Here is a 280305-nt window from a genome sequence, read left to right as displayed (position 1 = left end):
AACATCCTATAAAGAGAGCACACGGGATGTAGCCTGAGTCTGGCTTCTTTCAGTTTGCAAATGCATTTGGGATTCATCCGCATTGCCATGTGTGTCAATAATTTGTTCTTTGTGGGAGGTGAGTATAGCTCAGGGGTAGAGTGCATGCTTAGCATGCACTAGGGCCTGGGTTCAATCCTTAGTACCTCCATTAAAAACAAACAAACAAACCTAATTGCCTCCCTCTCAAAAAATTTTTAAATAAAAATCCATCCCTTCTCTCCACTGAGTAGTATCCCATTGTAATATGGGGTTACTATATGATGTCCATTCATTCACCAGCTGATGGACATTTGGGACATTTCCAGGTTTTGGTGATTACCCAAAACAGCTGCTATAAAGATTTCTTGTGTAAACATGAGTTTGTGTTTCACTTAAGAATGGGATTGCTGCATTATATGGTCAGTGATGTTTAATTTTATATGAAACTACCCAGCTCTTTTCCACTAGCAGTGTGTGAGTATTCCAGTTCCTCCAAATCCCTACCAACACCTGGCATTGTTAGTTATTTGTATTTTACCCATTCTAAACAGTATTGTGTTCGTTTGCTAGGGCTGCTGTAACAACACACTACAGACTGGGTGGATTAAACAACAGAAATTTATTTTATTACAGCTCTGGTGGCTAGAAGTCCGAGATCAAGGTGTCGACAGCACATTTGGTTTCTTTTGGGGTCTCTCTGTTGTTTGTAGGTGGCCATCTTCTCCCTGTGTCCTCACATAGACTTTTCTCTGTGCATGTCTGCATCCTAACCTTCTCTTCTTGTAAGAACACTAATCATATTGGATTAGAGTCCACCCCAAAGTGTTCACTTGGCTTAATCTCTTCTTTAAAGATCCTAGCTCCAAATGTCGTTGCATTCTGAGGGATTAGGACTGCAACATATAAATTTGAGGGGATTGCAGTTCAGCCCATAACAGACAGGCAGTGGCATTGTCTTGTGGTTTTAATGTGTATTTCATGTTATTCGTCATCCATATATTCTCTTTGGTGAACCGTCTGTTCAAATCTTTTCCCCAATTTTTACGGGGTTTGTTCTTATTTAAGGTTTTTTAACAGCTTTATTGAACTACAGTTGACATACACTAAACTGCACGTATTTAAAGTATACAACTTGACAAGTTGTGACATGTATATAGACCCCTGAGACCATCACCACAATCAGGAGGGTGAAGATAACCATCTATCACTCAAAACTTTCTTCTACTCCTTTGCCATCCCTCCCACCCGCCCCTCATCTCTCCCTCCCCAAGCACCCAGTGATCAGCTGTTGCTATAGATGGATTTGCCTTTTCTAGAATTGTATATGAATGAAATTATCCCATATGCATTCTTTTTTATATGTCTTTTTTCACCCATCACGATAGTATTTGAGGCTCATTTATTCATGTGTTTGTTCCTTTTTATTGCTGAGCACTATTCATTCACCTTATGATGGACATTTTTTTGTTGTTTCCAGTTTGGGATTACAAACAAAGCTGCTATAAACATTCATGTACCTGTCTTTGTGTGGACACATATTTTCAACTTTCTTGGGCAAATACCTGAGTGGAATGTCTGGGTCACATGGTAAGTGCACTGTTTAACTTTTAAAGAAACTACCAAACTGTCTTCTGAAGTGGCTGCACTATTTTACATTCCTGCCCACAATGTAGGAGAGTTCCAGTTGCTCCACATCCTTGTCCGCACTTGGTATGGTCAGTCTCTTTAATCTTAGCCCTCCTAGTGGGTGTGAAGAGGTATCTTCCCACCCATTTCCCTGATGGCCAAGGATGTTGAGTATCTTTCATGTGCTCGTTTCTATACCATCTGTATATTTTCCATAGCGAAGCGTCCATTCAAATCCTTTGCTCATTTTTATATTGGGCTGTTTGTTTCCTTATTATTGAGTTTTGAGAACTCTTTGTATATGCAGGATACAATCCTTTTATCAGAGGTGTGATTTTTCAAAGGTTTTTCCCCTAGTCTGTGGTTTGACTTTCATTCTCTTAACAGGGTTTTTCACAGACTCTTAGCTGCAAATCCCAACCACCCCCATTCATTCACCCCCCTATCTTTGAAGAGCAGTGATAATCATCATCCTCTTTTTCCCAAGAAGCAAACGAGGCTTAGAGAAGGGGAGGACCCAAGATCTGTCAGTGGCGGAATGAGGCTTGACCCAGGTCTGCTTAACCCAAGCCCCACAGACTTCACCCAATGCCTTCACCTCCCGCTGGTAATCAAGGGCTGTGGTGAGCCTCTTTCGTCTGGAAACTCCATGTATCTCTAAGGACACAGACTCCTGCTGAGTCCTGAGGCCAAAAGAGCAAGAATGAATCAGTCAAGCCATCAGGGTTCCTTCACAAAGAATTTATTTGCTGACCCTTTACACTGAGCCTTGATGGACATGCAAGAGGAGGAATTTGGGGGCCCTATAACCTCAGGACCCACCCAGCTCCCAGGCATCACCAGATCAAGGCACTTCCCACTAGCTGGGCAACACCTGGGACCGCCAACCCCACGCCGATCTTGACCCAGATGCAGGCTGATGCCCTGAGTGTGTTCTGAGCACCCATATGCAGAGAGCAACCCCAAGCAGGCCCCGTCTGGGCCCAAACCCCACCTGAAACTGGGCCGTGCCCAACTTACCCACCCACCCCTCTCAGATGTCTTGGTGACATAGGCTGAGATGAAGGTGGCCAGGAGGGTCAGCTTCAGCTCTCAGCTCTCATTCCCCCTTGCTCTCCCTGAATCAAGTTCCTAGCCCACCCAACAGCAGAGGGTTTGGCACAGAGTAGGCATGTTTGTTGAATGACTGAGTGAGCAGCGATGAAGGATGCCAGCATGAAGGAGGTCTGGCGCTTCCAGGGTCCAGCAGTGAGTGCTCGAAGCCCCTAGACAGAGCCAGATCTAAGAACCCCTGTCCAGCCCACTGCATTTCTTTGGTTTAGGGGCAACCTGAAGACAAGGATCAGAACAAGCCTTTCCCACCCTCCACGCTTTCAAGTCTGGCCTAGACATGTCTACTGGAGGCCTCCTTTGTGCCAGGGTAACTTTTGGGGTTCTCCGATCCACAAATACAGAAGATCTAAAATGCAAAGCCATTTTTAAGCATGATGAACATGGATCAAGTCCTCCCCTCCTGACTGCTCTGTGCTTCTGAGCTTATAAAGCTGGTTCCCATCCAGCCTCACATCAACCCTTGCATACAGAGGGGGGAAGGGGCCGCTCTACAGATGGGGAACACAAGGCTCAGAGCAGGAGGCAACTTGCCCAGGGATGCCCAGGAGAAGTTGGCAAGAAGACACGTGAAAATTACAGCAGTTACCTCACAGCAGATTCTTAGTAAATGTCCATCAAATGAATGAGCCCCAACATGGCTTAAAATTCACTTGGAGTCAAGGTGTAATTTTAGAGAGGAAATAATAGAACCAAGAATGTAACTGCCAGGGTTTCTGGCTGGAGCTGCTGCTGGGATTCGGTGGACTCTGCCCCCCAAAAGCTGTAACGCTATGGGTACCTGGAAAAAAGAGAGAGGGACCCTGCATTCCTACAAATGCCCTTCACCCCCAAATCTCACTTAACCCCCTCACATCAGCCCTGGAGGGTGGACTGATGGCCCCACTTTGTAGACGGGGAAAGTTGAGGCCTGGAGAGGGGAGAGCTGAGCCCAGGTCCTGGGTCCGGGTCCTCTCCTTGGTGCCCTGAAAGCCCCCTGGGCTGCCCCCTAATCTGCCTTCTTGGTCTTCTTCTTCCTGGAGCCCTCACTCAGCTCCTCCTTGGACTTGGTGGGCAGGGAGTGCGGAGAGCCAGGCCCGCTGCCGCCCTGGGATCCACCATGGTTGTCATGGTGATGGTCGCCGCCCCAGTCCGACCCAAACAGCACAGGGCAGATGTAGCCTTCCAGAACATCAAAAGGGGAGCTGTGGGAGTGAGTGGCCGTCAGGAACACCTGAGGTGGGGTGACAGACAGGGAGACAGTGAAGAGCCAGAGGGAGACAGAGGCAGAGGGAAAGCGGGGAGAAGTAGAGAGAAGGGTGGTCAGGTCAAGGGCAGAGTAGCCCTGACCCAGCCTTCTGGCTACATGCACCCCCAGGAAGGTGACCAACTGTTCTGGGTTTTCCAGGATGCAAGACTTTTGGTGCTAATGGAGGGGGAAGGGTATAGCTCAGTGGTAGAGTGTGTTCTTAGCGTGGACAAGATCCTGGGTTCAACCCCAGTACCTCCATTAAAAAAAATAATAAATTTGGGGGGATGGGTATAGCTCAGTGGTAGAACATATACTTAGCATGCAGGAGGTCCTAGGCTCAATCTCCACTACCCCTATTAAAACTTTAAAAATAATAATAAATAAATAAACATAATCCCCCCCCCAAAAACCCAGACAGCTCCAGGCAAGTTAGTCACCTTGCCCCTAGGAGTCCCCCAACAGACACCTGCGCTGAGAGAGGAGCCGTGCTTGGCCTGGGGTCGCTCACTCCCTTTCCCTATGCGATGGCCTGTGGTCCCCTCCCAGGGAGCCAGCAGTGACGCTCCCCTGCTCCACGGGGAGGGAAGAGTGTATGGCCCCATAAGACCTCTCCTGGATAGGGGTGACCCTATCTCAAAGCTTGAGGATCAAACTAGCACCATTCCTGGTCCAGCCGGCTGTCCAAGCCCAAGGCACAAGGCTCCGATACTCCAAACAGACTCCGCACACTCCTGCCCCCATCTTGGTCTCTGCCCCAAAGACCTTGTTCTGCTCACCCCGCCCCCAGCTGCTGGACACTGCTCTTCTCACACCCTCCTCCCCTGCACGGACCCGCCGGTAAGCTCCCCTCCCCTACCCCTCGACCTTAAGGCTGTCCTTTCCCCAAGGCTCCCCATCCTCGGCCTGGGACATCAGGACAGGAAGGCTTACCTTACAGGACACCATGAACATGGTGAAGATGAAGATGAGGGTGGCTTTGGACACTGGGAGCCAGCGGGTCTGCTGGAGGGTGAAGAGGATGGCTCCGTACAGGCTGGCCTTGGTGGGGCTGGAAGGGGCAGCTATGGTTACTGGGAGGTGCTGCACAGCTCAGGCCTTTGCACCTTTGGCCCAGATCCCCTTCTCTGCCCACCCCTGCCGGCTCCAGCTCCCACCCCAGCATCTTCGCAGTGTGAAGAGGAAAAATATCCATGTGAGAGGTCTGGCCTTGGCCCTGCATCTGGAAGGTATCCACTAAGCCCTGGGAACGTCCTGCCTGATAGGCGTACTTCTGTTTACCTGGGGACTTTGGGTCACACCAGATCATCACAGTGTGATTTAGGGTGGGGTCTTGGGCCATGTGGTATCAGCTGAAGCCCTAGAGAGACTGGAGACTGAGGTCAGCCCTGCATGCAGTCAACTATATCTGTATGACCAAGCCCCAGTGAGACCCCCGAACACCAGGGCTCGGGGGAGTCCTACTGGTTGGCAACCTTCAGCGCAGTCACACATGCATGCCGGGAGAAACAGGTGCTGTCCAGACAAAGCCACTGGGATGGGGCGATTGGAAGCTTGCACCTGGTCTCCCCTGAATGCCGCCCCATGCAATTTGCCAATTTTAATCTGTATCCTTTCGTTGTAATAAACTATAACCCGAGTATAATGGCTTGGCTGAGTTCTGTGAGTCCTTCCAGCAAGTCATTGAACCTGAGGGTGGTCCTGGGGGCCCCTGAACAGTGTACTCCCCTAGAAGATGGGATTACAACCCACCTTATTGTAGAGTGGAAGAGAATATAACTAGCCTGAACCTTTCAGGTCTTCTCTGACTTGGCAAAGGTGCTGGCCTCTGTCCAGAGGCTTCTTCTTTGCCAGAAAACTCCTACTCACTCTTCAAAACCCAAATCAAGTATCTTTTCATCCTGAAACTCTGCCTGCCCGTGCCCCCTAGGCAGTGTCATGGTCCTCCTCTGGGGTCCCCCAGCCATGGCCTCTGGAAACTTCTGGAAGGAGAAGCAGGGGCTGAGGCTGCCAAGTTACCAGGAGTCTCCAACCTAGGGTCAGGCCCAGAGGGTGGGGAGGATGGGTACTCACAAGGACATGTGCAGAATCTCGTTGGTCTCTGGCTTCCAGACCCCTCGGAGCAGCTGCTCAAAGTTGGACATGAGGGCGACACCAGAGCCTATGGGACAGGATACAGCTGAACAAGCCCGCCACCCCCAGCTCCCTGTTCTCCTTGGCTGAATTCCCAAGGAAGCAGCATCTTTGCTTCTGGAGTCTTCTTCAGAGGGATACTGAGCCTAGGGTGTATGATGATCAGCTGCAGGTGGGGAAACGGAGCTTCAGAGAGGACACAGTCTTGCCAAGGGTCACACGGCACATTTGGAGCAAAACCAGCATGAAGTAATCAAGGTCATACCCCACCTACAAGGTATGTCTTGGACAAATCTGGGTTGTCGGCCCTTCTGCCCCCAAACCAGGACCCAGAGCTGTGCAAGAGGCTTCCAGAGGGCTCCCCACCCCCAGCCTCTCTCCTGTGAGGGTTCTGAACTTTCAACTTTTCTCAAGCCGCTTGCCCTCTGGAAGGCACATTGCACCCCTAGGGGATTTGCTCTGTTGCACAGGAGACCCACATTAAGACTTCTGGTTAAATTTCTAGAAGAATCTTCTCATTTACCCCAAATATATTGGCTAAAAAGGCTTGGACACCCGCTCCAGTAGCGTTGGCTGCGCTAACCAGAGTGCCTGATATGTACCACTGCACCACGGGTTTGCATCTGGGGTGATTTTGCCCTAAATGTATCAGCTAACGAGGAGGCTGGACTCCTGCAGCCATCCTGAGACTCCTTAATCCAGAGCAATGGCTGTGCCAGCTGGGGTGCCCGATAAGTACCACTGAGCAGGGGTTGTCAACTGGGGTGATTTTCCATCGTTCTCATCATGGCCCTGTTTACCTTTGACCCAGCCAGTGGCGATCATGACAAACCACCCGTGATGGTAGTGGTGGTGAGCATGATGAATGCCCACGGCGATCTTGCGGACTCTCACCACCTCCTTCATGGCCACGAAGATGAGTTTCACCGGCAGGAAGCAGACACACTTGTAAAAGAGGTCCAGGGGGCAGAAGAAAATCAAGTACCTTTGGGGAGAGAAGGCCAAGCATTAGGGGGAGACAGACCCTCCTCTCTCACTTGCCAGGCTCAGGACGGCTGGGCAGTGGAGAGTGGTGAGTCAGGGCCACTGTGGAGGCTGTGCTGGTGGGGTCCTTGTTCCTTCCACCTCCCTCCTCCCACCTCCCAGGTAGCCGGGTCGCCTCGCCCGCCTGCTCTGCCTTCTACCCCTCACCCAGACCAGCGACACTTACCAGACGGCTGAAGCCAGCAGGATGCTGGAGTTGTTGCTGAAGTAGTCGATCAGGGGCTCCCCGAGGAGCAGATCAGCCAGGATGTAACTCCCGAAGCAGTGCAGCATGGCGCACAGCCAGGATGCCATGGGGTGGCGCCGGGATAGCTCGACAGCTCCTGAGGGGCATGGGGTGTCCTCCACTGTCAGCGGGGTGTCAACAGCATGCTTAACCTTCGCGCCCTCTGCTCAGCCCATCCTAATTCAGCTGCCTTCGCAGCTGCCCACCCAGTGCCTCGCAGTTCACCCATTTCAGAGGAAGAACCAAGGCTCAGAGAGGCTGCACACATGTCGGAGTCACACAGAGAGAAGGCAGTACCAAGTTGGGGCTCTCTCCTCTGAGCTCAGAGAGGTGGCAATGACTTAACACCATCTCCCATGTAGCAAGCATCCCCAGGTCTCAGACACTGGGTTTAGCATTTATAGGAAGGACTCATTAAATCCTCATTGATAACTATAGCCAAGTGATCGTGCTTATTATCTGCACGAGGAGACAGACTTGGAGAGACAGGACAAGGTGCAAAGGGGACGCTTTGATGCAGTTACTCCTGCTTGGGCTGATGCCAAGATCTCTATAAACTTATCCCTACATTTTTGGTCTCTCCTTTAAAAAGTTTTTTTTTTGTGTGTACTAAAATATACATAAAATGGGCTTTATCCATTTTTAAGTGCACAATTCAGTGGTATTAAGTACATTCACGTTGTTGGGCAACCATCCTCACCATCCATCTCCAGAGCTTTTTCACCTTGCAAAACTGAAACTCTGTCCCCATTAAACACTGACTCTCCATTCCCCTTTCATCCCAGCCCCTGACACCCACTGTTCTACTTCCGTATCTATGAAACTGACTCCTCCTCTAGAGACCTCATATGAGTGGAATCATACAGTATTTGCCCTTTTGTGTGTGGCTTGTTTCACCCAGCATAATGTCCTTAGGGTTCATCCACATTGCAGCCTGTGTCAGAATCTCTTTCCTTTTTAAGGCTGAATAATATTCCATCACATGGATCTACCACCTTTCACATATCCATTCAACCATCAGTGGGTACTTGGGTTGCACACACCTTTCAGCTACTGTGAATAGTACCGCTAAGAACATGAGAGTACAAATATCTGTACGTGTTCCTGCTTTCAATTCTTTCGGGTCTATTCCAGATGTGGAGCTGCTGGATCAAATGTTAATTCCATTTTTAATTTTCTGAGAAACCTTCATACTGTTTTCCACAGCCACTGCACCGTTTCCCATTCCCACCAGCAATGCGCAAGGGTTTCAACTTCTCCACATCCTTGGCGACACTGGTTGTTTTCTGTTTTTTGGTAATAGTTATCCTGATGGGTATGAGGTGGTCTTTTGTTGTGGTTTTGATTTGCATTTCCCTAAGGATTAGTGACATGGAATGCCTTTTCATGTGCTTATTGGTCAGTTCTATATCTTCTTTGGAGAAATATCGATTCAAGCCCTTTGTGCATTAAAAGCAAAACTGAGTTGTCCTTTTGTTGCTGAGTTGTGTTCTTATGGAGAATATTCATTTGCTGGGAAAAGAACTTTCATTGGCCCCAGATAGGAAGGCACAGCAGAAGGAATTTGAAAGGTGAAACCGAAGAGCTCCTGAGCCCTGTCTTGCTGGAGGAGTACCAGCAGAGCAGAGGGAAGCCACAAGGTATTGGTACCAATGGGGCAGCGCGGGGCATGCCCGTGCGTGTGGAAGGGTGCAGAGGGAGCAATAAGCAAAGCCAGATGAGGGAGTCCTTGAGGGCAGAATTATACATACAGAGGGAGAGAGGGCATTCTGTGCCGGCAGCATGGGAGGAACAAAGATACGAAAGCAAAAATGGCCAGTCACAAATGCTACTTCCTCCAGGAAGGCTTCCTTGCTCTGCTGAGCCAGTCACTCCCGATTCTGGGCTCCCAACACCCCATGGACACTACCCTATCTTTTACAAATACACTTTTTGTTTTGTTTTGTTTTTTAGTGGGTTTTTTTTTTTTTTGGTAGGAGGAGGTAATTAGTTTAATTAATTAATTAATTATTAATGGAGTTACTTGGGGGAGGTAACTAGGTTTTATTTACTTACTAATTTTTTAATGGAGGTTCTGGGGATTGAACCCTCAGACCTCATGCATGCTAAGCAGGCACTCTCCCACCGAGCTGTACCCTCCCCACCCCAAACTTTACTCTATTTTTGGTCTTGTTATTTTATTCCATTTTTCACATCAAATAACAAAAAGCAGATTAGTGGTTGCTTAGGGCTGGAGGGAATGGGGGAGATGGGAGGGTAATAGCTGAAGGATTGGGGTTTCTTTCGGAGGTGGTGGTTGCACAATTTTATGAATATACTAAAATCCAGCGAATGGGATGCTTTAAATGGGTGAATTGGGTGGTATATGAATTATATCACAACAAAGCTGTTAAAAATAAAAGAATAACAAAGAAAATATGGAATTTAGTTTCTGCAACTGAGGATATACACTCCCAAATGATACTGAATTGAGTCTGATAAAGTCAAGGCAACAAAATACAAAAGAATGGCCTTGCTTAACAAGTGGAAATAGGGAGCCCATCATTTAAGAAGATGGGGCAGGGGAGGGTGTAACTCAGTGGTAGAGTGTGTGTTTAGCATGCACAAGGTCTGGGGTTCAATCCCCAGTACCTCCACTAAAAAGCTAATTATTATTACTTTAAAAACACATAAATAAACCTAATCACTTCCCCCCCAAACAAACAAACAAAAAAGATGGTGCAGATCATTGCTCTCCAACTTGGCAGTACACCAGCGTTACCTGGGGACTTTACCAACACCTGACACCTGTGCCCCGCCCAGAGTGTCTCAGTTGGTAGGTCTGGGATGTGGCTGGGCTTGTGGATTTTTTAATAACTCTTCTCAGTGATTCCTTTGTGCAACAAAGTTGAGCACCACAGAGATAGGGGAATGAACTGGCCAGTGTCCCGACACCCAGCAGCCCTGATAATCCAAGACCTTCCACCCACGGCTGACAGGATGGGCTCCCAAGAGCAATGGTTTTCAAACTGTGTTTCTGGGAACCATGAGGGTTTGCAGGAGCAAAGGAGGGACCAAGTGGGTATGTTCTGGGTCCTTCCCCCTGTTTCAACCAGAGCACAACTTCCTTTACTGCTTCCTCTCAGAGTTCAGCAGAAGACTTTGTTTGAAAAGGAGAATCTGGTATTCACACAGTCCTGCGTGCAAATGTTCATAGCAGCTTTATTTGTAAACAACCCAAATGACTTCAGTGGGTGAATGGATAAACAAACTGTGGTACATCTTTACCAAGGAATACTACTTGGTACCAAAAAGAAATTAACCAGGGCTACATGACACAACCTGGATGGATCTCAAGGGTGTTATACTCAGTGAAGACAGCCAATCGCAGAAGGTTATGTACTATATGATTCCACTTATATAACATTCTCCAAATGACAAAATCATGGTGATGAGTGTGGCAGAGAGGAGATCCATGGTCACCAGGGGTTGAGGTTCAAAGGAAGATCTAACCATAGAGGGGCTTCATCGGGAAGTTTCTTTGAGATGCTAGAACCATTTTATATCCTGATTGTGGTGGCAGTTACTCAAGTCTACACAAGTGATAAGGTTTCAAAGGACTGTATTTAAAAAACAGTGCATGTAAAAACCGCTGAGTCAAGCCTTTAGCTGGTGTTAATGGTATTACACCGATAACAATTCCCTGGTTTTAACAATGAGCGACCATTATGTTAAGATGTTGTCACTGGGGGCAGCTGGGTGACGGGGCCTTGGGAATTCATACCACTGTTGCAACTTATGAGTCTTAAACTCTTTCAAGATAAAAAGTACTTTAAAATCCCAAATTAAAATAAGGAAGGGGCCTAGTTCTTCAAAAATAACTTTACCAAAGAAACTAGAGGCACAGGATTAATGTCAATTAGTTAAATTCTACACTTTGTACTACCCACTTGAAGTTTTTAGAGTCTTTTTAAATAGTTGAGTTCTGTCTTTATGCTAATATCATCCCTTTACAGCCACACCCCTGAGTTGGAACCTGGGTGTCTCCTGGTGTGACAATTTATTTCATTATCTTGATCCCTCCTTCCCCCACTAATTTCATTTTCCAGAGAATGAATTTTGGATTAAGTTGTAAGACACAGCTACTTGGCTCTCATGGCCAGAGCTGGTACCAATGACTCTCTTTGAACAATTTATTTGAATCCAATGAAAATTCCATTCAGTGGGAACATGAGATGACAAGGTTACAATGTGTGATCTATTAATCAAAAGACAAATTAAAAGAAATCATCAGTTCAGATTTGTCGGGTTTGGGGGAAATTTTTCTCTTCATTTCTAGAGACTGGATGTCTTTTGTCTCAAAATAGTCAAAACTGGATGCTTGGCCTCTTTATGCCAATGTGTGTACTATGTGTGAAGCTATTGACATAAACACGTATATATACTATTGATACACTCAGTAAGTTGATTTGATCTGAATCCTTGGGTGAGTACAGAGGCCTCGTCAGTCTTACCTGCTGTTGGAGACCCAGTGCGCACGGCGCTTCGCCTGCCACTTGGTAGCTGCTCTGTAAATAATTGTGAGTGAAAGCACTGCTGTCCTTGTGAAGCTTACATTCTAGCAAATGTGGACCAAACACTCTTAGGCATTGAGGTTGTGTCGGGCACTTTGGGTTACATTGTAACCACAACCTCCCCTGCTCCATTTATTTATTGAGTTACTGTTGTATCCCAGGCAACTAGGTATCTTCACATCATCCTCAAGGCTTCAGCATCAGAGCCCAGGCTTTTAGCCACAGGTAAAGTAGGGATCAATATCCCTACCTACAGTGAATCCCTACCCTGAATTCAGGTCGACCAGAACGTCAGGACACAACCTCATGTGGTGTAGGGTCTTTGCAGATGTAATTAAGGTAAGGATCTTGAGATGAGATCAACCTGGAGCATCTGGGTTATGTCCTGAATCCAATGAGAGTGTTTTTATAAGAGACGAAAATGGAGAAGGTCTTGAGTTGAATTCATAAGAGGATATGTTGTTGAAGTCCTAACCCTTGGTACCTTATTTGGAAATGGGATCTTTGCCGATATAACGAAATTAAGATGAGGTCATTAGGTGGGCCTTCATCCAACGTCTTGTGCTCCTCATGAGAAGAGGAGACGAACCACAAGGAAGAAGGAGGCAGACTGTGGCCATCCAGCTATAAGCCAGGGAACCCCAAGGATGCTAGCCACCTCCGGAGCAAGGAAGAGGCATAGAAAGAGTCTTTCCTAGAACCATCAGAGAGCATGGCCCTGTTGACACATTGATTTTGGGTTTCCAGTTTCCAGAATTTCAAAGTTCTCTTTCTTTCTTTCTTTCCTTTCTTTTTCTTTTTTTTTTTTTAATTATTTTTTATGTATAGTTGATTTACAATGTTGTGTTAGTTTCAGGTGTATAGCAGTGATTCAGATATATATATTATATCCATATATCCTTTTTCAGATTCTTTCCAATTACAGGTTACTACAAGGTATTGAATATAGCTCCCTATGCTGTAACAGAAGGTCCTGTGAGAGAATACATTTCTGCTGTTTTAAGTCACTTAGTTTGTGGTTATTTGCTATGGAAACAAATATAGAACCTGACAGATGAGGCAACAGAGTCTCCCCAAGGTCAAGAGGCTTCTCCAAGATCACCCATGCATTCAGTGAATAATTTTCAGCTCCAACCATGTGCTGGGCCCTTGCTAGGCACCAGGGATGCAGCCACAAGCAAGAGCTGGTTCTGGCATTACCTGTGCGGGGTTCATAGACTGGTGGGGAGCCAACGTGGTTAAATAATCCCACAAATGAAGGTTAAACCTAAGGGAGAGGCACATGATACTTTGAAGGGTCTAATCAGGGAACTGCCCTAGCTGAGGAAGTCAGACTTCATTTAGGAAGTGGTGCTTAAGCTGAGATCTCAACAATGAGCAGGATTTCCTAGGAGGTGGGGGTGGAGGGAAGAAAATGAGCCAGGCAAAAGAAGAGAATGGGAAAAGGTGGGAGGGAGAGGAGACAGGATACCTAAGAATCAAGGGGCATCAGTGCAAGATACCCTGGGCAGGTCGGCATGGGCTGAACATCCAGCAAAGCAAGTGATCAAGCCAGGGCCATGTGGACCACATACCTTTCATCACAGCATCCAAGTCTTTCTTGGGTCTGATGTGCAATGTTCTAAGCCCATGTTGGGGTAAGAAACAAGAAGTCCACTCCCCTCTGTCAAGGGAGCTGCCTTCTTTTCAGATCAGTCACCCTCACAGAGAAGTGGGGAAGGGAATACCTGCCCCTCCTCTGGTGAGAAAAAGCCCAAATTGCCCTTGTACACACACAGTTGGGAGGATCAATAGGCATACCAGCTTGGAGGCAATCTAGCAACTGAAGAAATGTGAAACTGCAGGTCACCAGTGCCCCAGCAATTCCACTCCTCCTTATTTGTCCAAAGAAAGCAGTGCGTGTGGGTGAAGAGACATGGGGAGGGGGATGTCACTGCCACATTGTTACAACAGGAAAAAAGTAGAGTCTACTGTTTCTTGCTAAGGAGGTAGAGTCATGCAAAATGGAATACCATGGAGAAGCTATTTAAACATGAACTAGATCTTACTCCTGGCTCCCCGTCCTCAGCGCTGCTGACACTCGGGGCTGGATCATTCTTTGCTGCAGCGGGGGCTGTCCTGTGCACTGCAGGGTGTGGAGCAGCATCCCTGGACTCCACCCATTCGAGGCTTGTAGCCCAATGCCACCCTGACTGTGACAACCAAAAATGTTTCCAAATGTTGCCAAATATCCCCTGGGGGCAAATTCCCTTCTGGTTGAGAACCTCTACTCTAGATGCAGCAACACAGATAAATCCTAGAAGGTTACTACTGAGTGAAAAGGTTAGGTTGCCAAATGATATATTTGTGTGTATTTTATGTATATATTTAAAACAACACAGAATGCTCTATGTAGTTCATAGATCTATATACAGTGGTAAAGGTATAAATACAAACATGGGAACGATACAGGCTGATTTTAGGACAGTGGTCACACCTAGGGAGGGAGGGAGGGAAAGGGAGAAGGTTGGCTGTGTCTGTCACCATTTCTTTATTTTGTTTGGGGTTTTTTTTGGTGGGGGGTAATTATGTTTACTTTTTTATTTTTAGAGGAGGTACTGGGGATTGAACTCAGGACCTTGTGTATGCTAAGCATGTGCTCTACCACTTGAGCTATACCGTCCTCCCTCACTGTTACTTTAAAAAAAAAAAGATCTGAAGCAAATCTACGTTCCTATCTGGTAAGTCTGTAAAGAGTACAGAGGTACCTAAGATAGTTATTCAGTATGTCTGAAATATTTAATCACCCAAACTAGAAAAACAAAATCAGCCTTAAAAAGTAACAAAGTCCTGATACAGGCTACAACATGGGTTAACCTTGAAAACATGCCGAGTGAAAGAAGCCAGACACAAAATGTCATATTCTGTATGATTCCACTGATAGGAAATGTCCAGAAAATAAACATGCATAGGGACAGAAAGGAGATTAGTGGTTGCCAGGGACTGGGGAAGAAGGGAATGGGAGTGGCTGCCCATGGGGACAGGGCCTCCTTTCGAAGTGATGAAAAGGTTCTTGAACTTTTACATTACATACAGGTGTAATCACATCATATGGCCTTTCGCATCTAGCTTCTTTCATGGAGCACGATATTTTCAAGGGTAAAATTCATTTTCAGTACCGTATAGTAGCTCATCACAGGAATAGATCACAAGTTACTTATCCATTTTCTTGTATATTCTACATTTTCTAATCAGGAAACATGCCTAATAAAAGTTATCTCAGAGTAAGTCAGCAACTCACTCCACCTTCTCTTCACCATGTGTTCTTGGACAAACCATTTTTTCCTTTCTGCATTCCTTTCCTTCTGTCAAGTGGCACCCTAATCCCTCTTTGCCCAACTTCTGCCAGGGGCTGGAATCAAATTTTCTGTTCTCAGTCTCACTCTAGAGTCACAAGCCCAAAATGCATCTTCTCCACCGCCCTCGAGGTTGTCCTAAGTCTCAGCATTCACCAGGTTCCTCCATTATGAAGCAGAATGCCCTCTTCTCTCCTCTGGGACATCTATTTAAAACGCTGCCAGCTGAGAGTTAATCCTTTGGAGCAGCTGGTGGGTCCTGCAGGGACCGGGTCAGGTGAGGCACCCGTGTTTTTGCAGAAATGGATACCTCTGCAACTAAAAATAACCCCCAGGGGTTGAATTCTATCCAGGGTCTTTCTTGGGCCCCCTGGAACCATATGGCCAGTGCGGGTGGGGCAGGGAGCCTGGGTTTTGCTGGAACAAAGTAGGCTCCTCACGATGGGTGAGGACTGGTAGAAAAGCCACACACTTGGGTTTTGACTCTGCTGTTCACTCTGGTATGGCTTTGGTCAAAGGACTGCCCATCCCTCACCCCTAGCCTCACTTTCCTCTTCTGTCAAAAGGAGAATATGGGGGTGGAGAGGGTATAGCCCAGTGGTAGAGCATGTGTCTAGCATGCACCAGGTCCTGGGTTCAATCCCCAGTACCTCCATTTAAATTAATTAACTAACAAATAAATAAATAAATAAACCTAATTACCTCCCCCTAAGAATGAAAACTAAATAAATAAAATTTAAAATTTAAAACAGAGGGACTGAGAGCACCCCCCTCCCCAGGTACTATTGATGACTCAGTACTGGGTGCATTATCATCACCAGGCTTTTTTTTTAAGTTGAAGTATAGTTGATTTACAATATTGTATTAGTTTCACTGCACAGCGAAGTGATTCAGTTATATATACATATATATATATTCTTTTCCATTATAGATTATTAGATGATATTGAATATACTTACCTGTGCTACACAGTAAATCCTTTCTGTTTATCTGTTTTGTATATAGTTGTGTGTATCTGTTACTCCCAAACTCCTAATTTATCCCTCCCCCACTTCCCCCTTTGGTCACCACAATTTTGTTTTCTCTGTCTGTGAGCTTCTTATCATTATCAATGCCCTCCCAGCAACCCTAGGACAGGACGCATATCCCCATCGCCACAGATGAGAAGACTGAGGCTGAGGAGGACAGCCTGCTCCGAGGATCCGCAGCTAGGTGGTAGCCAAGAAACTGTCTCCCTGGCTCTTTCCCTTTGCTGTGCTGCTCCTGGGTTTCTCTTGCTGGGTCTCGGGGCAGCACCAGGAAGCAGGAGAATGTGGCTTTCAATTGCAGGTTTGCCACCAAAGCACTGCCCTCTTACTCATTGAGCTTTGGCTACTCGCCCTCTCTCTGGACCTCAGCTTACTCGTGTGTATAAGGGAGACGCTGTTCAGAGTGACCAGCTGTCCTGGTTTGCCTGGGGCTGAGGGGTTTCTGGGACATGGGACTTTGGGTGCTTGTCTTGGATGAACCTGGGCAAGCTGGTCACCCAGTGCTATCTATCGTTCATTTCAAAGGGAGCCTGCGAGGATGAAAAGAAATTGCCTAGGGCTTAGTAATTATGTGAGAGTTATTTCTGGAACTGGACTAAAATGGAAAGAACCTGTGGGTGGAAATTTTAGTGGATGGACTTAGAAAAATCAGCTCTGGTTAAGGAGGGAGGAGGAAGCCCCACCCGGGACCCTAGTTCTAACCTGTGATGGGCTCTAAAACATCCCCTCTCTGGGGTCAGTGTGCTGCCTGTGGATATCGGGTGAGTGCTAGAAGGCTCCCCAGAGCACTTTTAGCACTGTTACCATTCTGAGCTATTTAGTCTGAGGTCTAAACATGGGAGGTGTGTTAACGGAGTCTCTCAGCGACTCTAAGTCAAGTCATCCTCTCCCGAGCCTTTGGGCTCAGCTCTCTTCCTTAGTTCCCTCCCTATAAAATGGAGATGGCAACCCCTGCCTCGAAAGGTTGGAGGATGAGCAGCCCCCAACCCTCAAAAAGCTTACAGTTCAAACCAGAGATCAAGGAATGGTTTTCTTTGGCTCCCATACTAATTTAAAAAAGTGTTCAAACTGCAACCAAGATGTCCTTCAATGGGTGAATAAGAAAACCGTGGATTACCCATATCATGGAATATTACTCAGCACTAAAAGAAATGAGCTATGAGGGAGGGTAACTCAGTGGTAGAGCACGTGCTTAGCATGCACAAGGTCCTGGGTTCAATCCCCAGTACCTGCATTTAAAAAGTAAGCAAAAAAAATAATAAATAATTAAGTAATTTTCAAAAACTATTTTTAAAAATGAGCTACCAAGCAATGAAAAGACACAGAGGAAGCCTTAAATGCATAATGCTAAGTGTGAGTAGCCAGTCTGAAAAGGCTACCTACTGTATGATTCTAACTCACTGACATTCTGGAAAAGGCAGAACTATGGAGAGAGTAAAAGGATGAGAGGTTGTCAGGAGTTTGGGGAGGGAATAGAGGGGCGAAATGAATAGGCAGAGCTTGGGGGACTTTTAAGTTAGTGGAACTCTTCTGTATGATATTATTATGATGGATACATATCATTATATGTTTGTCAAAATCCATAAAATGTACAACACAAAGGAACCCTTATGCAAACTGCACTTTAGTTGACAATGATGTTTATAATACATGATAATAATGGTATTAGGACAATAATGACGTTGATAACAATGTTTGTTGATTGACTATAATAAATGTACCACTCTGGTGCAGAAAGTTGATGGTGAGGAAAGCTGTATTTGTGGAGGTGGGTAGTCAGAGTATATAGAAACTACGTTCAGCTTAATTTTGCTGATCTAAAACTGCTCTAAAAATTGTCCATTAATTTTTTAAAAAAGAAAAAACATGTTCAAGTAGCCAACATACAAACATGGGAGCTGCAAGTCACATTTCTAGCTTCCCTTGAAATATTAGTTCTGTTAGTTCTAGCCCCAGCCAGGTGGGGATGTGCATGGCTGGATCCGACCTGGGGATGGTCCGCACCTGGCTGTCTTATTGCTTACCTGCCTGCTGTTGGAAGCATTAGAGTTTGAGACTTAGTCTAGATCAGCTTCTTTTTTTAATTTAACTTTTTTTATTAAAGTGTAGTTTGATTTACAATGTTGGTTTCAGGTGTACAGCAAAGCAATTCAGTTATACATCTGCATACATGTGTTCTTTTTTTCATATTCTTTTCCACTATACGTTATATGAGAAGTTGAATATAGTTTCCTGTGCTATACACTAGGTCTTTGTTGTTTATCTATTTTATACATAGCAATGTGTATTTGTTAATCCCAAACTCCTAATTTATCCCTCCTCTAGATTAGCAATTCTTAACTGGCAGTAACTGTGTCCTCCCAGGGACACCAGCAATGTCTGGGGACATTTTGGGTTGTCACAACTGGGGTGTGCTACTTGCAACTTGTGGGTCGAAGCCAGGGATGCTGGGAAACATCCTGAAATTCACAGAACAGCCCCCCACAGCAGGGAATGACCAGGCTCTGTCACTTAGGTTGAGATTGGGAAACACTGGTGTGGAGAGCCGTTCTCATCTGGGAAATTAAAAAAAAATACTGATGCCAGTACCCTGCAATTCTGATTTGAATGGTGAAGGAGTGCTGCCTGGACAACAAGTCTGAAAAGCTCCCCCAGGTTGAATCTAATGTGTAGCCATATTTGAGAACCACTGGTCTGGAAGGCTCTTTGCATGGGTCAGGGCTTAAGGGAGCCAGGATTATCACTTAGCCATTAATTTACTTGCTCCTTCAATCACGCAACCAGCGCCCAGTACTTCGTCCAATCTTCTTGCAGAACTAGGGGTCCTAGAGGTAAGCCAGACCTGGCCCTCCCCGCCCTGTTAAGGATCTCCAGCTTCTTTCAGTCCAACATTTCTCAAACGGTAGTGTGCTTATGGGGATCTCGTTCAAAGGCAGGTTCTGTTTCAGCAGGTCTGGGTGGGGGGCTTTCTTAACCTGCTCCCAGGGGTCACAGATGCTGTTCACTTGAGGACCACACTCTAGGCTTCATCCTCATTCAGGGTTCTCACAAAAGTCTGACCCAGAAGATGCATGCATCTTAGGAAACTCATTGCCCCACACCTTACAAATAATTCTAACTACCCCTTGAAAATGCCTGAGACCTGACCACTGACAAAGTTCTCAACAGATCTTCCCAATAGCCAGGAAAGGGAGTCCAGGATTATTTTTACCAATGAGCCCATTTCACAGGTCAGCAAACCAAAGCTCATGTAAACCAAGCAACCAGCTTGGTTGTTTCCTCACTGCTAGAGGCAGAACTGACTCCCAATTTGAAGATTATTCCTTAAAGCCAGCTTGGATCTCAGGTTCACAAAATTCTTAATTTCTGAACAAGGGGCCCTGCATATTCCATAGCTGGTTCTGCAGTCAGCACACGGATTCTGAGAAGAAATCTTTAGGAACACCACACTAGGGGGACCAACAAAAAAGTCCTATATATATATATGTATATGTATGTGTATATATATATATATATATATATATATATTTACATACACACACACACACACACATACATATACATACATATATATACATGTACATTATATATATATATATATTTTACAGTTTTCATGTAGAAAAGAAAATGGAAAGTCCAGATCAATTTTTAGAAATAAAACAATCGATACAGCAATAAATTTTATTATTTTGATAGAAGATACACATGAATAGGGTACCTCCAAATTTTAAGTGAATGGTATTTTTTTCTAAGGGGAGGCAAGTACCCCAGAGCAATCATAGCGATTCTTGGGGTCAAGCAGATCTGGGTTCAGATCCCAAGGCTGCCATCTACCAGGCTCATTGCACATGTAAAGTAGCTTAGCCTCTATTTCCTATTTCCCCAGTTATGAAAGGAGGGAGTTGAACTGGCCAGGGGGTTCTCAACCTTGACAGCACACAGCATCACTGGGAGAGAGAAGCTTGAAATATGAGCATGCCTGGGCCCTATCTCAGATATTCTGGTCTGGACTAGAGAGGAGGCAGGGGTTTAAGAACCCCCAGGAGCCTCTAATGTCCAGCTGGCGTTCAGAATCACTGAACGCTCTCAACCTTCAGGCTCCGCACTTCAAGTTCAGATGATTTACTCTGTGACTCCAGCAGGAATGTCCCAACCCCTTCTTTGTGTTCCCAGCCCAGAGACCTCTTTCATTCCAGACACCTGTGTCCTACGGCCCTACGGGGCTCCTGCCCTCCACAATGTTAGATTTCCCAATGTGTGCTAGGTTCTGTACTTGCCCAGAGGACGAGCCTGATCCCCCAGGAATTCTGCAGACAGTAAATACAGCCCCCTGTTCAGGCTAAGACAATACAAAGCTTATTTTGCTTTGCAAAGTAACTGCTTTCCGGAAGAGCTTTTAAAGAAATAGACTCTGGCATGTGAATGAGCTAAAATAAAACAGAACAAAAACACTTGGCAGGCAGAGTAGGATCGTATTTGCATAAGACTGTGCATTTACATCCATAACTACAGGGGTATAATGCAGAGAGGTGAGGTATGGAAGGGTGGCCATGACATTAAGTGTAATTATCTTTGTTTTCCTTTGGGCTGTTAGCTTTATTTTTCAAAAAATATATACATGAGCACCTATTTTTATCATCTTAAAAAAAGCTATTTCCACTGAGAAGAGAATATAGGGGTAATTTACATCTAAGTGGGAGAAAGGGTCACAAAGTTTCAGGTGATTGGTGTTTTTTCTAAAGCTAAATTCTAAATCCTATTGTCTGTTTAGTTTGCTGGTGTGCTAGAATGATTCAAATAGGAGGAGATGAACAAGAAACACTCCCTGAACCTTGTATAAAAATAGAATACATTCTAAGGAGGCCATTTACCATCATTTAAAAAAAATGGTTTAGAAAAAAATTCAAGAAGCTGGGTCTTCCCTGTAGCCATTCTCCAGGAGGGTCTGGAGCTGGTGGAAGGAGGCTGACCCCAAATCACCCCGTCCTAGGGCCGGTACTGCTCAGTAAGTGGAAAGGATCCGGGCCAGAGCTGGAAGAACTCCCGCCGGGCTCGGAGATCCAGCACAGCCTCGGCCCAGGGGAAGGGAGAGGAGCTTGACCCGCAGCCACAGCGGGGAGGGGGCACCGGTGTCACTTTCTCTGAACCTGATCACAGCCCCCAGCACGGCCGGCCCTTATATAGACACTCAGCTGCCGCTCCGGCTTCCCGCGCCAAGAGCAAGGAGGGAGGTCACGGCTCCAGGCGGCCAGGACATCTGGTCCGGCCGGCAGCGCCGACCCCAGTCTGCGCCCTCACCACGACCTACGCCCCTTGCCCAAGTTCATGAGACCTTACCCTGCGGGGATCCCTGACCTTCTCTCCCTGCTTCCTCCCCAGCACCTGCTCCCTCTCCTCTGAACAATCATGTTCCTTTCCTTCCCTCCAGGTTACATCTGCTTCCCCTTCCCCAGCCCCACAATCCCAGGGGCTTTTCGCTCTCCTTGCCCTCCCTCCCGTCTCTCCTGTCTGCCAGCCCCCGTGTGGGAGAACCCTATGATGATAGCACCTGGCAGGTCACCCGAACTGGTCCCTGGGACTGTCCCCTCACGATCCAGGCCTTTCCCCTCCTCCAGATCCCTAGGTTTACCCCTGACCCCTGCCCCGCAATGCTAGCCCCCCCCCCGGCCTTGACTCACCTGGCTCATACTTGAGGTAGATAATGGAGACGATGAAGTAGCTAAGGTCGAAGACAGGGAAGAGGGGCACCCGAGAGAAGCTGAGGGCAAGCTCGCCCAGGCTCAGCGCCGAGAGCAGCTCCATGGCTCCCGACGGGTCCCACCCCAGCCCCCGGCCGGGTGCGTCCCGTCGCCCGAGGCCAGGCGACTGCGCCCCCGCCGCTGGACCCGCCCCCACCCTCCAGGCGCCGCCCCCAACCCTGCCCCTGCGGGAGAGGAGGGGCGACCGCAGGCTTCGGGGCGGGTCGGGAGACTGTCCTGTCCCATGGAGCGAAGACGGTCGAGTGTCCCATACTCTGTCCCTCGGGCCATCACGACCCCATTCAGCCTGGCAAGGAGGGATAAGGGGTCCCTGTAGAGTGTGAGCTGGACAGGGTATCTGTCCTTGGAGTGGAGCGGGATCCGTTCCGCACCTAGCCCACCCAGGCCGGATGGATCATTCAGGACCCCGTCCTCGTAGGGCTAAATTAGGACCCACGTCCTCTGTAGAGCCCTTGGATCGGGACCTCCAACTCCTTGGGGCCCAATCTGTGTGAATCCCAGATTCCCGTGCCCCACAGGCTCCGTTCCCCAGGACCTCGGTCCTTTATGGAGCTGTCATGATCCAAGCCCTCTGTAAGTCATGACTTCTGTCCCCTGCACAGAACACCATCCTCCAAGGGAACCTCTCAGTCGGGGATCGCGCCTGCCGTGGGGCCCAGGAGCAGGCCCTTTTGGAGTTCCATCAGTCGGAGCGTCCATGCCCGGGAAAGCCCACTGCGTCAGGACCCACTCCCCTGTTTAGTTCAATGATAAGGGGGCCCCGTTTCTCCAGAAGGCCCATCCGAGACCCTAGCCCAGCAGAAGGAAAAGCTGCAGCACTAGTTCTCCGGCGAGCAGGTCCCTTATGCAGGTGCGACCCGCTTCCAATCCGTGATTCAAACTCGCCCCCACGTGACTCCGCCCCTTTCGGTGACGTAGCATTCTCGCCCCGCCCTTCCTTGACTAGGCTCTGGGCCTCCAGAGCGAGGAGCGGCGCTCGCTCTTCCTTAAGGGGGCTTGGCCTGCAGAAGGCGGGACCCTGCCAGCCTTGGCCTTTGATTGGTCCAGCCCTCACCAGAGCTGCTTCGACATTGGTCGGCTCGTCTTCCTCTCCTCTTCCTCCCCGAGCTTCCGCTTCCTATTCTGACGGACGCTCCGGCCGTAACGATGATCGGGGACATCCTGCTGTTTGGGTAATTAGGGTGACCAGAGGATAGGGCGAGAGGGCCCGATGGGATGGGAGGAAGTTCACATAACCGTATTCTTCTTTCGCAGGACGCTGCTGATGAACGCCGGGGCGGTCCTCAACTTTAAGCTGTGAGTAGGCCGCCCTGAACCGCGGCTCAATCCCTGGGGCCCGTAGCCCCGCCCTGCGAGAGTGAGCCCGCCCTACGCCGCCGGCCCCGCCCTCAAGTTCCAGCCCTCTGGCCCCGCCTCCACCTTGGCCCATCCTCCTGTGACCCTCTGCGCCACCGCATCATGAAATCCGGACTCTCGGTTCCCCCAGGATCCTTTGTTCACACCCACGAGAGCCTCAGGCTCATCCCCCAAGAATCTCTTAGCCCTAACCTGTACCCTCAGCCCCAAACCTGGCACCTTCGGACCACCCTCTCCACCCCGTCGGTTGCAGGCATGGCTGTGATTGGCGGGGCACTTGGTGGCCCAGGGAGGATCACTGAACCGCCTGAGGTCACTCAGCAAATCAGCGGTAGAGCTAGAGCTTCCCTCTGAGCTGGGGGTCAGGGCGAGGGGACTAAGTGGTTTGTGTGTCCCATTGAAAGTGGACGCTGTCTGCTTCTTTTTGTAGGAAAAAGAAGGACACGCAGGGCTTTGGTGAGGAGTCGAGGGAGCCCAGCACAGGTAAGGCCTCCTTTCTGGACTCTGGGATTGATACATGTCAGAGAGGACAGTTCTTTTTCACCAATTTTCTTTTTAAGTGTGTGTGTGTGTGTGTGTGTGTGTGTGTGTGTGTGTGTGTGTGTAAGAGAGATGGGCCTGAGTTTGTGCTGTTCCTTCTACCCACCTCTGTCACCCACTTTTCTCCTGCCGGACATCCTGCATAGGTCAGCGCTCTTACCACTTCCTACAGTTATAATTTTCCTTTGTGTATGCTATCATCTGGCTAATATTTACCCCTCACACTTGACTTTAAGCTCCAGAGAAGAGGCTTCGATGTCCTTGCATCTCTGTTCTTGCAATGCCAGCATTCCAGCGTAAATGAATGAATGAATGAGTAGCCTCACAAGTAGCTGTTATTTTCAGAATGCTGTAGGTCTGTTTGTTTAATTTTCAGTTAGATTAGCTTTCAGATAAATCAGGACATGTCATATAAAAATTCAGATGTCTGATTTTTCAAGAAAAATCAGAACATCCTACAAGTTGGGATGGGTTCAAGTGACCTTTTGGCTCCTGTTGAATGGGAGTTGAGAAGCAGGACCTGGTTAAAACAGGACTTGTAGCCTCTACCTCATCCCAGCCCCAACCCCCTTATTTTTACATTATTTCACCTGCCCGGCCCCTGGAGGCCCTAGAATTTATACTTCCTGCTAAATTGATTTATGGAACTATATGGAGTCTAATGAGACCTGTACATGACTATTGTGTCCATTCATTCATTCATTCATTCACTAAGCATTTATTGAGTACCTACTACATACCAGCCACTGTACTGGATGCTGGAGGGACAGGAGGGAGCAAGACAGATGTAATTCCTGCTTTGGGGTTATACTAACATGGGGCAGGACAAACAATTCCTAAATGAGAAACAAACAGTGACAGAGAAGATGTCAGATGAGAGCGATGGGCTTGCTTCCCCAGGCTGGGCTGCATGGAGGGGAGGCCCTTGGAGGAGGTGGCATTGCAGCAAAGATTATGGGTGCTGTGATGAAGCATCGCACCAGGAGCCATGAATCTGAAGGCAGTCTGACAGCTCCCCTTTATTGGGGAGCCTGCTGGGTGGTGGCTGCATTGTTAGGTGCTTCCTATGAGTGTTTCACTCCATTTCCATTCCTAAAAGATGAGGAACATTGTCCCATTTTACAGATGAGGAAGCTGAGGCTCAGAGATGTAGCTCACCTTGTTCATGGCTGCACAGCAAATCAGTGACAGCATCAGGATTGGAGCTTGGGTTTTTCTGACACCAGAGGTTGTCCTCTGAATCACTATACCATCCATCTGTTCATTCATTCATTCATGCATTCATTCCAAAGATGTATATATTGCTTACCCACCATGTGGAAGGCACTGTACCAGCCCCTGGGGCTGTGGTCCATAGATCCGAATTGGAGCTGTAGTGAGTGGGAGATTGGGCATGCAGGCTTGGAAGTGGCAGGAGCATAGGTGACAAGGATGGTCAGAACAGTGGCTCCCCTCTGATCAGGGGCTCTCTGCAAGGCTCCTTCAAGCTAGGAGTCTGTGCTGGCCGCTGCCCCTGTAGAGGATGCTCCTCTCCCTCCATCCTCTGGCTGACCCCTAATACCCTAGTGACTGCATTTGTTGAGAGCATCCTGTGTACCAGGTGCTGTGCAGGTCTTCCCAGTCCCCTATCATCCCCATTTATACAGGAGGAAACTGGGGCACACATAGGCCCAGGTGACCTGTACAGAAGGGCAGTAAACCTGAGCCCATATTTAAGGTCAGAGCGCACGCACTTCCTCAGTGAGACGTCTTCTGACCCCACCCCCCTCCTGACACCTGCCAGGTTGGGTTCCCACACTGTGGCTCCCGTGGCACTTGTCATAGTGAATATTAGGTGTGTGGATACTTGTTCAGTATTTGTCCTCCTGTGAGCTCCTTAAGTCAGGGATACCTGTCTCATTCTTCCCTGTATACCCCGCACTCAGCTACTCCCTGGACGGAGCGGCCTTTAGTCAGCATTTGTTGATGGTAAGAGAGCTCATTTTTGTGATCCTGGGCTCAGAAAAGGGCCTTGCCAAGCAGTGTCTAGCAGGCATTCTGGAGATGGACTTGTCTCTGACGTTTGTAGTCCATGCTGGGCCAACACTTGCATAGGCTGTGCTTCATGTGGCTAACCCCGTGGGTTGGACAATAGTGGATTCCCATCTAAACCGTGTTCAACAAGACCATGTACTGATCATATACTTGGATGGAGCAGCAGTGCCAGGTGGCTGTCATGTTGTGTGCTCTGGAAGTTTCTGAGTTCCTGCCTGGTATTCCATACTTAGCGGACAGCCCTGTGGATGACAGTTCAGGTAACGCCCTTGTAGATCACCTAATCTGGATCCATTCATTTTACTCTGGAGGCCTGAAGAGGCTGCGTGATCAACTCAAAACCCCAGAGGAAAGTTCTGGATCCCAGGCCTCTGGAGTCTTCACATACCAAATTGCCTCTTCTTGGAGAGGTTTCTGTTCCTTGGCATCAGAGGGGACCAGAGTAAGTCGTCACCAAAGCAAAACTCCCATTTTGTTTGCCTGAATTAGAATGCTTTTTCATTTGTAAACAGCTGAAAACCAGCTCAGAGTGATTAAAACAAATTGAAACATCCAAGGGTAGAATTGTCTTCAGGCACACCTGGATTCAGGGCGTAAGCCGTCCCTCCAGCAGGTGACCCTCTCCACCTCTTTTTTCTTCTGGGTTGGTTTTACTATCAGGGTGGCTTGTGTTGACAAAGAAACAGGTGTCAGGGGCCACCTTTGGTCCATGGGCCATGGTTTGCCAACCTCTGCCTTAGAGGACTGGACTTACATCTTCCCAGCCCAGCAACCCTGACAGAAAGCAAGTGCCTCTCTCCCAGTAATTGGGGAAAAAGTCCCAGGGCTGACTCATTGATCAGTCTTGGGTCACGTGCCCTTCCCTGAGCCAATCAGAGGTTGGGGGCCCGAAATTCTCAGGGGGTTGGTCAGTGGCAGCTAACACTTGAGTGCGCAGGGCTGGGGAGCAGTGGCAGCCCAAAAGAGAAGCCATGCTGCCACTGGAACATGGGGACAGTGGGTGCGGAGCAGGCAGAGGCCTCAGGAGCACACTGCAGCTGGGACAGAAACGTTAGCACTGCTTGTGCAAATGCTTTCTGACTCTTCCAGGAGACAACATCCGGGAGTTCTTGCTGAGCCTCAGATACTTCCGTATCTTCATCGCCCTCTGGAATGTCTTCATGATGTTCTGCATGATTGTGTAAGTCCAGCCCGCCTGTCCCCTTCGTGGTCATTATCCTCAGCATTGTTCTCCAGAATGACCCACCTGATGGTCATTCTCTGTCCTCTCAGTCTGCACTTCGGTGTCACGCTTTCTGCTTTCAAAGTAAGAACTCTCCACACTTGAGAGGAAACCGGGATCTACAAGAGTTAAACGATGTCACCTCAGTCCGGGCTGGAGCTTCGATGGGAACATGGCATCCTCCAAGTCCTGGCTGTGCCTGGTGCCTTGGCAGAGGCTGCCAAGAGTTGCCTTTTCCCGAGCCCATGGCCCTGTTACCTCTCACCAGCTGTGTTGTGCTTAGCCTATACTTGGCATTGGCCAGAATGGAAAATATGGCTTGAAGGGCCAGTGTGTTGCTGGATCTTGTTCCCACCCTGCTGGAAGCCAGTAGAAGTGTGTTCAGACTTTATTTCTGTTTTTTTCTGCCTATTTTTATTTTCTCATTAGGCTTTGGTTTTCCTTTCAGTGTCAGGGCACTCACTCCAGTGCTGCTATTGATGAATTGTGAGACTCAGTAAACAGACTCAGGGGAAAAAGCCAAAGGAGAATCTGGGATTCTAGGCCATGCTGGGCCCATCCCTGTATGCTTCCCCCAAAGAGGAAGAGAATGAAAAGCTGGCTGTCCTGAGTAATTGAGACGCTGACTTCAGGGTGGCTGAACAGTCCTTGTGCCAGCCCAGTGGCTGTTTTGAGGTGATGATTCCAGGACTTAGGAGATCGGGGGGGAGGAGAGATTTCTATGTCACTGGAAAATATTTTGGAGCCCAGAATGAGGACCATAATGTATGCCCAGAGAAAGAGCCTTTTTGGGAGCTTGGATAAGGCCTGCCTAGGTACAAAGAGGGCTTGTGAAGAGATCAAGGAGTTCACAGAAGGGTGTGGGAAGTATACCTAGTCCTCACAGGAAGTGGGAGTGTTGAGGGGCTTCTCCAGCCTTTGACTCTCTAGATTCCCACATGTTCATTCATTCATTTATTTACTCACAACTGTCTCTTGTGGGCTGTGCTCTGGGCTTACAGTTGAGACCAAAACAGTTATAGTCCCTGCCATCAGCGAATGCACAGTATAACATGGACATAAAATAAGCAAATAGTAAAAAAAAAAAAAAAAAAAAAGGTTAGTTGTGAGGTGAATTGGAAGGAGGTTCCCAGTTTAGGAGGGTCAGGAAGACACTCTCTGAGAAGGTGTTGTTCAAATCATGACCTAAAGAAGGAAGCCTGCCATTGACAGAGCTGGAGAGAGGCACAGTAGCTCTCTCTACTGGAAGCAAGATGTGCAAAGGTCCTGGGGCAAGGAAGAGCTCTGTATGTTTTCCTCATTTTGTTCTTTTCTGTCTGTTGGCTTCATCGTCCTCTCTTGCCCGACTAGCTTCCTTCACTGCTCATCTGCTGGCCTGTTACCAGGATGGTAGCCTCAGGCTTTGTGACCTCCCAGCTCAGCCCAAGTCTTAGCTTAGCCAGTAGCCCATTGTCCTGATTGTGATTTCTGGAAGCACCTCGCTAGCTACTTGTTACCCAGGGCCACTTGGATTGGGGGTTCCAGGTCAGAGATCAGCAAATCATAGCCCATGGGCCATATCCCTCCTCTGCCTGTTTTCATGAATGAAGTTTTCATGAGTGGAGCACACCCATGTCTGTGCCTGCTCTTGCACTACAGTGGCAAGGTTGGATCATTTTGACAGACTTGCAAAGCCTGAACCGCTTACTGCGAGGCATTTTACAGAAAGAGTGTGCTGATCCCTGACCTAGGCCAGCTCTTTCAGCACGTGCCAAGAGCGGAGGATGCTTCTCTCCAGAAAGGGCTTTTTCAGGATATAAAAAAATGGAAATCACCTAAGTCTCCAAGAACAGGAGGAGAGTCAGGTAACTCAAAGGATATCCGTATGACCAGCTGTCATGCTGCCATCACTGATAATGTGCCGGAAAGTTCCGTCTACTCAGGAGAATGTTTTGAAAGTAAAGGTCAAGTGTCACCTGTATGCACACTCTGGCGTCACTTGTGACTTGCACACAGTCAGCATTGAATAAATGCTGAGTGCATGAGGGAAATAACTTCCAGCGAGGGAGCTGGAAGGATCTACCCCAGCCTGTCCACGAAGGTGACTGTGCTGTGACTGCTGAGGAATTTTGTGGGCCCATGGGGTGGTTCGCTATTCCCTGCACTCATTTTTGTCTTGTTTGAGCTGAGCTCAATGGGAAATTTTTTTAAGTGATTAAAAAAAGAAAAAAGAAAAAAACCTTGAAACCACGTGTCTGAGTGTTTAGAGACCAAGGGCACTGATACCTGTGACTTTGAAACACACCAAAAATAAGGTAGATGGGGGAACAGTATAGCTCAAGTGGTAGAGCACATGCTTAACATGTACGGGGTTGTGGGTTCAATCCCCAGTACCTCCTCCAAATATAAATAAATAAATAAACCTAATTACCTCCCCCTCATAAAACAAACAGACAAATAAGGTGGACAGATACATGGATAGATACACAGTAAAGGAAAGCGTTAATTGCAGAATATAGGTGGTGTGTGTGGCGCTGTTCTCTGAACTGTTCTTATAACTCATATGTTGAAATCTTCGTAATAAAAATGGGTGGTGGGAAGATAGAAAATGAGGGTGTCAAACCATGGAAAAGGGCCTTAATAAGTAAAAAGTGGAAGTCAGTCTTCACAATCCAAAATTTTGTAGGATATTCATAGGGTTGTGTAACCCTATGAAATAGTTCTAGATTATTTTAATCATCCCCAAAGGGAAACCCAGTATCCATTAAGCAGTTACTCCCCATTTCTTTTCTTTTTTTAAGAATTTTTTTCTTTTTCTTTGTATTTTATTTTTTTTATCCCCATTTCTCCCTTACCCCCAGCCTTGGGCAACCACAGATCTACTTTCTGTCTCTATGGGTTGGCCTCATCTGGATATTTCACACTGATGGAATCATACAGTATATGGCCTTTTGTGCCTGGCTTTCGTTCAGCATCATGTCTTCTAGGTTCTTCCATGTCGTGGCGTGTATCAGTACTTCGTTCCTTTCCATGGCTGAATAACAGTCCAGTGTGCATTCCTGTACAAGTTATTGTGCAGACTTAAGTCTTCAGTTCTCTGGTATATACCCAGGAGTAGAATTGCAGGGTCACGTGGTAACTTATATTTATCTTTCTGAGGAACCGCCGGACGATTTTCCAAAGTAACCGCAGCAATTTACATTCCCACCAGCCGTGTATGAAGGTTCCAGTTTCCCCACATTCTTGCCAACGCTTGTTATTGTCAGTCTTTTTGAGTACAGCCATCCTAGTGGGTGTGCAGGTTGATTTGCATTTCCCCGATGATTTAGGACATTGAGCTTTCATGCGCTTATTGGCCATCTGCATATGTTCTTTGGTGAAATGTCTATTCAGACCCTTTGCCCATTTTTGGGTTATTATTGAGTTGTAAGAGTTCTTTTTATGTTCTGGATCCCAGTCCCTTATCAGATATATGATTGGCAAGTATTTTCTCCCATTCTGTGCATTGTCTTTGATGGTGTCATTTGAAGCACAGAATTCTAAAATTTCTGTGAAGTCCAGTGCATTTGTTTTGTTTTGTTTTGTTTTGTTTTCATTACTTGTGCTTTTTGTGTTATAGCGAAGAAATTTTTGCCTAACCCTAGGTCACAAAGATTTACAACTAGGTTTGTTTCTAAAAGTTTTATAGTTTTAATTGTAATAGTTGGGTCTATGATCCATTTTGAGTTAATTTTTGTATATGGCATGAGGTAAGGATCCAGCTTCATTCTTTTGCATGTGGTGTCCCAGTTGTTCCTGCATGTGGTGGCCCCATCTGTTGTTATTTTTTCAAATAATCTCTTTATTTTGGAAAGAGTTTAGATTTATAGAAATGTTGCAGAGATAACACACAGAGTTCCTGTATACAGTTGACCCTTGAACAATATGGGGGTTAGGGATGCCTACCCTCTTCGAAGTCTAAAATCTGAGTATAAGTTTACAGTTGACCCTCTGTATCCGTAGTCCTGCATCCACAGTCAACCAGCCTTGGATGGTGCTGTACTTCAGTATTTGCTATGGAAAAAAATCCGCGCGTAAGTGGGCCCAGGCAGTTCAAACCTTTGTTCAAGGATCAACTGTGTATCTTTTTAATAACGCTGTGGTTTTCCCCTTTAGGTCTGTATTATAACCTGTGTATCGATTCCCAAACTTCCTGGACATTTATATAATTTTTAGGCCTTTTCTATTCTAGATTTTTTTCAATGAGCAGAGCTAGCTCTAACAATTGTTTGCTTACTCAAAGGTCTTATTTTATTTATGAAAGTTACTGCCGACCTGCAGTAATTGAGAATGGGCTAAAAGAAAATGTTACAGATTTGTAGGGAGTAGATACTCTTTTAAAGAGTTACTTTTTTTTTTTTTTTTAGGTGTATAGTTTGGGAGCCTTAAGAGTGTTTACATGGTTGTATAACAGAAGAGTTACTTCTAAAATCAGAAGATGATGGAAAATAATCTTAATGATAGTAGTGGAGAATATGTCTTGAAAGTGCTTTCCGAATAGTAGCTTCCCATCCTCATGGGTATGTCTGTCCTCTGACTTTTCCAGGCTCTTTGGCTCCTGAGCTCCAGATATGGAACCAGGAACACACCTTCTCAGATGCCGAGTCTCCCTGCCTCCGTTCCTGATGACTTCAAGAATGTTTTTGACCAGAAGAATGGTGACCTTCGCAGAAAGCCCAAACGCGTGGTGGGTGGAAAAAATGTTCGCCACGATGCACAGCCACACTACTGTTTTCTTTTCAAAGATATTTTCACTCTGATCCCTGCATTGAAATGCTGTCAACTTAAGGAATTTGAGGAGGGTTTACGCAAGGGGCTGTGATAACATTGCCTTCCGAAAAGATAAAAGAACCTACCTAGATTGTTGAATCAGATTAGAATCCCTCTTCTGCCAGGCTTTCACTGGAAACCCGTTTCTGGGTGTTGCTTGGTTTATTTTTAGTAACCATCCTTTTTGATTCAAATGATACAGGTTTTTAAAAAATCTTTTTTATTCAGGGATCTGAAGCAGAAAGGTTGCCATTTAAGTTTGATGCAGCCTCTTATGGGACTGCATTTTTGAGGAATGAGCAAGTTCATTGTTGCTGAGTCTGTGTCCAAGTTCCTTCCCATCCCGCTGGGCTCTGCTCAGCCACTCTGTGCCACTGAGGGTGTCCCCAGGTCTTTAAGGGTGAAGTATTGCTGATTCCCATGGAGGAGAGGTGCAGAACAATTGACGAGGCAGATGGAGGTTTTATGAGAAATTTTGTCTTGCCTTGAAACCCTCCAGTAAAGTAATTTTGGGGGCCAGTAATTATACAGTTTCTAGAACAAGAGTGATTTACGTGGTAATATTGGGACCCAATTTGGAAAGCTTGGGTTTTGGGGTCTGCTTTTTAGGTGGGTGATTTCAAAGTTGAAAAACAATAAGACTCATTGGAGGAAGTACAGCATTTTGCACAGAAGCCTCTTTGAAAGGGAGTCCCAGATGAATCACCAAAATGACACCCTGAGGGTCAGCTCCCTGACCCCACTGTGTTTAATTTGTGGTGGATTTTCAAATCTTGACTTGTAGGGAATGTGGGGGAGGAAAAAATAAATATGCAGGCTTTTAGAACTAAACAGCATTGAAAATAAAAGCTCATTTCTAAAAGGACCTTTGGTTTATACATTTTTTTTTTAACCTAGAAGTTGACTTGCAATTTGAGTTGTTTCAAATTATGCCATGGGAAACACCTAGGATTCGTTGATTGTGGGGGCTGTTGAAAAGTGAGAGAGGAGGCAATCTTAGATGTTCCTTTTTGGATTTTGTTCAATAAATGTTGGGCAGGAATTGGGCAAATATGATCTCAGGCTGCCCCTGAGAGACAATAGTTATATTTTTCTCCAGAGTACTGTTATCTCATTGTTAAGTTCTTATAAGCAATGGAGCTTTGAGGGATGCAAATCAAAGGCTGTTCACATTTTTAAAGTTGCATCTCATGGATGTGTATCTTTAGGAAGCTTTTCAGGAACCCTCATTGGCACCAAAGTTTATCTAATTTTGATTTTGGGGTGCAAAGGGTCCCATAACATATAAATTCTGGGTCAGTTAGATGTGGGTTCAAATCCCATCTCTGCTTCTTGCTGATGGGGCGTTGGCTGATTGCTTCTCCTTTCTAAGCCTCAGTTTCCACATCTCTAAAATGGGACCGAAGGTCACACCTGCTGGGATTTTTGTAAGGTTCAGTGAATTTGAAGGTGGCGCCCGGTAAACACTCATAACTATGGGTGTCCTCATGGCCCAAATTGTCTCTCATCTTGCCTCCATTCATTCCTGCAGTCTGTACACAGACCATTAAAGAGCAATCACATCATTTTTTAAAAGTGGAAACAATTTCCAGCATGGAAAACGTTTTCCTGTCTTCCCATTCTTTTTCCAGCATCTTCTTTATATGTCATGATATATACGACATAGTCCCAACAGTGGATGAGGCAGTTTGGGTTTTACTGTTGTCATTTTGGCATCACTTCCTTCATATCTTCTGGACTGCCAGAGAGGCTTCGTGGTTCTCATTTTTAATTACCACGTGGCATCAATAAATCTCTCTTTAACCTTGGCCTTCTGGCTGGCCCTCTCATACGTACTTTGAACTTGTACTCTGTATATATAAATGCCACTGCGGTCACCGTTGTTATGACCTTTGCTGGCTTCCCTCACTAGTATTTCCCAGACTACCCGGTGAGGCTACATCTATTTGTACCACCACCGTAGCTTCAGTTTGTTTGTTTCATTTTGTTTTAAATTAATTTTGTGCTTTTGTCTTACTACCAAGACACATTTATGGTAGAAAGATTACAAAGTACAGCTTTGCTGGAAGGGAAGAAAATCACCCATAATCACACTCACCCAGAGAGCATCATTCTTGGTACACATTGTTCTGACTTCTTCTCTGTACGTGTGCATAGGGTATGGTAGATACGCTTTTTTCTACGTAAATTGTATCTTTGTTTCTTCTAGCCTGCTTTTCTTATCTGATAATATGAACACATTTCTATATTTTTTTCCTACAGTTCCATTCTTAATAACTGCAGATAAGCCATTGTCATGACACACTATAATGGATTTAGCTAGTCCCCAGCTGATGGAGACTTGAGTTATCTCTAGTTTTGGGGGTTTTTTTTTTTGTGGATGACAGAGTCCTTTTTTTTTTTTAGTTTAATTAAAAAAATTTTTTTAATTGAAGTATAGCCAGTTTACGATGTTGTGTCAATTTCTGGCATTCAGGATAAAGTTTCAGTCATACATACATTCATTTTCATATTCTTTTTCATTGTAGGTTATACAAGATACTACTAACTGTAGTTCCCTATGCTATACAGTGACTTAAATAAACTTACTGTTTATCTAGTTTTTGTCTATTGTGAATAACACAGCAATGAACATCTCAGTGTATCATCCCTAATGGCTTTTTGGGATCACGTTAAAACAGATCCACCCTGACAGCTTTAAGGTATGAACTCCCCCCAAATGTATCTTAGACTGCTTACTTCCTTGTCTTTATTTGCTTAATGTTCATTCGTTCTTATGCACACGTTTATGCAAACATACATACGTGCATACATATGTATGTACATACCAAAGGAATTGGTTCTAAATCCCTGTCATCTCTGACCCAAGCGATGTTCAGCCACTTGAGTTTGCTTCATCTGTGAATAAGGACGAGGGTTTTCAGCTCCACCCACATAACTGTTTCTTTGTGCAAGCAACAGCAGTTGACAAGCAGTTGACTTGTCACACAAGCTGGCTTGCCACCTTGGCCTTGGTGGTTAAGAATCTTAGCCACTATCTAATTAAAAAATAAATGCCCGCTAGTACTCGTCCTGGAACATGTTATATAGAGTTGCTGCCAAGGTAAGAAGCTGCATGTGAAGGACAAAAAGAAGGTCGCAATTTATGGCTCCTGCCCTGGCTGCAAGTTTTGGGGTTCGTATTGGGTACCTCCTTTTCTTCCTCCACCCTTGCCATCTTGAGGAGTGGACCCTGTCTCTCGCTTCTGTGGGTTTCTCATCGCAGTTCAGTTCCAGATGCTCTAGAGCAGAACTTGGAAACTATAGCCCGCCAGCCAAGTCCATCCCACTGCTTGCCCAGCCACACCCCTTTAGGTATGTATTATCTATGGTTGCTTTGGCCGCTTTCCTGCTACCATGACACAGTTGCAGCAGAGACTGGCTGGCCCACAGAGCTGAAAACATTGCTGATCTGCCCCATTTACAGGACAAACTGGCCAACCCCTGAGCTAGAGGAAGATGGAGACTCAAGATGCCCCTTCCTCTGAGAGCCACTCAGGCGAAACCATCTGTGCGCCTTGTGGTCTGGATTTTAATAAAGACATTTGCAAAATTGCTGCAAATGGAGCTGGCCATTTTCCAGTGATGTGGTTAATAGACCAGACCCAATTTTATTTCTCCCGATAGTTAGGGGAGAGATCCCTCCTGGGCTCCCTGGGATTCCTCTTAAGCAGCAGCAAGAGATGTGATAATGAGATTGGCTCTCCTCTGAAGTGGTTGTATTCGAACAGCCAGCGAGGCATTTCCTTTTCATGTCAACTGCTTCATTATCTCCTTCTTAACCAAATTTGAGTTGATGAAATATTTGACAAACCTCCTGATGTTTTCCTGCGTTGCTGAAAGATGTGTGATGTCTGTGTATAAAGCAAAAGACATGCTATTTTTTTTAAAGATGTAGATTCTACTTGGTTTGTTTTCGCCATTCCTTTGATTTACATTATTATGCAGAGGAAAGCACTTTAAACGCTTCAAGCCCCTTTCTGGTCCTTGGGAGTTCCTGGAAATGAGTTTGGTAATAGTGAGTGCTCCTGGATGCGAAATTGGACAAAAAGATCTGTAGCAAATTGAAAATTCAAAGTCCACGTTTTTCAATAAGAAAACAGCAAGAGTTCATCAGCGTCTGGCTCTGTGGTGTTCTTTTTGACCAGTTGGGTGGTTTTGGATGAGACCAGGGGTTGGCACACTGCTGCCCACATCTGGCTCCCCGCCTGTCTTTTCACAGCTCGCCACCTGTCTCTTCATGGCCCAGGAGATGGGATGGCGTTGATGTTTTTAAATGGTTGGAGAAAAAAATCAAGATGAAAATGGAAGGAAATACGCATTTCTGTGTCCATCAAGTTTTATGGTAGGGGTATAGCTTAGTGGTAGAGCATATGCTTAGCATGCAGGAGGTCCTGGGTTCAATCCCCAGGAGCTCTATTTAAAAAAAATTGATTGATTGATTGATAGGTAAGTCCTAATTACTTCCCCTCTCAAAAAAGTTTTCTGGGAACTCTGTCACCCATTTGTGTATATCACCAGTGGCTACTTTCAGGCTGCAAGGACAGAATTGATTCCTTGCAATAGAGACCATCCAATCCACAAAACTGAACATATTGACTGACCCTTTACATAAAGGTTTGCCATCCCCTGGACTAGACAATTTTAAAAAAAGGACATCTTATAGGTAGATCTTGTTCATCTGGGTATAGTTTCATTATTGTTGTGGCTGTTAGTGGTAAATATGGGCCACGAGAGCGTACAGACTGTGCTGGGAGGTGGTGGGGGTTACTTTGGGGGGAATAAAGCTCGGGTGGAAGAGAGGGTCATGGCGGAAAGCAGGTTGGAGGTCTGGCTCAGACCTGGTCTCTGTTGCTTACAGTGTGTCACGTGGGGCAGCATCTTGGCCTCTCTGTGCCTCCACGTCCTTGTCTGTGATGTGGAGACACTGAAGGAAAGAGCCTTGCCCCGCGTCTATCCTGTCTGACATGGGGTGGGCACTCAGTAAGTGGTGGTATTTTCATCAGTGTCATTACTTTTATTAAAAGTCATTCTTAGCAGGGATTTGTGAGGCTTAAATGAGATGGTGTCTTAGTCTCCTGGGGCCGCCATAACAAAATGTCACAAACTGGGTGGCTGACACACAGACATTTCTTTTCTCATAGTTTCTGGAAGCTGCAAGTCCAAGACCAAGGTGCCAATAGGGCTGGTTCCTGGGGAGGCCTCTTTCCTCAGCTTGCAGTGTGTTGCATGTGGTGTGTGATGTACACGTAGTGTGGAATATGCCTGTGTGCAGTGCACTCTGTGTGTGTGTGTGTGTGTGTGTGGTATATCTGGCATGTGATGTCAGGTGTATGTGTCTGATGTGTGTGGTGAACATGCCTGGCTCCCACGTGTGCATGCAGCATGTGTGTGTGTGTGTGTGGTGCCCTTGTGTGTGGCATATGCAGTCTGTTACAGAAGTGGGGCTGGGGTTCTTTCTTGAACTGCACTTGATCTCTTACTACATGAACAGAAGTCAAAATCATTGTGTCAGGGCTTTCTATGAGTCACCTCTACTCTTGGGTACAACCAGAGGCATCCAAAGTATTACTGTCATCCTTGTTTTCCCATTGAAGAAATTGAGGCTGGCCCAGGGAAGTGATATGCCCACAGAGTCATCAGCAGAGCTTGTGTGAAGCCAGGTTCCCCCTGCCCCTTCATGTGTTGCCCTGTGAGTCTGGGAACCCTGAGCTCTGGACCAGAGTCACCATCCTGCCCCAAATCCAACCACATGACTTTGGCCAGGGCCTCTGAGGAGCGAGAGCCAAGTCACCTGGTTGGAGAGCTAGGCGACCAGTGTGACAAGAGTGGAGAAAACCCACCCAGGGGTGACAAGGAACAAGGCTGACCAGGACAATGGGCAGTGTGTGTTATGGCATGTGTCGGTGTGTGACAGGGGGACCTCAAGAGGCCAAGGGCTTAGGCGAGATGAACTAGACTACCTAATTTACACATTAATAGTTTATCCTGAAGTTCCGTCACTGAGGAAAAAAATAGTATTTTCTTGGGGGAGGGTAATAGCTTAGTGGTAGAGCGCATGCTCAGCATACACAACGTCCTAGGTTCAATCCCCCAGTCCCTACATTAAATAAATAATAAACCTAATTACCTCCCCCCCAAAACAAACGAACAAAAAAAGTATTTAAAAATATATTATCCTCTTACTTTACTTCTGTAGACACTTAAATAAAATGTTTATCAAAATAATTCACTAGAGGGGGGAGGGTATAGCTCATGGGTAGAGCACATGCTCAGCATGCATGAGGTCCTGGGTTCAATCCTCAGTACCTCCATTAAAATAAACAAGTCCTAATTACCTTCTTCCCCTAAAAAATTTTTTTGAAAAACAACAAAAATTAAAAAAAAAAACAGATCATGAAGCCATCATCAGATTAAATTCTAAAAATTCACTAGAGAATTAAAATAGTGATTGATTTTATTTCTTTGCATCATGAGAGTAATTGAGAGAACATAAAACTGCATTAGGCAAAGTAACAGCCTCTAATCCAATCTAATAGATTTGATCATTGTGATTAAGTGATTGGATTATTTGGGCATTTCAAATAGATTGCACAGTATTTTAGCAAGTTCTTAAAAAATTCTTATATAATTTTTAAAAGGTTACTTCCTATTTACAGTTATTGGCTATATAACATGTGTTGTACAATAAATACATCCTTGAAACTATCTCATACTCAACAGTTTGTACCTCCCACTGCCCCACCCCTGTTTTGCCTCTTTGCTCCTTCCCCTCCCACCACTGGTAACCACTAGTTTGTTTTCTATATCTGTGAGTCTTATCAAGATTTTTGAGGTCTTTAAAAAAAAATCGAGAATAATTTTATGAATGTACGCCAAATGCCGACAGACAATCGATTTTACAATTTCCATAGTCTATTACCTGGTCCATCTTCTGAAGAATTAAATATTTAAAAGGAGATTGATACAAGTATTCCTCTAACTTCCAGAAAAAGACTAGAGAGCAGAGGAAAAGTTGAAATAAAAGAGAGATTAATCTTTTATTTCCTTTGTGTGTGTGTCTGTGTATGTGTTAGGATTATGTGTACTGTGTTAGGATTATGTGTACTGTGTTGTTTTTAAGTACAATTATTCTTTATCCTGTACTTAACTAAATGAATAAACAATAAAGAAGATAAAGCTTAAAAAAAATGCCTGGATATGTGTGTTCAGCAGATCGAGAGAGAGAACGGTCAGCAGGCAAGAAGAGTAGGGCAGAGGACAAGAAAGCAGGAAACACATGGCCAAAGACAAACACAATGCAGGAGAGATGCAGGGGTTAAAGTAGCCATGAAGACTGGAGAGCATGGTTTGGAATCAGAAAGATCCAGCCTGGAATCCAGCTGCATCATTTTGGGCTAACTGGCTGTGGGCAAGGCTCCTCACTGTCAGCTTCAGGCTCTTCTTCCTGTGACATTTGAGGAATGTACTAGCAACTCTGTATCAGCTAGCACTGTGTAACAAATGACCCCAATATGAAGTGGCCTAAAACATGTATTATGTAGTTACAGTTCTGTGGCCAGGAAATTGGACGGGGCCCAGTGGGGCTGTCTCTGATTCCCTAGGGGGCTTCTCAACTCAGATGTCTACCTCCTCAGCCAGAATGGCCCAGCTGATGGGGTTAGGCATGGGAGGCTCAGCATTCTCGATCTCCTGGTTCCTTATTCTCCATGGAGGTCCCAGGTCACTCCCTCTTGCCACTTGGCCCTCCAGCACAGTCACCAGATTCTGACATGGCAGCTTGGTGCTCCGAGGACTGCAAAGGCAGACACTGCCAGGCTGCTGCCTCCCCTTTTAACAGTTTTATTGAGATATAATTCACATACAGGTTACCTGTTGAAATTGGATGATTCCGTGGTTTTTGGTATATTTCAAGAGTCAAGTAACCATCACTAGTCTGATTCCAAAACATTTTTATGACTTCAGAAAGAAACCCCGCACTCTTTAATAGTCGCTCCGAATTCTCTCCCACCCCCATACCTGGCAACCAGCAATCTACTAAAGTAGGGCCATAGGGAAAACAAACTGTTAGATCTACAACCTATATGGAGTAAGATACCTGTATGTGGAATAACTGCATACAGATATCTGTGTCTTTGTGTGTCCATATGCATCCTCACGTGTATATAATATTTAATGAAATGCTCCATTTATTAAATATTTTTGAGCTCCTGCTTGTGCCAGATCTGTGGAACTGAAATGCGTGAATAGGTCTGGATGTGTGTATACAGGTGCCGTGTATCGGGATGAGACATTCATTCATTCACTTACTCACTCTCTCATATATTTAAGAAGCACTTTTCTACCTACTGGGGACAAGGAGTCCTTGCAGAGCTCAGTCATCTTAATGTTTCTCCTCAATTTAAAAAAAGCAGGTAAATGGATTTCCTGATTAATTTCTTAACCTGACCCATGCGAAACAAATCGGTTATTTCTATGTAACCCTTGATTAAAAAACTAATATATTGTATAGCTGAGTTAGAAATTAAAAAGAGAGGCAGGACTGGAGTATACTTGGCGGAATACTTGTTTATTTTGCTTATCTTCAAGTGAGATACAGATTATCTCCAAATGGGCTGGTTTCCAATGTGGACCATGTACACAAAGCACGTCATTCTAGGAGGGGGAGTGAGTAAATTAAAGAGAAGTATTTTGCCCATATTTATTCTCCCCTACAAGTGTGATGTAACACTTTTCACACGTGCAGAAGCAACCAACCAAACCACGTGCGGAAACAGCCGTTTGTTCAAATAAAAATGCTTCCCAGAAGCATGACAAATGCAAGACTAACAGGTGTAGCACAGACCCAAGGCGCACATGTGGTTCTCATCAGCTGCCTCTCTACTGTTTTAAATCTAGGTCTTCCTGTAACAAGGAAAGAAGTTAATTCCCCTGAGGCTGTGGCTAATAATCCACGCAGCCTGCCTTTTCACCCCTTCGCATAACCATATTTCTAACAGAACTGAGAGAAAGAGGAAGTGAAAGACAGCAATGAAAGAAGGTAGCGAGGTGGGAAGTGAGGGCGGGGAACACTTAGATTTGACATTTAACAATTCTGGGTTTTTGACCTGTAACTGGGTGACCTTGGGCCTCAGTTTCCTCCTTTGTAAAGGAGGTTCAGAGAACGAGGGGTTTCAGCATCTCCACACAAAGCAGGGAAACCAGAGGTTCTCAACAGTTGTCGGTTCTGCCAGCCAGGGAACCTCCGGCAGTGACTGGAGATATTTTTGGTTGTCCCGACTGGGGAAAGGGTGCTACTGGCATCTAGTGGGTAGAGACCACGGATGCTGCTGAACATCCTGCAATGCACAGGGCAGGCAACAGAGTGATTCAGCCCCAAATGTCACTGAGGCCCAGGGGGAGAAACCCTGGTGCAGGCACAGATTTCAACGTTGGTGTCAGCTCCTGCGGTTGGCTTCTGCGGTTGGCTTTGGGGCTTTCCTAGCTGGGGTGGAAGCTCCTCTGCGAGGCGCTTTGCGGTCTCATGTTTTTGGGGTCCCGGCCGGAGGCGCTGCAGACCCCCAGCTCGCACCCGCGCCCTCTGGAGGGGCGGTGGCGGCAGTGTTTCTCGCTGCTACCCAGTTGACCCTTCCGCGCACAGAATCAACTTGGACGTCTGCCTTCCCTGGCCCCCAGGAACGCAGATAGAGGAGCTGGGAAGGACCTCCGGACTAGGAGAACTTGGCAGCTTCTCCCACCCGCGACTCCCGTCACCTACGTCAGAACGGGGAAAGCTTTTCTATCCGAGGAGGGGTCCTTCCGCTGCCCTCTCGGCCCCGGGGCTAAGGCTACCGCTCAGAGCGCCCGGGTTCAAGGACTCGGCGCGTACCGAGCGGTCGGGTCGGAAACCTCCACCTCCGGGTCTGGGTGGGGGCGGGGCCTCCAGGCGGCGGCCGTTGTCCCGCCCAACCGCCTCCCAACGGCTTCCTTGGCCAGGCAACGGGGAAGGGCAGCCCGATGGGGCGAGTGCGCCTGCGCACGCATGCGTAAAGGGGCGGGGCGGGGCGCGCGCTTGGCCCCGCCCAGGCCCGGCGAATTTGCCCACCCCATCTCCCAACCTCCTCAGCGTGGCGCCGACGCTGCGTGCGGCGCGGGTTACCCAGAGTGCTCCGCGCGGGGGCAGCTCACTGGAGTTTGGTTCTCGAGGCGGCGGCAGCAGCGGCGTCGGCTCCGGCGGCTCCCCCTCCTCCTTTGGTGGCGGCGGCGCCCCGGGCCCGAGCCCCTGCCCCGGCTCCCCTCTCTGCCACCCCGCGCGCCCCCTCTTCTCCTGGCGCCGCGGGGAACATGAGGCTCCGCTCCCGGAGGCCGGCGAGTGAGTGACCCCCGTTCCCCGCCTCAGCCCGCCCGCCCGCTGGCCCGGCCGCTCCCCCCCGCCTCGCCCAGGCAATGACAGCGGCTCCGCCGTCTCCGCAGCAGATCAGGGACCGGCTGCTGCAGGCCATCGACCCCCAGAGCAACGTAAGTATTCACCGCACGGGCTGAGGTGGAGGCCGCGTGGGCCTGGGACTCTCTCCCTCCTTAGTGCCCCTCGCCCGCCGGGCTCCAGGGCACCCGCCGGACACCCACCTGCCCTCGAGGTCCGCTGCCATCCTGGCCTCTCGCCCCCCGGGCCCGGGCCGGGGTCAGGTCGGGCAGCCGGGCGGCGCTCGGTACGGGAGGCCGAGGCTTCCGTGCGGCCTGGGCGGAGAGAGCGGACGGGAGTTAAGACCAGAGCTTTTCCTCCTCTCTCGCTTCAGCTCTACGACCCTTCCTGCTCCTGGCAGAGCTCACCCGCCTCTCCCTTCCCGGGGGACCCGCGACCCCCGGGAAGCCTTCCCGGCGAGGGGGGAGGGGAGGGAGAAAAGCTGTGGAGCAACTGGTGTCCGGGGTATGACTCGGGGAGCCCGTGCCACCGGTGTCTCGGCTTTCTGGGTGGTCCAGGCAGTCCTCCTTCCCTTTCCTCCTGGCTGGAAGCACCTTTCTGGCTTCAGAGGGAACCCCCCCCTGCAACCTGCTTTGCCCCTAGCCCGGTGCCCAGGGCGCTTGGAGAGTCCCCTTTGGTTCTGAGAGTGGACATGCCTTTGCCGGATCCCTCTTGGGGTCGTTGCCGACGGAAGATGTCTTGTGCAGGGTGGGATTCTTCCTATACCTGTCTGGGCCTGAGTGCTCATTGCGTCTCTGACCAAGCCAGAGCTACGCTTTTTGGTAGTGAATTAGATGTGATTGTTTTCTCTCCCCTCCCCCTCCCCCACCACTCGCCCTCCCTCGCCTGTCTTTTCCCCCTACCTGGGGTCCCAGCCTGCGGATTGTGACCTAGACCATCAGGGGTAACCCCAGAGTGTCTCACTCTCAGATGCTCTTCCACCCAAGCTACAGTTTGTAGAGGGATCTCCCTGCCCCTTCCTTGTGTGTTCTCATATTTTCTCCGAGGGGTTGTTGGCTATTGGGTTCATTTTCCCCTGTGGCAGGAGCAGGTTCAGCAGTAGGAAGACGCAGTAGCATCCAGGTATGAAGTGAGCCCCTGCATTTCCTGGGAGACCAGGAAGTGGCCGTTGAAATCACTTTTTAATGTGCTGAGGATAGAAGAAAACAATCATCTTGGGCTTGGCCAGGTAACTCAGGTTACTCTCGCTATGGGGGCTTTAGCATTTCCTTTACATGAGTTTGGCTGATTACTTTCGGCAGTAGGCTTTAGCCTAGTATTTTTTGGAATAATTCATGTTGGATTGTACAATTTTGGTAGAAATAGAAAAGTTATGATCTTTGTGATTTTTGATTTATTAATAATTTTGTCATTTCTGATCTTCAGACTCCATTAAGATGGACTTGATGGTAATTGCCTTTAACAAATGTTGTATACGTTTTGGTTATGGCTTTGGGGGTGGAGTAGACACAAGCTATATAAAACCTTGTAGGATTTTTGCAGTAACTAGTGCTACTGCAACTCCCAAGACTGAAATATTAGAGGATAAAATAAGTGACATGAAAAATGTAGCCTTGGCGACTTTTGCATCTTTTGTCGAGTCAGAGTTTAATTTCTGGAATTCTACGTGCTTCCACGTGCTTGTCCAGAGAATCTGAAAGGTTGCTGAGACATTAGCACTGATCCTTAATGCCACCTAGGAGAGCTTTGGGATCAGGAAGCGCTTTGATGGGCAATCGCCTTGTTGTAGACTAGGTGGGGCAGTGACCTCAGGGGTTCTAGTGTTGTGTAAGGGTCTAAACTAAAGGGTTCCTAGGAGTACAGGGGAAGAGGGGCCAAGCCCACAGTTCGGTTACCTGTCATGGAATTCACGTTTCACATGGCTAATTTGGGGGACTCTTGTGATAGATGTGTTTGGAGCCCTTCTAATGTAAGTGTGGTGGATGAGACTGGGAAACTGTCTCTGAATATGAGTGATGAGAAAGTGCCTCCTTTAAATGCTGCCATTGTCAGGAACATCCCTGAATGTTGTTAAGAGCCATTTGACAGAAGTGTGGCTTGAAGCAAACCCCATATAGAAACTCAGAGCCGTGGAGGAGTAGGTTGCTGGCGGAGTTGGTGTGAGACTGTATTTCATATTTTGCAGTTTCTGTTAATTGACCTGGGCTCAGGTGAGAGCTAGATGGCTCCAACAAGGCATTGCCAGCCCACAGCTGCGCTTCCCTGCTTGGCCCAAGTAGGAACTCCACTTCTGCGTAGTTAGTTGACACATATTTAAGATGCTCCTGGAAAATAAAAATGGGGACAGTGTTGAAGAGCCAACACTAAAATTAAACCTCTTCTGAGAGAGGCGACAGAGAATCGTGTCATGAAATGCTTACCTTTATGTGCCTGCAATTATGCTTAGCAATCTTAGCTTTTGCTTAAAAAATCAGTATCAGGCAGCAGACCTAATATCCACAAGTATCTGAAAAGTTAGTACCAAGTATCTGAAAAGGAAGTAACAGAGTAACGCTTACTGACCACCTCCTTGACAAAGGAGTTCTTAAGAGGAAAGTTGTTTCTTTGCTCTAAATTCTAGCCTCTGGATATTTGACTATCTATAGCATCAGGCTCTGAGTTAATAATTTCAGCCAACTCTATAATAAAGTAAATCCCGTACACTCCTATTCAAAAAGCAACTAACAGTTTTTCAGAACAGTTGAAGCCTTACTCTTCTTGTAGTGTTCGTCAGCCCAGGGTGCTGAAACTCTTTCTGAAGTGCACTGCGTGCCTTTGTTCCAGCTTAATCTTATTTTGTTATGGATAAAGTTGAAGACTGTCTTCCTTCTGCCCAGAAATTGAGTCAGTCCACCCAAGCACAGTCTCCTCAGCAAGTGATTACATTCCAGTTTATATTGGACATTCATTGTTTCACCAGAGTTCGGGCTTTGTCTTCCTGACCGGAGTGCAGCGTCCAGGAGCATGGCTTGTTTCGTCTTCTCTCTCTAGAGCAGAAGCTTTAGGTGTAGTTGCTAAGTCTTGGTTAAACTGACTGAACCCTAGAGTCCTTCTTGGGCCTCCATTTGAGCCCCCTTTTACCAGAAAGCCCTTGTGACTGCTCTGTGCCCCAACATTGAGTCATGGAGTAGTTTAAGACAGAGCTCTGGAGAACCGCGAGGAACACAGTGTTAGTCTGGCATCTGAGAAACAGTCTGAGATGGTGGAGCGGGTGCTGCAGCCCCATGACAGGTTAAATAACAGTACAGGGCAGGTGAGCTGCCCTGTATTCACAGCAGGGAGAGGCCAGGGAAGGTGCTTCGGGAAGAGACTTGAGCTTGCACTGGGCATCTGTGCCAGCGCCTTCCCAGCAGGAAATCTCCGAAACTCCTTTCTTCCTCACTGTTCTGCAGACATCAGGTGCTAAAAGGAGGTGACCAAGGGGCCTCTGCAGAGAGACATATGAGAAAGATAATTTTTCCACCTAGGAATTTGAGGGTTAAGACACTGCTGAAGTTTCCTCACCTGCAAAGTGGGGCTGGGAACTGGTGTATTTGCTCCATAAAGCTCCTTCCAGGTCCACGGTTCAGATTCTAGGAGGGGCAGCAGAGGCTAACGTGAATTATTCTAGAAGTTTTTTCTTTTGATGCAATTATATGGTATGAATTTTCTAAATAACAAAATACTAACATAGTTCTACACTGAGATGTATGCTTTACATGACTTTGTGCAGCACTTTGATGGAGTCTCGTGCTTCCAACAGCCTGTAAAGAGAGGTAGGGTGAGTAGCCAGTCTCCCCTTTCTGCAGGTGCAGAAGCTGACATCATGACAGTAGGTGCTGTTTAGTGTCTCCCATGGCCAGGAGAGGACAAGATGTCTTTGTTTCCTGATGACTTAATGTGAGGTGACTGTCCTAAAGCTAGGGACTTACCCAGAGTTATTAAGTGATAGTGCTTTTGACTCTAAACACCACTGTACTGCTCGCAAAGGTGGACAGACGGCTTCAGAAGAGGCGACGAGGGCAGCTTTCTTGAGCTGGTAAGGAAAGATGTGGGAGCTGCTTCTCTCCCACACAAGTTTATATGAGATTACAATTTGGGTTCGATTTACCTGTGATAGCTCTAACAGGTGGATGACATAGGCATCCTGTCCCGGAAACACCTTAAGGTTTCTGTCAGGGACACACAATCCTCCTGGGCCAGACCACACTGTGGTGTGGCAACTGCTAAGTGGTGTGGAACTTTTCATGGGTCTTATGTTCCAGCTTCTTTTTCTGCTTCAGGATGACAGCACTTTTGATGTTAATTTAAGATGCCATCAGTCCTGTAGAAAAGAGAAATCTTGTAAACTCTAAAATGGAAGAGTGTTATTAGTTCTGATTCTCACTATTAGAAGATAAGAAATCTAAACATGTGGATGCTTCCTTATCACACTGGTTGCCCAAATTCAGTAACCTTCCTGCCTTTGCTCTTTGTGTTGTGGCCAGGATGTGTGAGGATAGCAGTGTGGCATTTTATGACTTGGGGAAAGAGGCAGGTAACAAGTGTTGGTTGTGAAGCAAGTGTAAGTCCTTGTTGTGACTCACTCTTTCCCTCAGAAGAAGATGGACTTTACATTCTGTCTTCACGGAGGTCCTCAGAGGCGACTCTTTTAGGAGTATGGTGTCCTGGCTGGAGGTCACAGAGGCCTGGAGGACAGTCTGAGATCAGTTTATGGGAAGGGGCTTTTGTCCTGATACAGATATAAAAAGGCACCACGGTCACTTGGGCTCAAGATGCAGCTTCGTGTGGCAGGACATGCCCTCAAGGGTACCAGGCTTGGGATTGGGTGAAGGAAGATATCTGTACTCATTTTGCCTCAGTTTTGGTGTTCATGTAGGTGTCTTCTCAGACGGAGACAGTTTAACTAGAACTGACTTAACCCAGCCCAACCTCTAGGTGACTGCAGTCTGGTAGGTGGGTCTCCTGCCCAGCCCTCTGCTGTAAACCGCCTTCTGGAAGCTGGGGGCTCTGCCTCTGTCTGTAGGAGCCGTGCTTTTTCTTTTTCTTTCCAGTGGTGGCTGTCCTGAGTCCACCTGGTCCCTGTAGGGCCCACAGGCTGGTTGGCAGAGTGGGTGACTGAGTTTGGGGCTCAGTGGCTAGGTACGCAGGCAGTGCGCTTTCAGTCCAGCCTCGTGAGTGCCCACGCTCAGATCCCTCTTAGTATTGCAGCTTTTCACTCTTGGGCATGCGAGTAGAGCCCAGCAAGTATTGACACAGGGATTCCATGGACACGAGAGCATTTCCTGCGTAAGGAGGATCTACCAATATTCTGCATGCTGTGTTTAAAAGTACTCTGAATGAATTCCAGGTCTTGGGAGGCAATACACTTACATCTGAATCACCAACTGGTACATGCTGTTTATGGAAAAATATTGTAAAACTGAAAAAGGTGGTTCAGCAATCGAATAAACATTTCTGGCAAGTGCTTGTGGTGCTGGGTGTGGAGGGTGCGGACCTGGAGATGCCCAGCCGCTACCCTTGAGGGAACTGAGCAGGCATAGAGTGTGCATATGGATGATCTGGGGTGGGGCAGCCTTACAGGGCTACAGGTCTTAGGTCCAAGTGGAACAGTTCTTCACGTGTCTTACTCAAAGATTTAATTCAGGATTCTTAAGAATGTGAAATGGCTTTCTAGAGTTTCTTGAGTTTTCAGAGTGAAGAGTTTTATAGTCAGGTGCAGGAAGTCAGTTCTTCGTCCCTCTCTGACTTGAGAGGAATGGAGAGTTTGGAGGAATAGCTGGCAAATCCTTGAACAGTTTGCCCTCTCAGCAATGGGATAGGGAGGGGGTGGGTGTCAGGCTCCGTGAAGGGCCTGGGGGCTGGTGTCAAGTACCGGGGTTAGGTTTGCTCCGTGTGGCTTCTGGAGGCCATCCTAGAACGCGGAAGGCAGGAGTTCCTGCGATGTAGGTGCTGTTGCGCTTGGGAAAGCTCTTGATTATCATCAGAGTTGGCTCGAGAGTCCAGGGCTACTGTGCCAGGTGGGTGTTCAGACACACCTCCGTCTGGGCCCTCAGACTCCCGACTTACGAGTTCCTGGAGGTTCTGTTTGCATGGAGCCTGCTAAGAGGAAGGGTCATGTCAGCTGATGTGCCACTGCCAGGCGGGTGTGGTTAGAAACCTTCCAGTGCCCCTGGGACTGCAACAAAGTTTCCTAGATTCATCCATTGGAAGCTATAAAATGAAGAGCTGCGGTTTACTGAACACTTGTTATGTACGTAGTACATGTAGACAACTTTGCATCCTGGGTGGTTCTCTGAACTGCTCTTAGAAGTAGATACCCCATATTCATTTTGAAGGAGAGCAGAGGTTAAATGATCCATCCAGTGTCACAGAGGTGGATATGGGAAGCTCTGGACCCAAACCCAGGGCTAGTTGGCTCAGAAGCCAGTGGGCTTAACAGCAGTCTCCCAGTTCGCACATAAGCAGTACACAGCATGAAAGTTGAACTCCAGTGTATCTTCTGAGATTAACCTTAAATGTGAAGTGTTTTTAACTTTCAGTTTTGCATTTCCGTTTTCTTCCCATTTCCTACAACCTTTCCCCCCGTAAAATCTTCTAACCTTTTTAGGTGTCAGATTCCATTTTTATGATCAGAAACATTCAGGAACTTCCACATTACGACAGGTGTACTTTGAGTACTGTTTTTTTGAGAAAATTCAGGGACAGAAGCTGCTTCTAATCCCCTAATGCTTTGAAATGAAGTTATAGCTTGTCATCAAAACAGCATGTACTTAAACCTGCAAGCCAGCCTTACTTGTCTGTGTGTGACACCTAGTATCGGACCCTTTGTACTGCCTCTGTTTGGGGCTCCCTGTTATCCCTACTGCTCTCCCTTTAGCAGAAATCTTTCCTGCTTTAATCCAAGACAATCTCCTTCAGGCACCGCACATAACTTAAAAATTCTACATTCCTACTGAGAACAGGTCTTGTTGATCATGTTTTCCATGGGATTGCAGGCTCCTTGGTAGCAGAGCATGAGTTACTCCCCACGTATCTAGAACTTGTATGGCAAGTGGGTGCTCAGATGCTGTGAAGAGGATCGGTCTTTGGAATTGGTTGTCGACACTTAAGGACAGGTACTAGGTGCCAGCACTTTTCACATGTAATCTGTACAGCAGCCTGGGGAGGCAGGTGCCAGTGCAGAAAGTGAGGCTCAGTGGACACACGGCTACAAGGGATGGCACTGGGGTTAGAACCCACTCCCTCAGTCCTCCCTCACCTGCTGCTGCCTCCCATGTCACTCGAGAGAGAGGGCAGTGAGTATAAGACAGGCACCCCACTCTCCTGCCTGGGTTTGCATCCTTATGCTGGGTTCATCTGTATGATATTTTTGTGCTTGTCCAGGAGGAAGGTTGTAACTGAAATACTTTCTGCTTTCTCTGGAACTGGCTGAGGAAAAGGAGTGAGGTGTTTTTTCCTTTGGTTGGCATTTTTCACCCCTGACAGAGAAGGTGGCACTTGATGTTAGATCCCTGGCTGGCTGTGGTCCCTGTTGACACCGTTCAAATGCCACCTTGGGACCCTTTGGCCTTTTTTGGTCATGTGACAAACTAGACCCTTCCTCAATACCCTCCTCCCCCCGGTTTCATTTGTCAGGGCCAGAAAGTGGGTGATGCTTTCTCCAGGCCACATCCCGTGGTGGATCAGCCTTGTGGCTGCTGTGGAGACGCTGGCCACTTGTACACTGTGCACAGAGTGATTTTTCAGGTGGCTGGCCTTGACTCTGAGATGGGGGTTCTATGGTAGCAGTTGGGTGAGTTACTGTTGGAGAACTAGCTACACATGACTGTGGCTCACACTGAGAGCCCATTGGTGGCCTGGCAGCCCTCTTCCAGGTGCTGGTGGCCCTGCTGCCCTGCTTGTACCTTCAGCCCCATTCCCTCCCCACTCCCCTGGTCATATCCGGCTCTCTGGGCCGTGCCTGAGCCACCAAGCTGTCTGCAGCTCCACCTGCACACACTCTGGGCTGGGTTCTCCTTGTCCCCTTGATTTCTTACTTGGCTCTCCCCTGCCCCTATTCCACCTTAGCTCTCTTGACCCCTCTTGCCATCAGATTCCTCTCCTAATCCTTGGGCTGGCGTGTGAGGAGATGGCCACATCCATTTCCCCCTGGGTCATCCCCAAGATAGCTGCCTGTCCTCCTTCTTAAGGCCAGTCCTTCTAGAAGCCGCTCCCAGTAGACACTCCCCAACTTTATTTACTTCCATGGTGCATCTTGTGTCTGTGCCAGGCAAGTTGGCAAGCTGGCTTTTTAGCGCTGTTGGGGGTGGGGTTCGGGTGCTAGTGACACTGCTGTCTAGGTATATAAAATAGGAATAGTTTACCCTTTTGCTCATTGTTTCACATTGTTTCCTTCGGGTTTTCATTTAGATAGTTGCAGGCAGGGCCACCTTTACTAGTTCTGTTGGCATCTCTTCCCCAGAGGGAGGGTGGCACTGTGCTTATGACCAGAGCTTAAACTCGAGGGCCTCTTTGGCTTGTGTGGCAAGTTGGGTTCTGAGTACCCACTCCTTCTGGTTAAACAGCAGACTGATTTGCCTGTGGTCACACTTGGGTACCTTGCTGTTGCCTTGTCTTAACATACTTGCCAGGTTGTAGCTTCAATCCCCTCCTAGGTGTAGGAGTCCAGGAGAGCCTCACTATGGCACCGCTTGTTCTCCTGTCCCCATTACCTCCCTTGGTGCTGTAGGAACTGTGTGGACTAGTCTGAGCAAGAGAAAATGATACCTGTGACCCAGGCAAGAGCTGAGTTCTCCAGACTACGGTCCTCTTGAGCTCAGAGGCATGGATGGTTACTGGGAGGTCTGGTTGGAGCTGATTGTCTTGTCCATTTCCTCTTGTTTGTCCCTTCCCCCTGCTTACCGGAAACTGGTACCTGCTCTTCCGGGCTTGATTTCTTTCCCTTAGGTTAACTGAGAAGGATAGGGTCAGGTGATCTTTCATGGCCCTCCGTTTTTCCCTTCCTGTCTGTCTGGGGGCTGTCAGCAAGCACTCAAAGTTGGTGATGTCTGCTCCCCTCTGCTGGATGCTGGCAGCTTGGCAGTGAAAGAGATGAGCCACATGTTACATTTTAGGCGTGTCTGGAGGCAGGGAGGTTTGTGAATGGGTGGTTAGTTCACTTTCACTTCTATTTTAAAGGAGCTTCTTGAACATTTAAAGTTCTCCCTTTGAAGGTTGGTTGACAAGCCAAAGCTGCCCCTGAGTGCAGGAGCCTAGCTTTTCACCCTCCAGGTGTTGTGAGCTCATCCTGCATTTGCTTGTAACATTTCCCCTCTCACCGTGAGTCAGAGTGCTGTTTGGAATTTAAATTGGGGTGGAAGAACTAAGAGGGAAACTGTTCTCTTTTTTGTCCTCGGCACTGTATGTGTCTGCGTGTCTTGTGGACGCAGTTCTTCCACGTGGTAGGAAATGCAGCAGCTCTGGGGTTTGGACTCTTGAAGGCTAAGGCATGATGTGGAATGAATTCACTTATTTGCTTCCAGTTTGAAAACTGCTAGAGTCACTTTGGCTTGGCTTGGGGGTAGGGTGGAGGGGGCTTTGTAAGAAAATGGCAGTGCCCACAGGAAGTGGGGAGGAGCTTGCAGAAGAAGCAGGGTCTGCTGTGCAGACAAAAACAGTAGGCGTCCCCAGTCTTCTGTAGCTCTCCCATGTGGCAGGATAGAAACAGTGAGGACACTGATTTGGGGTAGGGGCTCGAGATTCTGTTGGGGTTTCTGGTGAACCTGCCTGTCAGCCCTGCTCAGAGTTAGGGAAGCTGGCATCTGCTTATTGCCCTGGGGATGATGCTCCTGTGTCAGGAGGACAGTGCATGTGGTTTTCTGTCCTGTCAGTGGTGGGCTCCCCCAAGTTGGGAAATAGGAAGTGGCATCATCTGCTTTGTAAGATGAGCCGACCTTAGGCATGAGGGTGCCCTTGTGCTTGTCACTCCAGGCTGTCTCCCCGGGTCACCATGCTGTTCTCAGTGGCCCGCCGCAGGATCAGTGCTGAGTGCATCTCCTTGGAAATGAAGGAAGCCTGAGGCATAACACGAGCGGTGCCCGTCGTCCCTGCCCCCTTGTACCTTACTGCATTGGCTTTTCTGCTCCCTCCAAACCTCCTGGCCAGGGTGCCTCCTTCCCCTTGAGTGTTTCAGCCTTGCCTGGGGAGCCCTTTCTGGTTATTAAGGCTTTCCCATGTGTTCTCACCATGGCTTCCAGTGGTACCTGGATCCTTGCACTCCAGGTGACTGCTGCCCCCAGCATGCTGCGCTGTTGGTTGGTGGTGCCACTATCCCCCACTCTGCTGACCGCCTCCCTTGGTTACTCCATTCCTGCAAGCAGAGTCTCCAGGGAGGTGCAGCCGCTTCCCAGCCAATCTCCTGCTTCCTGATCTCACCTCTGTGCCGGCCCCAGAGTGAGCGCCCCAGAACAGACTGGGACGTGTCATCCCTTCTCTTGGTGCCATGTGGCTGACGAGGTTAACATATGAGCTCTTTAGGTGACAGAGTGGAGAAGGCAGTCTTTTTCCAGGTGGAAAACCTGGGCTTTAGAGTTGGGCAGAACTGAGTTGGACTCTTGACTCTGCTATTCATCATACAGCTTTGGACGTTAGGGTTGCAGCCTTAGTTTCCTTAGGAGGATATTCATATGCTGCTTAGGAAGGCTATTGAGAACCGTCCCGGGCCTGAAGCATCCTGAGTATTGACATGTGTGCGTGGTAGGTGACAGTTCACAGACTTGGTGATGGGCAGCCCACCCACCTCCCTTCCCCTCCATGCCCCTCCCTCCTTCTGGTTCATGCCCATTGGATGGTTAGTGACTGAGGACTAGCTAATCATAGGGCTACATCTTCCTGGCCAGTGATTGGTACAAGAATGGGCCTGTGGCCCAGTCAGAGCCAGAGCCCATAAAGGTTTTAGTGTTTTGCTAGGGTAGTTGGGGGAGACTTGAATGGGAGAGGATGTGAGCAGGTTGCTGCTAGGGTCTGCTGCCTGGGGACAGCCTGCCCAGGAGTGAGACCAGCCTAGAGGGATAGGGAAGAATAAGTTGCCTGGGCCTGACTGGCCCAAGGTGAGCCCTGCCCTGAACTTTACAGCTACATGAGCCAGCGGCTTCTTTTCTTAATGAAGCCCATTTGAGCCGATTCTTCTGTCAGCTGAGCACACTGTGCCCCCGTCTCTGGCTCAGGCTTCCTCTCCCTCCCCTGCTCCAGCCACACTCAACTGCTCATCAACTTCTGACCTGCTTGTGCACCTCCACCTGGATAGCCTGCCCTCCCTCTATTCTCCCTGCCTCCTTCCTTCCCTTCCTACCTACCTCTCTGGGCTCCAGGCCCAGCATGCCTCCCCCAACAAGGCCAGTGCCAGCTGTCCCAGGAGCACTGTCTTCTGATTGTTCCTGGCATCCTGTTCCATCCCATCTGGCCCACAGCACCTTTAACCTGTCTGACATGGCTGTGTCCGCCCCTCCTTAGTTCTTTTCTTGCTGGTGCGTAGTGAGCCTCTTTATTCTGTTAGGGCCAGTGACCAGTTTACTGTGGGTCTGTCTCTGATTTCAAGCTGTGGATGAGCACAAGCTGTGCCTAACCTGGGAGGACTAAGCTGGGTTTGGGATAAGAGTTAAAGTTTGGTTTGTACTGGGTAGGGCAGCTGCTCAGCTCGCGAGTATTGAGGTTGGGGTGGCTGATTCTCTGGAGGACACCCCCCTTCCTGTGGTGGCTGCTTGGCCCTCTCCAGGGCTCAGCCCTTTGGGGTCTTCCTGTGGTACGTGGGTTCCCTCAGAGCTATAGTGGCAAGGCCAGCACTCAGGCATTGAGCCTGTCCTGTGTGTGCCACTCAGTTCCAGGGAGGCAGGAGACAGGAAGCGGGGAGGGGGCAGCCATAGGTTTTGCAGCACTTGCCTAGCCCTCCTCATGGTGTGGTGAATCCCTCGAGCCCAGAACCCACCAAGAGTGAACATGCAGGCCTGGGCCAGAACTCTCCTTAGAAGAGGGTTCTGAACACTGTGAGAGCAGCAACTCCATGTCCTACTTGGTTGCTTCTGCCTGGGGGGCCTGAGGGTGAATCACTTCATGTCTCTGGGCCTCAGTTTCTTTATCTGTGATATGTGGCTGCTGGTGCCTTCACCTCGTGGTGTCGTCCTGAGGGGTTGAGCGTGTTAGGTGCCTGGTGCAGTGTCTGGCTTAGGTTTAGCCACATAAATGAGGGAGCTGGTACTAGTTCTCTGCTAAAGGTGAGAAAAAGAGTCAGGGAGGTTGTCCTTACCTGAGGCCTTGCAGTTGGAAGTAGGAGAGAGGGATTTTAATCCTATTAGTAGGTAATAGACCCGCAGGTGGTGTTCATCCTGGAGGGGCTGACTCTTCTTCAATCTAGTGAACAACCCTACTTAACAAATCAAGTGTTCAGTGTCTTTTGGTGTCATCTTTTATAAAGGTTATCTCTTTGTTAGGGACATTATCTTTGGACTATAACAGAAACAGGAGGATGGCAGCATCAACTCTTATTGTGTGCTCACTCTGTGCTAGGTGTTATCCCATTTAATAGGTAAGACAGAAGCTTAGCTAGGGGAAGTAGCTGGCCATCACCCAGCTGACCTTTACTTTTCTCATGAGGCCACACCATGCCCACTGCAGAGAGGAGAGTGTGGGAGATCCCTGCCGAGTTATTTCCTTCCTTGCACAGCACTGCTATTGATGGAGATGGTTTCTGTCTGCACTGCCCTGTATGGTATCCAAAGCCACGTGTGGATAGCCAGCACCTAACATGTGAGTGGTAACACCAGGGGACTCACTTTTAAATTTCCATTTTAATGCCCACCTGAATTGGACAGTGAGTGTGCTTCTAAGGCCTCAGATTACTTGTGCTTTGAGTAAGTGCTGGAGACTGTGCTGTCTTTTTCCTCATGGGGAGATGCAGAATGTGGTCCCTGTCCCCTCCGAGAAATCCTCAAGTCCTGGCCCTCCCCTGTCACACCACTTGGTTTCTTCTATATCTCTGGAGCCCCTGAGCCATGTCAACTCCATTCACGAGGTCTCTCGTCTTATGGAGAAGAAAGCTACCTTCTCATTTCTTAAGTGCAGTTTGATAAATGCAAATCCTTTGAGACTCCCCCCTAATAAAAAAGAAAGATGGACATATGGGCAGACAGACAGAAGGAAAGAAAGAAAATTATTTCATATGCAAGGTTTTTGGACTTAGACATGGGTTCAAATCTACACAGCTCTGTTTCTGAAATATTTGTCCTTGGACAAATCACATCAAATAATTGCTGTCAGTCTGTCAAGTTTCCTGTCGTCTATAAAGTGAGGATAAGCCTTACCCTACCAAAGGGTAAGTAAAGCCTGAGGGGAAATTGCTGGGTACACAGTAGACACTGAACACATAAAGTCCCCTCCCTAGTTTTCTTGGGGGTGGGGTGGGAGCGGTTCTTCCCCTGGATGAGTTTGTAGATATTTAACTTCGGTTTTCACAGATGCTATTCTTTCTCAAAGATAGTCTTCCTTTTAGTGTGAGCAGTTACCAGACAACATTGCATAATTTTGCACATTTCTAAAAGCTCCCTGAGGGGGAAGCAGGAAAAAATTGATTGTGGAACAAAATCCCTGACTTGTAGAAGGAAAGGCTTCTTTGGAAAAGGTGCTTGGGTTGGAACTGCCAATTGGGTTTATAACCTGCCTGAACTTTTCCAGATCCCTCTGTATTGCCATTGCAGACGGGAGAGGGGGGATCAGGATACACATTTGTGTGTGTGCAAAATCACCTGTAGGAAACAGTATCCTTTCAGTATGGAGAACTTACTCAGAACAAGCAATTAAAAGATCTCAGAGACATTACTGGACAAAGAAATGTTGACATGATTAATAATCAGAAGTACACCTTGTACTCAAACATGTGGGAAGAATGGCATTGGTGGGTAATCAAGACTGGGCATTAAACCATCCTGTGGCTGTTTTTATCTCCTAGCCTATCTCCCACCCCAGCCCCCTCAGCCCACTCCAGGCTGCTGGCAGGACCCAGGAGCAACTTCATACTTCACCCATTTGGAAAGTATTTATGTGGCAGGAGGTGTAGCCATGGTCATATCCTTTGATCTTGTCATTTTGCTCTTGGAAATTTATTTACATATGTATGATGATTTTTAATAACAATTTAATGGATATACCTATGTAATAATACTTGTTAATATCATTAATTAAATGGCATGAGAGAGGCTTAGGACACATGGTGCATCCAGAGTCAAACAGCATAGAGCCGTAAAGAAAGATCCTGAAAGCTCTGCAGAAAAACGGACAAGCTTTGCCATTATGAAGAAAAGGAGCATTTCTGTCAGCCCAGCACAACTAGGAAAGGCGCAGAAACTAGAGCTTTGGGTAAAATGGCAAGCACTTGTATTGGGGCAGTAGGAACAGTTTTTGTTTTTGTTTTTCTTATGCTCCATTGTCTTTTCAATTAAGCAGTTTTAAAAAATGAAAATAAAAGTAGGCTGCTTTAGTCTGAAGAGCACTTGAGAACTGTTGAGAGCAATCAGTTGTGGAGTGGATTGCAGGGCTTCCGTGTACTGCAGCCAGTGGAGTGGAGAGGAGAGGCTGCTTTCCTCTCCCATGCCCTTCCGGGAAGGGCAGAGCAACTGTTTACCCCAGTCAAGTCCACCAATTGTGTTCTTCTTGCGCTCAGAGGACTGCGGTCCAGCCACCAGGGCAGAGAGGTTGTGTGTGGACTCTCAAGTTCTTTTCATCGCAGTCAGTGGAGCCGTGACTGTGGCTTTGTTAAAGTCCCAGAGTCAGCGTGCTTCCTGCTTTACTCCTTCTTACTATGCCCAGTCTGTCTGTAAGTCCTAGTCGCTCTCCTGCCAAAATGTATATTCTTCATTCATCCTCTTTTCTCCATCTCTTTTCCAAGGCTGGCCATTGCCCTCTTGGAAACCTTCCGTCTTACCCCTTCCAAACCAATGTCAGATCACTACTTTGTCGCTTAAGATCCTATACGCTTGGAATAGACATTCCCCTGCTTATTGTCATGGTATACTGGTGCTATATGGCTTGGGCCCTTCTTTCCTTTCTCATTTCAATTTATACTTCCCTCTCCCTCATTCATGACTGTCCAGTTCTCCTCCCTAGATCCGTGACCTCAGACTCCTTCAGGCTTCTCTTGGCCACCCATTGTAAAGAGCCCATCCCCTCGCTGCTGTCACTGCCTCCAGACTCTTTCAGTTCACAGCACACATAGTATATATGGTGTCCAGGCAGTGCACTGGGAAACTAGGAGGGGAAGATGAACGAGCAATACATTTCTTCAGTATAGTTATAAGAAAAATGAAGTATAAAGGGTTAGGAAATGTATTAAATATTGAACTTCTATTGACTTTCCAAATAACATTATTGATTTTTATGAAAGGGAGCAAGCACCGTGTCCCTGAACATAACTTTTATATATTAGGTTTGGTTTTTTTAGGGTTTTTTTGTTTTTTGTTTTTTTTTTGCTTAACTTTGATAATCACAATGGAGAAATTCTGTTTGCATGCGGAGATGATAAACCTTAGAAGCATTTTTTAGTAAACAGTAGTTTATAAGAATTGGTATCTAAAGAATCCAGGTTCTTCCTTCTTTTCATTTATATATAATGCTGAATTACAGTAATGCAAATGGATTTTAGTTTCATTCAAACTTTATTTCAAACACTTTGAAGTAATGAAGAACTCTAATTTGCTCTGTGTGGTATGCCAGTAAATGTTTGACAGCTGGCTGGCTCTCCAGGAAAAAAAAAGTATTGCATATACATACATACATACATACATAATTCATAAATTCTACTGATAAAAAGGATAGGTAACTGACAATTTGCAAATAATAATGAAACATGACACTTATTGTCAATTCCATGTAGCCAGTTGTTTCCCACAGACTGCTTTCCTTATTTTTGCTGAGCTTTTGTGTCTATGGTCAACTTATGAGTGTAGTTCGGACTTGAATCTTAATTGATATTTTTATGTTAGTAAGTGAAGTGATGTCTTTGATGAAACAGATAATAGTTTTCAAATACTGGAAGAATATTTCCTCAGTGAGGTTTGTGCTATTCCTAATGTAACGGCTACAGGCACGACACACTTTTAAATTTAATCTGCATGGTTAACATTTTCTCACGTCTAAACCCCAGGGGTTGGTGAACTATATCTGTAAAGGACCAGATAGTAAATATTTTCAGCTTTGTAGACCATACAGTGTCTGTCACAACTCTGCCTTTATGCATAGCATAGAAACAGCCCCATAGACAATTTGTAAACAAATGAACGTGGCTGTGTTCCAGTAAAACTTTATTTACATGGTTGATTTTATGTTAGGTGAAATTTCATCTCAATAAAAAATATATATACAATGAAATTGTAAAATGCTTTACAGAAATAGGCATTGGGCTGGATACAGCCTAGGAGTCTATAAGCACACTAACTTGACAATAAATCAAGCCCTGATTTGTAGTGTCTGCCAGTTTCCATGGTATAAATCATTCCAGTATGGCTGATTTCAAGCTACTAACGTGATGAGGCCTTGAGAAGACATGTCTCAGTAGCATACCATTTTCACATGCAGATATCATAGTCATGAATAAACTCAAAAACCTAGATAATAGTAAATGTGGGAAAATAAATAAGTGATGAGTTTTGAGTATTTCATCACCTTTGTTTTCAAATGTAACTCATTGTATATAATTTCTATCATTGCATTTTTTTAAGTTAAATTTTTTTTACAGTGTATTTGTTCTCCTTTTTCTAAAATACCCAGAAGCCCAAACCAGCAATGCTCTTATCAAACACTCAACAACGTGGTACAAAAGCAACTCATAGGACATTATTTCATCTTAATGCAACACTTTTCCAATGAAATTAACAGATACTTGAATTTTAATTAACACTTGGGACAAGTTCAAACAGTAGCTGAGTGTCTGCTATGTACCAGACAGTTTGCTGGGCACTGGGAGGGTGACCATAAAAACCATCTATTGAAGATGATTCAAAGAAATGGAAAGATATCCTGTGCTCTTGGATTGGAAGAATTAATATTGTTAAAAATGGCCATACTACCCAAAGCAATCTACAGATTTAATGCAATTCCTGTCAAAACCCATGACATTTTTAACAGAACTAGAACAAATAATCCTAAAATTTATATGGAGCCACAAAAGACCCAGAATTCCCAAAGCAATACTGAGGGAAAAGAGCAAAGCCCCCAGACTTCAGACAATACTACAGAGCTACATAGTAATCAAAATAGTGTGGTATTGGCACAAAAACAGACATATGGATCAATCTAATAGAATAGAGAGCCCAGAAATGAACTCACACACCTACAGCTAATTAATTTTTGACAAAGTAGGCAAGAATATACAATGCAGAAAAGACAGTTTCTTTAGCAAGTGGTATTGGGAAAGCTGGACAACTGCATGTAAATCAATTAAATTAGAACACTCCCTCATACCATACACAAAAATAAACTCAAAATGCCTTAAAGACTTAAGTATAAGACGTGATACCATAAACTCATAGGAGAGAATATAGGCAAAACGTTCTCTGACATAAATCGTGGCAATGTTTTCTTAGGTCAGACTCCCAAGGCAATAGAAATAAAAGCAAAAATAAACAAGTGAGACCTAATCAAATTTATAAGCTTTTGCACAGCAAAGAAAATCATAAACAAAACAAAAAGACAACCTATGGAATGAGAGAAAATATTTGCCAATGATGCAACCAACAAGGACTTAATTTCCAAAATATACAAACAGTTCATACAACTCAATAGTGAAAAAACCAACAACCCAATCAAAAAATGGGCAGAAGACTTACATAGACATTTCTCCAAAGAAGATATACAGATGGCCAACAGGCACATGAAAAGATGCTCAGTATTGCTAATTATTAGAGAAACGTAAATCAAAACTACCATGAGGTATCACCTCACACCAGACAGAATGGCCATCATCAAAAATCTACAAATAATAAATGCTAGAGAGGATGTGGAGAAAAAGGAACCCTCCTACACTGTTGGCGGGAATGTAAACTGCTGCACCCACTATGGAGGTTCCTTAAAAAGCTAAAAGTTACCATATGATTCAGCAATCCCACTTCTGGACATATATCTGGAAAAGATGAAAACTCTAGAAAAAAAATGCACCTCACTGTTCATAACAGCACTGTTTAGAATAGTCAAGACAGGAAGCAACTTAAGCTGCTCCATTGACAAGTGAATGGTTAGAGTGTGGTATGTATAAATGCAATGAACTATTACTCAGTCATAAAAGAGAATGAAGTGCCATTTTTAGTAACATGGATGGGCCTAGAGATTATACTAAGTGAAGTAAGACAGATAACATGATATCACTTATATGTGGAATCCAGAAAATGATACAAATGAACTTATTTACGGAATAGAAATACAGACATAGAAAGCAAATGGTTACCAAAGGGGAAAGTGGAGCAGAAGGGATAAGTTAGGAGTTTGGGATTAACATACACACTACTATGTATAAAATAGGTAAACATCAAGGACCTACTGTATAGCCAGGGAACTATCTTCAGTATCTTGTAATAACCTATAATGGAAAAGTATCTGAAAAAGAATATATGTATATATAACTGAATCACTTTGCTGTACACCTGAAACTAACACAACATTGTAAATCAACTTTAATAAAAAGCAAACAAAACTATCTAGATGAAGGAACCTCTTGAGAAGTAAAAGGGAGTGCTAAATATAAACTACGTTAAAAGCTTTTTTGACCACAAATGATTTATTAAAAAGCAATAAAAATTCCATTTAAGGAATATTTTTCATAAAATTCTTAAACTTTGTTATAAAGATGTAAAATCCAGGACACACGCTTAAACAGATATGACGCCAAGTTAACTAGGACAGTGGTCACCCCAGACATCAGGAATATGACAGTAGGAGGTGTCCATCCTCGCTGCTCTGAAGAACATCTCAAGTGATATTTATTTCAACCAGAATCTTTGTCAGATGAAATCTAACTCATTTCTACTCCTTAGACACTATGTCTGCTTATGCTTATCGGCACCTTTGTTTTCAGGAACTAGAACCCAAAGTTTACAGGCACCAACTCTGGAGCCAGACTGCCGGACATGATCCTGGTGTGACTTGCTATCTGTGTGGCCTTGGGCAAGTTACCTAACATCTTGGTGTTTCACTGCCCTTATACAGGAAATGAGGGATAGTAATAATAACTGTCTTCCAAAGTTGTTGTGAGGATTAAATTAGTTAATACACTTCAAGCATCTAGAACAGCTCCGGACACACGGGCCTGCTTGTGCAGTTTTATTGCTACTAGTGTCCACCGTGTACCTGATACTGAGCATAGTGGTGATCTGCGAGATGGGTGGAGCTCAAGGGTTTGTGGCATTTCCTAGTACAGTATTATTAAAACTTTAATTAGCCATAAAGACTACAAATGAAGGTTTCCTATAAAAATTCAGATATATGACTTTTCTAAAAAATTTAGAATGCTGCTAGGCAGGAGATAACTAGCTGCCCAAAACAGCCTTCAGCTGGTCAGTACCAGCCACTCCCTTATCGCTGCATTTTTAACAATGGCTGTTTAAACTGGCTCCCAGGATTCCTGAAAGTGTCACCACAGGCTCTCCTGGGCTAGTGTGAGCTGGCTCCAGCATACTCCTGGGTATCCTGCTTGGATCTGGGCTGCAGGCCACAGGCTCCTTGTCTAAGATGGCATCAGTGCCTTTGCAGCTGGCTGCTGGGATGGTTCTCTTGGTTTGTGTGTCTCGGGGTCCATGCATGGAGCCCCTTGTGGGTGCCCAATGAACCTGCTGTCCTGAAGGTGGGGTAGGGCCAGCTTTCTGCTCCAGGTCCTTTGCTGCGCCTGGTTCTCTCTGGGGCTTCAGGATGAGGTAACCACCTCTCCTGGCCCAGGGTTCAGGAAGAAGCCTTCCTCTAGCATGTCACACTTTATTTTCTTCATAGCTTTCAGGACAGTCACCTTGTCCTGTTTGCTTGTCTGTTAACCCTCTTCCCCTGACATGAATGTAAGTCCCACGAACTCCCTCTACTCCCTGAATTCCTCCTCAGTACATACACGTTTTTATTTTCCTGGTGAATAAATAGTTGCTGAGTGAACTCCAGTGTCTTTCCTCTGCTGGCTGCAGCAGTTACAGTGTTCAGTCTGAATGGTTTTGGCTCCCACGTCCAAGGTTCCCAGTTGTTGGAGACAACCATTCTTCTCGTGTGTGCAGAGCACCCTTCTCCTTAGAAACAACAGTTTCATCTTCTGGCTGCATTTTCCTCACAGATCTGAGTCGCTCTTGATAATCTCACCACTGGGCTAGAAAAATTGTTCCAGGTTTCAGCAAGGATAATGCCATATTTGCTCTTCCCCTCTCCCCCCTCACACACACAAAAAGAAAGAATGAAACCCACATGGATTGCATTGTGAGACTGCCGACCATGTGGGCCTCATTTAGGGGGCCAGGCAGTCTTCAGAGAGGTTCAGTGGTCTCTCCCCTGCCAGCCATGGGGCCCAACATTGCTGCTTTACTGAGAGTCAGGCTGTTCAGTCCATGAGATGGAAGGACTGGCTGAGCGGGCAAGTTTGTTTCATTCCCAATTAGATGAAGGTGTTTGCACTTTTGGGAAGGATCCAGACCAAAAGCCACACATCACTGATCTTGTAAGGAGCAGGGAAATAGTCCCAGAGAGGCCGACCCACTGCAGTCTTCTGATGCAGCGGGCCCAAGAGTGTGGATTCCGGTCATTTTAGGGTGAGGTGGAACCGTGGTTCACTCTGTCATGCTACCTGGTGGGCTGATGATCCGAAGCCCATCCCCTTGCATGGAGGCGGAACTGAAGAATTATGTGTGCCAGGCAGGTGACAGAGGAAAGCTGGCCTGACTGAATGACAGGTTTGCTGAGAGTTTGATGAGAAGACAGATGTGAAAAGGTGCTTTGTTACTGAGAGCTCCGTGCAGCCTTCAGCCTTTCCTCTCTGAGGGACTTCATTTGCAGGATGAGCCCTTTAGCCTCTTCACACCTTCCCTCCTGGCACTGTGGGATCCTCCTGGTGCCCTTCTCCCTTGGCATCTTCTACCTGCTCCCTTCTCTCCTGCCTTCAGCCCGCCAGTGCCTCCCCACCCATCATTCATCTGAGCCTCTCCCCTCCTTCCTGGCGTCAGTGTGGAGACTCTACTCCTGGCCTCGGCACTTGGAGGTGTCGTCTCTTGGCAGGGTGCCCTGTGCTGGTCCCCTCTACTGCTGCTCTCACTGGGTAAGGGCAGCTGCAGGTGGGTGCCAGTGAAGGCTGGTGGAATTTCCTGCACCTCCTCCCCGTGGAGACAGATAGGCTCCTGGATCTCTCTGTTTTGCATCCATTCTTCCTTTCTTTGTGCTTTCTCAATCACCTGGTCATCAGGGCCTTCAGCCCGCATCTCAATCTGAAGACCCCATGGCCTTGTCGATGCCCTGCCCACGCTGGTGCCTTAGAGTCTGTGTTTCTAACATTTAAGGGCTTTCCTCCAGTGTTCTTTGTTTTGCCTCCCCCTCATTTAAAAGTGACCTTTGTTGAGGTAGAACTTATATATAGTAAAATGCACCTATTTCAGGCATACACTTTACAGTGGAGATCCCTCCTTTGTTCTTTTAATTGAAGTATAGTCAGTTACAATGTGTCACTTTCTGGTGTACAGCATAATGTTTCAGTCATACGTATACATATGTATGTTTGTTTTCATATTGCCATCCCTCCTTAAATGAATAACTGCTGTCTGCATAGTGCCGTATTGGTAACAGAGTGCTTTCACATTTGTCTTTTTATTGAACTCTATACTTCATTTTGATACAAGTTTTGACGAATTCATACACCTGTATAACTACTGCAGTCAAGGTGTAGAATATTTCCGTCGCCTAAGAAGCTCCTAATCCTCCCCCCTGCTTAGGGGCCGCCATCTCCAGTCACTCCACCATTAGCGACCCCTACCGGCTGCTCGTAGGTGTCTGGTGTCAGTCTTGGTTCTCTCACCCTGGGAGGGTGGTGCTGTTATCCTCGTCCCCAGGGTTCATCCTCCCTCCTGTCCATTGGCTTTTCCGTCCCCCGGACTCCCCGTGTGCACACAGCCCTCCATTCCCACCAGCCCCATGTGGTGGTCTCCATGGCCTGCCACCCTGAGTCCTCCCTGTGTTCGTGTACCCCCCCCCCCATTTCACACTCACGCCATCCTGCTCCTTGCCATCTCGCTCCCTGAGGCTGGTCTGCATCTGCAGCTTTGCCTCCCTGCCTTAGCCCATAGTCCTCCACCAGGCAGCGGGAGCCAGCTATTTAAAACTGCAACCTGACCATGTCACTCTCTGCATCTGACCGTGTCATTCCCTACTCTGAGCATGGCACTACACCCATTAATGTGGCCTTCCCGTTTCCTCCTCCCCCCCAGTCTAGTGTTCTTTGCACTCGCCGTGCTGCTCTCTGCCCCTGGCCCTTTGCTCCTGCTCTGCCCCCAGCCTGGTGTGTCGTCACTGGTCTGGCCTGCAGGTCCTGCGTACCCTTTAGGCCTCCTCAGAAATGCCCTTCATTCCCCTTCTTAGAGGCCCCAGAGTGCTCTGAACCTCCCACAGCCCTGCCTGCTCACGCTGTTTGAAGTTTCCTAATCATGGGTCTGCCTGTCCAGCCAGGCCGAGAGCGCCTTCAAGGCCATGTCTGTGCTTTATCTGTGTATTTTTGTGAGAGGTAGCCAAGTGTGTGGTGAAGAGCCAGTGCTTCAGAGCCAGGCCGCCTAGGCCCCAACTTCAGCTGTGTGATCTCAGCAGATTAGATGACCTCTCTGTGCCTTACCTTCCTCCCTGTAAAAAGGGAAAGAAAGAGACTGTGTGTGTCTCTCAGACTCTTGGTTAGACACTCAGACACAGGGCCCCCTTTGGGTGTTGTTAGCAGGCATGTAGTTAGGGGGCCCAGGTTGGGGGAGGTTGCTGGTATAGCTGAAGAGGAGAGGCCAGGTTCCCCCTGCACCCAGTGCTCAGTGGTCAGCCTACCCAGAGCTCTGGGTTAAAGGGGATTCTGAGTTCCCAGCCCCGAACTCATACTGCCTCTCCCTTCTCGCCTCCAAGTCCCCTTTTACCTCCTTACATCCCGTGGCAAGGGCCGTGGGCTGACAGGCAGGACAGATAGGAATGGACATCAAGCCCTGGAGCCCCATCCATTGCCTCACTTTGCTTGAGACACCCGGAGGAGTCTCCAGAAACCCCACCCTGGCTCCTGGAGCCCCTGTTTCTTTTTGGAGGGGTGAAAGAGAGTGATGTGGAAGAGGGGCTAGATCTGCTCTTGCCACTCCTGCTTCAAGCCTGCTGGCTGCCTGGATTCCCAGAAACGCTCCCAGTCCTTTGCCATCATGTCCCTGCAGAGGTGTTAGAGCCCTCCTCAGGTAGAGTGACAGTTGAATTAATACTCACCTATCTTCCCAGAAGCCTCTGCGTTAGAGCCAGGGGTCAGGGGCCCAGTTCTTCTCTCCTGTCTTTGCAAGGAGGCAGCCCACACCTGCTCACGAAGGCCAAGGCTGTGGTCAGCAGTTGTGGGCAGTGTGGCCTCAGTCCTGGTCCTAGAGGCTTGTGTTCTCTGGGTCCTGTCTCCCTTCCCTGCTGGCAGACTCAAAGGATAGAAGACAAGGGCAGAATAACAGCCCTGACACCTGAGTGCAGTTTGCCAGACAGGTGGGCCCGCCTCTCTGGGACCCACTGTGGGGACAACAGATTTCACTTGCTTCCTTCCTAGTGGGATCATTGCATTGTGCAAGATGGGGGTGAAAAACAGCTGAGGCAGAACCAGTTATCATAAAAGTATTTGGACCTTTAGGTCAGAGTTTAACACCTGGGAATTTATTTCTGAGGAAAAAATGAGAGAAGGAAGCTGTACGTTTGAAGATGATCGTTGCAACACTGGTTGCAGTAAGAGAACCCGGAAGGAAGTGGGATGCCCAGCAGTTGGGGAAGGTCAAGGAAATTATGACGCGTTAATGGGACATTTAGCTGTTAAACAAGATCATTATGAAGATTATGTAGCAACAGGAAGAAGTGTTTAGTGAAAAAAGAAAACAGTGTCTGTGATGCAGTTTCAACTACGTAATTGTTGCAGGCTCTGAACAAGAGGAAGAAAGTGACCCAGAGAAACATTTCCATGGCCCAGGCTGGTAGGGGCTCGAGAGGCTCAGGGGAGATGATGCTGCAGAGCTTGGCCTCTGGGGTCAGACCTGAGCCATGATGTTGGTATCTGCCTCCTGTGGCTGTTGGGGTTTGAGGACACATGTGTGACAAAGGTAGTGGCCCAGAAGATGCTCTCAGAGGAGAGGAAAGACCAAAGTGGATAGAGGAGAACTCCAGATATTTAGGGCGAGGAGCTTGGGCACCATCAAGCCTCAGGCCCTGTCAGTGAGCCCGGTCGGCACTGCGTTAGGTCAGGTGTGGTCAGTCTACGCCTGTCACAAGTTGGCTAGGAGGTGGGCTCAGGTCCACCTTCCGTATCAGGAAGTTGGAATCAGAGTCCAAAGAGGACACACCTAATGAGATTAGTGTGAGTGTGAGTTTATTTGGAGGTGGGAGAAAAAGGGGTTTGTCCGCTCTGGGGGTCCTGCCCCACCTCTGAGAGTAGGGAGGGATGGAGTCAGCTGGTGGTCCTTAGACAACCCCGATGCCTTGGAGATGCAGAAGTGCTGCCAGATGGGTCCGCAGGTGACGCCTGGGTCACAGATGCAGACATGGAGCTGCCTGAGGTGGGACTGCCCAGGCAGTAGAGAAGTGAGGTGAAGGGTAAGAGAAGAAAAGGGTCTGGGGTTGTACCTTGAAGAGCTCCCAGAGGAGGAAGATGAGGGTGTGGAGGGGTGCCAGGATCCGAGAGATGAGACCACAGGGCTCACAGGCTCTTGTCTTTGGTAAAAAGTTGCCAGGGCAGAGTAGTTTTGGTGCAGTGACAGGTAGGGATCAGGTAGAGCTTCTTAATTTCCTTTATATTGTTAATGTAGGTTTTAGTAAAAAACTTGAGTTCTGTTTCCTTGCTTAGTTGCCATGGTCAGCTGTGTTTGGTACTCACCTGTATGGCAATGAAAGGGGAAAAAACAGACTTTAAAAGTTTTTAAAAATAGGTTTAAAATAGTGAGGAGGTAATGTTAGCAAATGATACATTGAGGGAAATAGAGTGAAAAGCAGAATCCTCTATGTTCCCAGCGCTCCTCAGTGTTCTTTGCCTGGTACATTTAAAACAAGGAAAAGCTGCTGTGGTGCTTCTCCCAGAACTCAGCTGGGGTCCCACCTTGTCTTGGACATTTGATGACTGAGACCTCAGTGTGTCTCTGCAGGGCTGTCCTCCGACATTTAGCCATGGCCAGGCTCTCATCCTAAGAGTCGATTTTGCTGCCCCTTCCCCTGTGGGATACTGGTGGTTTGGAGTGAGGCAGGAAGTGCTGATGGGAGTCCACACCAGCCAGTGGGGGGCTGCTATTGGGTAGTCAGGCTTTCCCGAGGCCGCTAGCAGGGAAGGTTGGGAAAAAGTGGTTGATTTGGCTTTGGGTAGCAAGTGGCCTCAGGAGCCATGGTGGTCCTCCCCTGTGCCCTCATCTAGTACATTCCACTCATCCGCCGTGCCAGGCGGTGCTGCTACCTTGCAGTTAATGCTGTCACTGAGTTAGGACAGTGGATTGTGATGTTAGGTCTCCCGTTGGTTTAATGTTGGCTTTGCAAAAATCTCACCTGGCTTTCCTTCCTCCTCCTTGTGTAACCATTTGGAATCATTTCAGGGTGGACACAAAGGTAATTTGGAGAAAATATTTGTGGTTGTGGTAACTTTCTAGGACCACTGCACTGAAAATGGGAATCTCTCCCCAAAGCCATTGTGCCCTGCTGAACAAACATGTTTGCCTAGAGGAGTAATAGAGCCCATGCTGCCCTGGCCACAGCCTTCTGGTCCAGCCTCAGCTTTCCATCTGCCAGCTGCCCAGCCATGGTGCCTTTTGCCTTGTTTTTTGTGGAGGGTGTGAAGGAGCACTGAGAGTCACCTCCTGGTTCCCAAGACCCTTGGGGGAGTGTTGGCCAGTGCAAGGGACAGCTGGAAATGGGATGAGGCTTGTTTACTCTCCAGGTACCAGCTTGGTGACTGCAGATCTTGACTTGCTACAGAGGGAGACCCCTGAGATGTTTGTAATATTGGAGTAAACATGGTGCCCAGCAGCTGAGGACAGTAAGATGGGACTTCATTTATCTATCCATCCTTCATTCATTCATTCACACTTGAGACTAGTTAGGGTCTAGCTCAGCTGTCAAGGGGGAGTCAGGATTTCAGACATTTCAGTCACAGGAGCTTACTGCCCACTGGAGAAAACCATGAAGAGTGAGGGGGAAAAGAAGTCATCAGATGCTCTGAGGCTATTTTCATGTCAGGATACAGGTTATCACTCACACCAACTGAAGGGAGAACAGACTGCTGTTTGCCTAAGACTTTCTGCAGATGTTTGTGGCCACTGGCCTTTCCTATGTGAGCATGGAAAGTTGGCTCCTTCTCCTGAGTCTCCAGATGAAGTATAACAAAACCCCATGGGCAGGCTGAAGTTGAGTCCTTGGTGGCTAGTGAGCCTTTCATTTCACATCCTATAAGACACTGTCACCCAGCTCCAGCCACAGCACATTCCTTGAAGGCTGGGATGAGGCTCTTAAGCCAGGAGTCACCTTCCCCAAGCCCGCAGTTCCGGTGCACAGTCTGTTGTTGGCACCAGCGTTGTGGGAGCGCACAGACTGTCCAGAAAGAAAAGCTGATGTTGACTGGTGCCCGCTGGAGCCCAGTCTGTTATGAGGAGTGCATTACACTAGTATCACATTTGTCACACAGTCCTTAGGGTGCCCCTGGGATGCCCAGGCATGACAGCCCTCCTCATTTTACTGAGGGGAGAAGGAACTTTCTGCCCCACCCTCCACCCCAAAGAGAGCTGAGCCCAGGTGGGGCATCTGATACCTAATTCCAGGCAACTGCTGATCTGCTGTCACTGTAGATTAATTTGCCTTTTGTAGAATTTTGTGAAATCATGAGTATGTGCTCTTTTTTGTTGTTTGCTTTATTTTGGTCTGAGCTCTTCTTTCATTCATACTTATTTTGAGATTCATGCATGTTGTGTATGTCATTCATTTTTGTTGCTGAGTGATATTTCATTTTGTGGATATACTATGGTTTATTTATCCATTCATGATGGACTTTTGGGTTGTTTAATAATCTGCCAGAGTGTCTTCCATGGTGATTATACCATTTTATGCTCCTACCAGCAGTGTAAGAGTTTCAGTTGTTCCACATCTTGGCCAGCACTTGGTATGGTCAGACTTTTTAATTTTAGCTATTTTAATAGGTATGTAGTGGTATCTCATGGTTGTTTTAATTTGCATTTCCCTGATGACTAATAATGTTGAGCATCTCTTCAAGTATTTATTTGCGACGCCTATCTCTCATTTGGTGAAAGATTTGAATGTCTGTTAAAATCATTTTCCCGTTGTTTCCCCCTTGGGTTCTTTGCCTAATTATTAAGTTGAAAGAGGTTTTTGTATGTTCTAGAAACAAGTCCTTTCTTAGATATATGATTTGTGTGTATTTCCCCCCCCCCCCAGTTTGTGGCTTGCCTTTTCATTTTCGTAACAGTGTTATCTTTTGAAGAGCAAGTATTTTCAATTTTGATGAAATCCAGTTTGTTTTCTGTGTGTTTTGTGCTTTTCATGTCATATTTCTAAAGTCTTTGCCTTTTAAACCCAAGGTCACTAAGATTTTCCTACTGTGTTTTCTTCTAGATAGACATTTTGTAGTTTTAACTCTTATATTTAGGTTTATGGTCCATTTAGTGTTAATTTTTGTTTCTAGTGAAATAGAGATCAAGAGTTTGTTGTTTTGTCTCATTTTTTGTGTATGGCTATCCAATTATTCCACCACTGTTTGTTGAAAGATTATTCATTCACTGTTGAATTGCCTTACCGCTGTTGTTAAGAATCACCTGCCCATGAATGTGTGGGTCTGTTAATGGAGTCTATTCTGTCCATTGATCTGTTTGTCTTTGCTCCAATTCCACATTGTCTTGATTATATAATTCTTAAGATCCGATAATGTGAGTCTTCCAGTTTTTTTTTTTCAAAGTTTGTTAGCTATTCTAGGACCTTTGTGTTTCCATATGAATTTTAGAATCAACTTGCCAACTTCTCCCAAAGACCCTGCTCAAATTTCAATTGGGATTGCTTTGAATCTATAGATCAGTTTGGGGGAGAATTGATATCTTAACAATATTGACTCTTCCAATCCATTAACTTGGTGTACCTTTCCATTAGTTGATGCCCCTTTTGATTTCTCTCAGCCATGTTTTGTTCTTTTCAGTGTTGAGGTCTTAACACATCTTTTGTCATTTATCCATGAGCTCTTCAAATTTTTTAATTGCTATTATGAATGGAATTGGCTTTTAAAATTTCAATTTCTGAATGTTTGTTGCTTGCATATAGAAATACAGTGGAATTTTATATTGGATTTTTATCCTGCAGGCTTGCTAAACTCACTTACTCTTATTTTGTAGGTTCTGTAAGATTTTCCATATAGACTATTCTATTTGTGAATAAAGACAGCTTTACTCCCCGCTTTCCGGATGTTTCTTTCTCTTCTCTCTTCTCCTCTCCTCCCCTCACCCTCCCCTGTTTCTTTTTCTTGCTTTTTTGTACTAGCAAGAATCTCCTGATGAGACTGAATAGCAGTGGTGAGCACACGTCCTTGTCTTGTACCTGCTCCTAGAGGGAAAACATTCAGCCATTCACCATCGAGTATATTGTTAGTTGTGGGTATTATCAGCCTGAGAAGGTTCTCTTCTGTTCCCAGTTTGCAGAGAGTTTTTTATCAGGAATGGATGTCCAATTTTGTCAAAATGTTTTTTCTACATCTGTTGAAATGACCATGAGGCTTTTCATTTTTGGCCTCTTACTATGGCAGGTTATGTTGATTTTTTTAGTGTTATTTTCCTCCCCTACTTGAATTTCTAGTCTCTCTTTTTTTGCTATCTTCATTCCTGGTGAAGGCATGCAGAATTTTCCTATCCTAATTGCCCCACTGCCCTCCCTTGAGCCAGCTGCCCATTTCTGCCCTCTTCATCAATACAACTTGCTAATGGTCTGTTGCATGAAGGCAGTCATGGGCTAACCACACAGGATTAGCAGGTTGGGTTAGTAATGGAACTGTGCCCAGGTGTATAACGGACACCCTGGCTTCCTCCTTGGAGAAATGGCATAGCACCTACTTGGGAGGTCTGTGGTTTCAGGAGAGAACCATGATGTGGTAGGAGACAGAGGCCCACACATCCAGGGTGCTGACACGTGATGCCCAGGCAGTGGGTGCTACCTGACTGCCTCTCTCCAGTAACTTTAGAGCTTGCTCTTTCTTGGGGATATTCACCTACTCAATGCTTCTTCCGTGGAACCTTCAGGACGCTGTTATCCTCCCTAGACTGGCCCCTGCCCAGGGTAGAGCATGTGGACACCTTGCTCTGTGAGCTGTGAAGTGTAGTGCACGCCGCGTGTCTCAGAGGTAGCCTGGGCTCCTGGTGTGGTGGTTCTCACACCTTGTTCTGCAGGATCCTCAGAGGATCTGTGCCACCACCAGGGATTGAGGGGCTGGCTTGCCAACACCTCCCCCTCCTCTTCAACCTCAGCAGCTCTGGTATCTGCTTCTAGGATAGGATGGCCTCTAAAATCAACTTTTTATTAAAATATAGCATATATCCAGAAAAATGCACAGGTCGTAAGTTTTATGTCTTAGTGAATGTTTATTAAGTGAACAGATCTGAGTAACCCCCGCCCAGATCAACCATCAAGAAGTTTTGTCTGCTTTTGAGCTTCCAATTCAATACAGGATGTATTCTTTTGTGTCTGGCCTTTTCCCGGGACCTGTTTTGAAATTTATTTTCGATGTTGTGTGTAGCAGTAGTGTGTTCATTTGACGTTGAATGGATAGACCACGATTTAGTCATCTGTTCCACTGTTGGTGGCCATGTTGGTGGTTTTCAGGTGGGACTGTTCTGAATATGGCTGCCCTGACTATTCTTGGCACAGCATGCTCATGTTGCTCTTGGTCCCCACCCCAGAGTGGAATGGTTGGGTCATAGAGTATGAATGTCCATCTTACATGATGTTTGACACAGTGCACAGACTTTCTTCCTGTCCCATGGATGACAATGTCCTTGGTTCTCTCCATAGTGGCCCCTGTTGTAGGAATGCCCACTGAGAAGTCCCCCACGCCCACTGCTGTTTTTCAAGCTCCACACAGAGCCCAGGAGCTGTGGGGCAGCAGGTGGGAGAAGGGGTGGCCTTGGACCTGACCCCTCCCAAGTGTAGTCTCGTAACAGGCTCCGTGAGTTGAGTGCTTTCCTTTCCTGAGCGCTTACTGTGTGCCTGTAGGAAGCTTCTGTCATCTTCCCACTTGGTGGCTGAGGGAATAGCTGAGTGGGCTGGGTGGGTGGGCTCAGAGCTATCTGCTCACCTCTATGCACAGTCTTTTTTGGTGCCTTCTGCCCTGGAGCACGTGATACAGGGTTCACGTGTCCTGCCTGATGGCTTCTGTGTCATGTAGGACAGGTACACCCACCCTCAGTCACCTTTAGGGACCGGGGAGTTTGTGGATCTCACAGATTTCCTGTTCTGTGGAAGGGGACAAGAGCTCCTCCGTACTTAACTCTGTAACTTGCTGAATGACTTAACCGGTGTGGCCCCCACCCAGCCTCTGGCAGCTCCTGTTACTCTTTTCTTGTCCACCCAGCTCAGGATAGATGTTGGTGACCCTGTGTGGAGTGCCCAGGAAAGTGAGGGCAACTGGACCCTGTGTGCCATTCACGTGTCTGTAACACACTCGTTTTGCTTACCACGTGTTGGTGGGTGTGGTCACTTTTACCCATCGAGGCTTGGCAGCCTCGGGTTCTGGGGCCAGTTCTGGGCTTGAGCCCCCCTGAGAAGGGGTATGTCCTTGGTTCTCTCCCCCATAGTCTTTCTCTTGTCCTGAAGGTGCCTTCATGAGGTTGCCACTTTGGTGCTCCTGGCCGCTCAGCTGAGCCTCAGTTGTAATGTTTCACCTGTTGCTTCTGTCTTTGCCTCTGGCCAGTTCTATCCCGTGCCTCAGGACTGGGCCATATCCAGCCCTTCCTGCATCCTCCAGGTGCTCAGAAAACATTTGGTGACTTGTTGAGGGGAATTCTAGGATGTTGCCTGTTCTCAGGACCCCATAGCAGTCCAGGTGAGCGGACTGGCAGACTCATGGCACTGCACTGCCTTGAAGGGATCTTAGAAACCACAGAGCAGCCTGGAGGAGAGTGCACAGCGCCCACCCGGCCCAGCCTCTGTGGGCAGTGTCCCTGGATGGTGGTCAGTGTGCCATTCAGGGATCCACAAACATGATCTGTGGTTTTGCCAACACTCTGCCCAGGCTCCCCAGCTCACAGAGGAAGAGCTGGGCTCAGGTTGGTGGCTGGTATTAGCTTTGAGTCTGAGTTGGACCAGCACTGGAGACCACGACTGACCCAGCTGATTCTCTTTCCAGCCCCAGTGTCAGGCATTTTCACTGGCACACGGAAGTGCACGGCTGTCACCTTGCTGTTTCACTCAGCATTCTCTTGGAGGTTGGCCCCATCTCTTCCTAAAAAGCTGGCACGCTCTTGGTTTGAATTGCCCATATTCGGCCCGCGTGTGGGTCGAGCACCGTGCGTGCCCCTCCCATGGGTGTTGGGTATTTCATCTTGTGTTTTCTAACTGGCTGTTCCCATTAGTGCAAGGCTGGGAGGGAGGAAACACCACCTGGCGTGCTGTCATCAGATGCACTGCCCACGGGACCCTTCTGGAGCACGGATGCAGAAAGAAATTCCTCCTCTTGGCTTTCTGACTTTCCAGTTGAATCAGTGTAGGAATGAACCAACTCCCAGATGACATGTTGAGAACTCTCGTGCTCTCACAAAGGGCCAAATTACAAGAATTGTATGCTGACCTGATTCTGAGGTCAGGAGAGTTTAAGTTTGTAGTTTTGTCGGGAATTGCTGCTGGGACAAAGACAGTTTGAGGGCCAGCACTGGAGAGGAGTGCTGCCTCCCCTCCCCTTCCTCCCCCCTTCTCTGCCCCTTTTCATCTGCAAGCCTCTCTCACCTCTACAGGCCTCTCTTGCAGAGGCCCCGTGGATGGTGGCTGCTCATGCTCACTTGCTAATGGGGAGCTCCAGCTGCTGCCCTGGGCACTGGGCCTCCTCTTCCTGGGCTGCTGGTGGGGTGCAGGCAGTGCTCTGCCTGCTGCCTGGGTCAAGTTGCAGCTGCAATTGGCTGCTCTGGCCATGGGCGCTCTGTAGGCTGTCAGCGTACAGCAGTCAGGGCCACGCAGGCGGTAGCCACCCTTCAGCTGTAGACGCTCCCGGGGAGCAGATGGGCCCCACTGGCGAGGAAGTGCTTTAGCAAGTGGTGAGCTTGGTGGCTGCAGCTGAGACACAGCCCCTGCCCCTCTGTCATTCTTCCTCTGAGAAGCTGTGAATGAGACTTCAACCCAGTAGGTGCGAGACTCCTATGGGGTCCTGGTGGGGGAAGGCTCTTTTGCCAGGCTGAGCGCTGGTGTGGCATCTGCCTGAGGGATGTTCTTCTTGATCCTGCTGGGCTGTGGGACCAGGCAAGGCAGAACAGGGTCAGGAGGCTGCATCTTCCAGAGCTGAGAGGTTGGATTAAGGCACACTGACTTTTCTTTGCTCAGGGAGACAGGGTGGGACATGGGCCGGGTTCTGCCAGGCTCCCTCGGGGATGTGGGTGCCACCTCTTGCACTGACTTGTGGTAGAGGCATTTTGAGTCACAGAACGGCACCCACCTGGGAACATGTGTGTAGAGTTCATCAGAAGCAGGAGGACTTGCTGTGGCTGAAAATAGGCTGGAACCAAATCACAGACACACACTTGCCTGGCAAAGCCCCTTTCATTCACCCGTGTGCATGCCCTCGGCAGACATGACTGACGCCCACTGTGTGGTTGGCAGGACACGGTGACTCAGCCAAGGATGGCCTTACAATGCTCAGCACGTTGAAAGGCTGGAGGTTTGCTTGCTTCTGGGTGCCATCTGTGTCGTGTTTTGGTTTGGAAGGACAGCTTGCTTGCTGATGAACAGTTCCAAACTCTTTTAAGCTAAGTGGTTTTTGTAAATTCTAGTCTAGACTATCCTGCATTTAAATAAAAAAAAAAAAAGATGTGACTTCCACATGATTGGCTTTAAAGTGAACTGTTGACCAGCTTTTAGCCCACTAAGGAGTTGGTGTGGGCTGTGCTGAATAGATGCAGGGCCACAGTGTGATCAGGGGACTGGCTGGACAGGTGGGGCAAATCCATCCTCAGTAGGTCAGTGGGTGCCTTTCACAGGGCTTGGCAGGGAGCAGGCTCCAGTGCATCCTTGTTTACCAAGTGGCCTGCAGCTTAGGGCAAGTGTTACGGTTGGACTGAAGCCCCTGCTATCATGGGTGGATGTGGGATCTCCCTGGCTCTAGCGTACCCTGGGGGGAAGGCAGAGGCAGCTCGGAGACCATCTATAGGTGCTGCTGGGCATGAAGCCACTGGCCCTGTGTGGCTTCCAGGAACTCTTTGTAACCTTCGCATTTCCCTGCTATGGCCAGTCGGGGAGAGTATGTGGGCGGGGTACCAGCATCACCAGCCTGGTGGTGTCTGGGTGCCCTCCCTCACCCCACCTAGTCAAGCACTAGCTGGGCTGTATGCGGTGGGCAGACCCTGTGCCAGACTATCACAAAGCCACTCTCTGCTGCCTTCTGCTTTCTAGCTGCATGGTGAGTGCTGTACCTCCATTACCTTCCTTTCTTATCTGTAAAGTGGGATTGCAAGGATGAAAAGCTAGAGAGCTTTGCCTCTGGGGAGCCCAACAAGTGGTGGTCCTGTGAGAGTGAGGCTGGGTTGTGCCTACCCTGGCTGATGCCCTTGGGTCGGACTCAGGGAGTGCAGGGTTTCCCCTTTGTCACCAGGGCTGCACAGGTCCGGCTTAATTACCGAGAGATTTGGGATTTTGGGTGACGTGGGAACCTCTGATGCGTGAAGAAAAGGGAGCAGTGAGCGAGGGGCCTTGTAGACTCCAGAGAAGTCTCAGTTCCTTGTTTCACGTCTAGGCTGGAAATCCCCACAGGGCAGTAATTACTCAGAGCCTGGGGTTTACCTATGCAGCCCTTGAATTACTGAGAGGAGGAGACTGGGCTGGCCCTGCCTCTGCACACGGATCCAGGGTCAGACCAGTGATCCAGTTCATAGAACAACTTTCAGATATGTGATGAGAGCCAGTTAAGATAGTTTTTCCAGTGGGAGGTTGGCTTTAAAGATGATTCCACATGCCTGCATAGGCAAGTTGTCTGAAGACAGCCTCCTGGACTCTGGAGAAGCCAGTGGAATGACTGCATCTCAGGGTTGACACAGGGCAGCGTGGCCAGGTGGCCTTGGGAGCGGCCTGGGAAGAAAGGTTCTGAGTGGCCGGGTCCTGCAGCTCAGCTGTGGCTGTAGGATGGAAGATCACAGATGTGCCATGCTAGGCAGGAGCTAGGATGCTGTGCTGACTAGAGGTGGGCCGGCTGTGAAGCAGTAACCTTCCCTGGGTTACTGTTGTTTCTTTACCATGTTTTCGCCCTACCCCAACAGGGTGGCCTGGCTGGCACCCCTCTGAGATGCCAGCAGACCCCGGCTGCCCTCTGTCCTGCTTCTAACCTCATCGTCGCATGAGCGCACATATAGTGGTGTCTGCAGGCGGATGAGGGCTTTGTGGCTTGGGGCCTGCCATCATGTCAGAAACCTGGGACCCCTCTTGCCAATTCCTCCCTCCGGGGCGCTCTCCAAAGGGCTGGCACATGTCTGGGTGGGCACCCTCCTGGACCCTGTGGTGTTTTCCTTAGCGGAGGGCAGAGAGCAGGTCTGGCCTTTCCTGCTTGAAGGAGCTTTGGAATCTGTGCACGGCTCCACTTCCGCCCTCTGTGGGCTCTTTGGCAGGGAGGCAGGTACCCACCTCAGAGAACAGACCCCAGGCCTCTTTCCACCCCAGCGGGCTGTTTTTGCACCTGGTCTATTGAGCAGCAGCTCAGCAGCCTGCAGGGGCTTGATGAGAAGCTCCAAAGGTTGAGGGTCGCACCAGATGGAACGTGCCCTGTAGTTTGAACCAGGAGTTGGGGAGGAGACGGTGTCACACAGGTGCCAGATGGTGCAGCAGGAAGCTGTGGTGAGGAATTGGAAAACAGGTATTTGCTCACTTCACTTCCACATGGCTTTGGGCTCTCTCATTCCAGATCCGGTGAAATCTCCTACCTGAATGTTAGGTAATGGGTGTATTTTGTAACCTTTTAGATTTGTGGTGAATTTCAGAAACAAAGATAGACTAGTGTAACCATGCTCCCCAGCCCCCCCGCAGTAGATAGATGCCAGTTTACTGCCAGTCAGCACTGTTTCATCTCATCCCTCCTGCCACCCACACACGCACGTGGATTATTTTGTAGCAGATTCCAGGGCACATTATTTCTTCAGTAAATAGTCTAAATCTTGTCGTTAGAAGATGAGGATGAGCAGTGTACCTTTAAGGGTTCCCATAGCGAGCTGGGCTGTGGGGTTCTGCATGGATTCCTCATAGCTCCTGTGTGACCCCTCATGTGGAAGGACAGGGATGTCGCCAGCCTTGGGCAAGAGTGGGAGTGGTGGCACCCTACATTACATGGTCCAGACTCTTACCCAAGCTGCTTCTGAGGGGTGCCATCCTCTCCCTTGGAGAATCCCGTCACCTGTGTGTGTCCAGAACCCCAAATGTCATTGGGTAGGCTGTCCGGAGGAGTGAGTTAGTGAACGCTGAGGGGCTCTCTAGGAACGGAGCGTTTTTTGCTTCCTTTGTGCCTGCTCTTGGTTCTCATGTGGGGGGAAGGGCACATAAGAACCCTGGGAACGGGGTCAGTGGTGAGGAGTGTGTCGTTCCACTCCTGCCCCCCAAGCACATATCCCTGGGCGTCCCCGAGTGTGAGTGAGGATGTGCTCAGTGAGGGTCCTCTCCCCTCACTGAGGTCAGCCAGGAGGAGCCCAGTTTAGGAGGTGCCTGTGTGTTCCATGTGGAGACACCAGCTGCCTCACCTTTCTTTTAGTTCTTTATTTATTTTGGGGACAAGGTAATTAGGTTTATTTTGTTTATTTAATGGAGGTACTGGGGTGCCTCACCTTCTTTCTGCTTGAGATGGATGCTCACTTTCCCATCGATACCTGAATGTCCCTCACGAATCTCTAGTCTAGGATCTGAAGGCCCTCGGTGTGATAGATAGTGGAGTCAGTCCTCCTGTCATCAGCAGGTGACTGTGTGCTCACCCGGGCCACAGCCAGGGCTGCCTGCTGACTTCCCGCCCTGCCTCTGCTCCTCTCTCCCTGCTGCCTGCCCACCTGCCTGCTCCTGCCCTTCCAGAGTGGCCTACCTCTGCTCCTGGCACCTTCCCCCGCCTTGCCACCTTGCGCCTTCCCTGAGGACATTAAGGCATCCGAGTGTGCAGGAGCAGACATTACCACCCTGGAGGGATATTTACTTCCAATTGAGAGGCCACTCAAATAACAAAAATAAATGGGCTGGGATGGTGAGTTCACACAGGAAGTCAGTATTGGTAGAAAGGGGAGGTGACACTTGGCTTCACTAATTATTAAGGAAATGAAAATTAATCTGTATCTGTTAAAGGAGCCCTAATGAGAAGATGCTGCAGGCATTCAGCTGTCCCTCTTGTGTGAATTCTGCCTCCTTTGGGAAAGCCCTTTGGCAAATGGTTTTGGGAGGTGTTTTTTGTTCATTTGCTTGGTTTGGTTGATTTTAAACTGGGAATGAATCCCAAGGGAGATATACAAAGGAGGAAGGGGCTGCGGATGTGCCAGGCTGTTTTTGACAGCAGAAGGCTGTGCATGGCCCTTAGGCTTTCTGACCTGTTGAGCTTCCCCAAAGTCCCCCTTGAGGGCAGCGCCTGGGAGTGGCTCAGAGGCCTCCCCACCCGCAAGGCATGGCAGTGTGTCTGCTGTGATCTTGAGTGAGTGTATTTTCAGACAGACAGGTGCCAATGCTCAGTGACCTTGCCATTGCGGCTGGAGAAGGGGGCAGATCCAGAAGGATGAGACCCCAGGGCGGTCCTGAACATCCAGGCAGCAGGGGCAGAAGAGGACATAGCATTTCCCATTGGGCCAAGAGCCTGAGAGCCTCCTTGAAGCTGAAGGTCTCTATGCACACACACCCAAGCAGGCCTTACCCACTCCCCACCCTTGTGCAACTTCCAGGAGGGTCTCCGGCTTTGTGAGGTCTATGGCGCCAGCTTGCTGCCAGCCCCCAGGGTTGCTCAGGTGTTCTGCTCCCCACCCCCACCACCCCCAGTCTGGCAGCAGGACAGTGTCTGCCCAAGGACAAGGACATTCTGTGCTGCCGGCTCGCTCTGCAGGGACTGCTGGTTCAGGAGTGTGTGAGGACCCAGGGCTCTAAATATACCAGGGTGACGTCACTGGGGTGGAGACAGGCCATGTGGCAAACCCAGGACCCTGCAGGGCCAGAATCCCAGGGCTGGGGACAGGGAACGGGTGGCCTCACTGTCCCTGTGGGACCGGTCTCTTCACTGCCCAGTCTCATCTGCACTGAATCCCTGCCTGTGGCATGTATAGAGGTAGGTAGAGGACTGGTTGTGTCTTCTGTCAGACCCCCCTCCCTTGATGAAGCTTGCAGTAGGTTTTTAGGGCCATCTGGGTATGTTCGTGGACATAGCCCCAGACAAGAACATTGCATGAGGCAAGGCAGGCCTTGGTTGCCAGGGTGCAGATTAGCCCCCTGGCAGGAACAGCTTTGCAAGAGCCCTGTTGGGCAGGTTGAGGTCTACTGTTGTTGCTCTGTGGTCACTGTGCAGTTTATACTCAGAGGAGACAGAAAACCTGGAGTAGGGGTGGGGAGTGATGTCTGCCTTCAGCTGGAAATGGGGCAGATAAGTAAGGAAAGCTGGGACTACACATGGCCCCCGAGGATGTCCATATCCTAGGCCTTGGTACCTGGGTGTGTGGCACCTTACATGACAGAAGAGGCTTTGTGGATGTAATCAAGGGTGCAGACCTGGATTATCTGGGAGGGTCCAGTCTAATTAAATCTTTAGAACAGAGACCTCCTGACTGGGTCAGAGAGGTGCAATGGGAGGGCTCAACCCCATGGCTGACTTTGAAGACAGAGGGAGGGTCCCTGAGCTGGGAAATGCAGGGCCCTCTGGGAGATGGGAATGGCCTTCAGATGCCAGCCAGCAGGAAAATGGGACCTCAGTCCTACAGTGAGGAACTGAATTCAGACAACACTCTGAAGGAGCAGGAAATGGGCCCTCAAGAGCCTCCTGAAAAGGGGGCAGCCTGCCCACACCTTGATCTCAGCCCAGGGAGACCCGAACCAGCCTCCTGACCTGTGGAACCTACAATGATACACATGTGTCATTAAAGCTGCTCAGTTTTTGATCATGTGTGGTCATTTCAGTGACAACAGGAAACTGGTAACACTGCGGTGCTGGCAAGGACATAGGAAACAGGTTTCCCCACCTTTCTCTCCTTTGGTGGGCGAGGAGTGGGAGCAACCTCCCTGGGGGCTCATCACAGTCATTCATGGCCTTTTTTGCCAGAAGCCCCTCTAGCTGCTGTGTGTTAGCTCAAAGTTGCATCTTGAAAAGGTGACTGCAGCCTTGTTTGAAAGGGTGAGTGGAAACAACGAAGTCTCCCCCAACGCAGAGCTCAAGTGAGACCCTCCTCCCATGGGAAAGCTGAGCAAACGGTAGAGGTTTGTGATGTTGGGAGTTTCTGATGTAAGAAAAAGAAAGGCATAGAACCATATTTTGGTTTTTTATTGTTTGATACATGTACACAACAGCTTGTATGCAAGGAATATTTTCGGAAAAATGCAGGGAACGCTGGAGTGGCTGGGTGGCGACATACCTCTTTGTGCCCTGTCCTGTGCCTGCATAACTTGGTTCTGGTGTGTGTGGGGACAGGGGTAAGTGATGTGTGATTTGGGAGGGGAGAGGGGGCTCCCCCCTCCAGCCAATGCACCAGAAACCTGCAGCTATGGGGGTTGTTGAGCTGCAGAAGTTCTATACCAGTTCTGGATCCAAATCCTTCCCCGGGTGTGCTTTGTCAACATGTCCTCCCAGGTTGAGGCTTGCCTCTTCATTACCAGTGTCATATTTTAATAAACAGAAGTTCTTAACTTTGGTGAAGCCCAGTTCATCAGGATTTCTTCTTGGACAATTGGTGCTTTGGGGCTCCTAAGAAATCTTTTGTCTATACCCGAAGGTTGCAAAGATACTCTCCTGTTTCTTCCAGAAACCTTAAGAGTTTTTGCTTTCACATTTAGGTCTGTGATTCATTTTGAGTTAATTTTTGAGTATGCTCTGATGCTTGGTGTAAATGGAATCAACAGTATGTATTTTCTGTGACTTTTCTTCCCCTGCGGTTGGAGTTTCATCTTGTTAATGCACTGAAGTTGCAGTGTGCTCGTTTCCAGGGTCTTGAATTTCTCAGTCTGTTCCTTCAATGCTTGGAAGATATTAGTGTCATTATAACATGTGACCTCATGACCTGCACCTTTCTGTGTCATCGTATCTGTAAAATGTGATAGTAATAGTACCTTCCCCTTGGGGTTGTGATAATTCAACAAAGTAGTGCTATATGGAAACAGACCTTGGTAGAAGAGGGCCGGGCTCATAGCAGGTATCATACAAGGGGCAGAATTGCTTGGTCATGAGATGTGCACGTGTTCTACTTGATTAGACACAGCCCATGGCTCCCCAGAGTTGGCTGTGCCCCAGAACTACCTGGTATTGTCAGATCACATTTCTGCTGGTTGGGTGTGTGTGCAGTGCAGCCACTTGTGGGTTCAGTCTGTATCTCCTGATGACCAAGAGAGCTGAGCACCGCTGCACAGTCTCCTGTTCTGCCCAGTTCCCATTTGTGTCTCCCAGCCCAAGTTCTCTGTTCCTGTGGCATTGGTCTCCCAGTGTGTAACTTGTGCTCTCCTTATGGTGTCTTTGGATAAACTCTAAAGATCTCGTTAATGTAACCAAATTGATTGGATTATTATGTATTGATCTTTTAAGCTTGGTGCATTTTATTTGTTGACTCCTTCAGCTTCCCCCATCCGCAGTCAGATAACAGAGTTGGGTGCATCTCCCGTATCAAAAGCTGATCTTGTTTCATAATCGGCTGTGAATTTCCGTTGTGTGACAGCCACTGGGGCAGGTGGGCGTATACACGGACAGACTCATGGTAAACTGTACACCATACACTAGAGAAGGCAGACGGGAGGGTGTGCACTGAGTGGCACGTTGGCCCCTGGGAGCAGGTAAGAAACTGCATGAAGTGGGGATTTTGGTGATCCTGGCTCCACTGGCTCTTGGGGAGGGAGAGTTCTGGAGCAGGCTGGGACGGGCAGAAGTGCCCAGGGTCTAACTAGCGGTTCTTGTTTTGCAGATCCGGAACATGGTGGCGGTGCAGGAGGTCATCTCCAGCCTGGAGAAATACCCCATTACCAAAGAGGCACTAGAGGTAAGTGTTCCTGGCCCAAGCACTAGGGAGGGCAGTGTGGGAGGGGCCAGGGCTGCTGCAACCTTTCCTGGCTTCTTGGAGCCTCAGAGCCTTTGCTCACTGGCCAAGTGAGGCCTTAAGAGGAGTGAGTGAGGGGGCGTGCCCTCCTGGCCTTCACTGTGCCAGCCCATAGCACATGCTCCAAGAGCACCATCTTCCCAGGGCACTCGTAGGAACTGGGTGGCTTTAGTCCCAGAGCTGGGCCTGCTTTCTCTGCAGGAGGCCCTGCACACTTGGGTGGTTCCAGTACGTGATGCTAGCAAAGCACCCTTTCAGTGGCTTTGATGATCCACACCCTCCAGGAGCTGGGGACCTGCAGGATGATGCTCCTGAGAAGGCCACCTGTGGCCCTGGGACCATTAGGCCTGAGGACTTGGGTTTGAGAATTTAAATGCCACAAAGGACCCAAAACCTCAATAGGTTTTCTGTGTGGGAAGCCAATGGTTTAGGGACAGTGGAGCCATTTCACAGATATGGGGCCCCTCCCACCATTTCTGGCTCAGCTCCCTTTTCGTGGGATGTCTCTGTCCTACAAGTGTGTCATTGTCTCTTTCTGTTTGTAGGAAACGCGACTTGGGAAGCTCATCAACGACGTCCGCAAGAAAACGAAGAATGAGGAGCTCGCCAAGCGGGCCAAGAAGCTGCTGCGGAGCTGGCAGAAGCTCATCGAGCCTGTGCATCAGAATGAGGCTGCGCTGCGGGGGCTGGCAGGCGCCGCCGGCTCAGCCAACGGGGGTGCCCATAACTGCCGGCCCGAGGCAGGGGCGGCTGGCCCGCCCAAGAGCATCCACGACCTGAAGAACCGCAACGACATCCAGAGGCTGCCCGGACAGCGGCTGGACAGGCTGGGCAGCCGCAAGCGCCGAGGGGACCAGCGTGACCTCGGCCACCCTGGACCACCACCCAAGGTCTCCAAAGGGAGCCATGACTCCCTGGTACCCAACTCATCCCCCCTCCCCACCAACGGAATCAGCGGGAGCCCTGAGAGCTTCCCCAGTTCCCTGGACGGCAGCGGGCACGTGGGCCCTGAGGGCAGCTGCCTAGAGCATGGCGAGAACGACAAGCACAGCGGCAAGATCCCCGTCAATGCCGTGAGGCCGCACACCAGCTCCCCGGGCCTGGGCAAGCCCCCCGGGCCCTGCCTGCAGACGAAGGCAGCAGTGCTGCAGCAGCTGGACAGGATGGACGAGACTCCAGGCCCCCCACACCCCAAGGGGCCGCCTCGCTGCTCTTTCAGTCCCCGGAACTCACGGCACGAGGGCTCCTTTGCTCGGCAGCGGAGCCCGTACACATACAAGGGCTCCGTGCCCAGCCCCTCGCCTCGACCCCAATCGCTTGATGTCACGCAGGTGCCATCACCGCTTCCGCTGGCCCAGCCGTCCACGCCCCCGGTGCGGCGACTGGAGCTGCTGCCCAGTGCAGAGAGCCCTGTGCGCTGGCTGGAGCAGCCTGAGGGCCACCAGCGGCTCTCAGGGTCGGGCTGCAAGGCGGGGCTGCCCCTGGCGGAGCCCCTCCTGCCCCGGGCAGGCTTCTCCCCGGACTCCTCCAAGGCGGACAGCGATGCTGCCTCCTCTGGTGGCTCGGACAGCAAAAAGAAGAAGAGGTACCGACCTCGTGACTATACGGTTAACTTGGACGGGCAGGTGGCCGAGGTGGGCGTCAAGCCTGTCCGGTTAAAAGAGCGGAAGCTCACCTTTGACCCCATGACAAGACAGATCAAACCTCTGACCCAGAAAGAGCCAGTGCGGGCCGATAGCCCTGTGCACACGGAGCAGCCCAGGACAGAGCTGGACAAGCCCGAGGCCAAGGCCAGCCTCCAGAGCCCCTTTGAGCAGACAAACTGGAAGGAGCTGTCACGCAACGAGATCATCCAGTCCTACCTGAGCCGGCAGAGCAGCCTGCTCTCGTCGTCGGGCGCGCAGACCCCGGGGGCTCACCACTTCATGTCTGAGTACCTGAAGCAGGAGGAGAGCACTCGGCGAGGGGCCCGGAAGCCGCACGTGCTGGTGCCTCACGGTCCGCCCACTGACCTCCCAGGGCTGAGCCGTGAGGTCACACAGGATGATCTGAACAGAATCCAGGCCCACCAGTGGCCAGGGGTGAACGGGTGTCAGGACACACAGGGTAACTGGTATGACTGGACACAGTGCATATCGCTCGACCCGCACGGCGACGACGGGCGGTTGAACATTCTGCCTTATGTCTGCTTGGACTGACCGGCCTGTCGGTCTCTAAGTGCATTCCCACCTCACAGTCAGCCGTGGAGGGCGGGCGGCCGGCCGGCCAGGGCCCAGCCGCCTTCAGTGGTTGGGAATCCAGGGAGTCCGGCCCGGGGCGGGAGGGAGGGGGCGAGAGTCTCTAGGTCTCTCCGTGCTCTTCCCTCAAAATTCTCCTTCTTTTGTGAAATGCTGCTACCAGTTTACTAACAAAATTGCAAAGGAAGGACCGCGTGAAGGAAGGCCAGCAAAGTGAGTTCAGAACTCTATAGCAAACCAGCTATAAAAAGTGAGAGTCCCCCACCCCTGAAGAGGTGCGGACATTTCCCAGCCCCCGTGAGCTGGGACCTCAGTTGCAGGCAGGCACAGAAAACCTGTGGGAGAGGTTACCTTTAACACAGCAGCAGAAGCACGCATCTCATCTCTTTGCATTTTCTGTTTTTTAACATGGCCCTGAGTGTTTGAGGCAGTGGGCACAGAGGTTTGCACCCCTCCTGGCCAGCTTTTCCATCACGGTGCCAGAAGCTTCTTAGCTGTAGTGAACTGCTGGCATCAGGCAGGCCAACTGGCCAGCCCGTTTGACCCACACTTCATGGGCATCCACACATTTGTATCTGGTTTCAGTTAAAACCCAGTTTTTGAAGAAATGCTGCAAAAATTTAAGTTTTCTAGAGTTTATTTTACCCTCCTCTTTCATCTGACTACCAGACGAGTAAGTTTCCTTTGTTTTCCCCTCTTCATTTTCCCCTTCCTGCAGATATCTAGAAAAGTTCACCTTTCTAGAGTCCCCTCCCAAAAAAAACACAAAAGTAACTGCGGGTGCTACTGGTGTGTAAGCTGTACTGTTGGGCGAGAGGAGACCTGTCTGTACGCTGGAAACACTCATAACCATTCCTTTAGATTCGTTTGCCTTATGGTTATTTGTCATAAACGCGATTTGCAAAAACAAGGAGCCTTAGTGAATGTACAGTACCTAGACTTCTGTGTTCTCAGGACGCAGAAGGGAGCAACTTTGCTATTTGGTCCAGTAAGTGGACACCTTGTGATATAAATGTGGAAATAAAAAAAAAAAAACATTTGCACAAACCAGTCTGAGAATTGTTTTTAATTTGGTCCTCTACAGCCAAATCAGCCCCTTTGGATTTTGGATTAGCCAAGAAGACCTAGACCCCCTGCCCAATGTTTGGGCCCCATAGCTAGCCAGACTGTGGGGAAGTGGGCAGGGCAAAGTCACCAAGTCAGTCTATTAGCCTTCTGCGTTTAAGTTCACCTCCCCCTTGCCTTTGATTCATTCAGGACACAATGCCTCCCACCTCTGGGGTCACCTGCTAGCTTTGGGTGACAGAGACCAAGCGGCCACGTCAAGGAATGTTATCCTGTATCCACCCAGACCTCACCTTCCCCAGAAAGAGAAGCCCTCCCAAGCAGGCTCAATGACCCAGGTCTCAGCGACCTTGTCATACCTCCTAATATATTTTTAGTTATTACATGGCATAACTTGGCAACCCACCCCTTAGCCCCGGCCGCAGGCTGTCAGCTCCCCATGCAGGCCTGGGGCTGTCTTAGTATCTAGCTGGGGCTGACTTAAAAAAAAAAAAACAAAAAACTCCCTTGACTGTAATGTTATCATCTTTTCACTCTTCCCCCTCGTCCCTGAAACCATAAGCTAAGACTTTGGTTTTCTAGTGTTTTCACTCTAGAATAGGTCATCTTGTCCATGTCTGCTTAATTTCACAGATTGAAGAAGCAACTACCCCTTCAGAGGGGCAACCCCACAGGGCAAACCAAGGGATCCAGGAATATTCAGTCAACCCAGAATCACAGTTTCAAAGCCAGTGGGGATTTCTGACATAGCCTTGCTGCAGGACACACCATCTCCTAGGGAAAGTGAGTGAAGTGGCTTTAAGGGCAGTCTGAGGTTGAACGCTGCCCCTGCCATCTACCAGCTGTATGACTCTGGGCTAATTACTTTAATCCTATGCACTTATCCCAATTTGGGAGATGTAAGCGCTACCCCAGAGTCGAAGTTAAATGATCAAATTTTTAAAAAAATGTCAGCCGGACCATCTGTGCTGTGGAATAGTAACTAGTTTCCTAACTCCACTGTGACTGTTTTCTTACTTGTAATGTGGCTGGCTGGCGGGTGGGTGTCCCAAGGAAATGACATTACTTTGTGACACTGTGACAAAGGGTCACAGGCACCGCTGGAAGATATCAGGGTGCAGGTTGGTGTTCTATGAGCATCTCCTTTTCAGAGACCTGGGCTTTGGGGCAGGTTACTGCTCCCCTGCCCCCTGCAGGGACCACCTCTCCTGTGTCTAGTAAGCCCTAGCGTACAGATATTGTCTGCCTTTGAGAACACAAGGTTAAGCTAAGACTTCCCCCCAACATTTTGGGGATCAAGTTGGGTTGCCGCTTTTTAATTTGCCAAATAAGGACACGGTAGAAGGGAATTTTTTAACACTCCCTATTTTCCCAAAAGCGGTAAGTAACGTGATTTTTCGAACAAAGCCCTTTATGTATAAGATGATCTTGGTGAAAACACCGTCTTGTTTTCCTCGGTCGCGGCCTGGGGCTGCTCTATCCCATCTCCTGCAGATCCCTAGAGACCGGTGACTTAAGAGACTGCCGTTATCACGGCTCCCAGATTGGCCGAAGGACCTCAGCCACGTCGCTTCCCTTCTCTGGGCTTCGGTACGTCGTTCTGTGAAACGAAGATGGTAAAACCTACCGTACAGTGCTCGTGGTGGTGGTGTGGTGGTGAATGTGCTCCCGAGGGCTCTGGGCTGGCTCCTCTGTTGGAGTCCGGCCACGGGAGTTCGCTCCCGGTTTGCAGAAAGAATTTAGCCCATGGAGAAGTTTTCACAATTCGATTTCTCTCTCTGAAAGGCCTGGTCTTTCATCTTCGGTGTCCGCCGCTGGCCGTCAGGAATCTGGCTGGAGGATATCGATGCAGCGCGGACATCGAGGTTTGACCTGCGAGCTCGATCGCCCGCTCACAGACGCCGACCTGGCGGGGCCCTATCTCTCCCGCCCGCTCTTCCTGCTTACGCTCTGTGCTCTAAGCTCCGGCCCCTGGCCCTCCGGGCCAGCCCACAGCTAGGGGAATATCTGCTAGGCTCCGGGTCCCCGCTTCTTTCTTCCGTTTCCGGGATAGGCCCCGCCCCCTCCGGAATCCACTCGTAGCTGGGCAGAGCTTTTGCTGGCTACGTGGTGGCGGGCGCGTCGGCCGGCGCGCATCGGTGACGACAGCGGCGGTGGCCAATGGAGAGCGGCAGTGGCCCGAGTGCCCGCCTCCGTCCGGCTCCGCCCCCGCCCGGCGTCGGGCCGTCGGACGGGCGGGAAGGGGCAGCCGCTCAGGAAGGATGGCGACGGCGGCGGCGGCGGTGGGAGTGGGCGCGGGAGCTGGGGGCGCAGGAGCGTCGGGAGGCGGCGGCGGGGCGCGCGAGGGCGCGCGGGTGGCGGCGCTGTGCCTGCTGTGGTACGCGCTGAGCGCGGGGGGAAATGTGGTCAACAAGGTGATCCTGAGCGCCTTCCCATTCCCCGTGACCGTGTCGCTGTGCCACATCCTGGCGCTGTGCGCGGGGCTCCCGCCTCTGCTGCGCGCCTGGCGCGTGCCCCCAGCGCCGCCTGTCTCGGGCCCTGGGCCCGGTCCGCATCCGTCGCCCGGCCCGCTGCTGCCGCCGCGCTTCTACCCGCGCTACGTGCTGCCGCTCGCCTTCGGCAAGTACTTCGCGTCAGTGTCTGCGCACGTCAGCATTTGGAAGGTGCCCGTGTCCTACGCTCACACCGGTGGGTGCCACGGCTGGTTTGGGGGGCGGCGGCCTGGGCACGGCGCCTGGGGCTTCGGCACTTGGGTAGGAGTGCATCATCCAGGGTGCGCCCGACGGCCTGGATTGCCCGGCCGAGAAGTCAGCTTCTGTCTCGAAGGCGATGGAGGCCGCCAAGGCTTTTAGCAGGAGCGGGACACGCACAGGGGTTTTGGAGAGGGACAGGGATGAGAAGAAAACTGGAAGATGAGCAGGAAGTATCAGAATTATTGGGTTGCGGGAAAGCCCCACAGAAAGACGAGAGCTGAAGTGGTCTCAGGCTGCCAAGACTTCCTGCCAGGCCAGTGGAGTCAGAGGGTCCCAGGGTGAGTTCTAGGTCTAGAGTGGCTCCCTGAACGCCCCTTACTTCTCTTTACAGTCAAGGCTACCATGCCCATCTGGGTGGTCCTCCTGTCCCGGATCATCATGAAAGAGAAACAGAGCACCAAGGTAACCTAGGAGGGCCCTGGGCAGGTGGAGGCCCCAAGGGCTTACCGGCTGTTGCCCAGCTGGTGACGTGGTCCAGGTTGCTGGCATGTAGCCTGCCTGGCTTCCTGTCAAATAAGGAAGTCAGCTTAGAGACCTCTGGTGGCCCTTTAGCTGCTAATGTTCTGGAATCACCCTGGGGGCAGTGATGTGTCGGGTGTGTTCCTTAGTTGTCTCTGCTGTATGGTCTCAGGGATGCTGCCACCCATCTTAGGTGCAACGTTCCTCCCTGTTTTGATTCCCTACCTGGAGTTGCTGGTAGACAACTTGGATAACTTGGTCCCATCTTGGCCAGACACCCCATGCCCCTCTAGTGGGATCAGGGCTGGAACCTCTGACTCCTTTCTGGAACGGAACTCTCACAGAGAGTTCCATGTCTTTGCAAGAGATAGCTGCCAGGTTGGGGGCTTCTAGGGTCAGAAGTGAGACGCTAGTCAGAGGAGTCTGATTTTGGCAAAAACCCAGCAGAGTCTTTGAAATAAAAACAGCCAGGAATTGTGAATGTCTGGAAATGGAAGTAAAAGCAACACGCAGAACCCAGAGCTGCACAGGGAAGATGCTTTGGGCACAATCCAGGGTCTGTTCCAGATGCCAAGCCAGGGTATTTCCTGGCTTGGGGCGAGAGAAGCTGTGGTTTCAGCCAGAGACAGCCTTGCCCTGTGTCCTTAAGTGGAAGTGGGACTCCTGTTGTCCCAGCTGGAATCCATTTCATGCTGGACAGAGCTCCTCTTTTCTATGTGGTCAGTTTCTGGCATTCTGTATTTTATGTAACTTAGAACAGTGGTGCCCTGGATCAGCTTATAGAAATTGGGCCACCTCTGGCTGATTTTTTCCTTTCAGTCAATCTTTTCCCCTGCAAGATCTGGGTGTACTCTGCAGCCTACCCCCAGGGTGATGTCAGGTGTGACTTGTCTCCCCAGGTCGGAGTTGTCCGGGAGGTGTGCAGGTGCATCTCTCGATATCACATCGTGTTTATCAGGTTTCCTGTTGTAAGGGACATTGTACCTAGCTTGGGCAAGGAGCCAGAACCTTACACAGTGAGGAAAGACAGGGCAATGGCTTAGGCAGGAGACTAATAAGAACGATAGTCATTATGGCCCCACCCTATCCAGATAAAGTGGGTAGTCATTCCTGATCTCAAGGGAAGAAATAGGACTTCAAAAGGGAGAGCCTGGGAGCTGCAGCAAGTAGTGGGGGAGCTGAAATTCCAGAATTTAGAGCCCTTGCTCTGCCCTTGCAGTGGTGGGGAGGGTTGTGGAAGGCCTCACCACCCCCTCCTAAAAAATCCCTGAAATGCTGTAAGAGTCTCCTTGGTAGGAGAGGATGAGCCAGGAGTACGAAGAGCTAAATGTCAGGGATGGGTCCTATTTCTCTGGAAGTTGGGAGCCAGTTTAGCCACCAGAGTTCAGGGGCCACTCCATGCACCAGGCCCTGGAAAGCTTGGGCATTCTGGAAGGCCTCCTATACCAGCATTCGTTACTCATTCTTTCAGCCAGTGGTAACTGGGTGTCTGCCGTGTGCTGGGCACCAGGGTAGAGCAATGAGTGAGGACCTGCCCTAAAGTTAGGAGCGCAGAGACACAGACATGCAGACAATGTGATGGGCATTTAAAGTGGGTGGAGAGCGCTGTTCCTAGAACATGCAGCGGAGGAATCTGAGAACGTCTAGGGGCTGGGGGAGCTGAAGAAGGTGTGGGGAAGTGGGTCTCCACCAGGGAAAACTGCCTGAAATAAGGGACCTGGCCAGCATCTCGGAGGACTGAGGTTTCTGACCCTGGTGTGTGGGTGGTGGCAAGTGCACAGGTCCCATTAGGACCAGCCCCGGTTTGTGGTCCTGAGCAGGGGCTCTTAATGGGGGTGATGGTATAGGGGGCGGGGCTGCCCACGGTGACACAGCGCTGCCCTCAGATCCTAGGAGAACCATCGCCCCTCCCCTTCCCAGTGTCAGCGTCATAGCTAACACCTTTGGTGGGTGGTGTCCCTTTGGTGAGGGAGAGGAGCAGCTGAGGCTTTCCTCTGGTTGTCTGTGTTGGGCATCCCAGCTGCACCCTGGCCCATCAGCCTCTCCTGCCCTCCCCACGCAGGTATACCTGTCACTCATCCCCATCATCAGCGGTGTCCTGCTGGCCACTGTCACCGAGCTGTCCTTCGACATGTGGGGGCTTGTCAGCGCCCTTGCTGCCACGTTGTGCTTCTCGCTTCAGAATATTTTCTCCAAAAAGGTATTCGGGCACCATCTAGGGTGTACCTGGTGTTTCAGGGGTGGGGTGCGGGTGGCGTCTAAAAAAAGTGGCCAAATAGGGATTTCTTCGGCATTGGAACTAAAAATAATCCTGTTGCCCTTCTGCTAGTTTTCCTCTGTTGTTTTATTTTTAAAATAGGTTTTGTGTGTTTTATTACAAAGTTCACATAGGTTCAGTGTAAAAATAGAGAAAAGCCCAAGACAGAAAAAAAAATCAGAAAACTTACTGAGTACATACTGTGTGTGTGCCAGGCACCAAAGTAGGTGCTGGAGACAAAGAATCCCAAGAAACCTGCCCCCTCCCAGAGGTTTCCTCATTACTGAGGAAAGTCGCCGTACTGTCCCCTAAAGAGAACTACTGTTAATGCTGGGGATTTTTTCTGCACAGTTTTTAGAGTTGTATATTATAGATACGTTTTAAATTTGGCTTTGTTCATTTTCTGTTATAACGTCACATTCCCCCATACCATTAAAAATTACTGCTCTTAACTCCTGTCATAATCACACTCTTTTCAGGTACCACAGTTGACACAGTCAGTTCCTCTATTGCAGATGCAGGTTATTCCCAACTGTTCACTATAAACAATACAGTAATGAACATCTTTGTGCATAATGTTTTTCTCCCTCTCAAAGTTATTTCCTCATGATAGGTTTACAGTTCTTGGGTCAGAGGGTATGAGATGTTTATGGCTCTTGATATACTGTGTCTGGTTGTATTCTGGAACTACATACCAAACTAGATATTAACCAGCGCTATTTCAGAGTGCCTGTTTCACTGTAGCTTCACCAGCATTGAATGTTGCTGTTTTTTGGAGAGTTTGTTTGTTTGTTTTCTTTTCTCGGTCCTTCATGTATGAAACATGCTTGTTTTGGACATGGGCTGTGTGTCTCAGCATAAGTGCACTTGCAGGTTTGGCATCAAGGTCAGGTGTCAGGGTTGATGTACAGCTACCATGTTTGGGGCCTGGGTGAGTGGAGCCCCTCTTGCCACTTGTCATTTTGATCAGCTTTTAAAGAGGTTTTCTCTCTTCAGGTGTTACGAGATTCGAGGATCCACCATCTCCGGCTGCTGAACATCTTGGGCTGCCACGCCATCTTTTTTATGATCCCCACGTGGGTCCTAGTGGACCTCTCAGCTTTCCTGGTTAGCAGTGACCTGGTGAGTTGGGCTGTGCCAAGAACATACCCTTTTCTTGCCTGGTTCTAGAGGAGGTGCTTTGTCAGGGAGTTACACCTCTATATTTACTTAGCCCTTCTAGCACTCAGCTCCTGGGTGACTCACATGTGTGCAGTCGAGGAAGTCAGCTTCTCATGTGTTTCCTTCTCTATCACGCTGCTTCCCAGCTGCTAAGAGCTGCGGTATTTGTGCCAGTGGCTTCAAGGAAGAAAAAGATGCCAGCTGGCATGGGCTACTTTCCTGGCCTGACTGGTTCAGATCTCACTTTGTCTTTTGAAACCTCTGCTTGCACTGCTCGAGTCCTTTGTTAGTTGGTATCCTCTCTGTATTTCCAGTGACTCCAGATGTAGTCATAGCCATCTAAGCACAGGAAAGAGCATCTTCCCACCACCTGCAAGACCTGCCTCCAGAGCCTGATAAGAAGGAGGTGGGCATGCTTCCTCCAGGCTTGAGTTACAAGGAGTAAATGTTTATTAGGGCATAATGAGGTCTGACTGCTTTCTCCATGTTGGTCTTTAATCCTTCGCACCACCTGTGGACACAGTGGAGGCCACCTCTGGTTTTCCGGTGAGGAAAATGTGGCTTTGTGTTCCTTCCACATTGATTAGCTGTAAATTTTCTGTAATGATGTTCTTTCCATCATCAACCAGGATTAGTTTGTTACCTGAAAGTGCAGTATGCAAGAAGCAGTTGAATCCTTCTCTATTCCTTTAATCGCCAGTTTTCAGAGTAGAGTCAGAGCTTACTTCAGATGTTGCCCAGTGAGTTGAGGGTTTTTTGAATGCAGGAGGGTTCTTTTATTTATTCATGTTTCAGTATCTTTGTGAACTCGTGTCTGTCTGTTGCAGATTTTTTTTTTTTAATATTCAGATTATCTTGTCTGGGCTGATGGAGTCATTCCTATTGGCTCCCTGCCCTTCTGATAACACTTAGCAGCCTTTGGTAGTTTTTGGTCCAGCAAGATGTCCTCCCTCATCTTGTGCACCTCCCATCCCAGACCTACAATCAGCCACTCCTTCAGGGACCCAGGGTGCTTTTCGCAGAGAGAGTGGTGTTTAGAGATACCATGTGAATGCCATGTGTGCTTACTGCTGTTGGGTTGTCATTGCTTTTAAGCCTTTGCATTGAAAAACTAAGGAAGATGTATTTGGTGGCAGAGGGGAGAGTTCATCCCAATTCATCCTTGTTCCAGTTTAGCATTACAGGATTTATCACTGCTTTGACTTTTTTATTTGTACGTTTTCTGGTACACTTGGTTTCTCACAACATTTCTCATTCACATGTACTACCAAGGTAGTTGTGCACATGATTCTCCCGTATACATAGATAATAGCTTCAGAGTGAGAATCCCCATGGGACAACTGCAGGGAGGGTACTGGGAAATGGTTAAGATTTCTTTGCAGCTTTGTTTGTCCTTAAAACAGGTTTCATTAAAGATGTACAACTGAAATACTGTGTTCTAAGGGCACTTGAAATAACTGTTTTCACAACATGCATGTGTCACCAACTTTTTGTGCAGTTGAGTTCCTTTACTTCCATTTGTTTTCAATTTTTAGGCAATATTTTTTCCCCACTGAATACGTCAAACCTTTATATTTACAAATCCATACGATATGACAGGGTTTATTCAAAGAAGTCTGGCTTCAGTCCTTGGTGCCTCCACCCTCCCCCCATCCCAGACTTAGCCATTTTTATGATCTTGGTTGACCCTCCCAGTGTTTCTTTTCTCAAACTTTAGTAAATTTGTATATACAATCGGCCCTCCATAGTCACAGGTTTCAAGTGCTTGTATTCAACCGAGGAAGGAAATTTCAGCCCTTGGTTGGTTGACTCTGCAGATGTGAAACCCACAGATAAGGAGGGCTGACTCTATAAATTGCACTGTGCCATTTCATACAAGAGCCTTGAGCATCCTCAGATTTAAGGGCTCCTAGAGCCAATCCCCACAGATAAGAAGGGCCAGATGTATTCATACCTCCCTCCTCCTTACACAAAAGGTGACTTTTTAGATATTTAGAAAAGAGTGTCTTGCACTTTTCACTCAGTAACATGTCCTGGAGATCACTCCATACTGACCTATTAGTTCTTCCTCGTCGTCCCTTTTATTGGCTGCATGATATCGTCCGTAGGTTTGATATCCGTTCTTTTACGCTGTTCTGTTACACTTCACCAGTGTCTGTGTGTACACATGCTCGCTGACACATATATGCAGGCTTTGCTCTACTCTCTTTGCTTGGCTTTCTCTTGTATTTAGGACTTGTTTCCATTTTCTTCTAGTAATGACCTTTCTTGCATTACCTTTGGTAACCTCTTTTCTCATTGAGGCCATATATTTCTTACCTCGATGGGGCCCTTGTGCATTTTTATGGCAGCCCAGGAGCACACGGTATTCCCAGTGCTGCAGCCTGAAGGTGGCGTTCCTCTCGGGGCCTCTTGACTCTGCCCTGTGTCTCCCACAGAGGCCAGGCGAGTTAGCTCTGTCACAGTGCAGTGCTCTATAGTGGGAGAGAGGAGGCTCAGGTCGGAGACCATCAGCTGGGCTCTGCCACTCTCCCCGTGACCAAGAATTAAAGGCTGCAGTGGGCAGTTCTCAGATGTGCCCAGCCCTACTGCCAACAACTCAGCCAAAGCCAGGCACAGGTTGCTGGACTCTGGAGTAGGTGGCCTAGTGTTAAACCTTAGATGGGGTGCGAGAAGGAGGTAGTTGACAACTGTAAAAAAAAAAGGGAAAAAAAAAAGTAAATGGGAGCAGACTGGCTGGGGAGAAAACCAGACTTCAAAGTCCCGCTGAGCCAGCTGTGAGGTTGCCTTTCTTTTGCCTCCTGTATCCAGCCTGGACTCGACGAGGCAGCTCAGAATGCAGAAGTGGGCACTGGGTGAGAGCAGCGCGAGAAGCCCTCTGTGCTGGCTTGCGGAGGGGAAAGGAGGTTCCTGATGCTCAGAGAGAGTAGAGGGAATCCCCTGTTTTCCCTGTTTCCTCTGTTCTCTCGCGTCCTGGGCCCCCAGCTATCCCACGGTGGTGGCGGTGGCAGGGTCCCCCAGGCACCTGGGATGCTGATTAGCCCCTGTTGCATTTTTTTCTCTCTTCATCCTCCCACTGCTTGGCCCCCGAATGGAGGAGCAGTTATGGGAAGGACACAGCAGAGTTGGGTAATCAAGCTCAGCTTTCTGAATGCAGGACTGAAAAAGGGATCCCTAGGTAACCGGACAGCACCAAGGAGATCATGGAGAGGAGGAATCTGGCAAAAGCGACCTTATAAAACACCAGGAAATCCTGGGCTCACCCATGAGCTGCCCATGTGAGGATTTGATCCTAACAGCATGCCAAGACAGGAGAGACTGCTACCCAGGACTAAGCCTGACCACTGGTAGCACACGCTCAGGACAGAGCCATGTACCACTGAGAAGGCTCTGAAAACAAAACTGACATTGGAACTGCAACCCACAGAGGCTGGTTGAGCTTGTAGCCTGGACCCAGGTGAGTCTGCTAAAACAAAACATTGACATGCCCCAAAGAACCTAAACAAGACTCACGGCCTTATAATATTCTAAATGTCCAAGATATAATCCAAAATTACTTGGCGTACAAAGAACCAGGAAAATTTCAAGTCTTGGGGGGGAAGATAATCAACAGATGCCAACACTGGGATGACCCAGATGATAGAATTACTGGACAAAGACTTTACATTTTTTTCTTTTTAAATTGTGGGTTAGGTAATTAGGTTTATTTATTTATTTATTTTAATAGAGGTACTGGGGATTGAACCCAGGACCTCATGCATGCTAAGCACACACTCTACCACTGAGCTATACCCTCCCCCCCAGACAAAGACTTCAAAGCAGTGATTTATAATCATGCTGCAAGAATGCTCTTGAAATAAATGAGAAGAATAGAAGATAGAAAGAAGAACCAAATGGAAATTTCAGAATGGAAGAAACAACTTAAAAACTCATTGGATGAGCTCAGTAGTAGAATGGAGATGCCTGAGGAAGGCCAATAACTTAAAGATAAATCAATAGAAATTATCCAGTTTGAACCACAGAGAGAAAAAGGTTAAAAGACAAAGAAAAAAAAATACTGAGAACAGCCAGAGAAAAATGATGCATTATTTATAGGAGAACAGCAATTTGAATGACTGCAGGTTTCTCATCAGAAACTCTGAAAACCACAAGTAGGATAACATTTTTAAAGTACTGAAAGTAAAGAGCTGTCAGCACATAATTCTGTATTCAGAATCTTCAAAATCAATAGAACTATAGAAAATCAGTAAGAATAAAGAACCAAACAGCACTGTCAACCAACTGGATATCTCACTGACATTTATAGAATAGCCAGCAACAGCAGAATAGACATTCTTTTCAGCTATACACGTGGAACATTCACCAAGCTAGATACTCTTCATCATTAAACAAACCTTAACAAAAGGATCGAAAACATACAAAGTACATTGATCATAATGGAATTAGAAGTAAATAACAGAAAGGTAACAGGAAAGTCTCTAAACACTTGGAAACTAAGCAGCACATTTCTAAATAATCTATGGCCAAAGTGGAAGTCTCAAGGGAAACAGAATATTTTCAACTGAAGCAAAACTGACCCCCCCCGCCGCCCAGAGAAGAGAGAGAGAATGGGAAGACACTACAAATACCAGGACTGAAAGAGGGAATAGCAGTGTAGGACCCACAGACCTTAAAAGTGCAAGAACACTACTGACAACTCTATGCACATAAATGCAGCAACACAGAGGAAACGGACCAATTCCTCATAAGCCATAAACTATCAGAGCTCACCCACGTGAGATGAAAAAGATAACATGAGTCTCATAAAGAAATGAAATTCATGCTTTAAAACCTTCTAAAAAGAAATCACCAGGTCCAGATGGTTTTACTGGTAATTTCTACTAAACATTGAAGGAAAAATAAACACCAGTTCTACACAATCTCCTCCAGAAACCGAAGAGTGAAAGGAGCACTTTTGGCTCATATAACAAAACCAAGAAAAAGACCAACACTCCTCATAAACATGGAGGCAAAAGTTCTTAACAAAATACTGGACCAAATCAAATGCAGTGAAATATAAAAAGTATGATACACTATGAGAAAGTGGTATTTAAATCAGGAGTGCAAGGCTAATTCAATACTTGAAAATCAATCAATGTAATCTTCTATAACAGCCTAGTAAAGAAAAATCATGTATTCATATTAACTGATGCAGAAAAGGCATTTGACAAAATCTAACATCCATTCATTTTAAAAAGTCAGCAAACTAGAAATAAAGGAAACTACTTCACCTTGATCAAGGGCATATATACCTAACATCATAATGATGAAAGATTGAAGGCTTTCCCCCCAAAATTCAGGAATAAGGTAGAGGTGTTCATTCTCAGTAAGCCTATTCCACATTGTACTTGACATCATAGCCAGGGCACTAAAACAAGAAAGAGAAAAAAAAGAAATACATATTTGAAAGGACAAAATAATAACTCTCTCAGCCCAACAAAATCTTATTCATTAGTATTAATTTAATTGAAAGTCATTACTTAAATTTTAACTTAAATTTTCTCCTTGGCAAAGGCATTGATGAAAAAAGTTGAGGCACACCAATCTGTGTATCTCTGTGTGTGTGTATGTATGAAGATAGATACCTATATATCAGATTTTTTAATATAGAAAAGCTGATTGGAAAATTAATATTGACTGGCAAAAGAATTGAAATAGCCAAGTAAATTTGAAAAAGAATAAGGTTGGAGGAATCACATTACATAATTTTAAGACAGTGTAAAAGTATAGATACTGGTGAAGAGAGAGACACATCAATCAGGGTAGCAGAATAGTTTGAAACTATACTGACAAATGTGAGTAACTGATTTTTGACAAAGATTCAAAGGCAGTTCAGTGGAGAAAGGGTAGTTTCTTTAACAAACGATACTGTAACAATTGGACATCCATCTGCAAAAAACTGAGCCTTGACCTAAACCTCACACATTATACAAAATTTAACTCTTAATGCATTCCAGACCTAGATTTCAGAGTTAAAATGGGAACCTTTAGAAGAAAACAGAGAAAAATCTTCATGACTTAGGATTAGTTCTTAGACCTTCCACCAAAAGCGAAGTCTATAAAGAAAAAATTGGTAAATGGGGGCTTCATCAAAATTAAAAACTTTTGCTTCCCAAAACACTATCAAGTGAAAAAAATTTTTCCTACAGGCTGGGAAAAAATATTTGCTATTGACATACTGACAGAGAACTTGTATTCAGGATATATAAAGAACTCTTAAAACTCTAGTAAGAAAACATCTTGGTTAAAAATGGGCAAAAATCTTGAACTTCACCATTGAGATTGTACAAGTGTCACATAAGTAGGCATGTGGAGTATGTTCAACATCATTAGTTATTAGGGGAAAGCAAATTAAAACCATGATAAGATGCCACTTCATACCTATTAAAATGGCTGCAATAATAAATACCAACAATACCATGTTTGTCCAGTATTGGGCACAGCTGGAATTCTCGTATGTTGTTGGAGCAAGTGCAAAATGGTGCAGCCACTCTGGAAAACATTTGGGAGTTTCTTCTGAGGTTATACATTGACCATATGACCCAGCAGTCTCACTCCTGGGTATTTACTGTAGAGAAATGAAACTCAGGTTCACACAGAAGCCTGTACATAAATGTTCATAGCAGCTCTATTCGTGACCACAAAGTATTGGGAACAACCCAGATGTCCTTCAGCAGGTGAATGGATAAAGAAACCAGTATGTTCGTACAGTGGAACTTTACTCAGCAATAAGAAGGGTACCAACTGTTATCCCTTACAGCAGTTTGGGTGGATGTGAAGAGGCATCATGTGGAATGAAAGAAACCTGTCTGAGAAGGTTCCATGCAGTATCATTCCGCTTAGAGGACAATCTCCAAAAGACAAACCTATGATGAAGAACACATCGTGGTTGCCTAGGTTGGGGGAGGGGGTTTGCACAAAGAACCCCCCCCGGGAGTGTTTTGAGGGTGATGGTGCTGAACTGAATCCTGATTGTGGTGTTGGCTACACGGATCAATATATGTGTTAAAACACATGGAATAATTCACCAGGAGGAAGAAATACTAGACTTTATTGTATGTCAGTTTAAAAAAAAAAAAAACTGGATTGGCTGGGTTCCTGTCCTGGGAGATGCATATCTATACAAGCTGGCTGCCTTGTAAAACTAACTTGGAAGTCCTTATCAGGCCACCTTAGGGAAGGATTCCTGGGAGAACAGGCCAGCTCACCTTGAAGTCATGCTGGTGGGCTCCTGTGCCTCACAGAGGCCACTACCCCAGCTAAGGCAGTGCTCCAGGCGATTCTGAGCTGGTCACCTAGGCGCATCTCCCTCACCTTTAAGAGGACTGCATGATCCTCCCCTTTCAGACAGCGGTTGAGATAGAGTCAGGCAGCCACCCTAAGACTGCTGCAGCTCCCATCCTGGAGGAGCCAGCTGTGGCCTGTGGCCAAGGCCAGAGCAGCCCGAGAATTGGCCTAGGATCAGCCCAAGCTCTTTGAGAGGTTCTGTGGTCCAGATGTCCATTAGTTGTGGTTCCTTGACTTCTGGGCCCCCTTCATCAGAATGGTCTTGTTCCGGCGAGGGTCAGATGTTAAACTCAAGTTTTGATGATAACATCATCTTGTGTTTGTTTGGCTTGGGATTGTTTTAAAGCACTTTCGAAGCCACAATTGCATTTGATCCTCACAGCAGCAGCATCGTGCAGGCTCATCAGGGATCAGTCTCTTCCACTGCATAGATGAAGACACTGCAACCAGAGAGGTCAAGCAGTTTGCCCGGGGGCTCCCAGTGATGGGACAGACCCAGAGCCTCTGCCTGAACATCTCTTGTTTGTAAGGACCCCTGCCTGTGGTATTTAGTTACAGCAGTCTGAACAGACTGAGATGATGTCCAGTGTGCAGGCCGTGCTCTGCTATCCCAGAGCCCTGGCTCTCCCTGTCCGGGGACAAGGGAAGGCTTTGGTTCATGTGATGCTCTGCGCCCTTTGGGTACCGGACTTCCTCCCTCCAGCCTCCGCTTCCTCAGCAGGAATGGGTGGTGATCATTATTATTGTTGTTTGTGCCGTGCAGAGTGTCATGAGGGTCAGAGGTGGTGTGTACAAAGCACCTGGTATCACACGGTGACCCGCCTGGGTCTGCTTCCCACCGACGGGGTGACCCTGATAAGCGACTCTGTGATGCCACTCTGTGATGCCACCCCTGCCAGGGCAAGCATGTGACCGCAGTGCTGTTCTCACTCCCTGTCTCTGCAGACCTACGTGTCCCAGTGGCCTTGGACGCTTCTGCTCCTGGCTGTCAGCGGCTTCTGTAACTTTGCCCAGAATGTCATCGCCTTCAGCATCCTCAACCTTATCAGCCCCCTGAGCTACTCGGTCGCCAACGCCACCAAGAGAATCATGGTCATCACAGTGTCCCTGATCATGCTGCGAAACCCGGTCACCAGCACCAATGTCCTGGGCATGATGACGGCCATCCTGGGGGTCTTTCTGTACAACAAGGTGAGTCTGAAGTGGGGGAAGCTGCCCCTTCGATGCCAAGAGAGGCACAAAGAGACGGGGAAAAGAAGGGGCCTCGCCTGGAGCCAAGAGCCCTGGGTTCCAGCTGCCAGCTTTGCCACTGGCCAGTTTATGGTTTTGGCACGGCCCCACCCGCCCCGGGCTTCCTTTTCTGGCACAGATGACCCCAGGCCCACGCACCGCCCCAGTGTGGCTCTTGGGTCTGTGGAGGCTTTGTCGGGGATTTCACTCCCTCCTTGCGAAGCTTCTCTTCATTCTAGTGTAAAGATGGGGGCTGGCTCATAACAACCCACTGGCCATGCCCCGCCTTCGCGGGTGGACACTTGAGGCAGCCTTGAAGGCTGTTTGGTCATGAATCTCGAGCCCCCTCTGCCCTCTGCACGCGTCCTGGGGAAGGAGCCGTTGGCCTCACTGCTCTCTCGACTTTGCAGACCAAGTATGATGCGAATCAGCAAGCCCGGAAGCACCTCCTCCCTGTCACGACAGGGGACCTGAGCAGTAAGCAGCATCACTGGAGCCCCCCGGAGAAACCCCACAACGGCGTCCTCTTCCCCCAGCATGGGGACTATCAGTATGGCCGCAACAGCATCCTGACAGATCACTTCCAGTACAGCCGGCAGAGCTACCCGAACTCATACAGTTTGAACCGTTATGACGTGTAGAGTCTGGAAGAGCGGGCAGGACGTTCTGCCACTCCCCCCACCCTGCCGCCCCCCAGCAGTACCAGAAACTTATGACCACTGGTGAATGTACAGTGCAGCTGAGGGGCATGGTGCGTCCCCATCAGAAGGCCAGCAGGACGCCGTCCCTGCAGCGGGGCCCACGCCCTGGAGCTCCGGCGCTTCTTGCCCTCTTTTCCTGGAGTCTGTCTGCTGAGGGCTGGGTCGCTATGGAAATCTCAGCCAGATCTTACTTTTCTGTGTGGACTTCTTCCCTAAGTCGTGTTTTTCAGAGTTATGGTTCTGCTTTCCAGGTAACATCCAGGACCCTCTCTGGAAAGGATACAGACCTTGGAGTGGGCAAGAGGTGGTTTGCGGGGAGGGTGGCAAGGAAAGGACCGTCGGGTGGTGCTTGAGAGTGACAGCCCAGCCGCTTTAATTCCACTGCTCAGGTAGGCATAGGACTGATGCAGGCGTGGAGCAGAGGAGCACGAGTTACTTACAGCCTGTCCCGCCACAACGATGGACCCTGTCTTCTGGTGAACCCCATGGCCGTTTGCAGCTACTGGCCAGTTCCACGGTGCAAAGCTATCACATTTAGCATTGAATTCTCAGAGCCTGATTCTCTGACCTGCGAGCAGAGGTGGTATGTGCCCGGATCCAGAGGGAAGGGCAACCGCTGTCTCCTGGGCTCCCTCTTCCCTGGCCAGAATGGGGCGTCTCCCCTCTCGGGGCAGCCAGGAGGAGGGGATGCGGGGCTGTGAGAAGGATCATTAGGAAATCATCTTCAGTGTTTCAAGCTCAGTTTCTGGAGTACTCGTGTTTTCTGATGAGTCTTCACCACTTCTGTGCTGACCTGGTAAGATGTCTGGGAAGGAGGTGTTGGTTTTCTGAGCACCTTGCATTTCCCTAGGGAGTATTTTGTAGTTGTGTGTTTTTATGCCTCAGTCCCCCTTAGGGGATGCAGGACGCATGAGGACTGGCTTATGGTTAGGGAACTCTTTTGTTTTTAAAGTTTTAAAACCAAGGAAAGTTGGCGGCGATGCCTGTCTTGACACATTTCTGCATTTAGTAGGAAGCCGTGAAGTGTTTTGAAGCGCTTTTCTGGTGACCACAATCTCTGAAAGTGACATGAATCAAGAGCATCAGCTCGATGGTTTGGGAGAGAGGTGAGAGCTTAGCACTTTGATCCCATGGGCTGTTCTTGCGGTTTCCGTTAGGATCTGAATCATGTCCCGGCAAAGGGGCAGCCACCAAGGTAGGATTCGGTTCACCAGATCAGCCTTTGGTCAAGAAAAAGTTTGGGTTTTGACAGAATCACGTTCTCAGAAAGGTTATGTGACCCCAGCAGGTCCTGTGTGCTGAGGTCCAGGCTGGGACGCCCGGCATCATGAGAGCCTGTGCCCTTTCAGAGGGGACCACTGCCTGGGCTGGTGGGGTCTTTGCTGACGGCTGCCTCACTCCCTCAGCACTGTCCCAGACTCTCCAGCAGGCACTTGGAGTGATCAGCAGACGGGACCGCAGGTCACCCTTTACCTTCTGGCACGTGAGATGGTTCTCCATTCCAAGAGGAAGTACCGTAGGTTATGCTGGACTCCTGTTTGTTTTTGGTAATTGGAGTTTCGTCTTTAGAGGTTATGTTTTGTCAGCTTATGAATGGGCAGTGCCTGGAGAAGTCACAGGGTGCCCTCTGGCCTGAGTTCTGTACCACTGGCCTCAGGAGTCCCTGTTACAGTTTGGCATCAGCTTGCTTTTTAATTACTTTGGCCCCAAGTTCTGAGACAAGGCTGTGTCAAACAGGAAGGGGCCGTCCTGCAGGGTGTTGTTTGTGCAAAGAACTTGCTGAGGGCCTTCACCAGAGGCAGCAGGGCCCGCAGTTGAACCACACTAAACAGGGATAATCCTGCATGGCTAAAACGTTACAGTAGTTGTCTCTATGATGGTAATAACTGATTCCTTGAACGTATAATTGAACTCCAAAATGAATCATGCCTCTCTGAACGTTTAATGGAATTTCTGAAGTTGCTGAAATTTGCTTATTAACTTGCTTTCCTTTTTCAATGAAAGGTCTGCTGGTGAAGGGAAATATCTGACTGGTTTCATTATGGTTTATAAATTAAATGAGTGGAATATTTAATTCTGTACATATATCTACAGTGACCACACACACTGGAATGAGAGACAATCATATTAGACCAAATCCATCAGATCAAAAGACAAAGATGTACTTTTGAGACCTGAAAGTTCAGAGCTGACATTGACCTGTTGAAGGCCAGTTTTCCAGCCACTTGCTGCCCTGTCTCAACCCCTCCACCCCACGCCCACATCCGCATTTGCAGCTCTGCTCTCCTCTCCCTCCTCACTGCTGGGGTTTGTGACAGTGAATTTTGTTCACCCATCCGTGGTATGGTCTGCAAAAACAAACTCCAGCCCAACTCCTTCATTTTACAGAAGGGCAAACTGAGGCTCAGAGGGCATTTTAAAATAGTGTTTGTTCACTATTTTGAGACTCAGTGTGGAATTTTTAAGCACCTTATTTTAAGTCATTCATTACCAGGAAAATCAAACTCCTGTTACAAAGGAGAGAAGCCAAATATGTTCAAATGAAGAAGCACTTGGAATTTCTGAATTTTGCTGTGTATTTGGCATACTTCAATGCAACAGGCCGTTATCGCTGGGACATAACCAGACCTGGATACCTTAAGGCCTAACAGCCTTAAGGGCATAGAACATTAAATTATTGAAGAATCTGAACATTGTGAATTCTTTTTTTCAACTGTTACCTTCAAGACTTTTAATGCTATAGACTGTTCTGTGGGAATGATACTGTGTATATTCATGGATGGCATTTACCAAAAATAAATGATGGTCTCCAGGGAATCAGGATCGGTCCCAGTTTGTCAGTGAGGGTCTCTCTCTGAGTGACCCAGTGTGCCCAGCAGCAAAACGTGTAAGAGGCAGAAAGAGCAAACCAGTTTGTTTCTCACATCCAGCTGTGTTGCAACCTTTTTATTTTTTTCTGAGCCAAAATTGAGTCATGAGATTTGTGAATTTATGAGACAGCAGGATAAAACTAGGAACCACAGCTTAACAGTTAATGACATGTCTTTATTGAATAGAATAAGATGGAAAATCCAAGAATGTAGTGACAGCAGTGCTTATGAAGCATCTTTATGAGGAATAACAGGTAACACCAAGTACCTGCCTGTGGGCTTTTCGCACATAATCCTTATAATCCCTTTGCCTCGATTTTATTAGTCTTATTTTTCAGATGAAAATGAGGCCCTATGAGGTTAAGTCATTTGTCTGGGATCACACAGCTACTGAAGTCTGCCTTCTAAGCCCATTTTCTCCCATATTCAGAAACTATCCCCAACAGAGAATTTCCTTCAATCACAGTTGAGGGGTATGAGTTTCTTCTAAAACAAGTGCCCACATCCTTTTAATTCATAATATTTTGTTCAGTGATTTACTGAGTACTTAGTGTGTGCCAAGTACAGGAAGCTGAGATACACAAGCCTCCTACCCTCAGAGCACTCAGCTTAATTTATGGATATGTAATGAAGTAGCACACAGGTGCTATGTTAGAGGGTGGTGAAAAAATGCTAAAGAAAGTACAGGGTAATTATTTAAAGGGCATATGGGAATGTTTGGGCTTGCATTTTCAGTTCACAGAATATTGCATTTGCACGTTTTGTATTATATATGTCTTGTTTAACTATCAGGATCCAAGAGGGAGGTATCAGCTCCCCTGTACAGTGGGAAGTGGCAGCAGAGAAAGTCAAGCTTGGCCCATGGAGCAGGCCTGGAACCCGAGTGTCTGTCTCTAAGCCCTCTGCCTGCAGAGTAGCCTCAATCAAGTGAGCTGTTTTGTTTTCCCTCACCTTTGTCACATACTCCTAAGGAGCCGGTGTGATCAAAGGTGTATTCTTTCATTGCACTCGCTGGGCCATGCTGCTACAGTAAGGTCCCAAAGGAGCCCTTATGTCCAGATGACCCAAGTAGCTTTGCAGTCATCTGCTGCAGTTCCAACAGGGCCTTGAGAGGCTCTGCCCAGGATGCTGTCACCCATGAGTCAGGCAGGACCAGGACTAGGGATGGCCCCATTGCTCAGACGCAGAACCCGAACCCCCTCGGGGATGTCCTCTCCCAGACACTGGAACCCTCCTCTTTTGTCTCCCCAGGGCAGCTCCTCTGTGACCAGAGGTTCGTTGGGTGACATGTAATCCGGCCCAAGGAATGCTCATTGCCTAGGACAGGACCAAACCTTTTCTGTTCCCATAAGACATTCCTCCTGCCATGGCTTCAGCTAGTTGACCACACGGGGTCCAGTTACTATGGGAGACGAGGCAACAGTCACACCAAAGCTTGGGCCTAGATTTCCTCAGTCACCCACTGTGTTTTTGATAACTTTTATTGTCTATCTATTTTTTACGTTTGAAAAAAATGATTAAAGCCAAAAAATTACTTACACTATACAGATGTCAAAAAGAGCAGGACAGAATGACTTCCAAAATGCATCACTGATAAATAAAGGTGCTTGTGAATATAGTTTATCTCTGAAAAGATACACAAGAATCTGGACATAGCAGTTGCCTCTGGGGAGGGTAATATACACTTTATTCAAAACTGGCATATTGTACGTATTATTTTGTAATCTGCTTTTTTAAAAAAATACCAGAAACATTTCCCCATGTTATTAAATATTCTCCCCTTGATTTTGTGTCTGTGTACATGGTATTATAGGATATGCTATAATTAACCAACCCCTATTGCTGCTCGTTAATGACTATTTTAATGGGATAAGTTTGCAGTACACAGTGTAGCACACGCTCCTGATTTGGGGTAAATTCCTTACAGCACACGTGCAGGACCAAAGTGGGTATACGTATGGTTTTTAAATTCTTTCCCATTTTGCTTCTTAGGTGGGTCCCCTCAGCAAGTTCATCTCACCAAGGGGTGTGCATTACACTTGTTGACTTAAGAGTTTTGTTTCCAGGTCCTGGGAGACAGACCACCTCTGCTGCAGCCTCTACGTCTAGCAGCTCTCTCTACTGCTTTCTTCTGACGAGTGCATTCTGACGTGGCCCACTGAAACGGGCCTGGGCGAAGCCCTGTGAGGCTTAAATTTGCAATCTCAAACAGCATTTTAAACACTGAAATGAATGTATGATAGCAGTGACCACAGGTGGACTACCTGTCTGAGGACCAGTTGCTGATACTGCTTTGACCCAGCACAAGACCTAGGTATACACTAAAACTTTTAATAGTGGTCTAAAAGTGGAAGCAACGCAAGGGACTCCATAGAGTCTGGCTTCAATAAATTACAGTAAATCCACACCACACTGTCCTACGCAGTCATTAAAAAATGACCATACAAATTTCTAACGCGTTTTGGTTCCCAGATTCTGTCAAAAATTTGATAAGTGCTGTCTATCTTCAACTCACAAAAGTGCACAATTTTGACAATATTGTGCTATGTATCTCAAGTCCATCCATGGTGGATCACAGGTTAAGGCTTCTTGATACACATCTCGACTGGCATGGAAAAATTACACTATCCAGATTACTGAGCATTATACTAAACAGAGCAGTCCCCTGATACTCCCTCTGGCTGGACGGTTCCCATGCCTCTTACGTGGGCTCTCAGTGCAAACCTCACCTCTCAAGGGCCTTCTCAGATAACCCTATCAGTGTAGACACGGCCCTCCTCCCTTATCAAGGTCTCAGCACCCTTCTGTCTTCCTTGGTTAACACCTTTGAGATGATATATATGTTTACTGATTTATGGGTCTCTGCCTACCCAGACTGTGGTGTGGGCTCATGAGAGCTCAGGTCTGACTTGTCCATTGTTTTCCACAAGCTACATCCAGCCTGCCTTTCTGTGAACCAAGAATGGTTTTCACAGGTGAACATTTGCAATCAATTGATAACAGGAAAGATTAACTTGGAATCCCCCCAAAGCATTCTGTTCTTCTCATTAGACCTCGTTTAAAACTGTGCTCAATTATTCTATTTTAAATTCCACCAACAAATAAGTGTTCTGGACACTTTTTCTTTGGTTATATAAAGCATCTACTAAAATTCCTCGATTTTGCCTCTTGGCCCAAAATATTTGCTATCTGGCCCTTTATAGAAGTTTGATAGCCTCTGGTCTAGAGCCGTATCTGGCTTACAGGAGATAGTCCATAAGTGTGAGATGGAGAAATTTAGTAACAATAAAGAAATGTATCTAAAACACACGGACATCTATTTTCAGAAAAAACAGGGAGGTACAGACAACCAAGAGTTAATGTTAACAATGGCAATCTCTGGGGAGGTGGGTACAGCTTAGTGGTAGAGGGCATGCTTAGCAAGCAGTAAGTCCTGGGTTCAATCCCCAGTACCTTCAATTTAAAAAGTACAAAAAACCCCAAAAACAAACAATGGCCTATCACGGGGGAAGCCGAAAATCTGCAGTTCTCTAACGTTTGCTGCCGCTTGTTATCTTTCCCCGACAATTAGCACGCGTCAAATTTTATCGTTTCAAGAGCAACGTAACGTTAAGTTCAAGAGGGCGCCGTGCCCACTGAAAGCCGGGTACCCGCAGGTTGTGGGCGCTCGCTCGTCCCATGCTGCTTGAACAACTGCACAGAAGCCACGCGAGTCCCAATGGGGCGCATGCAGTCTGAGACCGGTGAGGGTGCGGGGGTCCCCTCGGCCTAAAGTCTTCCTTATCAAAGTGTTGGATCGAGGGAAAGAAACCGAGCAGAAAGATCTTTTGAACCTCCATAAGCCTGGTTCCATCCCCGTCAAGCCTATAGCCTCACGGTTCTGCTTCTACCTCCTAGCGGGCCCGGGAGGATGTGACTGCACCGCGGTCCAGGAGCCTCCAGGACGCACCTCACCTCTGATTTTCCTCACCGCCGCCCCGCAAGAAAGAAAAGGGCCTGATCAGGGCAGGAATTCCCCAGGCCCCCTCGTCCCTCGGAGAACGCGGCCAGCCAGGCCCTTGGATTGGGACGCGGACCTGGGAGGACGCCCCAGCCACCGCTAATTGCCATCCGCGCCGTTCCAGCCGTTCCCAGGCGTCGCGCTACTGGAGCTCACTCCGCACATGCGCGGGAGAGCACCTACGCGTGCGCATCGATAGCCCCTCCCCCCCGCGTCCCGCCTTGAGCTGCTGCTTCCCGCCCGCATAGTGCCCTCACTTCCGGGGTTTCCCGGCGACGGCCGTAAGTGGCGGGCGGAAGCAGCCCGCGAGGCCAGCCGTAAAAGGCCCCTCACGCCACTTCCGGCCGGCTTCCGCAGACGGCCCTGGTGGGCGATCGTGAGGCGCCGGAGGACGTTCCCCGCTGCCGGAGCCATGGAGATGCCGCTGCCGCCCGACGGTGAGGCCCAGCCCCGGCTTAGGGGCCGTTTCTCTCCTCCCGGAATTCCTTGTTGGTCCGCTCAGCCGCCCGGGATCTCCGGGCCCAGGAGGGGGCGGGGCTCGGCCTCTCGGGTTCGCCTGCGGCCTCTCCCTCGTATCCCCGCATTCCCGGCGAGCTTCTGGCCCCTATCGGGACCCGTACAAGGGCGGCATCTCTGAGGCCCACCCCTAGGGACCCCGGCCCGACGGACGCGGGCTGGGACGCCAGGGCCCCCGGATTTGGGCGGTCCTCACTGACGCCCCGCGTGGCCTTTTCTCCGTCTTCCAGACCAGGAGCTTCGAAATGTCATCGACAAGCTGGCCCAGTTCGTGGCTCGGAACGGGCCCGAGTTTGAAAAGATGACGATGGAGAAGCAGAAGGACAACCCGAAATTCTCGTTTCTATTTGGTGGCGAGTTCTACAGTTACTACAAGTGCAAATTGGCGCTAGAGCAGCAGCAGCGTGAGTCTTCATCAGCTCTCAGGCCGCCCCCTCGAGTGATTCCTTTCTCTGATTCCATTTTGGGCTCTGCCACAAACCGCCTTCTTTGGGGTCGCGTGCTCTTTCACTGTGAAAATGGGTTAGCTTGGTCTTCGCGATCCCTTCCGCTGTTCCCAGTGCCCTGCACCGTGCGGCTGCTGGGTCCGAGTGAAATGGAGAACGAGGTTATCGATCCTCCTCCTGGGCTCTGGATCAGGAATTTTACTGTTGTCTTGCAAACGTGATGACTGAGGTCAGCGAAGTAGAGTGACTGCTTCAGTGTTTTCGAGGGAGGAAGTGATAGAAGCCTGACTGGATAGGACCCTCGGGGCGGGTACCCTCCAGCCCCTTTTTCGGGCTCTCTGGGTCCGGCAGGGTTTTTGTGCATTTAAGATGGTTGCAGTCTTAATCAAAATGAATTGTCCTATGTGTTTTTGTTCTTGGCAGCTGTTTATGTTCATAGAGTTGGGCATCAGGATTCTGGCCTTTAAAAAGAGTTTAAGTTGGGGTTAGGAATCGCAGCTGGTCTTTGACTAACAGACAATTAGTCACCCGGTGGTAGGGTCCCTGAGCGCTTATCTGTCTTGTTCAGTAGTGAATCCCTAGTTTCTAAATAGGTTGTGTTCCAGATTGCCAAGTCGATTGAAAGGTGAATGCTGCCTGGACTACAGGTGCCCCGAGGCCAACTAGACTTTGTTTGGGTCATTGTTTTTAATAGATAGCACACAATAGGTGTTCAACAAAGCATTTGTAAGGCACAGCAAAAGTACAGGGTCTTGAACAAGCACAGTGTGTTTGGAGAACCGGGGGGAGAAACCATGAGAAGCCCAGCATGGCTGGAGCATAGACATACATAGACAAGGGAAGGGTTTGATCTGGAGTGGTCAATACCGGGGGGAAGTTTGGGTTTTCTTCCTTAGTCCGGGGGTTCTTTTGTTGCCTGTTTAGGTTTGAGATGAGGGTGGAGGAAGTCAGCTGCCTGAAATTGTAGGCAAAATGTTGTATGTGCTTACGTGTTTCTAGAGTAGCCGTTCCTTGGCCCCAGGACATCAACTTTATAAACTCCCTGCCATAGGCAGCTGGAAGCCACGAGAGAATTTGAAACTAGGGAGAGATGGATCCATGTGGCCTGTGTGGAGGACAGGCTGGAGGGAGCATGAGTATAGGCTGGGACCAATGAAGCTGGCAGTTGATGGTAATGTCCGATTTAAGTTGGCGGGTTGAGTGGAGGGAATAGGCATGGGGGCAGGTGGGGTTAAGGGATAGAATCTGTGAACTGAAGCACTGGTTGGATGTTGCTGCGGGTGGCATCGCTGGGCAGAGGAAGACAATGTTTTGCCTTGAGTGACTGTAAGGCAAGAGCTGCTTCCCCTGTGAAGAGAGCCCACTCTCACCCTGGAAGGTCAGAAATCGGGGATGCTGGGAACTTGGTGCCATAGTGGAGGGGGGCAGGGTTGGGGTGCTTCTAGCAGGGAAAGATTGGGGCTCAGGAAGTGATTTCTGCAGGAAACAGTATCTCCGTTGCTGTTGAAGGACATGTCAGAGTTAGGCAGATGGAAACTGAGGAGACAAGGGTGTTTGGGCAGAGGAACAAGCCTTAGGAGGGGCTGGGGAGTAGAGGGGACAAAAGCTCAGGGTGTCTAAGCCCAGAAGAGAAGAGATTCTTGGAGTGGCCAGAAGGGAGAATGCAGAGCAGGCAGGTTTGGCTTGTCAAGGAATTGGGGATTCTGGAAGCTTTGGGGGAGTTTTTGAAGGATATCAGGACTGTGTTCCGGAGCAGGGTCAGCCTGTTGTAGCCAGCTCTTCATTCTGGTAGTTTGAGAGGACTGAGACCCAGGACTGTTCTAGAATGGTGCCTCACAGACTCTAATAAAGAGCTGGTTTTGTGTGTTTTTCCAACCTGTTGTGGAAAGTATAGTTTTGCAAAATAAAAGTGTGAGCTGGGAAACGTCAAATTGCTATAAAAGTGCCAAGATGCTCTCTCGCCATTTCTGTGCTTGTCTAGTCTTGGTACCACCTGAGGCTGGTCCTTGGCAGGGGAGGGGTGGCAGGGCAGGACTGGACACAGGGAAACCAGTTCCCAGAGTGATGCAGGTGACAGCAGAGTCATGGCAGTGGCGGCAGGACACAGCTTGGCATGTGATCTAAGAGGGTGACTTGACTACGGGGGGCAGCTTGTTAGCATGAGGTGCAAAGGAGAGGTGCACGTACCGTCTTGGCTTTTGGCTTGGGTCTGTGGGTGTAGCTGTGCCAGCCTTGGAGCAGCAGGGGGCTCTGGAGGGGGTGGAGCGTGGGGTGAGAGGAAACATGCCTGTTTGAGGAGCCCCTTTGGCTTAGAGCTGCCCAAGAGACAGCCAAGGGGACACTTGGACCCCAGCCACCTCCTCATGGGGCCACCTCTCCTCCTCCCCTGCCAGTCATCTGCAAGCAGCAGGCCCCAGAGCTGGAGCCGACCACGGCCCTGCCACCCCTGCCACAGCCCCCGCTGGCCCCTGCTGCGCCCATCCCGCCAGCCCAGGGAACCCCGTCCATGGACGAGCTCATCCAGCAGAGCCAGTGGAACCTGCAGCAGCAGGAGCAGCACCTGCTGGCCCTCAGACAGGTACGGGCCTGCTCCCCTTCCCCTCTCATTCTGAGGTGGGTACCCAGAGCTCACTCTCTCTGCCTTAGTTTTTACATCTGTACATTGGTACTAATAATAGATGTCAGCACTGAGGATGGGGACAGCTTGTGGCCCGGGGCTCCGTGCATCGCCACCATTGTCACTCCAGTGCTGCAGTCCCCCTGTGTTGTGTTTAGCATGATCCCGATGCTGGACACCGAGCTTGCTTCTCACCCCAGTGAGATCATTGCACAAGCTTGGATACACGCACACCTGTTGTGCTAGGGTGGAGACTGACAAGCAAGACTGCACGTTAGAAGTTGTGTAACGGAGAATGCCAGGTGGCCTCTGGTGCCATTGGCACCAGCCTCTGCTAGTCAGGTCACCCCAAGCTGTTGTGAGGAAGGACCCTTTTGTCCTGATCTGTCACAGTCTCATATTCTAGCCAAACACAGTAGGATGTATTACCAGAAAATAAGATGAACAAAAAATAAGACACCTGAAACACCTGCCCCAGTTTTATTACTAGAGTTAATATGTAAAGTTACTGTTGTGTTACTGAAAGCAAACCATTTCAGAACACTCACCCGTGGTTTCTGTACAGAGCTCTTCGCAGGCTGGCCACTCCAGCCTCAGCCGGCCCCGGGCTGACCACCTGTCCCACAGCAGTGCTGGATCTCAGCCAGTGTCTCAGTTTGCCAACCTAACAGGCAGAAGCCTGGCATCGTGTTTTGATTTCCAGTTCCCTGATAGCTAGTGAAGTTGCTCTCCTTTTGCTTGACTGGGGACCATTTACGTGTCCCCTCCATACTGTGTTCACACCCGTCATTCATTTTCGTTTCTTTTTTGGGTGAATTGATGTGCAGAGGTTGCCTGTTTCTCTGGGTCTTAATTTTTCCGTCTGTCACCTGGGCAGCAGACATCATCTCCCACGGTATCTTGTCTGGCTCTGTCCTTGGCCCAGTCTGTGTGCTGTGCCTGTGAGTCACAGATGCGTGTCAGGGACTTTGGGTGTGAGGAATGGGACCTCCTCGTGTGGGGGTCAGGGTACTGGTGGGCCAGCCTTGAGGGGCCCGGGTGGAGGCCTCTCCTCACGCAGTCTTGGTCCTGCCTGGCCTCCCAGGAGCAGGTGACGGCAGCCGTGGCCCACGCGGTAGAGCAGCAGATGCAGAAGCTCCTGGAGGAGACCCAGCTGGATATGAATGAGTTTGACAACCTGCTGCAGCCCATCATTGACACCTGCACCAAAGATGCCATCTCGGTGAGGGCAGGAGTTGGGGAGAGTGCAGAGTGTTCCTGATGAGCTGGGAGTCCCCGCAGCCTGTCTGGGCCGGGGCTGCTCTAGAGGCACCCCGTCTCTCCCTTCCCTTCCTTCTTGAGGACCTCCAAGGGCTGCCAAGAGAGACAGAAGTCAGGCCAGGCCATGGGGCGTGCCCTGCCCAGCCCCACTCACCCACCACCCTGGCTGTTGCAGGCCGGGAAGAATTGGATGTTCAGCAATGCCAAGTCCCCCCCGCACTGTGAGCTGATGGCCGGCCACCTCCGGAACCGCATCACGGCTGATGGGGCGCACTTCGAGCTGCGGCTGCACCTCATCTACTTGATCAACGACGTGCTACACCACTGGTGAGGGCCTGCCCTCTGCCTTCCCCCGCTCCTTCTCCCTCTCCTGGGCCGCTGCTCTGCACTCCGGAGCCGGGCCTGTCCTGGGTCTGGGGATCACTTCCAAAGACCCCAGGGGAGGGCCGGTCTGGGCCAAGAGCCCTCCATCAGGAGGACACCCGCCCCCCACATTCAGTTGGGATGCTGTCTCTTCGCTCCTTGCTCTCCTCGGGGTAGTTTCTGAGTGTTTTTCAGTGTCTCTCTGTCAGCTGCCAGCCCCTCTTCACTTACCTACACACCCACCCGTCACCTGACTCTGCTCTCCTTCAGGAATCTTCCAGTAGGGTCCCCTGAGCTAACCCTCTGTCCCAGCCCCACACACAACCCTCCCAAGGCCAGGCTGGTGTTTACTTCCACACCATTCTTTGGTGCCTTATGACAGAAGTCAAGAAACCAGATGCTTGGGCCAGAGACAGGTGGACGCACACAGTGCTAGTGAGGCTAGCCTGTAGCTGGGAAGACCGGCTGCCACGTTGGCTTTGAACTTGGCAGGCTGAAGGATAGCTCCTGTGAGGGCAGCAGAATCAGCCCTGGGTCTCACCTGTCTTCTGCCCACGTGCAGCTGGGGCCCCAGCCCTCCCTGCTTCCTTTGCCACCCAGGTGGTTTGGTTCTCACTCGGCGCTTCTGCCTCGTCCTTCCCTTATTTCTCCTCCGCTGGGAAATAAGCAGCCGTTTGCAACCTTGTCTGCCCTCCTTCACCCGCCGCTGTGCCAACTCCAGGCAGCTCTGGGGAGGTGGCCCTGTTTCTGGCACTCCTCCAGCCACGCTCTTCCCAAGCCTCACTCTTGGGAGCCCAGTGCCTCTCGCCCTGTCCTCCTGCTTGGACCTCCCCACCCCCCGGCCCAGCCTAGCTTCCCAATCCTGGCACTCGCTGCCCTTTCTGAGCTTCCTCTGGGAGGGGTTCCAGCCGCCCACCTTCTTTCCCATGTCCTCCCCTGGGAGCTCTGCCACCTCATTGCACAGCCTTGGGGGGCCTCCTCACCCATTTATACACTGAGTGCCCCCAAGAGGCTGCCTCACCCTGCCCGGCCTCATGCTCCTAGGCACCTGGCAGCCCGCACACTCCCTCTGCCTCCTGGAAGCCCAAGTTTCCTTGTGCAGAGGCCGTGACAGTGCTGAGCGCAGCTACGTGGACCAGGCCCAGAGCCCTGTGGACAGCTGGGGCTCTCCCAGGCCTGCGTCTCTCCATCCTCATGCCACCCTGGGAGGGGAGAGTTATTTTACTGATGAGGGGCCCAGGGTGACAGGCCTTGTTCTGCAGGCCCCCAAGCTGTGTTCTTTCCCTCCACCCACCGCTGTCCGTCTGTCACTTGGGCCCAGGCCCCAGCACAGGTCTTGCAGGCAGCCCAGCCCTTGTCCCGGCCGGGTTGGGGGCCCGTGTCCCAAGAAGGCAGAGGGTGCTGTGGCTGGAGCCGCGATGGTAACGGGCGCGTGGCCGGGTCCCGCCCCAGGGCCCTGACGCGCGGAAGGTCTCTCCCTCACAGCCAGCGCAAGCAGGCCAGGGAGCTGCTGGCCGCCCTGCAGAAGGTTGTGGTGCCCATCTACTGTACCAGCTTCTTGGCTGTGGAGGAGGACAAGCAGCAGAAGATCGCCCGGGTATGTGGGGCAGCCGGGAAGGGCAGGGGAGAGGGGCCGGGGGGCGGGTGGCGCTGGTTTCCCCCTGACGTGGTCTCTCCCTCCTCCCCCACATCCAGCTCCTGCAGCTCTGGGAGAAGAACGGCTACTTTGACGACTCCATCATCCAGCAGTTACAGAGCCCGGCCCTGGGGCTCGGCCAGTACCAGGTGAGTGTCACCACCCCCACACCACTCCCCGGGGCAGGGCGGTACCATCGGAGGGTCTGCCTGCTGCCACCCCTGCACGTTCCTGGAAGTCAGGGGGCCTGCTTGCCCTACCTGGGCTGCACGTGGCCAGTGGGGTGGTGACCCAGAGATCTGGTGGCATTTTCCAAACTGGGCTCCCAGATGTGCCCCCCAGGATGGTGGTGAGAGGTAGGAGGCTGGGGTCTGAGAAGCAGCTTCTGGGCCCCACCCCGTGCACAGCAGCTGACGAGCACGTCCTCTGTGAGCCCACCGGACTTTCTTCCTGGCGCCCTTGTGACCGAGGTGCCTGGTTTAGAAGCTGCTCTCAGTGGTGTCTTGGCCCATTTGTGCTGGTCCTCTAGGCACAATGGGAGTGTGAGGAAACCCCGATGTAGTCTGGGCCGCTGCAGTCGTCGTGTCATGCACGTTGTTCCCCTGTGCACGATCTGCTTCTCTCTGAGGGGGCACCTGCTCAGAGGACAGGGTCACAGGGCAGGGAGAGGAGGACCAGAGCTCCTCTGCTGTGGCACCAGCATTGCTGCCCCATCTGCAGCAGCTAGAATAAAATTACAGTTTGTGCCCCAATTTCTCAGGCCGGAAGATGTCATCTTCCTACAAAGGTCTGGTTGCCTGTCAGAAACTCTGTGTTGACCGTTTTCTCTGATGCTCCTGACTGCCACCCTCCCCGCTGGGGAGACGCTTTCATGCTCAGAAAGGCAAACGAGGAAAGTGCATTTCAGACTTTCTCTAAATTTTACCCCCTTTTTTTGTTGGTAAATAAAAACGGGCTCACACTGCCATACCTCAGTGACAACTCACTGCTTTTCTCCTCCTGCACTGGTGGTAGCAGCTCGTGGTTACGGAGCCACCCTGGGCTCTTTCAATGAATTTTCCCCCAGATCCTCCAAGGTAGGTCTTGTTTTCCCGTTTTACAGATGAGAAAATTAAGGCTCCAGGGAGGTTGGAACTTGCTCAAAGCTGTATAGCAAGAAACAAATGCAGCTTGTGAGCGCGTCCTAGGACATGTGTCGTGGTGGGATTTTAACTGCACTGCAGTCCAGGGCCTGGCTGCCTTGTTTGCCCCCATTGTTAGGGATTCTAAACTGCCCTGCACTGAACATCACCAGATCTGGCTAGATTGAGATGCTCTGTGGTGGTCAAGCCCAGGTTGACAGTGATGTGACCATCGCCTGCCTGCCCTGGGTCCCGGGCCTGGCTGCCCATGGCAGCACCCCGACCTCCTGGGTGCCCCGCAGGCATCTGTCCCTGTGCAGCTCCTGAGCACCAGCTGCCCTTACCTCCGCCAGGCAACCCTCATCAGTGAGTACTCCTCGGTGGTCCAGCCGGTGCAGCTGGCTTTCCAGCAGCAGATCCAGACCCTCAAGACCCAGCACGAGGAGTTTGTCAACAGCCTGGCCCAGCAGCAGCAGCAGCAGCAGCAGCAGCAGCAGCAACAGCAGCAGCAGCAGCAGCAGCAGCAGCAGCAGCAGCAGCAGCAGCAGCAGCAGCAGATCCAGATGCCACAAATGGAAGCCGAAGTCAAGGCCACACCGCCGCCGCCTGCCCCGCCCCCGGCCCCCACGCCTGCCCCGGCCATCCCGCCAACCTCCCAGCCTGGTACGCGGCTCCCTCAGCACCCGCCCTCGGGGGGCAGCCTCCAGACAGCAGTCTTCTCCCCCAAGAAAGGCTCTGGTTCTGTAGTCTCAGGCCCAGGCCGAGGAGCACATTCTCATTTATTTACCAGCACCAGGCAAGTGATTTCACAGGTAAATGTAATCCAACCCTTGTAACCGGGACAGTTCTTCTCCTGGACAAGACATCCTAGAGAATGGAGAGGAAAGCTATCCAAGTCATTTTTCGAGACTAGGATAACTCACCAGGTGGGCAGAGACAGGGAAAGAATTAAAAATGCAACCCAGGATCACTTTTGAACAAGGAAGCAGAAATACTAAACAAAATCTTAACAGGTGAAATCTAGCGAAATATTTAAAACATACATCATTCCTAAACAGGGTATGTCCCGGGAATACGTAAGGATGGTTTGATACTAGAAAATTTAACAAGGTAACCGATCAGGTGGGAAGAAATGATCTTTCAACTAGACGCAGAAACGGTATTTAATAAAACTCAGTGATACAATTCTTGAGCAAACTAAAATCCATATGGCAAAACTAAAGATAGTTATTGTAAAGCTTTTGAAGAAGAGGGTATATGTCCTGAGCACAGTCAGTCCTCTCCTTTTTGCTGCCTTCCCTGAGGCAGTGGCAGCTTTCAGTGGGGTCAGGAATTAAGGGTCTACCTGGAAATAAAGCCAGCCTGGGTTGTCCCTGAGGGCTTGCAGATCATTTCAGGTGGCGCCCCCTGCTGCCGGGGGCCTTTTCTAACTGCCTTCCTGCCTGGCTCTAGATGACAGCAAGCCTCCCATCCAGATACCTGGCTCTTCTGAGTACGACGCCTCAGGAGGGGTCCAGGACCCTGCCGCCACGGGGCCCCGGGGCCCTGGGCCCCACGACCAGATCCCACCTAACAAGCCCCCGTGGTTTGACCAGCCTCACCCTGTTGCTCCTTGGGGCCAACAGCAGGTAACTCTTAAAACTTGTTGCGGGGGTAGCTGGCTGGGGCACACTTGGGCCTAACTGGATGGCATGCCAGTGGGTGGTGGCCTCTGCGGGTCGATAGGCTTTTAGCCGCTCCCTGGGAAATGAGATTCTGCAGCGGGGTCTGGTGTTCGGGGTGTTGGTGGCAAGAATGTGATAGTCTTCCCAAGGTATGAGGACCCTGCCAGGGAAGAAAGTCAGGCCTTTTACATCCTTCTCTGGCACTTTGGTTACCTGGGCGTCTCAGTGATACTGGTCCCCGTCTTCCTGTGAGTGCTGCGAAATTTCACACTGTTAAGTACAGCAAGGAGATTTGTTTCTTTCTCTTTTTCATCTGGTTCGACCAGCAGAGTGTCCACATCTCGTCTCCCTAGAAAGAACATGGTGCTTCTGTAAGGAAAGGGAGAGTCGGGAATATCAGGCTGGCAGTGTCTTCTGGGCTGGGATCCTGGTCCCTGTCTCCTGGTTCCTTGGGGTCGGAAATGTCTAGGCTGAGGCAGGGGTCATTTCACCCTGCATAGCATGACTGGAAAATACCTCTCAGCTTGCTCTTCGGCCACTGGGCCTGGTGAGAGCGTTCAGGCTCAGCCCCGGGTGTCCACTTGCCCCAGGACCGGGCGTGGTGGGTGAGGCCCTCCCTGGTAGAGGTCGTGAGGATGGAAGGGAGACAGCTCTGGACTGACAAGTGGCTGGGTCCCTCCAGCCCACCCTCAGCTTCAGGACAAGAGATGTAACTTCACGAAAGTTGGGGCATCCCCAAAGACAGCTCCCTCCCCTGAGTGCCTGCTGTGAGCCCTCTGATGTGGGATCAGTTCTCATCCCCACTTTGTGGGTGTGGCAACAGATGCCCCGGTGTCTCCTGGCGCTGTTTTCAGGGACTGGCAAGTTAGGCTCGCAACAGCGAGGCCCCTCACTGAGGGCCAGCAGTGCTCCCAAAGTCCCCAGTCAGAAACCACGAACTGGCCTGCCCACGTGGGCTCTTACACGTTTTGAAACAGTTGGCAGACTTAAAGTCTGACTTTCTGGCTTCTCATGAAAGTCCTGAGAGTGTGGTGGCCTGGGCCAGCCTCCCTGTGCTTGCAGTCATTGGAGCCAACCGGCCCTGACCCTAGAGGTGGGCCCTCTGGGCACCTCACCCAGGCACAGGCCACGCTGGCCCTGAGTTTGGGTTGCCATCCTGGCTTTGTAAGTCTTCAAAGCAGTGGCTGAGTAAGATGCAGAGCTTCCTGTTTTCAGCTTCCGGAAAAATGTTTCCTGGTAATGGTACAGACTCTGAACCAAGGATTTGAGAGGGCAGGTGACTCCAGGAGGCAGCGTAGGGGAGAGAAGTGACAGGGAAGGGATGTCGTCAGGGTGAGGGTCTGCCGCGGGCCCCCGTGGCTCAGTCTCTGCGCCCTGGAAGTAGTGGGGGTGCACCCCTGCACTGCCACCTGGAGGGGCTCAGGGGCTGCTGCTTGTCCACCTGCTCCTGTCAGGCACAGGGTTGGGGATGTCCCCGGCCCAGATGTGGCTGCACTTTTTGAGAGTCTGGGCCCAGGGTGCGGGCGAGTGGGCACCACAGCATCCTCTGCACAAGTCAGAGAGAAGGAGGCGGTGCCTGGCTGGGCTGTAGGCCTGCAGCTCCAGGAGGTGCTGGGGTTCAGGCCGGGCCGCCTCCATGGTCGGAGAGCAACACCGGCAGATGTGTGCTGAGTGCCCCGCGTGCCTGGTGCAGGCCAGGCCTCACGTCCGCTCATTGCCTTGCAGCCTCCCGAGCAGCCCCCGTACCCGCACCACCAGGGCGGGCCGCCCCACTGCCCACCCTGGAACAACAGCCATGAGGGTATGTGGGGCGAGCAGCGCGGGGACCCCGGCTGGAACGGCCAGCGTGACGCGCCCTGGAACAGCCAGCCCGACCCCAACTGGAACAGCCAGTTTGAGGGCCCCTGGAACAGCCAGCACGAGCAGCCACCCTGGGGCGCAGGCCAGCGTGAGCCGCCCTTCCGCATGCAGCGGCCACCGCCCTTCCGTGGGCCCTTCCCGCCCCACCAGCAGCACCCGCAGTTCAACCAGCCGCCGCACCCGCACAACTTCAACCGCTTCCCGCCCCGCTTCATGCAGGACGACTTCCCCCCGCGGCACCCCTTCGAGCGGCCGCCCTACCCGCACCGCTTCGACTACCCCCAGGGGGACTTCCCTGCTGGTGAGCGAACGCCTCCCCCTGCCCCGCGGTCCCTGCAAAGGTCAGGTCACTTGCTGGCAGGGCCTGGAGGGGTGCCCAGCCGATCGGCCTCCTAAGCAGGCTGTCGGCGCTGCTCGAGGTCCTGCCGTGTGGCCCAGTGTGCCCTGAGCCAGGGTGACAGGCTGAGGGCCGTAGGGTGACGGGGAAGCCCAGCCCGGGCCCTCAGGATGGGAGCGGGGAGATGAGGTCAGTCTGGCTGTGGAGGTGTGAAGCCCTGTTTGCGCTTTTCACTCACCGCAGGGATAGGGCGCTATCTGTCCTGCAGAAGGGGAGATGGTGGGGTGCTGGCGGAAAAGGAAGTCCCCAGCGCCCATGGTGGGCAGACGGGCGGTGAGCGGGCACTGAGTCCAGGCCTGCCTGCGCTTGTGGTGCTGTTCCCTGTTCCTCGTCTCTACTTTCATCACTTTTTCTATTGGCTTTTTCAAAGAATCTTTAGTTTTGTCAGTTTTTTGTTTGTGTGTTAAAAATTCCATTTCTTTTCTGTTACTGATTGTATCTTCATTTTCTGATCCATCTTGACTGTAAATTGAGCTTGGAGACCAGCAGTAGGTTTACTGCTTGTGTGAGTGTCCCAGGGCTGCTGTCACAGAGCCCACAGACTGGGCAGCTCCGACAGCAGGAGGCTTTTCTCTCGCTGTTAGTTCTACAGGGTGAGGCCCGAGATAGGGGGTCAGCAGGCTTGGTTTCTCCTGCGGCCTCTCTCCTTGGCTTGTAGACAGCCGTCCTCTCTCTGTGTCTCCAGGCAGTCTTCCCTCTGTGTGTGTCAGTCTCTCTCATCTCCATACACCAGGCAATATTGGCTCAGGGCCTCTCGTCAAGCCTCATTTCAAGTAGTAACCTCTTTAAAGGCCTCATTTCCAAATGCGGTCACATTCTGAAGTACTGGGGTCAGGACTGGGGGTGGATTTGCAGGGGACACAGTTCCGCTCATCACACTGTTTGGTCATATGATTTCCCTTGTGGTTCCTTCCTTCACCCGTCAGGTCTGTCAGGTGCTGCGGTGGGTGCAGGACAGGCCACTCCGAGCCCCGGCCCCCCGCCCCCTCCTCGCTGCATCTCCCCGAGCAGTGAGTGAAGCAGTTGGAGGGAAGGTGCTGGGCAGGGGGCCCAGGATGTGGGTGTGGGCGTCCTTGCCCGCCTCTGAGCCCCTTTCCGTTGGCGCGTGTATGACTGGGCATTCGGTGCCGCCCAGCTGATGGCTTCCCAGCAGGCCTGAGACGAGTTTCTGTTTTACAGAGATGGGCCCTCCTCACCACCACCCCGGCCACCGCATGCCTCATCCCGGGATCAACGAGCACCCGCCTTGGGGAGGGCCCCAGCACCCCGACTTCGGCCCTCCTCCCCATGGCTTCAATGGGCAGCCCCCTCACATGCGACGACAGGGCCCTCCCCACATCAACCATGATGACCCCAGCCTGGTCCCCAACGTGCCCTACTTTGATCTCCCTGCTGGGCTGATGGCCCCCCTCGTGAAGGTAATGTCGCCAAGTTGAGCACCAGGCTTCTCCACGCATGCTTGTGTTGAGTGCTGTCTCCACATGAAGAGTTCACAGGTGGAACCTGTTTCCCACTTGGCTACAAAATGCAGCTTCCCAGGGCCCCTTCCCCTCGTTTCCGGTGCCCCATTGAACTTGAGCAGCTGATGAGGATGTGACACCGCCTTACTGGCTCACTTGGGGCTGTGAGCAAGGCCTCTGTCCCCTGTGCTCCCTCCCAGCCTCCCTCCCAGGGTTGCAAATGGGGTTGCCACTCAGAGTGGGCTGGGCATGAGATGCGGGTCGTCTTGGTCCCCGCTCTTGGAAGTCACCTTGTCCAGGGGCTGGTGACAGGGATTTCTCAGCAAAGGCGCGGCCTCTGTTGGAGGAGCAAGGTGAGCAAGGAGGAGACGGGGTGAGAAGGGGTCGGGGCTCCTTATTGGTCACTGTGCTCCCTGCCCCCGAGACATTAGCAGACTGGAGGTGGAGGATGGTCACATCAGGTGGCATGGAGAGTCAGGGGCGGAAGGGCAGATAGTGGGACCCCTGAGGTGGGAGTCTGGGCACAGGGTGGTGGTCGGCCAGTGAGGGCATCTGGGGTCCACTGTGTGTCTGAATAAACAGAAGGGTCTTTCCTTCACCCAAGCTTAGAGGCCACGTCTGTGTGCATTTTTGTACAGAGAGAACTCTGTGCTTTTGTCGGCCTTGATGGAGCCCTCAACCACACCATTTAGGACAAAGTCATTGGTGTGGCCAAACTCTACAAGAGAGTGGGGTTTCCAGGAGGGGCTGGATGAGGCCCTCTGATTCCCAGGGCTGCTGTCTCCCACCTCCGGCTCCCCTGGTCCCCTAGCCCCTACAGCTCCCTGGGTGGGGCTGAGGTGGCTCTGGCAGGGTGCGGTGACGGCTGTGTTCTCTGCTGCAGCTGGAAGACCATGAGTACAAGCCTTTGGATCCGAAAGACATCCGCCTCCCACCCCCCATGCCACCCAGCGAGCGGCTGCTGGCCGCTGTGGAGGCCTTTTACAGCCCTCCGTCCCACGACAGGCCCAGGAACAGGTACGGGGCTCCAGGAAACCGGGCGACGGGCAATGGGAGGAGTGGCCTCTGTCCCCTCTCCTGGCTTGTCTTCCCCGTGTTTGCTTCAAGACAGACTCTTAACAGTCATGCCTTCTTCTAGGGTGGTGTGAGGCCCAGGTGAGGAACTGTTGCGGTCAGGGAGCCCATTTCTCCGCCAGCTTGTGCGATGTGTCACCCCTATAGTGGCCCTCAATAAAGGGCTTCTCTGATTGAGGCATTAGTACAAGAACTTGTCTCAGGTGTGGCACGTTCGGAGGCCACCAGTCGCTTCATATTAATTAGGCTGTGTCACAGGTCCCTCTCCTGGTCCCCTCCCCCAGCAGCATCATCGCTTCAGCTAAAATCGGTTCCTGCCTTGTGTCAGGCCACAGGCCTGTCTGCATACAAAACAGAGCTGCTTGTCCCCAGTTACAGTGACCCTCAGACCCTCCTCAGCTGTTGGAGAAATACCAGTGTGGCAAGGCGTGGAGCTGGGTGTGCATCCCAGCCTCTGCACCTCCCAGCGGGCGGCCTGGTCTCCCTGCCCAGTTCCTCCAAGGAAGGGCAGCCCTGTTGAAACGACTACTCGAGTGCTTTTTGTGCTGGGCCCCTGCTCTGTCCTGAGTGAATGCGGAAAGGCTTGTTGGGTGGGGCTTATTCCTGCTGACTTTCACAAGTTCCCTGGGGGAGGAGAGCCACCCTGGTCACACAGGGAACACCCCTGTCTTACAGCGAAGGCTGGGAGCAGAATGGCCTCTATGAGTTCTTCCGAGCAAAAATGCGGGCCCGGCGGAGGAAAGGCCAGGAGAAGAGGAACAGGTGAGAGCACTTGTCCACCCCCCTCCCCGCCAGAGGTCAGGCCTCCAGGGCGGGTACCACCATAGGGCAGCTTGGAGCCAGCCCTGCCTTTGCTGATGCCCCACTTGGACAGAGGAAGGTCATTTTTGGCCTCTGCCCGGGTCTTGGGTCCAGCGCCCACAATAAAGGTACTGGAGTTGCTGGCAGCTGTTTCCAAGGCCCAACTTGAAACTCCACGAGGAGAGAGAAGTGGGCTGTGGTCTGTATTTAACCCTGATGTGAACCAGTGTGTCTGCATCTGCTCTGGGCACATCTGGGGTCTTCTAGAAACTGAGGGTCGGGCAGGCTGGGCACAGCCTGTGGAGGGGCCAGGAGCTGCCGGGCCCTGGCTCACCAGGCCTCTCCCTGCAGCGGACCCTCAAGGTCACGGAGCAGATCCAAGAGCCGAGGGCGCTCCTCCTCCCGCTCCAACTCAAGGTCCTCCAAGTCCTCCGGCTCGTACTCAAGGTCAAGGTCTCGTTCCTGCTCCCGTTCCTACTCTCGCTCCCGATCCAGGTAGGCTGGGCACTGCCTCATGGGGTGCAAGTCCTGAGGCTTCTCAGCTCCAATGGCGGCTGTGCTGACCTGCCCCGCTCTCCCCTGGCCCCACAGGAGCCGCAGCCGATCTCGCTCCTCACGAAGCCGCTCCCGTTCCCGCTCCCGCTCCCGCTCCAAGTCCTATTCCCCCGGAAGGAGACGTCGGTCCCGGTCCAGGAGCCCCACCCCGCCGTAAGATTTCTGTCTTAACTGTCGAATGACCTCTGGTAGCGCCGGCGCCCTTTGATGCTTTGCTGTGAATGTTGAAACGTGTCGTTAGAAGATGTACTGGCGTGGTCCGTGCCGGGGCGGCGCCGCGAGCACTAGCACAGTGACAGCGGCGCCTCATCTCACACCTCGCTCTCACCTTTCTACAGTCTGTTGTAAAGCCCGCGTCCGTGGCTGGGCTCTGTGTTTTCTAACCATTTTATGGGTTCTGTGTGACCTGCTCCAGCTGCTGAGCGTGGGGCAGGGCCATCATCTTAGGGAGCCCCCTTATCTGGCTGGCGAAGAGGATAAAGAAGAATGCTAGAGACACGAAACGTGTGTGTGTGTGTCCATCTTGCGCTGGTGACGGTTCATATAAGCTACCTGCTGTAATACTCTTAAGTTTTCATTCCAATAAATGTATCCGCTCTTTTTTAAAAGACGTAACCTGTCTTAATTTTAGTTCCTCGGCTGGTCTGGGTTCTAATTCAGCACCTCCTATACCTGACTCAAGGCTTGGGGAAGAGAACAAAGGACATCAGATGCTGGTGAAAATGGGTAAGGTTCCTGGGAAGACAACCGCCCGCTCTGGGTGTTCGGGGAGAGGGGGTGATGGAGTCTGAGAAAGTTCCGACTCACGGTCAGAACTTGTAGGAAGGGCGAGCCTGCAGGGGTTTGACCAGGCATTCTCTCTCACTCCATCAGTTTCACATTCATAAACTGCATGACTGCACGTTCGACTCCCAAACGCATTCCTGTTTAACTTCCCCTTGGTAAATTCACCACGATTTCCGCTTCCTTGGTGGGTTGTAACCACTCCTCTCTCTCTCCCTAAGGCTGGAGTGGATCTGGTGGCCTCGGCGTGAAAGAGCAAGGGATCCAGGACCCCATCAAGGGGGGTGATGTCCGGGATAAGTGGGACCAGTACAAGGGCGTGGGCGTGGCCCTGGACGATCCCTACGAGAACTACCGCAGGAACAAGAGCTACTCCTTCATCGCCCGCATGAAGGCCAGGGACGAGTGCAAGTAGGCGCGCCTCGGGCAGGAGCCGCGCCAGGGGCCAGTCACACGGGCTGGCGGGACCTTCCCGGCTTACTGGCAGTGGAAGATGGTAGGGACATCTCGGTTCTCACACGCTGCTCCACCTTGGGGAGCGATAGGAGAGAAGGAAGACTGCAGCAGGCGTGACCAGTGCTTGACGGCGTGGAAGGCCCAGGCCCCACCCGCAAACCAGCTCTAATGTAGAAGTAAGATTCACGAGGAGGTGTCCGGCGAAAGCAGCCACGAGCTCATTTCCCTTGACAGTGAAGAGAGAAACACAAGACTCCCAGAGAAGGATGCCTGGCACCTGAAGGAACAGCTGCCTCGCATCTCCCCTCAGATCCGAGCCTCTTAAACCAGTGCGAGTGTGCGGAGGGGCCCTTGGCGAGCACGCCAGCCCGCCGGGGACTGGGTGCCGAGGGGCCGGCCCTCCCACTCTCTCCCATGGGTTGTGTGTGAGAAGGCTCAGGCCAGGCGCTGGTAACTGCTCACTCTTTAAAAGTGGAAAAACAAAACCGTTTTGATTTGCAAAGTTAAACAGGGTTTTCATTTTTATTCCAAATGGTTTAGTTTTAGAAAAAAGAATACTGATCTAGGCTGATCCCCAGTGAGGTAATTTGAAGCCTGACTCCTCTGAGACATACTGGCCACTAGTTCAGTTATTTTAGCTGTTTGAGTTTTTTTGTTTTGTTTTGTTTGAATGTTCGCCATTTGCTGTTACCTGCAGAAACAAAAGGTTCTAAGGAAGCCAACCTGAGGCATCTTCAGATCATGGAATGACACCGCCCTCGGAGGATTTGTGCCCTTAGCGTCTCTACTTGTGTTTTTCACTTAGAGGAACCCCCACACCAGCACTCACATGCGACGGCCCATTCGCATCCAGGGTGTGGAGAGTGACCACTGGCCCCGCCTCCTGCTCTGTCACTTTGCCTGTCCCCACCCAGCCCTAAAGGGAGGGGAGGCGGAGGGAGCCGTCTCTGCCGGGAGCCCGGGGTAACCGCCGGGATTGGCCACACTTGGCTGGCAGCTTGGTGCGGTGCCATTTGTTTGTACAGAAACATTTTTGAAAAATTCTTTTCAATAAGACACAAAGTCCTCTCCAACTTTTCAACCTGATGTGATAAAATATTTGATTTTGTTCTAGGTTTCCTGTAGCTGTGAATTGTTCAAATGTGTCTGATTCAGGATCAAATGTAAACATACGTTGTTAACAATTTCTTGTGGATTTTACTGTTTTGCCTTCAAATAAAGACTTTTTTTAAAGATCTTTTTCTCTGTGCGTTTAAGTCAGAAGCGCGCTCAGACTGAGCAGGGAGGTGGTGCGTCCTCAGCACAGACTTTGTCTGAGTTGCAGAGTCGGGTCAGCTCTGCCCTGGCGTCTCACACGGGAGTCCCCAGCGTGGATGCCTGGCCCTGTCTCCTCATTAGTAGCGGGACTGCTCACCCCTTGCCATCTGCCCCCGCTCATGAGAAGGCCAGCACCTGGCCATGTGGCGCCGCTCCACAAGGTCCGACATCTTCTGTCCTGCCGTGAGTGGTGGCTTCTCCACCCAGGGTTCCATTTACAGCGGCCTGTGGTGCGTCCTCTCAGGTGCCCGGCACGCTGCAGAAATGGGGGCTGGGAGGACTCAACTATCAGCTGGAAAAGGCTGGAGCTGGGATCCCACTCAGGTGAGTCCTGGGTGCCAGCTGCCCCCCACCCCCTGACTGTCCCCGGGAAACACGTGTGAGCATGGCAGCCAGGGTTCTGGGCCAGCTCCTCAGACCACAAGTCATCTCACCTGGCATTCACAGCTCCTTCTTTGCCTCCTCCAGAGCCTCCTCCATGGTCAGTGGGGCGGGCCTGTGTTGTCTGATGTACTGTGGGGTAGAGGATACACAGGGAAGCCATCACCACTGCTGCCTCAGGTCCATGGCGGCTCTGGGTACTGGAGATGGCACTTGTCCCCAGGGGCTCCCAATCAGGCTAACAAAAAAATGATGGAAGGCCAGGTGACAATGCTGTGGAAACAGAAGAGGAGAGGTGAACCCAGGCAGGCTCTGCAGGTATCCTGCAAGGGACGAGCCCTGAGTCTGAAAGGGAAGAGGGATCTTGGTGGGGGCTGGGGCAACACGGGTTGGGGAAAAGGGCTTGGGTGCCACTCTCAGGACATGAGCTATGGCCAGGCAACACGGTCAGATCGCGTCACCCTGCATCCGATCAACTATGGTACGTCCAACAGAAAAAAGCTTAAGGACCCCACAGGGGCGCAATCAGCCAAGTCCAGAGTGTGGAAAACCGTTGGACAAACAATTTTCTTCCAACCAATAAACTACAAGGAAATAAAAGAGATAGGGGAGGCAGGCAGACCTGTAGAGCAGTGGTTCTCAAAGTGGGTCCCCAGTGGATCCATGAGAAACTCCCAGGCCGGCCCTGCTGCCAATACAACCCGGGTGGTCGCAGGCCCTCGGGGGTCTGAAGCTGCTCAGGGCTGAGAACCACTGCTCTAGGTTAGGAGGCTAAAAACACGGAAAAACTTCAACGTACAACTTTGGATACTGATGAAAAAACAGGAACAAAATGTACAACTTTTTTTATGAGATGAGTGGAAATCTGAACACTGGATGTCTAATGATATTAAAAGTTAATTTGGTTTTGTTATTATAAATATTGTGACTTTTTTTAAAGTCCTTATTTTCAAGAACTATATACTGAATTATTTATAGATAGAATGGTAAAAATCACCATGCAGAACAATTCATATACCATTTCTCCAAGGAAATATGTTTTTATATATACTATACCTATTATATAATTTATACATTATATACAGTGTATTTTATATTGTATATATACATGACAGTTTATACTTACACAGAAAAAATCTAAAGGTAATAGTTTCTGTGAAATTATGGAGGACTATATAAGTTACATATCTTTAACAATATTTTTTTAAAGTAACATTTCTTGTAATCAGACAAAAAATAAATTTTTGGAGGGGAAGAGGTTATTGTGACATCCCTTGAGCTTTGGCTCTGGGGACCGAGGCGAGAGGAAGGGTCTGTGGAGGGGCAGGGCCCCTCACTGAGGAGAAGGCCACCTTTGGTCTGAGGCCACACAGAGCCTGGGTGGCAGCCAGCTCTGGGAGCCCCCAGCCCAGCCAGGCCCAGCCCTGCACGGACAAGGAGAAAATGAGGCCCTTCTACTGGGACTGAAGGTGAAGGGGGCTAGGTCCCCAGCATCCCCGCTGCCCCAGGCTGAGCGCGGGAAGCCGCCTGCCCGTCCGCCCTCCCGGGAAAGGAGGGCCGCAAACAGTCACCTCTTTGGTCTCCTCCAGGGTGTGGTAGTGGAACGAGTCCTGGTCCAGGGAGCGCAGGAGGGACGCGTGCAGGTGCCGGCTGGCCTCGATGAACTGCTGCGTCAGGCTCAGCTGCTGCTTCAGCACGTCGTTGAGCGCGCAGGCGGCCGGGCTGTGTGCTGTCAGGGCTGCCCCGGCTCCACGTTAGCCCCGCGCCCCGCGAGGGCCCTGCGCCTGCCCCTCCCTGGCGGAGTCGGGGTGCCCTCTGCGAGTCTGCCACCTTCGGAAGGCCTCCCATCTGTTCTCAGTAGTACACGAATGTACTGCTCTCTACTGACGTGTGTGGATCTCAAGAGCTGCCTGTGCAGAGCGCTCCGCTCTGGGCTTAGCCGGAGCATCCTCCACCTCAGTGTCTGACACGAGGGAAGGAGGCCGCGCACCTGCACCGGCTGATCTAACACTCCTGAGCTGTACACTTTCACGTTATGTGTTTTAAAATTAGTAATTAAAATCATTTAAAATTTAAAATGCCATTAAAATATAATTTTTAACTAAATAAAAATACAATTAAAGATAACTGTGCAATTGTTAAAAAGAATTGTTACTAAGACTACACAGTAGGGGTGGGTAATAGCTCAGTGGCAGAGGACGTGCTTAGCATGCTTGAGTCCTGGGTTCAATCCCCAGTACTGCCATTAAAAAATAAAGAAAAATAAAGCATACTTATGAAAAAAGACTACAAAGTAACATGGAAAAGTCTTGGAGGTTAATAAGCTTAAAAAAGTATGAGATTTTTTTAAGGATATAAACATTTCATTTGTTACAACCAATATATTTTAATATCTTCATCTCAAAATGTTAAGAAAATTGAAATGGGAAAAAAAGAGCAGATTCTAGAAGGACCTTGCTGGTATTTAGTGAGCCATCAGCGGCGCCCCCATGAGGACCTGGCACAGACTGGGGTTCTTAAGGTGGCTCTTAGTGCCTTCCTCTCGCCCCAGGCTGGGCTGGGCTTCCCCAGGGCCCTTCAACTCCCCCAGACTCGGCAAGGGCTGTGTCCACATGGCTGGGCCTCTCAGTACTGGCGGAGTGTCCTCCAGAGAAAAACTGCTGTGGGTTCTGGACCAGACAGGCTCAGGGGGAAGGTACAAAATGAAAAGAGTCTTGCTGGGGTGGAAGGTGCACAGGTGTCACCGGGACCTCACTGTTTTGTCTGACACTGGTGTCCTATTACAAGACAGACAAGATTCTCAGACACTCTGTCATCTGGGATCCTAGGAATTGCGGCAGTTGCCTGGGGCTGTGACAATCCCCACCAATGGATTCCCCAAACCCAGCGCTAAGGAGGGCACCACACCTCTAAGGGTGGGCATGAAGCCACAGGTAAAAATGTGTCCGCTTCACCAAAGGGACCCACAAGGTGAATTGGGCTGTTACCTTCTATGGTGTCCGCACTGACAACGTGGCTGGTGATGGGCGTGGGGTCCACGTAAGTGCCTCCCAGGGCTGGTCCGATGGCCGCCACACCGGCCGCTGTCCCAAGTAGAGGGGGAGGGGTGAGTGGGCAGTATTTAGAGCAATGACTTTCCTGTCAACAGGGAAATAAGCTACGTGACTCTGTCCTTTTCTCTTTCTGAACATGATGACCACCCACCTTGCTTTTTGAACCTCCTCCCCTTTTAAAATTTCCCCAAACCTTCCTCCATCTTTCTGGGAGGTTCTCCCAGTTAAATATACAAGTCAGGTGAGCTTACTGAAGCAGTCACTGCAGCTCATGGTGGCTGATGGCTGTGGCATCGTGCCCTCCTCTCGCTCTGTCTCCCTTCTACAGCCATCTGAGAGCTTCAGAATGTTTCCTGGACTCTAACAAGCCGGTTTATTTAGGCTGCCTTTTTCCTCCCTCCTTTCAATGTCAGCCTAGTCTGGGAAATCAGCACTGCCAATGTTTTACGAAAGCATCCCTTTAAATTGCAAAAATCACGAACAGAAACGCGCCCATTTGCTGCCACTGGCCTTGCTGTCAGAAAGGCAGCAGGAGGACATGGAGAGGGAGGTTCTGAGTCACAGAACTCAGGTTTAAAATCCCCCTGAACACTTTCCAGTGATGCAGGTTGGCATGTCTGACTGGCCTTCCTACCTGAGAAACAGAACAGTCACCCCCCGCCCAGGTGTGAGGCCCAGGCTGATTATGGCTGAGCCCCCAAATCCCACTGAACAGATCGATGGAGAATCACACCCCCCCACACAGCCCAGGAACAAGCTCTGTGCACACGGTGGGTGTTGTCTAGACAGGAAAAGGGAGCAGGAGAATCTCTAAACAAAGGGACTGCTCGTCCAGAAGGGCCAAGACTGACGCTGGGGGCAAGAGGAACGTCTGGAAAGCTGCACTAGGCAGGGTGAGCAGTGCCGCTGCACCCACAAGAGAATCAATCCACCAAAACCCAACGAGTGCCGACAACCAGCCAGACAGGCCACACGGCAGTGCTCAGGGCCCCGACGCTGGAGCCCCACAAGCCACCTGGGGACATGCTGTCTGGGCAGGAGGTTCCTGTCTCAGCGCCGTCCCCAGCTCACCCTGGGCGCCGCTGCCCTCTGGGGCCGGTCCCTCTCTGGGGGGCCGTCCTGGCCACTGCAGGAGGCCGAGCAGAGCCTCTGGCCTTCGCCCAGAGACTGTCGCCCAGGCCTTACCCATGTCCCCCGGGGCCAGGACCACCCCAGCTGAGAACCCCTGCCTTGGTCTTTGGTTCTGAAACCTTTCAGAGGGTTTTAGAGCTCAGAAAACAGAGGGGACTACCCAGGGAGCTCCTCTTGTCCGTGGAAGAGGACACTGACTGTCTGAGGTCCCCACAGCTGGTTAAGGGTGACAGCCCGGACCTCCCGGCTCCGGGGCTCCCTCCGCAGACCCTCGGGCCAGCGCACTCACCCTCAGACCACTCGTAGGTGAAGGCGGGACCGAGGGTCTGCACAGCTGTCTCCCTCACCACGACTCTCGTCACGGCCCTGGCCCGCTTCTTCTGAGACTTGGGAGTTGGTGGAGGAAGGTCCGTCTTCAGGCTCACTGAGAATTCAGACAAAGTGGCCAGTGTCCTGTCGGGAGACCCCTCGGAATGGGCCAGCGACTCAGATGCTGTCGGACTGGGGGATTCTTCAAAGTCTTCTGAATAAGCCGAGCTCCCTGCGCTGGCCGCAGGTTCCTGAGACGCGGACCCCAGGCCCTCAGTGCCCGAGGCTGACCGTTCACTCAGGCGCTCGGAGATCTCGCTTCCAGAGGCAGGGTCCCCTGCCCAGGGACTTTTGCTGGAGGCCTTTTCCCCTTGACCTCCTTTCTAAAACAAAGGATGGCAGAAATAACTGAAAAGTGTTTTCAGATGAGCAACACTCTCCAAACACCCCTGCGCTGGACTGAGGTGCAGGGCACTGCAGGGGCCCGGCACGTGAGGGCCCACGCCGCCCGCCTTGACGTGGGCAGGCCGAGTGCCGGGGGCAGAGCCCTTAAACCCGGCAGCACAAGGCTGCGGCGCCGCACGCTGGCGGTGTGAGCGCGCACGGGTGGCACCTGTCAGTGCCATCGTTATGTATTATTAGAACGTGCGTTTGATGGCGGGGCGGTTACGAATCACCCCAGGGCACTGGGACGAGTCTAAGTCAGTGGAGGTATTGCCATGGGGAGGTTTAGCAGAACCTGCTTTAATCACCTGCTATGTTAAGTAGCTCCACCCTGTTACCACTTAAATCAGGCTCTCTCACCTGTGGCACGTTGACATTTGAGACCGGAACATTCTTTGCAACAGGGACCATCCTGGGCATTGCGGGACATTGAGCAGCGTCCCTGGCTACCACCTACGTGATGCCAGTCATACCCTGCACCCCAGCCAAGGTGACCACCAGGTCGCCAGACATCACCAAGTGTCCCCTGGGGCTGCAGTCATCCCCAGGTGAGAAGCACTGACCTAAATGAGGCATGATGGCTGCACACTGTCCTATGTAAAGACCTACAGTGAAAAATTAGCTTGTTGTACTTACTTCCAGTTCCAAGTCTGATTTCTCACTGACAGCTGGAGCCAGATCATCAAGGGATAAAATATTTATCCTAAAATCTGTAATGAAAAATGTAACATGATGATATTTATTCATTTATTTACTCCACAAGTGTCCACCAGCCTGTTGTAGGCACGGTTAACTGCTAGGGGCAGGGAGAGCAGAGGGTAGCCAGTCTCTGTCCTCAGAAAGCTGGCCCAGGGTTCCCAAGGCTTTTTCTTTACAAGGGCTGGGGAGTAAATATTTTCAGCATTTCAGGCAAGTCTCTGTCAGCATTCTTCAGTTCTGTCCCTATGATGCAAAAGCCGCCACAAACCATGTGTAAACAAATGGGTGTGGCCATATCCCAATAAAATTTTATTTACAACAAAAGACTCAGGGATGGGGCTTACCGTTCAGGCTGTCATCGGCGGCTTCTGAGGGGCACTCATCCCAAGGCCCAGCCTCACTCCTGGGGGAGGATGAGAGCTTGGCGTCCCCCGTCATCGAGGACACTGACTTCGGAAAGGAGCCAGTGATGGAAAGTGATGCTGAGCGGGAGGCTGTGTCACCTGAAATGTGAGTCCGTGGGGCACGAGCTCTCGAGCCAAGACTGTGAAGGGTGCCATCTGCTGACTGTGAGCCTGGCAGACGTGATGTCCGAAACGGCTTGGGGCTGGAAAGTTCCTTACTGGGCAGTGAAAGGACTCTAGGTTGAGTTGGGATCTGATCCTACTTTGACGGAAATAAAAGAAGTAAAATTAGCAAACATACAATACGTTAAGTCCTTATCATTCGACTTGGTGGCTGGTGGAGAACAAGAGACCAAGGCCTCGATCATCAAATAATTCCTCTCTGCCCCCTTCTCTCCTCTCCCCTCATTTCTGGAAGTCAAGATACAGCATTTAGATAAGATGATACTAGGATTGGAAACACTCCACAAATAATCAGAAATATCACTCTGCTTCCAAAAATATATTATTACACATCTTCTAGACTAAGGCCCCTGAGTATAAGATCTGTGACAACCTGGGTGTTCAATAGAGTTTAAATCAATATGCAGACTTTTCCCCCTTCCAATGCAACCTTCCCGTTTCTTCACATCCACTAGGCTGGCTGTCACACACACACACACACACAAACAAAATAACAAGTGTTGGCGAGGATGTGGAGAAATTGGAGCCCTCTTACACTGCTGGCGGGAACATAAAATGGTGTAGCTGCTGTGGGAAACAGTTTATTCCTCAGTAAGTTACATACAGAATTACTATAGGGCCCAGCAATTCCACTCCTAAGTACAGACCCAAAAAAAATTGAAAACAGGAACTCAAACAGATACTTATACACTATTCACAGTTGCCAAAAGGTAGAAACACAAATGTCCATCAACAGATGAAGAGAGAAACAAAATGTGGTCCATCCATACAACGGAGTATCACATCACTCAGCCATAAAAAGGAATGAAGCCCTGACACAGGCTACAATGGGAGTGAACCTCAAAACCATTATGTTGAGAGAAAGAAGCCAGACACAAAAGGCCACATGTTGTATGATTCCATTACATGAAATGTCCAGAACAGGTAAACCCATAGAGACAGAAAGCAGATTAGTGGTCGTCAGAGTCTGGGGAAGGGGGGAGACAGGGAGTGATTACTGGGTAAGGGTTTCCTTTTGGGCTGATGAAAATGTTCTGGAACTAGGAGGGAGGGTATAGCTGCGATCACGGCTGGTGTCAGATCAGTCATACCAAGTGCTGTCCTGTGGTGTGTACAGTTATGAGTTCCACATATTGCAAAACTGCCTGACGTGTCCCAAATTCTATCCCTTACAGAGCAGACCACCAATAGGTACCTGCGACTGGCTTCATCCAACCTTTCCCCATCAAATGCTTTCTCAAGTAGCTTATGGGTGTTGGCCGCCATTGAAAGTCTCTAGTACTATGACATAAATGTAAAGGGTTTGTTAAAAATAAATATATGCCAGGGGGAGGGTAGGGCTCAGTGGTAGAGCACATGCTTAGCATGCACAAGGTTGTGGGTTCAATCCCCAGTACCTCCATTTAAAAAGATAAAAGTAAATAAACGTAATTACCCTTCCCCCCAATAAATAAATAAATACATGCCAACCTTACCGAGGAGAGTTTTATTTGTTCTTTCTCACTGGCTTTGTTGCTGGTGAAACCCTGCTTCGTGGAGTCCTCTTTTTCTCTAGGAGATTCCATCAAGCTGCCCAGCAACTCTTTCATTTCCTCTTCATCACTGTCTGGAGAATCCAAGTTTCTAATAGGTTTTTCCTCTTTGGGTGTTTGAGAATCCCCCTCTTTCCCAACATGTGCTTCATGGGAGATCTTTTCAGCAGGTGGCTCTCTCTTCTTTAGAAACCTACTGACTTTCCTACGTGGCACGTCACTCTCGGGGACAGGAATTTCACGGGCCTGTTTTGGGGAGGCTTTGTCTGTGTTCCGTGGAGAAAGTTCAACCGTCCTGCTGGGGGGAATCCCGTCTGCTCTGCTTGGAAGACTGCCCTCAGAGGTCTGCAGGTCAGATTCCACGTCAGACAACTCCATCCGCACCTTTCGGTTCCTGATCTTGGTTTCGATCTGGGCCAGCTTCGTAAGCGCGGCATTGGCCCTGGCCTTCGAGGCAGTGGTGGGGGGTCTACCGGAGGAGAGCCAGGGCCCACTCCCCAGGACAGTGTTCTCTTTCAGGAGTAAGCATTCTCCGCCCATAGTCTGGTTTCTTTTTAGAAATCTGCTCTGACCGGGTGCCATTTTGGTGAGACTTCTACTGATTCTCAAGTTCCTGTTTTCTTCCATCTTTGAATCTTCTAAGGAAATATCACTGAAGTCACCAAAGATACTGTGTGAGAGACGGCTGGGTTTTCTTATTGAAGCCATCCTAGGGAGTAAAGAAGGAAAACTTATAAGAAGAACACCTGATGTTCACATTGTGCATTTGGATCTGCCGATGCCTCCCACCACCCAGGGGGGATCAAATCCCCCTTCGCAGTCTGGCCGGAGCCGCACCTTCCAGCCTGATGATGACAAGGAAAATGACAAGACACCTGCCAGGTCTCAAGTGAGACATGTTACCTATGAAAGACGAGAGCCGGTGCTTCTCAGCTCCAGCCCTGAGCTCTGCTCAGAGCTACATTCTCTCTCTGACCCCTCACATGACCCTGGGGGGTCAGCCGTCGCCATCCCCATTTCATGGAGGAGGTGGAGGGAATGAGAGCTCCCATAGGCTAGGTCACCTGGCCAGTGGGCAGCAGAGCCAAGTTCAAGGCTCAGGCAGATTCCAAAGACCCCACTCACCCCTACAGTGCCTCACCACCTTTCCAGTGGCTCCACCTCTACTCCTAGTGAGTCCGTCTTCCCAGCTGCACCCCAAGTCCGGTCTCCTCCTGTATCTGAGTGTCCTCAGCTCTCTCACAAAGAGCTGTTGAAACACAGTCTGTGTATTTAACAAGCTCCCCACCACTTTCTGGGGGAGCGGAGGGGGCTATGGACAGACACGGACCTCGCACCAAATGTCGGCGTGTGTGTGCTGGTGGATGGTTTTCTGGGGAGGAGGGCCGGAGTTTTCATCATATTCTCGGAGTTCCCACATGCCCCTGAAAGAATATAAATGACTCATCGCAAGATTTACCAAGGTTTCAAAGTATTTTAATGATTAAAATAAAAAAAAAAAAAAACAAAAACGGAAGAATACCGTGTGGGTGGATGTGTGTTTGCTGCAGCCCCTTCAGTGAGGAACTCAGCAACAGCAATGAAAATGTGGACTGAGTAGTGACCCCGCAACACCAAATGTCCATTACCTAGTGAATGGATGAGAACTGAGTTCCATCCATAAATCAGATACTATTCAGTAATAAAAAAAAAAGAACAAATCGTGATACACACAACAACATTCATATATGTCAAACACACCATACCAGGGGAAAGTACCAAATGATGCAAAACACACACACACACCGTATGATTATAAGGACTGTCCAGGAAAGGCAAATCTATAGACTCAGAAAGCCCATTAGTGGTTGCCTGGGGCTGGGGGCGGTAGCGGGGACGGACTGCAAAGGGGCAGGAGAGATACACTTGGGGTGACTGAAAACTTCTAAAGTTGGATGATGGTGATGGTTGCACCACTGGGTAAATTCACTAAAAATAACAAAGTTGTACTCTTAGAAGGGGTGAGCTGTATGGTATGTAGATGAATCATCAATAAAGTTATTAAAAATAAGTAACACGGGCGGCTCTCAGACTATCCGGGTCTTCCCCCAGGCCCGGAGCGACCCACATCGGACCATGCTAGCAAGCAGGGCCCAAACAGAGGAACTGAGCCGTAAAGTCGCTGGGCCACCCTCCCGCTGCCCAAAAGGCCCAGCTCCCGAGCGCGCCCCGTTTCCCCGCAACTGCTCGGGGCCCGGCCACCGCCCAGCCAACCCCACCAACCTCCTCCCACGAAGTCCTTCCGCGGAGGCCGTCGCCGCTCTCGGCCGGACACTAGGGCTAGAGGGGACCGTTGCCCACGGCAACAGCGCCAGGAAGAAAGAGACCACAACTCCCGGTGCACGCCGCGCCCCAAGAACCAATAACGCCCTAGGTCACAATCGCGGGGCGTCATGGGTGTGGTAGTTTGGGGGCGGGCATAGCGTGCCTTGAGCACTAGGAACCAATGATGTGTCAGGTCACAATCGCGAGGCGTGACGGGAGCTGTAGTTCCGGGGCGGGCCTGGCACACCGTGAAAACCGCTGGACTCAAAAGGAGCGGTTACAAGAAGAGGTCGCTCTTTCCCTATGGCCGCGGTTCGAGTCCCTCTCTGGGCAGTCTGTGTGCTGCGGGTGGCGCTGGCCACCGTCTACTTCCAAGAAGAATTTCTAGACGGAGGTGAAGGGGCGACGCCGGAGGGTGGCGTCGGCGTAAGCCCCTGCATACCCCGCTGCCCAACGGATGGCCCGAGTCGCCTTTGCTCCCCACCACCCCCGCCATCGCCGAGGGATCGGTGGTGGCAAAACCTTGAAGCTTCGAAGCCTCGAGGGCCCCGTTCACTCCCCCCACCACGCAGATTAACAGTGTTCAGCCCTAACCGGTGTTATTTCCCACCACAGAGCGCTGGAGGAACCGATGGGTGCAGTCCACCAATGACTCCCAATTTGGGCATTTTAGACTCTCGTCTGGGAAATTTTATGGTCATAAAGAGAAAGACAAAGGTTAGTGTAGGAATCGTGAGAAAATCAAGCTAAATATTAACCCCCCTATAGCAACCTTTCAAGGTAGGTGTGGCACACCTCTAAGGCCCATTTCACAGGTGGGGAAACTAAGGCGTGCGTAGAGTTTGTGTTTTTTTGTTTGTTTTCTCTCTTTACTTGACCAGGATAACCTCTCTTAGTTTGGGGGGGGGGGTAGGGGAGAAGGTAATCAGGTATTTATTTATTTATTTAATGGCAGTACTGAGGATTGAACCTAGGACCTCATGCATGTTAGGCAGGACCTCTACCACTGAGCTATACCCTCCCCCCATAACCTCTCTCAATAAGTACTAGTCAAATGGGTTTGGAGACCTGAGGGTTTTGCCCTACAGAAGGAAAAAGATTACAGGGTGCTTCTCATTTTTATTTTCCCTACCTCAATTTTTATATATATGAATATATATTATATATATATATATATGAGCACAGATCTTAGGGGTTCCAATAGGATGAATGTTTACAACAGCACCCCCAGGTCAAAACAGGGAACGTTTTCTGGCCCTATCCCCACCCCTAGAGGCCTCCTTTGTGGCCAGCTCCCCCAAGGTCAGCAGCCTCCTGGTACCAAGAATAACCTCTTTTCTAGCTTCTCATTCCTGATGGTGAAAGGTAGATAAACAACAGCTCCTCTACCGCCTGGTTTTTGTGCAGCCAGTTAGATGAGAATGGGTTTTCCACTTTTTTTTAATTGTTGGAGAAAAATAGAGAAGAGAATAGTATTTTGTGACATGTAAAAATTATACAAAATTCAGTGAAACCTCTGAAATTTCGGGGTCCATAAATAAAGCATTAGTGGAACACAGCCATGGTCATTCATTTACATGTGGTCTATGGCCGCTTTCAGGCTGCAAAGGCAGCACTGAGTAGTTGGGATAGAGAATGAACGGTCCGCAAAGTCTAAAATAACGACCTTACAGAAAATGTTCGCTGAGTTAGCTGGAAATTTTCCTTCTTCACCACCTCGGCTTCCATCTTGGTCCTGTTACTCCAACGCTGCCCTAACATCCAGCAGTCTCAGGTTTTGATTTCTATATGCATTGCTTTGTAGACACATGTTGCTCCAAATCGTCAGGCTGTAGTGGCAAAATGGAGTGAAAATAGCAAGTTGTTCTGTGAAGCTTGTCCAAGGAGAGGGGTTGTCATTTGGTTTTTAACCCACAGTAGTTTTCCTTCCTCCAACCTGGAATTCTGAGACTCTGTGCATTTCATCTACTCCAGCACATGCCTCCTGAGAGCAGAGCCAGGCTAGGCACTGAGGTTAATTTGGCCTTTTGCACTGTAGTCTCCCTGGACCCCGGTCTAGAAGCCATGGATGGAAAGATAAATAGAATTTAGCCAAACAGACATGGGAGGTGATGAGAGATGATGGTGGTGGCTGAGGAGTGTGGTAAGACACCTAGGGAGGCAGTGAGTCATACGGCCCTAGAAATTGCCTGGAAGGTAGAGGGAGGGAGGGGGAAGGACTACTAATCACCTGAGAAAGGGAAGGGTAGGGGAAGAATGGAGGGGAGAGAGAGAGAGAGAGAGGTGGGAGTGGAGAGTCAACCATGAATTCAGGGTTAGACACACTGATACAAAATGCCAAGTTCATTAATGATGGCTCTCAGCATAGACAGTTATAGGAACTCGTGTATAGAGCAAGGAAGGGCAGGTTATAAGAAGACTGGCTGTGTTTTCACGTTTGTCTTACATTCCAGTATAAAATGAGGATATGGTACAGAGCCTAGTGGCTACTGAAAAAGGAGGTTTCTGTCTTGAAGTGAACACCTAAACTTATAAAGTACGAGATGAGTCACATGACAAAAGGATGGTATCTTCATAAAAAGCCACCACACGGAGGACACCTGTGGGCCAGCTCACCCAGTGGAGTGAAGAAGCACTTTTTTACAGATCAGCACTCTGTCCTCCATCAGCTGTTGCATCTCTTAAGTAGCTGCTTTAAGATGAGAATTAAGGGAAAGAAGTAGAATGTTCCAGTTGTTAATCCAGTTGCTACCGAGCTTCCTTGTAGCTTCCCCACCCCTTGGAAAATGAATGGAAGCAAAAGTAATCTTTTATCCATAATTAGACTGCATATTTGTCATTTAGAGCCGAAGTGTGTTTGTAACCTAAGACGTAACAGTGATATATTAAGTGCAAAAACACCTATATGTACATGAGTATGTGAAATAGAAGTTCCGTGACAGCAGAGCACCTGTTAGTGATGTGCCCATTGAATGTTATTGCAGCATATTATAAATGTGCTGTAGGCACTGGATCAACATAAATGGTTAGAAGGTTTATTATTGGGGATCGGGGAGGACAACCATTTAATTCCCTGCATTGCTCAGCAGTGTCATTCCTAATCCTTCATTAGTACTTTTTATTTAAAGGTCTGCAAACCACTCAAAACGGCCGATTCTACGCCATCTCTGCACGGTTCAAACCATTTAGCAATAAAGGGAAGACTCTGATCATCCAGTACACAGTGAAACACGAGCAGAAGATGGACTGTGGAGGGGGCTACGTTAAGGTCTTCCCTGCAGACGTGGATCAGAAGAACCTGAATGGAAAATCCCCGTACTATATTATGTTCGGTGAGTTTAGCTAGTCCACACCACCCCTTCTGGTGATTCTGAAAACCCTTCCACCTTGTAGAATCCTTAGACTGACTTTGCTAAAGCAGCATTGGGTACGTGTAACTGAAGCTCTTAGTACTGTTAAACCTAATTAATAGACCCAAAGGCAACTCTGCCTTTCTGCTGTTCTTCAGAGAAAGTTATTCATTCAACACTAATGTAGCCTTGAGTATTTTGAATGCACCAGGAGTCAGCAAACCTTGGCCACGGGCCAAATAGCCCACAGCCTGTGTTTGTTATGGCCCATGAGTTGAGAATGGGTTTTAACATTTTTTAATGACTGAAGAAAATCAAAACAGGGGATAGTACTTTTGACACATGAAAATAATATGAAACTCAGATTTCAGTGTCATGAAATCTTACTGGAATGACATCTTACTGGAATGCAGCCTCGCTCTGTTCACTTACATCTTGTCTGTGGCTGCTTTCAGGCAGCAGTGGCAGAGTTGAGTGATCGTGGCAGAGGCCACGTGGCCCACAAAGCCAAAAATGTTTACTGTCTGGCTCCTTACAGAAAGAACTTGCTGATCCCCAGAATACATTAAATATCTCCTGACACTAGGGGTCATTGATTAACGTCTGTGCTGGAATGGGAAGGGACCACACTGGGCTCCAGGAACTAGGCATAACTGAAGTGTGTGGATTTAACACCCGTTAAGAATGAAGAGGATTCTGGGAAGATGGAGGAGTAAGGAGCACCAGGGATCTGTCTCCCCATCTAGACAATGGTTACACTGGCAGAATCTGTCTGATGTACCTATTTTGGAACTCTGGAGTCTGTGGAAGTATTGCAGCTTCCAGCAGAAGATTAGGAAAGTTAATTTTGGGTGAATTTATTGTGCTCTTATCACAGTAGTGCCTACCCATTCCCCCACCTGCAGCCACATGGCAGACAGCTGGGCACCATGTTCCTAGAGCAGCTTTTTCAGGAGCCAGGGTGGACAAAAAGGACCCTGTCCTCCAAATATCGGGGATCAAGCTCTGATGGCTGATTGCTGATTCTGATCGCAGAGTCGCAGACAAAGAGATGGGCAGCCATTGTTGTTACACCTCCCCCATTATTGCCAGGGTCTCCCACTCTAGCTGAAATGACTTCGGATGGAAAATGGAATATAAAACGGAGTAAATGTAAATGTAAATGTAAATGGAGTAGACTCTCCAGTCAAAAGACAGAGATTGACAGAAAGAATAACAACATATGATCCAACTATGTGCTGTCTACAGGAGACTCATTTGAGATCCAAAGACATAAGCAGACTGAAAGTGAAAGGATGAGAAAAAAAATTCCCTGCAAACAGGAACCAAAAGAAAGCAGAGGTGGCTGTACTAAAATCAGACAAAATAGACTTTAAATCAGAAAAAGGTTATAGGGGGAAGGGTATAGCTCAAGTGGTAGAGCATATGCTTAGCATGCAGGAGGTCCTGGGTTCAATCACCAGTAACTCCATTAAAAACAGAAAATTAAGTAAATAAACCTAGTTACCTCCTCTGCCAAAAAAAAAAAAAAAAAAAAAAAAAAAAAACCTAAAAACAAGAAAAGGTTATAAATACAAGAAGGACATTATATATTAATAAAAGATTCAGTACAACAAGAGATGAAAAATTATAAACATTTACATCCCTGATGACCATCAAAATATATGAAACAAAAACTGACAGAACTGAAGGGAGAAATAAATAGTTCTATACTAGTAGCTGAAGATTTCAGTAACCCATTCACAATAATGGGTGGGACAGTCAGAAGATAAAGAAATAGAAGACTTTAATAATTCAATAGACCAACTAGACCCAATAGACTTTCACAAACGCTACCCAACAACAATAGAATACACATTCTTCTCAAGTGCACATGGGACCTTTCCAGGATAGACCACATACGAGGCAACAAACTAAGTCTTGATAGATTTCAAAAGAGAGACATACAAATACAAAGTATCTGACCACAGTGGGAGGAAGTTGGGAATCACTAGCAAAAGGGAAACTGGAAAATTCAAAAAATTGTGGAAAATAAAGAACCGTTTTAAACAATCTGTGGATCAAAGAAGAAGTCACAAGGGAAATTAGAAAATCCTTAGAGATGAATGAAAATGAAAACACAACGTACCAGAACGTATAGGATGTGGCGAAAGTGTGCTATGGGGGGAATATATAGCTATAAATATTTATATTAAAAAACAGTATCTCAGGTCAAAACCTAGCTTTACCACTTGAGGAACTAGAAGAAGAACAAACTAAACCCAAGGCTAGCAGAACAAAATAATAAAGATTAGGGCAGAAATAAATGAAATATAGGGAAACAATAGAGAAAAATCAATGAAATCAAAAGTTACTTTTCTGAAAAGATCAATAAAATTGACAAACCTTTAATTAGATGAATTAAGGGAAAAAATACTATTAGAAGTAATTAATTCAGTAATAAATAAAGTTCCAGGACATGGAATTAGTATACAGAAATCTATCTTGTTTCTATATTCTACAAACTATCAGAAAGAGAAATTTTTTAAAAATCCCATTTACAATTACATCAGAAAGAATAAAACACCTAGGAATAAATCTAAGGAGATACAAGATCTCTGCTCAGAAAACTATAAGACACTGAAGAAAGAAGTGGAAAATGACCCAAACAAATGGAAAGATATATCGTCCTCGTGGATTAGAAGCATTAATATTGTTAAAATGACCGTATTCCCCAAGGCACTCTACAGATTCAAGGCAATCTCTATCAAAATACCAATGGCATTTTTCACAAACTAGAACAAATAATTTTCAAATTTGTAGGGAAACACAAAAGATCCCTAATAGCCAAAACAATCTTGAGAAAGAATAACAAAGCTGGAGATATTACACTCCCTGATTTCGAACTATACTACAAGGCTATAAGAATTAAAACATGGTATGGCACAAACACACACACACAGATCAATGGGACAGAGTAAAGAGTCTAGAAATAAACTCATGCTTATATGGTGAATTAATCCACCACAGCAACAACAAAGGCAGATGTATACGATGGGAAAAAGACAGCCACCCCTTCAATAAATAGTGTTGGGGAAACTGGACTACTTTCTCATACTATATTTAAAAAATGGATTAAAGACTTAAATTACAACCTGAAGTCATAAAACTCCTTGAAGAAAACATAGGCAGTATGCTCTTTAACATCTGCGTAAGCAGTATTTTTTTGCATCTGTCTTCTCAGGCAAGGGAAACAAGCAAAAGTAAACAGATGGGACCACGTCAAGCTAGGAAGCCTTTGCACAGTGAAGGAAACCATGAACAAAATGAAAAGGCAGCCTGCTGAGTAGGAGAAGAGATTTGCAAGTGAGGGATTTGATAAAGAGTTAATATTCAGAATAAAGAAAGAATTCATACAACTTGACATCAGAAAAAAAAAACAAACAGCCCAATAAAAAATGAGCAGATGACCTGAATTGACATTTTTGCAAAGAAAACATACAGATGGCCCAAGGACAAATGAAAAGATGTTCAACATCACTAATCATCAGAAATGTAAATCAAAACCACAATGAGGTGTCACCTCACACCTGTCAGAATGGCTATTATCAAAGTCCTCAAATAACAAGCGTTAGTGAGGGTGTCAAGAAAAGGGAACCCCCATGCACCGTTGGTAGGAATTTAAATTGGTGCAACCACTGTGGAAAACAGTGTGGAGGTTCATAAAAAATTAAAAGTAAGCCTAACATATGATCCAACAATTGCACACTGGGTATTTTCCCAAAGAAAACAAACAAACAAAAAAACCCCACCAATTAGAAAAGATGTATGTACCCCTGTGTCTATTGCAGCATTATTTACAATAGCCAAGACATGGAAGCAACCTAAGTGCCCATCAATAAACGAGTGAGTAAAGATGTAGTGTACATATACAATGGACTATTACTCAGTCATCAAAAAGAATGAAATCTTGCTATTTGCAACAACATGGATGGACCTAGAGATATTATGCTAAGTGAAATAAACCAAACAGAAAAAGACAAAGATTATAAGATTTCACTTATATGTGGAATCTAAAAAACAAAACAAATGAACAAATATAACAAAACAGAAAGAGAATCATAGATGCAGAGAACAGGAGCTTGCCAGAGGGGAGAAGGGTGAAAGGATGAATGAAATAGGTGAGGGAGATTAAAAGGTACGAATTTCCAGTTGCACAATAAGTGAGCCACAGGAATTAAATGTACAGCATGGGGAATATAGTCAATAATTTATCTGTGTGCTAACAGAGTAACTAGACTTATCATGGTGACTATTTTCTGATGTATAAAATTATTGATTCATTAGGTTGTGCACTGTGAACTAACAATGTTGTAGGTCAATTACAATTCAACAACAAACAAACTCGTAGAAAAGTATGTCAGATTTGTGGTTACCAGAGGTGGGGACTGGGAAGGGGGAATTGGATAAAGGTGGTCAAAAGGAACAAACTTCCAGTTATAAGACAAATAAGTACTAGGGATGTAATGTGTAGTGTAATTAATAACATAACACTGCTGTGTGTTATACATGAAAGTTGCTGGTAGAGTAAATCCTAAGAGTTCTCATCACAAGGGAAAAATATTTTTCTTTTATTTTGTATCTATATGAGATAATGGATCTTCACTAAAATTATTGTGATAATCATTGCATGATATATATATACAGGTCATATCACTATGTTGTGCAAATTACAGTTCTATGTGTCAATTGTGTCTCAGTAAAACTGGAAGAAAGAAAAAGAAAGGAAGAAAGGAAGAAAGGAAGAGAAAGAGAAAAAGAGAGAAAGAAAGACAGAGAGAAGGAAAGAAAGAAAGAAAGGAAGGAAGAAGGAAAGAAAGAGCTCTGAATCTGATGGTTTTACTGGTGAATTCTACCAAACATTGAAAGAATACCAATCCTCTCAAACTTTAAAAAAATTAAAGAGGGAACACTTTCTAAGTCATCTTATGATGCCAGCATTACCCTAATACCAAAACCAGACAAAGACACTATAAGAAAACATTGATGCAAATCCTTAAGAAAATGCTACTAAACAGAATTCAGCAGCATACTAAAAGGATTATGCACCATGACCAAGTGGCACTTATTCCTGGATGCAAGTATTGTTTGACATATGAAAATTAATGTAATAGGCCACAGCAACAGAATGAGGGGGAAAAATGATCACAATTGATGCAAAAAAGAAAAAAAAAAGCATTTGACAAAATTCAACACCTTTTCATGATAAAAACACTCAACAAACTAAGGATAAAAGGAAAGTACCTCAACATAATAAAAGCCATATATGAAAAGCCCGCAGCAAACATACCCAATTGAAAAAGACTGAAAGTGTTTCCTCTAAGTTCAGGAACAAGGCAAGGATGCCTACTTTCCTCACTTCTATTCAACATAGTACTGGGAGTTCTAGCCAGAGCAATTAGGCAAGAAAAATAAAATAAATTGAAAAGAAGTAAAATTATCTCTGTTTGCAGATAATATAATATGTAGAAAATTCTAAAGATTTCACACACACACACACACACACAAACATACACACACACACACAAACCCTACTAGAACTAACAAGTGAATTCAGCAAAGTAGCAAGATACAAAGTCGATATGTTAAAAAACAGTTGCAGTCTATACACAAGCAATTAATAATCTGAAAAGGAAATTACAAAAACAATGTCATTGTTACACTGGCGTGCAAAAGAGTAAAATACGTAGGAGTCACCTTAACCAAGAAAGTGGAAGACTTGTATAATGAAAACTATAAACTATTATTGAAAGATACTAAGACATAAATGGACAGTAGATTATTGTTAGATTGAGATCTAATCCTGCTCCGCCATTTTGGAGAGCGAGGCAGCTTCTCCAAGGATGCAGCATTAGATGGATCTGAAGTTTCCACGGACTGAGCAGTCCCTGATTCCCTGCCCGGAATCCTCTCTTCTCTGCTACACCTCACATTTACTCTTGAATTTAAAATGATGGAATGGAAAAGGTCTTTATGTAGATTTAAAAAGAAATTTAAGTATCGCAGTTCTGGTTATTGTTATTATTCTCTTAAAACAAGAGGGCAGAGATATCTGGCCAAAAAAAAAAAATATTACCTGTTGAATTAGAGATCATTTCACAAATATTTGATTTAGTTAGATCTGGTAATCAAAATAACCACAATTATCCACCAAAATACTACTTTTAAATAGACATAGAATGTCTGCTACATTTGAGTTGTGAAGCAGCATATTTTGGAGTTAAAAAAATATATATATATACTAAAGTAAATGTTCTGTATTATTTTGCTTTTAACTCAGAGTCAGTTACATTTTACTCAAACCCACTGTGTCACTGTTAGAACACTTCCTGTGATATCTCAGCTCTTGCCTTTGGTATGAGAGCATCTTGTGGTGTTAAAGAGGAAGAGAGAAATATGTTTTGTTGGTCCCTTGCCAGGAGCCTTACACATGTAATCTTAGATTATGGCTCAAACCCTAGGAAGTGTGTAACATAGTCCCTTCTTTGCAAATAAGGAAACTGAGGCTCAGAAAGATTAAACTACTTGCCCCAAATCAGGTCAGCCCAACTTCTGTCTGCTTACCCCATTCCTCTCCAAAATCCATTACCACATAAATATTTTATGAGTGCTGTTAAGGGAATATGTCCAGATTTTTCTGGTCAGGTCTGGGCATGTTCTGAAGCTTAATTTAATATTAAGAGTATGTAGATGTTTAGGAACAGAGAGAAAAGTTCTGATCAATTTTGAAGGAAAAATAATTTGATATTTCAATCCTGAGGTGATAGGCTTTCATACAAATGGTTCACATAGCTTTTGTTTTAAAAAATTGAACTGGAATGTTTTCCAGCAATAACAAAAAAAAAGAAAGAAATTACATAAACACGCGTCCTCTGGGAACTCAGCTAGGAGACAGACGCGATGTTCTTTGTCGGCCCCTCAGGATGCTGTTTCCAAGTTCAACGTCACATCTACGCTGGCAAAGTGAGAATATTCTATAAGTAATTACATGCAGCCTGGATTTCTCTTATTTAATCTGGAGGTTCACCATTGCAAGCTCTAGAAGAGATCACAGTCATTTGCTTGTCTTTACACAGGGTTTGCTCAGAGAATCCCCAGGGAGGGGTGCAGCCCCAGGTCAGTGACTATGTTGGAATTCAGAGACAGAAAGACACGCAGACGCTTTAGTACATTCCTACGGCTTAGGCAGTGAAGCCGCAGCAGGGTAATTCCAGACAGCCTCAGAAGATTTGACAGATTTGACAGTTCCCTCCCTGTAAACCTTGCTTAGAATATTTAGAACTTCTTAGTCTCTTATGAGAGAATAGAGTGTCCTATGGCATTCCATTTCTTTCGTGACTGAAACTTAACCTCATGCCAATTTAAAAATCATTATCTTTAAATAGAACTCTTTGTAGATTTCACAGTTCATCAGAACCTACGTACTGATCGTAACCTCTCTTCTGCTTACAGTTTGGGGTTACCGCTAAGAATATATATATATTATATATATATATATATTATATATATATATATGTATACATGTGTGTGTGCGCACGCGCGCATTGTCTTGGAGCATAACGGTAGTAACAAACATTAAGCATTGCCATACTAAAAGCTGTACATACATTAGCCCATTTAATTGGTAAAGTAGCTTTGTGAGGTCAAGATCAACACCCCCATTTTATAGACCAGGACACTGAGGCCTGGGGAGGCTAGTATGTTAGTTGCAAATATAACTCAACAGTGAAGAAGAGCTGAGATCGGGGCCAGTCAGTCCAGCTCTGAAGCCCTCCTGTGGGCACAGGAGCCCTGGTCAGAGCTTCAGAGTGAGGACCCAAGACTCACACAGCACGTCGGGGACACTTACTAGGTTGTTGTTAGACCTTCCTTTCCTCATTCACTTGCTGGTTTATACTTGAGTCCAAAGTGGCTGTGGTGACCATGACCTGAACCGAGAAGAGTGTCACCATCCATTTAAATATCTCCACGTGAACGTCTGATTACTCCCAGACATGTAAGCTTCCCGTGCCTCGTCTCTTATTTCAGGAGAATGATTGGGGATATCTTGTGGTGATGTGTTTTGGAAGGAAATTGAGAGCAGTTGCTTTTTTTTTTGTAGGACCCGATATTTGTGGATTTGATATTAAGAAAGTTCATGTTATTTTACATTTCAAGAATCAGTATCACTCAAACAAGAAATCAATCAAGTGTAAGGTAAATGCTTTCATATTCGAATCAGTGATTGTGTCAATACTTGACAGATGATAACATAAGTTTATAGAAAATAGTTTTGAACTTAAAATATTTAAGCAAACCACGGATGGGCCTTGTCTGTCCTGTCCCTGGTTTCCGGTTTAGTGGGCCCATTGAACACGCTTGCCCACCACTTTGATTGGTTGGTTTCTGAAGTTTTTGCACACCAGGAGGGCACACTTACTTCTCACTGTGAACTACGACATCAATGTATAATTTGCCCCTTAAGGGTTACAACAGGATAGTCACGTTTCAGCTATACCCATGGTGGAGGAATGAAATCTTCAGGATGGAAAAAGAAAAACATTCTGGAGAAATTCATCCTCAAAAGTACCAAAACATTTAAAAATGAGATGATTTCTAAAAAGAAAGCATACGCTCTATACCGTTTTACCCAGGAGTCCTGTGAAAATGACACTTCAGGTCTTAGAGCTTGCTTTATAACTCAGTGGCCCCACCCCGGGCTTCTCCAAAGAGGCAGCTTGCATTAAGTCCATGGTGCGTGGACCTGCGGAGGGGAAGTATACTCCCCAATGTGTCCTCCTCCCCACTTTAAATGTAAGCACCGAGAAGCAGGGACCTGTCCCCTGGGGCATCCCCAGTACCCATAGCCTGTGAATCTGGGCGGGACGCCCTTGTGTGTTTCAAAATCATTGACAGAATGGAGAGGAGGCATCCATAATGGTCCCTCATTCAGTCCCTACCTGAGCAGGGGACACTTGGCCTCACAAAGCCCTGGTGAGTATTGACACGTGGTTTGTCTCGGGGTCCCACTTCCTGACTTGGTGTTTCTAAAGAATCAGTGGGTCCCCACCCTGTACCTGGAGGCCTGACACCCCTCCCTTGGGGGTGAGGGGGAGCTCGAAATCCAAGTCTTCCTCGCCCACCTTAGTGTTGGACTAGAGGGTGATTCCCAAGACTTTGTTCAGTGGCAGAGCAGGTGTGTGGGAGAGAAGGAGTGACCTCGGAGGCTGTAAGGTTTGACCTAGATTGTGCCTGGGAGGCCAGAGCTTTGTCACCTGGGGTCAGCAGCCTCCAGGGCCCTGAGCAGCACGGCAGGCTGGTGACACCCTCGGTTGGGTGCTATTTCTGCAGCCTGTTAGAAAAATGAGACAAGTCCGTTGAAGGTGCACTGGAGCACTGGAGCACTGGATCACAGCGGCTAGTCAGCATTATGGCCTCCTCAATGAGGAGCACCGTTATTTTCGGAGCTCTGATTCACTCTGTGATGCTGTAAAAGAAATGCAGCAGTCAGCCCTCAAGGGTTTTCAAAGAGGCAGTCTGGTTAGCATGTGAGAAAAATACCTCGGCTGTTTGAGGGGAGGGACAGAGTGACCAACAGGCAGGGAGGTGGGTGAGATGGTCAGGTCAAGTCTTCAGCGGGATACAGATCACGGGAGCATTTTAACAGATGACTCAGATGCAGGATCCAGAGGTTTGGAATGAGGGTACCAAGGGTGTGGGTGATGGCTCTTAGCAGCGTTGCTGTTAAACAGGAAGAGAAACAGGAAGGGCCAATAAAGGGGCCAGGGCAGACTCCGGGGTCGTGTTTGGAAAGGTTGGTTGTGAAATCCTGGCAGACATCAAGGTAGAGGTGTCTAGTAAATTGTTGGAAACTCAAGTCTGAAGCTCAGGCTAATGGCTGGGGTTAAAGCTGTTGGTTTGGAGCTGTTTGCATATGTTGGGATGTGGATGTTCCTCAGAAAGCTCTGTGCTTGTGGCCAAATCTCAGAGGGTGCCGGGCATGGGGCTGGCAAGCCCAAAGTCTAATTTAAGACAGGCAGGTGGAGAGTAGGGGGAGAGATTTTGGAGAATTGTGAACTCAGCTGTCACGGGGGGTTGAGGGGGACACAGCCAACTGTAGTGCTGATCCCAGACAGAGTACTTTGGCCATGATGCGGCAGAGGGGTATGAAAAGGCGTTTTGATTTGGCTCTTAGCAGAGAGATTCCTCCTGACAGAGCCTCTAAGATGCTGGGGCAGTGGTTCCCAAACCTGAGCAGCATCAGACACCCTGGAGGGCCTGTGGAAGTGACCAGAGGGTCCACCGGGTTCTGTTGCAGCAGGTCGGGGCTGAGCCGGGAATGGGCATTGCCCATGTGCCCCCTGTGATGCTGGTGCCTCTGGGTCATGCTTTGGGAACTGCGCTGTGGTATGGTGCAGGGGTCCCCTCCACGGCTGACAGGCAGGCACGTCCTGGGCACCCCCAGCCTCCCCAGGCACCCCCCCCCACCTTCCATCCCTCCCTTATTGAATGTTTGTTAAATGCTTCCCTTGGCTCCAGCCTGGGGCTTTAACCATGGCCAAGAGAGGCACTGGGCCTGCCCTGCCTGAGCTTACATTGTTGGGCAGAGCATTAGAAAATTCTCCCCTGTACTGAGAAATAGAATGGGCTTCATTTGGTAGCTGTCAGGATCCAGAACTGGAAGTTGTTTTCCACATAACTTTTCCTAAATCAAACAGCACAGTAGTCCCTTGGTTTATACCAACCACCCCATCATGGCTGCCTGTGAGATTATAGGTGGAAGCCATTGTCTTTGCACAAAAGGAGATCAGCCGCTCAAGAGGAGGCTGTAGTGAGGAAGGATTCTGCAAAGGGTCACGTGAGTCTTCCGTACGACACCCTTTCACAGTCAAGGCGACTCCTATTTCTCGAACGTCTCTTTTTGCTGTTTACCACCAGGCTTTGGCCCATGACAACTGACACTGCACATCTAGACTGCCTCGAGATATCGAGGGTCTCATTCTTTTCCTTGTCTCCCCCCAAAACATGCAGGTTGATGCCTTTACACATCTCTACACTCTGGTGTTAAGACCAGACCTCACTTACGAAGTGAAAATTGACGGCCAATCAATTGAATCCGGCAGCATAGAATATGACTGGCACCTAGCATCACTGAAGACAGCGGAGAAGGCTTCAGCAGAGGCTAAGGAGTGGAATGAGGCTACGGATGCCAAAGCCCAGGTGGGGATGTCCCCTGCATAGCTTAGCAAGTGTACACACTTAGCTTTTAAGTACCCAGGTACCCTACAAGTGTGGCATGGCTGGTTATGACAACGTTGTAACCATCAAAATGCCCTCCCCAGAGCATATGTGCTGAAACCAGCCACCTAGCTGCACACTCCAAGGTATTGTATCTTTTTTCAAGGTATTTTGAATTTTAAAGTATTTGAGATGAAAGCAAGTGAGGTTTACTTAAAGGAAAACGTATCAGCAACCTTTACAAAAGTGATTTTTTTGGGTCATCCTGAATTTGAATATGGTAGGTTTTTTTTTTCTTTCCTACCCCTCCGCTTTTTTTTAAATTGAAGTATAGTCAGTTACAATATGCTGTACACCAGGAACTGATACAACATTGTAAACTGACTGTACTTCAATTTAAAAAAATTACATCACAATGTAAGGCATTTATCTTTTAAAAATTAAAACAATTTTAAATTGAAGTATAGTCGATTTGCAATGTTGTGTTAATTTCTGGTGTACAGCATAGTGATTCAGTTACATTCTTTTTCATTATAAGCTATTATAAGGTAATGAATATAGTTCCCTGTGCTAAACAGTAGGACCATATTGTCTATCTATTTTATGTATAGTAGTTAATATCAAATTCTGAACTCCCAATTTATCCCTCCACCCACCTCTCGCCTTTCCCCCCGGTAACCACGAGTTTGTTTTCTATATCTGTGAGTCTGTTTCTATTTTGTAAATAAGTTCATTTGTCTCATTTTTTTAGATTCCACATATAAGTGATATCATATGGTATTTTTCTTTCTCTTTCTGGCAGTAAGTCGTTTATCTTAAGACAATTGTCTTTGCCATAACTAAGAGTATGGTAACTGCTGTTTACAATTAATTTCTGGCAACTTAAAACTTAGTAGTGGCACTGCTGTCTAATAGTCAAACACTTCATCATTGACTGAATGTAATTATTAAATTAAAATGGCATCTTGTTTAGAATTATATTATTTGGCAGTCCTTTTTATCATAATCAAAAGTAAACTTCTATGAATTTGGAATCCATGGCATCCAATCAATGAGAACATCTTCAGATTAGAGTAAAAAATCCTAATCATATAAGGCTTCCCCATCATTTCTCAAGGAAGAAAAAAGAAAAAGCAAAGTTTTCCTCTCCCTCTCTTAACCTTCAAACCAAACTAAAAAAGCAGTTTTCATCTGGAAAGAGCACTGACTTTGAACAAGGCACAGAGCTGCAAAGAAACTGACCCAGAATCCTCAGTAGGATATACAGGTCTTGGGACTGAAATCCTGGCTGCCTCTGGGCTACGAGGACACCATCCCAGCAGTGGAGGTGTGCCTTAGTGCCGAGTGTACGTGAGGTGGGTTCCCAGAGAAGTCAAATCATCCTTCCGGAAAGCTCATTCCCAGACTGCCTGTGTTTTTTCTGCATGCTCAGTTCTGTGTGCTCTGCTAAACAATGTAGTTCCTTATGGTGTTATGATTTGATAGTCTACGTTAGAAGGAGCTGGCTACTCAGATTGAATTATAATCATTTCCTGGATCCCAACACAAGGGTGGCTCATCTGTTGCCAGTGAGGTCAGGGCAAAAAGCAGTAGGAGAGGTAACTAACTCCCATGTGCCATTGTTGAGAAGTTATAGAGGATGATGGAAAAGCCACAGTATGAGTGCAACACTTTTAATATTTCTGTTATTCTAAAAGAGAAAACAGCATTGTACATGACTTTTATGAGTTTATTTGAATATTATTAATCCATAGCAACTTTTTCTCATCCATTTATTCAACAAATATTTACTCAACACCTACTAAGTCATATACATACATAGATGTGTGTATATATGCATGTGTATAAATGTGTACATACGTATAGATGTGTGTATACATACGTGTATAGTGTGAGTGTGTATATATGAACTCAGTAATATAACTGCTTTTCTCCTGCTACCCAGAAGTCCTCAGTTAAATCTTGGAACATTCCTTAGTCATCCAGCTTCTCTCTAGAACAGTCCATTTATGACCATGATGTAGAAGACTTAACCTAACCAGCAGTAAATGTGGCCCCTCCTCCTATCATCACTTTTTGCCCCATCATTTTAACTTTGGCCACTCTTTTGAGTTTTCCACACTGCCATTCCTCTCAATAGCAAGGGAAGAGTGCCGTAATCACATGGAGAGTTACGGAGAAAAACCCGGCAGTGCATGCCCCTGAAGCCCCTGATATGATTAGAAACCCCTGCACTCAGCCCTTGGACCATCAGACCGAGGAGGAGACGGGAACATGCAGCTAGGGTCACTGGCCTTCCCCTGCCTCTAGGGAGTTAAGAATTTCCTTTCTCAAATCTGAGAATCTAAATTTCACCCCCTACATGTATTTTAAGGAGTGGGAAAAGCATTTTCTGGATGCCAGTGCCAGCAAGCCGAGCGACTGGAACAGTGAACTGGAAGGGGACTGGCAGGCGCCAATGCTGCAGAAGCCTCCTTACCAGGTGTGTGGTGTCCTCTTCCCACCAGCCCCGCCCCACCCATGTTCTCCCAGACCACCACATATGGTTTATTGTTGCAGGATGGCTTGAAACCAGAGGGTATAGCCAAAGATGTTTGGCTGCATCAGAAGATGAAAAATACCAACTATCTGACAGAATATGACCTCTCAGAATTTGAGAACATTGGTGCCATCGGACTGGAGCTTTGGCAGGTTACTTGGTTTTACATTTGCTTTAGTTTAATAACTCTGGGCTTCAGCCTAAACTCCTTACTTCAGGCAGGTAGTATGTGAGCTCCTACTATGTGCCTGGCACCCCTAGTTGGACCCAAGACATACAGCTGTGGACAAAGGGCACTTCTTGCCTGCCTGCCTGCTCCCTGGGAATTTGCTTGGAGCTTACCTGTGGTGCCCATCAGCTTTAGGATAAGATTGCAGATTCTGATGCAGCAGGTCCAGGGCAGAGCTCGAGATTCTGCATTCCCAGCAAGCTCCCAGCAGTGCTGACACTGCCAGTCCACAGCTCACACTTTGCACAGGAAGGTTTTCGAGGAGTGGTTCTCAAACACTGTAGAATGTTCAAGTCACTGGGGAGCTCTCCAAAATCTTGATGCCCCATGAGTACCCCAGACCAGCTAAACCAGCTGGTGAGACCAGGCATTAGGAGTTTTAAAAATGCTCTTGGTGTGCCCACTACACAGTCAAGTTTGAGAACCAGTGCCCTGGAGGGAATGGGTGTTCTAGAAATGGGTTTAAGCATGTTCTGCTATTGACAGCTCATCACTGTTACAGGACCGAGCAAATTACGATTGTTCATTTTGCGGAAAGTTTCACTTTTCACACTGGTAATGAAGGCCTTATTTTCATCCACAGGTGAGATCCGGAACCATCTTCGATAACTTCCTGATCACAGATGATGAAGAGTATGCTGACAACTTTGGCAAGGCCACCTGGGGTGAAACCAAGGTACAGTGAACACAATGAACTTTTCTTTCATTATTCATTTATTTCCGTACTTGAGACTCACATATAGGAAAGGGCTCAATGAGTTTTTACTACTTAATGCCCCACCCAGATCAAGATACAGAACGTCACTTGAACTCCAAGAACTTCCTCACGACCTTTCCCAGCTGGCCCCCATCCCCAAAGGAAGGGGGGTTCCACTATTCAATCACTATAGATGGATTTGACCTCCTTTTGAAATTTATATAAACAGAGCCACCCATTATTTATTCATTCAGGCAGTGTTGTGAACTTCACTTGTATTTTCACATACAGCAGTAGCTTGTTCTTATTTTGTGAATATTCCAGAAGGTATGCATCCATTCTCTTGGATGCAGCTTTGGGTAGCTTCTAGCTTGTGGCCTCATGGATAAAGCTGTTATGATCTTTCCTGTGTGTGTCTTTCTGTGGACACACGCCCAGGAGAGGACAGGCAGGGTCACATGTTCTTCCACAGTCAGTTTTCAGTGTGTCATCCTATTTACATTGCCCTCTGCAGTGGATGAAAATTACAATTGTGATGCGTCTTTGGCCACACTTGGTATTATTGTCAGTTCTTGTTGATGAATCAGATTTATTGAAGTATAATTTGCATACGGCAAAGTGTACAGTTCTGGGAATTCTGATAAACACATAAAGTTGTGAAACCCCTACCAAAAATCAAGTAGAACAGTTTCTTTCCCTGCAAAAGTCTTGTAGCCAAGCCCTCCTCGACTCCGTCAGCCGCTGATCTCATACCTGTCCCTCTAGTTTTGCCTTTTCTGGAATGTCATAGAAATGGAATCATACAGTATGTGGTCTTCTTCAGCTCGCTTCTCTCACCAAGCTTAGTGTCTCTGAAATTCATCCATGTTGTTGGAGGTCTGTCAATCCTTTGTTTCTTCTTATTACTGAATAGTTCATCCGATGGACATCTGGATTGTTTCCAGTTTTTAACAGTATGACCAAAGCTGCTATCAGTATTTGCATATAGTTTCTTACGTGGATGTGTGCTTTTTATTTCTCTTAGCTAAATACCCGGGAGGGGGTTGCTGAGTTGTATGGTGTATGTTTAGCTTTATGAGAAACTGCTACTGTTTCCAGAGGGGCTGCACTGTTCTGCAACTCCTCCAGGCCCACTGGCACTGGGGATGGTGGGTTTCTTTAGGTGTAGCAGTAGCTCTCTCTGGTTTCGTTTGCATTTCCCTGATGACACATGAAGGTGGATGCTGTTTCATGGCTCTTGTGGCCATTTGGGGATCCTCTTTTGTGAGATACCTGTGTTTTAAGATGTAGGTTTTGTTATTATTCAGGTATGGTGAGGCTGGCAGATCAGGAGATGACTTTCTGCCATCAAAAAGATCGCTTGTTTGACTCATTGATCCCAAGAAGAGGGGGGAGCCCACACCATGCCCTGCAGGACCACACGGGGAAGCACCAGGGCTGATTAAGGAGGCAGAGGGAGAAAATGTAGGCAAGATACTTTGTTTTGGTTTCTGCAGGCAGGAATAGGTAAGGCAGGACAAGCCGGTTTAAGATTGGCTGGTTTTAAGAATTTCAGTGGGCTCCAGGGTGCAGGGGCTGCCCCTAGCTGTCTAGCACCTGACTGTGGGGTAATTAGGACAAGGAGATATCATCCCTGAGTATAAGAGCTTGACGGAGGAGCTGGCTAGGGTTGTAGGCTCTGCATGTAGTCTGCATATGGCATGGACTGTCCCTAGGAATTGGCCTCCTGGGCGGGCCATCCCTCCAAGGCCAGCAAAGCCCCAGATGTCAAAGCTGGAGGAACACACAGTTAATACAGCCTGTTTATGTCACTTGCTCACTTCCATGTTGGGTTTTTGACCTTTTCTTATTTAGTTGTAGATCTTATTTATATATTCTAGCAAATTCTTTGTCAGGTAAATGTATGGTAAACATCCTTTCCCCTCTGTGCCTTGCCTTTCCATTCCCTCAAATGTATTTTTTTCTCCTGTATTTCTTTAAAATGTGTATTTTGAGGCCCTTATATGGAGAAACCAACTTAAAAATTTAGCTCTGACTTTCAATAAAGAAGCTAAAATATCTTCCATCAGTACAAATTCATTTATAACTCTTTGGAGTTAAAGTATTGACACTTAAAGTGCATGCTTTTAATGGGCATAAATGTTTTGTTTCTTGGGTCATTAAGTGCCAGTAACTGAACAGTGGCATAGCTTACCTGGATGGAGAAGGCAGCCAGTGTTCTCTGGGAGCCATGACTCAGAGAGGAAGGTCTTAGAGAAACCCCCACACCATTTTAGCCAGAAACTTTGGATTGTTTAATTGTATGCCAGTGAGTTTAAGTTATGGATGATACACAAAACATCTTCCTGCTTTAACCGCAAGCCCCTCATTCCCTTATCTTCATGGATGAGGCTTCTTCCATGTCGTGAACGTCACACTGAGACTCACTGCAGGGCTGGTGCTTAAAACTGGAACATTTCATGGCATTTTAGGGGGAAACTTGCCCTCCATTGCCTAAAGGTGTTTAAGGCGATTTGCTCATGAGCCATTTCATCCTTTCCCCAACGCCTACATGGAGGTATTGGGGATTGAACCCAGGACCTTCTGCATGCACTCTACCACTGAGCTATCCCCCCACGAGTCATTTCATCTTAAATCTGATTTCTGCCACAAAGCCTTACTTAACTCTTTTTCCATGGTGACTACAGGAAAGTTCTTGCCGCATCTGCGCTCACTCCTACACCTTCTTTTAATCACACATGCCTGGATTTTCTCATTTGAGCCTGAGGCCTCTCTCATGGCCCATCCACTGGTCAGTTGGTTGACGAATGGGCCCAAGTGCTCCGGGAGTAAAAAGAAGGCAGTGTGAGTTTCCTGGGGTGGCCAGAACAAATCACCACAAACTTGCTAGTTTGAAACAACACGAATGTATTCTCTTGCAATTCTGGAGGACAGAAGTCCAAAATCAGTATCGATGGGCTGAAATTGTTACCGAGTCCAAACTCGTTCTTCTCACCACATAACAGGCCAATAAATTGGGAGATGAGGTGTTGTGGCAAGCAATCACAACTTTATTCAGAAAATCAGCAGACTGAGAAGGTGACAGACTAACATGCTGGAGGAACCATCTTCTCCAAGTCAGAATTCAGGCTCCTTTTATACTAAAAAGGGGAGGGGGGTGTGGTTGGTTGTTGCAAACTTCTTGGCATCAGAATCTTTTGTTCTTGCAGCTGCCTAGGTAGGTCAGGTCACAATGTTCCTGTACACTTTCAGCAAGACAAATATTATTCTCTGTTCTGCAACTTTTTATGGAAAAGTGTTATACCTTCAAAGGTCAGAGCCTTGAGAATGGGCTGTCCTGTATATTTCAGGCTCTAGGCAACATTCTTTTACAACAGGTGCAGAACCAGCACGACTAAGCCCAGGAAACAGAGCACAGGGTTAGAGCTAAAGGAACATTTAATATGGAGTCAGAATTGTTCTTCTCTGTTACAAAATCAGGGCATCAGCAGGGTCTTGCTCCCTCCAAATGTTCCAGGGGAGAATCTTTCTTTGCTTCTTGCAGTTTCTGATGGTTCCCGATGCTCCTTGCTCTGTGGCTGCATCGTTCTAATCTTTGCCTCCATCTTCACGTTGCATTCTCCTCTTCTGTCTGTGTCTGTGTCAAATCTCTCTCTGCCCTTCTCTTATGAGGACATTGTGATGGAATTTAGGGCCCACCTGACCATCCTGGATAACCTCCTTATTTCAGCAGGCTGAATTTAATCACCTCTGCCAAGACCCTTTCCCCATGCGTATAAGGTTACATTTCCAGGTTCCAGGAATTGGAACCTGACATCCTTGGGGGCTCTTTTTTCGGCTGCCCCCAGCTGGTGTGGAGGCTTCCAGAAGGTAGGGGCAGGCTGCACGCTGACACTGAATCAGCCTCCAGGAAGCATAATCCCTGGCCGCTGGGGTCTTTGTTTCTTTCTCCAGGGCCCGGAAAGAGAGATGGATGACATACAGGCCAAGGAAGAGGTGAAGAAGGCCCGTGAGGAAGACGAAGAGGAGATGCTGATGCGCAGGTTTGGTGGGCAAGACAAAAACTTCAATAGATTCCACAGGAGGAATGAACTGTAGTCATCCCCACCTCAGATAAAGATGACTGGCCAAACTTTGTTTCTACTTTAAACTACATTTAAAAGCTCAAATATCTCCACATATGGTAATTTGTCCAGTTTTCTTTGAAAAGTGCACCTATGCCTCTCAGTGGGGTTGGTCTGATTTTCCCTGAGCCCCTCCCTGTGCCCAGAGATGTCTCCTCTAGACAAATCTGAGTGCTGGAAGCCAGAAGTCAGAGGTGAGAGTCTGGTCAAAAACGTGATGCTCTTTTCTTAACCTTCAAAATATTCTATAAATAAAAGGTGGTAAAACTCACTTTGAAAAAGGAGAAACAATGCCTTATTTCTTTGGGTTGTAAATTACTGATAACATGGGCAAAACTTTTCCAATGTGAAATCTTTATACAGCAGCATTGGTGTGGAAAGGTTTTGCCTGCTCCACTTATATGCTGGTTATCCTGGGTGACCCAGGCCTTGTGCACAGATGTTTAACAATTCATAAAGAAGCTCATGCGCTTTACCCCACTCTGTGCCCCACTTCCTCGGCCATTACTTCTCTGTAAGACAGAGGAATGCCATTCATTCTATCAAGTGAAAATAGTGCTTACTTCGCAGTTTAGTTTTTTTCTTTCCATCAAATGATTTGCTTTTTTTTTTTTTTTTAAGTTACACATAGCAGGTTTTTGTTTTGAAGAGATCTGTTTTCATGCAGAAATTTGTGTTGGAAATAAATCAAATTTAGGACACCAGAAATTCGGAATTTAGTGATGTTACAAAAAAAAGCCAAATAATATGGGAAACTATAGGTCACATACTGAAAGATGATCAATGTGAAAAGTCTGGCCAGGAGGTCACGTTCTGGCAAGTTTTGTTCTGGCTTTGGTCAAAATTGGCAGACTTTGGACCCTGGACTTTTTGATCACATCGGTCTTCCCAGTTTATCAGGGGTTATCAGTCTCAGAAGCTAAAGACTCAGTCCCTGGAAATGCAGGGGTGGGATTCAAACACTGCCTACCTTTTAAATCTCCAAACAAGGTGAGAAGTTAATGAGGAGAGATGCAGTGCTACACCTTGAGAGAAAATGCCGGAAACAATTGTACAGAGATGGGTTAGACCAACTCAGACCCTGTGGAACTCATCTCCAGAGCAGCATTGTCCTGGAGACCCTTCCTCATCAGTGCTAGCCAATGTGGTAGCCACTGGCTTCATGTGAGCCCTTGAAATGTGGCTGGTGGTACTGATGTTTTTTTTTTTTAATTCATATGCTTTGTCTTTTAGAGCAGTTTTAAGTTCACAGCAAAACTGAGCAGAAAGTAGAGTGTTCCTATACCACCTGCCCCCACACCCACACAACCAAGGCCATCCCACACCATGGGAGTACATCTGTCACAACTGATGAACCAGAGACGGGCTGGGACCTGGGACCTGGGACCTGAGACCCTTTGCTACCGTACTCACACCTGGACGAATGCCTCCTTGAGCAACAGAATACAAAGAAGCTATAAGGCACTAAAAATAACTGCATACATGTACACTTGGGGCAAACTATGAACATCAAGATATGAAAGACCAGCTGCGGGGTTGAGGGTAAAGTTCAGTGGTAGAGCGCATGCTTTTCATGCACAGGGTCCTGGGTACCGCCATTGAAAAAAAAGAAAGAAAAAAGACCAACTGCCACTTCCCAGAGCAAAAGCATGTTGCTGTGCATGATCCCTGCACACAGCCCCACCAAGGGGGTGGGCTGACCACCTAAGCCACCCCTCTGGCCTGACCCACTTATCTGCCTCAACCCTCACCCCATTTAAAGGACCAGCTGGCCCCCACTCAGGGAGCGAGCAAGGAAACTTGTTACTTGTTGTCACTCCTTCACGCTGCAGCACGAGTCCCCACAAAGCCTTGCCTGAATTTTTCATCTGGTCTCATCGATTTCTATTGATTAAGGAGTCCAAGAACCCTGGTAAATAACCAACCTACACTAACACATCATCACTCAAAGTCCAAACTCTGCATTAGGGTTTGCTCTTGGTGTTGTACCTTGTATGGAAGAATACATTTTTAATCTGATTTAACTGTAATTAATCTAAACTTACATAGCCACATGTGGTGAGAGGCCACTGTGTTGGGCCGTGCACCTCCAAACTCTGGAGAAAGAGGCCCCAGGATGGGTGATCCCTGCCCAGGGTGGCAGCCACAGTAGTAGAGGGAATCCCAGGGCACTTCAGGCTGTGCTGCTGGCCAGGTGGGACTCTCACCATCGAGCCTCTGTTTTCAGTTAAAACCATGCCGGAGCATCTCTGTTGTCATTGCCCCTGTAGACTCTTGACAGTGAGACTGGAAGCCTGCACACGTTTCCCAGACACCCTTGTCTGTTGGTTTCCCCTTTTTTTTCTGTCAGAAGGAAATCAGAAGACAGGCAGAGAGGAGAAGCCATTTTCCCCCCATCTTAGGCAGTGGAGACAGTAGCGGTGACTTTAGCAACAATGGCAGAAACAGCAGTGGCTGGTGAGGATGGGCATCTGGGTTCCTGCTCAGGGCCCAGTGGTTGTGGGTTTTGGGGGTAACACCTTTTCCCTTTTGACTTTTAGTCCTAGAGGGGCTAGCAGCTTCCTACTGATACTAATCTTAGGTAACTTTGCAGTCCCCTCTGTTTGGCCAATACTTTTGTACCCAATCTCCGGTATCAAATGTCCCCTGTTTGAAACATGTAGGATGACTTCTCTTTTCTGTATGGAACATGGACTGATAAAGCACCCAAGGCAGCTAAAAGCCTCCATCACCCTCACCTGGTCCACTGCTGCATCTTTCCAGCTGCCCCACTTGCTTCCATCTAACCCTTCTCCTTCCACTTTGCCCACCTTCTCCAGAGTCACTGTTCTAGAACGCAAATCTGATCTGTTCAAAACCCTCTGGTGGCCTCCCATTTCTCTTTGCACAGGGAAACTGAGGAGCGTGGAAGCCTGGTGAGACAGAACTTGGAGCTCAGAGAGCAAGATGGTCTCAAGATGAGGCTGAATCACTTACGGTCTTTTTTCATCGCTCTTTGAACAGAGGTATCCAATCAGACCACGTGTGATCCAGCTTCACCTCAGAACTGTCTGTCTTGCTGTCTGAGCTCCAGAGCCTCAGTCTCCATGTGCTTCTTCGCTCCTCTGCTCCTTCTGCTTGTGATGGTCCCCAGCCCCCACCGTCACTGCCTGCACACTCAACCTTAAAATGTCATACCCTTGAACTACTCTGTAGCACTTATCACTGTTTATAGTTGTCTGTTTCCTCATGTGATTATTTGATGTCTGTTTCCTTCCTCTAGAGCAGTGGTTCTCACAGGTGGGGGCCTGGGACCAGCCACTTCAGCATCTCCTGGGGATTTGTTAGAAATGCAAAAATCTCAGGCCCCACCCAGGTCTAGAAACCTGAATCAGATACCCAGACTGTTTAACAAGCCTTCCAGGCAGCTCCAGGGTGAGAGAATGTCTGCCTGGCCCACCAATGGAACACCTGTGCTGAAGCCAGGGGTACTCAATGAGCATTTGATCGGGAATGGTTGTTGAGTAAATCACAAAGCACACCATGCTCATCTGAATGGCATGAGGTACCTCAACTCACTGAAGATACTGGAGCCAGAAGCTTATGAGACTCCAGAGTGGAGGAAGTGGACAGGAAGTTGTGCCTCCACCACCCTGAGATCGGCATGGCCTGCCAGCTTGCCTGCCTGAGAAACAGTGCCCAGCCAGACCTACTGTGCCACCATCACAGGAGACCAGGTAAGGGGAAGCTGACCTGTGCTGAGGAAACCTCGTGCCACTGTGGTCAGTACCCAGTGGGACCTTCTTTCCTTATTTTTTTAGTGGAAAAGTATTAGTGGGTGTCCACAGCAAAAAAGAAGGCAAAACATGTCTAAACAAATGCCCCTCCAGTAATAGTCCTCCAGCAAACATTTGGTTCCTGCTCTGTGCAGGGCACAGTGTGAGGCATAGAAGTGGAATAAACACATATTACCATTCCCTCTTTTCAGAGGAGGGGGTTGGGAGCCCACTTAAATGACTTGCCAAGGTCACAGAGCAAGAAAGTGGCAGCTAGGAAATAATCTCAGGTGTCGTGGGTGCGGCTGCAGCACAGAGAGGTTAAAATACTACAACTGAGTTTAGCTGAAGCCCTAAGGGGACAGACCCATATTCGAACTGACACAGATACACAGGTACGCACACACACATACACAGCTATCCTAGGAACAGGGCGCCTTGTGGGGCAGGGCAGGGGTCCCGATCCTCTGCCTGGTGGACGACGGCTTCTCGATAGTGTTTTGCCAGGCGCACGGGAAAAGGAACGGCATCCCTACAGAGGACCCGGCATTAGCAAGGACCTGGAGGGGCCAGAGACCTTGGCAGACGAGCCGGGGAATCGGGGAGGACTGGGTGACGGAGGGCAGGAAGCATTTGTCAGGGGTCTCGGGGCCCACGGACCTCCTGGGCCCCGCCCCCTCGGACCTCCAGGGCCCCGCCCCCTCAGGCCGGGGCTTGGCGCCCGCGGCCCCGCCCTCGACCCCCGCCCCTCCAGGCTTCGCTGAGCTTGCGCGTCCCTACTTCGGCCCCGCCTTCCCCCGGGCCCGGCTGCGCGCGCACCGCCCCTTTCGCCAGTGCGCATGCGCGGCCCCGCCTCGTCCCCCCCCGGCGCTCGGAGCCCGAGTCCGCGGGAAGATGGCGGCCCCTCTCATCCCCCTCTCCCAGCAGGTATGGGCCAGGAGGGTGGGGATGCGGCGCCGCGGTTCGGGGCGCGAGGTGGACGCCGCGGGGAGGCCGAAGCGCGGGGAGGTCTAGCTGGTCGGCGGCAGCTCGCGCGGAGGGCCCCTGGCGGAGGGCAGGCGAGTGGGCGGGCGGTCCTGAAGGTGACAGGCCAGTCCGGCCCGCGGCCTCCCGCACCCGAGCGACCCTCTGCGGGCGGCGACCCCTAGGGCCGCAGCTCGTATCTGGTATGCCCGGGGCTCGGCCTTCTCCGCAGATGATGCACGGTAGCGTTGGGCTGCCTCCCGGGGAGGTGGGCGAGAGGAGCGAGCATTTCTGCGGGTGCGGCGGTCCGGCGGGTCTTTGTCTCCTGCGGGGTCCCAGCGCTGGGGTGGACAGTGTCCCCACCTCGGTGGAGGGCAGAGCCCCTCCGGAGCCAGGACCCTCCAGCAGTGAGATCCTGGACTCATCTGTTCTTCCCTTGGGAGCTGCTTCCGCTACCCCTGCACTGTGAAAGGGCGGGGAGGGGGTGGTCGCAAGTCTCTGGGTACCTTGCCGTGCCCTCAGATAAGCCTGATGCTCTTACTAAGGGACTATCAGTAGCGCGACACAGATGTGCAAGAAAGGGCAGTGCGCAGGCAGCGCTGCTTTCTGGGAGGGACGTTCATTCATTTATCCATCCGTCAAATGTGCGTCGGGCCAGGTGCTGGGAGCGCAGCAGTCACCCAGACCAACAAGGTCGCTGCTCTCCTGGAGGTGACACTCTCGTGAGAACTAGAAACTACCTATGTCCTGCTAAGTAGTGGCCACCTTTCTCTGCTGAATATTTGTTTTGTACCAAGCACCTTTGCCAGAATTATCTATCTGTAGAGCGAGGATACAGGTTCACATCATCTTGTGTTCAGATCTTGGCTCCAGGGCTTACTCCTCTAAGTGTCCTTGGACGAAGCCCTTAGCCTCTCCATGCCTCAGCTACTTCGTTTGGAAAATGGGAATATTAAAAAAAAATTGGTATAATATGAACCTGTAAAGCACTTAGACTAGTGCCTGGCTGATGAGAAGCACTCAGTGATCATATAATTCTCTGGCAGATTTGGATGTTTGGAAATAGCGATTACAGCAGTAAGGATGCCAAACCCTAGGAGAGCTGTTAGGCGGGTTGACATGACTGGTCAGCTGATCCAAGGAGAGAGGTGTGCAGACTTGCTAAATAGTGTCAGAACTAACCAATTTGTAACACTGTCACTAAATTAAAAGTGTTAAAGACCTGTGGTTATTAATTAACAAGTTCTTGTAACAGAGATGAAAGTGACCTACAGGTGGTGGGTATTATTAATAGCCAGTTGCTACATTTTAGGGTATGGGAGTCTGAAACTCACTTAAACTCATTTAATGAGGAAGTGCTCCTGGTTTTTAAAACTTCCTGTGAGGTGGGGGAGTGTGTAGCTCAGTGGTAGAGTGCATGTTTAGCATGCACAAAGTCCTGGGTTCAATCCCCAGTCCCTCCATTAAACAAAAGACTTTCTGTCAAGTTTTGACACTTGCCCTTAATTTGGACTTTGATGACAATAGCTAACGTGAATTGAGTGCTTTAGAGTTTATTAACTGCTTTCTAACACATTGGTGTTTATCCACACAACAGAGAGGATTCTTATTTTACTGATGAAGGATTAGCTTTAGAGGAAGGCAATGATTTTCTGCTGTGAGGTAGGGTATGAAAAACCTGAATCAGGTCATGTGATTCACCTGCTTAGAACTAAAATCCCAATCCCTCCCCAGGAATCCCTGCTGGTCGGGTGCCTGCCAGCCTCTCCCTCCTCTTGCTCTCCCTCCTCTTGCTCTCCCTGGCACCCGCACCACAGCTGTACTTGTGGCTTTTCTGTTCACCCATAGTCTAAGCTCTGTCTGTCCTCATAATGTCCCATGGGCTGTTCCTTCTTCCTGAAACACTCATCCCTATTTCATCCCTTGGTGCTGCTACTGCCTGGCTCCTTTCAGGTTGCAGTTGAAATATCATTCTTCCCAGAGGCCTTTGCTAGTGACCTGTCATGTGCAGTCCCCTTCCCCCCCAGCAGTATCTGCCCCCAGCACCTCTCAGCACCCATCATGGTCCACAGGTGACTGTGTGTCTCTTTGCTGTCTGTGTCCCCACAAGACCAGGCACAGGCCTCTTGCTCAGCACTCCTGACTCTTTGCTTATTTCCCAGGGGGTGTCAGTTAAATCCATGAAGCAGAGACCAGTGAGTTGCACCACCCAGCACCCTTCACAGGTGGCTTTTCTCCTCTGTTTGTGGCCTGGGGTCTGGGCCTTGGGGTGGGAGCAGAACTGAACGAGAATTTGTAGGAGCTCAACAGCCTGGATCCTCTGGTCTCTGACAAGTTCTGGTTTCTGGCTGGTATGCTTTTTCATGTTCCTTTCTCTCTATGTTGGTTGAACGATGGTGTGGCCAGGTTGTCTTCCTTGGGTAATTATGTCGATATTTACACATGTTAAGTGAAGCGCTGTACCAGGTTTTCCTGTTGCCCCAGGTATGAGGCACAGGTCTCCAGTCTAGCTGAGGGCCTCACATGAGTTCACAGATAATTACAGGGGAAGCATGGATATAATTGCAAGATAATTTCTGGCTGGGGGCAGTAGCGAGCCCCCTGGAGCGGGAGCCCGTGATCTAGTTGGATTGAGGTGTAGGGCATGCTTGCCACGTGGATGGCCAGTTGAAGGTGAGTAAAGCGAGTAGCCAGTGGGCTTGTGGAGGGCCGGGTGGGGTGTTTTTCCTCTGCCTCCAGCACTGTCTACACTTTCCCCATCAGCATCTTTCCTGGTCTTCTCCCTCCTCTCTGCCCTGTCTGTCATGTCCTTTCACTGTATGGTTTCCTCTGACCCTGGATATGAATCTTGTCAATTTAAAGAGTAGGCAGTACTCCCTCTAGAAGCGTTTTTTCCCTTCTGTCCATGTCTCATTGCCTCCCTGAACAGCCCCCTTTCACCTCTCCAAAAAACCGTCTTTAATTGCAGCCCACTCTGGAAATGAACCTGTGTCCCTTACCTGCTTTGTACCATGTGCTCTCATAGGTTTCTGGTGACCTTGCCACCCTTAACCCCAGCAGCCTGTCCTTGAAGCTGGTCCTCCTCGAGCCTTACAACGCTTGTTAGTCACTGCAGCCTGCCCTTAGCCTTCACCGTCTCTCTTCTCCCAGATTTCGTCCTCCCTTGCTTGCAGTCTTTCTTTCTTTGTGTTCCTGTCTCTGGTGCAGAGCATTCTGATCCCCTCACTGCTCCCACCTCCCCATGGCTGCAACTTCATCCTGTGACCTCCTGCTGCATGCATCTACCTGCCCCAGAGGCTGCTCTCTCTGAAGCCTCTTTGGTGACGTCTTCCCTCAGCCCCACCTAGATGGAAGTTCTCCCTCCTGTGCCTCCCTCCTGGCTCCCAGACCCAGGGAGCACATGGTAACCAGAGGAGAGTGATAAGGAGAGACTGTCTGGTGCCCAAGGGGTTCCATCTTCCTTCCTCCTCCCTTAGTCATGTGTTTCTTTATAATGGGTGCCACTGTTCTAGAAGGGTTTTATTTCCTTTTTGCAAATGGGAAACTGAGATCCACAGAGATTAAGTAACTTGCTGAAGTCCCATAGCTGGGGAGTGCAGAGCTGGGGTTGAACCACATCCACCTGCCCGCAGTGCCCTGCTCTTTCCACTTTTCTAGGCTGCCCACCGAGCACCCTGCTGCCCACAGCAGCGCCGGGCGAATGTGTCTGGAATGAAGGTTCAGCGCTTGGGACACTTGTTTGTTCTTTTGTCCCTTATTTTTCCCTCCAAAATAATTTCTAGTTTCTCTTAACTAGAATGCTAATGCTAATATGGTATAAACTGGTGGGTAGGGACCCAGGTTTTCGAGTAAATTTGGCCCACCTGTAAGAGCCAACATTCCCTGGCTGTCTCTGTCTTACTGACCTGCATCAGCCTGGTTTTTGTCGACTGCATGGCTCACAGTCAAGCAAGAACATGTAAGTTTTGCCTCTTTTGCCCCAGTTTTGAGCTTTAAAACAGCTTTCCCATGCCTGGTTCTTAATCCCAATCAGCTAATCAGGGAAGTGAGTGACTGTCTTTGGTCAGATGTATGGGTTAGAGTGTCTACTCTCTGACGCTTCAGGCTGTGCCTACAGACATAACCACCACTGCCCAGATGAGAGGCACCTCATCAGCCCCGCTCCAGGGGGTGCTCTGGGGTTCCCTCCATCTTAATCTGACGTGAGCAGCTAGCATTCACTTGGCAAGCTGCTCAGCATTCTTCCTTGAGTTGGCTCTCTGAGCCCCATTATCATTTGAAGCCCCTTCAGGGTGCCTGTATTTTAATGTTAGGGTCCCCAGATATTCTTTCAGTGCCCTCAGTTATGCTGTCCTTTCTGCACCTCAGTTCCCCCGTCTTTAAACTGGGAATAATACTCTGTACTTGTTTCATCCGTCTCCCAGCAGTGGAGTGTCAGGATCCCTAGGGTGACAGATGAAAGCTCAAAGTGCCTTCATTTGTTTATTTTTAATATTTTTTATTGAGGAATAGTCGATTTACAGTGTTGTGTTAGTCTCTGGTGTACAGCATGGTGATTCAGTTATACACAGACATATAAATGTATTCTTTTTTATATTCTTTTTCATTATAGGTTACTACAAGATATTGAATGCAGTTCCCTGTGCTGTACAGTAGGACCTTGTTGTTTATTTATTTTATGTATGGTAGTTAGTATCTCAAAGTGCCTTCATTTGTATATCTCACTGTTCCAGCATTTACTGGGCACTTTCTCTTGGCTGGCACTTTCTGGGCAATGGGATGTACCAGTGTGGCTGAAGACAGCCCTGCCCTAGGGAGCTGAGGGTCTAAGGAGGGGCACAGACATACAGAAATGAGCAAACACACACAGTGTAACAGTGCCATCTGTGCTGTGAGGACTGTTAAACAGAGGAGGGGGACAGTCAGACATGGAGATCTAGGGTGGCCTTACTACTCAGACTCCAAGGACTGAGCAGAAAAGGCATTTTAAATGGCTCACTTTATCCTCCCAGTCACCCTGGTCAGTCTTATCTTTGCTTTATAAAAGGGTAAACTGAGGCTCGGAGACCTTATGTCACTTAACAGAGGTTGCACCCAGCAGGCTCTCGCTGCTGCGGCTCTTGTGACCCAGGCCCCAGGCTCTGCATTGCACTGTAGTTTCCTGTTGTGGAATTTTTTTTTTCTTTTTAAAGCTGCCAGGCACGACAGTAGTGTGAGGTCTCATTTGTTTTTAAGCAGTGATCATGCTGCTTCATCATTAGGAACTATGGAGTCGGGTGGAGAGAAGATCCCTTGTTGACATTTTTATTTTAATCTCATCTCATCGGCAGGTAGACGAGGAGATGGAAAGACCACCTCATTGTCTTTCCGAGGGATCAGCAGGTTTCCCTGCTGGAGTGGGTGCTCAGTGCTTTGAGACGCTGATGGAGGGGTGCCTGGCCCACAGGGAGAGAGACTCTGCTCAGGCTGGGGAGGCTCAGGCCATGATGGGCCGTGGGGGTCATGAGAGGGGAGGGAGGAATGGCCTTTCAGACAGAGACAGAGCAGGGTGCGCGGACACTGAGAAGCTGGAATTCCAGCTCAAAGGGCCACATGTGAGCCCGGAGCTGGGACTTTGGGGTACATGTCCCTCTTTTAATGAGAGTGGCTTGAGTTAGAAGGGAAGAAGGTGGCTTGGTAAAATGGGACACAGGAGTCTGTGCCTGGCCTTCCAATTGGCCTGAGACAAAAAGGGGCTGACAGGGCTTTTGCTTGCCCAGAGAGTGGCTGACTACAGAATAGGGGAGGAAGGGAGATCTGCCCGCTCTGTGGCTGAAAGGCTGCTCCCGTGTTGAGTGCTTTCCCAGTCCCAGTTCTTAACACCACAGGCTGTTGGAGGGAGGAGAGGTTGCAGATGACCACAAACAGCCATCTCCTTAGATTTCCGCCCAGCTCTGCCTGCTGGGTGGGATAGTTGAAGTCTTGATAGCAGGGTCAATTTACTGACTGTGTTCACGACTAGCTGATAGAGAGTCACTTCTCTTTTTGTTCACAGCGGCTGAAAGCAGGGAAAGGTGGTGCCGGGAAGCCTGGCCGGCACTGTCTAGGGACTGGATCAGGCCTCTCCTCGTCCATCTACAGCACCCCTGTGTCCTCCATCTCCCAGCTCTGTGGCTCTACCCTGCAGCCCCAGGCCCTTCGTTCAGTTGTTTGCACAGGTGACATTCTCTCTTGCCTCAGGGCCTTTGCACATGCTATTTCTGGCCTCTCTGGAGTGTCCTTTCCCCCTTCATCTCTGGTTAATCCCTCCTCCTCTTCATATCTCAGCTGGCACATCACTTCCCTGGCAGACTGGCCCAGCTTTTCTGTTACTGCCTTTGGGGATACCCTGTACTTTTCCACATACCAGTTTGTAATTTTCTGTTGGTGGAAGTATTTGATTGATGGTTTTTCTCCCCTCACCTCCTCAACTATGTCCACAAAGGCAGAGGCTATGCCTGTTTTAATTTGTCTTTGTACCCTCAGTGCTAGTGATCATCTGTTGAAGTGAAGACTGACTGCTAGGGCAGGTCCACTTTATGGGAGGCAGTGAGGAGCCATGACAGGTACTTGAGGAGTGAAGTGACACATTTAGATTGACTGCTCACACAGGGAATGCCCAGAGCTGTGGACTAGCTCAGGGACATTTCCTGGGATATGGACCTGAAGTGATACAGAGCAATGTGGCCTGAGGTTGTTTCTGAAAGAGCAGAAGGGGCCTGTGATACAGGATGTGTGGACTGGCTATTTGGACAGGGGCCCTCGCGTGGGGGCAGGAAGCAGGAGAGAGAAGCAGGTGTGGTGTGTGCTGCCAGCAGGACAGGACAAGCCTTCCTGGGAGCCAGGTGGGTGGTGCCAGGTGGTGGCTGTGTCAGTGAGACCAGACACATCACCTTTGCAGCAGGCCCTCCTGGCTGGGCGAGACCCCACATAGAGATGCAGTTGAGAAGTGGCCCATCCCCTGGGGACACCACCGGGTTCTGTTTACTGAGCACCTACTGCATGCTGGCTTGGGCCTAAGATAAATAAAACTGAGTGGCTGTCCTTCAGATGGCTCACCCGCAGCTGGGCTCCCAGGCACACAGATAACCAGGACACTGAGTTGTAGACAGCCTTGTGGAGGTCAGGCGGCAGCCTGCAGACGTGGAATGAGTTGCCTCCGCTGGGCTGGAAATAAGGAGAGGAGGAAGAGGGGACCTGCATTTCCCTTTTTCTTTTCCCTCCTCTGTTCCAGTAGGACTGGAGGAAGCAGAGGTGTGCGGCCTTTTAGGCTGGCCGCGCATGGCACCGCTCCACCTCCGTCTTTATGGCTTGCTCCTCCCACCCACTCCACCCAGTCAGAGGCCTCTTCCAACGCTGGTCACTGGGAGTCTTCCAGCGTGGTGTCGGGGAGAGACTGGGGGCACAGGTCTTGCACGGAAGCAGGAAACTGCGGAGGGAGAGAGGTAAAGTGACTAGTTTCAGGCCTCCCAGGGAGGTGGCGTGCCAGGAACAGCCCACAGCTCTAAAGCTCCCATGGATGCCACACTGGGAGGGTGGGAGTGGCTCTGTCCCTGCTGTGTCCCCAGCCTCTGAAGCAGGCAGGTGAGAGTCATCGCTGAGTGATAGCTGCATTTCGTGAGCAGCCAGGAGCGCAGTCTCTCTAGCTGGCCCTGGTGGTAGCCGATTGGTGGGAACATTTTGTATTCCATTTCTTGGGTGAAGAAACAGGCACCAACTCTGCTGGTAATGAAAGTTGGGGCACTGCCTGCCGCCCCCCGCCCCAGACCAGCATCCTGATGGCCAGGTCCCACCCATCCCCAGGGCTCCTGGTGCCTCTTCTGCTGTCAGAGGGTGTGGGAACGGGTTCTCTGATTTACTAGTGACAGGAACAGGCATCCCTGATGATCCATAGAAAACTGGCTTTTCTTAACCCACATAGGATGGGCTTTTCACTTTTACATTTCCAGTGGAAAAGGAAAACTATCTTCTTTCAGACTTTTTAATTAAAGATGAAAGATTAAACAGGCAAAAAACTTGGTGATGAAGCCATCACATGGAGACTGTTTATCCAGGACTCAGTTTGGGGCTGGATTAGCCCTCTAACTTCCCCACACCCTGGAAACGGCACTGTTTGTGGTTGGAGGTCCCAGGACCTGGCAGACCTGAATGTGTGTGATCGAAGATGCTTCTTCCTTAGGTGCTCTCCTTGATAAAGATTATAACAGCTTCTGTGCCCAGTGCACATCTCTTGTCCATTTTGAACACTCTGTCCATGGAGAAGCGGGTTCCCCAGAGGGTGAGCGGACAGCCGCAATTGGCCATGGGTCAGGCAAGCCTGCGGAGCACTGTGGTGCTCACACACCAGGCTGTAGAATCAGCATTTTCTTTCAGGCAAAGGTTGTAGGGTTGGCATTCAACTTTTTGACTTTTTTGTTGTATTTTAGCTACTAGAAAATATTCTTTAATTCATAACTGTAGAAGTGGGTTTTTATAGGTACTTAACCCACTGTGTGTGAAATTGTATGTTTTTTAAAAAAGCAGCCACTGAGACTAGGAGAACTGGTAAAAGACTGTCCTGTCCTGGTGTTGGGAGCAGCTCAGCCAGCTAGTTGAGAGATATAACGGGTACGATGTGTGCTGTAGCGTGTCCAAAATTTGGGGAAATATTTCATTGTTTGGTAAAATGATCATTTGGCATGGCCGGCTGTAAGGATGATGATTTGATGCCTGCAGTACACGTCCTAACTAATAGCTTTGCCTGACTTCTCTCCCCACTTCCCGTGATTCTTTGTAGATAAATCCTTTTTCTCTGTCTCAGTGAGAATAATAACAGCAGCCTTAAGCATAGACATAATAAGGACTTCCCTTTGTAGAGGGCGATTCACCTCCATATTCTCATTTGATACTTACAGGAATTCTTAGGGCAGGCACTACATTATTTCCATTTTACAGATTGGGAAACTGAGGCCCCAAGAGGCTTGGCTTTGGTCGTCCACCAAGTGGTGGAGCTGTGTCTGCCCCAGCACTGACCCCTCTTCACCCATCTCACCCCCTTCCCTCCCCAGGCTCCACCTAAATCGTTTCCATTCCTTGATCAAACTTTTACCGAAGGTTTGGGCCCAGCATTACACAAGGTAGAGTAAGTGTGAAACCTCCACCTCCCGGGAAGTGAAAGGTAGGGGCCAGTCATTACAGTAGCCTTAACATAATTAGACTTTAAGAAGTGCCCCTTTTGTGAATTTGGGACTGTGGGAGAGAGGGACTCATTTCAGTTGGGAATTTGGGAGGCTTCTTAACAGCAGGGGGGTTGGTGCTGGGGCTGGAAGGCCATTGGCTTTCAGCAGGCAGAGCCCCACCCCCCACCCCCCGGACATAGGGAATAATCTGTGCCCAGACAGGGGTGAAATGTGCACAGTATGTTCAGTAGAGCATCCACCAGACCTGGGAGGGAGGCAGGGCTTGGCAGCTGTTTGTGTGTCTGTGAGCAGGTGAGTGCGTGTGTAAGAGTGAGTTTAGGGGGAGGTTAACCTGCAGGGCCAGGAGGTGGCTGTGCGGCACATTAATTTTTTTTTTTTTTGCCAATTTTGAGATAATTGTAGATTCACATGCAATCGTTAAAAAAATAATAATAATGCAGAGAGATCCTGTGTATTCTTCATCCAGTTTCCTCCAAAATGGTAACATTGTGCAAATCTATAGGACACCTCCTAACTAAAACATTGTTACAGTTATCCTGATGCAGAGTAACTGTTGTTGCCACACCCAATTCCCTCACACCCCATTCCTTCCTTAACTCCTGGCAACTACTGATCTGTTCATTTCTATAATTTCTGCATTTTAATAATTTATAATGGAATCATGCAGTTTGTGACCTTTGGCAATTGGCCTTTTTTACTCAGTGTAATCCTCTGGAGATGCTCCCAGGTTGTTGCCTGTGTCCACAGTTGACTCCTTTTCATTGCCAAGTAGCATTCTGTGGTGCAGAAGGACCATGGTTCATTGAAGCAGTTACCCACTGAAGGAGTCTGGGGTGTGTTAAGTTTGGGCCATTATGAATAAAGCTGTACTAAACATTTGAGTTCAGGATGTTCTGTGAACCTCAGCCTTCATTTCTCTGAATCAATGCTCAGGACAGTTGCTGAGTCCTGTGATAGCTGCATGTTTAGTCTTTTTTTTTTTTTAAAGAAACTGCCAAGCTGTTTTCTAGAGTACTTGTGCCTTTTTGCATTCCCACCAGCAGTGTACCAGTGATCCAGTTTCTCTGTATGCTCACCAGTGTCACTGTTTTGGTGATTCTGATAGGTGTGTGGTGGTGTCTGACTGTAGTTTTAATTTGCATTTCCCAGCTAACCATACGTTGGCCAGCTTTTCATGGGCTTATTTGCTATCTGTATATCGTCTTTGGTGAAATGTCCCTTCATGTCTTTTGCCCATGTTCTCATTGGACTGTTTGTTTTTTTGCTGTTTGAATTTTGAGAGTTCTTTATGTGTTCCAGAGACTAGTCCTTTGTTGGAGATGTGATTTGCAAATACAGTTGACCCTTGAAAAATACAGGTTTGAATTATGTGGGTCCACTTATGTGTGGATTTTTTTCAATAAATGTGTACTACAGCAGTGCGCCATCTGAGGGTGGCTGATTCCACGTGTGGAACCGGAGAAGTGGAACGTGGGTGGCCAACCAGGAGTTATACTTGGAACTTCAACTGTGCAGAGGGTGGGCACCCCTACCCCATGTTGTTCAAGAGTCAGCTGTATTTCCTCCCAGTCTGTAGCTTGTCCTCTTGTCAGGGTCTCTCAGAGATCAAACATTTTTAATTTTGATAAAGTCCAATTTATTGATTTTTTTCCTTATTATGAATCAGGCTTTCAGTGGCAAGTCTGAATTCTTTGCCCAGCTCCCAACCCTGAGTATTTTCTCCTATGTTTTGTCCTAAAAGTTGTAGCTTTACATTGAAGTCTGTGATCCATTTGGAGTTAATTTTGTTATAAGTGTGAGACTTATGTCCAGGCTCATTCTCTTCCTCTGAATGGCCAGTTGCTCCAGCACCATTTGTCAGACAGACCCCTTACCTCCTGAACGGCTTTTGCACCTTTGTCAGAAGGCCCTTGGACACATCTGTGTGGATCTGTTTCTGCTCGCTTTTCTGTTCTGTGGTCCTGTGTGTCTGTCCTTCTGTCACTGCCACACCGTCTTGATTACTGAGCTTTATAGCAAGCCTTGGAATCAGATAGACTGATTCCTCCCACTTGATTCTTTTTCAAAATTATTTTAGTTATTTTAGTTCCTTTGTCTCTCTGTATAAATTTTAGAATAATCTTATCTGTGTTAACAAAGAACCTTGCTGGAATTTAGTAGGAGACACGTGAAACCTGCATATCGGGATGTACACATTTACCACATGTTGTTGCACTGGCCTCCAGGAAGGCCGGTCGGTTTATCTTCTCACTGGCAGGGCCTGAGTTTTGTTTCCACCCTTGCCAACCCAGCCTGGCACCTCTGACTGCACATCTGATAGCAAGCACTGGCATTTCATTCTATTCTGCAGTACATCGGTTCAGCATTTTCCCCTAACTTTGCTACATCTTTTCTTTCAGAATCACCTCTTTCTTTTCCTTTGCTCATTTTAAAATTGGGATGTCTTTTTCCTTGGGATTTATGAAAGCCCCTCTCATGTCTCTGTTCTGTCAGCAGTGTTTACCTTAGCTCTGGCTTAGCAACCTCTGATCCGGCAATCAGAGGGAATGGTCAGTTTCAGGGAGGTTCAGGACACCCCAGTGTTTGCTGATACTCTTTGAATGCTACTGAGTTAAGTCCCGGTTTCCTCACCTGCAGAATGTGGTCAGGTCTGCCAGAAGGACCATGCACACAGCTGAAATAATGGTTGTGCAAGCAGCAAGGGAAAGTAAGTGGAAAGCAGAATGCAGGGACTATCAAAGTGAGCTCTTCTCTAGCCCTGTTTTTGCATCAGCAGCTGGTTTTCCAAGCAGGAACTCAGACGGAGATGTCTTCTGGTGTCATGTGCCTAACTTCCTGCAAAACTTGGCCACAGCTTTGAAAAAACGCAGCCAGTATGGGGTCTCAGTTTTCATGGGGAAATGGCAGGATGTGCTGGTTTTCAAGTCAGTTTATATGAAGTCAAATCTTGCACTTTGGCCTTGACTGTTGAATAAAATGCACCATGACATAATCACGTGTTTGCATTTTCTCAGGCAAGCGCGCACGGGAGGCTGTGCTATGGCCCTGTGCTCAGCTCTGTCATATCTGGGCTTTTTTTGCAGGGTGCAAAGTAGGTTAGGGCCACACTCTGGCTTCTCACTCATTGGCTGTGTGACTCTGGGCAAGGTAACCTTGGTCTCCTCACCCATAAATTGGAGCAAAGAGTAGTACCTGCCATAACTGTTGGGACGATTAAGTAAGTACAGGATAGAAAAGAGTGAGTGCTCAGTAAATGTGATCCACTATTTATCAGAACGAGGAATTATAGATACCTTTCTAAAAGCTTCTTTTAAGTATATTTTTATTGAAGTATAGTCAGTTTGCAGTGTTGTGTCAATTTCTGGTGTGCAGCACAGCGCTTCAGTCGTATAGGAACATATGTATTTTCATTTTCATATTCTTTTTCACCGTAAGTTATTACAAGGTGTTGAATATGGTTCCCTGTGCTATACAGTATAAACTTATTGTCTATTTCTAAAAGTTTTAAAACAAAAGTGACTTTGTTTTACAACTGTCATTTTGAAACAAGCAAGGCCAGTGATCCTTGCTTTGTTTTGCATAAGAGCTCCTGCCCATGGATGGAAACTGGAGTCAGTGCTGGGTGAACTCAATCCTGGGAAGATTAGGAGGGGCTGGAACACTGAACCTCAAAGGGTTTCCTCTCCAATGTGATACTCCTATGTTCCTCATCTCAGCCTGTGCTCGTGTGAACTGTGGAATTTTAAAGACCTCTCAACAGAAGAATGTGAACTTGTTCCCTGACATGCTCCCCTACCTGTCGCCCCATGTGTAGATTGCCTCTGGGCTGGAGGGTAGAGTGAAGAGGCCACGGGAACTTTTCAGGTTATGTCTTAGTATTTTAAGACATGAGACCAACTGAAAGTTCAGATCAAAAGTTATATTGAACCTAATCACTAATCCAGAGTCAAAACGGCCTCTTAGCACAGTGGGCTGGTGGAGGAGAAAGCCCTCCTGGGCCGGCTCCATCTGGTCTCCATTCTCGAAGTCATCTCCCAGCTGTCTGCAGCCTCTTATACTGAAAGCCTTGTCCCCTGGCCTCTTCCCTTTGCACCTTTGCCCTGGGCTTGCTTTGGGGTTGGGCATAGGCAGGGGTCTCTGGTGCCCACTCTCAGCACTCAGAGGGCTCTGGCCCAGCAGAGCGGCCGCCTGCACATGTGAGCTGTTTGTGCCCGAGGTCTCTGCCTGTCGTTGGGGGACTCGAGGCATTGGCAGCATTTGTCCTCAGCTCTGTTGCAGTGGCGTATCGGGCACCTTGCAGGTGTGACTCCACCGTCCCTGGGAGGAAGTAGTGTGGTAAGAGGAAGTGCCAATTAGATCTGGTGGTGTTTTCCCATTTTGCCCTTTCTGCTTTTGTAGTATCTGAAGTATGTGTAATTAAATCAGAACTTCTGCTGTCACTGTCCCAGATTACCCAAACTGATTCCTGTACTTGGAGAGGAATGGGTGACGCATGCTCTGTGGTTTTCCATTAGTTGTAGATCATCAGGGATTGACACCTGGCCATGGAATGTCTCTGGGATGAACCCCTAGCAACAATGGTCCAAGCCCTTAGTACTGATGGGACCAGGGCTTCAGAGCCTTTTCTGGACTATTTGGGATCTTCTTTCTCCTGATTGTGGATCCAGTTCCGAAGCATTTGGGAAATTTAAGACAGTTGTTAACCGTCTGTGCTCCAAATACAGTTAACTCTTTTTTTCATTGGAATCATGGTAGGTTGGAAACCTCTCTCTTGCCTACTATGAAATCTTTAAAAAATCTCACTGGAAATGCATTTCAGACCTGTGCCTCTCTGACTGCTGGCAGGAAGGGGACCTTTGTCAAGGTGGGGGTCCCTGGGGTCTGTGCATTCTGTTCCCATGAGCCAGGGGCACATGATGTGCTATCTGGACCCAGCACTGTCACCTTAACTGACAGATGGCCAACAGCCTGCCTTGCTCTGCTTCCTCTGTCAGCCTTACTCTTCTGGGGAGATGTGTTTTGAAAGCATGCAGAGCTTTTTTGCTTGTTTGTTTGATTAATTATTTTATATTGAGATTGTAATTGACATATAACATTACATAAGTTTCAGGTGTACAACATAATGATTTGATATTTATACATATTGTGAAATGATCACAGTACTTAATTAACATCCTTCACCACACACAGTTATAAATTTTTTCTCTTGTGATAAGAACTTTTAAGATCTACTCTTAGCAACTTTCAAATATACAGTACAGTATTACTAACTATATGAACCATACCATACATTGTATCTTGTGACTCACTTATTTTATAACTGGCAGTTTGCACCTTTTGGCTACCTTTACCCATTTTGCCCACCCAATAGTCCCACCTCTGGCAACCACCAATCTGTTCTCTGTATCGGTGAGTTTGGTTTTTTTAGATTCCACATACAAGTGAGATCATACAGTATATGCCTTTTCCTGTGTGACTTACTTCACTTAACGTAATGCCCTCGGGGTTCATCTGTGTCGTCACAAATGGCAAGGTTTCCTTCTTTTTAATGACTGAATAATATTCCTCTGTCTGTGTTCATGTGTGTGTGTACGTGCGTACACCACGTTTTCTTTATTCAGTCATCTGTCAGTGGACACTTAAGGTTGCTTCCTTATCTTGGCTATTGTAAATGATGCTGTGGTGGACATAGGGATGTGTGTATCTTTTCAAATTAGTGTTTTTGTTTTCTTTGGAAAAATACCCAGAAGTGGAATTTCTGGATTGTATGGTAGTCCTATTTTTAATTTTTCAAGGAATCTCTGTACTGTCTTCCATAGTGCCGGCACCATTTTACAACCCCACTAACAGTGCACGAGGCTTCCCTTTTCCCCACATCCTCGCCAACACTCATTATCTCTTGTCTTTTTGGTGGTAGCTGTTCTGACAGGTTTGAGGTGATAGCTTGTGGTTTTGATCTGCATCTCCCTGATGTTGGTAATGTTGAACATCTTTTCCTGTACCTGCCAGTTATCGTATGTCTTCTTTGGAAAAATGTCTGTGTAGCTCCTCTGCCTATTTTTTGATTGGATTGTTTGTTTTTTTGCTATTGAGTTGTATGCGTTCACACAGAGTTTTAAACCCTGGAGGTCACACGGGCTGTGATGGTGGACACTGCCATCAAAATCATGAGAAGCTAAAGGTGACAGCCTCCCCAGGATGGTATTGGGCCAGCACCCTGGGCAAGAGGAAGCGCCAGCCAGAGAGCTGTGTACACTTAGCTCTTCATTCTTCTACTTGGTGTCGTCTTTTCTTTCTCAAATTGTTTAGTTTTTTTCTGCCTTTTCAAGATTTCCCTCTCTTTTCCCCCTTTTCTTTTGTTTTGACTTCCTTTCCCCTTTCAGACCTCTGTGCTCTTTTCCTTCTACTTTCATTCTGTCTTGCTGGTATTCTTGTACTTTCGCTTCTTCCTGTGTTTGCAGGTGTTGACGTCCCCCAGAGAAGCTGACCGTAATCTGGGCGTTATTTTTAACCTGAAATGACTTCTTCTAGCACAGCAGTATGCAAGTGTTGGGCTGGTTCAAATCAGTGATTATAAGTGGAAGGAACTCACCTCCCCCTAGTTTTGTTCTTTATGAAAAATTGCACAATAACATTCAAAGACTTTAAAAATAAACACTGTCATCCCACCTCTCATGTGGTACTCATTTTTCCTGGCTTTCTTCTCTTTAGCTGTTTATACACCTGTTCTTCTGTACAACTAATGTATTGGTGTTTTCACTTTCCTTAGCTCACTAAACCAAAAGCAGGTTTGTGGTGTCCTGCTTTTTTCCCTTCACGCAGTAAAACACCAACATGTGTAAGTCTTTACAGCCAGCGTCTTAGTTGCTGCTTAATTCCTCCCCCAGCTGGCACACTCCTGAGGTCCCCTCCTTCCCACTGTGGGATGGCTCACCGAGGTTGGGAAGAGAGGCCGTGGACAAGGTGGGAAGTGTGAGGGTTTGGCCACCAGCCTGGCTGAGTTCAGGCGTGGCCTCAGTTTGCCACGTGACCCTAGATAAGGTGGTTACCTCCTGAACGTCAACATCTTAGGGAATCTGATGGCCGGAATGCGCAGTGTCTGCGGTGCTGAGCTGAGGACTTTGAACTTCCTGCTGGTCATAGTGGGAGCAGTCACTGGCCAGCGCTCTCCTGGCGGCGGGGGCTGGTCAGTGCCTTTTTGCAGAGACCTTTAGGTGGCTGGTGGAGTTCAAGATGGGTGGGGACGAGACCTGGGGCTGGGAAACCAGTCTGAAGATGTGTGACTGATGAGTCAAGATGACATGCAGAAACTCCTGTTCTGGTTCCAGAGCCAGAGAACAATCTCAAAGGATAAGGATGTCTTTTCCCTCTGAGCTCCCTGGCACACTGAAATCCCATTGGGCAGCGAAAGGAAACCGACTCCGGGCTGCTGCTCCTTCCTGGACAACCGTGTTGTTTGCATTGGAATTGGGGCTTATTTAAGAGCATTAGCATTTCCTTTCTCTACATTGCATAAGTGTGATACCTCTCTCTGAAAATAAACTGCAGTCTGTGTATAGAGGATGTTTAAAGTGCATAAAGTTTGATTTTCACTATTGTGTATTTTGGTGATGACAAAACGGGGGGGGTTGCACTTTTTTTTTTTAAGAGGGGTTTTGTGTCTACTTTTGACCAATATCTGTGGTTTTGTTTCTAGATTCCCACTGGAAATCCATTATATGAATCTTATTACAAGCAGGTAAGTTTCACTGGTGTCTTTTTTTTATTTTGAAATTAACTTAGAGAGTGAGTGACTGGGAAAGCACAGCCCTGAATTGCAGCCTAGTGAGGCCTTTCATCTCTTGCTGTTTCCACATTATCTGCCAACAGCCAATGTCACGGGTATTGCTTTACCTGCTGCTCTGTTGCTGACGTCTTGACTCAAGTGTTGCTCCCCCATTCCAGGTAGACCCGGCATACACAGGGCGAGTTGGAGCGAGTGAAGCTGCACTTTTCCTGAAGAAGTCTGGGCTCTCAGACATTATCCTTGGGAAGGTATGTGATGAATGATAGTGATTTCTCTGCTAAGGCCACCCTCAGCCCCCCCTCCAACCCAAGCAGGTAAAGGCTGGCCTGTGCAGATGGCTTTTCATGGGGTCTTTACTCCTTGGAAGTGGGCTGGCTGCTGCAAGCTTCTAGGGGCTTTAACTGGTGGATCCAAATGCTCTAATGGCAGCCGCCACTTTCTGCTTGGGTAGCAGACACGAGGCCTGAGCGCTCTTGGGGTCTTGACAGCTTGTGGATTTATGTCAGCCTTGGAGCCCAGTGCACCTGGGTGTTCTCGAACTCTGCCACTGACTGCCATGTGCCCCGGCGGAACTGAGGGTGCAGGTTATTCACCTGCTCTGAGTTTGTGACTGTTGTGGCCTACATGTAACACATGGTGGCCTACATGCACCGGTGGTGGCTCCTATTTTGTGAATAAATGGGCAATGATTGGCAGTCACACTCATGAGCATTTTTGTGTTTCCACAGATATGGGACTTGGCCGACCCAGAAGGTAAAGGGTTCTTGGACAAACAGGTATATACACGTATGCACAGAGCAAATGGAGGGGCTGGGCCAGAGCCCCCAGGCCGTTCACCTCTGCACTTCCTTCCTTGTTTCTCCACTGACAAGTATTCCTAGACATAAGTGTGGCCATCAAACTGTTAAAATGGGAAAGTTTCCTTTCGAAATAAAGGTCTTTTGAACTCTCGGAGCCATCTTTCATGGTTAGCGTATCTTTTAATATTTTGTGTGCTTATAGGTGATTAAAATGTTTTCACAACGTTTTATTTTAAAATAACGTCAGACTCTCATGGAAGTTGCAAAAAATAGTTCAGAGCGTTCCCGTGTCTCGTCTCCCACCTCTCACCAGAGCAGAGTGCTCAGAGCCAGTGCAGCACTAAACCAGCAGCCTGCCTGAGAGCTGACCAGTTTTAGGTGCACTATTTTGTGGTTTTTGTTTTTAGCGTATATAGTTCTGTGTAATTTTATCACTTGCATAGATTCAAGGAACCGTCACCACAGTCAGGATCAGAACCTCCTCAGCCCCCCAAAGAGTCTCCCTCATGCTGCTTGTTGGTAGTCACACCTTGACCTCTGGCAGCCACAGGCTCTTTCTCTGTTGTGATTTTGTCATTTTGAGAATGTCCTATAAATGGGAGGTTATGGTACTTACAAGTGACTTTTAAATGGTCATGTTCTAATGTAGTTTGGTCTTTCCCCAAATTGTATTCCAGGGATATAGTTCCTGGTGTCCGAGGGCCTGTGGCCCACCCCCACGGGGAGCACCACCAGCTCTTCCTCCCTTGTTCGGGGTTCACAGTGCACATCTCTGTGTTTAGGGCTCTGAGGGTCCTTGTGGAAGAGAGCCCTGCTCACTTTGCTTAATGCAGTTCTTCTAACCTTACTTATGTCCTCTTTTCCCTACACTCTACACGGACATTCTGTAGACATTGGCCTGAGAAAGGCTGGTCTAGTGCTCATCTCTTCGAAGAAGTTTTTAAAATCATAGTTGAATTTATAACTTTAAAAAGAGTTCATGTTCTTAAGCCTGTTGATCAACTGAAAAAAAAGAAACAAACCAAAACTAGCTGATGCTGCACGAGTCCACTATGCCTGTGGCGTGGCTGGTTCTGGGTTAGGAGGAGGGTGAGGAGGAGCCAAAATCCCTAGCAGCCTAGTTCAAGTCCTTTGTCCTTGCGTGGGAGGTGAAGTCCACGTCAGGCCATTGCTGGGGCAGGGAGGGGTGAGTGGGGGATACTCTGTTCAGCGAGACCAAGGGGGCTGCAGTGAATCGTGTTCATTCCCAAACAGCTGTGTCTGTTTCAAACCATTTAAAAAAAATCAACACATTTTTGAACCATCCTTTAGACTCATAAAATGTAGTCTGCTACTTACACAATCTAGTGTTTCCTAAATGTTGAGAGCTCATTATTTTTGAAAATACATTTATTTGAAAACTTCCAACATTCAGAAAGCAATGGGCTAAGTCTGTTTTAGTATATTCACTTAAACAGTGCTCCCAGGGTGAGACCAGTTCACCTCGACACTGCAAGTGATTTTCACACATAGCTCTTTGTTGAAGTGAGATGAAAAATCCCTCTTTGCCTGAAGCCTTCTGCCGCAGACAGCTCTGCCACTGCCGCTGTGCCAGCAGGGTGGGGTTTACACCTCCCCGTTTTTTGCAGGGTTTCTATGTTGCACTGAGACTAGTGGCCTGTGCACAGAGTGGCCACGAAGTTACCTTGAGCAATCTGAATTTGAACATGCCGCCACCTAAATTTGTAAGTGTCGAAATCCTTCAAGTTCACATTCTAATATCATCTATCTGTTTTACCATGTGTTCTCTCTCCCTCTTTAAATTTTTTTTTTATTATGGTGGAATTCACATAATCTAAAATTAACCGTTAAAAAAATCACAGTGTGTATACAGTATTGTGTAACCATCACCTTCATCTAGCTCTAGAACATTTTCATCACCCCAAAAGGAGACCCTGTGCCCATTAAGTAATCACACCCCATTTCCCCCTCCCCCAGCCCTTGGCAGCCGGTAACTGGCTTGCCGTATCTATGAATTTGCCTGTTTTGGGCATCTTATGGAATCATACATCTGGCTTCTTTCATTCAGCATAATGTTTTCAAGGTCCATATACACTGTTAGCATGTGTCAGTGCATCGTTCCTCTTTGTTGCTGAATGAGATTGCATTGTGCAGTCTACCCCATTTTGTTTATCCATTCATCTGTTGACGGACATAATAATTCATGTACAAGGAATTGTTTGCACACCTGCTTTCAGTTCTTTTGGGTCTATCCCTAGGAGCAGAATTGCTGAGTTATATGGTAACTCTGTGTTTCACTTTGTGAGGTCTTTTCCCTTTCTGAAAGCACTTTGAAACCTGTATCCTTTCAATAAACACATCTTCTGGTAGTGGAATTATATGCCAGCTACAGCGGAATGTTTCTGTCTCTTCTCAGCATGACACCAGCAGCCCACTGATGGTCACGCCGCCTTCCGCAGAGGCCCACTGGGCTGTGAGGGTGAGTGACTGGGGGCACCCCTCGGCTGTCTTTCACATACAGTTGTTTCAGCCGTTTAGGACATCCACAACATTGCATGAGATGACTCTATCATCTACTCTGTTTCAGAGAGAGTATGCCACAGAATTTGGACAAAATACTTCTCCAAATTAAAGCCTTTTGAAAGGCTGTCACCTTTAATTGGGTGTTGCTGCCTAAGGCAATAAGCTAAGTTTCAAACGTTGGATTCTTAAAATTTTACAGTTTTAATCTTGCACTTCTAGGTCACGTTCTGTGGTTTTGTTGTTTGGGTTGGTTAATCAGGACAGAAAAGGAAATTGTGAGAATTTGCAAGCGTGAAGATCTCCAAGGTGTCTTCTTAGCTTCCTCTCTTATTCCAGCCAGTTTATGCATGAGAATTCCTTCCTTTCTGTTACTGTTCTCCTGGCACGTAAAGTGTTCTTTTTAAGACAGGATATTGTGGCTGCAGAGCTGTGTTGCTGCTTCTAGAAAGAAAATAAACAACTAGTGTCTTCTAATAAGTGCAGGCTTAATTCTAAAGAAACTCCTGTGGGATTCAGCCGGTCTCCCAGATGATGAGACCTCCCCCACTCGCTGCAAGGCAGTTGTCACATTTCCTCACTTAAATTTGGCTTAAATACTGACATTAATAGCAGTCTTGCTATAAAATAGACTGCCCTCCCCCTCTTCCCGGAGTTTTGTCCTATTTTATAGGGTTGGTCTGTTCTCTTCTTGGAAGGGTTGGGATGGGGAGGTGTGTGCGGGACAGGGCAGGCGGAGGCCTTAGGTGACCGAGGGGTCAGGAAGTTGCCCTCCTGAGTGGTCGAGCACTTGGCTGGTGACAGTCACAGCACTGAAGGATTTCTTCCTCCGCAGTCCAGTTACACAGCACCTACCATGAAAAGAGCTGCTTTGTGGAGAAAAGCAATACCAAAGGGATCTTATTCCTTGAACTGTTTTGGCCCCTTTGCGGCAGAGTCTGTGTTGAGGCCTCTAGAGAAGGGCGGGCAGCTGAGGCGCCTGCAAGGCCTTGAAGAGGGGAGTCAGGGCAGAAGTGGCGCCAGGAGAGGGTAGAGAGCTTCGAGGTCCGTTCAGAGAAGCAGTGACAAACCCAAAGTGCCAAGTGTTCCTTTCCCTTGTGAAAGTTCCCAGGCTTCTTGAAGCCCCGAGTCAGCGAGTCTGACAGTTCCGGGGAGAAGGCCATGCCCCAGGCGGACACAGGGAGTCGGGCTCCTCAGTGCTTGCAGTGACTCGCATGTACGATGTCTGCTTGTGCTCAGATTTCAGCTTTTTCTCTTTTTCCTTTTTAATTGTGGTAACATACACATAACATAAAGTTCATCTTCTTAACCATTTTTTTTAAAGTTGAAATATAGTTGATATACAATATTATGTTAATTTCAGGTATACTCCATAGTGATTTGACATTTGCATGTATTATGAAATGATCACAATAAGTTGGTAACCATCTGTCCCCATACAAAGTTACTACAACATTACTGACCACATTCCTTATGCTGTATGCTACATCCCCATGGCTTATTTATTTTGTACCTTAAAATTTGTACCCTGTAATTCCCTTTACCTGTGTTGCCCAACCCCCCACCCACTCCTCTCTGGCAGCCACCTGTTTGTCCTCTGTATCTATGAGTCAGTTTTCATTTTGTTTTGTCTGTTTTGTTTCTTAGATTCCACGTACAAGTGGGATCACACAGTATTTCTCTGACTTATTTCACTTAGCATGAAACCCTCTGGTCCCATCCACGTTGTCAGAAACGGCAAGATTTCTTTTCAGTTTTTTTGTGACTGAGTAATATTCTGAGTATAAATACCACCTGCTCATTTTCAGTCAGTTTCAGGTCAGAACTCATGTTGGCGTCTCTTACTTTTTCACTCACTCAGGCTGTTTCCTTCCAACTAGGTAGAAGAAAAGGCAAAATTTGATGGAATTTTTGAAAGCCTCTTACCCATCAACGGTTTGCTCTCTGGAGACAAAGTCAAGCCAGTCCTCATGAACTCAAAGCTGCCTCTTGATGTCCTGGGCAGGGTAAGTGGTTCTCGCACAGCTGGCGTTGCCGCTGAGTCCGGTCAGCCCCACGCTCCCCTCCCCACCGCAGACACTCGTGAGGCCTTACTGCATGGCTGTGCACCATCAGGTTTCATAAGAGCCGACGTGGGTGGAGCACTTGCTGCAGTTGGGCTCGCTCAGGACCTCATGGGATGCAGCTCACAGAGGCTCCCTAGCTGGTGGGAAGGTGCTGGTTTGGGCTCCTCATGCACGTGTGGATGTAGCCTCAGAAGTGAGCTCGCTACCTCGGGCTGAGGACAGGCAGAGCTGGGACTCGCCCTCTCCATTGTGCTTCTGGGGAGGAGTGTGGGAGTGTATGTCTGCGTCTCTTTACTTTTCTGTTTTTAATTACTTTTTTTCTGCCTATGAACCTAAGGTAAAGGCACTTTAAATTCTGCTGCAAGTTTAGGTAAAATATTCCCCTTCCCTCTCAGTTTTGTTCCTATTAAATACAATTTTTAAAGATACAGTTTTCTGTAGCAGACTGTTTTCCTTCTAATGAGGTTTGCTTTGCAGTCCTGTGTTTGCTCTGTGCACAAAGCCCAGTTCTGTGTGGCTGTCTCTGTGCTGAGTTTCCTGCTCTGGACCAAGAAAGGATGGATGTTGTCATATGTCTGGATGGAACTGCTGATGGGGCAATTCCAAGGTCTAGAGCCGGAGGCCTGAGCATGGTCCCTGCTGTCCCAGGCCATACCCTTGGATCTAGCTCATGACATTTGGTAGAACCTTGGGGGAAAGTGCAAATTCCTGCCCACTTGGGTTCTCCTAATAATGTTCTTGTTTGAATATTGCTTTTGCAGCTAATGGCCCATTTGATACGACCCAGCTAGGACTTTGTTTTGAAATGAGGCCACTAAGAAAGAGGCTCTCCCAGATCCCTTTGTCTTCCTTTTGGCCATGGGGTGGTGTAGATGGAGCCCTGTGATGGGGACCCACGCTACTCACCAGTGGTCTTCATGGGCATGAGTTTTAATTGCAACAGGGTGCACCTTTATTTGGCAGCCCTTGCAAAATAACTGACAATTGGTTGTAATAATGTTGTAGAGCCAAATCAAAACAAGGTAAAGAGTTTGACAGAGGTGGAGTGTGCTTTATTAGAAAGAGAGCTATGTCTGGGAAGGGTGGATTCTGTAAATCTTCTACCCTGGCTCTAGGTCTTGTCCACAGAGGTCACTTCTCATCTGCTCTTCTCTTTCTCTCCCTCCAAACACCAACGCACATCCATGTACCCATCCATGTATGCATGCATCCATGTCCATGCACACATCCATGTCCACACACCCATCCATATCCATGTACCCATCCATCTGTGCGCTCATCTATCCGTGCATGTGGGCATCCATCCATATTCATGCACCCATCTATCCGTGCGTGCATACATCAGTGCACTCTTACATCCATCCGTGTATCTGTGCACACACTCATTCATCTGTGTATCTGTGCACCCTTGCATTCTGCATCCGTTTGGTTGTTCAGAAGTATGTTTCGGAGTCTGCTCTGGGCTGGCCTTGTGCTGAGAACTGGGAAGATGGGGATGGAATTAGATACAGTCCAGGAGGTCAAATAAGTAATAGTTAAGATCCTAATATTAAATTTTTGAGGACTTAGGATGTGCTAGGCCCTATTCTAGCACTTTGCACAGATGAAGTCATTGGGTACCAACTACTTTGTTATGGATGGTATCACTTCTGTTTTCAATATGAGGAAACGGATACCTTCAGAGTAACCAGTAAGTTGCCTAAGGTTGCACAGAGAGGGGAATGAAGTCCTGGTGGTTCCCAGAGCCCTCATGCTTCCCTAGTTCTCCCTCTCCTGCCATTCCCCCCTGATAATCACGGCTCTGCTTGGTGAGGACAGAGGGGGAGGTACCTGATCCTCCTGAGCAGAGGGTTACAGGGCAGACAGGGAAGGCCTCCTAGAGTAGAGGCCCCTGGGTTATAGCCTCCAGAGGGAAGAAACAGGTGGCAGATGGCAGGTTGAGAAGGCCAGGCCATGACAGCACGAGCAGAGCCAGCCTGGCATGCCGGGTAGCGCTGGCATTCTCACTGCTCACTTCCACCCCAGGGGATGTTGAGCATATCTGGAGATATTTTTGGTTGTCCCACCTGGGTTGGGCGCTATTGATATCAGGTAGGTGGAGGCCAGGCTTGCTGCTCAGTATCCTACAGTGCACAGGATGTCTCAGCGCAGAGATGATCTGGCCCTGGAATATCAGTGGTGCTGATGCAGGGAAGGCTGGTGCGGGGAGGCTGTGGAGCCGTATTTTTGGGAAAGTTACTCTTCCTGAGCTTCTGCTTCCTAAACTGAGACCACAGACGAAGCTCTCAGCCCAATGCCAGACACCTTTAAAAAGGCATCCATAAGCTTGAGGGGACTGTGAACAGTGTGATGTCCCTAGAGGTCAAGATGGAGTCGCAGGAGGCTGGACCAGGGTGCCCACTAAGGGCGCAGTGGGCTCCACGTGCCAGGCGGGGGTGTAGGAGCTAAATGCCTTCAGCAGGGTGTGGCGGAGTCAGAGTGCATTATGGAGGGAGCCCTGTGGTTACCCTGGGAGCAGGACTAGAGTCAGGGAGGCCAGCTGGAAGCTCTGGCCTCTGTGGAGTGTTGGAAAGGCTGAAGCCAAGGACATATCTGCAGGGGGTGAAGAGGAGGACCCCCTTATGAGAAACATGCCTGGGCTGAAGAAGCCAGTGATTGATTAGGGGGTGGGTACCAGCATATGGAACACCATGGATGGACCCTGGGCATCTGCCTGGCTCTGGGCACTGGTGCCACATGCAGCACTGTCCGAGTCAGGCAGGCCTGCCGGTCCTGAAGGGTTGATTTGGGTCAGGAAACTGATGCCTTGATTGTACTTTAGAAAACCCGGCACACAGCCTCTGATCCATGCTTGCCTTGTCTTTCAGGGTGCTAGGTGGGCCTAGTGTACTTTGTGGTACCTTCCTCACCGTCCACTGACCAGAGAGGAGACAAGATCCCATAACCCTGCTCAAATCCATGTCCGTGGCTCTGCCCACCATGAATAGGGGTGGGGACTGGATTCGTGTGTGTGTGTGTGTGTGTGTGTGTGTGTGTGTGTGTGTGTGTGTCGGAAGTGGCTTGTGTTGAAAGCAACATCTGCTCCAAAACCAAAGAATCTAAAAATCAGGGTGGACGTGATTATAATCATGATCATTTGTTAGAGAACATGAACATAATATGGTGGAAAGGATCTTGGAATACTTCATTGGATGATGGTTTTTCAGAGAACCTACAGACCGGTTCTTGAATACATTTTGACTGCCTCATCTTAACCCCGGTATGCAGTCAGAACTTGCATTCTGAGGGGCGTGTCTGCTGCCACACAGGCCCCCCCCTCCACAGTAACCCTTGGTACTGGCCCGGCTAAGCCTTGCCGCTCTCTCCCTTGCAGGTCTGGGACCTCAGTGACATCGACAAGGACGGGCACCTGGACAGAGACGAGTTTGCTGTGGTAGGCCCCTGCTGTGACTCCTTTCCCACTCTGTACAGCCCACGTGGGGGTTTCTGGACTTTGTTTTCTTCTTTAATTTTTTAAGTGTTTATGTTGATGTAATTTGGGTTTAATTTGACTACAGAGAATCCTTTTGAGTGCCCTTCACTCAGATTTCCCAGTGTTACTGTTTCACTACGTTGCTTTATCCTCCTCCCTGCCTCCCTCTCTTTCTCTCTCTTCCCCCTTCCTCTCTCTCCCTCTGTCCCTCCATGAGTGTCCCTCCACACATTAATTTTTCCTTTGAACCATTTTGTAGTAAGTTTCAGATATGAACCTTTTCATCCTGAAATACTTCAGCATCTATATCCTAAAACCAGGGAATTCTCTTACATAAGCACTGTCCAGTTCACGGTTAGGAAATGGACATTGTCTAGTGTGTTGCAGTATCTATTATTATGGGTTCTATCATATATGTTACATACTACGCTATCTATTACTATGTTATCTGTTTTCTATTCGAAGGATATACACATTTTGCCAGTTGTTCCCAAAATGTCCTTTGTAGTGAAAGAGACTCCAGCCTTGTGTGTTATGTCTGTAGCCCTGTCTCTTTCATGTCCTGTAATCTGGGTCAGCTCCTGCATCTGTCTTCACGTCTCATGGCCCCGTGGGCATTTTTAAGAGCACAGACCAGTGGTTTATAGAGTGTCCCTTGGTGCAGGGTTGTCTGCTGTCTCCTCATCATGATCCAGGTCATGCACTTTTGTGGGGCGGGTCCCTTCCGACGTGGTGCTTGTTCTCAGGGCACGTGACATCGATAGAACGTGTTATGTCTTGTTATACATCTTACTACCCTGAGGCCAACCTTGATCGAGGTTGGGGTGGAGACTTCGGGGTTCTCTCTGCAGTTACTCTTTTCCTTTGTTCTCAGTCTTTCATGGGAGACACGTAGAGACTGAACACCTTGTTACCCTGACAGCTCTCACCCTCTAGTTCTCTCATCCTCCTAGGAGTCTCACCTGAACCAGCCAGGATTCTGGTGGTTACCAGATGGTGGTTTTCTAATTCTGTCATTCCTTCCACATATTTTAGCTGGTCTTCTACTATAGTGAATCTGTTAATATCAGAGTGGACACAGGGGTGTGTCCTCTATAATCTGTTCAGTGGTTTATAATCCCCTACTGGTATGATTTATTTTGCCCAGTGGAAGCTCCTCCCAGCTGGCTCCTTTGTCATTTGGTCACATCCTATCATTCTTTGAGTACTTGCTTACTTTTGGCATGATAGAATATTCCTGGCTCTTCCTGTATGCCCCATCTCCCAACCCCACCATCACCCATTTCTCTGGGGAGCCCCAGTACCTTGTAGAAGAGAGTGATGTTAGAATCCAGGATCTGGGCACTGGGGTGCTCAGTGCTCCTGGGGTACCGCTGCCTCCAGGCCCTTTCGGCAGACAGAGCCGGGAGGAAGGTGTTCGTGTAAGACATGCCCATCGACCGCCCCAGCAGAGACGTTTGATTTCATGTCCACTTCTGTCCAGGCCAGGGCCCTGACACTCCCACTTTCCTCTCCTCTCAGCGGCAGTGCTCGATCTGTGTGGAGACTGGGATCTTGTGTCCTGTGGGCTACTTTCCCATGAGGCTGCCCTCCCTCCACACCCTTGCAGCTCCCCAGCCACCTCTCCCAGCCACCTGCTGGGCTGACGTTGCCTGGGTCTGGCCTCCCCGCCTGGACTGGTGTCATAATGTCCCTCCTTTTCTTCCTCCCTTCCCTCCTCCTTACTCACATCTTTGACCTTTCTCTCCCATTCATGAGATTTATTCACTCACTTTGTTCCGTTAGATCTCAAAGGCAGGGAAGGGTATAGCTCAGTGGTAGAGTGTGTGTTTAGCATGCATGAGGTCCTGGGTTCGGTCCCCAGTACCTCCATTAAATAAATAAATAACCAACCCGAATCCCCCCCCCCCACCAAAACAAGCAAACAACAAAAAAAAATTTTTTTAAAACAGTGAGTAGTTCTGAGTATGTGGTCAGCAAGGCATAAAATATTCACGATCTCGCTCTATACAGAAAAAAACCCTCAAAAGTAGAAGTAGCCCCTAGTAGTTAAGGGCAATGTTTTAATAAATAATAATTAAGTTCAGCCAACCCACCCACCTACCCCACCCCCACCAAAAAAGAGAAAAGGCTGTGGATCATCTGGGAATCCCCAAGTAATAGAAAAATGATGAAACACAGCAGTATCCCTGAGACACATCTTCTGTTCTAGGAACTTTAAAAGTCTTTAAAATGTGATTTTACAACATACATGTGAATTGAAGCTTCTAATTATCTTACTATTCCCGTCGTAATCCCTTACCCCCCACAGTACTCAGTTGCATTTTTCCCCTACACGTCAACTCTCTTCTTCCTTTTTTACTTAGAGCATTTTCCATATTTCTCCATCATCCTCTTCTTTTCACTGGCTGGCCTTTTTTTTTTTTTTTTTATTGTGGTAGAATGCACATGACATGGCATTTACCACCATAACCGTTTCTGAGTGTACATTTTAGTGGTGTTAATACATTCGTTTGGTTGTGCCACCATCACCACTGTCCATCATCCCCAGAACTCTCTTGACCCGGCAAAGCTAAACCTCTGTCCTCGTTAATACTAACTCCCCATCCTTCCTCCCCCAAGCTCCTCGTTTATTTTTATATTTCTTTTGACAGCGCTTGACTTCAGGTGTTCATATCATTGAACTGCCTTTGGGGTGGTCTTCAGGAATGGAGACTTTGGCCTGGAGTGAACCCAGGAACATGCCTCCTCCTCACAGCCTCATGTGCCCTGAGATTCTGTTTTTGTTTTTATCATTTCTCATCATTTCAGCCACAATTTATGTTTTCTTTTTTTATAAGTGACTCTGAGCTGTGTCATTTTGTGTTTCTTTTCATCCCTAGCTGGGTTTAACATTTAGTAGAGTTTTTAAGTGACCGTAAATCTGTACCTGTGTTAACGACCTGTTCTCTATACAGATAGCAACTTAAAGAATAGTTTGAAGTATGGAGGGTTGTTATTTTGGTTTGGTTTTGTTACTTTTTAAAACGGATTTTTCAATCCTTCGTTTAGACAAAGTTTATGTTATTTTCCCCTGCCTACCTCAGTCAGGGGAGCTGCCTGTCCGTCCTCTGCACACACACCCTTTTGGGGTAGTTTTCTGTGTCTCTCAGAGATCTTGAAGTACAGGCAGCTCTCCTGGTGTGTCCCCCCCTCCTCAGTTTTATGGAGAGATCATCAACATCCAGCATTGTATCAGTTTAAGGCATACTGTCATGGCGTGTTGCTAGACTGCCAAGTTCCAGGACTTTGCAGGTCGTCAGCCCTGGAGCCGGAGGCCCTGCTGTGTGGGGAAGGGACATGTGTGGAGCCTGGCACGATCTGATTCCTTTCATACTCATTTCAGTCTTGTGTGGTTAAACACACGTCTTGGAAAATCACACATGGACAGCGTAGCTCATCAGGAAAGGTTTATTTTCACTTTGTTCCATTTGGAAGCGACCTCAGAAAGAGCAATCTTCGTCTTATCACTGCAGCTTCTGAAAGAGCCGCCTTCCACTGGCCCTGGGGCCCGGGCCTCACCCCCTGAACATCATTCTCTTCTGTGCTCACAGGCGATGCACTTGGTGTACCGAGCCCTCGAGAAGGAGCCAGTGCCCTCCGTCCTGCCACCGTCCCTCATCCCGCTGTCCAAGAGGAAGAAGACGGTGTTCCCGGGCGCCGTGCCCGTCCTGCCCGCCAGCCCCCCACCGAAGGACAGCCTCCGCTCCACGCCTTCTCACGGCAGCGTCAGCAGCTTGAACAGCACTGGAAGCTTGTCTCCCAAGCATAGTATCAAGCAAACACAGGTACAGTGCTCTCCATGTGCGTGACCTCTTCACAGAGCCGCGGTTCTCACTGCTGTGCAGAGCCCTGGCAAGGTGCTTCTCGGGAGCAAGTAGTTTGTGACCCAAAAAGGGTTAGAGTCTGTGATTAAATTCAGTATTTACATCAGGTGTTCTAGTCCAGTCTGGCTGCTGGAACATACACAGACTGGGTGGCTTCTAAATAGCAGGCATTTATTTCTCACAGTTTTGGGGGCTTGAATTCCAAGATCAAGGTGCCAGCAGATTCAGTGTTCAGTGGGACCACTTCCTGGTTCACAGATGGCTGTCTTCTTGCTGTGTCCTCACATGGTGGAAGGATCTTGGGAGCTCTTGGTGGTCCGTTTTATAAGGGCACTACTCCCGTTCATGAGGGCTCCGCCCTCATGATGTGACACCATCACACTGGGGATTAGGATTTCCAATGTTTGAATCTGGGGAGATGGGACACAAACATTCAGACCATAGCAACAGGGATTCAGAATTAACTTTCTCACTCAGTTGCACATTAACACCACCTTTCCCCAAACACACCCAGCACAGTCCCACCTCCAGGCACTCTAATCACCCCTCTGCCGCTCCTGCCTCTGGCAGTGCCTCTGCTGAGAGGGCAAGTCCCAGATGGCACCATGGCATCTGGCATCGTGAGGCCTCTGCTCACGGGGAGGCTGGGGTGACCACACCGACAGCCCACACACCCTAGGCGGCCGCCCTCTACCCATACTCTTCTAGCTCTCCCACCCCTGGCCTTCACATGATTAATTGTGTATCTCCTGTCTCCCCATCCAGCCGGTAGCTTCAGGAGAGCAGAGTTAGTTCTGGGTTACAATCTCAGCATCTAGAAGAATCTCTGGTACTTTGATGCTCAGTAAATATATATCAAGTAATCAGGTGAGTAAGGGAGGCATCCATCTGGTGTTAGGAAGGCAGGAAGCGGCTCCAACTCTCCACGCAGCAGTATCTTTTTTTTTTTACGTGTTTTTTGTTTGTTTTAGGGGGAGGTAAGTATTTTTGTTTATTCGTTTATTTATTCTTGTTATATTTTTTAATGGAGGCACTGGGGATTGAACCCAGGACCTTGTGCATGCTAAGCATGCGCTCTACCACGGAGCTATGCCTGCCCCCCAGTGCGGCTGTATCTTATACATCAAAAAAGACATTTCTTATTCTGGCAATGGCTCTTTATAAAAGGGCACCTTGGAGACTGAAACACGCAAGAACATGAATGTGAGTTCCATCTGGAATTGTGCTTCACTTTCTGCCTCGTTTGTGGTTTCAAAGGCATAGCAATGAGTTGTGACAAGAAGGCCAGCCAGCACCACCATGCAGCTTCAGAATATGATAAAAATGAAAATGAGAAGCGCATAATAGGACAGTAGTCTCTCTTGCTCATGACATGCTTTTAAAGTTAAACACTTGACCTGGGAGGCTCATTTTCAAGGAGCTCATCATACCCTAGAATCAATAACAAGAGGAGATCAGAGAGGGTCGAGGCTCGGTCACAGGCCAATTGGAGAGGCCTGGCTGATGGTCAGGGAGTTGAACATGGCTCTCTGTGAAGAGGGCCAGCCCCAGGTGGCCCAGCCTGAGTGTCTTTACCAGCTCAGCAGCCATGCCCACTGTGTCGCAGATCCCTGCCCTTAGTGGGAAGACAGACGCTGAATGAATCTGTAGACTAGGGAAGGCCCACCAGCCATGAGAAAGCAGGACAGGGCCTGGCCTGGATTGTCAGGGTGAGGAGAGGGCGTGCTTCTGCAGATGGGCCAGCCGGAAGGCCACTGATGAGGGGACAGCTAAGCTGATGTCACCTGAATGATGAGAAGCCATCTGAGAACTTGTGCATGGCGAGACTCTGAAGTGGGAGTGCTTAGTGTGTCCTTAAAATAGGAAGAAGGCTGGGGCAGGGCGAGTGGAGGGATGGGGAGATGGAGCCAGAGGAGCGGGGCTGAGGCCAGTCACTTAGACCTGCACAAGCTGCTGCTTTCCAGGACCCGACATCTTGCGTCTCAGAATTCTTGCTGAGCTCTCAAGTGCCGTAGGTTAGGCTTGTGGTGGTGTGTTTTACTGATGAGGGGCCAAGTGGGGCTGGAGTTGCTGGTGGGTGCAGGCTGGCCCCCTCATGCCCCCGCCCCCTGATGGTCTGGTGGCTCTTCCCAGATCCCAGGGGCATGCCTCTCAACTCCCTGACGAGACCCGTTTTCCTTCATGTCCCAGGCAGCGGGGGTGGAAGGGCTGTTGGTGGATTTCAGGGCACTGTGCTGGGGTGGAAAGAGACCCAGGCCACTGGCTGAGACTGACTGAAGCAGCATTAATCTCTCTGAGCCTCAGTTTCCCCACTTACAGACCCGGGGTCCTGTCTGCCCTCTCCGCTCAAAGAGGGATTTCTGCTAAAAGGAGCCTGAAAATGCTTTCCTAGTGTGTATTTGTAGGTGATGAAAAGCTTGAGGGTTAACTGTTCTGAAAAACCCTTTCAGCCAACAGTAAACTGGGTGGTGCCAGTGGCAGACAAGATGCGATTTGACGAGATATTCCTGAAGACCGACCTGGACCTGGACGGCTATGTGAGCGGCCAGGAGGTGAAGGAGATCTTCATGCACTCGGGTCTCACCCAGAATCTTCTAGCACACATATGGTAAGGACCTCTGCCTCTCAGTGTTTGGGGCCTCGCTGTGGGGGGTGATGGCTGTGGGTGGCTCACCCTTCAAGGCTGGAAGGGGCGAGTGGGACGGGAGAGGCGGCAGTGAGGGCCAAGTGGAAAGGCTGTACCCTTTATTCCGTGCATGTCCGTTCAGTCCCCTCCAGCAGGAAGGTTGTCCCTCTAGAGAGCTCTGGGGCTATCTGTTTGAATGACTGGGACCAGTTCTTGCCAGTGGTTATGCAGCCTCTACCACAGCCAGTGGGGGTGCGGGTGCTTGGCCTTCCCCCTCCAGGGGGAGGGTGCAGCCAGGGCCCCAGAAGCTCTGGCAGGGCCACGCTGGGCAGTCAGGGCTGTGGGCCCCCTGCGGAGGCCCTGCCCAAGAAGGCCAGTGATGCGGCTGGTGGGGTAGGGTAAGACTCCAGCCTGCACCTCAGGGCCAGTCCAGGAGCCAGCTCCACTCCCAGTCTCCTCCAGGCCCTGGGATGGCTCCTGGGGTAACTGGCCAGTCATGACGTCACCTTCTAGCTTTTTCCTCAGAGCCTGGGTCTTGGAGGGCTTCACTTGGGAGTTGTAAGAAGAGAATTTCTGTGTGACTCTGGAGGGGTGAACCCCTCCAAACAGAGCTGTGAAATTTAGCACATTACTGAGTGACTCGGGGAAATAAAACTCCCTAACAGTAACTCAGAGGTGGCCACGTCCGAGGTGAAGCTCCTGCTGAGAAAACGGGCCTGTCCCTTCTAGTCAGTCCCCAGAAGAGCTGGGGGAGGTGCCTTCAGACCGGGTGCCTGCTTTCAGAAGCCAGTAAAACGCAGTGCCGCCTTTATCACCCTGAAACGGATGTGCACAGAATTCAAATTATGCCCCAGTTGTAACTTAAAGGAACGTGATTTATGACGTGTATCTCAGCCTGCAAGAGGCATGACAACACGTAAATGACACAGTGAAGTCATGAATGCACGTGGAGGAGCAGGGCCTGGCCCCAGAGCGGTTGTGGGCAGGGTGTGTGGCGCGGCCGGCGCTCGCTGGCAGACCAAGGAGAAACAGTTGCCCTGGAAGACTGTCGCGCTCTGCCCTTGAACTGTGGCAAGAACAGTGACGTTTTTAACCGGCCTCTAATCGGGACATTTCGTGGGCTCTTTTCCAGCCCTGTTTGCACACGGTGTTTGGGCCCCACGTCTGTTAAACGTTCCTGGCCCTTCTTTGCTCTGTGTTAGGACATGGTTTCTTTGTTCTTGCGATAATTCCCCCTGCAGTGGGAGAGAGACTGCGTATTGAGTGGACAGAGGGAGTGAGGGATGACACTTTTCACAGGCGTGAAGGCCTTGTCCTTGCTGCACGAGGCTTCCTGTTCCATAGCAGCTGGCTCTTGGTGACTGTGTGTCCCGGAGCTTACATGCCGCCTTGACCATCAGTCAGGGCACCAGAAGGCCACGAGGACGGGGGCACCTTACAGCGAGGGACTGTTCCCTGTGCATATAGCACCGTGCCTGGCTTTCTGGGCCGTGTGCCCTCATAATGACAACCCCAGTGCTGCTGTCATCCCCATTGAAAACCACTGGCCCAGGCCATTCAGATTTCCCAAGGCTGAGGAACCAGCTAGAAGTCTGAGTGTGTGCATGCGGCCCCGGCTTTCATTTATGCAGAGGGGAGTCTGTGATCGCAGTCTACCGCCTGTACGCCGTCAAGAGCCAGCTGCACCCTTCCTAGCTGCTCACAGGGCTTCCCAAGGCACCGCTCCAACACCCGTGGATGGGGCTTGATGGTTCTCCAGCAAAAAGAGGAGCCCCCTCCTGCCCTGAAGCTCTGGGTAGGAGGTGGGGACTGCGTCCCGGGAGGGTATGTTCAGTAGACAAGCGGCTGCAGCTGTGGCCTGTTGTTCTTATCATTGTCGTCATCTGTTTTTTTTTTTTAAGTGTGGGTTCCGTGGACTTGGAACTGATTCTGGTGTTTGTGATGTGTAATTAGCATCCCCACGTTTCTCCCAGGGCCCTGGCCGATACGAGGCAAACGGGGAAGTTAAGCAAAGACCAATTCGCGTTAGCTATGTATTTCATTCAGCAGAAGGTCAGTAAAGGCATCGACCCTCCTCAAGTCCTCTCACCGGACATGGTCCCGCCGTCAGAGAGAGGCACACCCATCCCGGTGAGTAGCCGCTGGCCCACCTCTGCCGTATTCACGTTGCTTCCCGCCACCAGGTGGCGCTGGCCGCCCATGTGAGCAGGCGGGTGCTGGCAGTCTGCCCTGCCTTCCCCAAGGGCTTGTGGGTGTGTTTGGGCTGCCCAGGTAGTTCCTAGGCTGGGGGCTGGAGCTTGAGGACTTTATCCCCCATTCTGACACCTGCTAGCCTATGCTGTGGGGTAAGGTCAGCCTACAACTTGTAATTCTGTGTCTGAATTTGGTTCTAGGACAGTTCGAGTTCTCTTGGATCAGGGGAGTTTACTGGTGTGAAGGAACTGGACGATATCAGTCAAGAGATTGCCCAGTTACAAAGGTACGTTAAAGGTCTTCTTCCCCTCAGGTTCGGAATCCCTAACCCAGGTTGTCATCGGAAGTAGCAGAGGCTTGTGAACCACATGGCGAGTTGACCATCATGAGTTTGTTCAGTAGAAACAAAGGGATGCAAATTCTCCTGAGTTCCTGAACTGATGTAATGAGCTTGAGTTGTGACATCCTCAGTGGGAGCCACTGTGGGCTGTGGGGTCTCAGGCACGTTGTTGCTAGGTGGCCACAGGGCACCCCACCCCGACCTCGGGAAGGCCTTGCTATCTCCGAGCGCGGAAAGTGACTGACTCTCAGATGATGAGCCTGGGGCCAGCAGCTCAACTCTGTGAGAGAGGCCTTGTGTCCAGGTCTCTGTCTCCACTCCCTGCGCCCACAGCCTTGGTTTCCCCACCTGTAAGCAGGGGCTTAGGATGGGGACCGGTGAGGTGGGTGGCCGGCCACAAAGCCTCAGCCTTGGCTGCCAGCTGAAGCCAGATTCCCTGTGTCATGCCAGTGTTCCATCACTAGATGCCTGGGGCCATATTTCCCACAAGAGGTCAGCACATGCAGCCTGGTAAGGCTGAGAGGGTCTGTGAGGACAGAGGGCCAGTGTCTTAGAGCCTGATGGGCCCATTAATTAGGTGGAGGGTACCCTGTAATATGAGGTTCAGGGTCTCAGAAGGAACAGTGGCATCCGAGTCTGGCCAGGGCTGCCTCTTCACAGCTCTGCAGCCTCTGGCAGCCTGGAGGGTTTCCCTGTGAAGACGAGAGGCACATGTGTGCAGAGCAAGAGTGAGCAGGAAGCCAGGCCTGGGTGGCTCTGAGAGTGACCATCAGGCCTGTTGACTAGGGGCTCGGCAAACATGCCTCTCCCCTTGAGACGTGAGCCAGTCACAGTGGGTTGGGTCTAAAGAGGCCGCTGTATCATTAGGTGGTTCTTAGGCTCATGGAAGTGAACATGCAGATGCTCAACGATTGTTTCATGTCTGGCCTGGTGTCCGGATGGGCCTTACTGTTGAACAAGTGCTGGGCTCCTGGTAGGGGAGGCAGGGTTTGTTGTCCACATGAAGTTCTTGCCACTGAGGCAGCCCCTTCAGGCACGAGAGAAATGTCTCAGTGCTTTCAGGCTGCTGTGACAGACTCTCACAGGCTGGACAGCTTAAACAGCAGACACGTGCTTCTCCCCATCCTGGAGGCTGGAAGTGCAGATGGAGGTGCAGGCAGATCCAGGGTCTGGTGGGGCCTGTTCCCTGGTTCATCAACGGCGTCTTCTCACTGGGTCCTCACATGGTGAAAGGGGCGAGGAGCTCTCTGGGGCTTCTCATGTGGGCACTCACCCCATGCGTGGGGGCGCCACCTCCTGACCGAATCCCCTCCCAAACGCCCTACCTCCTAATCCCATCACACTGGGGGTTAGGGTTTCAACATACAAATTGGGGGGCAGGAGGTGGACACAAACCTTCAGTCTCTAAGGAGGAGAGCAAGGCTGGTTGCTGCTTGGGGTAGGGGCCGTTTGCACCTGAGGAGACAGGCAGGGCCAGCCCCAGCCTCCTGTGAGGGAGTAGCCGGGGGCACTGGGTGGGTCAGAGAGACCCGCGCTGCCGCCGCTTCTTGCTGTCGGCCCTCTGAACCCCCCACCCTACTTTGCATCACTCCAAACTTCTCAGCATGGCTCCCCCAGCCGAGCTTTGCCTTCCTGTTCCCATTGACTAGAATGTTCTTCCACCATGATTTCTATTCACAGGCCATGTCCTCAGAGTCCTTCCCTGGCCATCCTGTGCAGGACACTCCCCACCCCCTTTCCTTGTCCCACTGGATTTCCCATCGTGGTACTTAGTTTTATACATTTGTGTGTTGATTTGTCTCCCTCATGGTCTGTGAGCCCCGTGAAGGCTCTCTCCGTGTGTCCTCATGTGCTCAGCACTGGTGCTTCTGAGCAGTAGACGCTCACCATTCATGAGCGAGTGAATGTAGGATTTAGAGAGTGTATTTGTTTTCTCTTGCTGTGTGTGGATGGCTGGAAACAGTGCAGGTTTATCAGTACACAGCTCTGTAGACCAGGAGTTCAGGTGGGCTCAACTGGGTTCCCTGCTCAGGGTTCACAAGGCACATTTCAAGGTGTTGGCCGAGTGGGTGGGGATCTGAATCCAGTTCCTCAAAGCTGGCATTCTCGGGTCTCCTTTCTGCGCTGGGTGCGGCCTGGGGCTTGTTCTGCTCTGAGAGGATGCCCCATGACCGCTCCATCTTCAAGTCAGTGGGGGCCCGTCCAGCCCTCCTCACTTAGGGCATCGCTCTGACACTCTGCTTTAAAAGGCTCTCGTGGCCAGGATGGGAGCGAAGCCTTGTCGCATCCCAGGTTCCACCCACACTTGAAGGTTACGTTAAGCAGAAGGTCCCTAGGGGTGGTAGACTTCTCCCCCACTGAGAGGGGCCAGCTGGGTTGGGTCTTTGTGGGATGGATAGGATTGGGTCTGGAGAAGCTGGGATACCACAGGGCGGTCAATTTACTCTATCCATGCTTCATGAAATATTTTAAAATATTTCAGGGAGAAATACTCACTGGAACAAGACATTAGAGAAAAAGAAGAGGCAATCAGACAGAAAACCAATGAAGTACAGGTGAGCATGTTGCTTGTTTTGTTCGAACGGACCTTGTGTCAAATGCAGGGCAGGGAGTTCCCGGCGGTGGTGGCAGAGCAGAGCAAAGGGAGGCAGCTGTGCGCTCATTAGAAACTTGAGCTTTTGGGGGCTTCCAAGTGGTTTTTAGTTTTGAGTTTCCTATAGCCATAGACAGTTATTTTGTTTTTAATTGAGATACAGAATTCTCATAATGTAAAATTCTCTGTTCTGAAGTGTACAACTCAGTGGTTTTTAGCATATTCATTGTTGCTTAACCATCACCTCTGTCCAGTTCTAGAACATTCCCATCACCCCAAAAGGAAACCCCATTAGCAGCCACTGCCCCCCTTCCCCTAGACCCTGACAACCCCAGTCTGCTGTTTCTATGGATTTGCTTATTCTGGACATTTCACATAAAGGGAATCACACAACATTCAGCCTTCTGTGTCTGGTTTCTTTCACTCGGTCTGAATTTTTGAGATTCAGACAGTGACCTGTTCTCGGGACAGTCCTGCTTGGAGAATCTCCTTGTGGGTGGTGGTGAGGGCAGGCACTCTGTGTATGTGCTGGGGTTGGGGGGTCTGACTACCAAGGCTCAGACCTGGCTCTCCTTAGCAGCTGTGTGGCCTGGGGCAAGTTACTTAGCACCTCTAGGCCTCCTATGATGGTGGTAATGAGCGTTCTGCTTTCCTGAGTTGTGGGGCTGGAGCACTGGGTCTGGCAGGTGCTCAGTGCTCACCCCGTTGTCTGGGCAGAGAGGACACTGTGCCAGGAGCACAGGTCAGCGCCTGGGGCTCCACCCTTGAAGAAACGTTGGTTCCCGAGATGTCCCAGGTCTGGATGGATGGAGAGGCTCTGCCGCTTGCAGAGACTCCAGTTGGCTGTGAGGTCCTGAGAGTGCGGCTGAGCTGTGCCACTTGGACTGCTCAGGGGCGTGGAGTGTTCTGAGCTCAGCGCTGGGGGAGAGAGGACAAGGCTGAGCGGTCGGCACTCCAGCGTCCCACCAGGGAGACGATGGGCGGGTGGCTTGGCCTCCAGGCCTCTGTCTGTGCACCTGGCAGTGAGGATCGGTGCGTGGGCTGCTCTTGGCACAGATCCAAGTGCAGTGTCTCGCTGCGGTGTGCGCCAGGGGAGCGGCTGATTCTTTCTGGGCCACCTCGTAGGGTGTGGACCTGAGCCAGGCCGGGGGGAGCAACGCCAGAGTCAGTCGGGCTCATGGGGTGCTGGGTGGCCCTTCCCTCCTCCCCTCAGCCTGCTCACAAGGCAGGTAGGGTGGGTGCTTTGGGACTCTGATTGGTTCACACCATGCAGTGTCCAGACCCTTGTTTCCTGGCTTCTCACTCTGTACACATTGGCATCGAGGATTGGGCCTTAGATGGTCCCCTGGAATGTTCTGGATCAGAAGGCAGGGACCAGCCTGCTTCTACCATTAAGTGTTTTTGTGTATGTGTGTTTTTTTTTTTGTTGTTGTTGCTCAAATGAGCTGCTTCATTTATAAGACCACAGGTGACGTGACTATCTTTCTGGGTGTCTGTACATTTATCCTGTCATTTATTCTCACCTCAGCCTTCTGATTCCCATGCGTGTCCTGGAACTGATCCCTCAGACACAGTTCCCCATCACCCATATCGCCTCACCCTCCATCCTTTCAGCTCTCTGGTGTGGCAGAGCTGGCCTCATCTTTCCTCTCTCCTTGGCCGTGGCTTGGGCGGCCACGTGGATGTGGGTGGTTCTCCCTCCCACTGTGTGGGTCACTCTGAACGGGCTCCGGGTTGCATTCCCGCATCCAAGGATCGGGTGTTGTGTGTCCTTCAGCTACCAGGGAAGCCAGTCCCCGGGTCTCGGGCAATTCTGAGAAAGTTGTTGGGTCTTTGCAGAGACTTGTTCTGATGTCTGGAGGTACTGTCCCCTCTGGTCTGTGGCAGGCTCAGCAAGGCCACCAGAGCCCTGGCTGGTGGGCTCTGACAGCACATGCCTGCAGCCTACAAGATGCTGTGGTCCCTAAGTGTCCCGATAGCCCCCCAGAGCTGGAGGGAGCTCAGCGCTAGCCAGGCCGGCCCTATTCCATGGGACCCTCGCTTGTGCTCGGGCCAGGACGGGGCTCTGCTGTGGTGTGATGGCAGCTCCTCGGTCCTGAGCTTTATATATCTATTTTTAAAGTTCTCCTGTGAAAGCCAGGTGTGACTTTGGCTCTGCTGCCTTTTCCCAGATGGGTTTGTTCACAGATCTTGTGCCACACCAACTAGCACAGGCTGCAGGTCAGTGTCCAGCGTCCAGGAGGAGGCCTTGGTCCTCAGGTCAGTTTACAGTTGGTTTTAAGCCGCAGGAGCTTCAGCTTTAGCCCCTACAGGCCTCCCCTTTCCCATCCTACCCTGGGGGTCTCTCCATGTCTGTCGCTATGGTCGAGTAAGAGCCTGGTTGTTTGGTTTTGTTTTTGTAACAACAGCTTTACTGAGATGTAATTCACAAGCATGCAATTCGCTCATTTAAAGTGTGTAATTCAGTGGTTTTTAGTACATGCACAGAGCTGTGCAGCCATCACCGCAGTCAATTACAGAACATCCTCACTGCTCCAAAAGGAAACCCCATACCTATTAGCACCCTCCAGTCTTCCCCAGCCCCTGGCAAACACTGAGCTACTTTCTGTCTCTGAATTCGCCTCTTCTGGGTGTTTCGTGTAAACAGGACCATACCCTATGTGGCCTTTTGTGTCTGGCCTCTTTCATTCAACTTGGTTTTCAGGGTTCATTCATGTTTCATGTGTCAGTGCTTCGTTCCTTTTTATCCTGAATAATATTTCACTCTATGGCTGGACCACATTTTATTCATCTGTTCATCAGTTGATGGACATTTGGGGTTTTCTGCTTTTTAGCTATTGCAAGTAATGCCACTGAGAATATTAATATGGAAGTTTTTGTGTGGACACATGATTTCACTTTTCTTGGGTGTATAATCTAAGAGTGAAATTGCTGGGTCACATGGTAACTCTCTGTTTAGCCTTTTGAGGAATTGCCAGATTCTTTTCCTAAGTGGCCGCGCCATTTTACATTCTTGCCAGTAACACATAAGGTTCTGGTTTCTCCACATCCTCACCAACACTTGGTATTTCCCATTTTTTTTTATTATCGCCTCCCTGGTAGATGTGGAGTGGTAGGTATCTCATTGCCCCTAATGCTTTTCCCTAATGGTGCTGAGCATCTTTTCATGTGCTTATTGCCCATTTGTGGATCTTCCACAGAGAAAAGTCAGATCAGATCCTTTGCCCCTTATTTAATTGGGTTGTCTTTTTATAGATGAGTTGTAAGAGTTCTTTATATTTTCTAGATAAATTCCCTTGTCAGATATATGATTGGCAAATATTATGTCCCATCTGTGGATTGTCTTTTCGCTTTCTTAATGGTTGTCCTTTGAAAGAGAAAAGTTTTAAATTTTGGTAAAGTCCAGTTTATCTATTCCGTTTTTTGCTCTTGCTTTTGGTGTTGTATCCAAGAACCCATTGCCAAATCCAAAGTCACAAAGATTTACCCCATGTTTTCTGCTAAGAGTTTTATAGTTTTAGCTGTTACATTTAGATCTATGATCCATTTTGAGTTAACTTTTATATATGGTGTGAGGTAGGGTCCAGCTTCATTGTTTTGCACGTGGAGAGCTGGTTGTCCCAGACCATTTGTTGAAGAGACTGTTATTTCTCCCACCAAATAGTCTTGGTACCTTTTTCAAAAATCAGTTGGTCATATGTGTGTGGGTTTATTTCTGGACTCTCAGTTTTATTCCATTGGTCTTGTGTCTCTCCTTAGGCCAGCATTACACTGCCTGATTACTGTTGCTTTGTACTAAGTTTTGGAATCAAAAAGTATGAGTCCTCCAACTTCCTGTTTTTTAAGATTGTCTTGGCTCATCTGGACCCCTTGTGTTTCCTTATGAATTTTGGAATCTGCTTGTCAGGAGCCAGCTGGCATTCCTGTGGGGCTTGCACTGAGTTGTAGATTGCCTGGCTTTTTTCTGTCTTCCCTTTGCTCACGTATCTTCCCCACCCTGACTGCAGCACCCTTCCTAACCAGCAGCTGGCAGGTCCTCCTCTCGTAAGGCTCTTGCACGGCTCCTTCTCCAGTATGGAAAGAGGCCCAGGTTCCTCGATGTCCCAGGGTGTTGGCTGCCTGGTGTCCCAGCTACCACTCTGGGCCTGACTCTCCTCCCTCATCCCTCTCGCATCACTCGTCCTTCCCTCAGATGTGGCAAACCCATGTCTCTACTCTGCCATGAGCCCCTTTTCAAACATTCAGTGTCATCTTCCCCAAACTTGTCAGACTTGAGATCCATGCCTCAAATTAAAGGTTGAGGGCAAGGGGACTGGGGAGCAGAGAACGAGCCCCCCAAAATAACTGAGAGGTGTGTTTTGGCTGTTGAGTGAGGAGAGAGCCGTGACACTTCTGTTAAGAAAGCAGGGAGACGGAGACCCTGCACCTCCTTTGGGTTTTCTTCTGAAATGACATCCACCACGTGAGTGCAGGCCAGCCCTGGGGATCGGCCTCACCACTCCTGTCCTCCCTGACCCCTCAGCAGTCCCCGCAAGTCCTCCCATTCTTGGATTCCCACGGCCACCACCTCCCCAGGCTGCTATCACCTCCCCCTTAGCCCCAGCCTGAGCCACCTCCCCACCATCCCAGCTCCGTCTATCGGCCCCATGGGCCACACTCTCCTCTCCCATCCTGTCTCTGCTTTAGTTATTCATGTCACAGGGAGATAAGACATTCGCCTGGTTGAAAATCAGAGATGGAGAAGCCTCCTGCCCTCCCCTGTGCCCCCAGAGGTCCAGGCGATCCCTCCTGGGAGGCTGTCTGGAGAGGGCATGTGTGTCTGAGGCGAGGCATCTATGCATCTTCTCCCCTTCCTGTTTGCACGAGTGCTGGGGTGCGGTGCATCACACCCTGTAACTCGGGCGCCAGGTGCCATGTCTCTCAGCCGTCTGCGCCTGGGGAAATTTGCACTGTTGATAGATTCTGCTGTCACAGCCATGGCATGTTTTCACACACGCCATTCGCCTCGCGGATCCCTTCCCTGGAAGTCTAGTGATCGAGTCCAGGATCTCTGCACTGATAGATGTGGCCCACTTGGAGGCGCTCTAGCAGTTGGGAACCATTGTGCCCCAATCCCACGTTTGGACGTCCTCAGGGGCTTCCCGTGGCAGAAGCCAGTGCCGTCTCATCGGCGTGGGCTGCGGGGCATGGCCTGTGGTGCTCATACCCCACTTCCCTTTGATCCATTTGGAGCATGACACCCCCTTCTCTTCAGGGGCCTCTGCGGCCCCATCCGCTCTTCGCATTCCTGGCTCTTTACCTGGCCACCTCCTGATCGTCCTTTGGGTCCTTCGAAGTGGTGCTTCTGTGGGGCTCATCTTCCCACACCCTGTGATTCTGACCGACAGCACCTATGCTGTCTATTCATCTCGGTTCATTTGTGCTTGGGTGATGCCTCTCCCCTCCTCACCCCCGACCACACGTCACTGGAGAACTCTTCTTGCCAGGAACCCAGCTCCTCTCCTGGTGCCTGGCTTCTAGAAGGCCATCAGTAAATGTTTGCTAAGGGATTTAGTGAAGGATTCAGCTGGGGCTGCCAGGCTGAGGTGTGTGCAGTGTTCACTGCGGTGCTTGTGGGATGCCAGACTTGGGGGGTGCTGTTTTGTAGGACCTCTCAGAGGCTTCAGCCCAGGCTTTGTCTTAGCTTGCATATACCTACCCTGTTTTCATGAGGCTAAAGTAAATTCATGCAACCCTTCCCTAGGAATTACAAAATGATTTAGACCGGGAAACAAGCAGTTTGCAAGAGCTGGAAGCTCAGAAACAGGATGCCCAAGACCGCCTGGACGAAATGGACCAGCAGAAAGCCAAGCTCCGAGACATGCTGAGTGACGTCAGGCAGAAGTGCCAGGACGAGACCCAGATGGTGAGTGTTGCCTTCGCCACGTGCCCAGCAGAATGAGGCGACGTCTTACAGACTTCCCTGGGCTCACTGTGACTTTGGATCAGGGCTGACATCTGACCGGTTTTATAGAGTAGTTGAACGTATCATTTGAGAAGGTGTCCAAGCATTAGTGGCCTGACTGCAGTCTCACCCACCATGTCATACATATACGTGTGAACCCGTGTGTGGACACCCCGCCCTGGCCCATGCCCCACAGCACGCCTCTCTCCCCTCCCCTGGTGTCTTTGCTGCTTATTACAAACCAGGGAGGCTGCAGCCTCAGGAGATTGTAAAACCCTTACATCTCCCTCTGAGGCCTCTTGTGGGGACGTTTGGCCCTGGGGGACAGATTGCTGTGCTTGGCCCAGGTGTGTAGAAGGGATGCTATAAGGAAGCCAGGCACCTGGCTCTCAGGCTGGTGTCTGCCTCTCTGGGTCAACTTATTTTAAGAACATGAACCACAATTCTTCCTTAAAGTCACATTTCACCTCGTTTCAGATTTCTTCGTTGAAGACGCAGATCCAGTCTCAGGAGTCTGACCTCAAGTCCCAGGAGGACGACCTGAACCGGGCCAAATCCGAGCTGAGCCGACTGCAGCAGGAGGAGACGCAGCTGGAGCAGAGCATTCAGGCCGGGAAAGTTCAACTGGAAACCATCATCAAGTCCCTGAAATCCACGCAAGACGAGATCAACCAGGTATCCCCGAGGCGGTGGGGCTGGGTCTTCTGGGGTCTCCTGCCTTGTGGCGTGGCTGCCGTGAGCAGAGCTGTCACGGAGGCATGTGCGACCGGCGGTCCCAGTGGTTGTTTCCTCTGTTCTCGCTCACCTCATTTTCGTTAGATTCTCGTCTCGAAAGCCTGAGAATTAAGTGCTGGAACCCCCAGCATGTGTTCCAGAATCATGTTGACTTTGGCCTGGAGGTGTTGGCTTTGCCTCACTGTCCTCCCACTTCTCCCCGAGTACACATCATTTTGGGGAGTGGGCAGGGGCTGGGTGAGGACATTAAGTTAACTCATTTGGACAGAGCTCTGGGTTTGGAAAATGTTCTTGCCAGCCTGGTCCTCACACAAGCGAAGAAGGACACAGTCCCAGACGTGTTCCAGCACCTCTGTGTCCTCATGCCATTCGAAGGCCAGCATGCCGAGATGGCCCCATCTTCTAAGGAACATGGCCCCACATGGGCCCTTGTCCAGACACCCATCCCCATCCCATGTGAAGGCCTCAAGGCCTGCCGCCACTGCCCGCCAGCAGGGGGAGGGCTCTTTCCCTGCTCCCCTGTATGAAACAGCCAAAGGCCTCCTTGCTGGCCCTTGGATGTCCTGGCTACAGGGTGGGGGTGATTTTGATCTTGGCAACATCAAAATGCATCTTTGTGCTTCCTTTCTTGACTGAATTGATCTCTTTTTTCCTTTTGCCAGTTTATAGGCAAAAGTTGGTCACAAACATGTACCACTCAGGGATTTAATACCGTGAAGTATGCTTTATTGTTAATCCATATCTGTAGGATTATCTTTAATCTTTTCCTTCCCAGCCTTTAGTGTTTATAAAATATAGATAGGAGCCAAGACATGAGTTCACATTAGCGATAGTAATAATGATATTAAAAGTGATATCTGCTGCTTATTAGGACCCACCCTGCCAGATGCTGTGAGAGGTATCTTACCCATCATTTCTAACGCTCTGTTTTGGAGAAGAGGAAGCAGGTTAAGTCGCCAGCTTGAGGTCACGCAGTGTGTTTGAGACAGCTGAGATAAAACTGGGGTCTGTCTGACTTCACAGATTGCCTGCCTTCCCCTGGCCTCACATGCCGTCTCCAGGAACAAGGAGGAGCAGATGGGATAATAAAAATCCCATAAAGGAAAATGACTGCCGAGTATCACTTGGAATAGATTGTGAATCTGGGTTTTGTCCAATTTCAGTTCGGTCCGAATCAACAAATGTCTCTTTGAACACTTGCCTCCCTCAGGGCCTGGGGATACAAAAAGGCTGCCTGGGGCAGTCAGAAGGTTTTCATCTTGGTTTATGAGCAGTCTGGCTTCTCATAAACATGGCAACAGGGATTGTCTACTCAGTAGGCGGGTAATTCAGTTACCAGTGTGAATCATCTAGGGTTGGATGATAGGAGAAAAAAGTGCCTTGCCTAATACTTTTTCCTACCCGACTTGATGCCGGCGATGTCTCTGTTGTACAGGCAAGAAGCAAGCTTTCCCAGCTGCATGAAAGCCACCAGGAAGCCCACAGGAGTCTGGAGCAGTACGACGAGGTGCTGGATGGGGCCCACGGCGCCAGCCTGACCAACCTAGCAGACCTGAGTGAGGGCGTCTCCCTGACAGAGAGGGGCGGCTTTGGAGCCATGGTAAAGGTCGAATAAACGTATTCCAGTCCCGGGATTAGGTCCCACGTTGTGATCAGAGAAGGCCCCGCCCACTGGATCCAGCGCTTGCCAATCTTGAGTCTATCCAAGTGCAGGGTGTTTCTTGTTTTCGCTGCCGCTTTGCGAGTCCCCACCAGCCCTGCAGCCCAGTGTGCAGGGCTGCTCTCCATCCTGGCATCTGGGACAAAGCCAAGGAGAGGCCGGAATCCTTTGTAAAATCAGTTTTGAAAGACCTCCATCTCCCTGGGCCAACCACCCAAATTTGGAGGGCTTCCCAAACTTAAGCCAAATTGGATCAACTCTCACACGTTGTGAAACCCCACATTCTACTAATTGGGAGACCAGAGGAGTGTGTGGGGGTGTGTGTGTGTGTGTGTGTGTGTGTGTGTGTGTGTGTGTTTTCACAAGGAGCACCTTGAAAATCAACTGCACAGATAAAGATCAAGAAGGACACCAGCCCCCGCCCCGCCGGGTGTTGCTGTGTCACCTATGAATTGGCCTCCTGAAATTTTGCTTACGTTCGAAACTTCTGCACTTTTGCTTCAAACCTCAAGACCCTGGGGGCCCTGGTGGAGGCCCGAGAGGCTGTGGGCCTTTTAGGTTTCTGCAGGCCCTCAGGCTGCTGACATCCCGCAGCTGTTACTTTGTCCTCTGTTCCCGCCGGAGTCTGCTGTCGCAGCCCTGAGCCCTGGCATGTGCCATTTCCAATTTCTCCTGCCTGACGAGAGCGTGTCTGTGCCATCGTGGGAGCCGACAGGACACTTGGGTCTCAGTGGGCTTGTCCTGCTCTGCTCCCAAAGCCTTTCATAGCACGCCCCGCACTGCCAGCTCTCTTCCAGGGCTCCTCCTCCGAGCCCTCCCTCTGCCCCTGGCTCTGTTTGCTGCGTGAATTCCTTCCCCTCCCTGTAATAATTCAGTCTCTCTGTCTCTCTTAATGTGAGACTCAGCTCTTTGTGCTCATTTCTTGACATGTTTCTTTTCTCAGTAGCCAAGTCCTCCGTCCCAGGAATTTATGGGGAAGCTTATGCCTCCTTCCCCCGATCGCTTACAAGACGCTGTTGGTGTTCTCATCTGTCTCCTGTCTCTGGCCGTCACTGCCTCCCTCTGCTGTTCACACGTTCCTTTTCCCATGGAGTTGTAAACAAGCGAATTCCATGTCCGCTCAGGGCCCATCATCAGCTTTACCGTCCATTCATCCTTCCCGAACCGTGTGAACTTCCGCTTGGCCGTCTGGCGGTCTCGGTGTGTGCGTTCCAGCCCCGTAGCCCTGCTCTTGCTCTTCCCACCTGCCACCCGTCCCCTCGCACGGCTTGCGGCTTGCCCCGTTCCACCTTAGTCCGTGCAAAAGCTTGCTCACAAACCCTTTTGCAAGCTTTGATAAGAATGGTTTCCTTGGATAAAAAGTTGGCAGTGTAGTGGCAGTTTGCACGTGGCCAGGGATTTTTTTTCCCTCCCCCAACAGATTTTTTACCTTTATCTTTATTCCTTTTATAAGCAGGGCAACGTTTACATGATAGTCAATTCATCTTGAAATGTTGACGTCAGATCTGTTACACAGAAACTTGCAACCAGTGTCTAAAAGAAAAACTATATTTATCTCGTTGTACAAATACAATTTTTAAAGCACTTTTTGGTTTGTTTCCATTTCTTAATAAACACTTTGAAGAGAGCTTTTTGTTTACTCCTGGACATTTCAAGACCGCTTCGAGGAGAGGGACCTCTCTTAGTTCTCTTTGAGGGGGAGGAAAGTGAGGGCTTTAGTTTCCTGAGAACACTGCAATCCAAGACGTGCATCTAGAACTTTCTAAGTCTGGGCAGGTCTACTGAGGTTACTAAGTTTAGTGATAGGCTCACATGGTTGTACTTTGTCCAAGAGAGCAGGATTCTTAAAGCCACATTTAATTCTTGTCTCTCCTCTGCTGATGAGACTACTGGCCTCTTGTCCATGAAGTCAGCACTCAGCCAATCTGTCTGATAGAGACGAGGACCTAAATCATCCCAGATTCCATCTTGCCGAGAGCTTGTGAAAGATGGGGTTATCTGTCGCATCCATCCCCTGGCACACTGGAGCCAGTTTTATTGACTCTCCAGAGCCGATTATTAAATAGGAACTTTGTAAGCTGTTGTTCAACCTGTGGTAACTTGACGTCAGCCACATGGGAGTATTTACAGCATGGGGATTGGCAGGAGCTAGCGATCAGGGCTGCTTTTTTCAGAGAGCTGGTTTACCAACACACCACTGCTCAGCCCCCATCTAAAGGGAAGGAATGTCACAGAATGTCACCTTGATGCCCTTTCAGAGTTACCATGTCTCTTTCCTGAAAGATGCAGAACTTAAGGCTAGTCACCGAGCTCATTGTTCGAGCTGTCTCCCTCTGCCCTGGGGCTTGTCTCCCGCACTGCATCTCCCAGGGTGGCAGGCGCGTCTGTTCTCCCTGGTAGGTGGTCAGTGGATGGTGGAGTTTATGGCATCTCTGTGCCAGGGGAAATCTAGTTATCTGCTCTTTATCTGTCAAATGGAATCTGAGCCACCAGTGGTTACCCTAACCACATGAATCCTGCTGGGGTCTTCTTAGGCTTCTCCTTTGAAGGAGAGGGACTGGTTGCTGCCTCAGACAGTTGCAGACCTGACTTTTCAGTGCAGGGGCTTACGACCAGAGTCGCCAGAATCAGTCTCCTCTGCCATTGTCCACTGTTCAATTTGTCAGTCTTCCAAGTGATGACTGAAAACATTTTAAAAAACCAGAACCAAACCAAGTGATTTGTACATCAGTGCCAATTAAAAACTAAGTAGAAGCTTCCATTCTGAGGCCAAGTGGTCCTTCTTAACGCACCCCTCTATCCAGGTCATCATCTCTCTCTGTTCTTCTGGAGCAGTTAGGTTCCTTCCCCTGCGGTACAGAGCGAGCGGTTTATTCTCCACGCCGGCCTCACCGCTCCCTTAGATTAGGACTTCTCCGTGGTGCTGACCTGTGTCTCAGACCTGGTTGCATGCTGGCTGGTGCATGCATCTCATGCTAGTTAGCGCCGCAGCATCCTTACTGAGTCTGTGCACTGCTGCCAGACATGGTGCTTGCCTGAGAACTGGCTCAGTTTCCCCACCCCGGGAAGCCCTGTGGCTGGAGGCCCTTTCTCAGGTAAGGAACATCGTTCTGGATTCAGCAGAGGGCAGGGGTGTTGGTTCGTCCTTCCAAAACCCATGGCTTCCTCTTAGCCTGGCACCTCTGAGCCCCGTCCTACTCCCAAAGTCAACTGGCTCAGGGGGGTCAGAGCCTCTTTAGGAATCTTCCTTTGGCACCTTTGACGTCGTTGCCCTGTGACCGTTATCCACGCTTTCACGGAAGCCTCAGCTCTTTAATCATTTGGTTTTGTCAGTTGCAATAGTGGCTGAGTTCGCAGCTCCATGGATGCTGACACATTGGCCAGATTCGGTGAGGATGTTGTGCTTTTTAATATCATAGTGAAACCTCTGTGTTTTCACTGAGGGTGTGTCTTATTAACCAAAATATCTCAGAATTTCTAACCCAAGTGCATTGTTCCCGCGTATATTGTGTGCCCCACTCCCCCCAGATCATTTTCCACTATAAAAACTTGCTCTTCAAAAGCAAGGTTTTTTTTTCTTTTGATTTAAATATGCTTGTTTGTTTCTAGAAATAAGTACTTTAAAAAAAATGCAAAGTGCTGTGTATGCTCTAGTAGTTATGTTCTAACTGCATAAGCACTCATTTCCTCTCAGGATGTAAATAGCCAGCAGGTTTCTTGATGTGGAAACAGCATTTTTCAAAATGCCCACATAGGTACATACTCTCCGAGAAGGTGGTTGAAGGAGGCACACCTTTGAACGGCCCCTGGCTACCGTTGTTGGGTGGCTTGTTACATTTTCTTTCTGACATTTCCAACATGTGACTTTTTTTTCTGACTCAGTGGTTTAAAAAAATTTTTTTCTAGTTGTGGTAAAATACACATAACGTTTATCATCCGAACCATTTTTTTTGAGTACACGGTTCAGTAGTGTTAAGTAGTATATTCATGTTGTGCAGCTAAGCTCAGAACTTGTTCATACCCGTTAAACATCGGTTCCCCATCCGCCCTCCCCCAGCCCCTGGCAGCCACTGTTCTGCTTTCTGTCTCTTTGAATTTGATAGCTCTGGGGACCTCATATAAGTAGCATCACACAGCATTTGTCTTCTTGTGACCGGCTTCTTTCACTGAGCATAATGTCTTCAACGTTTATCCACAGAACATGTATCAGAAGTCCCTTCCTTTTTAAGGCTGAGTAGTATTCCATTGTATGTGCAAGCCACATTTTGTTTATTCATTCATCCAGCAGTGGACGCTCGATTGCTCCCACTCAATGATTTTTAAATAAACTTTCTCATTTTAGAAGACTTACAGAGAAGTTGCAAAGATAGTACAGAGAGTTCCCATCTGCCCCACAGCTAGCTTCCCCATTATTAACACCTCATGCAGTACATTTGCCACAACTAGTGAACCCAGTGTTGACACATTATTATTAACTGAAGTCCATCTTTCAGTGATTTTTTTTTAAACAATCATTCTCTTTTAGGTCACATCACTTAAAAGGGAAATATATGCATTAGGTATAGAATTCTGTACTTTGCTTTAAATATGAAATAATTAAATCCCTGTCATGTCTCTTCACAAAATTATAGGACGATCCTTTCAAAAATAAAGCCTTGTTATTTAGCAACAACGCCCAGGAATTGCATCCGGATCCTTTCCAGGCAGAAGACCCCTTCAAATCTGACCCATTTAAAGGAGCCGATCCCTTCAAAGGTATCTCGTCTGGCACCCACTTACTTTCTCATCACAAGCCTGTTTGTTTTGTGCCCTTTAGGATTGCCCGGTGACTAGAACAGTTAGGAGATCCCACCCTCTGAAGTGGGAGAGGGAAAGAATTCTTTGAGTGTAGTGGGCCTCTTGAGATTTTCACCTCACCTGGTTAACTAAAGATCTGGGGGTTGGGGGAGAGCTCCAAGCTCACTGAGAGTCGCCCAAGTTCAAGGGCGGCTTGCTTGGTTGGCCTGGAGACTCTGCGTGCCCAGTTCCCATCCGCCTCGCAGGACTGATAAGATAATCAGATGTAGTAATGATTGTGAAACCACCCAGTAAACAGCAGATGCCCACACAAGTATCTGAAGTCTTACGTGGTGAGTTCACCCAGAGCCACACACAAGCCAAGAGTACCTGAACAGGATTCTACAAACAAGATTTCCTAAGTCTCTCCATTTGTTGCAGAGCAGAACAGTGTTTCCAGGAAGGCTATCTGTAAGTTTCTGAGAAAAATGCTGAGGAAGGGAACAGGCAGCGGGAGCACTTCCCAGTGTTAGACGTGGAGTGGAAGCCCCTTAGATTTGAGAGACAGCCGAGCAGCTCCCACCCAGAGTGCAGATTTAGATGGGAGCTCAGCCTCGCTCCAGGGCTGCCGTGTGGCCCAGGGAGGTGGTCCCAGGGTCGCGGGATGGGGTGAGGGCTGGGGCCGTGACACATGGAGGGGAGAGGGTGAGTGCTGGCTTGTCCCACGGCCCCCACTTGTCCCTCGGCCATGCCGAGCGGCCAGCAGCACTCTTCCTTCCACCTCGGCCATCCTTGCTGTGAGAAACCACCTTGGCCAGTGGCCACCCCTGCTGTCCGTCTTTGCTCTGCTAGGGTCATTTCTACCACAGAGCCGAACGCTCCTCTCTCTTCCAATCCAGGTGACCCGTTCCAGAGTGATCCCTTTGCTGAACAACAGACAGCTTCAACAGGTAAAAAAAAAAAAAAAAAAAAAAAGAAGAAGAAGAAGAAAGAAAAAAGGCCTTTGTTAAAAGAAAAGTTTCGTGGACTAGCTCTCAGAATATTTCCATGCCTAGTTCAGGTTGAGGGAAATGGAAAAACACCTTCCAGCCTCCCCTGCCAGATCAGTTTCTGAAGGAGCCTCCACCAGCCCTCCTCAGTCACCTGTGCCCACCCGCGTCACCTGTGGCAGCATCAGGGGTCCTGTGCGCCCCCTGCAGGCACTGGCACTTGTGCTCACGCGCACCAGGGGCAGGGTGGAGGAGGCTGGGAGGGACAGCCATCGCACTGTGCAGAAGCCTAGCACCTGTTCCGTCCTGATGGTGATGGCTCCCCCCTCATCCCGTCCCCAGGCCCACACCCAGAACTCGAGGGGAATGGCCGCCCTCTGGGTATGGTGTTGGGGTCATGCTGTCTATCTGTTTTTCCCCTTCTATTTTTCTTTTTATGGAGGTGAAATTCACACAACACAATTAACAAACTTCACATAACACAAGTTAACCATTTTAAAGTGCACATTTCAGTGGCCTTTAGCTCATTCAGTGTTGTGTAGCCAGCAGCTCTGTCCGGCTCCAGAACGTTTTCCTCACCCCAAAAGGAGACCCGTCTCCATGGGCAGTCTCCCCCTTACCCCTCCCCAGCCCCTGGCAGCTACCACTTTGCTTTCTTTCTTTGTGGATTTACCCACATTGTTTGTTTATATTATTTTTAAAATCAGTGTGATTGAAAGGTATAATTTATACACAACAGAACTCACCAATTTTGAGTGTATAATTGGATGAGTTTTGACAGATATGTGAGAGAACATTTCCATTATCTCGAAAAGTCCCCTGGTGCTCCCCCCTACCCCCAGGTCTCTGGCAACCGCTGGCCTGCTTTCTGTCACTATTTTTACCTTTTCTAGAATTTTATGTAAATGGCACCAGTCAATTGGGTGTTCTTTTATATTTGGGTTCTTTCACTAAACATAATGTTTCTTCATGGGTGTTTTTTCCTTCTCTTTCCAAAACACCTTCTAGATCCTTTCGGAGGGGATCCTTTCAAAGAAAGCGACCTATTCCGTAGCTCTGCCCCCGACGACTTCTTTAAGAAACAGACAAAGAATGACCCATTTACCTCAGACCCATTCACGAAAAACCCTTCCTTACCTTCAAAGGTGAGTGACCCCAGGAAGGCCGTCTTCCCTGTGCTACCCATGTGCGCCCCCTGCATGGGTGAAGGCAGCCCTTCCTGTCCCCAGCTCTGTGGACCGGGCCAGGGCCCCCATCACTTGGACTGTGCTCGCTAAGCCTGATGAGTGGGGCTGTGCGAGGCTGGGCAGTTCTCCAGGAGCTGGCTTGCAGGCTGAGCCTCTTTACTGGAGAGCGAGGTGACCGTTTTTGCTGGTCCCTGTGGAGGGAGGCTCATCCCGTGAAGCGGGGCGTCACAGCCAGCAGTCCATGAACCCAGGTCAGGGCAGACTGTGTCTTTTATTATAAAAGTTTCCTTTTTTTCTCTAGTGATAATCATTGTCTTTTCATTCATCTTAAGTGTGTTTGCCTTTATCTCTTTAAGCACAGTTACTGCTGCTTTAAAGTCATCCTCATCTGAGAATTCCCAGTGTGTGGGTCATCTTGAGATTGACTCCATTGGTTGTCTTTTCCCTTGAGAAGCACAGTTTTCTGGTTCACTGTGTGTTGAATAACTTAGAAATGTATTCTGTGTGCTGTGAGTGCTCTGTTGTGGAGACTGGGTTCTACTGCATTCCTCCAGAGAGTGTGGATGGTTTTGTTTCAGCAGAAAGCCGACTTAGTGAGACTCGCACTGTGAACTCCCTCTCTCTGTCACCTAGCTGTAGGCTGCTCTGAGGGAGCCCACCCACACACAGTGCAGGGGTCGGCCTGAGACTTGGGCAGAGCGTGTCGTGGAATTTGGGGCTCCCATGCCTCTCCTTTCCAGATCCCACATCCCTTTCTCATGCCTGTGGTTGTCCTGGGGCTTCCTCCTCTGAGCTTCAGTCCAGAAAGACAGTGAGTTCTCTACTGGAGTTGTAACCTCCCAATACTCTCAGACTACAGCTGTCAAAATGGAAAGCTCAACCTTGTACCGGTTTTTCTGCCAACTTTCTATTCTCTCCCAAAGTCCTCCCACTTTGGTTCACTTCCTGAGTCTTCAGGTGGTTGCTTTTTTGGAGTTGGGTATCCAGAATGTTGATAGGTGTTACCTGCAGAAGGGGTTGGTCTGTTGGGATTTTGCTCTCGTTTAAATCGTCTCATCCTCCCCACCATGCCTGGGTGGCACATACGGTGTGTGTAAATGTCAAGTTTGTGGTTGAATGAGTGGATGGTAGACAAAGAAACTGCTTTTCACTCTCTCCTTTCTCCTTTCACTCAGCTTGACCCCTTTGAATCCAGTGACCCTTTCTCATCCTCCAGTGTCTCCTCAAAAGGATCAGGTGAGCTTGATGGCTTATTTCCTTTCTCACTCTCCCTCAGGCAGTGGGAGGGGAGGGCCCACTCACGTCCAAAGCTGGTGTGTTCTCAGTGTTGATGTTATTAGGAAGCGGCACCCAGATCTCACCTGAGGCCATGCAGCCAGAGCCAGTCCCCACTGGCTGCTCGTCTTCCCAAGCAAAAGCTGGCATCATTCTGGAGAGGAAGCGTGGCAGCAGTAGGGATTAAGTCGGTACAAACACCAGTGTGTTAGTTACTGTTTGCTCATTCCTCCTAATGAATCTTCAGTTTATACCTTTGGATTTTTCTTCCTGAAAGAATCCAGGGTTCTACTAAGGCCTGTGCTGTGGCCGCTGTGTTTGAGGGAAACTTCGCTCACAGTATAAAGCTCTTAGGTGAGCTCTTGAGCCTTTAAGGGAGGGGAGTGTTTGCGGACTCCCCCTTGCTTTTGGGAACGGGCCCCACTTGGTACTGCCGTCTCACCGAGCATCTTGCGCTTTAGTTACAGAGCTCAATTTCACAGATGAGCTCGTGGGTTACTCCTGGCAGATCGCCCCACCCACCAAAGGAGAAAGCTCCCCCTGCAGATGACCTCCCTGCATAAATCCTGTGGGTGGCGGGTCGCCTCCCTGTCAACCTCCCCTCCTGATCCAGTGGACAGTAGGCTCTGCTTCTTCAGGGTCCCTGTCACTCCTTTGGTGACTGTGAACATTGCTGGCTTGCAGCACAGAGTCCCTCTGGCTCTCCCTGAGCCAGCTGTTGTGGCCACAAACTGTCTGGCTGAGCGGCACCGACCGCAAGTCAGAGTGGGCGGGGGCAGGGGGCTTTGTTGAGGGCCTGCACCCAGATTCCCGACCTTGGCGAACAACCATGACCTCCATGGATGTCCTGAGAGGTGACACTTTCCCTTGACCCCAGGCGGTGTGTTCTGCGAACGCCCTGTAACTCTCCTCTGTTGGTGTTGCTTGCAGGTCCCTTTGGAACCTTAGATCCCTTTGGAAGTGGGTCCTTCAATAGTGCTGAGGGCTTTGCCGACTTCAGCCAGATGTCCAAGGTAAAGCGCCCCCCACAGAGCCCCCATGCCTCTGCCAGTGTCCTTGTGCCTCTTGTCGTGGTCTTGTTATGGGCTGCCAGGCGTGAGTGTTTAATGCCACGTATGTATTTCCTCGGCACCTGTCAGACTCTGAAATGCATCCCCCTGTGAGGTCGTGGGTCAGCAGACAGGGTCTAGAAAGTGCCCGTGGCTGTACTGGACCCCTGTCCCTTCCTCCTTATGGATCTGCCAGAGCCCTGTGCCCCCCGCCAAGGCACAAGCACCGTACGGTCCCCCTGCTGCCACTGCTGTGTGAGGGCCACCAGGCCACAGGTGATGACGTGGTCTCTGTGGCTGAACAAATTCGAGAAGGCGTGGGGCACAGAGGGCGAGGCCTGGTGTGGGGTCCGCTGAGGCCGGAACCTAGGGCCACAGCCCGGAAGGCGGGAGGTGTCTGGAGCTGCCCATGGACAGAACCTGAGAAGGGCATGGAAAGCAAGGGATACGCTCAGCGAGTAAACATGCAGGTGAAAAGTGAGCTGTTCAGGAAGGACAGCGGTCACCCTTGGATGGGCCGGACGGCACCTGCAGGGCCATAGTTATACGCACTGACCAGAGACCCAGCCCCACGGATGGTGTCGGAGCTCTGCTGAGAGGGGCTTGCGGGTGTGGCTAGAAAAGTCAGTCGGTCGATAACATCCAAAATGGACAAGTCAAGAAGTAACAGTGGAAGCCCATGACTTCGAGGTAAATTCCAGAAGGAACTGCTAAGAAGCATGTTGAAACCTGTTGAAAATGTTGGTTTTGGTGAGAGAAAAAGGGCTGAGGGTCTGCTGTTCTTGGTTCTATCCTTTAGCCTCCCTTGGTTTTGACTGTGAACATGTCTCTTTGACAAGAGTTAAGGGAGGCAGTGTTAGGTGTGCGCGTCTTGGCCTCAGACCTCGGCCCCAGCCCCTGTGTTTGCTCCACTCCTTCTCGGCGGCTGAGGGTGGGGTCCCTCACAGGTAAAGAGCCACATGCCGCACAGCCTGTGGCCATGGGGCCACCAAGCCCTGCGTCCTTTGTTCATTTCACCCATCTTTCCCAGCCACCTGCTCCAGCTCAGGTGCCATGGGCACTGGAGGGGGGCAGCCATGTGCAGATATAGTTCCTGTCCCCAGTCTTGTGCCCCAGCTGGGGAAGGCTCACGAGCCAGGTGGTGGTGAGAGGGCTGGGGAGGGAACCCCGGAGTGTGTGGGAGCGGGCCTGCAGCGGGGAGCCCCATGCCTGCTGCACCGCCCACCCCGCGTGCTGACTCCTCGGGGGGTCCTGCCCTCTTCCTCCTCATTCACTCAGCCTGGCGGGTGCACAACTGTCTGGCCGTTGAGTGCTGTGTGCTGTGCGCTATGGTTAGTGAAGTGTGATTGTGGTGCTTCCAAGAAACATTGGAGATTCTGTTTAGGTTTTCAGAGAAGCACATGAACATCAACTGTCGAGGAAGCAAATCTGGCTTCTGGCCGGAGGCAGAGCATCTGTTTGCCTTGGCTGCCACTGGAGGGAGCCCAGAGGTGCTGGGGTTGCTGCCTCTCTCCTTCCAGTGCCTGGAGGGAAACTGTGACATCGTCTGGGATCGGCCGGAAGGCACCAAGGCCTGAGAGTTGCCCTCACGTTTGCCTGTCACTTAGTGGCTGTTACCCAGACTCCTTGAGTAGAGCTGTGTGCCCACAGCTTCTGTCCCTGCTTGGGTGGCGGGAAACCAGCTCCTGAAATCAGGAAACTTCTGCCACACGGTGGCAGCAATCCCCAGGGAAGGGTTTGTGTGGTCTCTTCTAGCTGTCACAAGTGGAGTGAGAGCTAGCAGTGGCCCTAGCCAGGACAAGGATGAGGGCATGAACAAGACTCTCTGTTCCAAGAAGCATCTGACTCGAGGCTGCGTGGCCTCAGAGGGTGACAGTGGGGTGGCCCGCTGGCGGGGCCCCTGGTGGAGGGAACAGCTGCTCTCCCTCCTCCAGGCAGTGCCTGTGTTTCCCGTGGCTGCAGAGACTCCCCAGAGCCGGCAGTTCCAAGCCTGGCCCTTCCCTCTTTCTGCCTGTTCTAAAGTTGCGTTTTCCTTTTTCTGACTCTGCTCTCCATCTCCTTGTTTTCTCGTGTCCCCCATCAGGCTGCATACACGTGCACTTGTGACTTCAGAGCCAATGCCCCTTCCTGCTCGCGGCACTGGCAGGACGGAGCTGGATGGGGCTGTGGAAAGTTTGTCTCCTGTCCCCCACTGTTTTGTTTTCACAATCCCGTCAGCTCCTGATCTCATGCCACTGGCCCAGCTGAATACAGGGCTCTAACCTTGCAGGTCTCTGTTTGTCCCTTTTGGTTCCCTTTCTGTTTTTCAAGAATAACATCATGTGTATAAATAAAATGCTGAAGGAAATGAAAGTAAAGTGGCAAGAAGGTGTTTTGGTTTTTTTTTTTTTTTTGGTTGTTTTTTTTTTTGACTTCTTGGTTTTGTTGTGTGTTTTTACACCGCTATCTTTTCTCCACCTGAGTGGGGTGAGGAGGCAACGCACACTGGCGATGCATGCTGGCGCCCTGCCCTCTCCTACCTTCACCCGAAATTGGAGTGACCTCCCTCTGCTTGGCAGTGCTGAAGCAAAGTGTCAGCCAGCCGGCTGACTCCAGTAGATTCCTTTGGGAGGTTCTTTGGACTTACACTCTTCGTTGAGGTCCCCCCATACCCGAGGATATTTTTCTAGACAGGATCAAGCCTACATTACCTTGCTTTAAGAACACATTCCCCAAAACAGATTTCAGAAAGCATCTGAGAACAAAAACAAGACTCCAACTTAATTATTTCACCCCTCCCATCCTGAAAAAAAGCACCTATGAAATACTTGACTGGTTGTCAGTCCATTTTCAGTTGTTTTCCAACCCTGCATTCCTATTTAGGGCTGTTTTTATTTGTTTATTTTTTAAATTGGGAGTTGTTTGCTTTAAACCAATTCTTTAAACTGTGAACCTCTTAGAGCTGCTTTTCATATAGTAGCTTTTTTTTTTTTTTTTTTTAGCACACTTCACTCTAGCCCAGCCAGAGAGCCCCTACTGGCTTTACTGAAACCCTTCTAAAAATAGCAACTTTCCCTGAAGCCACAGCCTGAATAGGAACCAGTCAGGTCCCAAAGGAGGCTTCTTGGGAAACTTGAAGTCATGAAAACTAGAATTCGGAAATAATGCCTGCTTTTTGTGTTACAAGTGATATAATTCCCTGCTGTGGGCGAACAGGCGTTTACGGCTGGAACCCTTTCACCTTGGAGCGGGCCCACGGGTGCACTGGCTTTAGACAGAAGAGGGGGCGGAGAGTGGGCTTGGCTGGTGGTGTCCCCAGCCAGCCAGGAGGATCACTGCAGCTCACACTCCAGGGTGCAGTGCATGGGCTGGGTGGACGAGGGCCCCATGTGCCTCGCAACTCTATGGGAGGGGATGGCATGTCTGGAGGGCTCTGGGTATCCCTCTGTGCCCCTTCCCCAGAGCTGGTGCGCACCCAGCATCCAAGACAAGAACTGGGGTCCCTGCAGGGACCTTGGGGGCCTGTCACATCACCACTCTGATGAGAAGTTTGGTTTGCTTCCTGCCTGCCTGTCTCAGGTCATGGTGTGAGTGGAGCGAGCCCTAGACCCAGTGTGTGTCCTGCGGACAGCAGAAGCAGTGGCGCCAGTGTTCCCTCCCTCTCCATCTCTTTAAGCCCCCACTCGGTCTTCTTTCCCAAACAAGACCTTAACTCACCTATTTTAAAGCTAAGCTGAGGTCAACATTGCACCTTTTCTCCTGTGCTGCCTCCTTCTAGGAACGGCTCTGTGGGTGATGGGAGGCAGCAAAAATCAAGCGTCGGTGGCTGATGGGTGTTTGCAGATTCTTGCGGGCATCCAGGAGAATTCTAGTACATCCTTGGCAAACTAATAATCATGCCATCTCTGTGCGGATGCTGTCTCGGCGCCAGCTGGAGCGATTTACGCGTTACCTTTTGCCTTCCTGCCACCGCCCTATGAGCCGGGGCCTGTCATTACTGTCATCTCATAGATGAAAAAACTGAGACACGGAGTTGGGCCTCCAAATCCCACCCTGGCCCCCATGCTCTGCAGCAGACGTTCTGGAAACTTGAGTGACAGGTTTTGCAGACTCCCTGACGTTTGTCCCTTAAAGGATAAGTGTCCCAGAGCCTGGGAAAGGGGAGCAGCAGCCATGCATGGAGGTTCCTCCCTGCTTGGTCACAGCCCCAGCAGTCCTTTTTGCTCAGAGTGTCCTGGCAGGCCCAGGCAGTCTTGGCAGGGAAATGAACCTTCCCCACTGGACCCCATCTTCCCCTGGGCCTGCTGCCCTGCTCTGACTCTTGCCTGTATCTACACATGTCTCCCTCCTGGGCATGAGGACAATCCCCAGACCTACGGTGGAGGGCGAGCCGACAGCTGGCGAAGGCAGGTCCTAGGAGCTCTGGCCTAGAAGGCAGATGGTGCAGGGTCTTGCCCTGACTGCCCCAGTGAGGTGCTGTGTAACTAGCAGGCTGCACCTCCTCTCCATGCCTCAGTTTCCCTGCATATAAAATGGAAGTGGTGACAGTAGGGCTCTGTCCCAAGGCATTGGAAAGATATGGGTGAGAAGGTCACAGAGCCAGTATCTCCTATCCTGGCGGCCCCAGAGGGTTGGGGGAGGAATCCGGGCACCCAGTGGGCTTGGCCGACTGTGCAGCAGCCCCTCCCCCTCCCTATGGGCTGGCCGCCTCTCCCACCTGAGACTAGTGGCTGTTACTGGGCACCAGGGGCAGCGGTGGCCGCAGCCCCATCCCCATCCCTGTGCCCATGATCCTAGAGGGAAAGGAGCGTGACTGGCGTCAGCCCTTCTCCCTGCTTCTCCAGATTACCTAAGAAGGTCCCATGAGTGTGCTGTTGTATTCCTGCTTTGTTTTCTGGCCCTTGGCCCTCCCCACTGGGGAGAGAAGTGCAAGCGCGCCTCCTCGTGGCCCCACCATCCCTGCTGCGCGCAGCTGGCCCTGCCCACTGCATGTTTCCTTTCCCTTGCTTTTGGAGGAACATGTTAGCGTTTTCACCCCCGGGTCCACCTGTCCCACTTGCGTGTCTGGTAGCTGTGAATCTCCTTGCTCTGCTTTTCCTGGTTATTTTCTGTGTTCGTAGAAGTGGTCCCCTACCCCTGTAGGCTGTGATCTCCCTTTGGGATGCAGCTGGTACATCTGCGCTTACCTGGTGGTCAGTGGGGGTTTGCTGCGCTGCTGCTCCAGGTGGGGTGCACGTGTAGACAAGTCCCTGCCCGCTGCAGGCTCAGCTGGCAGGTGTGCGCCCCATCACCAGCACGTGCCCTTCAGGCCACCCAGTTAGGCAGGAAGGGCCTGGGTACCTGTTACTGTGGCGTGGTGACACGTGTCCTGTCTGTTCCTACTAGGACAGCCGAGCAAGCAGTTAGTAGCAAGGGTGTCAGGGAGAGCTCTGGGGATGGCAGTGGGGTCCAGCCAGGCTCTGAGGGAGAGGAGGGGCTCGAGGTGGACGGGATGGGTTGAGCCCCCATGAGAGACTCTGTGTGTACGGGGGCCTAGGGATGGGGCACAGGGGGCTCCAGGCACCAGGGAATTGCCAAGAGGGGACTGGGGCAACTGCAGGGATGAGGCCAGAAAATTGGGCAGCAGAGGGCCATGAGGAAGGCCCTGTGTGCCTAGAAGAGCGCTTAGAGGCTACCTGCCTACCCATCTCCCTCAGTCCCTGTCCACCTGTCCTCTCTCCCCACCCATCTGCCTGCCCACCCCCCACCTATCCAGGTATCTGTCTGTTGCTGATGTGATATGGTCTAATTTGGGTTTGAGATGGTAAATGTGGGGTTGGGTGGGACCAGGGGTGGAAGAGGCTGGTGGAGGGTCCAGGCCAGAGGTGACAGAGCCCAGTGGAGGCAGCTGTGGCTGTGCCCATGGGTGGAAGTGGGCTCTGACCTGAGTCGCTGAATGGGCAGCCCGGGGGCACAGAGATGGTTTGGTGCAGTTCCAACCCCACGCCTGGAGCTGACTGAAGAGGGAGAGGGTGGGGCGCACTTCTGAAGCATGAGCAGGAAGCCCAGGGGACTCTGGGGTCCGGAAAGATCCGATGTCCCCATGTGGGTGGCAGGGAACACCTGTCCTGTACATAAGCCCATAGAGGTACCGGGCTGCTCTCGCCCGCTCTGTGTGCTTGCCGGCTGCCCCTCACAGGCCGGAGGGCCCCGGCTGTTGAGGGTGGAGGAAGGCAGGGGGCTTGTGAGAGACCCTGGGTCCAAGTAGGGGCCTCGCTGCGTAGCCTGGAGGGCTCGGTGGACATCCACTGCCTCCGTGTTAACAATTATTTCTGCCTCTCTTTCGTGTCCTCTCTTACAGCCCCCAACTTCTGGCCCTTTCACCTCCTCCTTTGGAGGGGCAGGATTCTCAGATGACCCCTTTAAAAGTAAACAGGATACTCCCGCTCTGCCGCCGAAGAAACCTGCTCCTCCGCGGCCCAAACCGCCCAGCGGTCAGTACCCTTTCTTCTCTCACAGCCGCCCGCCCACCGTCGCAGGCCGGCGGGGGGACTGAGGGCCCCTCCCGCACCGGCTGGGAGAAGAGCAGGTGCTGCGTGGTCTGCACTCGGAGCAGGAGGGTCTCCCCTCCGCCCCGTCACCTGGGTCCAGGCACTGTGTGCCTGGGAGAGCCCCCAACCCCCATCCTCACCCACCCTGGGGGCCCCTTGGCCCTGGACTCTACGCGGGGCTCCAGGGTGGTTCCCGGAAAGCCAGGGGCTCAGCCCTCCTCGCTGCCCAGCCAAGGGAGCTGCAGCATGGCCCCTGGCCCAGTGTGTAGGCATTGACTCAGGGAGGGCCCAGGGGTGGGGACAGCAGTGGCAGTGGCCACCCCCTTTATCCAGCGCCTCCAAGCTGGTTAAGGACTTGGGGTGGAGGTGGGGGTCTTCCTGGGCCACGTTTGACGTGAGAGGAGGCAGGTGGCTCTGCACAAGGGGTTTCCTGCAGCCCCTCCCTCTCCCAGCTGTGGTGGTTTCTCTCGGGAGAGAGCCCGGCGTATCCCCCAGAGGAGTGATGGCGATAGGCTGACAGGCGAGGTTACCAGACTCAAGCAGAAAGCTATTGGCAGAGGGATTCACTGCACTTCCCCAGACTATTTACCCCACTTCATCGTTTGCTCTGGTCTCCAGGTAGTCACCTGCGTTGTCCCTAGACTGTGGGAGAACACGTGCTTCCTCAGTTGTGCCTTCTCTTCCACAGCATCCTCTTGCCGCCCTTTCTGTGGGAGGGAGGGTGGGCGGTGCTCTGGCTCAGTCTGCCCCAGGGGCTCTGCTGGGCGGCCTGTCGTCCGTGCAGACCCCCGACCTGGTGAGTGACCAGTGGTCATCAGTTCAAGTCTGGCCAGCCTTCAGCAGGGACAGCGGGGAAGCTATTTAAAAACGCTGCCTCTCCCCTCCTGTCACCTGGGCTGGCCAGGGCTTTCTCGGGTGGACAGGGACTCCACCCGCAGTGGAGTTTGGCCTCCCTGTGGATAACTCATGGGAGAAAGCATGACCAATCGCCTGGGCGAATTTATAGCAGATTTTCTGTGAACTGTGAGCAGAAACAGATGCATAAGATCACTTCTGTAAGCCGCACATCAAAGGGATTTACCATAAAACGGGGGAGGAAAGCAGAGACAACAAAGGAATTCCCATGTGTCTGCGAGAGGCCACTTGTACTGTAGACGGAGGTGGTGGCCCTTGGAGACCCTTGGCAGTCTCCTGATGGAACAGCATTGGGCCCTGTGGTCACACGCTACACACATGCACGTGCTCTCACATGGTGCTAGCAAGTACCTGCATGCGTGCCACACACGTGAACGCGTGCACACGCCGAGCAGCGCGGCATCTGTTGGTCCTCAAGGAGGAGCCTTTCACCTCACTGGCCGGGTCAGAACTTCCTTCTCTGGGTTTCGTGGAAACACTCACTTGGCCTCCTCCCCTTTCCTGAACCAGTGCTGGGTGCTTTTGAACTCACCCTCGGTCGTCACCTCCCCTGTAGCTCCCTCTGTGAGCCTCCCCACCTTCCCTGGGCTAATGCTGTGGACTTAGAAAGCGGAGTCTGCCGGAGGCTCGGCTGACCTTGGAGCTGGCTTCAGGGCTCGGTTTTTCAGAGAGCTGTCTATGTTTGAGGATGTTTGGGCCTGTGTCCTGGGGGTCTCAGGCTGCCTTTGCGCATGGCTCTGGGCTGCCGCACCCTTGCTCTGCCATGGCCAGCAAGGCACCAGGTGCCCTGAATACCCCCTTCACATCATGATCTGCATGTGCATGACTGTCACCTCGCCAGATTCTGGCAAGACCCAAAAGCCAGACAAGATAGGCACCACAATGCCCTCTTAACTGGAATTGGAAAGGGAAGTGCGATAGGTCACATGGGTGCCCCAGGTCACACAGCAGGGTGGCAGCAGGGCCGTCCCTGGACCCAGTGACCACCGCCTGTCCCAGCCCTCCCACCCCCGTAGACAGCTGTAATGAGAATCAAGCTGTGGGTTTGGGTGCTCTGGAAAACAGTCAACCGGTGTGCAGTGTTTAATCTGTGAGCGGCTAGGATGTACCCACATAGAGGCCTCACTGTCTCTCATCTGATTCTCTTGCCTAGAAGCAATGGCTGAACAGGAAAACCCTGCGCTGTACGCGCTGCTGGGTGGTAGGTACATGCTGTGTGGCGGTTGCCGTTGGAGCCCTTCCAGTGGTGTTTCTGCTGTAATTTCATACTAACCTCTAACAACCTGGAAACTGCTGGCCGTGCCGATGCACCTACGAAGGTCACCTGACCCAGCAGTTGACATTTAACAAGGCGGATTTGAGGGGGAAGCATTTGGCTTTTTGAGGGATGCAAAGGAGGGTGTCCTCCCCACGCTGCTTCCCTGATGAAGGGAATTGGGGCCCAGATGTGCGCACTGCCCTTTTCTCCCCAGCCACGCCGCTTAAACTGGAGCAGCCCGGTGGTTATCTGGTTGTTAGCAAGACACGTCGGCAGATGAGTGTTGGAGGAGGTCCCGCTCAAACATTTGTAAAGCTTGAGGCATGGCTCTTGTATTCTTGGCTGCTGAAGATGGGAAGCAACCAAGAGGCCATCCAAGTGTCCTTGTTATCATTTCTGTAAGAAAATGAGGTCCAGCAGTTTGAATGTGAGGGAAGACAATTTGCTTTTCTGTGCTTCTTGCTGACCCAGCCTTTTCCGGCTTGGAGATGCCACGCGCCCAGCATGTGGCAGTGGCCGTCCGTACCTGAGAATGCCATGTGGTTGCTCCCAAGGGCCGTCCTGACTCGTGGGGGAGCATTGGTTCCAGTGGCTGAGCAGGGAGGAGATGAGGTGGGTACCCTGCTTCCAGGGCCCCGGGGCCCTGGCGGTTGAGCCATGATCCCGTGGAGGTTGCTTGTCCGGTGGGAATGGTTTTTTTCATAAGCCGCATATACAACGTCAGACCTGCATTCCAGAAACAAGAGAAGGAATGGGCTCTTCTGTATTGTTCGCCACCCTGCCTGTGAAGTGGCCCTGATGTGCCACCTCCCCAGCCCGGGCTTGTCTGCGGGGGACCCAGAGGTTCCTAGGACCCTGCTGGGTCTCTGCGCCTGGAGTTGGCTCCAACATGTGAGGCAGGACAGGTGAATCTGCTGCCATTTCCCTCCGGCTTCTGGGCTACCTGTCCTGCTAGACTCTGAGGAGCCTCCTCGATCAGGCTGGTTTCCTGTTCCTGCCCACGACCATCTCCCTGAGGGGCGCTGGGCAAGTGTCTTAACCTCCCTGAGCCTCAGTGTCCCTGCCTGAACGTGGGACGGACTCTGGCCCACCAGCTGGTCCCGCAGGTGAAGTGCCTTGCACAGTGATTGCATGACGAGTGCACCCCGCACCCAGCCCCGGGGGACGGGGACCAGGGCATGGGGTCCTCCACCCCGGCTCCTTTCCCAGGGAAAGACGGGCTGGGCCTGAGGTGGTCGTGCACTGTTACAGTGAGTTATCAAGGGATCCTTTTCCCCCATGAGATTGCAGTTTAGCAGAAATCTTTACAGCTGAGAAAAGAGCGTGGGTAGTTGAACTTCAAAGAGGGCGCCAGGGTCCTCTCTGGCAAAGCTCAGCTGTCGTCACTCGTGTGGGACCAAGTGAGTTACTCCTGGTTTTGGGGGGATGTCTCTTGCGCACCAGAGGCTGCAGTTTTCACATTCTGTCTGAGCTGTTTTGTTTTTTATTTGTTTTTCAAAGCTTGATGAAGGTTTAATCAGCATGTGATAAACACGCATATATAAGTGTCAGTCTGTGCAGTCACGATGGGGATCCTGCCAGCTGGGAGCTTCTCCAAGGTTCTCGGGGAAACAGTTCTGGTGTCATCGGCCGATGACGGGAGCAGTCATCGGCTGGCCATCTGCTCTGACGCCAGCCACAAAGTGTACCCTTGGGAACTCTTTCAAGAATCGCCCCCTGCGGGTGAGGGGCACGTGCACAGAGTTTTGGCGCTGGCCCTGACTTCTCTGTGCCTGGAGGTCTTTTCTAGAAAGGTCTGGCAAGGTAGGAAATAATCAGCAGGTGTCTGTTTGGGGTAGAGAGAATTGGTTTCTTCCAGGCAGATGCAAAACAGACCCCTGGGGCAGCCGCTGAAACCTGTCGGTTAGAGTTAGCGTAGGCACACCTCCCCCAGGTAAACAGAGGTGTGCTCCCTGCAACGGACCGGAGATCGAGATCAGTCAGAACTCACCGCCGAAGAGTTTCTAGGTAAAAGTTGTTGATTTGCAAAGGGAGAAACAGATTTTTTTTTAAGTGCAGGAAATGGCTGTGTGGGTGTCAGTGATTGGGCCTCGCGCCTGCGGCGACAGATAGCGGAATCCTGCACCCCGAGCCCCACCCTTGCCACTTCCTGCAAATGCAGCCCCGCGTTGCGGTTCCTGCAGCACCCGGGTGACACCAGCTAGCGCGCCTTCACCGCTAACCAGCCAGTCACCTTTAACCTCTCCCCAGTTTAATTATCCTTTTATTACTGCTAATGACCTTTTCACCTTTTGGATAAAGCCACACGCACACTTATAATGCCTTTTTGCCCCTCTTCCCCTTCCCATAATTCTTCCTACAAAACTCGTTTAACCAGCATCCTGTTTGATTCAAATGAAAAAAGAAAGAAAGAAAATCGTTTCTCCCCTAGAACACGAGTCTCCTCCCACACCTGTGTGTGGACTCCGCACTTTGGCTGACTGGGGTTCTATCTTATGGGCGACTTTCTGGTTGCCACCCACCCTCCGGCTAGCTCGCTCGGTTGGCTGTCACCTTGACTGTCCGAGGGAGCCGCGCTTGGGACTCACGGAGGACGCCCCGGGTTCCACCAGGCACCAGCCCGTGTGCGCGCTTGGCTCTGAGATGCCAGGAGGGTGTGAAAGCTGGGTGGCCATCCCTAGCCAGTGTGGGTCCTGACCCCTTGTTTATTGAACAGGATCCACTCTTAAAATGGCTTCTCCAGTTGAGCCGTGCGGTTAGCACCTCAGCCTTGAACTTAACTACTTTAATTCCGTTCCCACGATGATTTCAGAGAGATAATTCGGTGGGTACATGTAAGATTCTAGAATGGGACAAAAGCAGCTCACCACCAGCTCAAGAAGCCTGGAACATCGTGGCACTTGCCGCCCAGCCAGGAAGCCTGGGCACCCAGGCTGGTGGCGCCCTCCTCTCCCACGTGCTGCCCCAGGGCCAGCCGGAGCAGCTGTGCCAGGACTGGGTGTGACCCCTGCGCCAGGGCTGGGCGTGACCCCTGCCAACACTTGCTCAAAAGCCTGCGAGACCCAGCTCCCAGCAGAGAGAGAAATACTGTTTTCCTCTCGGCCTCTTAACATGTAAAATGCCTGGAGATGAATAGTTCTTTGGAGTAAATTTCTGTTCTGCAAAGTCGGCTGAGTTTGAAAATAGAAGCATTTGCCTACCTTAGCACACGCCCACCCTCTTGCACCCAGAATCGCGTGGCGGATTGAGTGTGAGTTGAAGGACGCTGTTGTCACCTGTTGTTCAGTGGGGTGCAAATGCCCAGGCTTGGGGCCCTGGGGCAGAGGAGTCAGGACTCAGCCAGCGGGGGTCCAGAGGGGCAGCAGGGCCTTGTGGTGGGGTGCAGGCCCAGAGAGCCTGGACTCCCCTGTCTTGCATCTGAGCGTGGGTGTGAATGGACAGGAGCTGCCACCCTGACCCTAGCTCCTTCCTGGCCACTGTGAGGGTCTCTCGTACCCACCACCGGGCCTCCCCCAGCCCCTCAGTTCCACCTGCAGCAAGGTGAGAGGGCCCAGAAGGATTTTCTCTGTGTGGCCCTTGCTTTTCTGATGGGATGAATGTGGTTCCTAGTCTCTCCATTTCTCACATTTAAAGCAGTGAGTCAGCCCCTCTCCTTCCACCATTAATGGTCAATGGAAAAATAGCACGTGTATGTATCTGGGTGGGGGTTGGAAACTGGCCGTAAAGAGAGTGAGTTGGTGGAGTTCCCGTCTCTCTACTCCTTTCCTGCTGCCCCCACAGCAGGAGGGAGCTCCTAGGGGCTCTGCTTCCCTCCGCTCCAGTGCACACCTGCCTCCTAACTGGCTTCCAGACCCGCCACACGGCACCCTGGGGATTTTGTTAGATGTGGGCACAGTGCCTCTGCCCCTGCAAGGGTGGCGTCTGGCAGCGCTGGCTCTCCTCTGTAGGGAGGGACAAAGGCTGGGCCACCACGGCCCCAGGGCTTCCCCCACCCAGCTGTAGGAGCTCTCCTACAGCTCCTCCTCAAGGCACCCCATGCCCCTCGGAGGGGACAGGTCGGGGCAGATTGGCACAAGGGCTGCTCCAGCTGAGTGTGTTGAGGGCGCAAATCAAAGAACAAGTCTGATTTTTCAAAAAGCAGAACTGTGAGACCTGTCAGTCTGTATTATTTTTGTTCTGAAACTGACTTGTGATTTGTGAATTCATATAAGTCACGTCCCCCCACCTCCCCGTTTTTGCTACAGAATTCAAGTAGCCCGTCAGGTTTCCTACGAGTGGGTTAGGAGCCTTTTGAGGAAACCTCTTGAAAATTGTACTTCTCACTCCACAGGATATTTGTCTTTTGAGGACCCCCAAAGTGGGGCATCTCTCCCCCCTTCTCTCCTTTACTTCTGACGGTGCGATGGCCCCTCATCCAGCAGGAATGCCACCCACCTGCCATTCCCACCACCTTTGCCACCCCAGGCACCTCACAAAGGATGAGAAATGCATCCGTTATGGGGATGCCTGGTGGATAATAGTAAATATTTGTTCAGCTTTTCTCAACAGTTCAGAACCAAACCTCATCCTGTTCCCTTCAATGCATTAAGCAGATTTTTCTTAAAATTCAGTAAATATTTTTAGTGGAAAATCTCAACACTGTGATGGTGGGGACCTCAGATTTTATCTGCTGGGGCTGTGCTGCTTGGCATGGCTTTGATCTGCCGGGTTTGCCTTCTCTTGTGCATCAGCGAGAGCCAGCAGGGCTGGCGTCTGCAGGCTCCTTGCTGGCAAGGCGCTCGTGCTCGGCAGCCCGGGGGTCATGCTGTGGGAAGTAGCTCTCCTCGTCCCCCACCCGCCCTGTCCCAACAGAGGCACACGCACACCCATGTGTGTTGGTGAAAAGTGATCATTCTCAGTAAAAAGTTCCCAAGTGATTGTGGATGTGAAAGGTTGTGCCTGGACAACTTGCTTTCTCTCTCCTTATTAAGCTTTTTGGCTGGGGTTGGGGGTGGGCAGGGAGGAGCCAGGTGGCAAGGAGTGTCCCCTCGCCGGCCACAGCTCTCCCGTGTGGTGCGACTCTCAGAAGCCTGGCAATTGTGTGGGTGTCCTGTACTGTGTAGGATTAATGATAGCTGTGTGGGTCTCTGAGCCGTGTAGGACCAGTGACAATTGTGTAGGTCTCCGTGCTGTGTAGGACCAGTGACAATTGTGAGTCTCTGTGCTGTGCAGGACGAGTGACAATTGTGTGGCAGTCCTATGCTGTGCAGGACCAGTGACAGTTGTGTGGCAGTCCTATGCTATGCAGGACCAGTGACAGTTGTGTGGGTGCCCCGTGTTGTGTAGGACCAGTGACAGTTGTGTGTTTCGTCCTGTGTTGGGACAGATGGCAGTTGTGGGAACGTCCTGTGTTGCATAGGGTAATAGCTGAGGTGGGGCACCTGTCCTGACCACAAGCCTTTGTTTTTAATTTTCGTATTTTGTTTTGTTGTTTTTGTATTTATCTCTCATGTACAGAACTGCGTTTTCCAAGTACAGCCCTGACTTTTTATAAACAGAACCCAGCAAGTGCCTGGCTGGGATGAAAACGCCCACTCAGGCTCATGGGCATTTCTGGTATTTTTTACTATCCAGCTTTATTGAGACCCCAAATCACCCTAGACCTCTTACTCTCCTCCTAAGTAAAATATTTCCAGCAAGAGACTCTGCCTTCTCTCCGTGTGACATTTTAGGTTGGGAAGGGTGTGGATTTCGTTCGGGGCCGTGGGGACCCTCCGGGCGGAGGGCTTCCTGGGAAGTGAGGAGGGAGAGGCCAGCGCAGCCTCGCAGATCCTGGGTGCCGGGGGCACGCGCGGCCTTGGAAAGTTCAGAAGTAGGCGAATTAAAGACATTTCTACCAGGGTGGGGCCGGCCACCGAGTTTTTTTTAACAGCGCACACCGCGGTAAACCATCGGGCTCATATTGTTTTTGCTCAGGGCCGTCCTGTGTGTGGTTTCGGTGCACCGCTGGGGTAGCTGCTGAAACTGCTGCGGTTTGAAATAAGCCCTACTGTGTCCTGTCTTCACCCTTGGGCTCCTCCCCTCGGCAACGGAGACTCCTCAGAGTGCTGGGGAGTCACTGTCGGGGGCACAGCAGTGGCGTCCAGCCCCCCACGGGGGTCTGCTTTCCGTTGTAGGCAGTCACAGCCTCCCCTCCACCCAGGTTCCCTTCCCAGGGCGGACGTCTAGGAATACAAAGCAAGTGGCGGCCGGATATCATCCTGGTTGGCTTTATATCCCCACCCTTTATTTCTTTTAGTAATTTGTGCTCCCCTCTGTGAAGCACGCCCCAGTCTAGCTCTTCCCTCGCGCGTGCAGTGCCTGGAGCCACGGAAAGGCTCGAAACCAGGCAGTGAGTGTGCTCAGGAGCGCAGAGGCAGATGGAGGTACTTTGTCACGTTTAAGACAACACCTCAGAAAATCGGAAAAAAAACAATTAAGGAGTTAGCAGAAGTGGTTACATAAAAGCAGGAACTAGCCCCAGAATGTTTGAAAACTGCAGCTGCTGAAAATAAATGAGGGGTGCAGAGGGGGAAGTTTGGACGGAGGGCAGTCGGGGCGAGCGTGTCTTTGCAAAAAACCTCTGCTCGTGAGCATCGTGTCGGGCCGAACCAGGGACGCCAGGGCTCTCGGCACGTGTCGGGTCCGATAATTCGGCCTCCGTGCCCGAGCACAAAAACAGATAACCGAGAAAAAACCGTTTTGGTTTTTTTTTCCTCTGAAAACAAGAGCAGTTGATGTGCCCTGGTTTCACATTAACACAGTCATGATTTCTAAATAACAACGGTTTCGGCAACAGAGCAAAACCAGGCCCGGGCCGTTCTTGATGTGAGAGCCGCTTTTCATCTCCCCAATCAACTCTGTCAGAAACCTCAGCGTGAAATTCTAGCCGCCCAGATTCCTAACCAAGCCCCGAAAAGCGATTTAAAACAAAAAATCCTCCAAACCAGGGCGGGGAAATTCTTACTAGAAAAGGAAAAAAAAAAAGGCACCACAAGCAGGTGATGATGTATTTGAACATTTGGACTGTTGTGCTCATTCTCGGGACCTGGCTCGGGCCTGTTGACCCCGTTAATCCCTGCTCGGACATCTGCCCTGTGTGACTAGACTTTACAAGAAATGGTCCAGGAAATCAAGCAGCCAGCCACCCTGGACTTGCTGCTGGAACCAGGGCTGTGCCGGGCCCCTGGGCTTTCTAGCCTGTCCCTGGCAATTCTTTCTTGTAGTAGAATTTTGCTATTTGGTCCTTTGTCATTTTAGGTTTTGATTTAGGAAAAGAAAAAAAATCAGCCCAAGAATGCACCAATGAATATCTGTTGCCTTTTCTTGCAAAGGAGGGAAACTAGGTGCCTGTATCCCTTCCGAGCCTATCAGAGTGGTTCCCCCCAAAGGCCTCGCGTCCCTCGGGATGACCCTGTACAGCCTGTGTGGTGGTGCTCATGAGAACCCCCACCAGGGATGGGGTGGGGTTACTGCGGTGTGTTGAGCTCTGCCTACATGGAGCTGACCCTCAGGGGTGTTGGAGGCTGGACCAGGACGGATCGGCTCCAGGGGAGGTGGACAGGGCAGTGGGGCAGCCTGCAGGGGAGGAGTGAGCCCTCGAGGAGGGTTTTCCAGAGGAAGGCAAGGCTGTGCCAGGGCAGGGTGGTCAGCATGGTGGATGTCACTATGGGAAGGAGGGCTGGGTGGCCAGACCTCAAGGATCGTGCATGCTGAGGTCAGCCTCCCTTCCCCAGGCAACTCGGGCCTGTGTCCCCATACCTCAGGATGCCCCCTGCCTGTGGCATAAGCACCGGCTGGGTGCGCAGGTGAAGATCCCTCTCCCTGGGCTCAGAAAAGGTTCCAGGGGTCCCAGGGCCCCCTGGAGCGTGGTTCACTTGGAAACATGTCCGTCTATCCTTGATCAAGCCTTGGTGATGCCACTGCTTAAGCGAGGAAGGGTCTGCATACCCTGCAGGGGGACTCTTTGCTGGGTGGGTGGGAAGGCACACCTGGCACGTGGCGCTGCTCCACCGTGGGGAAGGAGGTCGCATGGAAGGTTAGAGGAAGTGGAACGTATGGGAGCCGGTGCAGGGAACTCAGCAGTTCAAGGGGAGGACTCCCTTGTCTGGGGCTGCACATGCCTGCCATGCTGCGTATGGGGCGTCTGAGTGGCTCTGTCAGAGCAGAGAGCTGCAGTTGGGGATCTTTGGTTTCCTTGTGGGGTCCATGGGGGCAAGCTGTCCTGACCTTAATACATTAGAGCTGCACTGGCCTGGCTCCTCCTTCCCTGGGACCTGGGGGGTGGGGGGTCCGTGGGGAGAGGAGAGGGAAACAGAAAGGGACTCTCTCTCCCCCACCCCCGACTCCTGTCTCACAGAAGGCCCAGATCACTTGGTGACAGCACGTTCGTGCTTACACGCCAGGTGTCTGAGCTAAGCACCCTCTGCACACCAGGGGGATGTAGAGCTTTTCGGTAAAAGGCCAGAGTGTCAGTGTTTTTGGCAACCCCCCCCCTCCCCCAGGCCTTACGTCCTCCCTTCTGCTCAGCTTTGCCGTCCCGGCAGGAAAGCAGCCACAGACAGAGAACAGGTGAAGGGGTGGCACTGGCAGACCAGTAAAACCTGATTTACAGAAGCAGGCAGCCCGTCACATGCCCACCCCAGCCCTGGCAGCCACGCAGGGTGGGCCTTCTTCTCATTACCCCGTGTGACTGTGCCGGGGCCACCGTAACGAGTACCACAGACTGGGCGGCTTGAACAAATTCATCGTCTCCCAGTTCCGGAGGCTGGAGGTCTGAGAACAGAGTGTCAGCAGGCTGGTTTCTCCTGAGGCCTCTCTCCTTGGCTGGGAGGTGGCCGTCTTCCCCCGTGTCTCCACGCGGTCTTCCCCCTGTGTGCCTGTGTCCTCCTCTCCTCTTCTTCCAAGATCACGAGTCACACTGGATCAGGGCCCACCCACAGGACCTCATTCTAACTGAATTACCTCTATAGAGACCCCGTGTCCAAAGACTGTCACCTTCTGCGATACCAGGGGAGAGGACCAGAACATGGTGAATTTGAGGGGGCACCAGTTCAGTCCATCGCCACCCCATTTCACGGATAAGGAAACTGAGGCTGAGAAAGCAAGGCTGAGCAGGGTGGTTGCCGTGCTCCTCCCCGTCTTCCACGTGCATCTGTGCCCACCCCACATCCCCTCCCAGCCCAGGGCTGGCTGGAAGGGCTGAACACAGGCATGAGGGAGACAGGGCCGGGAGGAGGGCTCAGGGTCTTCCCTGAGAAGGCAACAGCGTTTCTGATGGGGGCGCCATCTGGGCAGGGGGATTTGCTGGAAAGAAGCCCTGGGTTTGAGGGTCCTAGGGGAGGGAGGTGCCGCTCGGGCTCTGGAGGGCTGTCAGGGGATGAGGTTGGGAAGAGTTCTGTGTGGGCTGCAGGGGCTTCCGGACTCTCTACAGGGGGCATGCAGGCCCGAGGCAGGGCTGGGCGCCATGGAGCTGTGTGTTAGAAGCTTCATTTAGCAGAGCAGGTGTAAGCAGGCCCTGCCCTAGGCAGGGGGACACAGCACTGGACAGCGGGGCCCCCAGCCTCGTGGAGCTCTTGAGGGAGAGAGAGAGAAAATACACAGCAGGTGACACAACAAAGGCGACAGTGGCAGTAGACAGGGAGGTGGCTTGGCCGGAGGTGGGGAGGGTGCTCACCTGAGGAAGAGCAGTCCAGCCTGGGTAGCAGCCAGAGCCGAGGAGGGAGCTGGGTGGGATAGGCGAGGCTGGGCGTGTGTTCTAAGAGCAGGGGAGGGCAGAGCAGCGTCGAGTCAGCTCTGAGTTAAAAGGCCACTTTGCTGAGTTGGGGTGGCCCGCAGGGCAAGAAGCAGAGAAGGTGAGCAGCTAGTGGCAGGGGGTCCCCAGGACCTGGGAGAGGTGAGGACCACCAGCCTGGGGTGGTGATGCGGTCATGTGGACCCGAGCACCCACCTGCACACCCACCCTCCCTGCTACCCAGGGTGCCCCTGGGCTCCGCCTGGCTTCCCACTGCTCCCAGCTGTGCAGCCTGGAGTTGGTAAGCTGCTGGGCAGGTCCTGCCCGACCCCTCCCGCCAGAGCTGCTACCCACCTGCCTGCCTCCTTAGAGAGGGGAAGGGGTCCGCAGTGACACCAGCAGTGCTCTCCTCTCCCCAGGAGGCCTTGGCTCACCTATCAGCTTGTCCCTTGGGCCAGGGAGCAGGCTAGCTGTGTGAGATGGCATTGGAGCGGGGCAGTTCAAGGCCAGCAGAGCAAGCCAGGGAAGCTGTGTTCGGCATCCAGGTCCCCTGCTCTCCTGAGCCCCGGGGGCCAAGGTCTGGGAGGGAGAGGAGGAGGTGGGAGAGCCGACAGCAGGGAGGACAGCACAGAGAGGAGCATTTGGCGCTGGAGGGGCAGCCTGAAGTCTGTGGCTCTATCACGAATAGGAGAGAAAGGACCAGAGGTAGAAGACTCAGCCTGTACAGAAGGTGGGGCATGGGGGAGAGAGGCCGTCATTCCCACTGCGTGTGGACTCAGCACCACCCTCCTGGGCAAGGGTCCCTGACCTAGCCAGTGTGGCCCACCCAGGGGCTTTGGCGGAGGCTCACCTGGCACATTGGGCCTCGTGAACAGATTCGGTGAACTGGGCTGTGAACTGATTCGAGGCCACAGGGAGAGACTGACTGATGCCCTAGCCTGTAGCCTCCTATTCCCCCCACCCCCACCCTCTCTCAGTCGGGGTGAGTCCTGTTGGAGCCTGGGGCAGGCAGCGTGACTGGGAAGGTCAGGCCACAATGGGCATGCCTTCTGACCCACAGCCCCACCTCCAGGACCAACTCTTATAAATAGACATGGGCACAGCAGTGCTGCTGGTGACAGTGAGAGCTTGGAAAAGACAGGGGGCAACAAGGGAACCCCACAAGGCCACAGCCGAGGGCGGAGGGGCGCTCTGCTCAGACTGTAGGAGGTGAAAGAAGGCCGGGAGCAGGGCTGCCTGTACTGCGGAGTCCTGTGCAAGCCTCGGGAAGCTAAGACTCTCGGTGTTTCCTTGAACACGCAAAAAGAAACCAGCAGCAGCTCTGAGGGGCGGGGCGGCCTGGGGCCTCTGTTCCCGCCATTGGTGGAGCAAAGCCATGCACTGGCGTCACCCACCCGCCCAGAAGTCCTGATTCAGGTGGGATGGGGCGTGAGGATTTTACCCAGGGCCTCTGGCGGGCTCTGCCCCCACCTCTTCGCCAGTGGCAAGACCGCATCACTGGTGACTTGAGTCTCTCATGTGTGGGTAAAGCCAATGGGACAGCATTTGTACCTAATGATCACCGGCTGCAGTGTTGAGCAACAAGTAAATAAACTTGCATGTCCAGGTGAGGGGTCTTGGGCCAGGTTCCCACCATCCCCCACATGACGAGCCCTATTGTGCTTCAGCACTGCGGTGCCGGTTACCAGGCGACCTGGAGTGGGGCGCAGACCTGTGCTGCTCCAAAGAGCAGACCATACACGTCACCTCTTCTGACCCCCAACTTCTTCGTTCCCATTTCTCAGACAAGAAACAGGCCAGCTGGGGCTGAGGCGCATGTCCTTGTCTGGGTCTCAGAACTAGAGGTGACAGAGGGGGCAGCCCTTAGGGACACCTTGAGGGCCTCAGAAATATGGCCTGGGAGTCAGCATCAGAGATTGGTTTTGGAGCGGGGTGTGGAGATAGATGTGTGGGCGGGTGGTGTGGCAGAGGCTAGCAGGGTGAGGAAGGCAGGTGTCCTGGGCTCAGGTGCTGCAGGGGGCCAGGCGTGGCTTGAGGCCAGGGGCATCCTCTGGATGTGCAGCTGGGTGTCCAAGGTCATCCTTGGAATGTGGCTCTTGGCTTTTGGTTTCTTTTTGCACATTCGCTTCAAAATTCCAAGAGCAGCTCAGTTAACAAATCAGAATCACGTTTAGTATCCTCGCGCCTCTAGCCTGGACTTGGATGCAGAGCTGCCACGTTGAACCTCTCACCCACTGGGTGCCCAGTAACTTGGCCACCCCAGGCGAATGAATGGCTTCAGGCAGGAACCTGGCCTGCAAAACCGACAGATCCCAGAGGCTTATCGAGTGGGGCCCTGAAGGCCAAGCAGGCCTGGAGAGGGATCTGGTCCCTAGGGGAACATTCTGACACGTTGGCAGGGCTTGTTAGGAGAAGCCCCCTGTCCTCAGGCCAGGCCCCCCATGCTCAGCCTCACAGCCTCATCTCCTCCAATTCTAAACACTCTCCTGCGCCCCTGTGGAGCTCTGCCTTGCCAGGACCTGGGCATCCCAGAGCCACCCTCTCGGCAAGAGCCCAGAAAGGCCCAAAGCCTGCCCCTTGGAACCACCTGCACCAAAGGGACAGAAGCGGGAGCTGAAAATGAATTTAAACGCCAGGACAGTAGAGTGGGCTTGTCTGGTGAGCTGCCACCAGACCCTCACGACTAACACGGCTAACTCTGCTCACCTTGGGAAACTAATCCCCCTTTAAAATTGCAAATACCAACCCCCGACCCTCGCCTTTTTATTGTTGGGAGCTTGCAGTGCATTTTTCTGCTCACCCATGACTTTTTTTTTTTTTTAACTCAGTGAGATAGTAAATGTGTTGCCACTCGAAAATGAATCACTTTGAAACACGCCTGCATGTGAGCTTTTTAAAGATGATGTAAATTTTAGCTGTGGTGGGTGGGGAGGGGAGGGGGGGTCATCTGAAGTGGTTTTCTTGTCAGGCCCACAAACCATTAAAGCCTCCCCCAACCCCCCCATCCCCAGCGGCATTCCAGCTCCTTCCAAAGAGGGATAGGGTTTCCCAGGGAGCCCGTGCCTGGCCCCTCCGTCAGGGACTCTGTTCTGTCCACGGTCAGTAACTTGTATTTCTTTTTTTTCTCCTTTTTTGTTTTTCTTTTTTCCTCTCTCCTAAACTTTCCAGGTAAAAGCACACCTGTAAGCCAGCTTGGTTCTGCAGACTTTCCCGAGGCCCCCGATCCATTCCAGCCACTTGGGGCTGACAGCAGTGACCCGTTCCAAAATAAAAAGGGGTTTGGGGACCCGTTTAGTGGAAAAGATCCATTTGCTCCTTCCTCTTCAGCTAAACCTTCTAAAGCCTCTTCCTTGGGCTTTGCAGACTTCACCTCTGTAAGTTGAGTTCTCCACCTCCGCGCCATCCCCTACCCTCCCTCCGCTTGCAGCTTCTTCGGGGTTACTTTTCTGTCTCTTTTGAATAGCAGACCTCCTTCCCGGCTCACATCTCCTCGGTACCTCACGCTATCACCCTTGTTATTTATTCTGTAAGGAAAACAGTTTCTCAATAAAAAAAAAGAGCTCTGGTTTGGATACTCTGTGATAAGGGCGCGTTTTCTTCTGGCAGGGTGGCCCGTATGCCTGTATTTCTGCCCTTCCTGGTAGATTGTGTTATTTCTGTTGCCCTGAGGCTGCGGTGTTCATTGATTTTGAACACCACAGGGGTGGGGGGGAGCCAAGATGTCAGATGCTTCTGAAGTATGAAAACAAGATTGCAGGAGTTGCATTCGTGTTTTGCTTTCCTCAAACAAGTCCCTGTGCCAGAGTTCTGATGGTCCCATCCCGGTGCCTTTTGTGCAGCAAGTGTGAATTGAAGGACCCAGGCAGCTCACACGGAGGGAGAGCAATTTGACTTTTTAAAACTTTTATCTCAATTACCAGCTACGATGAAAACTGAATTGCAATTTAGAACAAGCGCTCTGAAGTTCCTTCCTTTTGCCAGAAAAAAAAAAACAAACAAAAAAAACAACTCAGAAAGTCATTTAGCAGCGTTAAGTGCCTTTTCAGAAGCTAATCCGGGGATTTTGAAAGTCTGGCTTTGTTTCTTGGTGTGAAAAAAAGATTCCAGATTGTAAAACTGTCACATCAGGGTGTTTTCAGTCCCCTCCTCGGTACCCGTGAGTCTTGTTCTCAGAGAGCATCAGATAGAGTCTTCTCAGAATCAGTTTCAGTCTCTGTTGTGCACCTATGTTTTTTTAAAAAAAAAAGTTTTCTTCACTTGATTTTGCAAAAGTACCTTGTTTCCTCATTGGATGTGAGATGTATTGTTTATAGATGCTTCCACTCCTAGAATATCCGTTTTAGAACAAACTCTGCCACATCAGTGCCCAGCAAACACCCGCTTCATTTCAGATCCACCCCATGCACAGCTATCCTGTGGCTGATTGATATCGCCCAAGACGCTGACACTTTCCTGGCTCTGGGCAATCTGTAAATATTTTATGACTACAGTTAGCTGGTTTTGTTGACAGCCAGTGCACACTGGATATATACAAATGGCGACATTGTTAAATAAAAGCCAGATACAAAACCTGCTTTATCTGCAGTTTCTTGAATAGCACTGCCTTTATTTTTCAGTGGAAAAAATATTGAACCCCATGAAAAAAATAGAGCTATTCACGCCTGATTCAGGTGGGGTAGGGCGGAAGGGTAAGTGGATTTGAACGGCAATTTGAAGAAAAGACTGTTCTCTTTCTGAAACGCACAGTTCTGTTTCCTGTGCCCCTCCACCCCCTACCCCTTCCCCCTCCCTCTCCCTCTCCCGATGGCTGGTTTTTGGAAAACATTTTTTTTTAAACCCCAAGGCTTCAAGCTATCATTTGGCCCAACATATCTGGCCATTCCAGAACAGTTGTTAACTTCAACTTTAAAACATCCCTGGTATTTAATCGCCATCAATTCCAGGCAAGGAATTGGATTCTGCCCAGTGTGCAGCCTGGCTGTTTTATGTTTAGAATCACTTTTCCCGCTTGGGACGCCCCAGTTTTTCCAGGGGAAATCACCTGATCAGGAGACTCGGCCCGCTCTGATAGGATTTGGGAGAGGCAGGACACCTGACTGGTTTGGTTTGTCCACTCGGTGATACCATGATCGACTGTCAACTGCCCTACCTCCGGGGATCAGGATGTCTGTGCATTTTCATGGTGTCTGGGAGCTCCGTCCATTGGCTGGTGGTGTCTAGGTTCACTGGACCTCAAAGATCTGTGCTAATTCGGAAAAGGCCAGAGTTGGTTCCTCTGGTTTGTGTGTTTCAGCTTCCCCAGGTGGACGCTGAGAGGTCTCTGCCCAGCAGGCTGGCAGTGTGACTCTTTCAGACTGGATGTTTTAAGAGTGCCACTGGGACACATGGTTACCTGTGCGAAAGCAGCTTGGTCCGTGTTGGAGTTCAGGGAAGCCAGTGTCACATGTGAACCAAACCCCACCCCCATCCTTGGCGCCCCAGCTCTGCCACCCTGGAACCTTCTGATTTACAAGCCCCGTGTTTCTGTCAATGGGTTACTGTTGTGCTTGTAGCTGTTCACGGGAAACCTCTCCAGTATTTCTTTTAGAACAAGCCTTTCTGTCTTAAGCGAGTTTGTCTTTTAGGAAGTAGCATTTATAGGTTAGCAAAAACGCTTTTTTTTTTCCGGAAGTGTGCAGTAAGAACAGGGCAAATATCAGATGGGTTAAGTCACGCTTTGCATCGTCGAGCGAGTTGGATGTGATTTCAGCAGCAGGGTAAGTGAGTTAACAGAAGGTAGCTAGAAGCATCCCACGAGTGACATGGACGTGCCATTGGACATCCCGGGGCACGTGTATGCATCCCCGGTGAGGAAAGGCACTGGTGCTTCACGCGCAGGCCTCGGAGCCTCAGTTTCTGCAGGGAGGCTGCTGCAATGAAACCGCTCAGTGACCGTCAGGCCCCGGCGAGGGAGGCATCTCAGAAGGACAGAGTGCTCGTGCCCTGCTGGGTCTCGGGTCCACGACGTCGCAAGAGCAAAGCAGAAATCAGAGCGTGCCATTCACAGAGCAGCTACTGCGCCCACAGGTGCTCCCAAGTCAAAGTATCCCCACCAGGGCCGGGAAGGGTTTTCTGCTGACTCGAAACACAGCAGGAGCCACAGAGAAGACCCTTCCTCCGGTCTCTCTCAGTCATCACCGTCCATCCTGCTTCTCATGCACGCAGACCACGTGCCTGATGCAAGTCTCCATCCTGGATCCCAAGCTGACTTCAGACCAGCCCATTCTGAAGGCATCTGGAACATTCCTGTCAGCACATTTACTTTGAAAACACAAACTCCTTGAGCAAGAGACTCTGCGGTGATGTCCTGAGACACTGGGGCGGAGCAGGCACTGTGGTGTGGGTGCAGCCTGCGGTCCCTGGCCCTGGGGCCTCAGCCGATCCCTGACTCCTCCAGGCCCTGGTTCTTGGCTTTGGTCTGGACCACCTCGGTTATCCCTCATCGGCACCCACTCACCCTCTCCTCTGGGCTGGGAGGGCGAGGTCTCTGTCGGCCAAGCGGTCCTCTCCTGCTGCTGCCAGTGGCACCGTGGAGTATTCCATCTGTATTTGTTGTTTTTTCCTTGTTTTTCTCCTAAAGAAATGTTGGAAAATTCCCTGAAGAGTATAGGGGCGGGGGATGGAGGTGGGAGGACAGTTGTCTGTGACCAGAGGTGGAGACATGAGGGGTGGGGACCAGTTTTCGGGAGTCCAACATGGAGACCCTTCAGACTCCTGAGCGTTTTTTCTGGGCAGTTTCTCTGAGAAGCCAGGACTAAGCCTTATTCCTGGGGACAGCTCCTCTTTCTCCATGCTGACCCCCACCTGCCCGACTCCCGAGGCAGGTAGAAAGAGGCCTCCTGGGCTGTCCTGCCTCCTCTGCCTCCTGGAGCCCTCCAGGCTCCCCCCACCTGGCCCTCCCCTGCCCCAGTCCCTACTGTCTGGCCCTGTCTCACCCCCACACTGGCCGTTAGGTCACAAAACACTCAGAAGCTGCCAGTCTGGTAACACAGTTGCCCCACTCGCTTGCCCAGGGAGCCTCCTTGCTGGGACCCATAAGCCCCTCGAGGTGTGGCCCCTTCCACCCATGCTTTGTTCTGGCAGCACCAGTTCTGGGCACTGGGCTGCCCACAGCTGGAACTGCACTGGGGATGGTGCCCAGGCCTCCAGGGCCCGTTGCTGTCCTGTACCCTGACTTTGCAGTGACAGCTGACACCCTCCCCCCAACCAGGGAGGAGTCCAGAGTCCCGAGGGCCCAGGCTCTGCACCCTCCCCTAGGCCGCAGTGTTGCCAGCTGTCAGAGCCCACCTCCTGGGTTGTCACTCAGACCGCGTGTGTGTATGTGAAGACATGGCCATGCATTCCTGTCTCTGTTCCTCCTCGGTGCTCCTGGGAGGTCTGCAAGGGCCTCTGTGAGAGCCTCGCTCAGATCAGGATTGTCCGTGGGACTCTGCTTCCGAGGCACCTTGGGAAGGGCCGGGCACCTCCTTACCTTTGGTGTCATCCAGTGGTTCCTGGTGCAGAGTCCGTGCACAGAAGAGACGCTGATTAAGGGAGGCCAGGAGCCCAAACGGGCTGCAGCTTTGCTCGGGGCTGCCTACCTGGAGACAGAGCCCAATGGCTGGGACGTCTGGGACATCAAGGACCCACACCAGGGAAAGAGCATGTAAGATCTGGCTTTGCTTTTCTTTCCGTGGAGCTCAGGTACCTTGAATGGTTTGAAGTCACCTGTCTTGGGATCAAAACTGTCTCTTCCCTTGTTTTGAAAAATTATTTTTTAAAAAATTGAACCTTTCGGGAAAGGACCCCAAGAATGGAGAACTCCTGGACTGAACAGCAGCGTAAATGCTGGGGCTCCTGTAAACCTTCAAGTTCAAAGTGGCTCTCAGTGTCTCCCTGAGCTCTCAGGACCGTAGCTCAGGTGCAGATGCCCCATTTCAAGACCGTATCGTCTCCACCTTTGGCCTCAAGGCCCCTTTACATGTTTGAAACTCAGAGATGTGCCCGAGGCAGAACTCTCCAGCCAGCCCCAGCACCTCTCACCCAGGCATCGAGGCCCGGGCTCTGCGAGTTCGCTGTCCCAGCTCTTCAAGGCTCAGCTCGCTGATCTCTGCTCCCCAGCTGCTTCCAGAGATGCCCCAGCTGGCCTCTCCCTCATACCCCGTGAAGCCTCCTAGACTCAGTCCTAGGGGGTCACCAGAAGTCTCTCAGTGTCCCCCAACTGATGCCTGGCTGCCACCTGCTTCTGCTCCCTGCAGTGGTGGGGCAGCAGGTTTCTATGAGGTTGGAGGTGACAGTTAAGGTCAGACTCAGCTCTGCGTCTCCATGCATGTGGCCCCTTCCAGGCTAGGGTCAGGACTGGGGCATGCTTGTCCCTTCCCAACCCCCAACCAAGACAAGGGCTTCTGGCTTTTTCTGGTTTTCACCCGCACCCTGGGCACCTCCCCCCATGCATCCCAGCATCGCAATCCCCTGCTCCCACCCACTGGCGACAGGCCTCTGTGTTCTCCTGGCCCCAGCCGGCAGGCAGCTCCGGGACTGGGTAACCCAACCTCCGTTTTTTCCTTTGCAGTTTGGCAATGAGGAGCAACAGCTGGCATGGGCCAAGCGGGAGAGCGAGAAGGCAGAACAGGAGCGGCTGGCGCGGCTGCGGCGGCAGGAACAGGAGGACCTGGAGCTGGCCATTGCGCTCAGCAAGGCCGACATGCCCGCTGCCTAGGCGAGGCCGCCGGCCACCATGCACGTGCCCGCCGGCAGGACGGCTGCGGCGGTGGGCCTGCGACAGGCAAGAACTCGGAGGTCTCTACATATACACACACACTCAGCCTCGGCGGTCCCCGTTTCATGTTGTGATATGTCACAGCCACTCTTAGGTAAAGGATTCGCTGGTCTGGGGGCCTCGGGCTCTGGGTAGCTCGCTCGGGGCGAGGAAGCACAGCTCACCCTGGTGGAGGCACCCCTCGGAGAGGCCCGCGGGCCCACCTCTCTTCCGTGACATCCCTGCCCAGTGGCAGCACCCAGCCCTTCCTCCCTGCTGGAACCAGCAGAGGAAGCACCCGACTCCTTGCCTTTCGTCCCCTGCTCACAGCCGGGCCAGTACCGTGCCCAGGGCTCACCCACCTGACGCCTCCCCGACCTCCCTCTGAGACAGACACCCTGGTGATGTATGCATTCATTGTATAAAAATTAAGTTTGAATGATTAATATAAAATATTTTAATACAAAACACAAGATTCTTTTTTTTTCCCTTCCCATTTAAACGTTGTTTTCCTTGCACTAATGTTCCCCCCTGGGCACAGAGGTGGAAGCCAGCTCCAGCACTCCCGTTTAAATCCCAAGCGTTTGCGCAAGCTCTCGGGCCACAGAGAAAGTCCATTTTGGAAGTTTTCCAGGTTCGCCTGGTCTCTCAGGATGCAGAGTGCTTCAGAACCGGCTGGCTGGGACCTCACTGTGGCTAGAGCAGGCGGCCCTTGTCATGACACTGCAGTTTGAACTCAGACTCCTGCACACGCTTCCCTGGGGCCTTGTCCAGTCTCTGAGAGGGACAGCAGGGCAGGCCTCACATCACGGGCCTGTCCTCGGAATCGGAATACTGGGACGGCTTTCCTCCAGGACGCAGCTGCAGTCCCCTGGAACATTCCAGAAGCTTGCACAAAACCGTTGGGACGACCTCAGAAACTGGTGAGGGTACTGCAGATTTGCCCCGTGCTTTCCCCCTCGCTGTCCCCAGGTAGATGAAACAGCCCAAGCCAAGTCCTCTCAGGGGAAGATGATCAAAACTGGTGAAGCTGAGTGGCCTGAGCTCAGAGAAATGAGTGCAGGAAACTCTGACCCCACAACCACACAGGAAGGGGGCGAGATGCCACTGCAAGGACTGAAGAGGCCCAGAATGTTCCACGTCAGAATTGGCCTTTACTGAAAACGGCAGGGTAGGCACGGGCCCAGCCCCTCTGGTATCTGAGAAGCTCTTCTTTTGAAAAGTTCCTTTTCAGTGTGTGTCCTGGATCTCTGGGACCCAATTTTTGCCTCCTCCTCCCTCCCTCCCCAGCTGGGCCAGGGCTGATAACAAACCTCTACACCAAATGCTTTATCCCAGCCAGAGAATCATTCTGAGAAGCATTTATTTGCCTGTTTTTGCATTTTAGTGAACTTGATTTTTCAGATTAGTTTTAGATCTGTGGGAAAATCACAGAGACCATACAAAGAGTTCCCATAAACCCCTCACAATTTCCTGTATTTTTAACCTCTTACCCTAGGCTGGTCTGTTCGTTATGATGAAGGAACCCAATATTGAGGCATTATTATTAACTAAAGTCCACGCTTTATTCACATCTCAGTTTTTTCCCTAATGTCCTTTTTCTGTCCCAGCATCTCATGTGACAATTGGTTGTCATGTCTCCTTAGGTGCCTCCGGACTGAGACAGTTTCTCAAATTTCCCTTGGTTTTGACGATCTTGACAGTTGTGAGAACTGGTCAGCTGTCTTGTGTGTTGTCCCCTGTTGGGATCTGTCCCATGTTTTTCTCATCATTAGTCTAGGGTGGCGGGTCTGGGGGAGACCTCAGGGCTGAAACGTCCTTCATATCGCATCAAGAGTCCATGTCAGCAGCACGATTCCTCACCACTGATGTTGACCTTCATCACCCAGGGAGAGATTTGTTTATTTACTTACTTTCATAGATTTATTTTTGGAAGACAGCTTTTCGGACTCAGGTGTTTAGTTACACAGCCTTGTCTCGGGGTGATACTCCGTGAGATTGAAAGTAAAGCAGAAATTAGGATTTACGGCAGATTTAGGGGAGTGAGGAGATCCCCCAGGACAGCGAGCTCTTGGTGCCCTCCCTGAGGTCCTGGCGGGGATGGGATTCCTTGGTGGCTGTGGAGAGGCCTTGCCTTTCTGTCGGCGGCGGTGATGTGGGTCTGGGACCCAGTGCCTGGTGCGAGGCTTGTGGACTTCCTAACCTCTGACATGCCCCTGATCCTCTCTGGAAGAGCAAGCAGCTTCCAGACAATGTCCGAAGGCGATCCCTAAGGATTTCTCTTCCTGCAATGTAATCAGAATAAATCCAAAAAGCCTGATGCTGCGGTCCCCTACCATCAATACCCTGACCACGTCACCTCTCTCCAAGGTGGTCACAGCTCCCCGTTTGAACCTGAGACCCACACTCTATTTTTGGTGAAAACCGCCCCATTTTCAGAATGATTCAACACCCATCATTTTGTTCTAATCTCAGAGCAACCTGGTAGTGAGGAGGGTGGGGTGTTAGCCCATTCTCCTGATGGGAAAACTGAAACTTGGTGTCTGCAGTCATTTGCCCAGAGCCCCACAGCCAGCCAGTGGTGGTGGCTCAGCGTTTTGCTGATCTTAAAAAAGGTGTGTTTCTTGTTGCCTGCTGCTCTGTTGCATATCCATTGCATCTAGAAAAGGTATATAGTAAGAGTCTCTGTGTCTTGGAAATAGAAGACCATGCATTGCATTAGGAGTTCTCACCCAACGACATGGGATGGGCTTTAGGGAATCCATGAACCCCTGAATGCACATTCGTGTATCTTTCTTGTTCATGTGTCCATTATTTTTTAAAACCCGATCCTTAAGAGTTTTCCAGTTCCCCCCGCCAGAAAAGGTTACAAGCCAGTTTTAAATCCTGTTTCCTTCTCCTCCAGCCTCATACACACACTCACACACACACACACCTGCTGTGTAAATAATCAGCCTCAAACCCACCAATCCATCCACACTCCCATAGGTTCTCTCTGCCTCTTCCTTGGCAGAGAACATTCACACCCTTTCCTGAAAAACAGAGTATCCAGTTTCAAAAAATTTATCACGAAAATCTCCAAACACAACAGCAGCAAGAAGAGTACCATAAACCCCCTACACCTATCACTCAGCGTCACTCTCCCCCGGATTTTACCACCTTTGCTTCACACATCCCCTTTTCTTCCTTTTCTTCTCTTTGCAGACACGCTTTAAAGCAATTCAGTGATGATGTCACTTCATGCTCCCACGGTCAAGTGCACGTGGCTAAGACATGTGGGACCTTCTCACCTAACCACCACGCCATGGTCACACCTAACAAAATTAGAAGTAACACCCTCCTTCCATCAGTCATGTCTTTCAGATGAGCAGCAACTTTTGATTTTGCAGTGTCATCCATTTACTGCTCTGGTGCTTGGAAGTCTTTGTCTCCTTGGGAGGTGATGCCCCCTGGCTCCCTCCCGTGACAGCTGATTTCCAGCCCCATCACAGTCCAGCAATCCAGCTCCAGCTGCAGTTGGACCAGAACCCAAGGGTCTGGGATACCTGGTCTGAGCAGGATTTTGCAAACGGGTGACTGATTATCTGTGACTTGCTCCAAGTAAATGAAGTCACATCTTCAAAGCCAGTTTCATTTAAAAGGACATTCTAGTCCTGGAACATTTGTGGAAAGCTATTTTTAAAACAGGAAGCACCTGAGAAACAAAGAACCTGCTTCTTGAAATAATGGAGTAAATATTTCTGCCCCCTTATCAGATCTGGTGTCTTTGAAACATGGTCCTTTTTTGTTTTTTGTTTTTTTTCCAAAATTTTCCCTAGTAAAAGTTACCAGGAGCTATACAAATTGTATCACGAGCTCTTGTTGGAAAAACATAAAGGGAAGTGGAAATGTGATCCTTATCGCAAGTGTATTCCAAAGGAATTACGTGATGTGGGCTTGCGTGGTTGGAGTCTTGTTTACATTTAGCGGGTCTTTAAATACTGCGTTTTGATTTGCTCTCTGGCGGCCGTGCTGTGTGTGCTCTGCTTCGTGACCTTGGGCCCCCTACCTAACCGCTCTGGGTCTCAGTATCCTCTTTTGGCTGAGGAGGTTGGACTAGACAACCCCTGAAGATCATTTTAGCTCTGAAGTCCTCAAGATAGTGTTCAAATCTCTAGAAAGGCACACATTTTAGGATTTTAGGTAACATGAAAGAAGCAAATGGAATAGATGACCTCCTGCTAGCCTCATTTTTATTTAAAATATTTTGTCCACATTTGGACAATTTTGTATTATAATCATCAAATTTACTAAGAGATAACGAACTTACTTATTCCAACCACTAAACAGAAATGATAATTATGTAAGGTGATAGAGGTGCTAATTGCTACAATGCAATCATATTACAACATATACATGTATCAAATGAACCTGTTATACAGCTTAAATTTACCCAATGCTATATGTCAAACATATTTAAAAAAAACTTTTAAAGAAAAATATTTTCCATGCATAAAAATTAAAAAAAAAAAATTCACCCATTTGATAGTTTTTGATAGCCATTTGATAGCTAAGGGAGAGATATTAATTTAAATGATGATAGTTTGATATGCTGTAATATAGTATAATATAATATCATGTAATACATATAAATAATATAAATCAATACTATAACTATATCAACATCTATATAATATATCTCAATAATACAATTATATATGTTATAGACTTTAAAAAACTAATATATAATAAAAAGATAAATAAAAACTTAATTACCTCCTGCCCCCCCCAAAAAAGAAAAAAAAGTTAGTGTGTAATAAGAAACATTAGTTTAATAAGTGAACAATTCTGTGCCCTTCCAGTGGATTTTCTATGCTAGCCTTCAGCCAAAAGGAGGAGAGAGAGCTCTTTGCGAGGACCGGCAGCTTAACGACTTTTGAGATAGTGGTCTGCAATGAATATTGTTCCTTTGTACTAAAGACAAAAGGACAGAGTTTCCACTCCAAGAGCCAAAAAAAGACCCAAGACAAGATGCAGCCATTGTTCAACCGTAAACATACTTTTTAAAGGACACAGGGATCCTGGTCTAAGAGAACATCGTGGTAGACCAGAACTCCGATTCCTTTCCGTTTCCAGATCCTGGGATAAGAGCCCTATGGCTTCTTTTCCCGAGGGAGATCAGAGAAGACAAGGTAATGAAGAGGCCGTGAGTGTGTTGGAAAGGGCGCAGCCCTGCAGTCAGAAGAGCTTGGTGTAAATCCAGCTCCCCTCTCCACAGAGGGGGTGAGCTTGGGGAGCTGGACTCAGCCTTCCTCATCTGTCAAGTGGAGACACTGTCATCTGTCTCTTGGCACTGTTATGAGAATCCACAGCAGAGTTCCCAGCTCAAGGTAGTAAAAACAGTAGTACTTGTTGGTCTGTTTCTTTTATTATTATTATTATTATTATTATTATTACTAACTGTGGTTTGAAAGACGTACACAATTTGCCATCTTAACCACTTTTAAGTGTGCAGTAGTGCTAAGTATACTCACGTTGTTGTGCAACAGCTCTCTAGAACTTTTTCACCTTGCAAAACTGAAACTTTGTACCCCTGGAACAACACCTCCCCGCTTCCCCTCCCCCAGCCCGTAGTAGCGGGTTTTGTTATTACAGATTCAGGTGGTTATTATTAAAGCTACGGCTGCTGTGATTGTGATGGCTTTGCACTTGGAGAGCGGAGCAGGTATCTCCTAGTTCTGCTCCACAGGAACACGCCGAGAGGAAACTCTTATCTGTATTAAATGAGCTATTACATGAGTCCTTGTTACAGGAGTCTTGTCCTAAAGGAAACTGGTGTTGGGTTGAGGAAGACAGGAGGCCAAGCCCTGCCACTGTGGTTGTATGATCTTGGGAGAGAAAGGGGCTCAAATGTACTGAGCGCCTTGAACAGACCAAGTCCGTTATCGGCCACCTTTCAGGAGAACGGTGGTGGGGTCCGAAACCAAGATGTTACCTTTATTTTTAATCCAGAGGCTTGGCTAATCCAGGGGACTTTACACTTGAGGGGACCGGAGGCCATCGTCCTTCTGTGGCCCTGCAGGACTCTGTCAGGAGCTTGTCGCCACTTTGACAGTAGTTATTTTTGTAGCTGACAATGAGACTTACTGGAAAGGGCTTGGCGTTGTGTGTAGCAAGTCCTGCACTTACGTGTGAGGAATTGGGGTGTGTGAGCCCTGGCCTGTGGGCAGCTCTTTAGGCCCTCGACTGAGACTTCCCACAGAGTAGATCACTTCCGGCCCAGGAAAAACTCCAGGCATTCTCAGCCTCCTCAGGACACCTGTTGGAAGCCACAGAGCCATCATCCTCTCTCCTGTATCATGGTCCTCTGACCCTCAAGTCTTATCCCAGCCGGCCCGGTCGCATCCCCTGCCTGGTCATCCCAAGAAAGCGGTGCCCTACAGGGGGAGAGAATCCTCCCCTTTTCCATTTTCCATTCCACTTTCTGGAGTTGTATGCGTTTCTCAGTTGCCCGCCGCTCCCCACTGCCCCCAAGCATTGATGGGGCCAAGGAAGATGGTTCATTTGATGGAGGAAGGGACAGGAAACTGCTTTTCAGCCAGGGGACCCCTTTCAGACATAGAACACCTCCTGCCCTTTGCAGCTCTCTGTCTGTCTCCCAGGCTCGTGTCCCAGCTCCAAAGACCCCATGGGTGGTATTTTTTGGTATTGTCTTCAGGGCATTTGTCACAATCCCAGCGACTCTTTTTCTCTATTTCTGACTGCCTCTCTCACACTCCCACCAATCCCTTTGAACCCCGATTTTGCACATATCTTGCTGTTGCTGCACCTCAATTCCTGAAGCAGTGCCACGTGTATTCCCTGAACTAAAAGTCTTCTTTGGAAGTGTGGCTGAGCAAACAAGCAGGCACTTTGCATCAGTCATGGGCTGGGTCGCCTCCCCACAAAGCAGACTGAAGGTCCCTTGTGCCCTGGCATTTTCTTAGGGGATGCAGGGACCCCAGACAGATGGAAGGGTTTGCAAGGAATCTCTAAGGGCTGAAGTCAGGCAGTGAGACTGGGGAAGCTACCCTCGCCTGGCCTTCACGGAGGGCCTGTGGTGGCCTTTCATGAAACTTGATCTAGAAAATTCCTCCCACTTGTATTGGTTAAATGACAAGAGAGCCCGTTCACGCCAAATCACCTCCCTCTGATTGCTTGAGAGGCTGGGGTTACTCTGTCCAAGCCCTGGGGCCTGGGCCCTCTTTCCTACTGTTGCTCACTTGTAACTTTCTCCTGGGAACCTCTGAGAACCGTACAAGATAGATCTTCACGAACCAGATGCCCTCAAATGCACTTGTGTTTCCAGAAACAGGAGATGCTGCCTGCAGCCAATTCTACTTTGAATCAGATTTAATTCAACACACTTTTACTGTCACTCACAGTGTTCTAGAGCAGGGGACGGCAAACTTTCTCTAAGGGGCCAGATAGTAAATATTTTGGCTTTCAGGGCCATACAGTGTCTGTTGCAACAACTCAAGCCTGCCATGATAGCACAAAAGCAGCCATAGACTGGATGTCAGCAATATGTGTGACTGTGTACCGATAAAACTTTATTTACAAAAGCAGTTGAAGGGCTGTATTTAGCCCTCAGGCTATAGTTTGCCACATCAGATCTAGGGCCTCAGCTGGGTACAGGAAAGGCAGTGTTGAGCCAAACAGTTATTTTCTCTGTCCTCCCGGAGGTCCAGCTGAATTCGTTTTTTCACTAGGGCTGAACAGTTTCTGATTCCTGGGTAACTTGTTCTCTGTCTTTCTCTGGGGTGCAAGCTGTGTTACTTGGAAGAATAAAGACTATATGCCACAGTGTTTGCAGCATCGTGAAACCAGAGGTCCCCTCATTTCCCCATAGGTTTTAGAATCAATGTACTGAAAGGAAATTATGTGAAGTAAGAACAGCTCCTTCTGTGACTCTAAAGATGGTGGCAAGGTCATTCCGTTTCTTCGATCCCTCACCCTCTATATTTGGGGCCTTCTCTCCCATCTTGGCTCGAGGCTGACAAATACGTAGGTTGAAAATACTTTTTTTAACCATAAAATGAGAAATCCATCATTTTCCTGAAAACCACTCATGTGGCCAGTTTTAGACATTGCTAGCACTCGGTATAGTATTCCCTAATGAAAGTGGGAAGACGGTTTGAAATTTCACCCTCCCTGTGTGCCTGTCATTAACAGAATGAGCAAATGTTCTTTCCTATCAGCCTAACAGATGCAAAAGCGCTGTTTGGGAGTCCGAGAGACTGCAGGCTAGTTCTTTGTTTTACTCCAATTTGCCTACTTATTTATTAAATTGTGGTAAAACTGACATAACTTCAAATTCACCGCCTTAGCCATTTTCAAGTACACAGTTCAGGGGCATTAAGTGCATTCACACTGCTATGCAGCCATCCTCACCATCCGCCTCCAGAACTCTTTTCATCTTGCAAAGCTGGAACTCCGTCCCCATTAAACCCTCATTCCCCATCCCCCTCCCCTGCCCCTGGCAACCATCCCTCTCCTTTCCGGTGGTGACTCCTCTAGGGACTTCATATAAATGGAATCATGCGGTATCTGTCCTTTTGTGACAGCTTGTTTCACTAAACACAATGCCCTCCAGGCTCATCCATGCTGTGGCATGTGTCAGAATGTCCTCCCTTTTTAAGGCTGGATAACATTCCATCATATATATGCGTATGCACTGTGCACACTGGATCCACGTTGTGTAGATGCATGTATGCCATGTTTGGTTACCCATGCTTCCCTTGGTGAAATTTATTATACATTTACATTCACGAAAAGAATTTCATTAAAAGTAGCAAAGTTTTACGATTGAAGCCTCTATTCCCAGTTGTTTCTTTTTAAAAATCGTTCTGTTTCTATTGAGGTGAAATTCACATAGCATAAAATTAGCCATTGAAAGTGTATGATTCAGTGGCATTTAGTGCCTTCATGATGTTGTGCAACCATCACCTTTTCTAGTTCCAGAATATTTCCATCACCCCAAAATGAGACTCCATCCCACTTCCCCTCCGCCACCCCCGACAACCACTAATCCACTTTCTGTCTCTGTGGATTTGCCTGTTCTGGACATTTCATGTATGTGAAATCATACAACACGTGGCATTTCGAGGCTGGCTTCTCTCTCTCAGTGTGATGTTTCTGAGGTTCATCCACACTGAGAGTGTCAGGGCTTCGTTCCTTTTTATGTCTGAATAATATCCCGTTGCCTGGATGGACCGCATTTTATTGGTTTATTTATTCATTCTTGGATGGACACGTGGATTCATGCTACTTTGTGGCTATTATTAATAGTGCTTTAATGAACATCCTAATTGTTTCTTAAACAAGCAACAACAGCAACAACAATAATAAAAATAATTGCCCCAACTTTGCTTCCAGGCAAAAATCCCCTCCCACTCAAAAAGTCACCCCTGAGATGCACACTTACACTTGAGAAAGGTACAAGGTCACCTGCACTGAGGCTCTCCACGTGCACTTTCATTGGGAACTGAATCTCCCTGTGCAGAAGTCAGCTTCTGACATCGGGACTGTCCCGAAACACTGCGGTCCCCCCCACCTCTGGTCCCACCTCCTAGAGACCAGCAGAATTAAACAGACCAAGTGGGCTTGCTCGTTTGGAGTTCCACTGTCTCTCTCTTAATAATGACCACCATTCCTTCATTGAGCACCTACTGTGTGCCAGGCATAGGGCAAGCCCCGTCCATCAGACAGCAGCTGCCAAGATAGCTGCTAATGACCCCTTTTTACAGTAGAGGAAACGGGGGGCCCGGGAGTCACAGGTTGAATGTGGTGAACTCAGAAGCTCAGCTCAGACCTATTTGGTGCCTTTTGTTGCCAGGGCTGCCTCTCCAAGTCACCAGGAGCCCAGATCCTGGTGGCAGGGCAAAGCCGGGCTCCTGCGGTGAATGGCACAGATGCAGGCAGAAGGTTGGTGGGAACCAGCCGTGCTTGGTGGAACAGCCGCCAACTTTTGAGATGAGAAACCCTTCCTTCAACAAACCTCTGTGTGACTCAAAATGAGCCGACGAGCCCCCGGCAAGCTGGCCTAAGTCACCCCAGGCCGCGTGGAGGAAATGAGACATCAGGATGTGTTTGAGGTTTGGGGTTCAACGGAAACACACCGGGAATGTGGAGAATTCTACTCCAAAGAGCTGGAATCGGCGCCTTTGGGCATATTTGAAAGCCAAGTGAAGAATGGGGCTGGCTGGATTCCTAATTCCTGGTTTTCCTCTTTGCTGTGAAACATCAGAGAACCCCTGAGGCAGCAGACAGTAGAGGGGTTGGCCTAGGAGTGTGTCTTTTGGTCTTGGGACTGTCCCCAAAAGGCCAACTCACGGTCAAGGTTGAAATCAAGGGTGATCGAGGCTGAGAGCAAGCAGGATGCCCTGGAGAAGGCAGGTCGGCTGCCTCTCGAACGGTGTCTGGACTTTGGCGGGGGCAGAACTATTTCCTGAATGACTGTGACAATTTAGAGCCGCATGTCTCAAAGTGTAGCAGATCCGGTCCCTGGGGCGCTGCACACAGGTCAGCTTCTGGGTCCTGCCCTAGGCTTCCCAGATGAGATTCTACCTCCCCTGGAGGACTGAGCGCCCATGGTGTGTGTGTGTCAGAGGGAACTCGAGTCTCTGACTTACTTTTCTGACCAAGCCAGGGGAAGCACTGGCTCACAGAGATCGGGCGGTTGCCTAGGGCCATGGCCAGGAGGCAAGCATCAGAGCTGGGGTGACCTGGGCCTCCAGACTCGAAGTCCTGTCTACACTGCTCTCTGCATACAACTCCCCATCATCCTGGTCTCTCTTGGAGTTGATCAGAAATCTGGTTATCCCAGAAGGCCTGAATGTGGGGTTTGGTTGCATATGCTGACCCAGGAACAGAGCCACTCTGCCAGCTCCTGGTACATACCCCTTCTCAAGCGGGCCCCCCACTCCTGTGGCACCCCTCGCTGCTGGCTGCTCAGGCCCTGTCTGATGGGGCTGCCAGTACCTAGCTCCTGCCCCAGTGAGGTCAGTCCTGCATGGTGGGCAGCGGGGGTTTTGCTGGGGGAGTTAGGGCAGCTTCCCAGAGGAGGTGACACTTGAGGTAAGTCTTGAAGGATGGACTTGGATTTCCCATGGATACACAGGAAGGGCTTTGGGGCATAAGGAACAGCCTTTGCAAGGATGTGGGGTTGGGGAGGCACAAGGGTGAGTTGGAGCGGGAGCAGGGGGAAGTGGAGGAACTGGGAGATTGGGATGAAAGGCAGAAGTGCGGGGAAGAGGCTCAGAGGAGGGAGATGGCTCTCTGTGAAGGGCCAGGATGCCGAGGAAAGGCGTTTCCAGCATGTTCTAAACAAGCGAGGGAAGGCCATGTCTGGACGGCTGGGGCAAGCTCTCAGAAGCAGACCCCTAGTGGACCTCCTTAGAGCCATGAGGAGCTTCCCTTGGGGGCTCGAGAGTCACCCACGTGGGTCAGGGCAGGCTCCCACTCTGGAGACCACGACCCCGTGGGAACAATGGGAAATCCCCAAGGGACACCTGGAGACCTCACAGACACCCCCAATCTGCAGGGGCGTCCCAGGTGCATTCAAGCCCCGTTTCCCCCCACCCTTGGGGTCAGGCCCCTGAGCAGATCTCCCACCTCCAGGATTTGTTGTTTCCAGCTTGGAGCAGGGCCTTCTGTCCTATTCGTACTTAATTTCCACGTCTTTCTGAGCTTGCCAAATTTCTCTCCATTTGGGGTTTCTCATTTCATTCCATTTTGGTAGGAGTGTGTCCTCGGTATTGTCTCAAGCCTCTTCAGTTTGTTGAGGCTGGTGGTGGCCCATCCTGGGGAATGTTCCCCATGTACTCTGCCGCTGTTCGGTGGAATGCCCTAGATGTGACTGTTCAGTTTAGTTGGTTTGCAGACTCCTTGTATTTTAAAAAAAAGGAGGGGGGAGCAGAAATAAAAAGGCTTGTCAATAGAATGTCCTGGTCACGTTGCTCTTGGTTAAAACGAGCAGGTCCTGGCAAGCAGGTGGAACTCAGCTGGCCTGCCCTGCTCCCATGGCTCAGAGGGGACAAGGGACCCTGGAGGCCTGGTTGGCCTGTCCCACTGAGTGGCCTCTGCTGCTTTGGAGCCAGGGCGGATGGCATCGGCCCAGCTTAGGGTGGAGGGCCTCCCAGTCTGGTCTCCAGGCCCATGTGTCCCCTCCCGAGAAGGCTGTCCCAGGCCAGGGCTGGCTGCACACAGAGCACCCTGTAGTCTGAGTGGGTGGGCGGGCGTGCCGGGTGTGAGCGGCACCTCGACCGCAGGCCTGTCCAGCTCCCAGTGACGCTCTGCCTTTCTGCACAGCCCGGGCTGCTGCAAAACCCTGATTTCCGGGCGGCCTCGAAGCCGGGCCGCTGGCAAGTCTCCCCTCCCCTCTGTTGGTTGCCCCCATTTCACAGAGGAGGAAACCGAGGCCCAGAGTGTGACTGGTTGGTGCTGACGGTGGTGAGCTGGTGTAGAAGTGAGATCCGAACACTGAGATATTTGCAGATACTTGGCCTGGATGAGCTGCTCAGAAAAGAAAAATGCTTCTGAGTTTCTGAGAGGCATAAAGTTTTTTTGTTTTTGTTTTTGTTTTTGTTTTTTAAAGCCAAGGGATCCAGCCATTCGGCTTCTGGGTAGATCCCCAGAACTGTAATCAGGGTCTCAAAGACATGTTTGTATTCCTGTATTCATGGAGGCCTTACCTACCACAGCCAAAAGTGGAAGCAACCCGACTGCCAATCAGCAGATGAATAGAGAAACAATCGTGGTCCATCAATGTGATGGAATATTACTCAGCCCTAAAAAGGAAGGAAATTCTGACACAGGTGACCACGTGGATGACCCTGGAGGACACGATGCTGAGTGAAATAAGCCAGTCACCAAAGGACAAATACTGTGTGACTCCACTTACGTGAGATCCCTGAAGTTGTCAGATCCACAGAGACAGAAAGTAGCATGCTGGGTGCCAGGGCCTGGGGGAGGGGCATGGGGGGTTAGTGTTTCATGGGGACCGAGTTTCAGTTTGAGAAGATAAACAAGTTCTGGAGATGGACGGTGGTGATGACCACACAGCAGTGTGAATGTACTTAATGCCACAGAGCTGTATGCACACTTCATCATGGTTAGAATGGTTAATTTTATGTTAGGTGTATTTGACTGCAATGAAAAAAGAAAGAAAGGACACAAGAAGTGGAAGGAAAGAGACTAGGGTGATGGGGGAGACAGGCTAGACAAAGGGCCCAGGCCGGGAGCCGTGTCTTGGCAGGGTCCCTGTCCTCATCCTCCCCAGACTGTGTCCCCTCTAGAACTGTGAGGTTGCCTCCCTTGGTTGGTCCCAGCCTGGGCCTGGCCTCTGGCCCCAGGGAGCCCCCAGGAAGAACCAGCCAGGGACCAGACCCACCTTCAGGAATCTGGGGTGAAAAATGCTTACAGAACCAAGAGAAGGGCAGAGAAGGGTGTGAGGGCTCAGAGGGGAGAGGGGGACCTCCAGGCGTGGGTCATGGCAGGGGAGCCATGTTATAGGGCTGGAGGAACAGGGTACAAAGCTGATGGTCACCCCTGCTTTAATCCTTCTGTGTCTCCCCACTGCCCTTCAGTCCTGCAGCCCCAGCTCACCGCTGCTTCCTCCCATGCCTTCCAGCCAGATCCGCCTGCCTTCTTCCTTCTGGAAGCCCCACATGTCGGCATCTCCCCTCACCTCACCCCCTCCAAGGTGGGTCAATCCATGAGCCCCAACCTTGGAGGAGGATAGGTGGGGGTCCTGTGAGGCTGGGAGAATCAGCTGTGCCCTCCCAGAAGGCCCAGCTGCAGCTTTGGGATTTGGGGAGGAGAGAGGCAGTGGGGAGGCATCCAGGACAGGATGGTTGCTGGGTCTCAGCCTTGGGGAGTCTGGGTGAGGATTTGGGAGCAGAACTCTAAGGAATTCTGACGTTTCCTGCTGTGTGACCTTGGGCAGGTTCCTCCCCTCTTTGCTTACCTTCCTGGCACATGGAAGATTTCATCTGTCCCCAACCCCCAGTTCCACATGCTTGGGTAACGTTTGCCCCAACGTGCAGCCTGGCCCGGAGGAGCCCAAACATTTGAAAGAAGTCGCTGAGTATGTGCCCAGCAGGAGGAGAGCACTGAGTCCTCCAACCCAGGGGGTGAGTGAGGTCAGCTAGAGGGTCAGGACCCTGAAGGACAAGGAGCAGCTGGTCAGCTGCCTGAACAACAAGTGCAAAGGCCCTGAGGCAGCCTGGAGGGCATGTTTGTTTATTCCCAGAGCCACAAATGGCCATAAATGTAACTGTGCCCCACTGTCCCTCTCTCCCCCCCCCCAAAAAAAAGAAGAAGAAGAATTAAAATTGGTGGAGGATAGGGCACTGAGATTTGCCTCGTTGCTCTGCCTCCCTCATGAACGGGAGTGAACCTGGCCTTCTGGGCGTGCACAGCTAAGGGAAAACCCCTACCTTCAAAGTGGGAGTCCCAGCACCAGTGTATGACTCTGGGAAACACCTCTGGGCCTCAGTTTCCTCTTCTACAGGATGGAGAGATGACGCCTCTGAGAGGCTTTCCCCAGGCACAGCGTGGGAAACAGAGGTGCGGGGAATTGAGATTCCAGCGCCAGCTTCTTTTACCCTCTGTCTGGTGAGGGCCAGCAGGGCCCCAGCCCCTTATCTGGTAGCCTCCTGCCCTCCTCTGAAGATCTGGTTTCTGGCTTTGAGACCACAGAGATTCCCCCAGTATAGCTTGGTTTGGCTGCTACCAGTGGCTATGGGAATAATGCAGAAAATGGCACTTCAGGGGGACAGCAGGTGCAAAGGCCCTGAGGCAGGACTGAAAGGTAGCATGTTTGGTGGACACTAAGGAGGCCAGTGTGGCTGAATGAGCACATAGGCATGAAGGAGAGGTGCAGGAGTAGGTGGGGCCTCATAGACCACAATGAAGTATTTGGATTTATTCTAGAATGATTAGCAACCTGCTAGAGGACACCATTTGATTTTACTGGGTAGACGAAATTGTCCACAATATGTGCACCATGCAGAGGTCCAATGCCCTAGTTATTTTCAGAAGGGGAAACTGAGGGTCAGAGAGACCCAGTCACTGTCTACTGCAGAGACATCCTGGTGGAGAAAATTTTCATTTCAGGCAGACCCAGGTTCAAAGCTCAACTCCAGGGGGGAGGGTATAGCTCAGTGGTAGAGTGCATGCTTAGCATACATGAGATCCTGGGTTCAGTCCCCAGTAACTCCATTTTAAAAAATTAATAAAATTCAAAATAAGTAAGTTAAATGATTTAAAAAAAAACCCCCAAAGCTCAGCTCCATTATGTGGACAGTGGCCTTGCCTCCCTCAGCCTCCATTTGCCCACCTGTGAAATGGACAGAAATGCCTAGAAAAATATCCATCACAGGATCTGACTCACAGAAATCTCACTCTCTGCCTCCTGATTATGGAGATTCCCATCTTTTTTTTTTTTTAATCATGGTAAGATGTACAAAACATAAAATTTACCATTTTAACCATTTTTAAGTATTCAATTTGGTGCTGTTAATTATATTCATACTGTTATGCAACCACATCCACGATCTGTTTCCAAAATTTTTTCATCCCTGCAAACAGAACCCCTGTCCCCATTAAACCCTAACTCCCCGGTCCTCCTCCCCCAGCCCTTGGCACCCACCCTTCTACTTCCTGTCTTTATGCATTTACCTGCTCGAGGACCTCACATAAGTGGAATCACACAGTATGTGATCTTTTGTGCCTGGCGTCTTTTACTCAGGGTAATGTTTTCGAGGTTCATCCACATTGTGGCTGTGTCAGTGCTTCATGGCTCTATATCAAGTGATATTCCATTACACAGACGGGACACTGTTTATCCACTCACCTGTTGATGGCTATGCTGTTTCCATCTCCTGGTGGTTGTGGATCCCACTGCTGTGAGCACCAGTGTACCAGCATCTGTCTGAGTCCTTGCCTTTTAATTCTTTGGGGTCTACACCTGGGAGTGGGATGGCTGAGTCACATGACAACTAGATGTTTAGCTTTTTTTTTGGAGAACTGCTCTTCCCCCAGACCTCATTTTGCTTCTTACTACAACATCTCAGGCAACTCCATTCACCCAGACAGGCTCCCCCTACGCCCCCCAACACCCGTGTTTCCTGACCCAGTTCCTCCCCGCCCAAGATTTTCCTAGAAAATGAGCATTCCACGTTATTCAGATGGAAGCCTGGAAGGGATTCACTGGGGCTTCCAGGAATCCCCAGACTGGGTGCGTGGAAGAAAACAGGTGACTTAATGCATTTTAGCTTGTAGATGTTTCCAGGCGTGGGTAAGAGCTGTGATGTCAAGATCAGGTCAACCTGGGTTCGAGCCCTGCCTACTACTTACACATGCACCGGGCAAGGGGCCAGCCTTCCCCTCTCTGCGCCCACTTTCCACATTTGGAAAATGGGGCCGGCTATCCCCTCCCACCAACACACACCCCAGCTTGGTGGGAAGGTTGAAAGAGAATTTGTGTTATGTACCGAGAACGAAAGCTCCTGCCCCAGCCTGGGGATCAGCTCAAGTTTGCACTGGGTTAGTCATTCAACAAACATTTGTTGATACCGGCTCTGGGTGAGGAGGCGAGGCTGAGTCACTTCTGACTCACTTCTGCTTACCCAGGACTTAGCTCAAGGCTGAGGCATCAGGAGCATCTGCTGAAATGAATGAATCGGGGAAGGAGAGAGCTTGAGAGAGAGAGAAAGAGAGAGAATGAGACAGAGGTGGAGAGAGGGGAAGGGAGAGAGGCTGAGAGAGAGAAAGATTATCTGTCATCTATCCATCAGACGTATCACCTGTCTATCCATCCATCCATCCATCCATCCATCCATCCGTTTAGATAGAGACACAGAGAGAGACAGTGGGGGTTGCAAGACTTGAAATCCAGGCACACCAACTTCACAGGGGAGACTCAGCACGTAGGCCATACCCCAGTGCTGGGCACTTAATCTCCATCCTGTCATTCCATCCCCGCAGCAGTATCCTCACTCCCCCGATGAGGACGCAGACCGGCACAGCGGCCCTGAGGGCTTCCCTGGGGAAGAATGGTTCTGCCCAAGTGCTTGTGCCCACGGTGGGTGATTCTGTGCCCTCCCCTTCCAGGGGATGCTTGGAGACATTTTGGTTGTCAACGGCCTCAGGACTGCAGGGCTGGGGGTGCCACTGGCATCTACTGAGTTGAGACCAGGAATGCTGCTGAACGTCCTGTAACTCGCAGGACAGTCACCCAATTTAAAGAATGCTCTGGCCTCAAATATCAGAGAAACCCTATGTGAATTATTTGGAAAAAACTTTGATTTAGGTTCCCAGCTCACACAATACACCAGAATAAAATCCCAGTGGGTTAGATGGTACAAACCAGGCTGATCCTCCCACATCTGTGAGTTACCTCTTCTTTCCCTCACTCTCGGTTCCTGTATTTCAATGTGCAGCATCTAGGACCTCAGTAGGTCAGATAATTACAGATGCAAAGTCTCTTAGGTGTCCATGGATCCCCCCAACCCAGTGGTTCTCAATCTGGGGGTGATCCTTCCCCCAGGGGACACTGGGCAATGTCAGGAGGCAGTTTTGCTTGTCACACATCAGCTCAGCATGGGTCCAGGCCACCAGAGCCGCCCTGTGTCGGTGATTTGGTGAGCCATCTCTAGCCTAGTGCCTTGGAACTCACCCAGGGTGTGGCCAAGCCTGGGTGCTAGCTCAGCTTTGCTGATGGGGCAAGGTGCTGAGTCAGGCATGTGCTGGGACTCACCTGACCCTCTGAAGGCTCTCCCTACTCCCACTTCACACCACCACATTATGCAGGATGCCTGGGGCTCCCTGACGTGCAGGAAACTCCTGGTAGAAAAACAGCTCCTGTATCTTTTCCCCCATCACTGGAGTCACTCTTGGGAGAGCATTTTGGCAATGCTCAAAGCCCTCTGAAACCATCATCCTTTCCAACCCTGGGGGACAATCTGAAATACAGCCCCGTGTGTACATATGTATGCCTAGAGCATATTTGCATAAACAACTTGTGGCACGGCTAAATGGAATATTATGCAGCCATTTAAAATGATAAAAACATCACAGAGGAAAAAACATGGGAAAATGGTTATAACTTTGGCTGGAAAAAAAAGAAGATATATGGATAAACAGCCATGTGAAAGCCATTCAAAAGCTGACCAGCCATCCCTCCCTCCAGAAAACAGTGATTGGAACTGGGTTGCAGAATGCAGGGGTTTTTTGGTGGTGGTGGGGGGGTTTGATTTGATATTCAACATTTTCTTAAGTGGACACCAGGAAGGGAAAGTGCTGTGTGTCTGCTCACAGGGATGGAGACAGGGCCAAGCAGTGAGGTTTTAGTCACACTTTTCTCTGCGTGGCATCCTGCCATCTTGGGACGGACCCCCGACCCTCATTCCTTGCTGATAAAAGTGATCGACGCTTATGATCATTTAGGAACCTGAGCAGGTGTTTAAGCTGTGGCACTAATGACACTGGGACAGAATGGTTCTCTGTGGAGGGGGGGGCTGCCCTGTGCCTTCTGCGATGTTTCGGCAGCATCCCTGGCTCCTGCCCACTAGATGCCAGCAGCACCCCTCCCCCAAATTGTGACAACCCAAAGTATCTTGACACTGGGTTGCGCCTGGTTGAGAACCACCCATCCAGAAGGTATGTGATGGAAGTTGACGCTGGGGTTTCAGAAAGGGGCAGAGAAAACAGTGAGGAGTATTTGGGATTAATCAGAGCCTGCCTGCTCTTTGCCAGCCCGCGTCTCTTGCCGAAACGTACAGCTGCGTAGGAGCCTGACACTTTCTACTGTACCAGTTGGCGGCACTCAGGAAGCAGAAACTCGACAGCTCCAGTCCCCTTACAACTGGCCTCTTGTTGGACTCAGATGCCTCAGGGAGGTGTTTTTGAGCAAGAAAAATGGCTTTACCCGTTAGGTTTCAAAATGCAACAAGCAAGACAGGACGACCTTGCAAAAACGTATTTAAAATCTCTTGGGAGTGTTTTCTTCTACCCTGAGTGCCGCTGAAACCAGCTCTGAGCAGAGAGAGGGTGTTTCCACAGATTGAGGGGGTCAGTGCTCCGCTCTGGAAGTTTTTTGGGTTTCTGTTTTTCGCAAAAGCTGCAGAGAGAGGGAACAGAGGCTCACATACATGCACACGCACACGCCCTGCATCATCAGCGGAAGTGGGCCCGGGCTATTTACTTGAGAAAGATGAATCAGGTTGTCATCTCCCATTTCTGCTTTTTGTGGATTACCAAACGCTCTCAGCTGTTTCCAGGGCTGCCATCGCTGGGGAGGAAGGATGGAGGGAGGGAGGGAGGGAGGGAGGAAATCCCAGGCGCTGTTGCAACAGGGCAAGAGTGTTTTAAAACAGGCGCTGCTTACAAGCTATTTTCACTTTCTGGAAACAACTTGTGCAATTGTTGGTTGCCATGGTTACCCACCCAAGGCCCTGAGAGGGGGAAGATGAGGGGGAACATGCCAGGGAGAGGCATCACTTCGCCTGAGACATGCGGAGTGCTGTGGGGAGTCTTGCCTCGCACACAAGGAAGTTTCTGGAGTGGCCACTTCCAACCACCTAGGTGGGGGCTCTGATGTGATTCCTTCACCCAAGAGCACCTGCAGGGGAGGGAGGGTCTTATAATCCTCCGATGCCAGCAGCAGGTGGTTTGCTGCAGAAGGCCCTAGATCCCCTCTAGTGGGGTTCGGGGACCCTCGGGAGGCAGACGGACCAGGCTAGCTAGCACCCAACAGCACCACTCCATGGCTACCTCTCTGGGCCTCAGTTTCCTCATCTGGAACAGAGGACTCACCATCCATGACCCTTAAACATGGATTTCCTTTTTTTCTAATAGGATGGAAACTTATCTTAAAAAAAAAAAAAACTACTCAAAGGCAAGACGATTGAAAGGCAAAGCAGGTCAGAAACTCAGCATTTTGCCCCTTCCAAACAACAACAACAACAACAACAACAACAAAGTCTGCACACTGCAGATGTTTGGCTAAAACCTCAGAAGCTTCCAGAAGGAGGTAAGGCTTTTTTCAGTCCAGAGGCCACGTCAGTGGGACCAGCATTTTCTCCAGCTCTGGGGAAAAGGAGGCAATTTATGGCTCAGGGAACAACCTTAAAATAACTCTCCCTAAGTCCTAAAATGCAGTGTTTAAATTTATAGAAAAACCCACAGGTTCCTGGCAGCTGGGGGCTGCAGCTGGCAACCCCAGGTGCTGGTGGGGGCAAGACCCACTTTGCCCTGCCTCTGCCAGGCTGCCCTCCATCAAAGCTGTCTCTTCCCCCCAGGCCCTCCCAAAGTGCCCCAAGCCCGCAGCTTCTAAGCAGTCAGACCAGTACTGTGATTTTTTTCAAAAGATGTGAAACTTTTTTTTTTGAATTAAAAAAACAGCAAAATCTTATAAAAATGAACCAGGCACCCAAAATGCCCAACTGTCTGCCCCTTATTTACAGTAATACAATATGTCACAGCCCCTATGTACAATATTATAAAAAATGTTGCACAGTACAAATTAAGCCTGCATTTTTCACAAGGCATCAAGCCTTGATCCTCTAGTGTAGACCCAGTGGGGGGAAAGACGACACTTAATTATTGCACCATTTTGAAAACAAAATTCGTCAAGGAGGATCGTGGTCTTCTCCCACCGGGCCTTCAGTCTCTGATGGGGGCCGGGCAGCGGGGGCGTCGACGAGGGGGCCCCCTCGGTGGCCACGCTGTGCCCGGCCCGGTCCTCTGGGCCCAATAAATACCAGTCACAGTTTGGAAGGGAGCCGTGCCCGGCGCGTGGGACCCGCCACGGCCGCGCGCGGTTGGGCGGGAAGGGGGGCGCTTAGGCTACATGTGCCGCTTCATGTGCAGCGCCAGGTGGTCGGAGCGTGAGAAGGCACGGTCGCACAGGTGGCACTGGAACGGCCGGTGACCCGTGTGCTTGCGGTAGTGGCGCGTGAGTTCGTCGGATCGCGCAAACTTCCAGCCGCAGCCATCCCAGTTGCAGTGGTAGGGCTTCTCGCCTGCAGGGAGAGGGCGAGAGAGGGCCTCAGTTTCCCTCCCGCCTGTGGCTCTGGTACACACTCCCACCCTGATTAGTGGCTTCTCGGGGGCGCACAACCTATCCCTAACCAGCTCTCTGAAGCGTTCCCCGCTATTCTCTGAACCCCAGGAATCTTAGGCACGAATCCCCCACCCCTGGGTCTCCTGATCCCCTAGGGGATCCGAAGCGCGCACTGGTGGCTCCCCAGTGTGTTTTGAGCCACGACGCCAGAGGGGTCCTAAGCGTGGATCTTCTCCCCAGCGGTCTGGGACATAGCATCCCTCTAGGTTTCCTAAACGCACACCCCTACCCGAAGTCCTGAGCCGCGCTCCCAGGAGGGTCCTAAGCACGCGCCTCCTCCCTGGGCTCCCGAGCCACGCCCCCAGGGGGCTTTCTAAGACCGCGGCCCCTCCGCAACTCTTGGGCTACGCCCCTCTGGGGGCTTCCTAAGCACGTCCTTCCTCCGGCGCCCCCCGCCGCCGCCCACCTGTATGCGTGCGCAGGTGCGCCTTGAGGTGCGAGCTCTTGGTGTAGGTCTTGCCGCAGCCGGCGTAGCTGCAGGTGTGCGTGGCGGTGCGCTTGCGCGGCCAGGAACGGCGGCCGCGCTTGGGCTTGGCTTCCAGCAGCTCCAGCGGAGACGCGGGCGGCGTGAGGAGACCTCGGGCGGCGGGCGGCGCTAAGCCCAGCGCTGCGGCGGCGGCGGCCGCGTCGTCGAAAAGACCGAAGGCGGCGGGCGCGGGCGGCGGGTAATGGAGGCCGGTCCCGGGCGCGCCGAAGCCGGGGCCGCCGAAGGGCGGCGGGAAAGGGGCGCGCGGGCCGGGCGCGGGCAGGCGTGCGGGGCCGTCCGGGCTGAGCGGCGGCGTGTCGGGCGGCGGCGGGGGGCGGCCCCCGGGGCCTCGCATGCACGCGGCTGCTGGGCCTGGGTTTCCCTCGCGCTTGAGGCCCCGCGGCCCGCGGACCAGGCCTGGCGCGCAGCCGTAGCCGCCGCCGCCGCCGCCGCCATCCGCCTCAGGGGGCTCGGCCTTCACCAGGCGGCCCGGCGGCGCCAGCAGGAAGCGGCCGTGCAGCGCGGGTCCCGGCGGCACGTCCAGCTCCGGCCGCAGCAGCTCGGACACCAAGCCGCCCGCGGGGGCGCCGTAGGGCGGCGGTGCGCTGGGCTCGGGGTAGTAGAACGCAGGCGGCGGGGGCGGCGGCGGCGGCTCCGGGGCGGCCTCAGAGCCCAGGCCGTCCAGACCCATGGACAGGATGAAGTCCAGCACGCTGTTGAGGTCGTCGTCGGTGCCGCCTGCCTCGGGCTCTGCGCGCGGCCAGCGCTGCGGGTGACAGGGCGACAGGGCGCGGGCGTGAGCGCGCGGTGGGGCCGGGGATCGTCGCCCGCTGCCTGCGTTCTGCTACCCTGAGCCCGCTGTCCCTAACGTCTGCGTTCTACTACCCCGCAGCCCACGTTCTACGACCCTGACCAGCCGCCCCTGCCGCCCGCGGTCCCTGCCGCCCTCACCTCCTGCAGGCCGCGCTCCCGGCACGGGCTGGCGAAAGTGGAGAAGGACGGCAGGATGGGCTCGCTCAGCGCCATGACTGGGACCCGGGGCCGACGCGGATTCGCGACACCGGTGAGCGGCTGCCCGGAGGCGGGCTGGTCGGGGCGCGGGCGGGCGGGCGGGGACGATTCTGCGGCCGCGGCCGGGCCCGCCCAAGCCTTATAGGCGCTGCGCGCGCGGGGGCCGGGCCAAGGCGGCGGCGGCGGAAACGCGTCCCGGATGGGGACGAGCTCCGGGCGCAGCCTAAATTTAGCCGCGGTATATAAGCCGGCGGGCGGCGGCGGCCGTGGCCACTGAGGCCGCCAGGGCTCTGCGCGGCCGGCCCGGCCCCTCTCGAGCCGCCAGGCCGCGTCCCCCAGCCTGGGCCCGCCTCCGCCCGTCTCCCGGGCGACGGCATCAACACGCGTTCCACAACAGCAGCGTGACGCTCAGGGATCCCCGGGGCGCCCCGTGGGCTCCCGCCTGCGCGAAGTCAGGGAGGACCTCGAGCGGGGGCGGCATCCGGGACTGTGAGAGGAACGCTGAACCCCAGGGCTTCTGGGGATCCCTGATGGAAGTGGAGATGGGCCCCGCAGCCAAAGCGGGGTCCCCAGAATCCTAGGTGGGTGGGGAAACTCGGTCCCACGAACACCGGGGTGGGGTTCCCCGGACTCGTGATGGATGGAGAGACTCGGCTCCATTTTCTGCGGACTCCCCCAAGCTTGATCCATTGTTATGCTCACCGCTCTGTCAAAAATCTTGCATGATGAGAAATGTTAAGTCTTTGAGCCACTCTCCCTCGAGGGAGCCTTTCAGAGCAGGGAAACTGAAGCTCAGGAGGCAGTGGGAGTGACTTGAGGTCCTGCAGCTGCCCCAGGCCTGGTGCTTTACTGACTCGTGTTAAGTGAAGAGACAACACAGCGATGACAATTTAACAACACAGACCCAGCTCCTGGGTCGGGGGGTGGCTACAGAGAACAAGCCAACCCTGTGAGCATCTTAAACACCACGGGGCCTGCCAGCAAGGGACTGTCACTCTTGTTACTGTGTGCTGGCCCTGTGTGGGCACTGGGAACACATTTGCTAACCGGCAGACAAATCCTTCTGCCCTTGGGGCTTTCACTGTAGTGAGGGGTGGGGAGATGTAAAGTAAGGATATTGGGAAAGGGGCCTTTTGGTAGAATAAAGCAGGGAAGGGTGAGAGGTAGTGAGTGTGTGTGAGAGGGGAGAGAGAGGATGGTGGAATTTTGAACCTCACCCAGGAGGAGATGTGTGAGTCAAGATGTGGGGAAAGGGGGAGCCAAGTGGGTGTCAGAGGGAGAGCATCTCATAGCGTAACCTGGAACCAGCACCCAGCCTTGGTCTCTTGATTCCAGAAGGTGTCCATGGTCAGCCACAGTCCCGTGGCCAGTGTTGAGGGGTGCAGGCAGCTCCTGACCTGGAAACCTTCCCTGGGGCCAGCAGGGTTTTGCCAGTGACAATAGCTGGATCCCCACAGTGCAGGAGCACTGCAGAGGCAGGTGGGCTTGGCACCACACAGGCACCCAGAGACCCCTTTGGGAGTCTACAGTCCTGGACTCTCCCAGCTGGAAGGACACCACTTCACCGTGAGTCATCCGACTGTGGATTTGGCAAACATTTGTTGATAAGCCCTATTTACCAGGTGTGAGGGACCCAGAGGTACTTCATTCAGTCCCAGGCACATTTGCTAGCGGGTGGAGGGGTGCGGGGATCCCCTCTGCAGCTTTCCCTGGGCTGCTGGAGACATCAAGTTCAGCTCCAACGTGCTTCCTGTGGCTGCCACTGTGATGGTTGAGACCTCAAGCTGTGGGACCTTGAGCAAGTGGCTGTGCCTCTCTGGGCTTGCTTCCTTGTCCATGAAATGCAGATTATAAGAGTACTTAACCCCAAACGGATATTGTGAGGGTCACACGGGCTCTTTCTCTTTTGTGGAAGTGCTGCTGACATCCTGTGAGCTCACTCCAGGTGCGGGTGAGATGATGAGCCTCCTGTGTGCTTTGCTCATTGCCTTTCTTTGGGTCCTCAGTTTCCCCGAATGATAATGAGGGAAGTTGAAGGCAATCAAATTTATTTCCCAAGATGGGAATGACTCTTAGGCAGTTGTAGACCTCTGCTCAGATGGTGCCAGGGGCCTCCCGTCAGCCTGGGGCAGCTCCTGCAGCTCTCTCCAGCCCATCTCCGTCCCTTCCTCCTCTCTCCTTGCAGGTTCTGAACACACCACTCACATTCTACTCTCCAGGCTTTTGCAGTCCTGTCCTCTCGCTTTCCCCTTGTTCAGCTCTGGCTCGTCTCCCTGCACCTCTCCCCGCTTAATGACTGAAATTTTGTTTCTTTAGAGCAGTATTAGGTTTACAGATAAAAATAAGCAGAAGTACAGAGTTCCCCTTTATCCCCCATCACACAGTTTCCCCTCTTATGAACATCTTGCATTAGCGTGATACATTTGTTATAACTGATGAGCCAATACTGATACAGTCTTCTTAACTGAAGCCCACAGTTTACTTTTGGGTTCACTCTTTGTGTTGTAGGTTCCGTGGGTTTCAACAAATGCATAGTGATATGTATCCACTGTCACAGTATCAGATGGAAGAGTGTCACTGCTCAAAAAATCCACTCCTCCCTCCCTGCTAAGTCCTGATTAGGTTCCACAGTTTTGCCTTTTCCAGAATGTCATATAGCTGGAAACACACAGGATGTAGCTTTATCCAACTGGCTTCTTTCACTTAGCAGTAGGCATTTAAGATGCCTCCCTGTCTTTTTGTGGCTTGATAGCTCATTTCTTTTTATCAGTGAATAGTATTTCATGGTATAGATAAACCACAGTTTATCCATTCACCTATTGAAGGACTTCTTGGTTGCTTCCAGCTTGGGGCAACATAGTTGCTCTTGAATCTGTATAGACTGTGGCTGCTCTAAAGATTCATGTGCAGGTTTTTGCCTGGACATGTTTTCAAATTAATTGGATAAATAAATAACTGGGGCCTCAGCTGATGGGCTGTAGGATAAGACTATGTTTAGCTTAGTAAGAGACTACCCTACTGTCTTCCAAAGTAGCTGGACCATTTGTATTCCCACCAGCAAGGAAAGAATGAGCATTCCTGTTGTTCCACATCCTCATCGGCATTTGATGGTGTTGGTTTTTTATATTTTAGTCATCCTAATAGGCATGTGGTGGTATCTCATTGTTTTAGTTTGCAATCCCCTAATGGCATCTGATGTTGTATCTTTCCACATGCTTATTTGCCATCTGTATGTTTTCTTTGGTAAGGGGTCTGTTCAGATCTTTGTTCCCATTTTAAACTGGGTCGTTTTTTTTTCTTATTGGGTTTTAAGACTTCTTTGTATATATTGGACACTAATCCTTTATCTGGTAGGTGTTTTGCAAAGACTTTTTCCCCCAGTCTGTGGTGTGTCTTCTGATTCTCTTTATGGTGCCTTTTGCAGAGAAGTTTTTCATTTTAACAAAGCCTAGCTTACCAGGATTTTCCTTCATGGATTGTACTTTGGGTCTTGTATCTAAAAAGTCAGTGCCAAACCCAAGGTCCTCTCGGTTTTCCCCTATGTTATCATCTACAAGATGTACAGTTTTGCATTTTATATTTAAACGAGTGATCCATTTTGTGTGAATTTGTTTTTGTTCAGTTAGTTTTTTGTTTTGTTTTTTGCATGTGGATACCCAGTGGTTCCGGCCCCATTTGTTGAAAAGGCTGTCCTCAGCTCATCTTACTGTGCATTTCAGTATAAATGTGGGGTTTCCAGGCTCCCCTCTCCCCTACCCATACTAGCCCCTCCCCAGGCCCTATAGTTCCTTCCTCCACTCTTTTTTTGGGTTCTACAGCACTTTTCACCATTGTTCATTATTTGTATCCACCATTTGCCTTTTTTCTGTCTCCCCAACAAACAGCGTGTGAATCACAGGGAGGGTGGGAGCCATGTCTATGCTGGATTCATTGTGTTTGTCAAGCCTGTGTCTTGCAGCTCCTCAGAGGGACTTCTGTGGGTGGCTCTCTGCTCCTGCAGGATGGTTGGCACTGTCTCCTCTTCACTCAGCCTCCTGTGGACCTTCCTTATCACCATGGGTGGTCGGTCATAAGTTGAATGTGTCCCCCGAAGAACTGTCCAAGTCCTAACTCCTGGTACCAATGAAGGTGACTTTAATTGGAAAGAGGGTCTTTGCTGATGTAATTAGGAGTCTCAAGATGAGATCATCCTGGGTTAGGATGGGCCCTAAATCCAATGAGGTATCCTGAGAAGAGAAAGGACACAGAGACACAAACACACAGAAGGCCACGTGAAGGTGGGGACAGAGATTGGAGTCATGTAACTACAAGCCAAAGAACACTGAGGATTGCCTGGGGCCACCAAAGACCAGGAGGGAGGCCTGGGATGGATTTTCCTTCAGTGCCTCATCAGAGGGAACCAACCCTGTTGCCACCTTGATTTCAGACTTCTGGCCCCCAGACCTATAAGAGAACACGCTGTTGTTGTTTTAAGCCACTTTTATTGTGACAGCCCCAGGAAGCTCACACATCATGGGAACCAGCTGTTCTCCCCCCTGCCTTTTTTCCTCTTCAGTAGGGAGCCCCTCAAAGGCAGGGGCCTCCCTTGATTCATCTCTGTGTCCCCCAGGCCCAGCTGTGGACCTGGTGTTGAAACAAACATGATGTGAGGAGGCTGGCCACCCACTGAGGACCTCCTGAGGCAGCATGAGACACTTCAGCAGAACGCCCAGTAAACGGAACCGACAGCCAGAGCCACCCACAAGTGGAAAGAACGTGGATTTTAGTTGCTACTTCAGCTGTGTGACCTTGGGCATGTCATGTAACCTCTCTGAGCCTCAGTTTCACAGTGAGATATGAGATGGCCTTTGTAGATGCTCAAGAGTACTTACTGCCTGATTATGGACATGAATGGATGAGCCAAACAGGAGATCCTGGGCCGAGGGCGAGGCTTGGCACTGAGGGGTTCAGAGTGTAGCCCCTCTCGTCCTACCTCCTGGCTATCCAGGCTGCACCCACCTGTGTGGGTGTGTGTCCCCACAACATCTTAGGTGACAATGCTGTTGGAGAAAGAGTTCTGGACTTGAAGTCAGGTCCCAGGTCTTACAAGCTGGGTGACTTACTCTTGGCAAAGCCTTGCAGCCTCTGAGCAGCCCATCCCATCAGCTGCTAAGTTGGGGAGGAGACACATGTCCAAGGGTTACATGATCAGTAAGTGAACTGGCGATGCTGAAGCATAAGGTGGGTACTGTGTAAATGAGCATCCTTCCCCCTGTCCTGGGTAAGTTCCTAAAGGGTAGGAGTGGCTCTGTGTCTGTGCCCCCACTGTCCCCCTGTCACAGTTGGGAACTTTATGCCTCTTGATGGTGATGCCCTTGTTTCATCTCTTTCCCAAGGCCTCCCATCCTTTCCTAACAAATGAACATTTAGTCGAAGCCAAGGAGGCAGATCATTTCCCTCTAATCCATCAGTAATGTTTGGAGCACTGTGCTGGCACTGATTCTGAGATTGCATCCAGGCTCAGTGCTGGAAAAGAGGGCTGTGATTGATTAGTGATGTCTGTCCATGATTGATTGGTGATGTCTGTCACTGATGGCAGGTTATAGAAGTAGTAAGTATGCGTCTTCCCACTTACCATCTCTTGCTAGGCTGTCCTTAAGGGCTGAGGAAATTTGCAAATCAGTTTTTAGTCTGAGCAACAAATAAATGCTGAGCTCACTATCCATGTCCTGCTGGACGTGGAGAGGAAGCTAAAAAAGTATATAGCCCTGTTTCTGCTCACAGAGAGCTTACAAATCTCCTTCAGCTGGGTCTTGGCCATTTCCAATATCCCTTACTCCTTTCTACTTTTATTCAAGAGTCTAGACCGCCTCTCTCTTAACAGTTGTTCCACCCCAAATAGCTGTTGTGTGCACTTGGCCCAACTCCCAAGAGCAAGCACTCAGGAATTCTACAGAAAACACGTCATTTAAAATACAGCTGAGCCTCCAAGACAAATTGTGAATGCTCTAGAGGAATGACATGTCGCATGACAACAGCAACTGGACGATGACTCCCAGCTGGGGCAATTAGGGTGTTTCTGCTTAAGTTTGCACAAGTTTTGTTTTTTTCTTTTCAGCGTGTTGCCAAACTCAACTCTCCATGTTGCAGAGATGTTTGGCAGCCTGGTGTTTCTCGAGGATAGGAAGTGATGCAGGCAGGGATGCCCTGCATGTGGGCTTTTTTTTGCAAATCACTACCGTGCCATCGCCATGCCACCACTATGCCACCACCATGCTTGGGGCCAAGGCCCGATGAGAAAGGGCACTTGCCAGTTAGCCTCCTTGTCTCTGGGGCTTTCTCCTTGCTTATGAACAATTAAGTAGTGAGTACGTAGGGGAAGGGGAAGGATTCCATGTGATTGATGACTGATGGATTCCTATGAGAACCCCTTTTCATCTCCTCACCAGCCAGGCTATGACTATCTTAGTCTCATTGAGGCAGGGTCAGGAGAAGTGGAGGAAGGAACATTTATTCAGCACTTACTGTATGCCAGGCCCTGCAATGGAGAATTGCATGTGTTTTCTCCTTTAATCCTCACAGCATGTCTGTTCAACATGGTGAGTGATGAACAGAACAGGGGGCTCAGCTGGAAGCGCAGGTCAGATCCCAGCCCTAATGGCCTTCTCTTTTTAAATTTTAGTCCCTGTTTCATCAAAGGAGCATGAGAATACCTTGTCACATGCTGATGAATATAAGAGACACCCTTTCTAAAGGACTTTTCCTAGAAGAGACCCTCTGTTCTTGGAAGCTGTTTTTATTTGCCTAAATCAAGGGCTGGCACACCCTGGCTTGTAGCTTAAAAAAAAAAGTATATATAAGAAAATGTCAATAGTATTACTCCTATATTTCATGTATTCTCCAATGTTGATTACATACATATACACACGTGTGTATAATTTTTATCGAGGTGAAATTTATATAAAATTAACTGTTTTAAAGTGAAAAATTTAGAGGCATTTAGGACATTCACAATATTGTGCAACCATCACCTCTGTATAGTTTCAGAACATTTCCATCCCCCAAAAGGAAACCCCATCCTTCCTCCTTCAGCCCCTGGTGACCACTAGTCCACCTTCTAACTCTATGGATTTGCTTGTTTTGGACATTTCATATAAAGGGAATCACATACTCTGTGACCACAGCAGCTTTTGTTCAGCTAATAGCTAAGCATGGGTTTTACATTTATGAATGGCTGAAAAAAATCAAAAGAAGAACAACATTTTGCAATAGAGGACCGTTCTATGAAAATCAAATTTTACTGTCCATATAATATGTTTTACTGGTACACAGCCATGCCCATTGATGAGTGCATTGAGACTATGCCCAGAAAGAGTATGGCCACAGGCCCGAAGCTTAGAGAAGTTTCACAGGGAGAAACCAGAAGAGCCCAGACTCCAGAGTCTGAGCTGACTGCCCCCACCCCCACCCCCTGCCCAAACCATCGCTGCCTCTTATATGCCTGTAACAGACATTTCTGGAATGCTTCTTATTGAGCAGGTGCTGGAGAGAGAGCCATCACCCAGAGTAAGCTGGTCCCTGCCCTTACTTAGCTCCCAGGTGTTAAATCAATAATTAGCCATATAGATATGGGGATGAATCTGAAGATAGCCTTTAGGTCAGTGGTTTGAACATTCAACATCAGGAGTGTCTCAACACCTGGACTTGAAGGTACAGTTTATTAGTGATGACTGACTTGAAAGTGATTTTTTTTTTTGCTTTGATTTTTGTTAGCTGTTAGCCATAGCTTCTGGACTAGGGGTCGCTTTTTTGTTTTATTTTATTTTTAAAGATTTAGTTTTATTTAAAAATTTTATTTTGATATTTGATTTTATTTTAAAATGTTTTATTTACAGAAAATAAAATGTTTTATTTAGATATAAGTTTTTCAAATTCCATGTAGATTTAATTTTTTATTTAAAATTTTTATTTAGATTTAAAAATTTTTAATTTTATTTAGATTTAATTTTTATCTACCATTTTAAAGTTTTATTTAGATTTAAATTTTTAAAATTTTATTTAAATTTTTTAATTTTTTACATTTCATTTAGATTTTTTTAAAAATTGTAATTTTATTTAGATTTGCTGTGGAATCATTCATATAAGTAAATGAAATTTACCAAATGGTACAACCATCACCACCACCCAGTTTTAGAACTTTTCTGTCACCCCAAGGAGATTCCTCCTGCCCCCTTTTCAGTCCATCCCCACTCCCACCCCCAGCTCCGTGGCAACCACTGGTGTGCTTTCTGAGTCTATAGATTTGCCTTTTCTGGATATTTCATATAAATGCCATCATACAGTGTGATCCTTTCCATCTGGCTTCTTCCACTCAGCATAATTTGAGGCAGCATGCCTCATTCACTGGTTCCTTTTCATTGCTGAACAGCATTCTGTTTTATGTATGGACCACAGCCTGGTCATCCCTTCACCTGCCGACGGACACAGGCTACCTCGAAGAGCACAGTAATTTGTGTGTTGTCTGTGTTACTTCCTGGAACCCAGGAACAATCCCACACTCAGAACTTAGAAAAGGCCATAACATCCTTTCCCACCTCGCGTGCCCTGGCCTCCCCTCCCCTCATTGGCCTGGAACGCCAGCACTGTTGCCTGCAAAGTCACCCCTTTGGGCAACTGGTTAGACCTGCAGGCGTCCCTGACACACCTTGCCAGGAGAAGGTGGGCATCCTGCCTCTCCAGACCCCCCCGTGTGTTCGGTGCTCATGTGCCCAGCATAACCATACATCTGACCTGGTAGGGAGAGCAGGGGAGATCAAGGAGCTGAGGCAACTGTGACCAAGTTTGAGCCCCACATTGGCACCTGGGGGACCCTCTTCCTTGCACAGTCCCCTGACCTGCCTTCTGATTTCAGGGAAGGTTTGATCCTTGCCTGTACAGCTAACAAGCCTGCACAGATCCTCCCCTCCTGGGGATCATGGCCTGTGTCACGCAGCTTCCTTTGGTTTCCCATCATCAGCCAGAGGAGCTGGCTTCGGCAGTGAGCTCATTTGAATCTCTCTCAGCTCCTTCCATGGTGAATGGCCTTGAGCACGTTGCTTCACTCTCTGACCTGTGATGCTGTAATCGGGGCAGAAGATAATAATGAGGTTATTATGTCATTATATCCTTATTACATATTATTAGTAATGACAGGAACTCAACAGGTTGGCCAGTGCTCTGTAAAGGATGAATTGCTTAAGGACCTCGATTAACATCATTGAAGTTGATTTGTAAAGTTCTACATCTTCTGTATGGGGAAGAGGATGAGATATTTCTGGATGCCTGGAACAGTTTCTTGGGAAAACAGAGGAACATAGTATTTTTCGGATCCATTTTTTTTTTCACTTTCAATGCTTTTTTAACTGAGGTGAAATTCACAAAACAAAAAGTTAATCACTTCAGGTGTACTACTCAGTGGCATTAAGTACATTCACAACGTTGTACAAACATGCCCTCTGTCTAGTTCTAGAATAGTCCCATCACCCCAGAAGGAGATCCTGTCCCCATGAGCACTCCTCCCCAGCCCTAGGCAGCCTTGTCATCTGTTTTCTGTCTCTTAGGATTTGCCTGTTCTGGGTATTTCATATACCCAGTGGAATCATTCACCAAGTAGCCTTTTGTGTCTGGCTTCTTTCCCTCAGCATGATGTTTCAAGGTTCATCCACGTTGTAGTGTGTGTCAGAGCATCATCCCTTTTTGTGACTGAATAATATTCCATGGTATGGGTGGACCACATTTTGTTAATCTGTTCATCTGTTGATGGACATTTGGGCTATTTCCACCTTTTGGCAATTGTGAGCCATGCTGCTGTGAACATCCGTGTACAAGGATTTGTTTGAGTCCCTGTTTTCAGTTCTCTTGGGTCTGTACCTAGGAGTGGAATGGCTGGGCCATACGGTAACTCTGTGTTTAACTTTTTGGGAACCACCTAATCAGATCCATTTTTAAAAGGATCTTTTGGGCTGGAGACAGTGCTGGTCTTCTGACCATCCATCCCCTGCCCCCTGCCCCAGGGATATTTATTCTTCTGATGACATTTATTTGAGCCTTTAAATGCACAATCTCGTTTCCTCCCTCCAGGCCCCATGACGGCTCTGTCTCTACCACACACTTTCTTCCTCCTCCTGTTCCAGGAACACTGGGCTCCTCCCCTCTCCCACTGGGAGCCAAGCCACGGGCTGGATGAGTGACATTGCAGCTTTGTTAGGATGGACCTCACCTGGGATGGCAAAGTTGGCCCTCTTTCCAGATCAGGAAACTCAGGCTCACAGCCTCAGAGTTTGGGAACCCTTTACCACCACACCAGACCCCTCGCATTCCTGGTCCTTCAACATCTATGCAGTTTGTTCATCACCCAGGGGCAAATGCTATCACATGGTCCCTGCATTACAAACGCTTTTCTGGTTGAATTTGGGGGAGGGGGTAGGAAAAAATCTTAAAGAGAGCCAGGCCCTGATGGAAAAGTATCCACAGTTTACTGGGGTCAGTGGCGCCCCTATCCAAAGA

The 280305-nt window shown here is 49.7% G+C and overlaps 9 protein-coding genes and 1 long non-coding RNA gene across 24 annotated transcripts; 7 read left to right on the top strand and 3 right to left on the bottom strand.

Annotated features, from left to right (window-relative positions):
- Window positions 1-2377: 2377 nt before the first annotated feature.
- TMEM38A (transmembrane protein 38A) lies at window positions 2378-22174 on the bottom strand. Of its 2 annotated transcripts, none has more exons than XM_064479960.1 (6): window positions 21983-22174; window positions 7329-7509; window positions 6919-7103; window positions 6059-6146; window positions 4919-5036; window positions 2378-3970 (listed from the first exon to the last, which is right to left on the bottom strand). In XM_064479960.1, the coding sequence occupies exons 1-6, from the start codon at window positions 22104-22106 to the stop codon at window positions 3746-3748; spliced, it is 921 nt and encodes a 306-aa protein (XP_064336030.1). In that variant the 5' UTR covers window positions 22107-22174; the 3' UTR covers window positions 2378-3745. The 2 variants fall into 2 exon arrangements, with proteins under 2 accessions (XP_064336030.1, XP_010993373.1); XM_010995071.3 differs by having other exon boundaries at window positions 7329-7485.
- A 959-nt stretch (window positions 22175-23133) lies between these two features.
- On the top strand, window positions 23134-32868 carry SMIM7 (small integral membrane protein 7). The gene is made up of 5 exons (XM_031437534.2): window positions 23134-23235; window positions 23318-23359; window positions 23850-23902; window positions 27083-27173; window positions 31780-32868. The coding sequence occupies exons 1-5, from the start codon at window positions 23210-23212 to the stop codon at window positions 31793-31795; spliced, it is 228 nt and encodes a 75-aa protein (XP_031293394.1). The 5' UTR covers window positions 23134-23209; the 3' UTR covers window positions 31796-32868.
- A 9331-nt stretch (window positions 32869-42199) lies between these two features.
- MED26 (mediator complex subunit 26) lies at window positions 42200-86419 on the top strand. Of its 2 annotated transcripts, none has more exons than XM_031437531.2 (3): window positions 42200-42539; window positions 83004-83078; window positions 83681-86419. In XM_031437531.2, the coding sequence occupies exons 1-3, from the start codon at window positions 42468-42470 to the stop codon at window positions 85331-85333; spliced, it is 1800 nt and encodes a 599-aa protein (XP_031293391.1). In that variant the 5' UTR covers window positions 42200-42467; the 3' UTR covers window positions 85334-86419. The 2 variants fall into 2 exon arrangements, with proteins under 2 accessions (XP_031293391.1, XP_064336029.1); XM_064479959.1 differs by lacking the exon at window positions 42200-42539 and adding an exon at window positions 78704-80176 and having other exon boundaries at window positions 83681-85452.
- Window positions 86420-88664: 2245 nt separating this feature from the next.
- On the top strand, window positions 88665-105015 carry SLC35E1 (solute carrier family 35 member E1). The gene is made up of 6 exons (XM_031437532.2): window positions 88665-89125; window positions 89522-89592; window positions 91712-91849; window positions 92903-93028; window positions 101339-101584; window positions 102034-105015. The coding sequence occupies exons 1-6, from the start codon at window positions 88699-88701 to the stop codon at window positions 102262-102264; spliced, it is 1239 nt and encodes a 412-aa protein (XP_031293392.2). The 5' UTR covers window positions 88665-88698; the 3' UTR covers window positions 102265-105015.
- A 4457-nt stretch (window positions 105016-109472) lies between these two features.
- On the top strand, window positions 109473-127436 carry CHERP (calcium homeostasis endoplasmic reticulum protein). Of its 4 annotated transcripts, none has more exons than XM_064479955.1 (18): window positions 109473-109631; window positions 109941-110114; window positions 112550-112734; window positions 113858-113995; window positions 114209-114360; window positions 115882-115993; window positions 116092-116181; window positions 117507-117816; window positions 118606-118781; window positions 120543-120978; window positions 122001-122084; window positions 122254-122492; window positions 123418-123551; window positions 124284-124370; window positions 124761-124904; window positions 125001-125117; window positions 125596-125690; window positions 125969-127436. In XM_064479955.1, exons 1-18 carry the CDS (start codon window positions 109607-109609, stop codon window positions 126160-126162), a joined length of 2892 nt encoding a protein of 963 aa, XP_064336025.1. In that variant the 5' UTR covers window positions 109473-109606; the 3' UTR covers window positions 126163-127436. The 4 variants fall into 4 exon arrangements, with proteins under 4 accessions (XP_064336025.1, XP_031293377.2, XP_031293380.2 ...); XM_031437517.2 differs by having other exon boundaries at window positions 115849-115993; XM_031437520.2 differs by lacking the exon at window positions 122001-122084.
- On the bottom strand, window positions 126692-138041 carry C27H19orf44 (chromosome 27 C19orf44 homolog). 4 transcript variants are annotated; one of them, XM_064479956.1, is made up of 10 exons: window positions 137179-137887; window positions 136987-137080; window positions 135600-136365; window positions 133882-134200; window positions 133475-133548; window positions 132375-132777; window positions 130889-130984; window positions 129473-129639; window positions 127955-128033; window positions 126692-127791 (listed from the first exon to the last, which is right to left on the bottom strand). In XM_064479956.1, exons 1-9 carry the CDS (start codon window positions 137279-137281, stop codon window positions 127962-127964), a joined length of 2094 nt encoding a protein of 697 aa, XP_064336026.1. In that variant the 5' UTR covers window positions 137282-137887; the 3' UTR covers window positions 126692-127791; window positions 127955-127961. The 4 variants fall into 4 exon arrangements, with proteins under 4 accessions (XP_064336026.1, XP_064336027.1, XP_031293384.1 ...); XM_064479957.1 differs by lacking the exons at window positions 126692-127791; window positions 137179-137887 and adding exons at window positions 128524-128672; window positions 136782-136905 and having other exon boundaries at window positions 136987-137082; XM_031437524.2 differs by lacking the exons at window positions 126692-127791; window positions 136987-137080; window positions 137179-137887 and adding exons at window positions 128524-128672; window positions 137919-138041.
- Window positions 138042-138263: 222 nt separating this feature from the next.
- Window positions 138264-160404, top strand: CALR3 (calreticulin 3). The gene is made up of 9 exons (XM_031438199.2): window positions 138264-138354; window positions 138576-138677; window positions 141089-141292; window positions 149451-149545; window positions 152360-152548; window positions 154941-155048; window positions 155126-155257; window positions 155918-156010; window positions 159986-160404. The coding sequence occupies exons 1-9, from the start codon at window positions 138264-138266 to the stop codon at window positions 160127-160129; spliced, it is 1158 nt and encodes a 385-aa protein (XP_031294059.1). The 3' UTR covers window positions 160130-160404.
- A 3149-nt stretch (window positions 160405-163553) lies between these two features.
- EPS15L1 (epidermal growth factor receptor pathway substrate 15 like 1) lies at window positions 163554-247603 on the top strand. Of its 7 annotated transcripts, none has more exons than XM_064479954.1 (25): window positions 163554-163871; window positions 181767-181808; window positions 182015-182104; window positions 182585-182632; window positions 184285-184380; window positions 185073-185135; window positions 187057-187182; window positions 190616-190675; window positions 194308-194541; window positions 197031-197188; window positions 199180-199336; window positions 199600-199685; window positions 202222-202294; window positions 208076-208237; window positions 208754-208951; window positions 210447-210611; window positions 215303-215426; window positions 216347-216397; window positions 217445-217581; window positions 218799-218859; window positions 219829-219911; window positions 226267-226399; window positions 228525-228572; window positions 241549-241754; window positions 246971-247602. In XM_064479954.1, exons 5-25 carry the CDS (start codon window positions 184363-184365, stop codon window positions 247115-247117), a joined length of 2490 nt encoding a protein of 829 aa, XP_064336024.1. In that variant the 5' UTR covers window positions 163554-163871; window positions 181767-181808; window positions 182015-182104; window positions 182585-182632; window positions 184285-184362; the 3' UTR covers window positions 247118-247602. The 7 variants fall into 7 exon arrangements, with proteins under 7 accessions (XP_064336024.1, XP_031293367.1, XP_031293369.1 ...); XM_031437507.2 differs by lacking the exon at window positions 163554-163871 and adding an exon at window positions 164769-164837 and having other exon boundaries at window positions 246971-247603; XM_031437509.2 differs by lacking the exons at window positions 163554-163871; window positions 228525-228572 and adding an exon at window positions 164769-164837.
- A 19483-nt stretch (window positions 247604-267086) lies between these two features.
- KLF2 (KLF transcription factor 2) lies at window positions 267087-269889 on the bottom strand. Its single transcript, XM_064479953.1, has 3 exons — window positions 269722-269889; window positions 268711-269536; window positions 267087-268203 (listed from the first exon to the last, which is right to left on the bottom strand). Exons 1-3 carry the CDS (start codon window positions 269794-269796, stop codon window positions 268028-268030), a joined length of 1077 nt encoding a protein of 358 aa, XP_064336023.1. The 5' UTR covers window positions 269797-269889; the 3' UTR covers window positions 267087-268027.
- Window positions 269890-270067: 178 nt separating this feature from the next.
- LOC135319469 (uncharacterized) lies at window positions 270068-275329 on the top strand. The gene is made up of 2 exons (XR_010378089.1): window positions 270068-270362; window positions 274391-275329. It is a non-coding gene; the product is annotated as an uncharacterized LOC135319469 (long non-coding RNA).
- The last annotated feature ends 4976 nt before the right edge of the window (window positions 275330-280305 follow it).

Source organism: Camelus dromedarius, chromosome 27 (assembly GCF_036321535.1).
Source record: "Camelus dromedarius isolate mCamDro1 chromosome 27, mCamDro1.pat, whole genome shotgun sequence".
Lineage (NCBI taxonomy): Eukaryota > Metazoa > Chordata > Mammalia > Artiodactyla > Camelidae > Camelus > Camelus dromedarius.
This window is presented reverse-complemented; position numbering and strand designations above follow the sequence as displayed.

Bases quoted from the DNA above. Each gene is read 5' to 3' on its own strand.
- TMEM38A (XM_064479960.1), bottom strand. From the start codon at position 22,106: ATGGAGCTGCTCTCGGCGCTGAGCCTGGGCGAGCTTGCCCTCAGCTTC. The intron at 7,104-7,328 runs GTAAGTGTCGCT...CTCTCCCCAAAG, and splicing joins CTGCTGGCTTCAGCCGTCTG to GTACTTGATTTTCTTCTGCC. The intron at 3,971-4,918 runs GTAAGCCTTCCT...ACCCCACCTCAG, and splicing joins TGTTCATGGTGTCCTGTAAG to GTGTTCCTGACGGCCACTCA.
- SMIM7 (XM_031437534.2), top strand. From the start codon at position 23,210: ATGATCGGGGACATCCTGCTGTTTGG. The intron at 23,236-23,317 runs GTAATTAGGGTG...CTTCTTTCGCAG, and splicing joins GGGGACATCCTGCTGTTTGG to GACGCTGCTGATGAACGCCG. The intron at 23,903-27,082 runs GTAAGGCCTCCT...TGACTCTTCCAG, and splicing joins GTCGAGGGAGCCCAGCACAG to GAGACAACATCCGGGAGTTC.
- MED26 (XM_064479959.1), top strand. From the start codon at position 80,036: ATGTGGCAAACCCAGGACCCTGCAGGGCCAGAATCCCAGGGCTGGGGA. The intron at 80,177-83,003 runs GTAGGTAGAGGA...CTTGTTTTGCAG, and splicing joins TGCCTGTGGCATGTATAGAG to ATCCGGAACATGGTGGCGGT. The intron at 83,079-83,680 runs GTAAGTGTTCCT...TTCTGTTTGTAG, and splicing joins TTACCAAAGAGGCACTAGAG to GAAACGCGACTTGGGAAGCT.
- SLC35E1 (XM_031437532.2), top strand. From the start codon at position 88,699: ATGGCGACGGCGGCGGCGGCGGTGGGAGTGGGCGCGGGAGCTGGGGGC. The intron at 91,850-92,902 runs GTATTCGGGCAC...TTCTCTCTTCAG, and splicing joins AGAATATTTTCTCCAAAAAG to GTGTTACGAGATTCGAGGAT. The intron at 93,029-101,338 runs GTGAGTTGGGCT...CTGTCTCTGCAG, and splicing joins TCCTGGTTAGCAGTGACCTG to ACCTACGTGTCCCAGTGGCC.
- CHERP (XM_031437517.2), top strand. From the start codon at position 109,607: ATGGAGATGCCGCTGCCGCCCGACG. The intron at 109,632-109,940 runs GTGAGGCCCAGC...TCCGTCTTCCAG, and splicing joins GATGCCGCTGCCGCCCGACG to ACCAGGAGCTTCGAAATGTC. The intron at 124,905-125,000 runs GTAGGCTGGGCA...CTGGCCCCACAG, and splicing joins TACTCTCGCTCCCGATCCAG to GAGCCGCAGCCGATCTCGCT.
- C27H19orf44 (XM_064479956.1), bottom strand. From the start codon at position 137,281: ATGGACATTTGGTGTTGCGGGGTCACTACTCAGTCCACATTTTCATTG. The intron at 130,985-132,374 runs GTGAGTGCGCTG...TACTTGGGACAG, and splicing joins CACCTACGAGTGGTCTGAGG to CGGCCGGTGTGGCGGCCATC. The intron at 129,640-130,888 runs GTAACAGCCCAA...GAGCCGGGGCAG, and splicing joins CAGTGCGGACACCATAGAAG to CCCTGACAGCACACAGCCCG.
- CALR3 (XM_031438199.2), top strand. From the start codon at position 138,264: ATGGCCGCGGTTCGAGTCCCTCTCTGGGCAGTCTGTGTGCTGCGGGTG. The intron at 149,546-152,359 runs GTAAATGCTTTC...CAAAACATGCAG, and splicing joins AGAAATCAATCAAGTGTAAG to GTTGATGCCTTTACACATCT. The intron at 152,549-154,940 runs GTGGGGATGTCC...ATGTATTTTAAG, and splicing joins CTACGGATGCCAAAGCCCAG to GAGTGGGAAAAGCATTTTCT.
- EPS15L1 (XM_031437507.2), top strand. From the start codon at position 164,805: ATGGCGGCCCCTCTCATCCCCCTCTCCCAGCAG. The intron at 190,676-194,307 runs GTAGGCCCCTGC...CTGTGCTCACAG, and splicing joins ACAGAGACGAGTTTGCTGTG to GCGATGCACTTGGTGTACCG. The intron at 219,912-226,266 runs GTAAAGCGCCCC...CCTCTCTTACAG, and splicing joins ACTTCAGCCAGATGTCCAAG to CCCCCAACTTCTGGCCCTTT.
- KLF2 (XM_064479953.1), bottom strand. From the start codon at position 269,796: ATGGCGCTGAGCGAGCCCATCCTGCCGTCCTTCTCCACTTTCGCCAGC. The intron at 269,537-269,721 runs GTGAGGGCGGCA...TGTCACCCGCAG, and splicing joins GGGAGCGCGGCCTGCAGGAG to CGCTGGCCGCGCGCAGAGCC. The intron at 268,204-268,710 runs GTGGGCGGCGGC...CTCTCCCTGCAG, and splicing joins GCACCTGCGCACGCATACAG to GCGAGAAGCCCTACCACTGC.